Below are 243,793 nucleotides of genomic sequence, written 5' to 3'. Positions count from 1 at the left end.
GTATTTTCAGATGCACAATGTCCCAGTTTGTTTAGTATGGCGACCACTTGTCAAGTGTCTAATTGTCAATCCAAGGCAAAGGGATTTAGGTGACTGTTTTCAACACTTGGATTCAAGGTAAACAAAGTCTTGGCAAAGTAATATGAGTTTACGGTCCACATCATCTGGAAGATCAACATAGCCAGCCAGTGTTGGTGCCTCTGATGTGCCAATAATAAAGGGCATCAAATTGTAAAGTTCAACTGGCATGACAGATGTTGCAGATTCAACACTTAAATCGATTGTTGTTAGTGGCCAGAGACAACTCGTTCCAGGAGTGTCATCCAACGTTCTCTTGATGATCAGCGCACCACTGTGCAGAGTCCTAGCCGACTGCACATCAGGAGTTTGTGTATTTACTGTTGATGATCTTGAGAGGGTAGGTCAGCTTGTGGTTGAAAATGAATTTGTTCCTCTTCACTCACAGTTGTGGCTGTAGCTGTTTCTGCCTCTGATTGATAAGGAAGTCTATTAATAAATGTACTTTGTTGAACGTGTCTCAATTGTGACAGACCCAGACCAGTAGGGTACAGGAGTCTGGTAGAGGGCAAATATACTGGTCACTGGATGAGTAGTTTTCTGTTCCCTGAGTGACCAGAGCAGGGGCTGCACTAGAGTAATCAGGAACCTGCTAGAACCAGTTAAGGCAGGCAGGCTAATTAGGACACCTGGAGCCAATTAAGAAGCTGCTGCTAGAATCAATTAAGGCAGGCTAATCAGGGCACCTGGGTTTTAAAAAGGAGCTCACTTCAGTTTGTGATGGGAGTGTGAGGAGCTGGGAGCAAGAGGCGCAAGGAGCTGAGAGTGAGAGGGTGTGCTGCTGGAGGACTGAGGAGCACAAGCGTTATCAGACACCAGGAGGAACGTCCTGTGGTGAGAATAAGGAAGGTGTTTGGAGGAGGCCATGGGGAAGTAGCCCAAGGAGTTGTAGCTGTCATGCAGCTGTTACAGGAGGCACTATAGACAGCTGCAGTCCACAGGGCCCTGGGCTGGAACCTGGAGTAGAGGGCGAACCTCCCAATTGACCTGGACTGTGGGTTCTTCCAGAGGGGAAGGTCTCTGGGCTATTCCCCAACCCACATGGTAAATCACTGAGGCAAGAAAATCCGCCAATAAGCACAGGACCCATCAAGATATAGGAGGAACTTTGTCACACAATGTACACCATCTCACTGACATTCTTGTGTGGTATATGAAAGGTGAGCTGAGGGAAGTTGCATATCAGACAGTATTTCAGTTGGCCAACGCTGCAATACAAAACCATGCATGATTTCTAAAAACAGGGTTCTCTACGAGGACATTTATTGTAGTTGTAAATCATGATTCTGCTACTGTGCTTTAAATTTGTTTTGCTATAGTATTCAAGAATTACTACAAACTTAAACAACGAGGAGTACTTGTGGAACCTTAAAGACTAACAAATTTATTTGGGCATAAGCTTTCATGGGCTAAAACCCACTTCATCAGATGCACGGAGTGGAAAATACAGTAGGCAGACACACTCTCTCTCTCTCTCTCTCTCTCTATGAATTGCCTCCTATTGTTACTCACACCTTCTTGTCAACTGTTTGAAATGGGCCACCCTGATTACATTGGCCTCATTACCACCACAACAGTGATTTTCCTCCTGTTGATAATAGCCCACTTCCATGTTAATTGAATTGTCTCGTTAGCAGTGATCCACTACTTGGTAAGGCAACTCCCATCTTTTCATGTACTGTGTGTGTGTATAATCTGCCTACTGTATTTTCCACTCCATGCATCTGATGAAGAGGGTTTTAGCCCACAAAAGCTTATGCCCAAATAAATGTTAGTCTCTAAGGTGCACAAGTACACCTCTTTTTGTTTTTGCTGATACAGACTAACGTGGCTACCACTCTGAAACCTACCAACAAACTTAAAGGTTATAAAAATGCTGTGATGTTTAAATTTCCATTTGTCTCTGCCATGATTGTGTCTAAATGATTATGAAAATATTGGTCTATATAATGTATCACTTATCTGTAACTTGAATCATCAAGACCTTCTATGCTTTTTTTACAAGCTCGATGAAAATCTGGGTAAGAACATAAGAACAACCATACTGGGTCAGACTAAAGGTCCACCTAACCCAGTACCCTGCCTTCCTACAGTGGCCAATGCTAGGTCCCCCAGAGGGAATGAACAGAACAGGTAATCAAGTGATCCATCCCCTGTCACCCATTTCCAGCTTCTGGCAAACAGTCTTGGGTAAGGGTAAGTCTTGCCATCCGCAATACCTCCTGGTCTACAATGAGCCTCTGGTGGATGACGGCATATAAAATCTTGTAGGCTTTGCTGTACATCTGTTCAGCACAAGTAGGTTTATCCTTATCTACAAACTTTGTCAAAAATCTTGTGTAGTCTCTGTAACATGTTTTATGGTACCGGACTTCAACTGCCATTCTGTCCTGGTATGTGATGACAATATTCTGATCCTTCAGTGCTGCAGCTCTCTTGATTTTTACTGCATCTATCATTTCTGCCTGGTCTCGTTAATCTTGCATTTATGGGCCACAGTAATGTATCACTTCCTTTTTTTGGTATATGATGCAGATGGCAGGAAAGACTGGTCCAGACGCACAAACAGGGAAGGCAGATATTGACCAAAGTGTCTTTCTGGGGTTGGGCAAAGATGTGGAACTGGTGCTGGAAGAGGTACTGCCCATCAATCTGTTTCCCTGCAATATTAACTGCTGGACACAGCATTTTCTTGCATTCTCTGTGCTTTTTATCTATAGCAGGTGGGATGGAATCCTGTGTCACTGGGGATGTCATCAAATTCTTTTGACAACTGCTGTTGAAATGCTTCAGCAATGTATCAATTATCACCATGCAAGTCAAACCATGCTTGAGCACATTCATGGTATTTATCCTACCTGACACATTTAAATAGTTGAGTGGACTCCTTGATTTGAGGCTAGATGCATATAATGATACAAATACATTATTAAACTGGAGTTCTTGTGAATCTTAGATGACTGATAAGAGATTTCTTGGTCATCTTCACCATTCTTGAGCATGGGCACATTGGTTTTGCATGAATACACGTGTTAACTGGTCAAATCCAAAGCTTGCAAGTTTTATTACTGTCTTCTTTTGTGTGTGCACGTGCCAGGCTCAATACTGGGTTAACTTTTCAATAGTTGCATGCTGGATGCTGAAAAGTGGTGGAGGAGGGGAGCAAAAAAACCACAAAACTAGGTAGGAGACAATAATGCAGGGGTGGCCAACCTGTGGCTCCAGAGCCACATGCGGCTTTTCAGAAGTTAACATGTGGCTCCTTGTATAGGCACCGACGCCGGGGCTGGAGCTACAGGTGCCAACTTTCCAGTGTGCTGAGGGGTGCTTACTGCTCAACCCCTGGCTCTGCAACAGGTCCTGCCACCACTCCACCCCCTCCCCTAAGCTTGCTATGCCTTCACTCCTCCCCTGAGCCTCGGGCACACCATGAAAGAGCTGATTGGGAGGGATGGGGAGGTGCTGATCGGCAGGGTTGCCGGTGGGTGGGAGGCACTGGGAGTGGGGTGGGGGAGCTAATGCGGGGTGCTGACATATTACCGTGGCTCTTTGGCAACGTACATTGGTAAATTCTGGCTCCTTCTCAGGCTCAGGTTGGCCACCCCTGCAACAATGAAATAATTTCCTGGAAATCTACATGGATAACAATGTTCACTGCTGTGCTTGCAATATCCCATAATATTAACTGTTTTTGCTAGAAAAATGTGGCGACGCTAGGTACAAGCACTTTTCAGTGTGTTCCTACTCTGTCTATTTTGTTTAAAATTAAATGTATCATCATTTGGGATACCAAAACCTCCTTGTAATATGTAAAGCATTTATATGCTACTCTTCTGCAATGCTGCCACTAAGGAAACTATTATGATTCCAGGAAAACACATGACTATGAACATTTAGGAAGAAATTAATTTAAAATATCATACATTTATCATGCAGATACTTTGCCTGGAGTTAAAATGGAATACGTTAATAACTATTCTGAACCGTGGATATTGCTGCTAGATAAATTAGAGGTTGGGGTAAAGTTTTGCACCTGTAATTTTACCAAAATAGCATTGTGGCTGATTATTGCACACTATCTGTCTGCATGATCAATGAGGAAAATTTGGGGGTATAATATGCACTAGATGGACTAGACTTCTGTGCTTTATAAGCAATTTCATGCATAATTCAGAGATAAAAATATGAGGTTTTTGATCATTTTACATATGTTTTCATCTGGTTATCATGTATGAGCTGCATGATGCTTTCACTAATTATTTCAATACATTTTTGAACATATTTCAATCATTTTGTACTATCTTGGACCCAGATCAGGCAATTATTGTGATTCTGCTGATTAAGCATTCTTTAATCAGCATAGTGTCAAAATCGGTTGACCGCCAGCTAACTTTGGATGCATGACAGGGTTCTTGGCAGAGAACTTTTTACACAAGATCTCTCAGGTTATTGCCTACATAAAATTGCATAGAATATGTAGTACCCTTTTTCCTGGAACAGAACAACACAATAGTGGGCCTTAGCATATGGCCTGTGAGCCACTCTATGATTGGTTCTCAGTGAACTGTGGGAGAATGTCCTTTTAGACCCATGGAAGAGGGGAATTATGGGAAGGCATTGGAGGACTGTCAGTATGCAAGTGATTTAGTCTGTCCCTTCATTACAAAGTGGGTGGGTTACCAGCCTGAGTGACAATGGCACCCAAGCCCTAGCTAGCCAGAGTTCAAAGCACCACCAAACTCAGGTGAGAGAGTTGTGTGTGCACATGAGGGCAGTGGCAACACCAGAGTAAGAGCCCAAGTTAACTCTGCAGTGAAGACATACCCTAACCCTGAAGCAACAGCAGACAAGAGGTTGCACAAAAAGAGGAAGGGAACCAAGCATATTTGATGATGTTACTCCTGGGCCCAGTAAAAGAGAGAGACAGAAAAAACACAACCAATCAACCAAAAAACCCACCTTCAAACACTTAACAGGGGAGCAGAAAAACTTATATAATACTTTTTAAAAATATATTTTTACATCAGGATATAAGAAGTGCTGGATCAAAAACTGTCTTTTTAAATTAATCAATTTCTAAAAATGTAATTGGACAGTGGCTTTGTAAGGTTAAATGTTTACCCAAATATTTGAAAGCACTGGAAATTCAGTTAATGTAAGTAACCTGTTTTATAGAGATGCCTTGAGAAAATCGTGCGGTCTTCTGCATCCATAACAGTTTCATTTTATCAGTGACCACAGACAATGGAACACCTTAATTTTAATTGTATAGTGGTTGTGCCATTTTATGGTTTCCTTTATACTCCTTGCTAGTACATATAAAAAACTTTTTGCTCTTTCATGATTAAACAAATAGCATGGAGAAGAAGTCTTTCCGCACTTGCATTAAAAGACCCATGCTTATGAGATTCTGTGGGGACCTAGTTCAACCTTAACAACTTGAATATTTTCAAGGTTTTGGATATCTTGTAAGTTTTTAACCAAAAACTCTCTGAATTTCATGGGTTTTAATTATGTTTTTCAACTCACATTCTTGATAGGTATACTCAAACCACATCTGTGTGTCCACAATCTTAATTTCACCTTAACAAAAATGTGTGTGTGGCTTAGGTACTTAAGCATGATGATTCTTGCTCACATGCAGAGGTCTGAACTGGTTACCAGAGCTAGGGTTGGGAAGGGACTTATGGTTGCTCATTTTTCTTTGGAGTATTGAGCAGGGATCATCTGCTAGGATTGGCAAGGCATATTCCACACGACTGATCTTTCTGTAATTACAGTGAGTGGACGTTGCTGAACTGAGGCTCTCATGGTCTTTGGTTTCTGTGTTTCTAAAGGGTAACACATGCAGGAATCTAGAAACTAACGATTTTAGGCCTTGATCCAAAACTCACTGAAGTCATCAGCAGTATCTTTTGACTTCAATGGGCTTTAGATTTGTTTATTTAGATTTAAAATAATAATAAGATGTCCATCCCAGGCTCTTGGCACCCTAACACATAATACAACAAATGAGCCCAGTTAGTGCTTTTCCAGATATTTTTCCATGTTTGTCCTATTCTGCTATCAATCATTATTATTCCTTCCTTAAATATTTATTTATACATTGGCCTCTCCTTTTTGTTCTATGCCTGCATTAGAAGTTATTTCCAATTTTTAAAACTTAAACCCAAACCTTTACTATTATTTACCCCAGAATTACCAGAAACATTACTTAGGATGCTATCAAAATAACTATCAAAATTCTTAAAAAAAAAAAAAAAAAAAAAAAAATTCAAGGTGCAGCTATTGGGTTTTGTGCTGCCCCTATGGAAAAGTCCCCAAACCCTTGCTTACTTTCCACTCTTGCTTTTCTCTTTGTGAAGGCAAAAACGTGTCTTGGCTTCTCTGACTGTCTTGGGATTCCCAAACCGTAGGAACCCATATATTTTAAACCACTTAACTTTGCTTTGTTTCTGAAATTGACTTTTGCTAACAGTGTCTGGCTCCATCCTCACCACTTACCCATTTATGCTCCTATATGTTTACTGAAAGTCTTTATTACAATATAAAATAATAGGCAGATTCAATTAGGAAAGATGCACTGTATGTTTAGGGATAAATACTAAACTCTGGCCCAGGCACACTGGGTGCAACAGAGTATGTATGTGTGTGTGTGTAAAGGTGCTTCTACTTCTCTGCCAATCCTGAGGGCACTCTGCACTGGGCCAGTTCTGTGGTGCAAGTTAGAGCAACCTGAATGGGATGGTACAGCAGCCAGGGAGTCCTGGCCATACCTCATTTTCCTCAGTCACTGTGGTTGGCAGCTCTACATTACCTGAGGATCCCTGCATAGGGAAAAGTCCTCCAGAGGCTAGTTGTAAACTGGTTTCAAGGCAGCTCTGTACTAGCAGAGCAGCATGCTCCTGCTGTAAAGCAGGAGATGATCTTGACTATCTTTCCTTCTGCCACCACTCTAGGTGATCAAGAGTAAGCTATTAGACATAGTATAGTGTATTATTTTTTATGTAAACTAAAATCATGCTTTCAGCAGCTGAGTCATTCTGCAGGAAGTCTCACATGAATTCTCTTTTGTTTTGAAATGCATTATAGTGCTTGAATGATACTAGTGAGAACCCAGAGGAGAGCTACTTATGTCCTCTGAATTAATTTGTTAAAACTGTAAGTAGGCTTGTGAAATGCAAGATGGCTAAATCAGTTTTCTGTCATATGTAAAAGGAACAGATGCATGAGGACAAGAGCCATTCTAGCAAACTACCCACATCCTGTTTCTTGTCAGATGAATAACAGTCAGCATTTGTAGGGCCCACTCAGTGTGAGAATTGCCTAGGACAGGGGTGGGCAAACTTTGTGGCCCAAGGGCCACATCTGGGTATGGAAATAGTATGGCGGGCCATCAATGCTTGTGAAATTGGGGGTTGGGGTGCGGGAGGGGGTGAGGGCTCAGCTGGGGCTGCGGGGTTTGAGAGCAGGTTTTGAGAGAGATAAGGGGTTGGGGGTGCAGGAGAGTGCTCTGGGCTGGGACTGAGGGGTTTGAGAGCAGGAGGGGGATCAGGGCTGGGACAGGGGGTTAGGGTGTGGGAGGGGATCAGGGGTCCAGGCTCCAGGTGGCGCTTACTTCAAGCAGCTCCCGGAAGCAGCGGCATGTCCCCCATCTGGCTTCTACATGTAGGGGCAGCCAGGCAGCTCTGCACGCTGCCCCATCTGCAGGCGCTGCTCCTGCAGCTCCCATTGGCCGCGGTTCCCAATCAATGGGAGCTGCAGGGGCAGTGCTTGGGGCGGGGGTAGTGTGTGGAGCCCCCTGGCTGCCCCTACGCATAGAAGCCAGAGGGGGGACATACCGCTGCTTTCAGGAGCAGTGTGGAGTGGGGCAAGCCCCGACCCCGCTCCCTGGCTGGAGTGCCAGAGTGGGGCAAGCCCCGGACCCTGCTCCCTGGTGGGAGCTTGAGGGCTCAATGAAAATGCCAGGAGGGCCGGATTTGTATATATACACATGTATGATGTGTTGCACAACCTAGATTTTGCAAGGGATATATATTAAGAGAATATAGATGTTGACTTATAAAGTTTTACATGCTTTGGCTCCTACCTATATGAGATACCACCTCTCTGCCCATGCAGACTATGACAGCTGAGGCCAGATCAGGGCTGGCACAACCCATTAGGTGACTTTGGGGGGCGGCGACCGCGGCGGTATTTCGGCGGCGGGACCTTCCGCCGCCTAGGGTGGCAGAAAAGCTGGCAGCGCTCCTGGGTCAGATGCTGTGCTTGTCCTAACTTCCCTGTGTGAATGAGCTGGGTAGAGCATTCATATGGGTGGGTAATTATTATTGGTAGAGTGGGTGGAGGAAAAAAAATTGGCATTTCAGTACTGGGGAAGGGAAATGCTTTTTGATTACTTTGACAATTATGATTTGTATAATTATATTTGAAAAGGTGCATGTGCCTAGCAACTTTGTATAGTAAATGCCTTTTGATTAATGCAAGGATTTAAAAGACCCTAAATACAAGAAAATATCTAATTCTGCCTCCTCAGTGATGAAAAATCTGCTGCTTCTTTCCCGAACATCTCTAAAACAGGCCAACATCAGAGGAACAAATCTCTTGTTTAGAGGATTGAGCTAACCGTCACTCAGCCATTACTTAATTCCAGAGATTTTACTCAACCTTCTCTTACATATTTCGGGGGGAGGAGAAAACAGAACTGAAACTAAAATGAAGAACTGAAGATAAAGAAGAAAAAGAACTCTGAAGGAAAGGTTCAAGACTGATTACTCAGTTCATCTGTCCAATTCTGTGTCCAAGATTTCTGAACAGGTTAGATAAACACAGGTAAGGGATGGTCTAGGCATACAGGATGGGTGGGATAGACTAGATGACCTTTCCTTCCAGCCCTAGATTTCTATGATCATATATTCCAACAGACATCATTAAACTAGAAATCTTCCTCACAGTTGTCTTCATCTCCCATCCCTCAGGTAGTACAGTACAAAATTTGTGTGAGAGATAATAAATCTGAAGTTAGATAACACAGAGATGTTTATTCCCACCATAGAGACACAACTGGACAAATGGACTGTCTGAATAACCAGGCTTGAATCTGGAATACATGCAAAGAAAATGAATACTCACCATTGAGATCTATGCTGAAAGTATTGCACTAAATAGGTGCAATATCTAGGAACTGTCTGGCATTTTCTCCAGAAATAATAATTATTAAGACCACCATCAAGAATGTTTGTGATCTGAACTGAGCCCCAGAGCACAAGGAGAATCCTAGTTGGTTTTAGTGAGAGCTGGATCCCAAAATCACTGCAGATGAGCATAATGAGCCTGATCTTTAGAAGTGATGAGCACCTGCAATTCCAGTTAGTCAACAGAAGCTTCAATCGCTCATCGTCTAAGAAAATCAGGCCCCAGGCAAATGAGCTGGTTGACTCACTAATGAGAAAAATGCTGTTGGATTAAGATGAGAAACTGGCAGTGATATATATTTAAAAGCACAATGGGATATGCTAATGATGGATTGACACCTTTCATTTTGAAATTGGTAGTTTTGTTGATTAGCTGCAACCTAAATATGATTTAAATATAGATTGAATTACCTTCATTTTAAATTTCCTAAAGTAAGTTGGCTAGAAAGAAGTAAGAACATTTTATCTTCATTGCAAATTGTGCATCTAGTGTGACAGATACACAATATACTGGTTAAACCTTAGTGAATCCAGATGAATACCTGTAAGGTCTATTGTATTAAAAATGCAATTGTTCATTATGTGTTATTGTCAGATTGTATGTGTAACTTCTCTAGGAGGAGGTGTTATGCCTATGTAATTCCTCTGGTTACCAACCCCTTGAAGCTTTGCCATGGAGGGGGGACCCATTGTCTGGCTCATTATCTATTAATAATCTCTTCAAATGTTAAGACTGGATTCTCTAGAGACCAGCAGACAAAGAAAGGATGTTGGGATAAATAACATGGTGGTGAACTGATTCTAGGCTTTTGTTCTGATCCAGGGCCCCAATCCTTAGGGAAGGGTTAGAAGGACTTTGATGGGGTAAGGCCTGATAAGACTGGATGCTATATGAAATCATAGGCAAACTCCTGGGTGGAGTTTTGAAGGTCTGTTTGTGCTAGAACCCATGTTCAAGGGTGTGATCTGTGGTAAGCTTATTAGCATCTGTGTAGGTTTTTTTATGGTTCTTCATGTGCTTTCTCTGTCGTGCTTTTATCATAAGAATAACATAGGCTTGGTTAGGAAGAATTATATGGTAACTTCTAACTGTAGCTACTACAATGTGTATCATTTCTGTGGAGAGAAGCGACGCAGGTCTAGTTAAGCAGTCTGTCTTTTGCTGGGAATAACACAGTGAACTGGTGCATCCTGGAAATACCCTGTGCAGAGCGGGGAGAGACACACATGTCTCTACCCAAGAGAGGTGACAACTTGAGGTCCAGAAGCTCAAGAGTGGGTATCCTTGCTGCCCCAGAGAGGGGCAATATGGCTGCTGCCCTGAACTGTGACTTCTAATACACAATAGCACATATTTAAAATAAATTATTTATTTGAGATATGGAAGGGAACACTTGATGCTGTTGCTTTTCACTGAGCTAACAAGTGCCTATAAAAATGATACTTTTAACATGCACATTAATTGGTCTATAAAACAAAATGACTTGTATTATATATGTATATTGCTTAAACTTGTCATTAATATCCTTTCTAAAGTTACTGTGAATTAAACTTTTCTGCTTGGTAGCTGCTTTTTAAAGTTTTAATATTTCAATCCTTCTGATGTTGATTTCAGTATACAAACAATAACCAGCCCTGAGTGCTGACTGTGGCCCTAGTGCTGCAAAGACTTACAGTGCCTAAATAAAGCACATGTGTGACTAGCCACATTAAAGTCAGTAGGACTATGTACAGTGAGTAAAGTTTATGCATCTGCATAAATCCTTACAGGACAGTGGCCTCTTGGGACTCCATGGCCTGAGGGCACCTGCATCCTATATATAAATAAAACAAATAATTTAATCATATACCAAGAAAAATCACCCAGCAAAAGATCTCCAGCACCAAAACTCTCAACCCACCCTCCAGCCTGCACAGAAGAGGGATGGAAACAGGAGAAGTTAGGCATGAGCATGACTGAACTGACAAAGTTTTCTTTGTTTAGCAAATTTCATTCTTTAAATCGCATTTCCTTGCATTATAAAAGCACACAAATGCAGCCAAAATGCTATATTCTGTAGTTCAGCACCCCATTGGAAGGAATAATTTTGGTTTCTGGCTATTGGTCTTCAGAAAACGGTGTAAATGAAATCAGGTCACACACTGTCCAGACATTTTGAACAATGGGATCAGCATATTAAGTTATCTGATCACATTCTCAGGCACATCTAAATAAAATAGCTTCTGAACAAAAGGAAAAGCCTAAAATACGGGTATGTTCACTGGCAAGTCATTTTTAAATGTACTTATGGGGGTGGGTAATAATTTAGAAAATCTAAAATAAGTGCGCAAAAATACAAAAGCAACATGCCTAATATGTGACAACAGCTCAGCTCTTTTATGACTGTTTACTTGTAGTTGTATTATCAGAACTCTCCTTGCCTGTGAAGACAATTATAAACAAATTCTGTTATGTGTTCTTGCTATTTATCACAGTGTATGTTTGCATGATTTATATTTCGCATCATTCAAATTCTGCTTATAGGAGTAGCTGGAACAATATATAAATAGAACCAGAAGAAGAAGAAGATGTCATTAGATAAGAATTTAGTGCAGTGGTTCTCAAACTCTTTTACTGGTGATCGCTTTCACATAGCAAGCCTCTGAGTGCGACCTCCCCCCCCTTACAAATTAAAAACACTTTTTAATATATTTAACACCATTATAAATGCTGGTGGCAAAGCAGGGTTTGGGGTGGAAGTTGACAGCTTGCGACCCCCCCATGTAATAACCTTGTGACTCCCTGAGGGGTCCCAACCCCCAGTTTGAGAACCCCTGATTTATCCAAAGCCTACTGATGTCAATCGAAAGTCTCCCATTGATTTCAGTAGGATTAGGATCAGGCCCTTAAACATGTATTAAATAAATTTTCATCAAATAAACCAGAAATAGCAACACAAGCTCTTTTGTTATAATGAAAATAAGATGATACACCAATAACTGTCTTCTATTCTTTACAGCAAACTGGAAAGGTTCTCAAACTGTGGTACATGTTCAGGTGGTCCATGGATAGTTCCCTCTAAGATGTGCACCTGGGCAGCTGTGCACGAGAGCATGAAGGACCACCCACCTAATTAGTGGAGCTGTGCAGGCGCTGCTCCACTAATTAGGTACCTGGACCCTGGAGAAGACCCACATGTAAGGTGAGGTGGTGGCCTTGGGGGGGATAAGGGGTAGGTGGGAGAGGGCAGTGGGGTGAGAAGAGGGGTGGGGGGGATTTGGGATGTGCAGGGCTTCAACAGCCAGAGAAAGAGGCGACTTTCCCCAGCTCCAGGGCTGCGGCTGCCGGGGAGAGATGACCCTCCTTCCCAGCCTTGGCTCTGTGGCTGCTGTGGCGGGGGAGAGACCCCCCTCCTCCCAGCTCCAGCTCAGGGGCTGCCGCAGTGGGGGAGATTCCCCTGCTTCCCAGTCCAAGCTCGGGGGCTGCCACGGTGGGGGAGAGAGGGCACATCCATCACATTAGAAAGGCAAGACTACTGATATTAAAATATAAGTTGTGTGCTTTTATTTGTAGAACAAAGACATTTTAATTATTATTAAGGGTTTTTTATATAGCGCTTTTATTCAAAGTGCTTTACAATAGTTAGCGAATGGTACAACAACATTTGGAAAGATCGTTAAGTGGTCCGCCGAGACCCTCCGCAATTTTCAAGTCCGCGGGGGAAAAAAGTTTGAGAACCACTGCTTTACAGGCATTCTGTGACCAAACGGATACAATGATGTGTTTTTGTAGCATAATGGTGCTATTTAGTATTGTTGTAATGTTTCACTGTACGAGGGTGGATATACTCAAACTTTGTTTGTGAGGTAGATAAATGTGACAGCAATAAGAAAGAGAAAAGAATAGGAAGTAAACAGCAAAATCACTTCTGAAGTGTTCTTTTGCTGCAAAGGCAGAATCTGGAAAAATAGTTGCAGCTTCACTGCGCTGCTATTCAGTAGCACTTCCTGTCTCATATGAGGGAGCCATTTGTTCTTCTCTTATCAGCAATAAAACTGGTGTTTATAACAATGCTTCTCCTCATTAAAATAATTCAGTCTCACCATCGACTTTTTCTTGTATATAGTTCATAAACACCACATTTTGTTATTGGTTACAGTAGTGTAAGTCCAGTGTAATTCCACTGAAATCAATGGAGTTACTCTAGATTTACACTGTTGCCACTGACAGCGGAATTTGGCCCTGTTTGTTGTGACCTGTGTATCTCTCCACTATATCTTGCATTCATGTACGTTGTTAAACTGGTGACTCCAAGAAAAATAATTACTTTCTAAAGCCACTGCTATTTATTTGTTGATATTGATGAATTTAAATGATTTTAATTAAAAAAATAGAATATTCTGAAATAAAATTGTCATAGCCAGAGTGTAGGGATGTGTTAATCACTAACTGTATATTGTTTTCTCATACATACAATTAACTCGGGCTTATTCTGGAAATTTCAATCTGTATAACCAATCTTGAGTTATTTCTCAATAATAGTACAGTATGCAAATCCCTGTACACTAGTTGTGCAATTTTGTATATCTGTACAGTTATTTCTTAATACAGTGAATTGCAAATTTCTTTACTCTGGGTAATTAGCTGTGTTCTGAGATGATTCAATACTACACTGATACTATACTATGCTGATAAATACAGTACAAAAGCCTAGATAGATTGGTTATATTAAATAGATCATCTCTCTCTGCTTATATGGGCTCCTGAATTTAAATGTTCAAGCTGTTTGCCAGTATAAAGATGAATGCTTTTGGTTTTCTCTCACTTTAGCTGTAGCAAAAAACTTGTATTGAAAGAGAAGGGGGGAAAGTTACCAAAACCAAAGAAAATGGGACTGCTAAAGCACTGCAAATGTAATTGCCATTCAAAGAATTTATTTTGGTCTATAAAACCCTGCATCAGAGCTTGAAAAATTGACAAAACATCTACTAGCTAGAGGAATAAGCATATGACCTAGAGGTGATAAGAAAGATAATGGAGGGCCCCCTAAATGAACTCCTGTGCAGACCAAATCTAGCCTCACTGCCATTTCCTGCTGGTGATGAAGAGTGAGCTAGGATTTCTACTTGAGCTGCTGTTCAGTTTATGGCTCCATCTTTCATATCAGCCTCTGGCTATTAGATATCTGATATATTTGAACTCCTCACCCCCACCTATTGGGAAAAGCAGCTCTCTCTTTCTTTCTAAGTTGAGTGGTTGTCCCTTTTACTCTATCCTTTCTCCAGCCTCCTGGCTGCTTGGGGCGGGGGGCGGGGGGCGGAATGGAGGGTCCTCAGCTAATTTTGTCTCCTCATCCCCTGTGAGTAGTTCTGGTGTCTGTCAGGGCTGCTGCTCTCTGAAAAGCAGCCACGAAACTGACTAGAATCTTGCTAATTTCACTGTATGGGCCACAGCACAGGAATTGGAGCTGTCTGACTGCAAAATCTGAGACACACCACTATCATTAAATAATTGTCAGACCTCCCCCATTGTCTGAGCCCCCTCCAATAATTTTGCACACCTGTGAAAATTGAAATTGGTAAACATCAAAAAAGCTTTAAAATTGATATTCATTGAAATTATAAAAAAATGAAATCTCACAAGCCTAAATATGTGTACGAGCCTGTGCATCAAAGTTAGAATTGAGTTCTTAATTTTTGTTACTGTAGTGCTTATGAAAGGTGCCTGATTCATAGTTTATTAGATCACTGAACAGTTACAACAGGTGCAGCAGCAGAAAGTTTCCTATGGCCTTGATCTTGCAAACATGTGCATGCTTAACTTTAAGCAGGTGAGCACTCCCATTGCCTATAAGACTACTCACAGGTTTAAAGTTAAGTACACATGGAAGGGTATGTCTACACTGGCAGAGTTACAGCGCCGCTCAGAGATTGCTGAAGGGAAACCGCTGTTGTGTGTTCACCCTGTCGGCTGCCTGTGCAATAGCATGTTCACGCTTGCTACACTTGCAGTAGTATTCAGAGCGGTGCACTCTGGGCATCTATCCCACAGAGCATCTCTTCCTCTTCTGCCGCTAAGATCTGTGGGAAGGTGGAGGGGGATGTGGGGCATCCTGGGTCCTGTCCTAATGCACTGTGATGCATTGCTTTGCATCCCAGCAATCCCTGTGCTTCCATCTGCATTTGGCATCATCTTTCAATGGTTTATGTACTGCGTGCTCTGCCTCTTCGGTCTGCAGGAATAGATCCCGCGTTATTGACCAATATGCTGCTTGCTCTCACTAACATGTCACGAGTGGCAGTGGAGTTATTCCTTAAACTACAAAGGCAAGAGGAGCTTGACATTGATCTCACCACGTGTAGCAGCCATGACACGAGATTGCTTGTGGCATTCCTGGAGATGCTGACCACATTGGAATGCCACTTTTGGGCTCAGGAAACAAGCACCGAGTGGTGGGATCACATCATCATACATGTCTGGGATGAAAAGTACTGGCTGCAGAACTTTCAGATGAGGAAAGCCACGTTCATGGAACTGTGTGAGCTCACCCCAGCCCTGCAGCGCAAGGACACAAGAATGAGAGCTGCCCTGTCACTGGAGAAGCTTGTGGTGATTGCACTGTGGAAGCTGGCTACTCCAGACTGCTACCAATCAGTCATTAACCAGTTTGGAGTGGGAAAGTCGACCCTTGGACCAGGGCCGGCTTTAGCAAGAGCGGGGCCCGATTCCTGGGGGCGGGGCTTGCTGCAAGCCCCGTCCCCAGGACCCGAGCCCCGCCGCGGGGGGGGGGACCCGAGCCGCAGGGGGGGGACGGGACGGGGGGACCCGCGCTGCGGGGGGGGAGACGGGGGGAGACGGGCTGTGCCGCGGGGGGGACGGGAACGGGGGGACCCGCACTGCGGGGGAGACGGGGGGACCCGCGCTGTGCCGCGCCGCGGACGGGGGGACCCGCGCCGTGCCGTGCCGTGCCGTGCCGTGGGGCTGCGCCGGGGGGGATCCGAGCCGCGCCGCGGAAGCCACGCCGGGGGGGGGACCCGAGCCGCGGGGACTGGGCCGGGCCGCGGGGGGGACGGGATGGGGGGACCCGAGCCGCGCCGCGGGGGGGGGGACGGGACGGGATGGGGGGACCCGAGCCGCGCCGCGGGGGGGAGAGACGGGGGGACCCGAGCCGCGGGGGGGGACCCGCGCCCCGCCGCGGGGGGGACAGGGGACCCGCGCCGTGGGGGCTGCGCGGGGGGGATGACCCGAGCCGCGGAAGCCGCGCCGTGGGGCTGCGCCGGGGGGGATCCGCGCCGCGGAAGCCGCGCCGTGGGGGGGGGGGGGGACCCAAGCCGCGGGGACCGGGCCGGGCCGGGCTGGAGCCAAGCCGGGCCAGAGCCGCTGGGGCCTGCGGGAACGGGCCGCGGCTCCCCGGAGCCCTTCTCCCGCCCCCACCCCAGCTTACCTCGTGCTGCTGGCCTGCCCCTACTTCGTCTCAGACTTCCCGCGAATCTCTGATTCGCGGGAAGCAGGGGAGGGGGCGGAGCGTTCAGGGGAGGGGAGGAGGGGGAAGTGAGCTGGGGGCGGGGCGGACAGCTGCAGCGCGGGGCCCTCTTGGCGCGGGGCCCAATTCAGCCGAATCGGCTGAATCGGCCTAAAGCCGGCCCTGCGTTGGACTCATGTTGATGGAAGTGTTCAAGGCCATTAATCACATCCTGCTCCGAAAGACCGTGACTCTGGGCAACATGTGTGACATTGTGGATGGCTTTGCACAAATGGGCTTCTCTAACTGCGGAGGGGTGATAGATGGCGCAAACATTCCAATTCTGGCACCAGACCATCTAGCCACCGTGTACATTAATCAGAAGGGGTATTTCTCAATGGTTCTCCAGGCGCTTGTGGATCACCGTGGGCGTTTCATGGACATTAACGCAGGCTGGTCTGGAAAGGTGCATGATGCATGCATCTTTCGGAACACTGGCCTGTTCAGGAAGCTGCAAGGAAGGACTTTTTTTCCCGGACCAGAAGATCACCATAGGGGAAGTCAAAATGCCCATTGTGATCCTGGGAGACTCTGCCTACCCCTTAATGCTTTAATTCTTTGTGGCTGCTTTCTAATTCTGCGCAGCCATTCAGACAGAGATAACAAAGAGGGAGGCTGGGCTCCCAAGGTCATATCTGTGAAGCTAAAATGCAACATTTTACAGAAGCAGTATTGTTTGCAACACACAAACCCCTGATTCAGTGATTTAAAACACAGCCACTGTTCACATACCTGTCACTAACTGGCTAACTCCAGGCAAGTGCACAGGAGCCATAAGGCCCCCAAAGTGGTGAGTAACTGCAGGGGAAATCAGTGTTCCAGGACCATACTGTACACTGGGCACATGGCTCTTGGGGATAGCCAGCACTGTAGGGAGGGACCTTATAATCATTACTGTCCCCACATTTTCCACAGTCTGTGTTCATTATGGAAGATATCTCACTGCTGAGGGTGAGCAGGTATAGCGAGGTGGTCACCTGCTCCTGCCCTGAAGGGTAAAAGCAGCCCTGGACAGGGCTTCAGCTCTAAAAGCTGGGCTGATTGGGGAAGCAGCCGCAGCTGGGCCTCGCCCCAATCAGGCCTCAGCTGGCACTATATAAGAGGCTGGGAGCCAGGAGCTCAACAGTCTCTCTCTAGCTGTAGAGGAAGATGGGCCTGGTTGTAGGGAGCTAGAGACAGAGTACATGAGTGGAGCAGGGCTGGGGAAAGGCTGAGGAGCTCCAGCCTAGAAAGCCCCAGACTGTGGCCTAGCAGAAGGCCAAGGGGTACTGGGGGTTGCAGAGGGCAGCCCAGGGGTAGGCCAAGGCAGCAGGTCCAAACCCAACCTTGCCAGTGATGAGTAGGCTGATACTGCAGTCTGCCCCAGGGCGTGGGGCTAGATGATGACTGGCTGTAGCCATACACTGAGGCGAGGTGCGGATATTGGGTGGGGGTTCCCTGAGGAGGGGAGACCCTGAGACTGAGGGGTTACTGCTAGGGGGCAGCACCCCAGGTACAAGGGCACTGGGGTCCAGGGAGGGACACGGGCCAGAGGACAGGCGGATCACTGGCCTGCAGAGGGTGCTCCAGGATGCTGGAAGAGCAAATTCCCAGAAGAGACCAGCAGGAGGTGCCGCAGGGGTAAGTCTGCTCTTCTACAGCAAGGAATCGAGGGAGGGTCTTTGCCAAGTAGGCAGCTTCTGCCCTGGCCCTTATGTGGCTCATCTGGGTGCAGCAATGGTCTCCTCCCACCCAGTGATGGCAGAGTGGCACAGGAAAGTTACCCTTAATGGGGCAAGGAACAAAGCAGCTCTGCCAAAGAGCCTGTGGCAGCGGATTACCCATTATCTCCATGAGAGTTTTGTGGAGATCTCTGAGGCAGATTCCTGTGAAGTGAGGGAGTCAATACCCCATTCCACCATTCAGACTAGGCATGTGGTGGTACATGCATCATACAGACACAAGCCTGCTTTTTGTAATCCTCCTGCCCCCAACAACTCGCTTCAGCGATTCCCAAAATCAAAGCCACTTACCAGAGTCCTCCTCTCCTCTTTGCGCTTCGCCAAGCTCCGACAGCTGTGACTGGCTAGTCTCCTCTGGGGTAGAGAATTGCTCCTGCCTGCATGCATCTCTGACTTCAGAGTCCTCTGCCTTTGGGTCCCCCTCCAAGATTTCTTCCTCCTGGCTTGGTCCACTCTTGACTGGCCTTTGCAGTGGAGGTGAGGTCGCCACCGAGTATCGCATCCAGCTCTTTGTAGAACCGGCAGCTCATGGGTGCAGCACTGGAGCGGTGGTTTTCCTCCCGCACCTTGTGGTAGGTGTTCTGCAGCTCCTTCACTTTGATCCTGCACTGCAGGGTATCCCGGTCATGGCCCCTTTCTGTCATGCATTGTGAAATCTGTCTGTAAGTATCATAATTCCTACGGCTGTAGCGCAGCTGGGACTGGACAGCCTCCTCTCCCCAAATGCTGATCAGGTCCAATAGCTCAGCATTGTTCCAAGTGGGGGATTGCCTGGTGCACGGAGCAGGCATCATCACCTGGAAATCTGTGCTGAGACCACTGCACGCATCACCAAGCAAATAGGAAGGGGACTTTCAAAATTCCCAAGGAATTTAAGGGGTGGGGCTCACGGTTGGTCACCTGAGGGCAGGGTAGAAGAGTTGAAACAGATGACCAGAGAGGTAAGAACAGGCATTGTGGGACACCTCCCGGAGGCCAATTGCAGTGCTGTAATCGACCAAGGTGTCTACACGGCCCAGTGGCGCCGTAGCCCTAGCGCAGAAAGCTGTACACCTCTTCTCAGGGTGTTATTTTTACAGCGCTACAACTGCACAGTTTCTGCACACTAAGTGGCTTAGCACTGTGTACACCACAGGAGTTACAGCATAGAAACTTGTCAGTGTAGACAAGGCCAAAGTATTTTTCAGAATTGGAGCCTAGGGTGAAAGGAGCACCTTGGCGATTGAAAGGATAGGTTTCAGGATAGCAGCCGTGTTAGTCTGTATCCGCAAAAAGAACAGGAGTACTTGTGGCACCTTAGAGACTAACAAATTTATTAGAGCATAAGCTTTCGTGGACTACAGCCCACTTCTTCGGATGCATATAGCGTGAAACATATATACACACATACAGAGAGCATGAACATGAGTTGATTTCATTCTCCAGCCCATTCACACCTTAGCCTCTCTGGTAAGGAGGAAATCAAACGGTGCCAACTGTTTCAGAGTAGCAGCCGTGTTAGCAGCCTGGACGCCCCATCATCTCAGGCATTGGCACCCTAACATCAGGCTTGTCTGGTTATGTAGACTCTCTCCTCAGACCCTACGCTACCAGCACTCCCAGCTATCTTCGAGACACCACTGACTTCCTGAGGAAACTACAATCCATCGGTGATCTTCCAGAAAACACCATCCTGGCCACTATGGACGTAGAAGCCCTCTACACCAATATTCCACACAAAGATGGACTACAAGCTATCAGGAACAGTATCCCTGATAATATCACAGCTAACCTGGTGGCTGAACTTTGTGATTTTGTCCTCACCCACAACTATTTCACATTTGGGGACAATATATACCTTCAAGTCAGCGGCACTGCTATGGGTACCCGCATGGCCCCACAATATGCCAACATTTTTATGGCTGACTTAGAACAACGCTTCCTTAGCTCTCGTCCCCTAACGCCCCTACTCTACTTGCGCTACATTGATGACATCTTCATCATCTGGACCCATGGAAAAGAAGCCCTTGAGGAATTTCACCGTGATTTCAATAATTTCCATCCCACCATCAACCTCAGCCTAGATCAATCCACACAAGCGGTCCATTTCCTGGACACTACTGTGCTAATAAGCGATGGTCACATAAATACCACCCTATACCGGAAACCTACTGACCGCTACACTTACCTACATGCCTCCAGCTTCCATCCAGAACACACCACACGATCCATTGTCTACAGCCAAGCTCTAAGATATAACCGCATTTGCTCCAATCCCTCGGATAGAGACAAGCACCTACAAGATCTCTATCAAGCATTCTTAAAACTACAATACCCACCTGCTGAAGTGAAAAAACAGATTGACAGAGCCAGACGAGTACCCAGAAGTCACCTCCTACAAGACAGGCCCAACAAAGAAAATAACAGAACACCACTAGCTGTCACCTTCAGCCCCCAACTAAAACCTCTCCAGCGCATCATCAGAGATCTACAACCTATCCTGAAAGATGATCCTTTACTCTCACAGATCTTGGGAGACAGACCTGTCCTCGCTTACAGACAACCCCCCAACCTAAAGCAAATACTCACCAGCAACCACACATCACTGAACAAAACCACTAACCCAGGAACCTATCCTTGTAACAAACCCCGATGTCAACTCTGTCCACATATCTATTCCAGTGACATCATCATAGGACCTAATCACATCAGCCATACCATCAGGGGCTCGTTCACCTGCACATCTACCAATGTGATATATGCCATCATGTGCCAGCAATGCCCCTCTGCCATGTACATTGGCCAAACCGGACAGTCTCTACGCAAAAGAATTAATGGACACAAATCTGACATCAGGAATCAAAATACTCAAAAACCAGTGGGAGAACACTTTAACCTGTCTGGTCATTCAGTGACAGACCTGCGGGTGGCTATATTACAACAGAAAAACTTCAAAAACAGACTCCAACGAGAAACTGCTGAGCTAGAATTGATATGCAAACTAGACACAATCAACTCCGGTTTGAATAAGGACTGGGAATGGTTGGGCCATTACAAACATTGAAATCTATCTCCCCTTGTAAGTATTCTCACACTTGTTATCTAACTGTCTGTCTGTGCTGGGCTAGCTTGATTATCACTTCAAAAGTTTTTTTCTCTTAATTAATTGGCCTCTCAGAGGTGGTAAGACAACTCCCACCTGTTTATGCTCTCTGTATGTGTGTATATATATCTCCTCAATATATGTTCCATTCTATATGCATCCGAAGAAGTGGGCTATAGTCCACGAAAGCTTATGCTCTAATAAACTTGTTAGTCTCTAAGGTGCCACAAGTCCTCCTGTTCTTCTTGGTGCCAACTGTGGCAGTGATTTATGTCACGTGGATAGCTGCACTTGAGAAATGGAATGATAGCAGTAACTTTATTTCAGAGAACAATGCGGTACTTTTAAGGACTTACCTTATAATTAGAGATGGGCCCAAACCAACAAACTGGACCAAAGGGATTGCTAATGTTGGGACTAGAGCTGGTTAACATTTTTTGGTTGAAAATATTTTTTTAAACGGCCTTTTATTTAACATTTTTTCACAAAAATCTGTAATTTCCCCCCCCCCCCAAATTGTTCTGTGTGATACTACTTCTCATAACACTTTTAATCAATATTCATAGTGCTGCAACTGCTGTAGAAATTTTTTGTTTACCGAAAACCTGGCTGGGGGAAATCAAAAAGTTCTGATAACCATTTAGAACACATTTTCTTTTTTTATTTTAAAAAATATGAACAAAAATTTCGGCGGTGGGAGGGTTCAAAAATTGGTCTGTTTTGAGCCCTGCAAAATGAAAACGTCAAATTTTCAATATCCCCTTCCCCCCTGAAATTGTTTCCTCTTGTTTTCCCCCCCAGCTCTGCTTAAAGTGAATCCAGTGAATGAGCCTCTCCCCTGCTGGGCAACGCTGGGGCTGGTCACCCCTCAGGAGGGCTAGGCGCTGCCTAGGCAGCTCCGGCACAGAAGGTCCCTGGAGGAGAGGACGAGCTGGGGTTTCTGTCGCACACCCCGTCCCCCCAGCACAGACAACCAGGCCGGGAGCCAGGAAGCGGCTCGCACCCAGCAGATCTCCCTGCAGTGCAGCTGTTGCTCGCATGTGACCGGCAGCCCAGGGCTGTCCCTGCTGCACCAGGTTTGCACTTAGTCCCAGTGCCCCGAGGCGAGAGCGGGGGCGCCGGGGCGGGCTCCTGTTGCTTTCGGATCGTTCGGTACGTGACGGCTTCTCGGAGCGGCGCCTCCCAGGCCGGAGCGGGACTACCTCCCGCCCCCGGCACAGAGTCACACACGCGGGGGGGAAGAGGAGGCGCCCCCCGAGCGCCGGCCCCTCATGCACCGCGCCGACCTGCAGCTGCGCCCCGCAGGCAGGAGGGGGCCCCTCTCTCGGGCCCCAGGAGCAGCGCGTGTCGCAACTCCCCCTCCCCAGCCGGGGCAGCCTCCTCTGGGGAAGAGAGCAGCAGGCGGGCGGCCGCAGTGAGCAGCCACGGCGGGGCCCTCCGGCGCCCCCAGAGACCGGCACGGGGCTCAGGCACCAGCAGGTACATCCAGCGCGCTGCTTGCTGCGCCCGAGGCAACATACAGCAGCCGCCACCTCCTCCCCTACCCTGGGGCTGCATGGCCGCTGTCCCCAGCCCGCTCAGCTCTGGGTTCTGCCCTTCCGCGCCCTAAATACCGTGTGGGGTCGGACTCCTTCTCTAGCGCTCGCAGAGCGGCGCTTCCTTGCGCGCCAGCACATCCTGCTAACTTAGATAAGTCGTTTGAGCGTTTGCAACCCTTCCTGTGGATCGACTTGAGACGGGCCGAAATAGACCCCGAACTTCGGGGCAGTGCTACCGAGAGTGGGATGGGGTGGTTGGGTGGCAGGGTTTAATAGGGAGGTGTGGGTATAAATTGTTCAGTGCACTCTGTCCGTTGTAATACACCTGCCCTCTCCCCCAGCATGGTAAGTACGAAAGTTTTGAATATTTTAAAATCTGGGGCAATTTTATAGTTTGTGTGAAGTAAAATAATTGAAACGAGTTTATGGAAATGCCAAAATGAAATGATGTTTAGCCGTTCTGGTGACATCTGCCTGTTCCACTTCCCCCTTGTTTGGGCTGATGGTGGTGTGGATTAAGTCCTCAGATTAGATCCGTGTTCATTGAGGCTCAAAAGCTCTGCCAAAATGACTTTAGTGTCTGGTTTAAATTGAGGCAAGCAGGGAGATAGAGATGCCCTCTCTGCTCTGAATACCCTGAACCTCTATGTTGTTTATGTAAGAGCACCTTCTGTTTTGAGATCGTTTGATAGAGGATCATATTATTTACAGCACTGAAGCACAACAGAATGAGTTCAGAGTAATCTTACATACTGCCTTTGTTCTGGGGTTTTTACACACCAAACCGTTTAGTATCCATTTCCTAGACAGACTGAAACTGTACAAGAGCTAACAGTGTAAGCAGGCATTTGTACCAATTTGTGATTTTTCATTGCAGAGTGGTCAAAACACCTGAGCCCAATATACTGTCACTGGCAGGATAAAGCTGCACCAGTGCTGGAAAATGGATACTTCATTGCCTGCTGTGGATGCAACCAGAATATTCTGGGGTGGTTGTTAGTATAAACTAAACCAACCTTGCCATTTTTAAAAAGTTTGCTTAATTTTTGTGTAGAGTGTATGTTGTGGAGTCTGAGCACCTCAAGAGTCCACAATTTCCTTCTCTTTACTCTTTCCTAAAAGGGTCCATATCATTATCTCTACAATCCTTCCTTCAGCTCAGGAGCACAAGACTTAATTCCCTCCAGAACCTGTCAACATTGCTCCATATGTCAGAAAGAACAAGAGTGATCTTTTGAGAGCAACACAGTGCTCTTCTCATAAGGGTGAAGCCAGCCTCTGGTAGTCCAGGGATCTCAGAATGCAAATGTAGATCCCTTAAACACAGTTAATAGGATGACAATCCCTTTAATTTAACATTCATTTAAAAGAAGGGTGTGCAGGAGAGTTATGACGTATGTGTAACTATTTTTAGTGCAGTTCTAAAAGATTGAGACCTTGTGTCTTGCATTTTATTTAGAAAAGAAGCTAATATTGCAGCTCTACAGTAGAAAACCGCTGCAGTACAGATGGCGGGATTTGTGACCCCAGTTAAATCCAGAGATTGAGTGGAACATTACTGTACACAGTGAATAAAATGTACTCTTGCCATGTATTAAAGCACAAATGGCTCTGAGCTGTGGACAATGGTAATAAAGGTATAAGAATGCTCATGAGCTATTTTATAAGTAATGAAATATAAAATGGTCAAACTATGAAACTTTCTGTAAGCACTGTACAAAAATACTATTGGCTGAAGTACTATGAGAGGAGGAAAAATGACAAGTCAAAAGGGAAATGGATGCATTCCATGATGTGGCTTCTTCACATGAATTCATAGAATTTAGTCAAATGAAAAATTGGTGCCTCTAGGTGTACATTTTTGTGACATTCATATCTTTGAATAGATAAAGTGAAATGAAGTTGAGGGTATAACATGATTGGCAGCTGCATACTTTTTTCATGCTTCAACATTATAACTTGTCTAGCAAGCTGGCTTGTGTCTATATCCTTTGCAAACAGCAGGTTTTTTCTGACTTTTGGGTGCTGATTGTTAATGCATCTATTAATTTTTTTAGTTTAGATGATATTAAACTGTTTCAGAAGCTTCAATACCCAAAATGTCAGGCAGCAGAGTGTTAATTTCTATTGTCAGCAATAGCACATAGCAACAGATGTCAAGAGCAGGAACAGTAAACATTTTTCTTAATTTGCTGATGGTTTCCAGATTTGTTTGTTACACCATTCATTTTGTAATTCATAGCATAATCAAGAGTCTGTTGCCACTTTCCTGAAAATAAGCTTAATTTTTTCTTTACACTCTATTTAACTGTATTTAATTCATCTGAGGCCATAGAACAAAGTGCTAGTTAAAATAGCTCTGACAGTAATTATTTTAGATATGTTTATTATCAAGGCAAAGGACTTACCCAGGTTTGAAAACAGAGCGAAATGTGTGGCCTGGTCCAAAGTCCACTGAAGTCAATGGAAAGACTCCTTGAAGAGTCAGGATTTTATGAAAGTACATGGTAGCTGAGAAGTTACTTGGGAATTTTATGAGAAGCATTGATTTCTGGAATCGGCCGTGACATTATGCGTATATACTAATTAGGGTTGTAGCAGAAGTGAAGGAATAGATAATAAATTGCTGTGAGTCTGCAGAGTACTGGTTAGTGCAGAGGCAGGATATGTGTAAAAGCACCCTTAAGATGTCTGTTGTTGTAGTTTTTTTTTTTTTCCTTGTGTAGCTGATCAAATTAAAACTATTTGAAAATTAAAAACACGATATCATATGTCATAGGATGCGTTGTGGGACCGACACAGATACAATAGTAGTGCTTACGTGATATGACCTAAGCAGTTCTGTGTACTTATTTGAATTCTATAACAATAAAACGGATTAAAAACCTAAAATGAAGCTGAAAACAAAAGGATAGCAATTATCAATTTGTAACCACCTGCCCCAGAGAACAATCTATTAGTTTTTATGTGACGCAATAGAGGATAGGGGAGAATTGAGTATGTAATCTTTACCAAAAGGGTGAAAACTTTTACTTAATAAAGTGACACTTCCCGCCACCTGTCATTCACATATCTGAAGCATAGTCTTGTCGTTTATACTTATGTGTTTTAAATGACTCTATCAGGATGGGTGCAGACAACCTGTATCTCGGTGGTCAGATTGAGAGGCAAAGTGGTGCTACTTAACTGTTGTCCACATTCCAGAATTCTGCCCTAGGGTGACCAGATGTCCTGATTTTTATAGGGACAGTCCTGATTTTTGGGTCTTTTTCTCATATAGGCTCTTATTAGCCCCCCACCCCCTGTCCCGATTTTTCACACTTGCTGCCTAGTCACCCTAGTCTGCCCACAGGCAAAAACTCTACCTGGAATCCCAGAGTAGTTTGATGTTTCTGCTAAAATGATCAGCAGTGAAGTATTTTACAATGTTGATATTTGAATTGTCATTAGGCTTCACAGCCAACACTTTGTAGAGACAAATGGGGTAAATTTTTGCCTCTTAAGACCAACTGTGCCTCTCTCAGGGTAGCTAAGAGGATACAAGGTAAAAAGGAATCCTTTCTCCAACTCAGTAGTCTGGTGTGGAGTGGTTGCATAGTTGTTCTGCAACTAATCTCCATGGGCTGAGGTGACAGCTGGGGCCTTTGTTCATCCGCTATCTGGGGAGGTAGGCCTCTGGATTTATGTAGTGGTGGAGTCCTGACCACTTCCTTATACTGCCCCGCTACACTGCCAAGTCATGCTAATTCTTCTGTGAGGTCTGTCTTCCTCTGTAGCCGGGAGCTGTGGTGTGTTTGGCACTTAACTGAGCTATGATCAAGTGTAGTTTCTGTTCTTCTCAGTTTAATTACTTGTCTGCAGGTCCAGCCCTGCATATTCAGAATGTTATTTTTGCAGCCATAAGAGTCAAAGATTTTGGCCCCAATTCTGGGCTGAACTTGTTGTAGATGCAGCCCAGGAGAGGGAGTGGGGCACTGCTGTTGCCCCTCCTGGACTCTTGGGCTGCTAGGATCCCGTTTGACCCTGGGCATAAGCTAGTGTATTGACACTGGCTGCTCTGATTTACGCCTCTGCTGCTGTGATTTCCAAGGGACTGTCTGGCAGCCCAGAATGGCTGAAGCACAGAGATTTCCAGCTACATCTTTCGTCCCTTCACAGTTCCTTCTTTCCCCAGGATGTTCTCCTAGCATGGTCCTGCAGCAGAGACTGTGATGAAGTGTGACATAAGTCCATTATGCTGGCCATCCATTCTCAGGGACTCCCCTTACAATAAGGGTAATCTGTGGTGTGCAGATCCGTCTGGTTAATTGGAGAATGCCGCTACCAGGCTGGTAAGGTTTGCTCTTTCCAGATCTGAGTCTAGACTCAAAGGAGATATTAAAGCCTTAAATGTTGCTGGCCTAGGCAGGAATTGGAGTGAGGCTGAATGAGTTGCTGGGAGCTGCCCAAGGAGTGTGAGTGAGTGCTGACTGGGTGCAAGGAGATCCAGAAAGCATGTGACAGCAGAACAGTCTGCTTGTCTCAACCCAAAGATGGTGGTAACTTGAAGCCTGTAAGGAAAGATTAAGATTTAGGTAAGGGAAAACATGTGTATAGGCCTTTGTTTTATCCCTTTGCTCTGCATAGTGTGTACCTTTGGGTGAATCAATAAATAGTGCTTTATTTTGAAGTTGTTTTTGGGTCACTTTATTCAGCCACTGTCTCAGACTGCAGAGGAAAAGGGCATACAAATACCATTGGGTCTGTCGAGTTAACACAGTTGGTAAATAGGGGGCTGCAGCCTAAAGATCCAGTCTAGATTCCAAGGCTGGATGGGACTATTGTGATCATCTAGTCTGGTCTCCTGTATAACACACACAACTTCCCCAAATAATTCCTAGAGTAGATGTTTTAGAAAAATATTCAATCTTGATTTAAAAATTGTTAATGATGGAGCACTCACCACAACCGTTGGAAGAGGGGTAGATCTGTGTAGTTCCACCTTGAGGGGGTTGAAGAAAGCAAAACCTGTTCCCTGAGAGGGCACTCAAGAGGGACTATTGGGGGATGAAAGCATAGCTCACTTTGTAACTGAGACACATGTGCTTAACTTCATGCTTGTGACTAGTCCCATTCAAGTTAATAGGACTACCCATAGACATAAAGTTAAGCATGTACATACATGTTTGCAGGATCAGTTCCTAAAGCAGAATTTAGCCCTTAGTTTACATTAAATTGATGCCACTGAATTCAGTGGCATTTTAAACTGGTGTAATGTTGTATCCACCAAGCAAAGTATTAACAACTTCAACAGAACTTTATTTACAGTGGAAGTCTCTTTTCCAAGCTGTAGCTGCACACTCTGTAACTCTCCCAGCCTCCTCAACTCCTCCCCGCTCCTTCCTGTTTCCTGTCCTTTCAGACTCCCCACAGCCAGTGCTCCCAGTTCCAATAATCACATGCAGCATCTAAACACCACATGTAATTTAGGGTAGAATCTGTCCTTAAGTTAGGACAAGAACAACAGAAGGAAGTGACACAGAAAGAATTCATATGAGGAAGGGAAGAGAAGGTTGACTACAGGGAGATTCTGAGGCTAGTTAGATTAATGAGATGCATGTTTTAAGGATTGAAATTATGTTCCTTTACTACTTGGGCACTACTAAAATTGAACCCTGAGAATCCGATTTTTCTATTACTGTTCATAATTTTAGTTCCAAAAAGTTAGGTTTTGGTGTGGCTTTTTTGTTTTGTTTTTTAAAGAAGGTCCATTTGAAAATGGTATTGGTGTGGACATGGAAAGTGATTCAAGTATTTATTTTAAAAAAAAGCAAGTTGATGTCAAGAATCTCTGAGTTTATATTAAATACACTCCAGCGGTTCAGTACTTATTGAAGTATGACAAAACAGCTCACTGTTTAATATAGTTAAATTCTTAGACTTAGCATTGAAAATAACATGTTACTCTCTGCTGTAATGTTAGATATCTCTAGTTAGGGATGCAACATTTTCTAGTACTGAAATAAAAGAACTGGAGGTTGTGATTAGAGCGGGGCACAATTGTATGAATACAACTTTTTTTTTTTTTTTAAATCAAAAATGACCTTTTTTTAAATTGGAAAATTTTCATGAAAATGTTTGATTACAATTTTAAAAAATCCCTTTTTCAAGGAAACTGGGAAAAAGAAAACTGGGAAATGTGGTCTAGATGAACTTACTATAAGGTGGGTGCACAACTAATTGAAAGACTATATTCAGAAGAGTTATCAAGGGTTCATTGTCAACTGGGAGGGCATATCTAGTGAGGGCCTACCGGTGTCAGTTGTGGGTCTGGAGCTATTCAATGTTTTCATTAATGACTTGGATAATGGTGTGAAGAGTATGTTTATAAAATTTGCAGATGACACCAAGATGGGAGGGGTTTCAAGCACTTTGAAGGACAGGATTAGAATTCAAAACAACCTTGTCAAATTGGCCTGAATTCAACAAGATGAAATTCAATAAAGACAGATGCATAGTACTTAACATAGGAAGGAAAAATAAAATGCACAACTACAAAATGGTGGTCTAGCCCTGAGCCAGCGCCTTGGCTGGAGCGCTGGAGCAGGGCCGAGCTGCTGTGCAGCTCGCGGGCCGGATGCAGCCCGCGGTCTGTAGTTTGCCCACCCCTGAGCTAATGCCATAAATAAAGAAGGATAGTCCAGTTGTTAGGGTGCTAACCTGGGAGTGTGGAGACCTTGATTCAAGTTCCTGCTCTGCCACAGCTTTCTTATGACCTTGGCCAAGTCACTCTGGGCTTGTCTTCACTACCGCACTACATCAGTGCTGCTGCATCGATGCAATGGCACTGATATAGCACTTTCCCATCAACACATTTACACCCCCTCCCTCAATGAGGCGGAAGCTATGTTGGCGGGAGATTGACTCTAAGCTCTGCCTCCATGTAACTTGTTTACAGTAAGTTATCTCAACTTAAGCGGTAGCGTAGACAAGCCCTTAGTCTCTCTTTGCTGCAGTTTTCCATCAGTTAAATGGGATAACAATACTTCCCTCCCTCACGGGAGCGGTGTGAGGGGAAAAATACACTAAAGATGTGAGGTTCTTAGATACTGTGGCAGTGGGAGCTATACAAGTACCTCAGATAAAGAGATTAGCTGTTGTTTGATATTTGTGATTAGCAGTAGCAGTGCTATTCATTTATATGTGATTATTCTGTATTTTAGCCTCCGCACAGAGAAGGAGAATATGGATGGAGCGTGGTATCACATACAGAGCCCTGAGTTCATAGTTAGAGTCACAGATTAAATGAGTTTGCTGGTTTTAGTGCATGACACAAAGATAGTCCCCAGTTGGTCATAATTTGTGATCAGTTTGTGCTCATGAGACCCACATTTACAGTTGCAGGTCAGGGTAAAAGACTTTTTTGTAAAGATGTTTGCATAGCACCTGCCTATCACTGTGCCTGGTTCTAGGAAGTGGTGTTTGCCTCTCACTTTCCTGAGCAGAAAAGGATCACTACGTTTACCCGTGAAAATGGAAAGCAAAGTTTTGATTTACTGGTATGTGAAGATAATGGCTCAAATTCAGTCCTGCTGCACGTTAACCATATTGATTTCAACTGAGAACAGACTTTACTTAGCCTTGTTATGCTGAGACCATTATACTCGCCCTTAAGTAACAACAAAGTTATAATCAGTGAGCTCGATTTTCATGGTCTTTGCGCTGTGTGCCTGCTGAGCCCTGAACGAATCAAAACCTCCTGGAGAGTTGCTGAATTGTTTTCCATTTTCACTGTTAACAAAAAGTTTCACAATTGCGTCTCAAACAGGGAAGAGACAACTTCATTTCCCTATTGGGCGTTTGCATCCCTGACAGAAGCCTTTGCAAGAGCACAGCAGTAATAATGTTGCAGAGCATTTTGTTGGTTAGACAAATATAGAAGTGCTTTGTTAAACTGAGGTCAACTTCTGTGACAGTGTGTTTATAAATGAAGAGATTTCTGGACTGTTCCCCTTGCTTTCTGTATATGAAACAAGAGCTGTAAATGGAAGATGATTAATATAATTGAAATGAGGCCTACAAATATGTATTTCTTATAGTATTTACATCTGTTAGGGGCCTTCTTAAATGCTTCATGGATTTAGATTGTTAGCAGATTCAGAGTTCTGGCTCATGGACTGTCTTTGCAGGCCTACACTGTAGGATTCTCTTGCTAAGCTCGCCAGCCGTGGAATCATTAATAATAAAGCCAAAAAGGGCATTCATCCACAGTTGGATCCAAAAGTTCCAGAAGAGAAGGCTATGAAAAGGCCCAGCACCTGTATCTATCTTTAAATCTTGTGTTTTTTCTCCTTGCAAAGTAGTTACACAACCATGTTTTCCCTTTTGTTGTTTTTGGTAAAGTGGTCGTTTTTTCATTTTGAAAATGTTGTTTTACATACAATGTAATATTTCTAATAGTATTATATTCCTGCCCCACTCCCCCTAAATCCCTTGAAAAATTCATCTAATTTTTGCAACTACTCACACAGCTGAGAGAAACTTTTCAAATTTTTTGATGGGTAAAATGCAAAAAATTTCATGAAAAATTAGTCTAATTTCCACCCCCCCCCATTGTTTTTCCAACTCTATAAATGAAGAAAGACAAACAAATTTACCATAGCTTTAATAAAGAAAGTACGTGATTTAGTATAATAGATTTGCTAAAATAAACTTACAATAAACATGATTGTTTGCAGTGTTATAGCTGTCTCTTGAAAAAGAAAATTCATAATAAAGAGTTTTAAAAGAGCTGGTCAAGTTCCTATCTGGATCATTAACATTTCTTTTTAACAAGTTCTGGAACACTGGGGAAGATCCAGAAGACTGGAACTAAGCTAATGTTGTGTCAATATTTAAAAATGGGATAACCTGGGTAATTATAGGCCTGTCAGCCTGACATTAACCTTGGCGCAAAAAAAAAAAAAAAAAGTAAGAAATGACTCATACAGGTCTAGATAAGTCTTCACTGTAGAGGATGTGAAGGAGAGTCCCAAACCTGAGCCATTCTTTTTAGCTGACAAATTTGAGTAACTGTCCTAAACTGAGGAGTCATAGAGGAGGTTTTGGAACAAATTGCTAACTTAAATAGTAATAAGTCACCATTTATGGATGGTATTCATCTAACAGTTCTGAAGGAACTCAGATATGCAGAAATACTAATGGTAATCAATTTTAATCACGAATTACTGTGGTATGTAACCTATTGCAGAAATCAGCCTCTGTACCAGATGACTGGAAGATCACTAATGTAAGGCTGATTTAAAAAAAAAAAAAAAAAAAAAAAAAAAAGGATCCAGAGGCAATTCTGGCAATTACAGGCCAGTAAACTTAAGTTCAATACCAGGCAAACTGGTTGAAACTATAGCAAAGGACAGAATTATTAAACATGCAGATAAACACGATGTGTTGGAGAAGAGTCAATATGGCTTTTGTAAAGAGAAATCATGCCTCACCAACCTACTAGAATTATTTGAGGGTATCAACAAGCATGTAGACCAGGGTGATCCAGTCAATATAGTGTACATGGACTTTCAGAAAGCCTTTGACAAGGGCCCACACCAAAAGCTCTGAAGCAAAGTAAGCAGTCCTGGGATAAGAGAGAAGGTCCTTTCATAGATCAGTAACTGACAAAAAGATAGGAAACAAAGGGTAGGAATAAGTGGTCAGTATTCACAGTGGAGAGAGATAATTGGCAGCATCCGCTAAAGATCTGTGCTGGTACCGGTACTGTTCAACATGTTCATAAATGATCTGGAAAATGGGGTAAATAGTGAGGTAGCAAATTTTGCAAATGATACGAAATTACTCAAGATAGTTAAAGTCCAAAGCTGACACTGAAGAGTTACAAAGGGATTTCACAAAATTGAGTAACTGGGCAACAAAATGACAGATGAAATTCAGTGTTAATAAATGTAAAGTAATGCACATTGGAAAAACATAATCCCAACTATACATTCACAATGATGGGTCTAAATTTGCTGTTATCATTCAAGAAAGAGATCTTGGAGTCAGCATGGCTAGTTCTTTGAAAACATCTGTTCAATATGGCAGTCAAAAAAGCTAACAATGTCAGGAAAGATTAGGAAAGGGATAAATATCATAGAGCCACTATATATTCATGGTACACCCACACTTGCTATACTGTGTGCAGTTCTGGTCACCCCATCTCAAAAAAGTGATATTAGAATTGGAAAAGATACACAGAAGGGCTGCAGAATTGAATAGGGGTATGGAACAGCTTTCATATGAGGAGAGATTAAAAAGTCTGGGACTGTTTAGTTTAGAACATAGATGACTAGGGGTGATATGACAGAGGTCTATAAAATGAATGGTATGAAGAAAGTGAATAGGCAGGTGTTATTTACTGTATCACATAACACAAGAACCAGGGGTCACCAATGAAATTCATAGGCAGCAAGTTTAAAATAAACATAAAGTACTTCTTCACACAACCCAGTCCATTTGTGGAGCTTGTTGCTGGGGGACGTTGTGAAGGCCAAAAGTATAACTGTTCAAAAAAGAATTAGATAAGTTCATGGAGGATTGGTCCATCAATGGTTATTAGCCAGATAGTCAGGGACGCAACCTCATGCTCTGGGAGTTCCTAGCCTCTGACTGCCAGAAACTGGGAGTAGATGACAGAGGGTGGACCACTCAAAAATTGCCTCTTTCTGTTCATTCCCTTTAAAGTGTCTGGCACTGGCCCTTGTTAGAAGACAGGATACTGGGCTAGATGGACCATTGGTCTGACCCAGTATGGCTGTTCTTATGTTCTCTAGATTAAATAATAATTAGAGGAGGATTATATAAATAACATGGTTTTATCGAAAATGGATCTTGTCAAACTAACCTGATATAATTTTTTGATGAGGTTGTAAGTTTGATTGAAAAAGGTAATAGTGTTTTCTGTGAAGTATTTGAGTTGATATATAGCACTTGGATTTAGAAATTAGAAGGATACAAATTATCACAGCACGCATTAAATGGATTAAAAACTGGCTAGCCGATAAGTCTAAAAATCAGAGGGGTAGCCGTGTTAGTCTGGATCTGTAAAAAGCAACAGAGGGTCCTGTGGCACCTTTAAGACTAACAGATGTATTGGAGCATAAGCTTTCGTGGGTGAATGCCCACTTCGTCAGACGCATGTAATGGAAGTTTCCAGAGGCAGGAATAAATATGCAAGCAAGAATCAGTATGGAGATAACGAGGTTAGTTCAATCAGGGAGGGTGAGGTCCTCTGCTAGCAGTTGAGGTGTGAACACCAAGGGAGGAGAAACTGCTTCTGTAGTTGGCTAGCCATTCACAGTCTTTGTTTAATCCTGATCTGATGGTGTCAAATTTGCAAATGAACTGAAGCTCAGCAGTTTCTCTTTGGAGTCTGGTCCTGAAGTTTTTTTGCTGTAAGATGGCTACCTTTACATCTGCTATTGTGTGGCCAGGGAGGTTGAAGTCTTCCCCAACAGGTTTGTGTATATTGCCATTCCTGATATCTGACTTGTGTCCATTTATCCTCTTACGTAGTGACTGTCCAGTTTGGCCAATGTATATAGCAGAGGGGCATTGCTGGCACATGATGGCATATATAACATTGGGGAATGTGCAGGTGAATGAACCGGTGATGCTGTAGCTGATCTGGTTAGGTCCTGTGATGGTGTTGCTGGTGTAGATATGTGGGCAGAGTTGGCATTGAGGTTTGTTGCATGGATTGGTTCCTGAGTTAGAGTTGTTATGGTGTGGTGCATGGTTGCTGGTGAGAATATGCTTAAGGTTGGCGGGTTGTCTTTGGGTGAGGACTGGTCTGCCTCCCAAGATCTGTGAAAGCGAGGGATCATTGTCCAGGATGGGTTGTAGATCACTGATGATGCGTTGGAGAGGTTTAAACTGAGGACTGTAGGTGATGGCCAGTGGAGTTCTGTTGGTTTCTTTCTTGGGCTTGTCTTGTAACAGGAGGCTTCTGGGTACACGTCTGGCTCTGTTGATTTGTTTCCTTATTTCCTTGTGTGGGTATCGTAGTTTTGAGAATGCTTGGTGAAGATCTTGTAGGTGTTGGTCTCTGTCTGAGGGGTTGGAAATAAAGTGTAAAAATGTCATTTTAAAGGGGAATCATCACTGAGCTGTTGTTTTTCTTGTGAGGTCCTGCAGGGATTGGTTCTTGGCTCTATGCTATTTAGCATTTTTACCAATGATCTGGAAGAAAAAATAAAATCCTCATTGATAAAGTTTGCAAGTAAAACCAATATTGTGAGAGTGATAAATAATCAAGAGGGCAGGACACTGATAGAGTACTCTGGGTCACTTGGTAAGATGGGCACAAGCAAATAATATGCATTTCAATATAGACAAATGTAAGGTCATACATTTAGGAATAAAGAATGCACACCAGAATTACAGGATTGGAGACTCTATCCTGGGAAGCGATGACTGAAAAAGACTTTGGGATCATGCTGAATGTGAGCTCTCAGTGCAAAGCTGTGGCCAAAAGGGCTAATGCAATGCTTGGATGTATAAACATGGGAATCTTGAGGAAGTTTAGAGAGGGGTGATATTGCCTCTGTATTTGGCAATATCACTGGTGTGACTGCTGCTGGAACACTGGGTCCAGTTCTGGTGCCCACAATTCAAGAAGGATGTTGATAAATTCGAGAGGGCTCAAAGGAAAGTCACAAGAATGACTAAAGGATTGGAAAACATGCCTTATAGTGACAGATTCAAGGAACAATTTACCAGGATTGTGGTAGATTCTCCATCTATGGCAATTTAAAAATCAAGATTGGATGTTTTTCTAATATATATGGTCTAGTTCAACCAGAGCTATTGGATCTGAAGCAGGAATTAATTCAGCGAAGACCTATGGATATACAGAAGTTTAGACTAGATGATTATAAGGGGACTACATGGTCCCTTCTGGTCTTGAAATCTATGGGTATAGTTACACTGCAATGTAAGCCCAGGGTTAGTAGAACTTGAGTTAGCAGACTCTGGGTTTGTTAACACAGAGCTTGAGCATTTCTACCTATTTGTAACTCCAGATTTGGAATTGTTGAACCCTGAGTCCCAACCTGGCGCGCCGGCATCTAAACTGCATCATGCTGGCCTGAGTTGAACTATCTAGATCCCAGACTTCCTAGAGCCCTCCCCAAATGCACCACTTGTTCGTGGTGAAGTGTGGGAAAATTTGACTCTTCACCAAACTTGACTGTCAAGAGGACAAAGAAAGCCTGTGGAACTGTGGGATACTTTTGTCAGGCTCCCAGAGCATGATTCTAGTAGAGTTGTGCCCATACTGCAGAGCAGAAGGGCTTGAACACTGCGTCCCAGCTTGACTCAGGGTCAAATCCTCAAACCATGGGGTTGAAGCTCTGGGTTAGCGTGATTTGTATGTAGCTGGAAGGAGGATTAGGCTTGAGCCTGAGTTTGAACCCTGGGTTTACATTGCAGTGTAGAAATGCCCTATGAATATTTCCATTATTGGTGATTATTTTTAAATAGAAAATTCTAAATGACTGTTACTGTAACTGTATAAATATCTTTCCTTTCAGAATTCCACTACTGTGCAATGAAAGGAATCTTCATTCCTGGGAACTGAAACTGGTGGATTATTCCTGGCTTCCTTGATGATTATAAAATGGAGCCCCTATCATTCAAAGTTAAAAAACTTCAAGCACCCACTGATATCTCAGTGGATTTTAGTCTCCAGCTTGTTGGTTCTCTGCCAGTGCATTCTCTAATCACCATGCCAATGCTGCCTTGGATTGTGGCAGAGATTCGGCGGCTCAGTATGCAGTCTTCCATGGAAGAACCTAGCACCAGCCAAATCCGGCTTTATGTTTCACCAGTAAGCCTGCGATGTGAACCAGACACAGGAAAGAGCCAACAGTGGGATCCTTTGATTTGTTCCAGCCTGTTTGAGTATAAGCCACAGCATGTCCTCAAACTGATTCACAATAGCCACGATCCAAGTTACTTTGCTTGTCTGATAAAGGATGGAGCAGTAAATCAGCAAAGTATCTGTTATGTATTCAGAGCTGCTGATCCAACAAAAGTAAGTAAAAAAGCAATTCTCAGAGCTTGCTTCGCTCCATGAGATATTAGAAGCTGATTTATAGGGCATGATGTAAATGCACAAGAGAAGTTAATACTGTGTATTTCAAAATGAGGTAGCTTTTCTGATCTTTGGATCTTTTCATTACAGTCTGAGTTCTTGAAACTCTTTTTACAAAGTAAGACCTCAGTCTTGCAAAGACTTAACACATGGGCTGAACTTTACACACTCTCAGTTTTACTATGTGAAGTTAGGCCTGTGTCAATCTTTGCAGGATCGGGGCTTAGTTTACAATAAGCTAGTGATATGAGCTGAAATCCTGGCCCCGTTGAAGTCAGTGGGAGTTTTTCTATTGATGTCAGCGGGGCTAGGATTTCACCCATAAACTTCCCTGGACCTTCTCTAATCCTACATTATATGAGTAGCTTGTGTTCCCTCTGAGAAGGATGCTAAAAATAGGCATCCAATTCTGCTCTTCTGATCCAAGTGAGTAATCTGCTAAAGCCACATTCTCACATGAATAAGGTGAGTAAAACTGGGCATTAGGTTTCTGCAGCTGACCAGTAATGTTTAGTGGGCAAAGCAGCGGTGCCATTGAGGTATAAGTTGTAGTTATTAATATTGGAGGCAGAGCTCACATTGGTCCAAATTCTTTATGCCCTGCTCACGAGAGTAGCCCCACTGAAGCACCTCAGAGGGACTGTTTGCATGTGTACAGCTGATCGGATTGATTTATGTACTTACAGTTACCTGCTCTGGAGCAAGACAGGGTATAACACCAAACTCATGGTGCCTGGCTCAGAGCTGGATACCTGGTTATGGACACAGCTTTAATTAAATTCCCCCAAGATAAAAAGGCAGCTAAGTAAACTAACAGCCAAATAGGACTTAAATCACAAGCACTTAAGTGAGAAAATACTGTCAAATTAAAAATGGCCTACTCAATAAGATATAAGATTTATGCATTTAAGGGTGGGGAGTAGATGTTTTAGGACTTGGCACTGAGAAGAAAGAAGCTGTTAAATATGTACTTATGTACTTCATTGTGTGGGTTGTGGTTTTGTTAGGATCATGGTTAATAAACAACTTTGATCACCTCCAGTACAATTTCTTCTGTAACAACAGAGTGAAAAGCAAAGTACTATTTCCACTTGCTTGATCAGACTTCTGGAGCTGTTTGAAATAAGAGAGAGGGGGAAATATAAAGATTTGGGTTTACAGTTTCAACTGTATCCATAGATTTTGGATGTCAGTGTCTATGATCATTATTGTTTTAATTTGGAATTGCCTTATCTCTGTTTGTTCTCCTTTACAGCGTCCATTTATTCTGTCTCTGATGCATGTGTGTAACTCCCATTAACATTACTGAAAGTTGTGTATGCTTATCAAAGTGTGTGTGAGAGAGATATCTATGTATTGAGACAGCAGGGTACCCAGATTGGGAGCACAGCAGTGTCTAGGACGGGGTGAGCAAACTGTTGGGGCTGAGGGCCACATCTGGGTGGGGAAATTGTATGCAGGGCTGGGGCAGGGGGTTGGGGTGCAGGAGGGATGCGGAGTGCAGGAAGGGTGTGGGGTGCGGCAGGGGGCTCAGGGCAGGAGGTTGGGGTGCAGGAGGGGTGCGGGATGCGGCAGGGGGCTCAAGGCAGGGAGTTGGGGTGCGAGGCGCAGGCTTCAGGAAGCGCTGAGGCCCCTAGGGGAGGGGAGGGTGGAGGGCTCCGCATGTGCTGCCCTTGCCACGCCTCCAGGTACCTCCCCCGAAGCTCCCATTGGCCGGGGTACCCCATTTCCGGCCAATGGGAGATGCGGGGGCGGTGCCTGGAGGCAATGGCAATGCACAGAGCCCTCTGTCCCCCCGCCTGGGGGCCGCAGGGAAGTGGCGCCACAGGGGGCAATCCAAAGCCCTGAAGGGCCGGATCCGGCCCGCGGGCCATTGTCTTGGATCATTATTGTTTTAATTTGGAATTGCCTATCTCCATTTTGTTCTCCTATAGAAGAAACAAATATTAGAAGTCTAACTTCTGTGGACTGAGTGACTCAGCAGTCTCTTGCTCCAGTCCATTAGATCTCTTGTCCCAGAGGACTCCTTTTACTGCCTGAAACATTTGCTCTGAGGAATCAAACAGCAGTTTTCCATATTTAGATTGTGTTGGCATGGTCAGCTTCCTCTCTGTTGCTCCTAGGATGGACAAAAAATGTTCTGCATATTTTTTCTATTTGTGCTTGTTATTCAGAAAGAGACACAACAGTCCAAATTAGCTTGGTGACAGAGCTGAAATATTAAAACCTTGTTGTATATGAACCCCCCACAGAGCGGGTCTTGAACTTGCACTGGATTCACTATACTTATCACTTACACTTATACTTATACTTATATCAGTCCAGTCTTACTGAATAAAAGTTTAGAAGTTATGATCTCACCTTTGTGAAAAACTCAGGCATAATTTGGCTACGTTGGAGAAATTAAATCTCTTTATTGGGTCAAATATAACTTCTTAATATCGTGGTTGCAGCTATGGTAAACTTAATTACTTATTCTCAGTGTTACTTTTCATTACCCACCCCCCTCAGACTCTCTCCAAAATGTTGTAATAATTATATAGACATCTGATCTATTTTATAGGACAAGAGGTCTCCACGATTAAAATGTTATAAGATACAAGGTTCATAACCACTTGCATCTCTGTGGATGAATCTGGAAAAGGCTATGGCTGATGTAGATGGAATTCACATTAAGACAGGGCTCCTGTGCAAATTAGATTGAAAAACCAGTCTTGAATTACAACAAAAAATATATGGTTATGAGTTCACAAGTGGTATCAAATAGGGTTGCCACCCTTCTGGATTTTACCCAGATAGTCCAGTTTTTGGCTTCTGTGTCCAGGTGCTATTTAGGATTGCCAGGTGCCTGGTTTTTGACTGGAAAGTCCGGTTGAAAAGGGGACCTGGCAACCCTAAATGACACCTGAACCAAAAGTCTGGTTACTGCAGGGTGTGGGAGGCACTGGGTCATTGGAAAAAGGCAAATATAGGCCCATCTTTAAAAAAGGAAAGAAGGAGAGCCTGGGAACTACAGGGTGGTCAGCCTCACCTCAGTCCCTGGAAAAATCATGGAGTAGGTCCTCAAGGTTTTGAAGCATTTGGAGAAGAGGACGGTGATCAGGAGCAATCGACATGGATTCACCAAGGGCAAGTCATGCCTGACCAATCTGATTGCCTTCTATGATGAGATAACTGTGGATATGGGGAAAGCAGTGGGCGTGATATATCTTGACTTTAGCAAAGCTTTTGATACGGTCTCCCACAGTATTCTTGCCAGCCAGTTAAAAAAGTATGAATTGGATGAATGGACTATAAGGTGGATAGAAAGCTGGCTAGATTGTCAGGCTCAACGGGTAGTGATCAATGGCTCGATGTCCAGTTGGCAGCCGGTATCAAGCGGAGTGCCCAAGGGGTTGGTCCTGGGGCCAGTTTTGTTCAACATCTTTATTAATGATCTGGATGATGGGATAGATTACACCCTCAGCAAGTTTGTGGATGACACTAAACTGGGGGGAGAGGTAGATACACTGGAGGGGAGGGATGGGATCCAGAGTGACCTAGACAAATTGGAGGATTGGGCCAAAAGAAATCTGATGAGGTTCAACAAGGACAAGTGCAGAGACCTGCACTTAGGATGGAAGAATTCCATGCACTGCTACAGGCTGGGGACTGACTGGCTGGCTAAGCAGCAGTTCTACAGAAAAGGACCTGGGGATTACAGTGGACAAGAAGCTGGATATGAGTCAGCAGAGTGCCCTTGTTGCCAAGAAGACTAATGGCATATTGGGCTGCCTTAGTAGGAGCATTGCCAGCAAATTGAGGAAAGTGATTATTCCCCTCTATTCGGCACTGGTGAGGCCACATCTGGAGTATTACATCCGGTTTTGGGACCCCACTACAGAAAGGATGTGGACAAATTCGAGAGAGTCCAGTGTAGTGCAATGAAAATTATCAGGGGATGGGCCACATGACTTGTTTTAGGGTGACCAGACGTCCCGATTTTATCGGGACTATCCCGATATTTGCTTGTTTGTCCCGCGTCCCGACCAATGTTAGGTCGGGACACTGGACAAACAAGCAAGGGCTCCGGAGCCCAGAAGGGCTCGCACCCCCCCGCCCCGACTCCGCCGCCTCTTTCCCCCATTGGCTCCCTCCCCAAATCCCCACCTCTTCCCCAAGCACGCCATTCCTCCTCCCTCCACAAGTGCTGGAGGGAGGCCCTGGAGACGCAGGGGGAGCACGGGGCCGGGGTTAGTGAGTGTCCGGCCTGGCCCCAAGTGCAGGCAGGACTCAGTCTGCAAGACTCAGAGGGACAGTAGGGTGGCGGCCTGAGGGGCCAGGCGGCGGCTGTTCTCCCCACCTGGGCAATGGGACTCGGGAACAGCTGCTGCTCCAGCTCCTACTGCCGCGGCCGGAGGAAGCGGCCATGGCTCTCGGAAACCCCCCGAGCCCGGGCCTGCTGTGGGGTCCCAGCAGCATGCATGCTGCGCCCAGGCCCTGGCCAGTCGCGTCTGGGCTGGCTGCCCAGCTGGTGCAATACCGCGGCGGTCCCGGGGCGGAGGCATCAGCAGCCCAGCCCCGTTCATTCCCCGGAGGGACCCGAGCGGGACGGGGGGGCTGGGGCCTGCTGCCCCCACTCTGGGACCGCCCGCGGGATTGCACCAGCTGGGCAGCCAGCCCAGATGCGACTGGCCAGGGGCTGGGCGCAGCGTGGATGTTGCTGGGACCCCGCAGCAGGCCCGGGCTCTGGGAGTTCGGGCCCGGGCGCCAAAGCCGCAGACGCCGAGCGCCATGGCCGCTTCCTCCCGCCATGGCAGTAGGAGCTGCAGCAGTGGCTGCTCTCGAGTCCTGCTGCCCAGGTGGGGAGAACAGCCGCCTCCCTACTCTTCCTCCAGGTACCGCCCGACTGAGTCCTGCCTGCACTTGGGACCAGGCCGGACTCTCACTCACCCCGGCCCCGCACTCCCCCTGCGTCTCCGGGGCCTCCCTCCAGCGCTTGCGGAGGGAGGAGGAAGGGGGCGTTGTTTTTTTGCTCTGTTGCCGTTTTTTTTCCGCTCTGTCCCCAACCAACCCCCCCCCCCCCCCCCGTGTCCCGATATTTGACCTGGACGATCTGGTCACCCTACTTGTTTAGTCTGCAGTAGAGAAGTATGAGGCGGATTTGATAGCAGCCTTCAACTACCTGAAGGGGGGTTCCAAAGAGGATGGAGCTAGGCTGTTCTCAGTGGTGGCAGGTGACAGAACAAGGAGCAATGGTCTCAAGTTGCAGTTGGGGAGGTCTAGGTTGGATATTAGGAAACAATATTTCACTAGGATGGTGGTGAAGCACTGGAATGGATTACCTAGAGAGGTGGTGGAATCTCCATCCTTAGAGGTTTTTAAGGCCCGGCTTGACAAAGCCCTGGCTGGGATGATTTAGCTGGTGTTGGTCCTGCTTTGAGCAGGAACTTGAACTAGATGACCTCCTGAGGTCTTTTCCAGCCCTAATCTTCTATGATTCTATTAACTTGTGCCAGCCCCGGCTCAGCCAGGGCCACCTCCTACCTACAGGCAGGCTCCTTAAGATGATCGAGTGAGCGATGGGGGCAGGGCCTTGAGGGAAGGGATGGCGCTTTGGGTGAAGAGATGGGGTGGAGGGGTCTGGGAAAGAGGTGGAGTAGGGGCGGGGTTTTGGGGGTCCAGTTGCCAGCAATTAGAAGGGTGGCAATCCTACTACCAAACCATTCCTGAAACGACGTCACTCTTCTTTATATAGGATAATTTTAAACATTGAATGTAAGGCTGTTGCTGGGCAGTAAATTAAGTATTCTTTAAAAATTCACATAAATGAACAAATACATGTCGACTATATATACCTCACTACCTCTTGCCTTATCCATAATTAATTGGCCAATTGCTTGTGGGCATCAGGGAAGAAGCAAGTCCGAAGGTGGAATTTGAAGGAGGAGAGGGCAGTGGACAGAAGAAGGCAGGAAGATGGCTGTGGGAGAAGCAAATAAGAAAGACTAGTATAATTGACAGGGTGAGGAGGGGGCAATGCGGTAAGAGACAGGAGCAGAATTGTGAAGGTCCTTGAAAGTGGTGATAGAAAGCTTGAACTTAGTGCATGGAAGTGAGACAGCCAGTGGAGAATGTTGAAGGGAGAGGGTAGCATAGTCATAACAACAGAGAGTGAGAAAGTATCTCTGCAACAATGTTCTGAATAGACCAGATATCATTAGCAGAACACTTTTTTTATATGCATACTGAACCAGAATGTAGGCTTGTGAAAGAATATTGTTCCTATTCTGGGGTAAAATATTTTGGTAATGAGATACAGAGCCTTTTGCCTTTGGAGCATTGACTCAAATCCAGACCAGTGGGCATATCCTCCTGTGGGTAAGAAAGGGTGCCCTTGTATTTTGCCTGGATTTAAACCAGAGGTTTAGAGGGTAAAAGGTTCTGTATCCTACTATTCCAAGTAATGAACTCTACATAATTCCAAATAATGCCATGATTCTGTGTTAAGATTTTGTAGCCACACTTCCTTTCTTCTGAAATGCCCTGCCCAAGAAGGAAGCAATGACCCATTGTGGTATGGTTCCATCACTCCCTAGGAACTTATAGAATCCCTTCTGTTGCAGCACCATGAGGCTAGGGCTTAGCTGCTCTGGATGGAGTATGGGGTAAATGGAGGAGAGTATCAGGGAGCATACTATATGTGGCAAACTCCCTTGGGGACCTGGCTCAGAACCTTGCAAATGTCTGCACACGCAATCCTTCTGCCCCACGCAGTATTATGTTCTGTTCTACATTTGATCATGCCTTAAGAGGGTTTTTTTGCACAGGTGTCGGCAGAAGAGCCAAGAGCATCTTTACAGAGGGACAGGGTCAAAGGGCCTAAAACTCCCCATTTCATGCAAATCCCTGAACTCTGTAGGATTTGGAGGCTGAACCACATGATTCATCTATGGTCCCACTCTGAGGGGACCATTAGTTGAAAATTCTGCAAGGTGACACTATTGTAGTTTCCTAAACTCTTTGTCCTCAGACCACGAGTTAACCACAGGAGAGTACAATGTGACTCCCAAGCTGCTAGACTAAAAGTCACCGCCAGTTGATGACATATATAAAACAAACAAGCTGGTGATTTGAATCTGATTTCTAATGGACAGGATTCTACAACACACAATTCATCATCACATGTTGTAACCTTGTTGGCAGTCTCAGCAGAGTGATTGGGTATTGAGTGGGCTTTGTAATTCCTAGAGATATTCCCTCTAGGTCATAGTGTAGACTTGTATGTTGGTACGGTGCCCAGTGGCCCTCATTTTGATGGATCATTCATTTTGGTCCCAAGGTGGCTTATGTTCCACACAAATGTGATACTTCCTCAGCTTTATTGTTGAAAATTATTTACATCAGAAATGCAGAATTTCTATTTGCCTTTTTTTAAAATACGGTTCCCTCTCTCCCTCCCCCAGTTGGGATTTTATGGATGGAGAGGTATGGTGGACTGAAGTGAAGGTGGGGAAACCTGTACTGCTGTTCTCCAGGGGTAGACGGAGTACTTTAGTGGTTGCTCTTTCTAGTCTGTCACCTTTTTGAGCATTTAAATCCACTTTGGGGAGAACTGAATGAGAGACAGATAATTACAAGCCGATAGAGCATTGTTACAGGATATTGGTCTCCTACTGCTACATAACTGACAAGATTTTCATAGAAAATAAATGTAGTGGTAAAGCTCTATATTTATTTTCAGTTTAGGAGACATTGATTTTGTACCACATTACAATGATTTTTCTTTGGTATATCTAATCATTGGCTTCATGTAGATGTATTCATTTTACCTGATAGATGTTTTGTATAGCAAATGGAAATTTGATCACTTTACTGTAATTGATCTAATGATGTATTAGGGATGGCTTAGATATAGGATAAATTGGGCATAATTATACTTAAACAAGTTTTAGACTTCTGTAAAGCAATTAAGTTCTATGATGATATTCTTGATTTACGTAAGTGTGAGAGAAGCATCAGGCAAAATCTGTGATACAATACATCAAAGACCAATTTATCCAGAAATGTGTTCTTTAGAGCAGAGTTTTGTTTATTTTAAGTGATTAGTGAATCCAACAATCAGATTCAGCAATCTGATTGGCAGTCAGAAATTCCACTTGGCAATGCAGTGATGAAAAATCCTTCTCACCACTCTCTAGGGGTTAGTGAAGTAGCATGTTTGAAGGTTCATTTCTGATAAGATCTGAAGTTTGGCTGTTTATTCAAACCCTCCAAATTTTTTCAGTCTGCAAACCTAGGCTGGACATCTTATGGGAACAGGCATTTCTGTGAGATTTCCAATGTATCCTGGAGAACCAGGAAAAGCAGAAGCATGCATAAATGAAAGCCGCACAAAAGTTCAGCTTTGGGAAAAGGTTAGCTTCAGTTCTTTTATTAGGGGAAAAATGTTTGCCTTTCTTAGAAGGAGCACAAGTTAGGGAAACCCACAAACCACAACAAACTGTAATTCTAACTCCATAGGCAATAGAAAAGCATGCTTGTGTTTATTAGGCATGTTAATCCTTTAATGAAAAACAAGGGATAGAATCATTCACTTTTATTGTGGAGAGAAATGTTACAACTGATTCAAGCAGGATTCTGATGGGCATCTTTGAAGAAGGCAGATATGTGCACCCCCAAAGTCTTCATTCTGCAGAGAGTGAAAGTGTGCCTGCGAGGTGGTGTCTCAATTGTTCATCTGATGTATCTGTCTGGGATAATGTTAGTTTTCTAGCTACTCTACAGGAGCAGTTCTCAACTAGGGGTCTGAAGCCCCCTGGGGGGGCACAAGCAGGTTTCAGGGGATCTACCAAGCAGGGCTGGCATTAGACTCACTGGGGCCCAGGGTAGAAAGCCAGGGCTGAAACGGAAGCCTGAGCAATTTAGCTTTGCAGGGTTGCCCTGCTTGCTAGCCCCTGATGCCTGCCCTGGCTTTTATGTGCAGAAAAACAGTTGTTGTGGCACAGGTAGGCCATGGAGTTTTTATAGCATGTTGCGGGGTGGCTCAGAAAGAAAGGCTGAGAACCCCTGCTCTACTGCAAGAAGATTTGACTCATTATGGGTGCAGTTTACTCTTTGAGAGGACTCCCACACAATGCCTTCCACACAGCAGAATCCCTGCAGTACTTCTATGTGGAGAACCACGGTCAGAGCAACTGTACAGGCTGACCTTTGATTGCCTGAGGGTCTGGTAGGTATGCTCCATGTTGGCTGCAGATATGTTGGCGTGGAAGGGAGAACTGAAGGCGGGTCAGGGAAGAAAAATTATCTTGAATGCTTATGAATCAGTGTCCTAACAGACAAAGCATAAGATGGGGCATTAGTTGGTGTCTGCTACAGACCCACCAATCACATTAGGGAACAGGATGACCGCCTTCTTATGCACCTATCTATAATGCATAGGGAAGAAGCTTCATGATCATGGGTGTCTGCAATTGGAGTGACACAAGCTGGAGATCTCATGCTATGAGTCTTAAAACATTCTTGAAATTTCTAAATATTATAGATGACAATTTCCTAACTCCAAAAGTGTTGTAGCCCACAAGGGGGAATTCCATATTGGACCTTGTCTTGACATATGAAGAGGAACTGATCACAGAACTAAAAACTAATAGTAGCTTAGGTGCAAGTGATCATGACTTGATTACATTTATAATGTGCAAACAAAATAAAATCCAAACCAGTTTTTTACACACACACACACACACACACACACACACACACACACACACACACACACACACACACACACACACACACACACACATATATATAAAATGGCCAGTTTCACAAAGCTTAATACTATTATGAGCCAAATCAGCTGGAAGGAAGAATTTAATCAGAAAAAATGTGAATGATAATTGGGAATTGTTTAAGACACTTTACTAGGTGCCCAAAAATGTCAGAATTGAGGAAGAAGGCCATGTGAGTTAAAAAAACTGACTCTGTTTAGAGGGAAAGTGGAGGCAGCTATAAATTTTTTTTATATAAAAAGAAATGGAAAAAAGGGGAAGTTGATGGTAATGAATCAAAGAAGCTAGGAATTGTAGAAAATTGATAAGAGAAGCAAAGGGATACAAAAAGAAATCTATGCCCAACAGAGTTAAGGAAAATGATTTTTTAAAGTATATTAGGAACAAAAAGAATCCTAACAATGGTATTAATCCATTACTTGATGACCATGGTGTAATTATCAATAATAATGCAGAAAATTCAGAAGTGTTCAATAAATATCTGATCTATATTTGCGAAGAAAACAGGTGATGTAGTCATGTTGTATGATAACACACTTTCCATTGCATTAATATCTCAGGAGGATGTTAAATAGCAGCTTCTAAAGTTAATATATATAATATATAATATAAAATATTTTTAAATCAGTGGGTCCTGATAATTTGCATCCAACAGCATTAAAGGAGCTGACTGAGGATGTTGTCAGACCAAGAATGTTGATTTTCAATATGTCTCGGAACACTGGGGAAGTTCCAGAAGACTGGAAGAAAGCTAATGTGCAATATTTTAAAAGGGTAAATAGGATGACCCTGGTAATTATAGGCCTGTCAGTCTGACATTGATCCCAGGCAAGATAATGGAGCAGCAGATATGGGACTTGATTAATAAAGAATTAAGGGAGGGTAATATAATTAATGCCAATACCCATGGGTTTAATGGAAAATGGATCCTGTCAAACTAACTTGATTTTGTTTTTGATGCGATTACAAGTTTGGCTGATAATGGTAATAGTGTGGACGTAATAGATTTAGACTTCTGTAAGGCATTTGACTTGGTAACACAAGACATTTTGATTAAAAAACTGGAATGATATACAATAAACATGGCACTCATTAAATGCATTACAAATTGGTTAACTGGCAGGTCTCAAAATGTAATTGTAAAAAGACAATCCTCATTGAGTGGGTGTGTTTCTGGTAGGATCCTACAATGATCGATTTTTGGCCCTATGTGTTAGAAACTGAGACAAAGATAATCCGGCCTAGTGCCTGGAGCAGTGGTAGATGGGTCTAGTGGTTGGAGTGGTGACAGTTGGGTCGAGGACAGAGACAGGAGTCAGAGTTGGAATCAGCAGTCAAGAGCAGGGTTGAAACAAGGTAAGAGTAGGGCTGGGAGCGAGGCTGCAGCCAGAACAGGGCTGGAGCAGGTTAAAGGCCTGTGGAGTGTGTCACCACACTGCACTATCATGCAAAGGAGAATTCCAAGCCATGAAGCGCCATTGAGCAGACTGAGCTGCTGTTTCTCCTGTGAGGTTTATATATGTGCCCTGAGAGTCACCAGACAGCTCCTGGCTTGTGGATTGGATCCTAACACAGGAGTGACTCATCACTGCATGTGGCTTAATCAGGCTCTAGTTCAGGGCTGATCCATCACCTTATAGACCCCCCCCAATCTCCCTGGGATGCTTTCCAAGCGTCATTGGCTGGCTTGTCAGGGTGTGATCGATGGAATTCCTGAAGGAGGTCGGGTGCATGTACGTTACTGGCTGGTTCCCATGGTCAGCTGGGATACCCTTCCCAGTCAACGAGGTATATAAATCATCCTTGGAGGAACGTAGAATCCAGGATCTGTCTCACCACATATTCTTCCTGATCCTGAACCATGATGGGGGGATGGAGTTGGTTGTGTGCATCCAGGAAAGAAGTTGTCCACATATTTCTTTAACAAGAAAACAGGGAATACTGGATGTATCTTCATAATAAGGGGTAACCGGAGCTTGAAGGTCACTGGGTTAATCTGTTGTTTGGTCTAGAATGGGGTATGCTAATGGTGGTTTAGGTTCCTTGAAGGTTGGGGGGTATCCAAGAGTTGAGTCTGACTGCCATTGGAGGATGGTTCTGTCGGTGGAGGTCAGCATATCATTTGTATTACTTCTTGTCAGAGTTTCAGTGTGATTTTAATTTTTCTTGAATGTGGTGGAGTGTTGAACCAAATCAGAGGCTGCAGCAACATGGGCGGTTGGTGGTACAGATGGGTGGAATCGGGGGTGAAAGCCATAATTTGTATAGAAGGGACTTTGGTGGCTTGATCTGTGATTTAAGTTGTTGAAGGCAAATCCGGCAAAAGTCAGAACCAGTTGTCTTCATGATGGTTAATAAAACAGCGAAGCTATTGTTCTAGAATTTGCTTTACCCATTCCAACGGTCTGTCTGTCTCTGTCTGGGGTGGGAAGAGGATGAAATGCGAAGGGTGTCTTACAGGAGTTTGAACAGTTCTCTCCAAAAATCAGAGACAAATTATGGCCCATGATCGGATGTAATGTTGGTTGGTAATCCGTGGAGCTTGAAGATGTGGTCAAAAAATAAATGAACCGTCGTGTCTGCAGTGGAAATCTTCTGACAAGACATGAAATACGCCCCTTTTGGGGAGAAATGGATGATGGATGGTATAGCTGTGCAGACCTGAGAGTTAGGGAGATTAATGGTGAAGTCCATTGAGATAGATGCCTAGGGTTGGGGTGGGGTTGGAAGCAAGATCAGGGCATCTAGAAGTTGCATGGAGTTCTTTGCCTGGCCACATGCCTCACAGTAAGCAGGAGTGGTCCGTGAGGGACATAAATGTGATCCTTGAACCAGAGTACCTCATTTCTGACCGAGAAGTTTGGGTCAGAATTGGCTGACATTAATGTCACGGCAAGCAGTTCATTGGGCAGTGAAGACTTTGCAAGTGCCAAAAGATCGGTGTTGGCCAGCACATTTACAGAATGGCAGGACTTCAGTATACGACAGGTTCAGGAAGTTTATCCCCCTTATTTAGGTACCCCCCCCCCCTTGCGGGATAATGCTTCGGATTTGCCATTTTGGGTTCCAGACGGTAGGTCATGAAATCTAGAAAAGAAGAGGGACCAACGTATCTGACGTTGATTAAGAGCTGTGGCAGTTCGGAGATGTAACAATTTTTTATGATCTGTGAACACCTGGCCTGAAAGTATGCACCTTCTAATTGGTGGCACCACTGCTAACATGCAGCCTTGATGGCCAGTAACACTTTATCATAGATTTCATAATTTTGTTCCTTGGGTGTCAATTTCCAGGCATGGAAGGCACAGCAGTGGAGCTCATTCGAGGGCCCATGTTGCTGTGATAGCTCTGTCCCATAACGCTATTGGGTTTCAGTTCATAACATGCAGGGATATGGTTTATTATTAAACCTTTTCATCAACATTTTTACAGAAGGCAAAAAAACATGTAGAGTCTGATTCTCCACTCTGTTACACCAACTTTACACAAGTATAACTCTGGGACCTTCGCAGGGTCTCAGAGCTTGGGCTGCAGCCCAAATCTGAACATTTACACTGCAATTTTACAGCCCCACAGCTTGAGCCCTGCGAGCCTGAGTTAGCTGACACAGGCCAACTGCAGGTGTTTAATTACTGTGTAGACATACTCTAAGGGGCCCACTGAATCCATGCTTGTGCAGAACCAGTGGATAGTTACTCCAGAATAGGGCCTGATCCTACTCATGGCAAAATTCCTATTGGTTTACTGCTGCTGGATCTGCCCCCTGGTGGACACAGATGGGGGAGCATCTGCATTTATTGTGTGTATTTTAAAAATGGAACAATTATTTCTGAGAGACATGGTAGGTGAGGTAATATCTTTTATTGGACCAATTTCTCTTGGTGGAAGGGACAAGCTTTCGAGTAACACAAAGCTCTTCCTCAGGTGACCTGACCTCGAAAGCTTGTCCCTGACACAACAGAAGTTGATCCAATAGAAGATATTACCTCACCTACTTTGCCTGTCTAAGATCCTGGGGCCAACATGGCTACGACAACATTGCAAACATTTATTCCTGTTATTTTAGTCGTCTTTGGTGCACAGAAATTTGATCCTTTTTTGGCAGGTTTATTGATTTTTTTTTTTTTTTTTTTTTTTTTTTTTTTTTTTTTTAATCTCAGGTTGTCTACGTGGTTACTCTGGCAAATGGCTTTGTAGGAACCCTGTGTTCTAAATGTGCTATGGTATGTGACATTCATACTAACACACGTAATGTTGCATCACATTAAGTACAGCACACTGTGTTGTGAGTTGTAGGTGATCTGACTTGAGTGGGATTATAGGCTGACCTACACTGGTTTCAGGTAATCAACACTTAGCTCTCTGCCAGGCTGCACAGAGAGTCTGAGTGAGAGTTGGGCTACATTATTTAGCTATAAAAAGGACAGCAAAGACCCAATGAACTTCAAAATATTTGTTGTAGATTTAGCCTCGTGATTGAAGATTATTATGTAATTTATTTTTGATATTAGATGCCAAGATAGCAGTGTTCCTAAGCATCTCTTTGTTAGAAGAACTTAAGCAAGGTATTTGTTGGAATAATTTTTAAAGCAATTTGTTTTATATACTATTGTTTCTGATAACCCTATGGGGATTTAACCTGTGAGTCTGACTGCACTCTTGGTTACATCAGTGTAAAACCAGCAAAACTCTGTTGGCTTCAGTGGAGTTACTCCATATTCATTTCAGAGTAACCCGCAGCTGAATCTGGCCCTATTCTTTTTGTTCCTAAATCATCAGCACATACTGGTTTATTCTTGCAGGATTGCTCATAAATTGCAAGCTGCTGCTACTTATTTTTGGTAGCGGAGAGAGAGGGGGAACAAAATTCTGAGGCATTTGTTAAAAAAATGAAAACAAAGCAAAGAAAGAAAAACAAACTAAGAACAATGTGAACTTGTAGGTCAATTTTTTAGGCCTACAATTCTTAACATAGTGACCCTGGGTTTTAGAGTGTAGACTCCAAACATGGCACTATGTAATGTGACTCCCAGGGTTCAGTAACAAGTTGTCACAGAGTAAACAGGATCCACACTGGGCCAGCTTTTCCTGAGGCTACTCTGTGCTCGGGAGCTGTACAAAGGAAAGAGTAGGGGATACATGCATGAGTCCCCCCTTTTTCTCAGGGAACTTTCTGCAGCCCTTTCTCTGACCCTTTTTCTGACTCTCCTCAGCTTCCATCACCTTTGTAGGGCTCTTGCAGAAGGAAAAGAGACTAGAACAGGTTCTTGGAGTTCCTGGGTGAAATCCTGCCAAAGTCTGAAAGTATGCATGAGAGGTGGTGCGTTTCATTTGTTTCTCTAGTGCAGGGGTTCTCAGCTTCATTGCACCGCGATCCCCTTCGGACAACAAAAATGACTTCACGACCCCCGGAGTGGGGACCAAAGCCTGAGCCCGCCCGAGCCCCACTGTCCCGGATGGGGGGAGCGCCAAAGCCCGAGCTCAAGGGCTTCAGCCCCAGGGAGGGGGCCTGCAACCTGAGCCCCGCCACTCTGTGCTGAAGCCCTCAGGCTTTGGCTTCAGCCCTGGGCAGTGGGGCTCGCGGTTCAGCCTCGGCCCCCAGCAAATCTAATTCAGCCCTGGTGACCCCGTTCAAAGGGTTCAAACTGCTCTAGTGTATCTGACTGGGGTAATGTTCGTTTTCTAGCTATTCTAGGGCAAGGGGATTTGATGGTGCAGTTCACACATCGAGAGGACCCCTACACAGTGCCCTGCACATAGTAGTATACTTGCAGTACTTCTGTGTGAGGGGAGGTACAGGCAGAGAAGCTGTGCAGGTAGTCAGTGGAAGTTTTGCCATGGGCTTCAGAGGGGCAAGGATTTAATCTCCTATGATTTTTAGGGGGATGGGGGAAGGAGTTGTGTTGTGTAATCTTCCGTCAACAACCCCGGATTGCCACATGGAGGAAATCTTCAGCCCAATACCATCTTCGTTCCCTGGCTTAGGGCCAAGGAGAATGTTTTAAGCTTTGTGGCTCATTCAGCCTTCCTAGTTGTCAGCTGCAGAGAAACCTGCTCCCATTAGGACACTGGGGAAGCACTGCTCCTCCTGAAGTTTCCCTCCCCCCGCCCCCAGCTCTGTGGCAGGTATGTGGTATACGAGGAGGTCATTGTGTTAGGTGGCTATATAGGCGTTATGTGACTGAGGTAGAAGGGTCAACAACATTCAGAAGCAGTGGATGGCCTGGTGGTGACATGGAGAAGTTCTGGGCCTAAGATTTTGACCCTTAAAAATAAGTACTATCCAGATAGTTAGTATCTGTAATATCACAGTGTGTTTCCATATTGCTACAGTGACCCTCATCTCAGAGCCAAGTTGCCTACATTCATCATAAACTTGGTGTTCTCTCACTCTTATTGTGGAGAATTGAGAAATATATATGAGAAATGCAGAATAGTGGAACTGAGGTTACAAAAAGTGCTTACAAACTTGCTGCTGATTTAACCACTGGCATTTTCCATTGTCGAGTATCAGAGTTTTGGTGCTGCTGGCTTATCAGGACCAGTACATGTCCTGAGACAGGTTAAACAGGCCTATGATTAATATAGTATCTGAGCAACTCACAGTCTATAATGTAGCTATCCTAATAAATGCCCCTGTTTGATAGGGAAGAACTATTATTTCCATTTTACAGATGAAGAACTGAGGTACAGAGAAACTAAGGGCTTGTCTACACTTACATTTTATGGCGCTCTAACTTGCTGGCTCAGGGGTGTGAAAAATCACCCTCCTGAGAGCAGCAAGTCTGAGCACTTTAAAGCGCTAGTGTAGACAGGCTTCGAGCCGTGCTCCCAGCGCTAATCCTCTTGTGGAGGTGGATTACCAGGAGTGCTCTCTCCAAGTGCTTGCACGCGACCACACTCGCACTTCAAAGCGCTGCCGTGGGAGCGTTTCCACAACAGCGCTTTGAAGTTTCCAGTGTAGATATACCCTAAGTGATTTGCCTAAAGCCATTCAGGAAGCATCTATCGGAGTAGGGGATTGAACTTGGATCTTCCGGATCCAAGGGTAACGCCTTAACCACTTGACCATTATTCCTCTCTAGAAGGCAATATTTATCTACCACAATACCAGCCACATTCCCAACAGTCTGTATTTGGTTTCTTTCTCTCACAATATTAGAAGTTGTTTGAGGGCTCAAGAGCTCCTTCAGACAAATTTTTCCTCTCTTAGGTGTTGCAAATCTCTGTGCTTTGCTTCTTTCATTCCCCTTACCTCTGGGCATGGAAACCTTGGCATCTTGTGCCAAAAATTTCCCTGAGACTTCCCACGTACAGGTTGTAACAGGTTCAATATACTTGTGCAGTGGTGTTTAGAACCTACTGACTGTAAAATCACTGTTGGCTTGTGTGACAGGTTGGTTCACAGAAACCCCCCGGGAGCTGCCACCTGATGTGTCAAGACTACCTCTGTTCCTCCTTTCCCTGCCAGATCAGGATTGAGCCAGACACTCCCATCTGCTCCAACAAAGACCTAGGATCTGAATTACTTGCCCCAAAGCTGCAGGTTTACCTGAAAGCAGCTCACAGAAGTGTGCTTGTCTTTAACACTCAGATGCCCGACTCCCAATGGGGTCTAAACCCAAATAAATCCGTTTTACCCTGAATAAAGCTTATGCAGGGTAAACTCATAAATTGTTTGCCCTCTATAACACTGATAGATATGCACAGTTGTTTGCTCCCCCAGGTATTAATACATACTCTGAGTTAATTAATAAGGAAAAAGTGATTTTATTAAATCCAGAAAGTAGGTTTTAAGTGGTTCCAAGTAGTAACAGACAGAACAAAGTAAGTCACCAAGCAAAATAAAATAAAATGCGCAAATCTATGTCTAATCAAACCGAATACAGATAATCTCATCCTCAGAGATGCTTCAGTAAGTTTTTTTTTTTTTTTTTTTTTTTTTTTTTCTCTCAGACTGGACACCTTCCAGGCCTGGGCACAATTCTTTCCCCTGGTACAGCTCTTGTTCCAGCTCAGGTGGTAGCTAGGGGATTCTTCATGATGGCTCCTCTCTCCTCCTTTGTTCTGTTCCACTTCTTTATATATCTTTTGCATAAGGCGGGAACCCTTTGTCCCTCTGGGTTTCCACGCCCCACTCACTGGAAAAGCACCAGGTTAAAGATGGATTAAAGATGCACCAGGTTAAAGATGCAGTGACATGATCACATGTCACTGCAAGACTTCATTACCCACTTGCCAGCACACACACATACAGGAAGACTCAGAGGTAAAACACAGCCATCTGCAGACAATTGTTCTGGTTAATGGGAGTCATCAAGATTCCAAACCACCATTAATGGCCCACACTTTGCATAATTACAATAGGCCCTCAGAGTTATATTTCATATTTCTAGTTTCAGATACAAGAGTGGTACATTTATACAAATAGAATGATCACACTCAGTAGATTTAAGCTTTGTAATGATACCTTACAAGAGACCTTTTGCATGAAGCATATACCAGTTACATTGTATTCACTTATTATCATATTTTTATAAAACCATATAGACTGCATAACGTCACAGCTTGTTTCAGGAACTTTATTGCATAAGAAGTCATTTATATGTTTTTAATGCTGGAAATGATAATTGCGCCACTGTGCAATGAAATGCAGTTTCCCAATCATATATGGTACTGGGGCAGGGGAGGATGGGTGAAGGAAAAGTATGAGCACACATTACACAGCCTTTGTTACATAGCACTATTGTTCATGGCTGTGTTCTAAGATTCCATATGCTTGAAGTTCAATAAGCAACAGTATGTGATTACAAAAAAAGAAAAGAAGGGGTCTTGTGTTTCTCTGTTTCTATAAACAGGTGATTGGTAGGCATTTTATGCAAAAGAAGCTGTTGAGTTGATAACAGTCTGACCCAGTGTGGGGCAGTTCCCAAGTGGTGAATACCACATAACCAGCTCGGTGCCACCCACTCACTAGCTCCAGCATTGTGCGGTAGGGGACTGGATACAGAGTGTACGTCCATAGTGCCTCTGTGGGCCAATGATCCCCAGTTGGCAGAATGGCACCTGTGGACAGCTGGGCATAATTTAAAGCAGTTCTATGGTGTAAATCCACCTTTGCCTCTCCGGGCTCCTGTGCTGAGCTCAGCTTGACCAGGCCTGAGAATTGGAATATAGGTGTCTCCAAGACAGGCTTTCACGCTAAGGCAAACTTGAGGAGAAAAAAAGAGAGTATAGAGTAATTTAATTTGGGACACCTGTACATAGAGAGGAGATGAAAATGGGGGTGGAGGGAGAGAATGCTGTTCTAGGGATGCTCCAGTGGGGCTGGGCTCCACAGTTGGGAGCAATTCCTATCTCCCAAAGGGGTTTGATAAATAAATTAACAATGACAGGGACAGTATTAACTTGCACTGCGAAAAGTATCTTCAGATGGAAGAGCACAGGAGGCCCTGCAAAAGTAAATGGCACAGAACTGCATAAATAATGGGAGAGTCACAGGCTTTGTAGCCAGAACCTCCTGCTCTTTGTGTGGGAGGCAAATCTTGTAGACCTAGGCGAATAAATACCAAGGAACCCATGACGTCCAAGTAATGGAGTTTTCTTAACCCTGCCTGGGGAGAATCTGACCCCTAGTCATTTTTCACTCTTGTCCCTACTTCTTTTGGAGATTTGAGGATCTAAATAAATCTCTTACTTAAGTTTCATAATCTGTTTGTAAAAGATGACAATCAGTTTGTACTATGCCTTAGAGATGGTGGTGAACCCACATCTAGACAACTGAATATGTTGCAGTAGAATGGGGTGTGGCAATCTCTTCTTTGCTTTTGTGGTTTTAACCTTATTCCCAAACTTTTTGGTGCTTAATTAAATGCACTACCCTGTTTTTCCTTATTGCACTGTCTCACTGGCACTGGTGTCGGCCGTCTTCTTGCTTTACTGGTAATATTCTGACCAAAAGAAGCAACAGAGGGTCCTGTGGCACCTTTAAGACTAACAGAAGTATTGGAGCATAAGCTTTCGTGGGTGAATGCCCACTTCATCAACTTATGCTCCAATACTTCTGTTAGTCTTAAAGGTGCCACAGGACCCTCTGTTGCTTTTTACAGATTCAGACTAACACGGCTACCCCTCTGATACTTGACCAAAAGAAGTTATCCCTTTGCAACCTATTTTTAAAACTTTAGTCTTTTAGAAGAAAGTTTTGGTGGAGCTGTAGTTTAAGGATAACTTAATTTGGAAAATGAATTTGAACATGCACCTGATGATAATCAGTTTTAGAACTGTGAAATTTTGAGAGAAGAGACTAAACTGGCCTGATAAAGAGCAGGTTTCCATAAAAATATTCAGTCTTGACTCATACTGTTCAATGTCAGCTTTTATACATAACAAAACACTAATGAAAAATGTAATTTTAGCTAACAGAAAATAGTGTTTAAAAGCAGACATCATAATATTTTTAAAAATAGTTTAAAAGATCAATGTTGGCCAAACACAAATAACAAACTACGTGCCCTATCCCATGGGCAGATCTGCGTAGGCAATCCCTTGTGTCTACACGGACTCAAGGGTCTTCTGGCTTGGATCAGATTGCAGGAGTGGGGCCCGCCGGAACAATTATTTTTTCTAGTGTCTGATACGACCCAATAAAAATAAAATACTTTTCATTTTCTCTTTGATGCTTTACAAGCTTATCTGGAACTTTGTGATTTTAATTCTCTCTGAGACAATTTGATATATGGAGTTAATGTTCATAACTGTGGGATCACAAGGCAGTATGAAGCTATTACAGGTATTTTTATTTATTTTTCTGTTTCAAAAATGGATTAGTAGGAAAAGCTGTAAGCATGTATTTTTTTAAAAAATGAAAAAAAAAATCCTAATATCAAACGAAATGGACTACCTTCCTGAAACGGCTCCAAATCCTCTCTACAATCAGCCCCACTCAAACAAAAGCCTGAGTGAACAGCCAGACTTTAGCCTGTGCCCTCAAGGTCAGCAGATTTGGGCTCTGACTGACTAATGAGTTGAACACAAAAGCAAAGCTGAGGAGACATTTTATAAGTGCAGAAACTATTTATTATGAAAATACTTCAGCAGCATGACTTCACTTTGACGTAGAACAGGAGAAGAAGAGTAATAAACCACATAATAAGAATCAATACTTTCCTTTGCCTGGTGAAGGTATGAAAGTCCTATGCTGCTGCTGCTTTGCACTCCATTAATTTCACTCTGCAGATGGGACTTTGGGAAATATTTTCCAAGAGAATGACTTCTGTGGCTGGACAAATATAGGCCACAGGCCAGCAACTGGATCTGCACAGGTGGAGCTCCAGGGTCCAGTCACGTGGATCTGAGATTGGGACCATTAGGCCTATTTGGGCTTCATTATCCTAGAACTGGTCATGCCCCTTTGTCCCACCCATGACCTTCACACCCACTGGAGGACCCCCACCCCCTGCCATACAGTGGGTTAAGCTGAATTCCTATATGTAGCTGGTTCAATGGCTTTCAGTTTCCAGGGATGTTATGCCATCAGTTTTCAAGAGCACTAACGTCACACACAGATAATAAGCAAAACATTATTAAATATTGCAGTTCCTCTTAGTGATGATATCTTGTGTAATCTGTTGAGTTGTGCTGTAGAGCCTGTTATCCAGTACTGTGTACCATGTAATGAAAGACCTTCCTCTATTGTGCTTTCACAAGGAGGCAGAGTTAAAGGTAAAGTTCATAATTCAGTCAGTCCTGGATTTCTGTGTTGAATGTCCCACTCTTTGTGCAACATTGAGCACAAAAATAAGTGTTAAAGTTGGAGGTTAGTATTAGTGGGGCATTCAACACATGAATCTGGGATTAATTAAATTGTGGTGTTTCTTTGCAGTTTAGCTTTTAGGCTACTATGTAAATCTTAACCCTAAGATTTTACTGCTGCAAATACTTAACACACATACTTAATGTTATCTGTGTGAATAGTTCCATTAAAGTCAACAGGACTACTTGCATGTATGAATGTCTACAGGATGGAGGTCTCAAACCTCAAACTTAATATTGCAGTCACAGTTTTTGTCTTATAATTGGCTTTTTCCATTAACAGTTTAGATGTTTGAGATGCTTTCATATGGGTTGGATCAGAGAGAATTATCCTAATTTATGTAATTGATTTTTTTATGTATGTTTCATTACATAATAGGATTTTTTTAACCAAAGAGGCAAAATTTCTTTAAAGATGGAATGGAAAATTTAAAATAGAATGCAATAGAGTATTCAGTAGAGTTTTACTGATTAATTAACATAGTTGGTTTAGCTTTGCTGATAGAAAAAACAGTCCAGGTTTATGCCTTTAATTAAAAATGCAAATGTCAGTGTAGCATCTGACTCAGAAGTTATAAAACACTAGGGTCTAAAGAAGAGCTTAGCATCATTTGTCATTTTTATCTCTCTGCCGACTACTAAAAACTGCCATAGTATACCTCTGCCAGTACAAACATCAGCAGCCTTTACGGAGACCTCTAATTGAAATCTAACTCTGAGGCATTTATAAAAGTTGCGTCAAGAACTCAGAGCCTCTTAAATTTGCCCTTCACCAAAATAGCTTCAACCCAATTTCTTATGAGACTGTAGTTTGGTGTTCCCAGCTGAGATGGGGTGTATTTCAAAATGGCATGACTGTGGATGAAGATTTATTGAAATTAGGCCCTCTGATTTCCTCAGCAGAATTGGAATTTAGAAAAAAAAAAGTTTGTTTATTTCATGAGGCACAGCACAAAATCTTTCCCAGAAACATTTTGCCATGTAGTCAAGGCCTTAGAGAGTTCCTATAATAGCAGAATGTAAATTTCATTCTTCATATAAGTTTAGACATCCAGGGGATGGCTGATTATTTTTCCCACCTTCACCACAACAGTTTGTAACATCTTATGATGAAGTGTTCAAGTGCCACTTAGTGGCTATCCAAAGCAAATGAAAGATACTGTGATATTTGTAACACAACTTTCATGAAGGAGAGTTACTCAGGGTATGTCTACACTACAGGATTACTCTGAATTTACAGAATTCGATTTTTGGCAACCGATTGTATAAAGTGGATTGCCTGCGGCCACACTAACCACATTAATTCAGCGGTGTGCATCCATATATCGAGGCTAGTGTCGACTTCCGTAGCGTTGCACTGTGGGTAGCTATTCCATAGCTATCCCATAGTTCCCGCAGTCTCTCCCGCCCATGGGAATTCTGGGTTGAGATCCCAATGCCTGATGGGGCAAAAAACATTGTCGCTGGTGGTTCTGGGTACAGCCTCACCCCCTCCCTCCAAGAAAGCAACGGCAGACATCCGTTTCGCGCCTTTTTTCCTGGGTGAACACTGCAGACTCCATACCACGGCAAGCATGGAGCCCGCTCAGCTCAAGACAGCAGTCATGAACATTGTAAACATCTTGTGCATTATCGTGCAGTTTATGCTGAACCAGGACCTGAAAAACCAGGCAAGGAGGAGGCGGCGACAGCAGCGCGGCGACGAGAGTGATGAGGACATGGACACAGAATTCTCTCAAACCGCGGGCCCCGATGCTTTGGAGATCATGTTGTTAATGGGGCAGGTTATAGCCGTGGAACGCCGATTCTGGGCCTGGGAAACAAGCACAGACTGGTGGGACCGCATAGTGTTGCAGATCTGGGACAATTCCCAGTGGCTGCAAAACTTTCGCATGCGTAAGGGCACTTCCATGGAACTTTGTGATTTGCTTTCCCCTGCCCTGAAGCATCAGAATTCCAAGATGAGAGCAGCCCTCACAGTTGAGAAGTGCATGGCGATAGCCCTGTGGAAGCTTGCAATGCCAGACAGCTACCAGTCAGTTGGGAATCAATTTGGAGTGGGCAAATCTACTGTGGGGGCTGCTGTGATGCAAGTAGCCAAAGCAATCACTGAGCTGCTGCTACGAAAGGTAGTGACTCTGGGAAATGTGCAGGTCATAGTGGATGGCTTTGCTGCAATGGGATTCCCTAACTGTGGTGGGGCGATAGATGGAACCCATATTCCTATCTTGGCACCGGAGCACCAGGGCAGCCAGTACATAAACCGCAAGTGGTGTTGCGGTTTCAGTGGTGCTGCAAGCACTGGTGGATCACAAGGGACATTTCACCAACATCAATGTGGGATGGCTGGGAAGGGTTCATGACGCTCGCGTCTTCAGGAACACTAATCTGTTTAAATGGCTGCAGCAAGGGATTTACTTCCCAGACCAGAAAATAACCGTTGGGGATGTTGAAATGCCTATAGTTATCCTTGGGGACCCAGCCTACCCCTTAATGCCATGGCTCATGAAGCCATACACAGGCAGCCTGGGCAGTAGTCAGGAGCTGTTCAACTACAGGCTGAGCAAGTGCAGAATGGTGGTAGAATGTGCATTTGGATGTTTAAAGGGTTGCTGGTGCACGTTATTGACTTGCTCAGACCTCAGCGAAACCATTATTCCCATTGTTATTGCTGCTTGCTGTGTGCTGCACAATCTCTGTGAGAGTAAGGGGGGGACCTTTATGGCGGGGTGGGAGGCTGAGGCAAATTGCCTGGCCGCTGATTACGCGCAGCCAGACACCAAAGCGATTAGAAGAGCACACCAGGAAGCGCTGCGCATCAGAGAAGTTTTGAAAACCAGTTTCATGACTGGCCAGGCTACGGTGGGAAAGTTCTATTTGTTTCTTCTTGATGAAAATCCGCCCCCTTGATTGACTCATTCTCTGTAAGCAACCCACCTTCCCCCTTCGATCACAGCTTGCTTTCAAAGGAAATAAAGTCACTATCGTTTAAAAATCATGTGTTCTTTATTAATTGATTATAAAAAGAGGGAGAGAACTGACAAGGTAACCCGGGTGGGGTTTGGGAGGAGGATAGGAGGGAAGGAAAAGGCCACTAAAAAGTTCAAAATAATGACAGCCTTTTGCTTGGGCTGGGGTGGAGTGGGAGGGTGCACGGAGCCTCCCCCCCCCCCCGTGTTCTTACACGTTTGGGTGAGGTGGCTATGGAACATGGTGAGGGGGGAGGGCGGTTATACAGGGGCTGCAGCGGCACTCTGTGATCCTGCTGCCGTTCCTGAAACTCCATCAGATGCCGGAGCATGTCTGTTTACTCATGCAGCAGCCCCAGCGTTGCATCCTGCCTCCTCTGATCTTCCTGCCACCACCTCTCCTCTCGAGCGTCTCTCCTCTCCTCACTTTGGTCCCTCCTGTCCTCACGTTCACTGGCATCTTTCCTGTACTTTGATACCGTGTCCTTCCACTCATTCAGATGAGCTCTTTTATTGCGGGTCGATTCCATGATTTTAGAGAACATTTCGTCTCGCGTCCGTTTTTTTTGCTGCCTTATCTGAGATAGCCTTCGGGACGGAGGAGGAGAGAGGCTTGAAAAATTTGCAGCTGCGGGAGAGAGGGAAAAAAGGGAGAGAAGTATTTAAAAAGATACATTTTGCAGAACAATGCTTATACTCTTTCATGGTGAACAACACTATTCACATTACATAGCACAGGTGATTTCGGTACAAGGTCGCATTTTGCATCTTAATATTGAGTGCCTGCAGCTTTGGTGTTAGAGATCACAGACGATGGTCCGGGCAACAGAATTGGGCTTGCATGCGGCCATGGTAAGCCATTGTCTTTCAGCTTCTGCAGCCTTCATAAAAGCAGCGCCCTCCTTTCCCACATACCAAGCAAAGCCTGTTGAGTGCTGCGGCTTTCCTGTTAATGTGCAGCAGCAGAAACCAAACTAACGCCCACCCCCATCCAATTCTCTGGGATGATCGTTTTACCCCTCCCCCCACCGCGTGGCTGGTATCAGGGAAGATCCCTGCTAGCCAAATGCGAAAAGCTCAGCGCCAATGCCCCCCCGCTTGGCTAACTGCAGGGAAGGATTTCTTTTCAGCCACAGGCAAACAGCCCAGTAGGAACGGCCACCTCTGTCCTCTTAATTAAATTCCCGTATTTCAACCAGGTTACCATGAACGATATCACTCTCCTGAGGATAACGCAGTGAGATAAAGAATGGATGTTGCTTGAATGCCAGCAAACACCGGGACCATACGCTGCCAGTCATGCAATGATAACAGATTACTTGCTACTAGCATGGCATGGTCAAGTGTCCTACCATGGAGGATGGAATAAGGCTGTACTGCCCAGAAACCTTCTGCAAAGGCTTTTAGAGTACCTCTAGGAGAGCTTCATGGAGATGTCCCTGGAGGATTTCTGCTCTGTCCCCAGACACATTAACAGACTTTTCCAGTAACTGTACTGGCCGTGAATGCATTCCAAGTCCTCAGGGCAAATTAATCATTAAAAAACGCTTGCTTTTAAGCCATGTTTTATATTTACAAAGGTACACTCACCAGAGGTCCCTTCCATGGCTTCATGGTCTGGGATACTGCCTTGGGAGGGTACTTCATTCAGGCTGAGAAAAAGATTGTGGCTGTTGGGGAGAACAGAGTGCTGTGTGCTCTCCGCAAGCTCATCCTCCTCTTCCTCCTCCTCTTCCCCATCCGCAGAATCCTCAGGCATGGCTGAGATTACCGCCTCCTCCGAATCCACGGTCAGAGGTGTGGGGTAGGGCAGCACCCTAGAATTGCATGCAGCTCAGTGTAGAAGTGGCATGTCTGCGGCTCTGCCCTGGGCCTTCTGTTTGCTTCTTTGGTTTTCTGGTAGGCTTGTCTGAGCTCCTTAACTTTTACGTGGCACTGTAGTGAGTCCCTATTGTGGCCTCTCTCCATCATGCCCTTGGAGATTTTTTCATATGTTTTGGCATTTCGTCTTTTGGAACGTAGTTCTGCTAGCATGGACTCCTCTCCCCATATAGCGATCAGATCCAGTACCTCCCGTACGGTCCATGCTGGTGCTCTTTTTCGATTCTCAGACTGCATGGTTACCTGTGTTGATGAGCTCTGTGTGGTCACCTGTGCTCTCCACGCTGGGCAAACAGGAAATGAAATTCAAAAGTTCCCGGGGCTTTTCCTGTCTACCTGGCCAGTGCATCAGAGTTCAGATTGCTGTCCAGAGCGGTCACAATGGTGCACTGTGAGATAGCTCCCAGAGGCCAATACCGTCGAATTGCAGCCACACTAATCCTAGTTAGAAATGGCAATGTTGATTTCGGCACTACTCCCCTCATCGGGGAGGAGTACAGAAATTGATTTTAAGAGCCCTTTAGGTCGAAGTAAATGGCTTCGTTGTGTGGACGGGTGCAGGGTTAATTCGATTTAATTGCTGCTAAATTCGACCTAAACTCATAGTGTAGACCAGGCCTTTGTTCACTTTCTTACCACCAGAGGAATTTCTTGTCTTTAAGTTTAGAGCCTGATCCAAAACTCTTTGAAGTCAGTGGCAAAATGCAGAATTCAGGTAAAGTGATGCCTCTGGGTTTGAAATACTAGCTTTCTAAGGGACAGCATTTTTCTAGGAAAATTGAGTTTATTTTTATCTGTTAAATAGATAAAACAAGGCATATGCTCAACAGTGATTGGTATCTGGCATCAGTTAATGTTCTGGAATGTCTCTGTTAGTTCCTTCTCCAGGATATCTGGTAGGCGCGAAAACATGTTAACTGTCAGAAACGCTTTAGGCTTGACGTAATACGCCCATATCCAGATACTAGGCTGTGAGGGCCAATTTTTGTCTTCTGGTAATCTGCAGGAATAACTCAGATTTCAGCATGTAAAGGGGTTGATTCTCTCATTTTCAGAATAGAACAAAAGGAGAGAGACTGTCATAATTTGTTTCATCAGAAAGAAATAACTTTTGACTTGAATATATATTTTTAAATGTAAAAAGCTTTATACATGGAGCAGGCTGCCACATTATTAGGTGGTGATAATTAAGGAACTCCAAAATTTATTTAGATCGTGACTCATTTTATCTAATAATCTTATATTATTTTAATTATATGCCACCAATAATAATTAGCAATAACTATGAGGGTAAATTGATTGAGATCAATGCAATTTAAATCTGCAAATAGGAAAACTTGTTTAAATCATCAGTTTTAATTTTGTTTTGCATTTGTACATTTTAGTTATTTTTCTAAAGAAAGGTTGATTCTCACTAAGTGATGAACATTAAAACATGGTGTCATGGAGTGCACCTGTCACCGCTGGGCAGTTACCTCCTCCTAGTCACTTCGGGGATTTTCTTGAGGTCAATGCCCCCATTTGTGGTTTGCACACCTTTGCTCTCGCTCTCTGTCTGACCCGCAGCCCCTTTCTCAGCCTCAGGAACTGCCACGTCCTCTTCATGACTCAGCTCTCTCGCTGGGTTGCTCTGTGTTTCCCCCTTCTGGGGGATAGGGGAGGGGTATCACTGTGCAATAATCCAGACACTTCCTCAGTGGCGAGTGGGAGGGACCCGCGCCTGCCCACTACTCTGGGTCCCAACCCAGGGACCCTGTAAATTGCAACCTCTTTCTCTGCCTCTTTAACTTCCTTCAATTGTAGGACCCCAGGGCTTCCACTCCTGTGTAGGGTGGACACCCTATGACACATGGTATTTGGTAATGAAATATAACTTTTACTCTAAATGTGGTGCTGCTGCTGTTTGTTTTGTTTTGTTTTTGTTTGTTTCTGCTAACCAGGAGAATACACTATATCTATATACATTTATTTAAACAGTTATTTAGCTTAATTTACCTATATTCAGATTTTTAATTTTTATATTTTTATGTTAGAAAATGGTGAATGATGCATTTCTTATTTACTAGATGATGATTTTTTACCTGTGATTTGTGTCAAGTTGTATTTGAATGGAAATTCAAATTAAATTAAAATCAGCATTTACAATTTTTTTATTAAACAACGCTATCTTAAAAGTGCTAAATACGTAAGAAAAAATATTTATCGAAGTTCATCAAACCATGTTTTGCACTTAACACTAACTGATTTATTAAACAAAGGAAATATTATTTGCAGCTAATGAACTGAACTGATTATTCTGGTCACCATGTCCTTCAATATTTTAGAACTAGTAGATCTCTCCCTCTCACACCTAGTTTTTATTCAGATTGGAAGAAGAAAACAAGCTTTTCTGCTTTTGCAACTCCCAATTGGTTTCTAAGCTTTGAATGAATTCATCATTGAACTGAACTAAAGTAAAACTAAAATTAAGAAGATGCTTCTTCTGCAGGTGCAGAGAGACTTACTGCTGTCAAAAGCTTGTTTAGCACTTCAACAAACTGGGTCCAGGAGCTTAGCAATGCCTTTCACCGGCTTAGTGACTTTCTTTAAAACTTGGCAGCACATACACTGCTTCATATGTTTTTTGTTTGTGATTTGTGGTTTTTAATAGATTATAATAAATTTAGGCCTTGGCATAGGTTATCAATTTCATGTTTATTTCAAAATAGGTTTATTTAAATCAAAACAACACTTACATTTGTTAAAAAATGCTTTAAATTTAAAAAAAAAATACGTTATTTAAAAAAAATATTTTTATCCATCCTGATAACTGTTGCTTAAATATTGCTGCCAAAATTATCTTTGTTTCTTATTAACCTGAGTATGTCATTTCCCTCTTTTGATTCCTACACTGGGTCCTCCATAAATGCTATAAAAGACATTAAGAAAATACAAAAGAATGCCAGTTCATACTTTTAGAAATGATAAAGTATACAGAGATTAAGAAAATTTTTAGACATTAAATGGGTTTCTGTATTCAGTGGCCTCTGACACCATTTTAAATGGGAACTAAACCAATACTCCATCCTGGTGGTAAGTGACACCATGATACCAGACATGTATTTTTTGGGGTGAGACATAAAATCAAAGTATTGTCCATAATATGGGTAATTGTATTATGCTTGCAATTACAGTGGGATCTAGCATTTCTCTGTGTTCCAGCCTAAATTGCCATATAGTATTCTGCTTCAGAGGTGGCTGCATTTCCATGGTAGGTGGGCTGGTTTTTATTTTTAACGCACTTTAGGATTGTTTGAGATGAAAGGCACTGTAATCTCATCCCTGCATCTGTCTCTGCGCAGGTGACCCCTGCCCATGTCCTAAGCCCCGAGGAGTCACAGCACTCTGCTTGAACACAGGGGGCTACCCACACGAAGCAGTGGCAGGATCAGTGCCCAAATTATTATTGAGAAAAAGTATAACTATTTTATTTTATTTGTATTAAACAATCTGCCACATTTAAAATAATATTTTAGGTCTGATCCTGAAAACACTTACACATGGGCTTAACTGTGGTATCCACGCACATGCCACTTGCATGTATGAAGTCATACACATGCATCAGTGTTTGCAGAATTGGGGCATTAGTTATTAAGTGTAAGGGAGCACATGTGGCAGAAGTATGCAGTTGTGTCTTACATTAAAATATGCTAAGGCCTTTGACGTGTTTAAGCTTGATCAAAAACATGGAAGATCACTGGGGACAAATCTCATTGCAACATTTTAACAGTCAGTTTTGTTTTATATTTAATTATTTTGCAATGTACTTTTAGAAAATGTTTCTTCTAGAAAGAATTTGCTAAGAATGAGAAGGTAAAGCATAATTGATGAAATTTTGGAATGTGTACTTTTTAATTAATAACATGTATTAATTGGAATGAAGAAAGGGGATTTTGGGGCGTGATAGTCATTGCTTGAATCTCATTTCTGAGCTTATACCAAATGTTTGTTGCTCTTGCTCTTAGCTAAAGACAGCATGTTGTATACAGCATAAGAGTATAGAGTCCACACTGTTTGTCTAGGTACACTGCAGGGGTTAATAAACTGGAGGAGGAAAAATGAGAAACAGGAGATGAAACATACATACAAGCAAACATTGCTTATTTAATTTCCTATTCCCAGTGTTTTTGAAGTAGAATACAATAAGTAACACCACAGTGCAACATAAAAATCACGGATAATTCTATCAAAAGTCAAATACAATTATGTCTCATGCAAAATTATTGCACATATTGCAAGTTGACAGTAATGATTTGAATACAACATTACACAGGAAATGGCATCTCTGAGTATGCTGCAGCTTCTAATCAGATGAAGGCTGGCAGTGAAAAAGAATCACTAAGACTGAGGTTTGATTGGTCAGTATTGCTGAAGGTGCTTTTTAATTGGTTAAGATGCGGTAATTAGCCTATACAAGCCAGTCTGGAAAGAATTAGTTCTGTCCTGCTGAAGTTCTAGTGCTTGTTTTGTGAGAGGACTGGAGCAGTGAGGTCTGTGATATGAGGGCAACATTACAGAAATTAAGATTTCTACAGCTGGATTCTGGAAAAGAACAGGAAAACATGGTATTCATTTTTCCTTGCGTTACCTTTGCTTGCTTTGGTGAAGTTAGCATTCATAAAAGATTCAGTGGGAAATGAGCTATTGATTTCAGTGGGAGCAGGATGGAGCCCTTTCCGGTTAAAAAGAAGTTTTACATCCTGTGGGCCAGTTTCCCAGCAAATATAAGTTGCTTCATTGATTTTAGTGAATCCATGGTGATTTACACCCACTGAGCTCTAGCCCTGACTATGAGTTTTTACTGTTAGCTTCCTTTCCAGTGGAACTTCTATTTTAACTAAAAACAAAAAAAGTTAATAGCTATGTTTTTATTAGAAAATTAGTGTGTTTTGCTATGCTGTGGTTTGGTTTGTTCTGTTCAATAGTGTCATTTTCTTCAATTTATTAGTCAATGGCTGTTGTCTTAGAACACCCAAAATAAAGAGAAATTTCAATAGAACATATGGACTTCTTTTGAAGATTGTGACTCTTTACTCATCAGCATTATGAGCAAATTAAGGACCAATTCAAAATCAGGCATTTAAAAATATCTGCCGAGACATCATGTCTTGTAATTTATGATTATATGTTTCCGGTACCAAATTAGTTGATTTCAGTTTTATGTGTTTGCATGTGTTTAAAAGCAGTATCAATGATCTACTGGAAAACAAAGATTAAATTGATATTATTTCAAGCAATTAGTAAAACGTGTTTTTTAATGATAAAAAACTGTATGATTATGGCAAATATACCATGAATGCTGTCATAAGTAGATTTAAAAAGATGCCACATTGTGCAGTACTGGGAGCATAATCTACTTTTTATAGTCTTCTAGAGTATTAAAATCTATCGTCTTGGGCCCCTGTTTCTGCAATGACTTACTCATGTGCTTAAGTGAATGGGACTACTCCCATGCTTAAAATTAATCACACGCATGTCTTTACAAGATCAAAGCCTTAGGCTGTAAAAGTATATGTGCAGAATTATTTTATTATGTACCATCTATGATTTATCTAATGTGATGTGCCATTTAATGTAAGTAGCTAGTCGTGGTTATTGATTATATAGCACATTGGAAAGCTATCATTGTATAGCTAAGAGTTTTGATTTAATCAATCAAATGAGATCTCATGTCCACTCCCTGCGTCCTTTGCCTCAACATTACTGGAAAAAGTATTTTCTTATAGTTCTATGAATAAGCTGAAATCCTTATTTAGTATATATAATATATATAATATATATAATATATATAATAAAATAGTTTTCCAGTGTTCAGAAATGCCCCTCTATAAAGGAATGAGATGTCTTCCCAAATCAAGTAGTTTCCTTCTAGCTAAATAATTCCCTTTAACAACATATTTCAAAATGAAGGGAAATTTTATTTTAATCCTTAAGAACTGTGATTCAAATTGAAAGTTGCTCCAATCACGTGTCTGTTTATTCAGCGTTTCAGTGGTTTGCAGTCCTTCCTCTTAAGAATTTTTTTACTCCCTTCCTGAAATGTCCTAAAGCTTTTTTTGGCCAAACTGTTCTCTTTCTTGATGACTAACTGTAATCGCCAGGGAACAGTTGAAGACTCCAAGAGAAAGGAAATATAACACTTGGGGGGGGGGAGGGGGAGAGGAAAGGGAGAGAAAAGAGTAGGAACTCAGATGATGTGAATGAAACTCTTTCATTGTAACTTTAGTGTTAGACATGGTTAATCTGTATTTAATTGTCTTATTCCTAATATCCCATCATCAAAGGAATTCAACCACTAAACATCATTAAATCAATTATATTCCACTGCCACTGGTATGTCTATTTGATTATGCTCTGCTTGAATTAGATGCTGTGAGTGAACATGAACTACAAACATTGAAATTAGATCTTCAGCCTTATTGGAAGTTTCTAAGTTTAAATAATCGTGGGAATTCATTGCTCCGGGAGGCTTGGAGCTTCTGGGTTTTTTGCTTTTTCCAAACCTGAAAGGCTGGTTTACTGGTTTTGAATCCCTGTACTGTTGCCGGTCAGCACCCTCTACGGGCAGGCCTGCAGAATTGTATTGATGCTGCTCCCAAGGCTTCTTGCTTCTGTACTCAGAGGCAAAAGTTTCCTAAGCAGCTGAGACCTCCTTTCCTCAGGATTTTTTTGCTGCCTCCTTTTCCTTCCGGCTTGGACTACGGTAGATGTTTTAAGGAAGGCTGGAGATTGCCAGATGATAGCATGTTTCGCACTGCATGATACCAGCTTCCCCACCCAACCCCTCAGTTTCTACAGCTCTGTTTGGGGGCTTCTCCTTAGCTGTTTGCCAGTGTCCCTAAGACTCTTGACAGAAGGGCTATAAATCCACCCCTCAAAACCAGCAAAAAGACCTCTTATGCTGATTCCCTGGCACATAGTATTCACCCTAGTCCTTGGCTGATGAAGGAAGTTTTCCTCCCTCTCTGAGCATTCTGAATCAGATGATACTGTACCCCATGAGGAATTATTGGTTAAGCTGGAAAAGATGGGGATTGATATGAAAATCCAGAGGTGGATAAGGAATTGGTTAATGGGCAGAATGCAGCGGGTCATATTGAAGGGTGAACTGTCAGGTTGGAGGGAGGTTACCAGTGTAGTTCCTCAGGGTTCGGTTTTGGGACCCATTTTATTTAATCTATTTATAACTGACCTCGGAACCGATTGCAGGAGTGGACTGATAAAGTTTGCAGATGATACGAAGGTGGGAGGCGTTGCCAATTCGGAGGAGGATAGGGATATTCTGCAGGGAGACTTGAATGAGCTTGTGAATTGGAGTATCAGAAATAGGATGAAATTTAATAGTGAAAAGTGTAAGGTGATGCATTTAGGGGTGACTAACAACAATTTTAGTTACAAGCTGGGGACGCATTGGTTAGAAGTAACGGAAGAGGAGAAGGACCTAGGGGTTCTTGTAGACTGGAGGATGACTATGAGTCGACAATGTGACGTGGCGGTGAAAAAAGCCAATGCGGTCTTGGGATGCATTAGGCGAGGTATATCTAGTAGGGATAAGGAGGTGCTGCTTCCGTTGTATAAGGCGCTGGTGAGACCTCATTTGGAGTACTTTGTGCAGTTCTGGTCTCCCATGTTTAAAAAAGATGAACTCAAATTGGAACGGGTGCAGAGAAGGGCCACTAGGATGATCAGAGGAATGGAAAACCTGTCGTATAAAAGGAGACTAGAGGAGCTCGGGCTGTTTAGTCTGACAAAACGAAGGCTGAGGGGGGATATGATTGCTCTCTTTAAATATATCAGAGGGATAAATACCAGGGAGGGAGAGGAATTATTCCAGCTTAGTACTACTAATGTGGACACGAGAACGAATGGATATAAACTGGCAGTGGGGAAGTTTAGGCTTGAAATTAGACTAAGGTTTCTGACCGTCAGAGGGGTGAAATATTGGAACGGCCTTCCGAGGGAAACAGTGGGGGCGAGGGACCTGTCTGGTTTTAAGATTAAATTAGATAAGTTTATGGAGGGAATGGTTTAATGGTAAAACATATTAGCTGAGGAATACTGAGCAATAGCAGGTAAATAGTATAATGGCTAACAAGGGTCAGGCTGGAGACTCTTACCTACATGCTCGGGGTCTTACTGATCGCCATATTTGGGGTCGGGAAGGAATTTTCCTCTAGGGTAGATTGGCTGAGGCCCTGGAGGTTTTTCGCCTTCCTCCGCAGCATGGGGCAGGGATCGCTAGCAGGAGGGTTCTCTGCAAATTGAAGTCACCAAGACACAGGATTTGGGGACTTCATCAGCAGAGTCAAGGGAAGGGTAGGGTCGGTTTTGTGGCCTGCAGCATGCAGGGGGTCAGACCAGATGATCATAATGGTCCCTTCTGACCTTAAAGTCTATGAGTCTATGATTAGCGCTACCTTTTCCCTAGCAAAGAGGGAGAGGCTTTCGTTGAACTCATTCACTGTATTTGAACCTGCAACCCCACTTCCCCCTTCACCTAGAACACACTTAGAATGAGGCTGAGAAAAGGCAGATCTGCTTTCCCCTTACTAGTATATTGTTCAGTACTGTGTGGCCAACCCTGACAAAAAGAGGTCCATCTCAGGAAAATTCTTATGACCACCATAGCTAATCTTCCTTCTTACTGATTTTTAATTTTATAATTTGCTTTTTTTTTTTTCTTGACCCAACCAATGCTTTTCTAATGTCTACCGCTGCATTCAGTATTGTATGCTTATCAGCATTGTTCTACTATGCAGCAAATTCTGATAAGGGAAGCAGACTATTTGAATTCCCTCTTATAGAAATGTTACGTTTTGTGTAATTCATTTTAAGGTACAATAGTAGCCATCCCCCATCAGCACTTGACTAATGTATTTTCACTTAGACAAAGGGCTAACTGGATGACAGTATTTTTGGTCCCTCTCTCTAGTAGGTGGAGGCAGATCTTGTGTGGCTGGATCGTTTAGGTTAGGAAGCCATCTTTGTCTGTGTTAAGTCATTTTCTTTTTCTTGTTCTTGACAACAAATTAGCCCAAATTAAAAACAAAAGAACAAAAAATGGTCTTTTCTCATATTTTTTGAAGAGCTGGCCCGCAGTTCTAGTTTGACCCAGGTCCTTGGAGGCTGGGCTACACAGGAGAGGAAAGCCTGTCTCTTTCTCTGCCTGCAGTAGCTCCATGTGAATGGTTTTGCTAGTCCCGCTTGGCTTTCTCAAATCCATATACACACCTTTTACCTTCACAGAGGTGAAGTCTCAGATCTGCAGAAGACAAGTGGTGATAACAGATCCACTTAGAGCCCTCCCTTCCCTTGAGGAAGCAGTCACTTAGGTCTGTGTTGGAGCCAGCATGAGAGTTCTGTTAGCTGTGTGTATACAAGAGGGAAGAAGTGTCATGGTTGAAAAGAAGACATTCATATCAGCTCCATATGTGTGGAAGCTCTCTGCAAGACAGCATCACAAGTTCACTTTGGCTATCTGATGCAGTGTCTGAATGCTCCTCTACCAGTCAGCATTCCACAGAAGTAAAAGGGCCACTTGGGGGACCAGGGATGGAGATAACATTTATTTTTTTCCGTATTTCTGAGAAAATCCCAAACTAAGCCCGGTAAGCCAGCCAGTATTTTTTAAAATTAATTTTAATTGATTTTCTTTTTAAAGAAATGGACAATAACAAGTCCAAAATTGAAAATGACTTACAGCAGCTTGTGAATGTTCCCAAATACCTTCTTTTCATGAGATCGCCAATAGAATTATGCAATTTTGCAGCTTGTCAAAGCTGCACAAGTACAAGACAATACTATGCAGAACACATGAGTGTGGGGGTTACAGTAATAAAATGGGAGAAGAGAGATGAAGGGGGAGGGAAAAGGAGGGTGTAGGTAGGTGGAATGGAGGTCTGGCATTCTTCAAGCAGTCTCAACATTTTTTTATTCAAGCACGTCAAGAAATGGGGTGCAATTATCAATCAGTGAATTCATGTAAGAAATTTATTTCAGCCAGCCTTCTTAAGGGAGAGTGACCCCATAAGAACTTTTTTTCATTTCCTTTCCCTGTTGCTCTCTGCTGGGGGAAAAAAAGTTATACCTGCTTGGGCCAATGGAGGAGAACTTCAAGAAACATATTGAACCATAAAGGTGAAAGTGGGGGTGTTCATAAAAGGAGGGGTGAATAACTGAATGCACCACTAGGGGAAAAATTCCAAAAAGAAATGGATTGAACTAGGCCCTCCTGCTGTAAAGGCACCACTGAGCAAACATCTAGTCTTGGCACCATGACAGCAAAAATCAAATCTGTGGCAGAACTTGGACTTCAACGCCTAATTTTCTGAATCCAAATCCAAAGGATCCTCAGAGCCCTTTACAAAGCCATGTAAACATTACTATTACAATTCACAGATTTGGAAGCTGATGTAGAGAGTGACGTTAAGTGGCTGGCTCAGGATCACACATCGAGTCAGTTCCAGTCGGGTCTCCTGACCTACAACATCATCTAATGGAAACTGGAAGGATATGAGTATTGTTTGTTTAAAACTGTAACTGCAGCAGGAATCTAGCCAGGAAGGGACAGCTGGGAAAGCTTCTGTATAGATAGAAGATCTACCGTGAAGCAGGGAGAGAAAGAGTAGCTTCAGAGACATGTTTATGATCAGTGTTGGAAGAATATGACTTCAACGCTCTCACATAACTGATGGCCAGTCCTGCTATTATGAGCACTAAATAAGTGCTCCTTTCCTCATGCCTCCAATTGCTTTATTTAAAAAAAGCGGACTAAGCCCCAGATTTCTAAAGATATTTAGGTATTGCGGCACTCAGTAATTTTTGAAAATTTGAAATTTAGGCTCCTATATCAGTTAGGTCTTGCAACGCTGAGTGCCACAACATCAAAATACCTTTAGAAATCTGGGCCTAACTTACAAATACACTTAGATTTAAAAGTACATCTAGTGCTCATGAAAGGTGCCAGATTTGAAGCCCTGAAAAGAGATGCCTTTTATTCATCTACAGAACACCTGCATTATGATCAGCGGCAGTGAAAACTTCTCCCTGTTGCCTTGCCAAAATGCCTCTGGAGAGACCACCTTCAGAGAGTAAGCATAGTGCACACTGCATGCATAATTTTATTCTCAGGCTCTTTGCTATGAGAACCAATTAGTTCAAGTTGGGATAGTGGCATTGAATGTGGATGCCTGAAGAACAGACTGAGACCTTCAACCCATTCCATGTTATTACCAGAAGCTTAAAATTCCAAATTATTTTGAAAAACACACCCCTGTTTTCCATTCACCTTTATGAAACTTTGGAATAACTTGCATTTTTATTGTTGTAGGGCTCGAACCTGCAACCCAAACTTTGGACCTGATCCAAAGCCCATTGAAGCCAATAGAAAGATTCCTATTGATTTCAGTGGGCTTTGAATGAGGCCCTCTGTGAGCAAAGGTTGCATGATAGAGCCCTTCCTGCATTTTATGTGGGAGGTTCACTAAAATAAAACATATCTGAGATAAAGAATAATGTAAAAGTCCATTTCGCCTGACAATGAATCTCTCCTTATTGGCTGAAATTGGACAACTTTCTCTGGCTTCATGGACAAACACTGCAATCTAGTGTTTAGAGCAGTGGTTCTCAACCTATTTACCATTTTGAGCCGCCTATGCGCCCCACAATGTATTATGTGGGCCGCATCCAATACTACCTGTATGGCCCTGAGGATGTCATATAGGCTGCAGCTCTGTGCTGAGTGGGCCGCAAGCAGCCTATGGGCCGTAGGTTGAGAACCACTGGTTTAGAGCAAAGGACTTTGAATCAGGACTCCGCAGTTATTTATATGGTTCTTCCACTGACTAAATGTGTGACCTTGAGCAAGTCACTTAACCTTTCAGTAGCTTAATTTACCCATCTGTAAAATGAACATAATATTTGTGTCAACAGACTTTAAGATCCTCAGCTAAAAGGTGCAAAATGTTTAAATATATTGGTTAATAGGTTTTTTCCCTCCTTGATGAAGTTGATGACTGTCCATGAGAGTGAGAAATCTAATGGCCCTGTCTAGACTGAGGCATAGTCCAAGCAGTGCTTTGTAAGCTCCCTCCTGCAATATCACTAGCTACCATTCTGGGCGTTCAACATCCATGATTGTTATCTCAGTTATGAGCGGGTCACCAAAGGGTGAAAGGCTAGTGACCACTTCTTATTACAATAATCATAATTGCCTCACTGACTAACAGATGTATTGGCGCATAAGTTTTCGTGGGTGAATGCCCACTTCGTCGGATGCATCTGACGAAGTGGGCATTCACCCACGAAAGCTTATGCTCCAATACATCTGTTAGTCTTAAAGGTGCCACAGGACTCTCTGTTGCTTTTTACAGATACAGACTAACACAGGTACCCCTCTCATAATTGCATCACTGTAATTTTGAATTTCCCCTTGTCTGTCTGTTGTATCCTTCTGTTGTCTCTAATCATATACTTAGATTGTAAGTTCTTTGGTTCAGAGATTGTCTTTTCACTCAGTGTGAAGTGACCTGATCCCTGATTATGGCCTCTAGGTGCTGCAGCAATATAAATAAATAATAGTGCAGTAATGTACTGTGTTCCATAGCCCAGATTGGGACAGGTTTCTCACATGAGACATTTTCAAAGAATATCCTAGAAGAACTTAAAACTTAAGTCAGACTGTCTGCCAGTGTTGCTTGCCGTTTAGTGATGTGGAAATTGATTGAAATGTTGTAGCTACTGTACGAAACGGTGCAGGACCTATGTCTTGATTGCGGCCCTCTCATTCCATTGCTGCTTCACAGAATACTATGCTTTCTTTTACGAGCAAGGCTTGGATATACAGGATGGAGAGTTGTGACACACTGACACAGAGTAAACAAACACATGTATTTGCATGTTACAGATCTTTACACTTTGTTTCTAAGGTTGAGTGCAACCATTCTTTGATGAATTCAAATTCAGCATAGCCTTTTGATGTCAAATAAGAGACTTAATGCCATATTCTACTCCCAGCTGAGTAGTGACTTGAGAGGAGAACTTGCTTCTTAATGTCAGTTGATGTAAGTATGTGTGTATTGATGTAAACGTATATGATTACAGAGACAAGTGGGTGAGGTAATATCTTTTTCACTAACAGAAGTTGGTCCAATACAAGACAAGCATTCAAGCTTTACAGAGCTCTTCTTCAGGTATGTTTACAGACACTCCTAGCATTTTTAACAGAAGGAGCAGTGGTATGGTAGTTGAAGCACATCTGGTTTGGATGGCAAATAACATGTCTTGATCTGCCTGAAATTCACTTTACATTGATTCAAAGGTTATTTTTTGTTCTATTCTCTGTTAATGTCAGCTTGTTTTTTAAACTAGAGAGACTAGTATTTTGGGTTTAATGTCAATAGCTTAGTTAGAAATAACTAAGATTATTTAGGAAACTTGCATCTTTGCCGGTTTAAAAGAGAAGCTTGTTTTTGCTTTCAATTTGTATTTAAAACATTTCTTTGACATTGGCATTTTTCTAGAAAGCTACGTTAACTTTTTTTTTTTTTTTTAAACACCGGCTATGAATACTGTCTTTATGCTGAGCTACTTAAAGTTCAGCGCTGGTTGGCAGTATAGTTTGTATTTTTTTCCCTTTAAATCATTGATATGTTATTACAGTGCTGTTAAGCGCAAACTACCCCATTTCACAACTTCCTGAATAATCCACACAGCAGCACTCTGTTAGTACTTTTCTGTCTCTCCCTTTTCGTCCGAGTAGGTGGAGTCTCTTCTCAAAGCTGCCTGTGGCATATTCCCCTCCTCCCCTTACCCACCCAGCCCTTTCCTTTCTTTCACTGAATCTCTGAGATAGACTGTGTGGAATTGCGAAGTCTCAAAGACCAGTGACCTCATAGTTACTGTAGAGTCTGGGAAGTGAACATGCTTCTTTGCAGCATAAGACGGGCTGCCTAAAAAACTGTTTCTAAAGAAGGCTTTTTCTCCTTTTCACAGTAAATTAGGCTACTGCTTGATGCAAATGTAAGAGGGTTGTTTATCAGACAAAAGCAGGCAAGAAGTGGAAAAAAGAGGCAGTGAAAGTGGCTAAAGTTACAATAGCGTGTGGTGATCTGTGTCTGATCTTGTGAGATGTCACCATTGTTCAGCTGGGTGGCTAAGGTAGGAGGAGTTTTCACTCACTTTCTTATGTATTCTTTTTTTAAAAAGTGTAAGAACTACCAGATTTTTTTTTTTACACTGTTAAATCACAGAAATGAGGCATGGGGTGAAGAGCCACATTGCACTTTTTAACTGTGTCAAGTAAAATTAGAAAGACTTTTTGTAATATATAGGTATATAAAATTGTGTTGAGATAAACTGAAGTTATGGTTATTGTTGGATGTTGTATCTTACAGCTGATTTTGTGAAATCAGGAAAAGTATAATTAAAACTGTACTGTAAGTCTGGTCTTATAGCTTATTTGAGTGTAGTAGTTCTTGTTCGCTTTGGAAAAGATGTAAGTAATGGCACTCGCACTGTTCTTGTTCAGAATTTTAGCCAGAGGTTCACAGTGAATATGAAACCAATTTTGGATGTAGGCAAATAATGTGCAAGTCACCTAACTTCCCCATGCCTCGGTTTCCCCAAATGCAAAATTGATGCGACACCTTCCTCGTGGAAGTGTTATGAGGATACGTTCGTGAATGTCTGTGTAATACTTGACCACCTTTGTTAATTTTGTTGAGCTTTTCAGATAAAAGGTTTTGTTTTCTATTCCATCTTGCAAAATATCTTAAAGAGTCTCTTTAAATTTAAACTCCAGTTATTTTGCAGGGCAGTGTTCCCCTTTATTTGCCAGCCTGGCCTTTATTCTCTGTTTAAGTGGTTATTACACTAGTGGCATGTTGAAAATTACAGTCCCCTCTACTATCACTGGGTCTGGTCCTGTCTTGCTCTCACAGCAATATGTCCCCCTGCTTACATATTCTCTGTCTGTTGCATGAACACTCATTTGTTGTGGTTGCCCTGGAAATGATATTCTCTGACTTCCATGCGAGCTGTCACAAACATACCCAGTCTTATGGATGATTGTTGCAAAAAAAATGATGATTCTGTTGTGTAAATATTTAATCAATTATCAGACTGGACTAACTGGGATAACTTGTCAGCTGGACAAAGCAGTGGGTCAAAAAGAAGCTAAGGTTGGAATTTTACAAGGCAGTACTTGTAGTACATCGGCTTGGCTAGTTCTCAGTACTAAGTAGCACTGCTGACAACACTCCTAACTCTGTTTATAAGAATATCTCATGGCTTTAAAAAAATCTCTAATATTTTTAAGCTGTTTTGTGTTTAATTTTATTCTACTTTTTATGGAAGTTAATCAATATTACTAATTTGGATAGACAGTGAAACAAAACGGGTGTGTAGAAATTTCTAATTAGGCTGTTAACACAGAAGTGTTCTGGCTGCCAAAACCAGATCAGTAAAAGCCAATTAGGAGGAGTCTACCTACTGGTAAATACTTATTTACATTTTAAAAACAAACATAAGGTCCTGCCAATCTTTGTAAGCCATCCCAGCTATCTGCTCCTCACCACATCCTGGTCCATTCCAAAATAGGGAGTGGTACAAAGTGACAAAACTGTCCAGAAAACAGAGCCTTCTCTAATTCCACCTCTTAAAAACAAACAAAATGCCTCCCAATAGAGCAGGTGCTTAGTAGCATCTGTTAAGGCTTCAGTCCTGTAAACACCTATGCATGACAGTAACTTTATTCACAGGAACAATCCCTTTGAAGTAACATGTGTTCACAGAATTAGGCCCCTGATTGGGCACTGCCGCTGCCTCTGGGTACATCTTCCTTGCAGATTTAACCCAGGCTGTTATTTGGGTGTTGCCCATAACCTGGCTCCCATCCCTAGGCAGCGCATGACTCTTGCATTTGAGGAGGTTGTGCGCAAGTGCAGAAGCTCCCTAGAAGTGGGGGGGCCCACTGGCACCCAGACTGTGACACCCCCCCCCCCGCCTCCTCCCCCTGAGGCTCTGCCCACACTCCACCCTCTGCTCTGCCCCGAGGCCCCATTCTCGCTTGGCCTCTTCTCCTGATGCGCCCCCCCCCCCCCCCCCGCTGCTCGCTCCTCTCTGCCCCCTTTCCTGAGGCTCAACTCACCACTTGCACATTTCCCTCCCCTCCCCCGAACTCTATGCTGCTTGCTCCTTTCTACCCCCTCCTGTCTTAAGGGTGAGGGAAGAGGGTAGAGAGGGGCAAGTCACAGGTGGGAGGACGTAGGGGGAAGAGGTGGAGTTGAGGGCGGGTAGAGGTGGAGCGAGGGGCCTGGGGCGGGGGGAAAGAGGCGCAGCACGGGCAGGACCATGGGGGAAGAGACAGAGTGGGAGTGGGGCCTTGGGGTGGAGTGTGGGCAGGGCCATGGTCCGAATGCTGATGGCCACCCAATTTCTCAGGAGCTTTCGGAAGTGGCGCTCCAAAGGCAGCAGGCCAGCATACCGAGGTGCGCCACATCCAGCATTTCTTGCTCCGTTTGGAGAGGCTTAGCCTCTCCAAGCCTCTTATACTTGCCACTCACACTCCCATCAACACACAGTCCTCTTGCCCAAGTTTCGTGGTGCTTTGAACCTGAGCTAGCTGGCCTGCCCTGGGGTATAGGCTAAAGCCTGAGTTAGGCTTTCACATGGGCTGGTAACCCACCCACTTCATAATGAGTAGCAGGCTAAAGCACTTGATTGCTGATAGTCCTCCAGTGCCTTTCCACAATTCCATCTGTGTGCCCAGAACAACAGATGAGTTCTCCCACAATTCACTGGGAAAGAATCATAGATCAGCTTAGCTTACTGCAGCACAAAGAACCAGTAGCCCATGTGACACAGACGGGAGTGCAGCACCAGTTAGGACACAGTAACTTGGGTGTGGCTTTGCAGTGCTGGCACTGCTGCTCGCATCTGGGCTAGGCTAATCCAGGAGCTCAGACCTGGGTGCCAATCACCCAGGCTACCTGTGCAGTGAAGTCATATCCTTTGTGTGTGTGCTGTGCACCCTTAAACTTGCCAGTAGCCTTAGGTAACTAAATAAAATGATACCTAAAAATGCTGAATTTTTAAGAGTGATCTCTGTCTATGAAATGTTTCTTCGTATTCTGATACAATCTAGTGCTACCCATTAGAATTCCCCTTGCTAAAGTTCTGCCATGATTTCTATTATAAAACTATATTTGGATGTTTCTTATAATACGTGTCTCTGAGACAAGATATAGTGATCAAGTTCTTGGCCTAGGCATGAAACTACAAATTGATCTGGCTTAGAGGCAAAGGGTTTATGTTCAGGAAGTCCGGAGGGCAAAGCTGCTATTGTTGTTTGTTTTTAAATATGGGTTTTAAAATAATTTTTTCTTCCTTTTTATGATGTCTTTTTAAATACAAATCACTACAGTATCTATTACCCATTTTCTTAATGTTTTGTTAAACTAGCACTTAATTCCCTACAAACACACACTGCAGAGAACTATGCTTGGCTCTACCTCTCCTTTTCTTGACCCTCAATGAGTGACTTGCATTGCAAATATTTTTACTAGGGCTGTCGATTAACCACGGTTAACTCACACGATTAACTCAAAAAATCAATCGTGATTAATCGCACTGTTAAACAATAGAATACCAATTGAAATGTATTAAATATTTTGGGATGCTTTTCTACATTTTCAAATATATTGATTTCAATTACAACGCAGAATACGAAGTGTACAGTGCTCACTTTATATTATTTTTGATTACAAATATTTGAACTGTAAAATGATAAAAGAAATAGTATTTTTCAATTCACCTCATACAAGTATTATAGTGCAATCTCTTTATCATAAAAATAAATCAGAATTTACCAAGACATTTTTCAACTATTTATCTGAGAATCTAGTCTCATTTGTTTCTTTGGGCAAAAAAAAGTCGTCATCGTTTGCTTGCAGATATTTAAAATGGAAATGGTCAGTTTAATGGGGCTGTTCCCTGGGGTTCTTCAGGTCTGTATATTTCTTTCATGCTGTGACCATTGGGCCTGGTTCATGCCCTCTTTGCTTAGATGTGAATGAATATAGAACATGCACTGAAACCTTTTGGAGTGAAGTTCTTATAAGCATCTGCTTTCAGATCCCAGTCGACCTCCAAATCTAATAACGAACTGATCTCCAGCCAGACTGAATGACTAGCTGAGCTTGCTACTTTATAACTCTTACCAGGGTCTAGCCCAGAGGTGGGCAAACTACGGCCCACGGGACCATCCTGCCCGGCTGCTGAACTCCCGGCTGGGGAGGCTATCCCCGGCCCCTCCCCTACTGTCCCCCCTCCCCTGTAGCCATGCTGGAAGCACTTTGGCCTACCAATCCTGCCCGGCTGTGCGGCTTGTGCTCGCCCACCTCACAGGCTTTCCAATAAGCTTGTCCTGCTGCTCTGAATGGCATGGTAAGGGGGCGGGGAGTGGCGGGGTTGGATAAGGGGTTAGGGAGTTCCAGGGGGCAGTCAGGGGACAGGGAGCAGGGGGTGGTTGGATAGGGGATGGGGTCCCAGGGGGCGGTTAGTGGCTGGGAGTCCCGGGGGACGGTCAGAGGATAGGGAGCAGGGGGCGGTTCAATGGGGTGGAGGTTCTGGGGGGGGCGGTCAGCGGATGGGGGGAGTTGGATAGGTGTGGGAGTCCCCGGGGGGCCTGTCAGGGGGCGGGGGTGTGGATAGGGGTCGGGGCAGTCAGGAGACAGGGAGGGGTTGGATAGGGGGCAGTCCCGGGAGGGGGCGTTCAGGGGACAAGGAGCAGGGGGGGTTGGATGGGTTGGGGGCTCTGAGGGGGGCAGTCAGGGGGCGGGAAGTGCGAGGGAGCCGATAGGGAGTGGGGACCAGGCTGTTTGGGGAGGCACAGCCTTCCCTACCTGGCCCTCCATACCATTTCGCAACCCCAATCTGGCCCTCAGGCCAAAAAGTTTGCCCACCCCGGTCTAGCCTCTACAAATCTAAATACAACATTTAGATCCCAGCTCAGTCCTTCTTCCATTACTCACCCAAGTAGTCCTATTGAAGTCAGTAGTACTACCTGTAAGAACAAGGCAAGCACAGTTTTGGGGGCCAAATCAGTGGCAAAACAACCGTTAGGTTCAGTGGGAGCAGACTAGAGTTATTGGCCCCTTAGGTAATACAAGACAATACTACAGAGTGGTTTAAACTTTACATTTGACTATGCAGTTCATCTTTATTTAGTTCTCTTGCTATCAGCTTTATAGTCTGAAATATTAGTTATGTTTTAAGCCACCTTGCTAAGAGGTGCAGGCCTGGTCTATACCTAAAACCTAGGTTGACGTAGCAACATTGCTCAGGGCTGTGAAAAATTTCACGCCTTAAGTCAGTCTAACCCCACTGTAGACTCAGCTAGGTCAACAGAAGAATTCTTCCATTTAACTAGTAACCACCTTTTGAGGGGATGGATTTACTACAGCAACAGAAAAACCCCTTTGGTTGCTATAGTGCTGGTACTGTAGACATACCGCAAATGTGATGAAATGTCTATTTTAGGAATGCACATTAGAGATGAATGTGATCGAGAATACTCAGCCTGCAATTCAGCACTGAATTCCCCAGGCACCAGTGATTTTTGGGAAAACTCAGCCAATTCACATCCATTGGCTTGATAGTTGTGGCTTCAAAACTTGACAATGCTTACCATTATGACATCATTCTTTGGTGTGGGAGACATGTCCTCTCCTTCTGATCACTCTGGCTGACTGTAGACATTCAGGGAGTCTTTCCACTGGCTTGAATGGGCATTGGATCAGTCCATTGGTTCATTTTTTGGGGATTCTACTTTAGCATCAAAGGTCCTATACCACTTTATATCTGCCAGATGAGAGCTTTAATAGCCAGGTCATCACTTTCAAAAGTGATTTTTGGATGCCTTTCTTTTTTGGGTGCTCAACTTGAGGCACTTGGAACCTGATTTTCGAAGATGCTGAGCATTCAAAATTGCATTGAATTTAATGGGATATGCAGTTTTTAAGTACAGTAGTCTTAGGAAAAATCGGGAAGGTCGGAATTTAGGGTGGAATTTTCACGGCAGTCTAAGAGTGAGCTGCCCAACTCCTTCTGAATGTCAATGTGCTCTGGGTGCCTAACTCCCCTAGGTTCCTTTGAAAATTCCAGCCTTAATATTTTACAGAACAAGAAAAATAGCATAAAGGAAAACTTGTGATGTTTTAAGAGACTTGACATGTTCAAAAGGGGGATGTCTCTTAATATTAAAAAGGGAACAGAGATTGAGAATTTCTTTTGTGCATCAAAGGAGTTGGAGTATTATGTAGATCAAAGGAGGTATCTATTAAGCAAATAGAAACAAATTATGGGAGTTTCAGAGATTTTATAGTCAGAAGTGAAAATTTATTATTTGAAGTTTATGGACAAATGTGTTTCTTTTATTTATCAGTACTCAATAATGTATTCCTCTATCATTCAGTTTATTTGGAGACACACATTTGGAGGCCCCACTTTCCCCACCTATCCACCTATCCATCAGCTCACTGAACACACACTTAATAGCTCTTTCTATGCCAGTCAGCCCTTTATCCAATGTGGAGACACCTTTAACTCAAAATCCAGTCTCCCTACCAATTATTTTGGTACCAATCACACTTTCCTGGGTTTTGTTTTGTTTTGTTGTTTTTGTTTTTTTGGTGTGGTGGGGAGGGTTATTTTTGTTTTGAAGTTTCTTTTCTCTATGGATGTCTTGTGTGAAAGACTCACACAGAAGGAGAAACGGTTGCTGTCAAATACAAAAAGTTAAAAGAAAAAAAAATCTATGTTCTAATCTCTCAAGTAGTCCTAGGTGGTATTTGTCACAATAGAAAGTATTTTTTAAAAATGGGGACAATTGTAATATTTATGTTGATATTGTCCCTTTAAAACCCCAGCTGATGAGCTGGGTGCCTGTTTACATCTGCACCGCAAATAGGTGTGTGGTAGTGCTATATGCACACATCTTTCCACTCTCTTTTTGCTCTGCAGGATGTTTGCCAAATCATTCCTTTTGTTGATCTGTGGAAAAGAATAAAGCAAGCCAAATCCTTGATGTATGTTTAAGCTGATCACTCAGCTTGTCATATGGGATTTTTAAGACAATTGCACACCTCAATTGGAAGGAGGGGTGGTGTGGTTTTCTCTCCATCAACGATGTATGGGGGTGGTGGTGGGGGGATGGACTACCCTCTCAGTGAGTGATCTTCAGTAAGGTCCCTCTCCTGAGATAATTTGAGAACCCTGCTTGAGAAGTCTCATAATGTGGACTGGCCATGTCACTGTCATGTACCATCTCCTTGAGAACTACAGAAATAGCTTATGCTAAATGGAAAAACATCATTAGGGAAGTAATGTATTTTTAACTGTCTTTGCTAATGAAATTTAGTAGCTGACAACAAAGAGGGGAGCCGGGACTATGGCTAGCCTCCTCTTTGTGGCCATTGTGCTTAAGTTTTTCTCAGACAGTTGAATAGTTCTCATTCAGGTCACACAATGAAAGATTTAGGTTTAACGGCCCTGCTGAATCACAAGGAAGTCAGTAAGTTTTCTTGGACTCATTTCAAAATGCAAAATATCATTCTTTCTCTGTTGTGTTGGTTAAAATTTCCCTACAGATTCCTTGCATAACAAAACTTTTTGCTTGGAGAGAAGTACTTGTTTCACTAAATGCATTATTTTCTTTCTTCTTGCCTTAATGCATTGTGGATTAATACATTGTACACATCAATAATTTAAAACAGCCCGTCATAAATGCCTAGATATCATAAGTAATGAGCACTTCAGAAAGGCGCATGTAAGTGCATTGTGAAACTAAATTTGCAGACACTCCTGTTTGTTAGGTTATTTTCAGGTCAAAGTAACTTTCAAAAGTTTATAAGTTGGGTGATTATCCTGTAATATTTTAGAAATATTGAATCCTAGACAGCAATCTCTATGAAAAGCATGGATTACTTGTAAAAATAAATTTAAATGAGTGTTTTTAATATTAAAATGCTTGATTAAAGGTCAATAACTTGTTACATCATTCTTCTTCCCAAAGAAACATTCTTGTAAAATCTGATACATTTTTAACCCTTAAAAATATTTCATTTTATTTAACATCACTAAAAGGCTTACTAGTGCAGTACTATTTACAAAAAGGTGGCTGGTTCTCTTAAGTAAAACCGAAGGGATTTTTCAAGATGGTTTTGCCCTTGTGAAATAATCTGTTTCTCAGTCACTGTGTGATTATCCAGTCCTTTTGGGAGTCTTGTCCTTCTCTGCAGAGACCTGAGGAAGTTCAAATGTGCCACTTAAGTGACCAAGCAGTAAACACTTCCTCATCTGCAGGGGAATTTAAATATTGATAGACAAATAAGATTTGTCTCCTTCTTCTTAAAACTATCTAGCTGCTAGTTTTATTCCTCATTGTGTGGGGAAACTTCCTGTAATTATGTCCCCCTAAATTCTGACCTTCCCAATTTTTCCTAAGACCACTGTACTTAAAAACTGCATATCCCATTGAATTCAAATGCAGTTTTGAATGCTTAGCGTCTCTGAAAATCAGGTTCCAGGTGCTTCAAGTCAAGCACCCAAAAAAGAAAGGCATCCAAAAATCACTTTTGAAAGTGATGATCTAGCTATTAAAGCTCTTATTTGGCAGAGATAAAGTGGACCTTTGATGCTAAAGTAGAATCCCCCCAAAATGCACCAATGGACTGATCCAATGTCCATTCAAGCCAATGGAAAGACTCCCTGAATGTCTACAGTCAGCCAGAGTGATCAGAAGGAGAGGACATGTCTCCCACACCAAAGAATGTCATAATGGTAAACATTGTCAAGTTTTGAAGCCACAACTATCATGCCAATGGATGTGACTTTTTTTTAATTGCGCATGGGAGATAGTAACCCCACAATTAAAATACCAAACTTGTGACAGAGTTAAACATATTGCAATTCAGCCATTTTAGATAGAAACACAGAATAAAAAAAGTGTGAGAAATACCTGGGAAAATATTAAATGTTCGTATCTAACTAAGGTTTAAATTTTAATCTGTTACATGGGTTTAAATCTGGAGTTATGCCATTGGCGTTAGTGTACTAAATTTGGATTTACAGCAGTGTAACTGGGAATTGGACCGATGTTGCTGGGTGAGAGAAGAATGGTCTCTGGCTTCCCTACTCCTAGAAACCCGTTTGTATATTTCACTTTTTAAAAAGTCAATTCGTGTCCTTGGGGCCTTAATTCTATAATATTTGTTTATGATTTTTAGGGAGGTGATGTGACATAGGGTATGTCTTTACTGCGACGGTTCGCTTGAATTACTAGTTAGGTCTGGGCCATACTACAGACTTACATTGGTATAACTGCATCATTCAAATTTCACTTTTTGCTATTACTGTACATCAGACTCTGATTTGTTTCTGTCCTCATCCAGAATAAACACTAACAAACTGTTAGTGTGCATCATCAGGCCCACACAGAGTTATTGTGTGACAGGCTAGTGCGGGGTAGATTCACACCCCAGCTTGCCACAAACTGAATGTTCACCGGAGACGAACCTGTGGTGGGGTAAAAGGAGGAATGCAATTCTAGCTTTTAAGAAACAGGTTTCTGTAAGAAGTGTTACAGAAACATCACCTGGAGAGATAAAAATAGTTCAGCAATTAACACCTTGTTTAAGTTCCTACAAATGTGTTCAGGGATGTGTAGGACCAAATAAGGCATGGTCCCTGATCCAAGAAATGCATAGTATCCAAGTATGTGATCATGTAAGCCAGGGGTAGGCAACCTATGTGTGGCATGCGAGCTCATTTTCAGTGGCACTCACACTGCCCGGGTCTTAGCCACTGGTCTGGGGGGCTCTGCATTTTAATTTAATTTTAAGTGAAGCTTCTTAAACATTTTAAAAACCTTATTTACTTTATATACAACAATAGTTTAGTTATATATTATAGACTTATAGAAAGAGACCTTCTAAAATGTTAAAATGTATTACTGGCACGTGAAACCTTAAATTAGACTGAATAAATGAAGGCTCAGCACACCACTTCTGAAAGGTTGCCGACCCCTGATGTAAGCTCTCTGTATATGGTCTATTGGGATGTTTCACAAGAGGAGAGTTTGCAGGATGGTCCCCCAGAAAAGCAGATCAGATGCCCAAAGCACTTTGGACCTGATCCAAAACTCACTGAAGTCAAAGGGAATCTTTCCATTGACATCTATAGGTTTTGGATCAGGCTCTATGTGACTAGGAGATGGCCAGAAGCGTGCAGCAATTTTGGGCATGTGCATTATATTTATATTTAATATGTTTAGTAGAGTGGTGAGTCTGGTACTTCAGGCTTCATGGAAAAAGTGTATCTTGAGGGGAGCCTTAAAGGACGAAGGTGAAAGTTGGATCACATCAGTAGTGTTATCTATCAATCAAAAGCAACAAAAACTCCACCAGTCTTTCCTATTTTAGTATAACCCAGAGTACAGTTTTGTTCTATTTCTGGTCTTGTTTATAGTGATCAGTAAACACTTATTTAAGACATTGTTTTTTAGAAGGGAAAGGAAACCTTTTGAGTCAGTTTAAGTTTCATGGAGTACTCTCTGCTCACATGACCATGTAAAAAGGGTATTCTTTGGAATGTAGTTCTCATCAGTTACACGGAAAATTCTCAAGCTCAAGTCGCCAGTAGTATTAAAAGGATTGTGATCTGAGAAAGCATGTACTATATCGGTCTGGTTTATTTGGCAATTTTATTAAGCCGTCATTTATAACAGACTGAAAATTTACAGTTCCCATTATGACTTTATATGGTAACCATTAAAACAGGAGTATTTGTTGGGTACACAGTACTTATTGAATAGTGGAGTTTATGCTATTGCTGTCTTAGAGCTATTTACATCACTATTTGTGCTATGACAGGCTAAAGTATTCCTTGAATCTGTGATGATGTACTCTCTTTGGCCTTGTCCACAGAAAGCTTATTTTTCTAAAATTCTTATCTTCAGTTCCACCGCAGGCAGCAATGATGGGTGTCAAGAGCTGTTGTAAAGAGCTGCAGAGAGCCATTTGCAATGCACAACAAGAAGTTTTACAAAACTCAGGAACTATGCTACAAATTCTTGAGTGCTAACTAGGTGCTGGCACCTTCGCTAGTAAGTATTTACATAGATACAGATACAGAGCACTCTCGATACTATGGGAACTCTAGCATAGGCAATGCATCAGCAGCTGCTGGCATCTTAATCACATATACCAGTGTAATTAGTTAATCATAAACTTCCCTCCTTTGAAAAGTTCTGGCCACCCATTCCACTTCTCTCTTTCCATCTTGTGAAGCCAGTATTACTGATCTATATGTTGGCTCTGAGGCCAAGTCAGAATCTTGGAGGGAAGATCAAATTGTGTGAGTAGTTTCCTGAGAACTCATGACAACTACCATCCCTGGAAAACAAAGGATTTCTGCAACAGTAGAGCCCCATGGTAAAAGCCCCTATTTATTGGTCACTGATGGAAATTCAGTTTACATTATGCTTATCAAGGTAAATGAAAATATCTGAGTCCAGATCTTGCCCTTTCCAGCTGGAAGATTCTGGTGGGTGAGTCTCTGCTCTAGGCATTCTGCTGGCTAGGACAGGATTTGATCAGGCTAGCCTAGAGGATAAGCTGCTGTTTCAGAAAGCCAGACTTGAGCTGCTGGAGCCATCTACCCAGGGCCGTCCTTAGGCATACACAGCTGCGTAGGGCACCATGAAATTTGGGGCACCAAATTGCCCCAAATTTCATGGTGCCCATGGCAGCTGTGTGCTGCATAAGCAGCAGCACTAGCCCTGGCGACCAGCCCTATCCCTCAGCTGGCCCTCCCTCCAAGGGGCAGGGCCGTCCCTATGGGGGTGTGGGGCCCCGGACAATTCCTTCCGCCCTGCCTCTTACCCTTCCCCCCCTGGTCCGCACCCATTCCACTCCTTCCCCCAGCGACCCCGCACTCACCGGCAGCAGCGGGAAGTGGAGCAACCCGGCTCCAGCCCGCTCTACTCTGCCAGCTCCTTGGATCATTGAGCAGGGAGGGAGCAACCTATCATCTCTTGCCTACTCAGCTTTTTGTTAAGTGCCTTGAAAACCTCTAATAAAATGTTACTGTGGATTTGATTGCACTGTTCCAAGCACTTGTGTGTAGAAAAGTAGGACAAATTGGAGGGGGCTCATAAAAGAACAAATAAAAATCATTCAGGAGATGGACGGATTGATTTCTGAAGCAAGATTGAAAGTTGGCTCAAGGATGATTAACGCGGAGGGGACACGACTCAGCAATATAGAGGGAGGAGAATAATTCATGGTATTATAAGGGGGAATAATTAGGAGTCAAAGGATGAAATTGACAAAAAGAGATTTTCCGCTAAATGTCAGGGAGATCTTTTAGGCTGAGGAATAATCTTGAAAAAGAAGTATGTAGTAGAAAGGAAGGAGCCCTGTTGTTTAAGACACTCAAAATTAGGTTGGAATGTAAATAGTGTCCTGCATTGAAGTTGAAATGGGCTAGGTGACCTAGTTATTTTCTTCTACCTTGATTCTCTGCAAATATCAAATTGTAGGAATTTCTACTTTTTATATTTTTTTGGCATTGGTAGGAGACTAAAGTGTTGTAGTTTTGAGTAGAATGTTTGCATTTCATTCTCCAGTTAATCTTGTAGGCATGTGTACTGCTTATATCTGTGAAATAAATCTTCATTATCTTCATGCAGGGGTGAAAGTAAGTCCATTGATTTACCGGTATGCTGGGGCTAACTCTGGCCCCCGAAAGGGGCGCGACTGAGGGAGCCAGAGCCAGCCCCAGCCCACCCTGTAAAGTAAGTGTCCTCCCCACCGGGGTAGCAGCAGCAGCAGCCTGGGGCTCTGGGGCTATTTAAAGGGCCTGGGGCTCCCCTGCTTCTATCGCCCCGGCCCTGTAAATAGCCGCGGGAGCCCTGGGGAAGCTGCGGGGCTCCAGCAGCTATTTAAAGGACCGGGGCAGCAGAGGCAGCTGGAGCCCTGGCCCTTTAAATAGCCCCTGGAGCCCCTGCTACCCCGGGCTCTGGGGACTATTTAAAGGGCCTGCAGCTCCCCTGCTTCTACCACCCCAGCCCTTTAAATAGCTGCGGGAGCTCTGGGAAAGCAGCGGGGCTCCCGCGGCTATTTAAAGGACCGGGGCGGCAGAGACAGCTGGAGCCCTGGGCCCTTTAAATAGCCCCTGGAGCCCCGCGCTACCCCTGGGCTCCAGGGGCTATTTAAAGGGCCCAGGGCTCCCCTGCTTCTACAGCCCCGTCCCTGTAAAAGCTGCCGGAGCGGGACCGGGGAATCGGCAGGGCTCCCGCGGCTATTTAAAGAACCGGGGCAGCAGAGCCCCAGGACCTTTAAATTGCCCCCTGGGGAAGCCGGGCTGCCCCGGTACGGCAAACCGGCTCTCGCCGGTACGCCGTACCGGGGCGTACTGGCTTACTTTCACCTCTGTCTTCATGTTAGAATTTTACTTTTTCAAAAAGTATGTTTCCTATTGAGTAGGAAGGTAACAATGCAGAGATTTAAACCCAGTCTCCGGGTTTCACTTTCAGTTTAACTTTCTTTGGAGAAGTTAACAATAAAATATTATAAACCTGCGAATATCACAGGTTTAAATCAGGCAAGCAGAACAAGGCTGTTCAAAATACAGTTACTAATGAATGCTGATATTGTTCAAGAGAAGTGGGAAATACTGTTTGATTTTTCATGCTACATGGTTGTTTGGTATGATTGTATGCTGTGAGGGCTATTGTTTGCTTTGATGTGATTTATTGTGTTTTTCAATCATTGTCAGACTCAGAAAGTCTAAGATAAATGCCTCTTTGTCATTTCCCAAATTTAAATAAATAAAATACAGTACAATGTCTTCTAGCAATAAATTCCGTGTGTCTCATAAATGATCCCATGTCTTGGCAAAGATTTAATAGTTTGTAGGGAGGGCTCAGTGCTAAAATTCATTACTTTTGCAAAATATACTAAAGGATGCTTACTGTATTGGTAACTAAAATATTGCAATACTTGACTTAGGCCATGTCTACACTTACAAGCTTACAGCTGTGCTGCTGTAAGATCACTCATGTAGCTGTGTTATGCCGACGAGACAGTGCTCTCCCATCGACGACATAAAACCAGCTCAGTGAACAGCGATAGCTGTGTCAGTGGGAGAGCACACAAGTGCTTATGCCAGCAAAACATATGTCACTCAGGGGGGTGTTTTTTTCAGTCCCCTGAGTGACAAAAGTTTTGCCAACATAAGTGCTAGTGTAGACATGGCCTACATCAGAGTATAGCTTCTGTAGAGCTCCTAAACTGCAGGAGTGGAGTTCCTCTGCAGCTACACTCTTGTGGAGCTTATATTCAGCCCTATGGAGCTTTGCTGGGAGAAGGGAAAAAGAAGGCAGCTTGTAGCCAATTAGGTTTTCTGCTAAATATCAAATGACAAATCCCTTGTGTTTTATTTAGCGCTTTGTTAACTAACACCCTTTTAAAAGTAATTAAAATAATCTGTCATATATAATAGTCAGCTATTGACTAGTAAAACTGCAATTAATCAAAATGCTTTTTTGTCCAAAGGTCTAATCATGTTTCAGCTTCAGGTCTGGTCTACATTACAGAGATAGGTCGATGCAATGCAGCTTACGTCATCCTAACTATGGAAGTGTCTACACTTAAATTTTGCTCTTGCTGACATAACAACCCTGTTATGCCAACTTAATAACTCAGTGTCAGTGTAGATCTTATGATGTTTATGTTGACTGCTACTGGCTTTTGGGAGCTGGCCCAAAATGCCACACACTGACAGTACAACCGATACAAGTGCTCCTGGTGAGGACATGCACTGCCAACACCAGGAGTAAAGTGTAGACTCTCACAAGCCATGTAATTACTGCAGTGGCTCTATGCCAACGTAAATTAGGTCAACTTAATTTTGTAGCGTAGACTAGGGAAGTAAAAGATTAACCGGTTAACTGGTAAACATAGAGTGGGTCCTGCAGCGGCGCCCGTCCGGAGCGGATCCAGCAGCTGTGCCTGGCCGGCACGGTTCCATCAGCAGCCCCTGGCCAATGCGGCCGGAGCAGCAGCATGCAGCTGGAGCGGCCCCAGCCACGCCAGCCAGATGGACCCCAGATGTCTAAAAGGTTAACGGTTTAAATGACATTTTTTAATCATTTGAACAATTAACGTTTTAAACGGTATTTACATCCCTAATGTAGATATGGCCTTAGTCTCCAGGAATTTAGAAGTGCTGCATTACAAGATCTGCACCTTGAGACGCTTTATTATTCTAGGTGAGGTCTTATAGCCACGTAGGCCCTAATTCAGCAAAATAATTAAATCATCTGCTTCACTTTAATTACAAGTAGCTCCATGACTACACATGTTCATAAAACGAAGCACATGCTGAAGTGCATTTCTGAATTAGTGCCATAAGAAGGGACTGTTACCACTGTACTCAGGCTTGGTCTGCACTAGGAATTTATCTTGGTATAGCTACGTCACTTAGAGGTGCGTAAAATCCACATCCCTGAGTGACGTAATTATGCCGACTTAACCTCCGGTGTGAACAGCTATGTCGGTAGGAGGACTTCTCTTGTTGACATAGCTACTGCCTCTTGGGGAGGTGGAGTTACTACGTCAACACGAGAAGCTCTCCCATCAGTGTAGGTACCATCTTCACTGAGCGCTACAGTGGCGCTGTAAGAGTCGACAAGCCGTCAATGTTGTGATGCATGTGTCTGGCATCGAAAATCATATTGGCATTTTTGCAGTCTTGTGGCATTAAAGTGTTTATGTATTACACAGTTCATCTTCAGCGGAATACATTACCCTGCTACTTATGTCTTGTTAGATAAATAGTCTTTTTTTAGTCAGCATATATTTACCAAAAGGCAGCTGTTGCATTCAGCTGTTACGGATCATTCTTAATTAAAATAGTTTATCACTCTTTTTCTTGGACCTGCTGAAGACATGGGACTTTTTAATGTGTGTCTTTGAAGACCCCAGGGGATAACTTTTGGTGGGAAAAAAATGAAAGGGTTGATTTCTTGCCCCTCGAGGAGAAAGTCAGCTCTGGGAGGAGCAGCTTCTTGCTTTTCAAAATACCATAAATTATGGAATAAAACAAACTAACAGCCATAAAATGACTAATTTTTCTCATGATTCAGTTCAGGATGTAGAAGTGCTAGTTGTCTTAATCTAGTAAACTAATAAAAACAAATATTAAGAAGCTGTAGGTGCTGGTTTGTCTCTCACTAGATTAACCAACAATATAAAGACAAGGGGTTGCTTACAATTTCTTAATTTTATAGTTTGCATGTATATTTCACCTTTCTATATCTGCTTCCATTTGATGTCCATTTAATCATAACAGAAATAATCCAGGCAGCACACTTAAATAAATGTACAGTTTGTCTTGGACTGTTGCATTAGTGAATTCATGAATCCTTTAAGCATACAACATTTAGATACCACATTCACAGCATCTAAAATATAAACATTTGTTCTCCTGCTTTAGTTATATCTTCTGTTTCCCAAAACAGTCCTCATAGTGTGTGGGGGTGAGAGTGGGAGGAGAAGGAAGAAGCGGGGAGCTTGCTTGATAAAGCACTGCCCCATTTGGTGAAGTTACATCTTGATTTGCACTGTTGCGCAATACTTTATCTTGTGGCTTTGGGAACCAATTTTTTATCCTCAGTAGCTATTTATCTGATTTACAAAAAGAATCTGTATCCACTAATTATATATTTAAATAGAGAAAGTGAACCAGAGAAGACTTAAGAATACAAGTATTCCGGGAACCAAAAATTGTGCATGTGAAATTATATATGTATATAACAGGCTTCCCTTATTTGTGCCCACAAATTGTTGTGGGTTTCATTTTGTGGACACAGTGGTTATGTGCACAAATAAAGGGATGCTGGCATATAACTTTCTAATTATACCTGCAAATCAGGTAAGCCTCTGTCCTCATTTTCACCCACAGTTATTTGCAAGCAGCATATTGGGAATGCAAGAAGAGACAGAAGCTCTTTTTAACAATCAGGTCCTTTAAATGTGATTTGATTTAGATAAGATATTGATGAGAAGGGCTCTGGGACTCGAGAGAAACTTGTCACTCCATGGTGAATATTCTAATTTATACAGAACAATATGAGCATGGTATAACCCAGGCAATTAAAAGACATGGTCCAAAGTTATTTACGAACTAGATGACATACACCATGACATAGGTTGAAATGATGACAGGCAAGGCGGGAGGAACAGGGGAAATGTTGAGGGTGCAAAGTTCATGCAATTACTAGTTCCTGTACAGTATGTGTCATGGTAAACGTGACTGTAAAAACAGCACTTTCTTATTTAACATTTTATCTCATCATCATGATAGCTTGTTGCTCCAAAACTGCAGCCAAGTTTGTGGTGTCACTTATGTTGAATAGTTCCTCGCAGGTACAGGATTTTGACATAGGGCACTGCATCAGGCAGTGTTCAATTGTTTGTCTACTCTAAGCTGTCCACATTAACATTTGGAATCATTCCTCAGCTTACACTTGGTCATATTGTCACCAATTCCAGGTCATGCCTGATATTACTATTTCTGCTTAAGGTCAGCGCCTGGGAGAAGGAGTTCTGAAGGAGCCAGGTTTGCCAAAATCATTGGAATTTCCTGCCATTTCGTTACTCTGTAGACTTTCCCAGTGGTATTTGGGGGTAAGGGATTTTCACAGTCAAAGATGTCTTTAGGCTTAATCTCTTGGATGGTGGAATCCAAGAGTGGATGTCTTGAATCCTGCACTTGTTTTTGTGCCTTCTTTCTACTGAAGGCATCTCGCCTCACTGGTGGTGGTGCAATCCCTATGAGACAATACAGCGGCAGTGTGGGAATCTATTTCAAAGTCCCTGTGATGATCTTACAGGATTGTTTGAGATCAGTATCAATTTTGTATGCCTGCCTCAAGTGTGATCATACTGGGGGACAGTACTCTGCAACTGAGTAACAGAGAGACACTGGTTGCTCAGAGTGTTTTGCGGTCAGTTTGCCATTTTGTAATGGCCAATTTTTGGAGTTCACAGTTCCTGGAGTTCACTTGCTTTTTCAGCTTCTTGATGTGCTCTTTGAATGTCTGGATTCAGCCTAACATGACCCCAAGATACTCCAGATGTTCATATGCTCAAGGATTGTACCATCCCACAATATCTGGAGCTTTTCCTTGGCCTGAAAGTTTTTCAGGCGGAAGGTGCACACTTGTGTCTTGCTAGGGGTGGCAGTCAGAAACTGTGTGCAATAGTTTTCTCCAAGAATGCTCGGGGAGCCAGTTAGAATGTGCTCAGTGTCCTCAGATCTTTCCTGTTTGGTGGTAACATAATGATAATCTACATAAATGAATCTTTGCATGTTGGGGAATTCCAGCTGGTCATTTGTGTAGACGTTAAGTAATAAGGGTGCTAGCACTGAGTCTTGGGGAAAGCCATTCTGATGAGTTCGCTATCGACTTTTCTGACCATTCATCTCAACAAAGAAACATTGACTAGCAAGCAGGGAGGAGATGACTTGGACCATCTTCCTATTTCTCAAAATTCTTGCCAGTTACAGTAGAAGTGCATGATAGTTCATGGTGTCATAAGCAGCTGACAGATCAACAAATGCAATCCCTGTAATTTTGCAGGTTATGAAGCCATCTTTGATGTATTGAGTTAGGTTTGCAACTTGGCCACAGCATGAATGTCCTGGGTGGAAACCGGCTTGGTCATCAGTCGGCTGTCCTTCCATTATTAGCATTATTCCATCCACTATCATCTGCTCATATAGCTTGTAGGTTCAGCAGAGTAAGGATATTGGATTGTACCTCTTTGCAGAATTGGTGTCTTTATGGAGTTTGAGTAGTGGAGCCACTTGGGCCTGTCTTCGCAGCCTGGCTATCTGCATTGTCTCTAGGAGAGAGCTGAGGAAGTCAAGTAGCCACTTCTATGCTCTCATCCCAAAGTGTAGTAATAGTTCATTAGGTATACCATTAAGTCAAGCTGCCTTTCCACACTTCAGGGTTTCTGTAACTATTGTCAGCTTCTCAATATTGAGTTGCTGACTGGGGACTTTTGCTGTCTCTGAGCAGTGAGCAAAAACTTCTGCTTGATTTGTTTTGTTTTGTGCTTTGCTTTGTGGGCTGTTTACTATTTAAGATGAGTTGGTGTGTGACTTGATGGGAGAGATTGCAAGGATGTGCTTTGGTGGTTGTCCATCCGGGTTCAGATACTGAATAGTCATCCACTTCCCTTCCCTTCCCTTCCTTTTTTTTTTTTTTTTTTTGCTATTGTGGCTGAGGTTTATTGTTTTAAATTAGCTCCCTCCAGCGGTCACACTGCTCCTGTCGGATCTCTCTCATAAACGTTTTCCCAAGCTCAATGGTTTTTTCACCAAATGGATCTGAGTCAAACCATTTTGAATATTGTTGGCTTGTTTGTTCTGAAAGCCCAGGTACGGATAGTGTACATACGGGGTATGTCTACACAACAAAAAAACCCAATACAAAACCATCGCAGTATTTCAGAGTCCCGGGTCTATGGACTCAGATTTATGCTGTGGTGCTAAAAAAAAAACAACCTCCCCTCCGCCCCCGGGCTTCAGAGCCCAGGTGTGCTAGCCTGAACCCGAACGTCTACATATTTTTAGAACCGTAGCACAACGTCTGTGAGCCCAAGTCTGTAGACCCAGGCTCTGATACTCACTGTTGCAGGGGGGTTTTGTTTGTTTGTTTTTTTGCTATGTAGACATACCCATAGTGTTCATATATGCTATTTGTTCCCTTTATGTATGTTCAAGTCATCTGTTTATTTTACTAGCAAACAGCCTTAACAATTGTATTCCACTATCACAACTCCAAAAAGATTAAGGAAGGAAAATGTCAAAAGATGGAGTTATTATGTGAAGACCACTTGAAAAGTAACTCAAAAAGCACAGTATCATTTGAAAATGTCGTACCTATGTGGTGGTGGTTGTTTGTTTATTTTATTTATGATTACAACTACAGGGTTAGAGTGGAGGCCTCCAAAATGTAAAATCAATTTTGACCAGCACAGCTACTCTACATCCTTACTTGCCCCTTTGCTCATGGTGATCTGCATAACAGAGGTGACTGTCAAGGTTGGAAAAGCAACATGACCTGGCTGGCCCTGGTAACATTCAAAATCAGGTGTTTCATCAAGAATTAGATCATAGATGGCCAAAATGGTTATGGCTACTGATCTTGAATTAAGTAGCATGAACTGTAGAATAGAGTCCCTCCTCCTTGCTTTTAAGATAGAATACTACACAAGGCCAGTGGCTCTGATACTAAATGTCAAATGCCTAGTCTATATCTGGGAAATACTCTGCTCCGTAGTTTTCTCCATGCCCAGCTCTGCAGGGATTAAGGGACCAGATCCCCCAGTACCAGTGTTTTATCCTTAGTCTTCAGAGTCCTCTGCCTGTGGCAGTACCACACATCCCTCTTGTCCACCACATTGTGTCACTGGCATAGTTGCCAGAGCTGCATACTTGTCTAGCAGAGACTGTGAATCCGTCAGTAGAGACAATGAATTCAGATAAATAACGATGACAAAGTAGGATTAAAATAACCCTGAAATCCCTGACCCCAAAAATGGGCTCCCTTCCCATCTACAGCTGCAACCACAGCTAGAGTGGGGTGCTGCTTCACATCTCTAGTTGTGTATTGCGGAGAAGGGGGAGAGCGAGGCAATAATAAGCTCCCATATACATGTAGCTAAACCTCTTGTCTCTCACCACTGCAGAAGGGATGATGCACCAGACCCCCAAGAAGGGACACCAAGGAACAAGTCCCCAGGAGAATATCCAACCCCATGTGGAAACTCTTTCAGCAACAGATCATCCCACCAAACATTATTACTTGATTTTAAAATCTTGCCAGAACAATTAAACATCAGTTCAGTTATCAACACAGCTTCATCATTCCCACAGCTGCCACAATCATATAGCCCCTACTTAGTCTGTTTCTAAATCCCATAATTACACCAATTTAATTCAGTAGTAATCTCCATCTTGTAACTTGTCAAGCTAGAAGAGAGTTTTCATCACAGTGCTGAAGAAGCCAGGGAACTTGCCACAGAATTTAGGTCCACTTGGCTAGGCATTTACAGTGGCCGTGTTTACAATTAGCTTGATCATGCAGTTCTTGGACAAAATTCTCATTGTACTTGATGGTAACTTTTCCAGCAAAAGGACGGCATAAGAACAGCTATACTGGGTCAGACCAAAGGTCCATTGAGCCCAATATCCTGTCTACTCACAGTGGCCGATGCCAGGTGTCCCAGAGGGAGTGAACCTAACAGGTAATGATCAAGTGATCTCTCTCCTGCCATCCATCTCCACCCTCTGACAAACAGAGGCTAGGGACACCATTCCTTACCCATCCTGGCTGATAGCCATTAATGGACTTAACCTTCATGAATTTATCTAGTTCTCTTTTAAACCCTGTTATAGTCCTAGCCTTCACAACCTCCTCAGGCAAGGAGTTCCACAGGTTGACTGTGCGCTGTGTGAAGAAGAACTTTTTTGTTTGTTTTAAACCTCCTGCCCATTAATTTCATTTGGTGGCCTCTAGTTCTTATATTATGGGAACAAGTAAATAACTTTTCCTTATTCACTTTCTTCACACCACTCACGATTTTATATATCTCTATCATATCCTCCCTTAGTCTCCTCTTTTCCAAGCTGAAAAGTCCTAGTCTTTGTAATCTCTCCTCATATGGACCCATTCCAACCCCCTAATCATTTTAGTTGCCCTTTTCTGAATTTTTTCTAATGCCAGTGTATCTTTTTTGAGATGAGGAGACCACATCTGTACGCAGTATTCAAGATGTTGGCGTACCATGGATTTATATAAGGGCAATAAGCTATTCTCTGTCCCTTTTTTAATGATTCCTAACATCCTGTTTGTATGCCTGTCAGTCAGGCATGACTTACTTTAATAATTCTTAGCAATTATAACATTTCAACTTGAAAGTACTTCACAATTTTTAAACTAGTTAATCTTTACCGTACCTCAGTGAGGCAGCTAAGCATTATTCTCATTTTACAATTGGTGAAACTGAGACAGAGTGGTGTAATGATTTCTCCTTCCCAGGGAGCACAGAGGGAGTTGGGGCCAGAACAAACATTAAAATTTATGAATTACTGGTTCCTAGACCTCTATGTAAACCTGTACATGAAGGTCTGGTGTACTACTGAAGTCTAATAGTAAAAATATTTTTAAACAATTTCATCCAGCCCCAGAGGACCTTTGGGAAACAGTTGTGGGTTTTTCCCCCTCTCTCTTTCTCCCCTGTCTCATCCCCCTAACAAATTAAGGAAAATGTTTAAATGCACAGCCAAGTGCAGATTTATCACTTCTACTCAATGTCAGTATTAAATATTAGAACCATGCTGCGTCAGTTTGGCTGATCAGCCTGGTGGTGTGCACATGTATTAAAGAAATGGTTGCAATTATGTCACTGAAGTAATGTTCTAGGTTGACCATTAGAATCTAATGTAGGTTGCAAGTGGCAGTACTTCTCCCTTTTTTTGCTCTTTGGATGCCCTTTAGGTGTCGAGTTTAGGTACACATTTCATGTTCTTACACAACAAAGGAGGAAATACTCTTAAATAGACACAGCATTGAAGCCCAGCTGCTATTTATAAATGATGTAATACCAGGAAATTCAAGCCCAAGGCAAAATAAAAACTATCCCTCCCTTTTAAGGCCCATTGTGTATCTTTTTGAATGTGAAGTTTAACTGTTTTAAAGTAAACCTAGGATTTTAGGTTTGTCTTGTTTGTTTGTTAAATTATAGCTGCATAGAGGACCCGGTTTGCTATAGAACAGCAGTCTAATGAAGGTCCGAAGGGTATCTGAGGGATATAAACACTGAAGAAAACAAATTCAGTAACAGTGCATTAGCAGTTGGTCATAGGCCTATCTACACTCGGAATTTTCCCCTACTACACCTTTTGGAGTAGCTGTGCTGGTGCAAACTCCTAGCTTGGAGGGATAAAACTGCTGTATCGCTGATTTGGGGTAACCTCCATTTAGTGGCTATTTTTGCATTGCAGATGTTAGCATTTTCCAGGAAATCTCCCTCTATTGCATCACCACCACCACAGTCCTGGTAATGGTAGCAATGATGAGAATGGGAATGTAGCTCAGCTGTCAGTGTCTTTTGCCTATTGTGTCATCTAACTTGCTCAGAGCATGTCTGGATAACATGGTAATATGAATACTTGTAATTGGTCTACTCTGGCACTCCCACTGGTGGAGCTGTACTGGTGATGGAACAAGGGAAGATTTCCTGGAAAACACTCATGCAGACATAGCCTGAAATGTGGCTATGTATAACCAAATTATATGTGTAATTGACAAACTACATAAGTTATGTGGCTAGATGAAAGGTCTTTTTCCTTACAATTCACAAATCTGAATCGGAAGTTGCCAAACCTCATCTAATTCCCAGTTTCTCTTCAATTCCAGGAATATCACTTTGCACTTAAGTAGCAGCTTTCAGGAGAGTATCTCAAAGTACTTTACTTTACAAGCACTGAGTCATAAGGGTCTGGTGTATTGGCTCTGCAATGGGTAGAGAGGGTGTGAGAGGAAGCTATTGTGCTGGAGTAACAGTCCATAGATGGTCACCTAAAACTTGGCACACGCAACCTTATGTCTACTCTCAGTAGTGTCTCTGGACAGGGCCAGAATTATGGAGGGTGCAGAAATGGCTTAAAGTCCCCCACAGACGTTTTCTTCTTCCAATCTAGAAAGGGAAGAACACACGGTCTGGCCTATTAAATAATAAGCCTCACAACATCCTTGGAGGTAACAAGAACTATCATCTCCATTTTACATACGTTAAAACCCAGGCACAGAGCTGTCTAGGCCCAAGGCTGCTCAGCTAATTAGTGGTGTAGCTGGGAATAGAATTTTGAAGTCCTGACCCATTGTCTGTTTCCTCTATGTATGATTTAACTGATGATTCATGCATCATGCTCAGGGGTGAAGTAGTGTTTCCTGACTGATTGTTGTTATTTGTCATATTCATTGTTTTAATCCTCTGACTAATGCTTTTTGCCATACTTCCTTATCTATAAAAAAAAAAAGCAGTGCTGAGTTTCTGAACTCTTGAAGGTAAAACCTTTCAATTGTTTCTGCATAGTCCTGTTGTACTTCAACTGTTTTAAAAAAAAATGGATATGTTTATTAAAAGCAGAGGTGACCTCCAGAAGGGTTCTCTGGAGTTGAAGCATACCTCACCATCTCAGTACTTGTCTGGGGAGATGGTTCTCCTGGTTTGATGTTTTAGAATGCTATTCCAGACCTCCTGCTGCAGCATCAGCAATCAGATTTTCATGAACACAATCATTCTGAAAGTGGGTTTAATCCTAAATTTCTTCTTTCACTAGATGAGATCCATTTCTGTAGAAAATTATGCATTCATTGGTCTTTTGTCAAAATCATTCTGGATTGTTAAATATCTGGCAGTATTCTCCGCTGGATGAATACGCTATGGCACCAGGTTTGTGTTTGTTCTACAGCCTTTGTTGCTGATATAATATAATCCCTTACTCCAATCAAAGGCTGCGAAAGAACACAAAGTAGTGTGACATAACCAAGTATGGTACACACACTATAAATATGAGCCTAGCAGACCATTGGAAGAAGACTTGCATGTGCTATTCAGACAGCAGAAGCGATTTCCAACTATTATTGATTCAGTTCATGTTAATTAATTAAAATATTGGCCTCTGATAGTAGTTGGGCTTTTTTTTTATAATTTATAGTTTCTGTGGATCATAACTGAGTATTTCCTAACATGGATTCCCTGAAAATGGTGGAATGTTTAAATTAATTTAGATAGGACTCCCACCGTGTGGAATTATAGAAATATATGACAAAAGAAATTATTTTGTTTCTTTCAAACAAAATTACTTTCTGTCAAAAACATTTTGGTTTAATGGTAGAATGTGCTACTATGAAGGTACTATGAACAAGTGTGCAAGATATGCCATTAATCTACCAATAACATTAATGCTTGGCATTCCTGATTGTTTTGTGGCTACTGTTATATTCTAGAATGTTATTTGTCTTTCCTTTTTGAGTTTGAACTTGATACTAACACTGGGGTGTGAGTTGTAGAGGCCAGGGTGGATGAAAATTGAGGATTTTTAAAAATTAAATTATTAAATAGAGATTTTTTTTTTTTTTTTAATGGAGATATCCTATCTCCCAGAACTGGAAGGGACCTTGAACGGTCATCGAGTCCAGCCCCCTGCCTTCACTAGCAGGACCAAGTACTGATTTTGCCCCAGATCCCTAAGTGGCCCCTTCAAGGATTGAATTTACAACCCTGGATTTAGCAGGCCAATGCTCAAACCACTGAGCTATGCTTCCCCATTTTAAAATATAAACCTATTTAAAATTAAATTTGAAATTGGCAGCCTATGTCAAGACCCAAACTGATGATAATCTATTAAAATCATTTACATTAAATACAAAAAATAATAGTAAGCAGTACATATTTGCTGCTAAGTTTTAAAGAAAGTCAAACCACTGAACTGGTGGAAGTTGCTGGCTAAGCACCTGAAGTTTGTTGAAGGGTTAAACCAACTTTTGACAGCAGTAGTCTCTTTTGCAGGGGCAGAGAGAATATTTTCTTCATTTCATCTTATTCAAGTAGATCATAGAGTCTTAGAGTTTAAGGCTAGAAGGAACCACTAGATCATCTAGTCTGACTTCCTGTATACCACAGGTCACCCACACTCCCCAGCACCTGCACACTAAATCCAGCAACTGAAATGAAACCAAAGTATTATACAGTTATGTGCCACCGACAGAAAATAGGAAAGACTGAGGTACACCAGAGCTTGAGGTCCCCTTAATGACAGGGAAAGGATTACATGAGATATACCCAGATAATCCTGGCATGTGACCCACACCCACATGCTGCAGGGGAAGGCGAGAAATCCCCAAGGTCACTGTCAATCTGACCTGCAGATATAGTCCTTCCTGACCCCACATATGGCAGTCAGGTAAACCTTGAGCATGTGAGCAAGAACCAGCCAGCCAAGCACTTGAGCAAGAGAAACTCGGTGCCACCTCAGAGCTCTGGCCTTCTCCATCTACAATCATGTCCATCCCTGATGCTTCAAGGAAGGAATTATTTTTTTTAAAGAAAAACCCTCCCAGAATACATTGGGGCAGGCAGGTGGAGAGGGGCGGGGGCAATCCCTTCCTGACTCCTGCTGAAACACTGAAGCATGAGCTTTGGGTAACATATGAAAAACTAGAAGTGAGCCCCTTGAGCCCAGCCCCCTACCATCATAAGCAACACCATCATACAATTGCACTCATAAATTTCCCCTTCTCTCGTAAAACTAATTTAAAGTTGTTTGCCCCCATAATGTCTATTGGGAGGCTGTTTCCGAACCTCACCTTCTGATTGTTAGAAACTTTCTAATTTCCAGCCTGAATATGTTCATGGCCAGTTTATATCCATTTGTTCTTGTGCCAACACCATCCTTTAGTTTAAACTCTGTCTAGAATTACCCCATTAATATATTTATGGAGAGCAATCATATCCCCTCTCAACCTTCTTTTTGCTAGACTAAACATGACAAGCTCTTCCAGTATTCTCTCATAAGATAGGCCTTCCATTCCCCAATCATCCTGGTAGCTCTTCTCTGCATCTGTTCTAGTTTAAATTAATCTTTCTTGAATATGGGTGACCAGATTTGTACACAATATTCCAAATGAAGTCTTACCAGTGCCTTGAACAATGGCATTAATATTTCTATATCTCTACTAGAAATGCCTCGCCTAATACATTCTTGGATCACATTTGCCCTTTTCACAGCCCCAGCTCATTGGTGGCTCATAGTTATCCTGTAATTGACCCACACACTCAGGTCTCTGTTGCTTCCAACTAAGGAGCCCCAGGTTGCAGTAGAAATGTTTAGTGCATGATCTTGCACTTAGTACTGTTGAATTTCATCCCATTCCTGTCATTCCAGTCTTTAAGTTCATCCAGATCTTCCTGTATAATGTTCCGATCCTCCTCTGTATTGATCATGCCTCCAAACTTGGTATCCTCAGCAAATTTCATTTGCACGCTCCGACTTAGCACACTAGTTCACTTCAATGACTATTTCATTCAATGTTTAGAAACCAGTTGGGAGCTGAAAAAGCAGGAAAGTTTGTTTTTTCTCTTTCAATCTATGAATGAAAAATAGCTGTGGGAGGATGAGACCTACTAGTTCTACAATTTTCAATGACATGGTGAACAGAAACAGTCAATGCAATTCATTAACTATTGATGATATTTCCTTTTTTAATAAATCAGTTTTAAATGCAAAACATTTTAATAAACTTTTCTTCTTATGTATCCAGCACATTTAAAGTAGTTTTATTTAACTAATAAATAGATTTTAAATGCTGGTTTTGCACATTTTTTATTCATTCGATTTCCAGCCAAACGTAGCTTGACACAAATCAGAAGTATAAAATGAATCATCTAGTACAGTGGAATTCCTGGACTCTTGTGGGGTCCACCATAGGTTATTCAGTAGTCTGTCCCTTGAGCCAGGGCTAGAACAGACAAACGGTGTTCTGACACTTTTACTGCATAGAGGACATCATTTTATTCTCCGCACAGCATGGTGAATGATGCATTTCTTAACATAATAAAAATGTAAAAATTGAGGATCTGATAAACCTAAATTAAGCTATATAATTGCTTAAATAAATATATTTAAATATACTTTATTCACCTAGTTAGCAAAAAGAAGCACCAAATGTAGTCCAAAAGCTATAATTAGTTGCAAATCAACATGTTTTAATGGTTACCAACCAATGAGAATCAACCTTTCTTCAGGAAAATAACTAATTTATTACAAATTTACATACAAATGCAGACATAATTAAAATTGATTATTTAAATCAAGATTTTCTGCTTGCTGATTTAAATCATGATTAAAATTTGTGATTTAAATTGTTTTGATTTAAATCAGTCCAGAGGCTTTCTTGGAAATCCTCAGCACCTTGACAGATCAGGTCCACTGATTGTGTATTAATGATGATGATCTCTTGTTAGGCAAGCAAATGAAGGGAGGAGGGATAGCTCAGTGGTTTGAGCATTGGCCTTCTAAACCCAGGGTTGTGAGTTCAATCCTTGAGGGGGCCACTTAGGAATCGGGGGGCAAAATCAGTACTTGGTCCTGCTAGTGATGGTAGGGGGCTGGACTTGATGACCTTTCGGGGTCCCTTCCTGTTCTATGAGATAGGTATATCTCCATATATTAACCAGTTTTCGTCCTCCTCGCAAGGTTTTCTATCGAACAATATCTAACTGCTAATGCACATATTGTTTGAGATAAATTCACGATGTCTCCAGGTGGTCTCTCAGAAAAGGTGGCACCCAAAATTAGTGGCCACTTGGAAATTGGAAATGGAAATTTGACATAAGGAGTCTCCTTTTAGCATTCCAATGTCTTAGGCATAAAGAACCATTTGTTGATACTGTTTTTTTCTCTTTCTCGTAGGTGCCTGAGATTATTGGCTCCATTCGACAGGCTGGAAAAATCGCTCGCCAAGAAGAGTTCCAGAATAATCCATCTGAAGTTGAAGACCCTTTTTCCAAAAAGTTTGAGGTGTTGTTCTGTGGACGAGTGACAGTAGCACACAAAAATGCGCCCCCAGCATTAATAGATGAATGTATAGAAAAATTTAACCATGTTAGTTGTACCAAAAAATTGGAATTTAATTCATTGTCCCAACAACGTGAAACTGCCAGTAATTCTGGAGGATTATCATTCAGTGATAAATTGCGATCTGTTTTTCAACCCTTGGTCGGTGAAGAAGAAGAGAAAAGGCCAATTAGGAAATCTTATTCTCAGCCTGGGCTGCGTTCCTTTTCTTTTAAGAGGGACTTGCAAGATGGGAGTTGCAGGAGTAACAGTTTTGCCAGCTCTTTTGATGAAACTGAGACTTCGCTGAACCTAAAACGTCAACTTGGCTATGGACACAACGTTGTGCAGCCAACAGATATTGCAGGAAACCGGACTATGTTGTTCACGGTAAAACAAATTGCAACTTTGCAAGCATTTTATGTCTCTTAAACACTGGATAGGAAATGCAAAAGAAATGTCCTACAAAGATGAGAGTTCCTCCTTGAATAACTTCCTGCAGTTATTGGAGCTTGTTACACATAAAATTTTATATATTTCTTTGTAGAGTTTTATCATTCAGTGTAAAAATCTGTTTTACGTTGTCAAAGTATATTAAGTGAAACAGTTTAAAACAGCACCACGTAAAACATTGAGCTTCAAAAGGACAGTGTTGAGAAACTATTAGGAAATATTATTGATAATTATCTGATGTAAAGGCTGGAACTAACTTTTATTATTTCTGTGAGATAGAGATATATATCTCTATCTCTATCTCACAGAAATAATAAAAGTTAGTTATATATATTGTGTGTGTATTATGCTAAATAATTACAGCAGAAACAACTTTATAGGTGAGAGATGCTGCCTGTTTAGAGCACAGAATCTTTGGAACTTGGCTGCAGGCAAGCACTCACTTTGTGTCTCATAACAAGCAGTTTAGTTAAGGTGCTCTTGCAGTTTAACTGCACCTACTCCCAGTAGTAATCGGTGTGTATGTGTAACTGTGGGCTGCTATTGTGGGTAGTTCTGAGCATACTGACGTTGAGGTTGGCACCAGGTTGACCTCTCTGTATCCAAAATTCACCTAGCCAGCTACACCCCTACTATTGTTTGTCAGGATTTGAAGAGTGTATAGGTTAGTTTTGCTTCATTTTCCTGCTATATTGCAAATACATTCATGTTTACTATATTTTGTACAACACTGGTTAATTAGAGGTAGTATAGTAGACAATAGTTTGGCTGGTTATCTTGAGCTCATCTCTTGGGTACATTAAGTACTTGTGTGTGTTTCTTTTGGCTGGCTATTCCTGGAGATGGAGGTGGCGAGAGAAGGGATGGTGGTTCTGTGCTTTTTAGTACAAAGTTTTTTAAATACAGTGCAATACTTTTAAAATTTAGGCCTGGGCTACACTACAGAATTAGGTCGATTCCAGGCAGACCTAACTATGTAAGTATCTACACTAACATTTTGCTCTCGCCGATGTAACTGCCTCGCTACGCTGACTTAATAATGCCATGTTCACAAGAGGCATAAAGTCAGTATAGACACTGTGCTGCTTACATCAACTGTTACTGGCTGTCGGAAGCCACCCCACAATGCCCCATGCTGACAGTACAATCAGTATAAATGCTCTTGATGAGGACACATGCTGCTGACACAATGAATAAAGCGTAGACACACACAAGCAATGTAATTACTGCGGAGACTGTATGCCGATGTTTTACAGATGTGAAAACTGAAAATTTTGACTCGATCCTCTGTGTGCTTCAAACTTGAATGTATAGAGTTAGCCACCCAAAAAAGTGGCGTGACTTTCAGGTGTGGCTTCTTTCTGAGCTTTTAACTTTGGATACTTTTGACTGTGGCATCCTAGTCTCCTAATATTTCACAAAAGGTGCTTCTTTAATACACAAAGTTGGATTTCTTGTATGGCACATCTGGTTGGAACGCCTCTCAGGAGCAGGAAGTGAAATGACTTGGTCAGGGACTGCAGTATCCACCATCCCATAGCTGATCACAGTGCTGGAATTCATTGGTTAGCCAACTAATATTGATCAATCTTGAATTAACATTGTTCAGATGTTGAACTACCCTTTATTTGAGTGCAGTGGTTATTGTTGTGGTTTTCTATGAAATGTATAGTAGAGGCTGAGTATTTGGCACATTAGATGTTATGAAAAACATGTAGACTAGGATGCTTGCCAGTTCCCTTAATCTGGCTGGCACAGTCATTTGTTTTAATAAACCATCTTGGGAGATTGCTATCCTGGCCAGTCCCCTAGGTACAGTGACCCACTCCTCTGACAGTTGCAACTGCATGGGGTAGAAGTGGGAGCTAGCTGCCTGCCACAGGAATAGGCAGCCAGCAAAAAACAGAGGAGAGGTCTGCTGAGCGGCAAGGAGATGAATGGCCTCCCCGCAAGTAAAAGCTGAAAGGTCAGCCCTGGGGGACAGCAAAGGAAAACAAGCCATGGGGACAAGGAGATGGTGGGAAGTTTTATGGAGGGTCAAGAATGAATCCATGTGGAAATGCTTAGAACAAACAAAAGAAGGAGGCCCAACTCTCCTCCCCTACACTCTTGGATGAGTCTTTCCAATAAGCTAGGTGTCTGGGACACACTGGATGGTTTAATGTACATTCTGGGAATTGTAGGTGGCTGTAGTTTTTTGGGTTACTTTGGTTTTTTGTGTGCGTGTATGGAGATTCCACCTTTCTAAGAGGAAAACATCCTAAAATTCACCAGGCTGCAGATACAATCTTCTGACAATTAGGAAGAAGCCCGCAGAGACTTGGCAACAATTTTGCAATTTAAACATTATATATTGGCCCATGTCCAGTCTCATGAAAAATCCTGAACAGCTGTTTCACCTTAAAATTAGTGCCTGTCTGGGAAAAAGTTTCCTGTTCAAACCTGGCAGTGCTTCTCGGCAGCTACAGGGTTACTGCTACAAAACTGGTCTACAGCTAAATGTACATCAAAATGTACTCCAGTCACCTCATTTTTATATCTTGAGATACATTGCCTTTAAATTAAGTACTGTGTACATCTAACAACACTTTTAAAAAAATATAAGTGGGAGTTCAGTCAGCTTCCAGGCCTGCCTTTTGATTTCACTGCAGTTTCATCACATAACTTTGATTAAATTGACATGTGCTAAGGTTGTAGGAAAACTGATTTTTTGTAGAATCATAGAAGGGATCGCAAGTGTCATCTAGTCTAACCCCCTGCCAAGATACAGGATTTGCTGTAAGTATAGTTTTGCTATTGTCTGGTTAAATGCAGGTCCTTTAATTTTTCCTTTGCCTCGTAAACAGAACAAAATTCCAATTCAGTATTTTACAATGCTATAAATTTAATAGTAAGTGCAGGTCCAACCTTGCGTCATTTTTTTCTCTCTCATGCAAAATGTGGAGTGTGTTGTATTATTGTAATTTAAATCTACATTGAGTCAAAGTATGGAGTGGAATGCATTTTGAGATTTCTCATACACAAGGAACATTTCTTAGTTGGAACAAATTTGACATAGTGTTTCTTGAAGCTAAATGTAATCCTCTTTTTATTTAACTGTTTTTAGATTGGGCAGTCTGCAGTTTATCTCATCAGTCCTGACACGAAAAAAGTAGCACTTGAGAAAAGTTTCAAGGAAATATCCTTTTGCTCTCAGGTAAACTGATAGTGCATTAATTTTTGTGGTGGTTCTGCCATTCATGAATACTCATTGATTCTCCCCTCCCCATTCGTTCCAAGTGGATCCCCACATGTCATGGGTGAGTAGACCCCTTGGCAGTCTGTAATTTTGTAAGGCCTTCATTTCTTGTTTAATGTTTAGCCTTGTAATATCTGAGGTCAAGACTCTCTTCTCTGTGCAATAAAAAAATAAGTGGACCGAATATCCTGTCAAGTTCTGCTTTCAGATTCCAGAAGACATGGTTCACTGTTGTGCAAATTCAGGGTTCCCTCGGCTGTATGTGTGTTGTGCAGTGCGTTATCAGTCACTGAAATAGACTGTGTAAACAGTACTTCAGAGTTAATTGAACAGTCTTCATAAATAACAGTCAAACTCAGGTTACTTTTATTTTGTAGACCACACAGATATATACAGTTATTGCACTCAGCTCATAGTAAGGGGGTACAAAGATACACTACCCCAATAGGAGCTTGTGAAGGCAGATGCTATGCCTCCAGGGTTATAGAGAGAAGATGGAGGTTGTTTACTGTAGTGCAGTGATCCCCAAACTTTTGGGGGTCGCGCCACCCCTTACTCCAGTCCGTGCACCTCCGAGACTGGGAGTGGCTGCAGCTCCGGGGGCGGGGAGGTGTGCGGCCAGGAGAAGGGGGGTGAGGCTGGGGCCACAGCTGGGGGTGGGTCTGGGCCGAGGCTGGTGATGGAGGCCAGAGCAGAGCCACAGCCGGGCTGTAGTGGGGGCTGGCAGCTGGGCCCATGGCCAGGTGCTGCTCTGCTCCCAGCTCTGCCCCCAGCGTTGGCCCGGGGCCAGGAACAGAGCCAAGGCTGGGGACGGGGCCAGGCACGGGGCTGGGAGCTGGGGATGCAGCTGGAGGCAAGACCAAAGCACAGCTAGGGCGGGGAGGGGCTGGGTGGCGCTCCCTCCCCATCCCCTGTAGAGGCTGGCCTGAGCCCCGCCATGCCCCCTGGATGTTCCTCCATGCCCCCCTGGGGGGGCACGTCCCACAGTTTGGGGACCTCTGCTGTAGTGCAGCTGATTCCACCTCTGTATAGAATCAGCTTTACTGGCCATCGCAGAAGAGCACATTACTGTGGCCCTGCCTCTTTTGAAGAGACTAGTGTGAATTCAGAGAAGACTTTGCACTCAGGAGAGCATGTTTGATACTATATGTTTGTACTGTCTCAGAGTCTAGGAGCCCAGTCATGAAGCAGGACCCCATTGCACTAGGCGCTGTACATACACAGAACAAAAAGACGGTCTCTGCCCCAAATAGCTTACAATCTAAATATCAGACAAGAGAGGACCGATGGAATAAAAAACCAGACAGGTTCACAAAGAAATAATGAGATAACACTGGTCAGCATGATTGACAGTGCTATCAGCAGTGCTTAATTTGTGCCAGGGCCAAGCCACGGCACCTCTAGCTTGGCAGTTCATAGTCCCGGCACGTCGGGGCTTGCCGCAACAGTTATGAAAGTAAAAAAAATTGCTTGAGCCCCGGCATGTCTTTCATTACAAATTAAGCACTGAATATCAGCACAGCAGCTGCTCGACCGTTGTCAAAACTTTTTGCAGGCATCACAGCAAAGGGCGTTTTAAGGAGACACTTGAAGGAGGACTGTGAGGTAGTTTTGTGCACGTTTACAGGGAACTCCCATGTGTGAAGGGCAGCTGGGGAGGAGAAATCCAAAGGTGTTTGTTTTAAAATTTAACAAATGAGTGACACAGGCTGGCATCATTGACAGGGGAGAGGCAAGACCTCTCAACCGTGTATGAGAGATGGAGGGTGGAGTGGGGATAGGCCATAAAGGGCTTTGAAAGTGAAGACAAATAGTTAATTCATTATGATGGAGAAGGAGAGCTAGTGGAGAGAGGCAAAAAGAGGGTGAGATGGTTTAAAGTGACAAATGAGGAAAATGACTACCATTGTGCCTGGGCCAGTGTGGGCATGCAAAAGAGGGCTCCTTGCGCCCTCTCCTCTACTTTCCTTGCACACCTGTTATGTGCGCTAATTATAAAAATAACAGGGTTAATATAACTAATTGACACTGTGTTGATTAAAAAGCCATTAAAGAAAACTTCTCTGATCACAGGAGAACCTGAACCCTGACCTCCCCTCAGGCCACTTTTTTGGCCAGAATCCTGAGTCATTAGATAGACTTCAAGGTCATTAAACTCTGGCTCTCTCAAACCAGCAAAAGAAGTGAATTCCTGACTTAAGGGTCCCTTCAGGCCAGCATTACTGGCTAGGTGATTTGTCAGTTAGGGATACTGGACATATACAGCTTCTCTTCATCTCACTAGGAGAGGGGAGGGAGCAGATCACTCCACTCTCACATCCATGTGTGGCCAGCCACGGAGCAGTATCACAGTTTCCTTGGAGCCATAGGCGTAGTTTGACTTCTGTATTTGGGGGAGTACCTTCAGTCAGGCCAATGGGGCTGTGCATGGGGTGGAGGCGGCAAATTCCACACCTGCCCGAGGCTTGCAGTTTGGGAAGACAATGCCCGTCCTGCCTTCTCCCCAAACTATGCTAATGCTTGGAGCCTGTTGGCACCGACTTCTGACTCTGCTGTTAGTGCTGGGACATGGCTGCCACTATGATACAAGGCAGGAGGGTAAGGTTGCCTGTCTCAGTTGCTCTGTCTGCTGTGTTCTTGTTCTTAGAAGCAATTTGGGATAGTTAAACAAGCACATGCTCTCAAAGTGGAATCCTGATTACTTTAATGCTCTGCCTTGCTCGCAAGTATTATTAGTCTTGTGAGTGTGGCAGAGTTTTTAGTGATGCAAGACTCTTATTGATCCAGTCCTGATCCAGCCAAGCACGTAAGCCTGTGTTTAACCTTGAGGTCCCCTTGAATTCATGGGAATACATGGGTGCTTAACCTAAGCAGATGCTTTGTGCTTTGCTGATTAGGTGATGAGAGGCCTGGGAGGCCTTATGTTTCACTGCCCTTACCACTCAAAACCAAAGATATAGGGTGACTGCATTTGGGGTTATGAACAAGGTGAAAGTTGTGAATTTGTTAGTGGATTGCTCTGCAGAATATTTGGCATGTTAATAGTTTTACAGTCCATGTTAGTGGGTTGATGTATGTTTGGGGAGCTTTAAGAAAACAAGCTGGGGTACGTTCTAGCTCAGGGGCGGGCAAACTTTTTGGCCTGAGGGCCGCATCAGGTTTCGTAAATTGTATGGAGGGCTGGTTAGGGGAGGGGGTCGTGGCCCGGCCCCCACCTCCTATCTGGCTCCCTCCCCCCCCCCCCGCCGGGACTCCTGCCCCATCCCCCGCCCCCCTCCCCCCGTTCCCTGACTGCCCCTCTGGGACCCCTGCCCCATCCACACACACCCGCTCTCTCTCCCCGACTGCCCCCGGATCCCCGCCGCCCCATCCAGCCCCTCCTCTCATTCCTGACAGACCCCTGGGACCCCTGCCCCATCCAACCACCCCTTCTCCCTATCCCCTGTCCCCTGCCCCCCCCATCCCCCCTCCTTCCTAACTGCCCCCCAGGACCCCTGCCCCCATTCAACAACCCGTTCCCCCCCGACCACCACCCACATCCCCACCCCCTGACCACCACCCCAAACTCACCTGCTCTCTATCCAACCCCCCCTGCTCCGTGCCCCCTTACCGTGCTGCTTGGAGTACTAGTGGCTGGCGACACTACAGCCACGCTGCCCGGCTCGAGCCGGGCCACGCCGCCGCCACCACCACACAAGGGTCAGGCCGGGCTCTGCAGCTGCGCTGCCCCAGGAGCTCTCAGCCCTGCCACCCAGAGCATTGCGCCGCGGCGGAGTGAGCGAGCTGAAGCGGCGGGGGGGGGGGGAATAGCAGAGCTCGGGGGCCAGCCACGATGGTCTCACGGGCTGTAGTTTGCCCACCCCTGTTCTAGCTACTTGGTGAAGGGACATATGCTGTGCTTGTTGCATTAGTCAGCAATTCTTTTTGAAAAACTAGGGCATTTTTTAAAGTGTTTGTAATGAAGGGAAGGACACCACCTACTGAAGGAGGACTGCTGGTGCCACCTTAGCATGTTTCTGAAGTTTGTTTCTCTGTAAAGATGGAGATCAAATAGTGTTCCTTCTTTACACCAGAAAATTATTATATATTGAAAATGACTTGTGGTATTGTTCCATCTGAAGCGTGGTTAGGGATATGTCTGCTAAAATAATTCTGAGAATGTCAGGAGAGACCTGCTCCAACAGTCCATCAAGAAATGGAACTGATTCTCTTTTAAAATAAATAAACAAGATGTGTCCCATAACCATAAAATAGCTTTAAGGCCAATCTAGAAATTGAAGAGTACTGTGGCCTCTGAATCCAACAGTCTTCGCTATAAACTGTCTACCCAAATTTGTAGATAATAACATAGGAACATAGGAGTCCCTATATCACTGTTTTTTGTAACTCATCAAGTTCCGAAAACTGGTTCCAGGAGCAGAAAAATACTTGATTCTTCTGAGAGACTTGTCTGTGGAGGGGAGGAGAGGGTTATAAAGGATTCCTTCATGCCTGCTGTGGGTAATCTACTTATGCTTTAACATATTCCAAAGAATACAGACCAATTCCAAAGCAAATCCTATTTAGCAGATTATTCGGAATCAGTATAGAATTTCCATTTTCTCAGATCTAAGGACTCACTCAGACTCATGAAGAGATTTTACAAGAATAAAATTTCATGAAGTGTGCAACATTCTGAGTAACCAACAGAAAAATTTTATGAGTTTCATCTTGATCTTGCTAATGCTGGTATACAGTGGGAGTAAACCCTCTTGAAGTCAATGGAGTTGCAAATATATATAAGGGAGGTCAAAATCAAGCCGCCTTATATTTTCTGGAACTGACTTTCAGATATTATAACTGGATTCTGCAGTATACACCGTAAGAGAGCTAGCCTGGGCATTTACAGGAAATTAGAATTTAAGAACCTGAGGCCTCTAGATCATTTAATTATCTTTCTAATTAATATCTTCTGTTGAAATATTAATGCCAAATGTTTGCCTTTGTCATAATACTTTTTCCAAGTGGTATGATTATGCAACCATCATATTATGAGAAGTTGGATATCTACATGTATATTAAGTTATTTTCTTTATTCAGTTGGAGCTTGATGGAAGGTTATTAATATTTATAGCAAGGAGATTGTGCTGTTCACATTACTTTAGGATGACTGGCCTTGCTCTGCTACATATACCTGCTCTCGTTTTTGGTACTCCTGGCCAATATGTGTCCAAAAATATTAATGTTTTATGATTTTGGTATCCTCATAATACAGTGACAATCTTGAGTATTCAACATTGATAGGGAATACCAGAGAAATGTCTTGTTTGCTAATATCCAGATTAGTTATAACTGACTGAAACTCAGGTTTTTCTTGTGAATCTGCTCCTGGTTTTTGGTTTAATAAATTAAATGCCTCTTTTCTACTATCCTTAATGGAAGGTTGACTTTAATATGCAAAACCCACTTGTGGCATAACACTTACATGAAATTGACCAACTAATAACACTTAGGTAGAGATACAGATAAATTTGTATTTATGAAATAAAATAAATTGCACAAAATGTGATTATATTTCTCTCTTGCAGCCTTTGTACACTGCTTATCAGAAGCTCTGATTTTGAAAAGCCTTTTGTGCATGCTGAATTTTGTACACCGAAAGTAGCTGCACTGAATTCAGCTGAACTATTCAAATCGAGTAAAGTTAAGCACATAAATCCTTTCAGTATTGGGGCCATCACATTGTGGGTACTGCCAGAATAATGTAATATGAGTTTTGTTTCCGATTCTTGGGCCTGATTTTACAACCTTTCTTCTTTCTGAGATATATGTACTGACAATAGTAGTACAACTGAGTAGTAAGTACTATTGAATTTGAGGAAGAGTCACTGAATTAAGTCCCTAGAGTGGATGCAATGTCTTTGGAGAAGTTTTAACATTTACTGCTGTACATTGGAGATCAAACTTAATCTGGTCTGGTCATGTGGTCATGCACTTGTCTGTCCATGCAGGTTCTTCCCCAACAGATCCATTACAGTTTGTTACATTTGTAAATGAGTATTTATGATTTAAATATGTTTAAAAGATCCTTTAATGGGCTAGATGGCTTTTATATGGATGGAATGAGATATTTGGTTTACCATGATGCTGTAATGCTATTGGACATCTGTCTAATGTATTGGTGTGATAATTACATGTATGAAATCATCTTGTAAACATGACTGACTCTTTTGTTACTACTTCTTTTGTGCCAGGGTATTAGACATGTGGATCACTTTGGGTTCATCTGTAGAGAGTCTTCAGGAAACGGTGGCTGCTACTTTGTCTGCTATGTGTTTCAGTGCACAGATGAAGCCCTGGTAAGAGATGCTAATTAAAGGCCTGATATCATAAGGTGCTAAGTTTTTGTTGCTGTTTGCTCTCAACTTCCATTGCATTTATAAAAATTTAATTGTTCTTAAGATAGAAAACTGTTAAGAAACTGAATTTTTGTTGAAGGCAGAGGTTAAAATATGTATCCTATTCAAAATAAATATAACCTCTACACTGGCATATCTGGAGTGGTCAGAGGCCATGGAGCACTTCATACTTCACCAAGCATTAAGTCAAGTTGTATATCGTGGGGTGGTTTTTTTGTTTGTTTGTTTTTAAAAGTAGAACTCCCATTAAAATGAATGGAGAGATCTGATTACATTCAGTAGGTATATCAGTTTTGAAAGCCAAACCCACAATCAGAAGGTCAGTATCTCAGGGGATTCCCTGATCATTATCCTAACATAATCCCAAAACAATGAAGGTATCCTTTTTAAAGAGACTGACTTTGTTGGGTTGAAAACAACACCAACTTAGTGTAGCAGAAATCACTTTTAATTCATTAGCCTTGATTTCCTCTCTTGTTCTCGTTAGGTTGATGAAATCATGATGACTTTGAAACAGGCTTTCACTGTAGCTGCTGTGCAACAAACCTCCAAAGCTCAGCTCCAACTTTGCGAAGGATGCCCTATGCAATTCCTGCATAAACTCTGTGAAAAGATTGAAGGTAAGTATTAAGCAATGTTGACAATGAAACCTCTTGAAAATGTATTCTATCTAACTTACTTACCAGAGCAATATTTGTATGTGTGAACATTGATCTAAAGGAATACACAATTTTTAAACCGAGGACTGTATTCACTTTGGAAACTTGAAGCTTGGTCAGTTAATTAAGAAATAACTTCAATACAGTATAAGATCAGAGTACTAGTGTCAAGAATGATCAAATAAAAGCTAAATTGATTCATACTGTGTATTTACTTAATTTTTAAAAAGAAATAAAAGTTAAATATAATTGCATTGAAAATTACTTGGTTCTTGAATTTATAAACAATAAAAAAATTGGAAATAATTTTTAAATGAACTTTTAAGGAATATACTGCCCTAGCTGAGAACTGCATGTCCTGTTAATGTACTGAGTTAGATAGAAGGGGTGTTCTGCTCCAGACTTGATCTCAAACGGTGGATCCTTTTAATGTGTTTGACCTGTACTTCTGGTAGGAAACAAAGTAATTGCAGCTTACATTCATTGTACAGAAAGTGGCAAAGACATGAAGTCAGGAACATTTTGCATTTCAGCAAGTTTCACAGCTAAGAATTTAGCCATTTAGGGCAGGGCTGGTGTGAATGAGGGACAGCAGTAGCTGTCAGATCAATGAAAAGCCACAATATCTTGTTGGACCAAGACATATCTTGTATTAATCTGTAGGAACAGGAGAATTTACAGAACTACACTACCTGTACTTTTTCTTGGCCTTCAGCTAGCTATGATTCTGAGAGCACTAAAAGGATAATTGAGTCTGATTGAATATTATTGCCGACCTCCAGCTTGATGGGGAAGTATATACACCCCACAATCAGATGCTTAACAAGTACAGAAACCTGTTGGTGCTAAAAAAAATCTAGAAAAGGAATTTAATCAAGGATAAGAAAAAGAAGAACTAATGAGAGCCACAGGATTGTATGCTTTTAAATATCAGTAAACGAATTCAGCAAAAGAAAAAAGCTGGAGAATACAGTATTTCATGTATCTTGGCAAAACTCTTGAAGAGGCAAATTATAAACCAAGGCATATAAATGAGAAAATAGTTAATAGAAAATATATTTAAAAAAAAAAAAAAAACTCCCCGAAACCTATACTGCATAAAACCTCAATAAGGAGTCTGTTGATAAGCCACAGCAGAATCTAGGTTCATTCTGTGTTACATGATCATGCAATCTTCTAGGTCAGCTAAGAAGCCTAATCCTGCACTTTATTCCAGCAAAACTCCTTGTTGCAAAAGATTGCATTTCCTCATTTCATATGCATTATAAAGTTCATATTTACAGACTGATGTAAGTAATTATATAAAACAGGAGTAGGCAACCTATGGCACGTGTGCTTGAAGGCAGCACGCGAGCTGATTTTCAGTGGCACTCACACTGCCCAGGTCCTGGCCCACCAGTCTGGGAGGCTCTGCATTTTAATTTAATTTTAAATGAAGTTTCTTAAACATTTTAAAAACCTTATTTACATTACATACAGCAATAGTACAACAATAGTTTAGTTATATATTATAGACTTATAGAAAGAGACCTTCTAAAAACGTTAAAATGTATTACTGGCACGCGAAACTGTAAATTAGAGTGTATAAATGGAGACTCGGCACACCACTTCTGAAAGGTTGCCGACCCCGATATAAAACAAAGTACACTTTTTTAAAATTTGTGTACTACAGCGCCCATCTGCTAAAACTAATGCAGATAACTCATTTAAATAGCAATGCTTATACCTCTTATTTAAACTTCTGTGCATATCATATGATTAGTGTATTGTATCAGTTTAAAGCTTGCTTTTTACAATACTTGTCCATTTTATCTTGGTTCATCGCTTATTAGGACTACATCCTTCTAAAACTAAACTAGAACTCCAGAAGCATCTCACAACACTAAATAACCAGGAGCAGGCTGCTCTTTTTGAGCAGGTTCAGGTAATGTGTGGTTTTTGTTTGCGTGTTTTTGTTTTTAAATTAAAAGTTATATTGCTGTCGTCTTTATTTACAATCTGTGTCCAGCATGAAAGCTTTTATTTTCATGAGAATTGTTCTTCAGCTTCTTACGGTATTCAGTGACAATCTGGAAATCGCCATTTGTTTTAAATTCTGTGTCATTCACTATTGTTTCTAGGGCTGATCAGATCTTCAGACTAAACTGTTTTTCTGATGGAAAACTAGATTTTTGACTAATGAAATTTTTACAAAAAGTGTCTGTAGAGAATTTTACTTTTCATGAAAAAACCAAGTGCCAGAACGTTCAATTTGGAGATGTGAAACATTGTTTTGACACTTATGATCAAAACAAAACGTTTTGATGTTCCTGAATTGATACTTCATTTCAGCTTGGTTTGTTATTCAACCTGAATCTAAATTAGGACTGTCAAGCGATTAAAAAAATTAATTGTGACTAATAATGCAATTAATCACGTTGTTAAACAATAATAGAATATCATTTATTTAAATATTTTTGGATGTTTTCTACATTTTCAAATATATTGATTTCAATTACAACACAGAATACAAGTGCACAGTTTCAGAGTGGTAGCTGTTTTAGTCTGTATCAGCAAAAACAACGAGGAGTCCTTGTGGCACCTTAGAGACTAACAAATTTATTTGGGCATAAGCTTTCATGAGCTAGAGCCCACTTCGTCAGATGAATGAAGTGAAAAATGCAGGAGCAGGTAAAATACATGAAAGGATAGGGGTTGCTTTTCCAAGTGTGAGGTCAGTCTAGTGAGATAAATCAATTAACAGCAGGATACCAAGGGAGGAAAAATAACTTTTGAAGTGGTAAGAGAGTGGCCCGTTACAGACAGTTGACAAGAAGGTGTGAGTAACAGTAGGGAGAAATTAGTATTGGGGAAATCAAGTGTAGGTTTTGTAATGACCCAACCATTCCCAGTCTTTATTCAGGGCTAATCTGATGGTATCCAGTTTGCAAATTAATTCCAGTTCTGCAGCTTCACATTGGAGTCTGTTTTTGAAGTTTTTGTTGTTGAAGAATTGCCACTTTTAGGTCTGTTATTGAGTGACCAGAGAGATTGAAGTGTTCTCCTACTGGTTTTTGAATGTTATGATTCCTTATGTCAGATTTGTGTCCATTTATTCTTTTGCGTAGAGACTGTCCGGTTTGGCCAATGTACATGGCAGAGGGGCATTGCTGGCACATGATGGCATATATCACATTGGTAGATGTGCAGGTGAACAAGTTCTGGATGTAGATGTACATGATGTAGTTAGATCCTATGATGGTGTCCCTTGAATAGATATGTGGACAGAGTACAGTGCTCGCTTTATATTCATTTTTATTACAAATATTTGCACTATAAAAAACAAAAGAAATAGTATTTTCCAGTTCACCTAATACAAATACTGTAGTGCAATCTCTTTATCATGAAAGTTAAATTTACAAATGTAGAATTATGTAAAAAAATAAAATAATACTCCATTCAAAAATAAAACAATGTAAAACTTTAGAGCCTACAAGTCCACTCAGTCCTACTTGTTGTTCACCCAGTCACTCAAACAAGTTTGGTTACAGTTTGCAGGAGATAATGCTGCCCACTTCTTGTTTAGAATATCACCTGAAAGTGAGCACAGGCATTTGCATGACATTGTAGCCGGCGTTGCAAGATATTTACGTACCAGATGCACTAAAGATTCATATGTCCCTTCATGCTTCAGCCACCATTCCAGAGGACATGCATCCATGCTGATGACCGATTATGCTCGATAACAATCCAAAGCAGTGTGGACTGACACATGTTCATTTTCACCATCTGAGTCAGATACCACCAACAGAAGGTTGATTTTCTTTTTTGGTGGTTCTGGTTTTGTAGTTTCTGCATCAGAGTGTTTCTCTTTTAAGACTTTTGAAAGCATGCTCCACACCTCATCCTTCTCAGATTTTGGAAGGCACTTCACATTCTTAAACGTTGGGTCAAGTGCTGTAGCTATCTTTAGAAATCTGATATTGGAACCTTTTTTGCGTTTTGTGAAATCTGCAGAGAAAGTGTTCTTAAATCAAACAAGATGTGCTGGGTCATCATCCGAGACTACTATAACACAAAATATATGGTAGAATATATGGTGAAACTATGGCGCAGGAGACATACAATTCTCCTCCAAGGAGTTCAGTCACAAATTTAATTAACACTTTTTTTTTTTTTTTAACAAGCATCTGCAGCATGGAAGCATGTTCTCTGGAATGGTGTTTGAAGCATGAAGAGGCATATGAATGTTTAGCATATCTGGCACGTAAATACCTTGCTATTCCGGCTACAAAAGTGCCGTGTGAACGCCTGTTCTCACTTTCAGGTGATATTGTAAATAAGAAGCACACAGCATTATCTCCCATAAATGTAAACAAACTTGTTTCTCTTAGCGATTGGCTGAACAAGAAGTAGGACTGAGTGGACTTGGATGCTCTAAAGTTTTACATTGTTTTGTTATCGAGTGTAGTTATGTAACAAAACAAAAATCTACGTTTGTAAGTTGCACTTTCACGATAAAGAGATTGCACTACAGTACTAGTATGAGGTGAATTGAAAAATACTATTTCTTTTGTTTGTCATTTTTATGATGCAAATATTTTTAATCAAAAGTAATATTAAGTGAGCACCGTACACTTTGTATTCTGTGTTGTAATTGAAATCAATATATTTGAAAATGTAGAAAAACATCCAAAAATATTTAATAAATTTCAGTTGGTATTTATTGTTTAACACTATGATTAAAACTGCGATTAATTGTGATTAATTTTTTGAGTTGCGATTAATTTTTTAGAGTTAATCGCGTGAGTTAACTGTGATGAATTGACAGCCTTAATCTAAATATTTCAGTTTGTTGAACCAAATCAAACTGGTTTGGTTTTGGAGTAGTTTCACATTAATCTGTATCCTGCTGAGTTGTGGTGTCTCACGGAAGTAACAGTTTGGGACTGTGATGCATCATGGGACAAGTAGTTTTATTAGGACGAGAATGGGAACATAAGGCACATGGAAGCTCAGGCAGACTCACTTTAATGTGGAACTAATCCAAAACTAAACGTTTTGACAAACTGGAATATTTAGATTTGGGTCAGCCGAACCAAAAATGAAACATCTAGTTTAGTTGAGAAACATAGTAACTCCAGCGTATTTTGGGGTAAACTGGCACTAGTGCCTCAGCTGACTGGGCATTTCTGTAACCTAAGTGTGTCTTATTGCATTGAGGTCCCTAAAACATATCTGTTGAAGATGATTTTTATTTTATTGTAAGGCTGTAGAAATAAACCACTGGATAAAACATAACAAAAAAAATCTGTCATCTCTTTGCACTTTTTTAATACAAATTTTGGTGGTCTGGGATTTCAATACGTTTTCCTGATTTCCATTTTTGAGATAATTATCTTTCTAAAAATATTTGCCGTAACCAGAGTTGCTCCCAGTCACATATGATATTTGCTCATAATATATCACATACATTATATGCGTAATTGTGAGAATTACATGAATTTAAAAAGCTTCATCTTTGTGATACGTACTACAGTTGTTACCATTTTACAAATATTTTCTCTTCTAATAATCCTAAAGACTAGGTTGGAAATCTGAATAAGCAGAGATAAATATTTTAATCTGGTCTCCCCTCTGATGTTCCTTAATAATAGATTGTACCTGTTTTAGGACCAGTGCATTAATGCATTCTAAACTCTCTTGTGGTTATAACTGAGTATCTCTATAACCAAAACAAAATTTAGCTAAATTGGCAGGTATACTTGCAATTAATTAATGTAATTAACTGTAATGATTTTTTCTAAATGTTTTGAATATTTTTGTGCAAAATATAACAGTTGCATTGGGTATTTATTTCTAATTTAAACTACTTCAAAACTTTAGGATTAAAAGCTAATAGCAGGATTTAAAATATAAGTTTAATTTTTGAAGTACCTGCCATGTTCTGCTGAGATACTTGTTACAAATATGAAGTTTTATATAATGAAAATTGGATCCATAGTAAAACGGTCAGATAACTGAGAGAAATATTACATATGCACTACAGAGGTAAAACTATAATTTTATTTTGGAATCATATTGATAAATGATATTTATACTAAGAATTGTTCTAGCTATGACAATGTTATGCTTTCTAAAATATGCTTCAAGTGACTTTCAGCAGCTGATATCTACTGTTAGTCACAGCACTGTGTGGTATTTGTGAAATATCATTAAAATATTTATCTGGCTGTGTTGCTGCATTGCTTGAATCACTGGTGTCCTCTAGTGGAATTATACAGCAGCATCAACTAGATTAAACTATTCAGTGTGCATTAACTACACACTGGCAATCATAAAAGTTAAAATAGAGGGGAATAATTTTAAAGCTACTATATGAATGCAACTCTTATTTTTTCGTGTGTCTGCTTTTTTAAAAAGAAATTAAGACCAAGAAATGATCAGAAAGAGAATGAGTTGATTATCGCTATTCTAAGAAACATGTATGAAGAAAAACAGAAGGATCATGTTCACATTGGGGAAGCAAAGCAGGTACGTGAGCCTTCATTTAAAAAAGTCTTTTTCCTTTCCTACTAACTTCTCAATGGTGAATTTCCATCTTTGTATTTAATGTAAAATTAACACTGAACTGAAAGCCCACTTTGCTCTTTCCTGGTGGGATATTTATTATTTAACATGTTTATTATAGCAGGACCTAAGAACCAACCGAGAGTGGGGTCCCATTGGGCCAGGCACTGTGCAAACACAGTACAAAGACAGGCCTTGCCCCAAAGGGCTTACAATCTAAATAAACAAGACAGACACAGGGTTTGGGGAGAGGGGTAGAACACAGAAGCAGAGTGAACAATGGGTTGGCAGCAAATGTCATTTTAGTCCCATGATTTTTTGGGGGGTGAGTTTACTTAGGAGGGGATATTCTAAATGGAAAGAAAGTGAAGTGGAGGGGACAGGGCAGAGAAAGCCAGGGGAAGGAGGGGTAGGTGTGCAGTGAAGCTGAAGTGGAATCACTGAGGGAGGGAGAGCTGGAGGGTTGGAGCAACAGCCACTCAGCAGTGGGAAGAGAAAGTCCAGTCAGAATATACTTGTATCCCATGTGCTAATAGCAAGGGAGGAAAGGATATAAACCCTTATGCTTTGGGGCATAAGAAAACCACTAGTTGCACTTTCTGCTATGGAGTCTCTTGCACCTTCCTCTGAAGCATCTGGTACTGGCTGGTACCAGTCTATCTGGACCACTGGTCTTTGCAGTTAGTCTGTTCTGATCTTCTCAATACAGTGGATATAGAAAACATTCATATGAAAATACTACATTCTGTCACAGTTACTAATTACAGCTGAAGCATATATGTGTCATTTCAAAAAGACTCAGCTCTCATTTTCTGGCTCCCTGTCAGTCCCAGTCGAGTTCAATGGTGAATCAAGCCCACTGGAATTTATCCTGAGGAAGGACTGCTGGGGTTGCCCGGTAATATGGGGGATATTTCTTTGTGTGGAAATATCATTGAGGCTGATGCAAACAGAGGTTGTTGTTAAACATTGCTGCAGAACTGACAGATAAACATTGCTGCAGAACTGACAGAGGAGACAATGTTCTTCACTTGAGAAAGGAAGGACAAAACTACTGTTCAGTCTTTAAGGCTTTGTCTACACTAGCACTTTTGTCAATCGGGTGTGAAAACAACACCCCCCGACTGACAAAAGTTTCACTGACAAAAGCACTGGTGTGGACTGTGCTATGTCGGCGGGAGACGCTTTTCTCCTGACATAGCTACCGCCACTCATTAGGAGTGGTTTAATTATGCTGGCAGAAGACCTCTTTCCTGCCAGCATAGAGCGGCTACACAGGAGATCTTACAGCTGTACCGCTCTAAGGTCCATAGTGTAGACATAGCCAAAAAATTTGAAGGAGCTGGGAGGTAACCAACCTTACATGCAATATGGCTAGAAAAAAATGTGGGCAGATTGTCCTTCAAATGCAGGTATTGTGACCAGGTATCTCCCCCGTCTCGCCAGATTTAGCTCTTCCCCCTCTGGCAGTGGCAAGGCCTGGGGTAAATCAGCCCCGCTCTGGACAGTGTCTGTCTTCCCTCTGTGTTTACTTGTCAGTATTTTCAATGTAGGCCTCATGGCAGGCCCAAGGTGGGTCTCCTCCACCAAGCAAAAGGAAAAAAAATTACAAACACATTTCGCTACCCCCTCGCTGCTGCGGGGTGTGTGTTGTCATGTTGTTGGACCCGGGGTATCAGTCCTTCCCTTAAACAGACACTTAGGCTTCTCCAGGGTGAGAGGCTGCTTTCCTTTCCATAGGGGAAATAACTAAACCTATCTCCCTACTGCCACTAGCCTTGCAGCAGCTTGCCTCTCCTCCCTCTCTCTCACCAGAGGAGGGGTTTAAAAAGATCTCAGGCATGGATGAGATTTTAAAAAGAGACTAGTGATTTTGAATGTCTTGGTTTTGGGGTGCCCAACTTGAAATATCTTAAAGGCGCCTGATTTTATAGAAAAGGCTGAGCACCACCCCTCTGAAAACCAGTCCCCTTTAAGGTTACTCAATCTGGGCACCCCAAAACTGAGGCACCCAAAACCATAATCACTTTTGAAAATCTTGGTCAACATTTCTTTCAATATCTACCAATAGCAGGAAATGTACTGTAATGCCTGCTCCAGTCAGTCTCCTCCTGCTTGCTAGGTACACAGTGAACACACTGGAGGGTCAGATTAATTGAATCCTACGTGCTGCGGCCTCGAACTCTGCTCCCTCTAAGTATTCAGATTTAAAGCATGAAGTAATTGGAGAGGCATCACCCACTTTTTTGTGACTAGCTCTGTGTTTATTTTAATCTCTTATCCTTTTATTGCTTATTGGTTAATTATTAGCATTGCCGAGAAAACAGGAAGAAAGCTTCACATTCTTGTTTTCTGATTTACTGTTTTTGTCAACTCTCCAGTCATTTACGTGTCTGTCCAGATATGTGTGGACTTAGAAAGAGCAGTGTGGGCTGAGGTAGGACAGGAGGAAATAGTGTTTGGGGTTTTTTGTTAACAGATGTGAAATATTTTCATTTGAGATTAGTGCCAATTATTTTTATCAAACAGTTTCATGTTCAAAATAGTTGGAAAGTGGGTGTTTAAGGAAGAAGATGATATCTTAATATAAAAACTGTGTGTGATTTTAATGCTGCTGAGACATGCTGTAGTCTTTTTCAGCTCCTGAAGCCAAAAAATAATAATCTGACGCTTGTGAAGATGCCAAAGTTCTAGCAGCAAACTTGATTTGCCTCTCACCCAACCATTCTTCTTAGTAGAAAATGTCATATCTACTTTGATCTTTTATCTTCAAAGCTGTGGAACAGTAAATACCTTTGGACTTCATCTCTCAGAGATGAATAACCCAAACTCCCTGAATTTTTTTGCCTTCTCTCCTGCATTGCTACTCACACTCGCTTTCTGGGTGAGGAATCCTACTCAAGTTCTCTGTTAAATTGGAAGAATTTAAATTTAAACAGCTGCAAGAGATTTCATAGAACATTAATATTTTTGAACCAAAAAGTCTTTTCAAAATAAGTGTTTTTCACCAGAAAACTGCAAGGACTTACTATGTAGGGTTGAGGAGAGTTGAATTAGAGGGAAAAGATTGAATTCTTTGTTTGGAGGATTGGAAATAGGATGTAGTGTCATTTTGTTGGAACTGTCAACAGCCTGGATTGGTAATGACCAAAACTTACTGCTGTCTGCGAGCCGTTCACTTCTCCATGTGATATCAACTGGTCTAATGCATTCACATCTCTGATACTGTTACCACTGGGTATATCTGGCACTAATGTTAGGAGCCTCAAGAGAAAAGTTCAAGGTTTAATGGACACAGAGAATTACTCTTTGGTCCACATAGTTGATAAGACTAGGTTAGGTTTGAGGCACAACATTTATCCCTCATTTCCCACTTCTGCGGTCCCATTCTGTGTTCAGTTTCCAGAGCTGTCCGACTTTCACAAGCACTAAAATTGAGCTTAAACTTTTAACTAAAAAAAAAAAAAAATCAGCTATGAGTTGATTGTCATCCATAATGTGGAAGTGTTCCTAGTGGTGATTATATATATATATATATATATATATAACTCCATTCCTTCGTTTTATATATATATAGCGTTCGAAGGAATGGAGTTGGAGGAGTGGTATACGTTCTTGCAGCTAACTCACTCAAAGTCCTAGGAGACGATTGCCGTGAAAAATAAAATAAATTGGTCAAGTCTAATCTGAGGTGTTAAGATAAATAATTCCCCATGACCTCCTGAATCTATTCTTCTTGTACTTACAGATGATATAATTGTGCTCTGCCATTGTGGTAAACATGTGAAGAGACATATTTTTGTTATGAAAAACAATATTCCTGGTGCTCACTTACTTCACTTAACAAATAAATGTCATTTGGAAAAGAGATTCCTAGATCTAGTAGTAGGTTAATTCAATAAGCTTCAGTGCTGTTATGTCAGTAGAAACACAGTGCATGAGAGGATTCAGAGCTTAGTATAGCTTTGGTTTAGAAAAGCTTGGAAATGTGCTACTAAGATGTCAAAAATCTTTCAGTGAGTTTTTGTTCTGTACAACCCTGTATTTTACACCTGCTTTCTTAAATATTATAGGCTTCACAGCCTTGTGGAGAGACTACTGGAAATGAGATGCCAAGCAGTGCTTCCAGGTTCAGACTAGATATGTTGAAGAGCAAAGCTAAACGGTCACTAACAGAATCATTAGAAAGTATCTTGTCACGGGTAGGTATCGTCTTTGTATTGACTTTTTTTGAGTGATAGACGCACAGTCTACATCTACTTTTGTTTGCTTCCAGGAAAAATTGAACAATTATTAAAGAGAGTTCTAGAAATACTTAGGTGAACTTGGGCTTTGTAATGAAAATCATACCTTTCTAAGACTGAAGAAAAGAACAAATTAGTGTATAAAGAAGCAGTAAATATTTTTATGTGGACTTTTCAAAAACATCACAAGAGGCTATAAAGGAAGCTAAGCAGTTATGGCATTAGCAGTAAAATTCTCTCATGGATTTAGAAACTGGTTAAGAGAAGTAGAAAAATCTGTTCAATTTTTAACATAAGGAAATTAATAGTGGGCTGACCAAGGACCTTTAATAGGGCAGATTTTTAAAATAATATTTATTAATGACATAGGAGGAGGGGGGTGTACGATGTGGTGGCAAAAATCTGTAGATACCACAGAATTATTTCTAAGTCAGGCCTAGAGAAGATTAGTATGAACTTCAGAAGGAGCTTACAGAGATAGTTATTTGGGCAATATGATGGAGAATGAAATTCACTGTAAACAAGTGGCAGGTGATAAACGTTGGAAGGAACTCTTTGAACTTTTACTGATGGTCTCTCAATTACACCTCTACCTTGATAAATGCTGTCTTTGGGAGCCAAAAAAATCGTACTGCCTTATAAATGAAACCGCGTTATACTGAACTTGCTTTGATCCACCGGACTGCGCAGCCCCGCCCTCCCAGAGCACTGCTTTACTGCGTTGTATCCGAATTCGTGTTATATCGGGTCGCATTATATCGAGGTAGAGGTGTACCTGTAAACACACTGGACAAAGATTCACATATCATGGTCAGATGGTTGGCAATATTTGCTCAATACACCGCGGCAGTGAAAAAAACAAATAAGATATCAGGTTGTATTAGGATAAGAATAGAGAAAAATACTGAAAAGATTATAATGCCACCACTTAAACCTGTGGAATCCCTTTTGTCTGGATACTGTTATTTTGGTCTCTCAAAGGATATAATACAAAGTAGAAAATGTCCAGAAAATGGTCTGACAAGAATGATTAGGGTTGCAAAGATTTCTATATGAAGTGAGATTGAACATCCAGGGCCGTTTAGTTTGGAGAGGTGATGGATAAAAGTTGACAAGATACATTTTACAAAACAATGAATGGTAGAGAAGATTTATCATGGAGTGCCATTTATCCTTTCTCATAATACAAGGGCAAGAAGATATTCAGTTAAATTAAGGGCAGGTCTACTCTAGAAATGTTTTGCCAATTTAGCTATCCCTGTATACTGCACTGGCTAAGTACTCCTAGCATGGATGCAATTCATACTAGCAAAATTGCACTTTTACCAGTGTAGCTTATTACAGCTACCCACCCTGAAGCAAACTAAGGTCTCCCAGCAAAATCCCAGTATTGCTAGGATAACTATGTCTACACTGGAAATTTTTTGCTTACAAATCACACTTCATCACTTCCCCGACCAACATAGCTATCCCAGCAAAAGTTTATAATATAGACTGGCCTAGGATGATAAAAGAAATGTGCCCTTATATAACATATGATAACATCTGAAGAGCTCTGCCATAAAACCCTCTTGTGGACATTGCTATATCGGTGTAAAAGTGCCTGACTGGCATAAGCTATATTGGTGTAAGTACAAGTTGTGGACAGATATGTTGCACCAATATGATAATAGAGTGGAAAGTGCACTCATAAAATTTGCAGATGACCCCGAGCAGGGAGGGGTTGCAGGCACTTTGGAGGACAGGTTTAGAATTCAAAGTGACCTTGACAAATTGGTCTGAATTCAGCAAGATGAAATTCAGTAAAAGTGCGAACTACTACACTGGGGAATGAAAAATTAAATGCACAACTACAAAATGGGGAATAACTGGCTAAGTGATGGTACTGTTCAAAAGTATCTAGGTGTTATAGTGGATCACAAATGGAATGTGTGTCAACAATGTGATGCAGTTGCAAAATGGGGAAGTCATATGTAAGCCACAGGAGGCAATTGTCCCACTCTACTTGGCACTGGTGAGGCCTCAACTGGAGTACTGTGTCCAGTTCTGGGTGCTACATGTTAGGAAATGTGTGGACAAATTGGACAGAGTCCAGAGGAGAGCGACAAAAATGATAAAAGGTTTAGAAAACCTGACCTATGAGGAAAGGTTAAAAAGGTTAAAAAACTGGGCATGTTTAATCTTGAGAAAAGATGACTGAGGGGGGGACCTGATAACCATCTTCAAATATGTTAAGAGCCATTATAAAGAGGATGGTGATCAATTGTTCTCCATGTCCACAGAAGGTAGGACAAGAAATAATGGGCTTAATCTGCAGCAAGGGAGATTTAAGTTAGATAATAGGGAAAACTTTCAAATTGTCAGGGTAGTTAAGCTCTGAAATAGGCTTCCAAAGGAGATTGTGGAATCCCTTTTGTTGGAGGTTTTTAAGAACAGGTTGGACATACACCTGTCAGGGATGGTCTAGGTTTACTTGGTTCACAACCAACTCAGGTGTGCACTCCATATTAAAATGTATCTGAATCCCCTGAGCAATGGTATGATCATAAACCACATCCTTGGATATGAGACTACCACCCCACACTGGAAACCCTATGGGCTATCATTAAACCAGTGGTCGTCAACCTTTCAGAAGTAGTGTGCCGAGTCTTCATTTATTCACTCTAATTTAAGGTTTCGCGTGCCAGTAATACATTTTAACGTTTTTAGAAGGTCTCTTTCTATAAGTCTATAATATATAACTAAACCATTGTTGTATGTAAAGTAAATAAAGTTTTTAAAATGTTTAAGAAGCTTCATTTAAAATTAAATTAAAATGCAGAGCTCCCCGGACCTGTGGCCAAGACCTGGGCAGTGTGAGTGCCACTGAAAATCAGCTCGCGTGCCGCCTTTGACACGTGTGCCATAGGTTGCCTACCCCTGTATTAAACAATAACAACCCATACTCAATGGGTTCCACCAGGGCTGGCTCCAGCTTTTTTGCCACCCCAAGCGGCAAAGCAGGAGGGGGGAGGATAAATAAATAAATAAAATAAAGCCGATCGGCGGTACTTCGGCGGCAGCTCAATCGTACCACTCCATTCTTCGGCAGCAATTCAGTGGTGGGTCCTTCCCTACTGCGGAAGACCCGGACATGCCGCCCCAGGCACCTGCTTCCTTCGCTGGTGCCTGGAGCTGGCCCTGGGTTCCACATCCTGAAAGAAATCTTTTCCAAATTCTCTCTTCATGCCTTCAAACAACGCCCCCTCCAACCTTGTCAAACTTGGTCCTGCTTTAGTGCAGGGTACTGAACTTGATGGCTTCTTGAGGTCCCTTCCAGCCCCGAATTTCTATGATTCTATGAATATAACTGCATCTACATTAGGGCTGTTATTGGCATAGCTATGTCAGTAAAAAAATCACGCCCCTCATCAATATAACTATATTGATAAACCTTAAGCATAGACAGTCCTGAAGCAAAAAGTTTATTAAGATTCAGAAAAAGAATATGGTAATGATGATGTCAACAATTACTCTATTGCAGCTGGAATAAAATTTCATACAGGACTTTAACCTTTGTGCTTCAGAACATAAGCCAACTATTAGCTGCTTGTGGTCAAGAGCATGTTTGCTCCATAGAAATACAGCTGCATAGCTACCCATTATCCGGTTTCTATGCATTCCTCTGGGTAACCTAATGGGGCTGCAGTCCAAGAGATTGTACCAAACTCTAGATGTAGTCTTCAGTCCTCTGTACTAATCAGTTCCTATCTTTGCATTATGATGGAGATAGCCTAATGTGAAAATTCATTTTATGGTCTGAGGGAGGTGCTGTAATAATAGTTGTAATTCAGTCTCAAGCACATGATTATTCAAACCCTTTCCACATATATATTTTGTAGGATATGATGCTGCCAACAGCAATCCTGGCTGAAAAAAATAATAATTTGACCTGCATGAGTGTATTAATTGCTAGGGTCCTTAAAATATTTGTGGCCTTCCTGAAGGAAGCACCTGTTTCTTGTGAAGAGGCAGGTTATTCTTAGGCATTTCAGGAAATTGAATTTGATACTGGCAGAATCAGTGATTTAACAATTCCAGCAAGGATGTTCTGTTGGAATGCAATTTTTTGTGTTCTAATTCTGATTGCTTCATATACTTTATTTCTACAGGGTAGTAAAGCCAGAGGTTCACTAGAAAGTTCTGGAAGTGTGGATTTGGACAGCTCCTTATCCAGTACATTAAGCAGCACAAGTAAAGTAAGTAATCACCATAATGATTGAATAAATTGAGAATCTTCTGATAACTTTTTTTGTAAAATTATTTACAATCATGTGATGTGTAGGTGTAATCAGTCTATTTTAATGTCTTATATTTGTTATTTTTTCATGAATTCATGAATAAAAAATCCGATTGATTGTGTGGGAAGAAAAACAAAACACCAGACATGAAAAATGTAGCTATACGAGTAATATGATAGTTTGCTGCTAAGAATATGGGGTTTTTTTTCCTACCAAGGGGAGCTCTGTTCTTGCATGCTGGCCCAGAGGGCAGATCCTTAATCCCATGCAGAGCCACATAGAAGTCAACCGTGCTTTGCCCATGATATCAGCTTGCAACATCAGGGCCTAAATTCTGCCTTCTGCTCACCCCATTGCTGCAAGCAACTTAAGAAATGTGTGTAACCAACTCAGGTGTGCACTCCACATTAAAATGCATCTGAATCCCCTGAGCAATGTTATGATCATAAACCACATCCCTGGATATGAGACTACCACCCCACACTGGAACCCCTATGGGCTATCATTAAACAATAACAACCCATACTCAATGGATTCTACATCCTGAAAGAAATCTTTTCCAAACCCTCTCTTCATGCCTTCAAACAATGCCCCCTCCAACCTTGTCAAGATAATCGTCAGAAGCAAGTTCTCCACTGACCAGGATCCACCAACTCAAAGCAGCACCAGACCCTGCCGTAACAGCAGATGCAAAACCTGCGGACATGTTTCCACTGCTACAATGATCAATGCCCCTCACGACACACCTTTTAAGATCCATGAGTCCTACACATTGCTATCACAGTTTGTGGTGTACCTCATCCAGTGCATTAAATGCCCCGATAATCACTATATGGGTGAAACCAGATAATTACTAATGGCAAGTCTACAAGAGCAATGGCAAGTACTTTTCTACTGGCGTAGTTAATCCACCTCCCCGAGAGGCAGTAGCTATGTTAATGGGAGAAGCTTTCCCACCGACATAGTGCTGTCTACATTGGGAGGTTAGGTCGGCATAACTACATTGCTCATGGGGGGTATGAATTTTTCACACCCCCTGAGCAACATAGTGAAGACCAGACCTAAGCTCTTGAATGAACTCACACAGAAAAATCAGAAAAGACAAAAATACTGTATCACCCTTAGGCGAACACTTTTCACAAAACAAACACTCCACATCTGATCTTTCAGTCCTTTTCCTTAAAGGAAACCTGCACAACACCTTCAAAAAATGAGCCTGGGAGCTTAAATTCATAACTTTGCTAGACACTAAAAATCATTATTTAAATAAAGACAGTGGGTTTATGGTTTATTACAACAAACTGAAACCCTCTTTTTTTTGTCCTGTGACTGCAGGGGTGGTAAAGTGCCACTTCACATTGAATGGTCTCTCATAATGTGCTAATTACTTGTGCTAAACAATCAGCTCCACCTTGTTTAGAGGTGACACTCAAAGGCTATGTCTACACCACACTTTCATCAGTAAAACTTTTGTCGGTTGGTGATGTGAAAAAAACACCCCTCTGACTGACAGAAGTTTTACCAAAGTGCCGGAGTGGACAGTACTTTGCCCGCCAACAGAGCTACCACTCCTCTTTGGGGGGTGCTTTTATTTTATCAGCAGGAGAACTCTCTCCTGCTGACAAAGAGCAGCTACACCGCATATCTTACAGCGACACAGCCGTCTCTGTAAGATGTGCAGTGTAGACATAGCCTAAGTACCTTTCCCAGACCTGAAGAAGAGCTCTGTGTACCTCGAAATCTTCTCTCTTTCACCAGCTGAAATTTGTCCAGTGAAAGATATTATCTCTCACCTTGTCTCTCTAATAAAGAAACAGCAATTTTGAGTTAACATGTTGAGAGATCATAATGGAATTTCTTATCCTGGCAGCTTCTCCAAGAGATGGGAACTGATATCTCCATGTCACTTTCTCTTTTTCAGAAATTTTAGGCTGTCTTTAGGCATTTTGATTATAAATTATTTCTTTCCTGGTGCTAAGAAAAGATGGGGTTAGTGGGCCCAACTTGGGCAATTATTCATTCTCTGAGATTGCAACAATGAATGTAAATGATGCGTCAGCTTCAGGATTGTTGATTCCAATGTGGTGATTAGTTAACATCACTGAAAGTAAACGCAACTTTTTGGATTTCAGTGGGAGTTGTACATTCATAAGGACTATAGAATTAAACTTCGAAATGTAAAGAATTTATATATTGATGGTATGGTTTGAGATTCTAGTAAAATAATTTAATATGAAGCAGAGAGGAAGGATGGTCTTGTGGTATGGCCACTGACCAGTCAGGAGACTAAGGTCAGTTGTTGGTTCTGTCATAAGCTTCCTATGTGACCTTGAATAAGTCCTGACTTGAGTGGGCCACAGTTCCACTCCTAGTGTGCCTGTGCCTCAGTTCTCCATTACAGGTTTGTTGTGAAGATAAAGTCATTATTTGTGAGGCGCTAAGATACAATGGGCATAGGGTCAATATGAGTATCTAGATAGACTCATGCATCTGCATTTGTAATCATGAGTGATTTTTTTTTAAAAGAAAAAGATCCAATAAAAAGTGCAGTTTTATGTTAAATCATCAATGTAAATGGATTCTGTGTAGTCTGAAATGCTTCCTTTTACATTTCAGCTTTCATGACAATAACATACCATATATTCATTTGCCCCTTTCTTGTCTCAGGTTTTCCTCTTCAGAGTGTTGAGGATAACTACTATTCAGCCTTTTTTCCCTGTATAAAGCATAAATATAATAGCATGTATCTGCCTTGCTGATTAGAAATGAAACATTAAAGGTTAGGTCATTGTGTGAGATACCATGGCCTAAATGTTCAAACTATAGTGTCTAAAGTTAGGTATCTAAAGAAGAGTTGCCGGACTTGGAGAGTTGTTGAGCTTCCACCAGCATATTGGGAGATGCAGTTTCTCAACACTATTTGAAAATCTCAGCCACTTTTACTTGGGTGCCTGAGTTTAGGCAGGAAAGCTTGTAAGTGTTGGACTGTATTTATTTTCAGGAAATGTTCAGCTGGGACTAAAAGTTTAGAAATAAATGTCTTTGTAGGAGGAAGGAGATTTGTTTATTGTGTCAAAAAATAGGCCTGGGATAGAGAACCTCAAATTATTATTTATAAATCATATTTTACATGGGTAAATATTTTTATATTGCTAGGAACCATCTTTGTGTGAAAAAGAAGGCCCACTTCCAGAGACTCCTGCCAAGACCAATGGATCTGTGGGAGATGTCTCCAGTGACCCAGTTAGTCACCCCATCGAGCAGCCTGATAAATTACCTCAGCAAGGCTTTCGCCGGCGAGCAAACACATTGAGTCACTTGCCTATCGAATACCAGGAATCTTTGGAACCAGTTGAAACATCACCATCTGTTCCACAAAGGAAACTTATGAGGTATCATTCAGTGAGCACAGAGACTCCTCACAGGCGAAAGTAAGACTCATTTTAAAAGCAGGATATTGTTTGATAGATATTTGGGGCAAATTATGGGATGTTCATTGCATATCAGGTATGTTCATTTAGCAAAAGAGAAACGTAATGCTTAGTGTTAGAGCAGTGTGTCATCCGCGTAAAACACGTTATATTCTCTGCTCATTTGGTATTGTTCAAGGAGGGAGACGAAACCTGAAACTTGCAATTCCACAGTAAGTGTCAGAAAGCCATTTTACTACACAAGCATGATATAAGTGGATGATGAGAGATTAATTTGCCTGTGCAACTAATGTGAAATAGTTCTTGCTGGGTGTATCTGAAAGCAGTCTAAATAATAGCTGGTTCTTGTGGTGCCTCTCTATTTCATATTTATGAAGAGGAATCCTGTTTAAAAAATGAAAAAATTCTCTAATCGGTGTCAGAGGACAGACCCTTGTCCAGTTTTAACCAGCCAGTGCAATAAAAGCAATTCTTGATTAAGCTGCAAAGTTTCACTAACAAAAATAAATTTTTAATAGTCTTCTTGCTAATACTCTTCAGATGTCCTCCTTTAAGGGCTTGCTTATACATCCGTGAAATCTCACTAAGCTTTATGGGACTTCCCCTCCACCACCCCTCACCCTCCCTCTCTCTCTGGCTTTTTCCAGTTACTGTGGAAACATTCTTGTCTGTAGACTTCTGTTTCTCTGCCAAAACTGCTGGTTTACACAAGTTAGACAGTAGTAAATCTGTCTCTGTGCTGGCTCACTTTTCCTGCAGAAGGCAGAGTGGTAAAGGTAAATGCTTGAGATAGATGATGACAGTGAAAAAAGAGAATTTTGTTATTTAAAAGGAAACATAACCCGAGTTGCCTTTTTGTCTCTTCTTTGAACCTTTTTGTTCCTTAAATGCTAAATGGCTTTTGTGGTGCAATTTAGCACTTGTTGGTTTAACTTTACAAGTGCCTCCTTAAAACTTTCTACTTGCTTCTGCTTTCTCAGTTCATTCCTATTTTACTGTGGGACTATAGCTAAACGTTGAATATATGTTTAATTTCCTTTGCCATTCCTGTTTTGGTCCCATCCTAGGATGTCAGTGGGAGCAGCTGAGAGCACTTAATCCTCAAAGGATTGGGCCCTTAGTGGTATACTACGGCAAGCTAATAAAAGCAATAAGTACACGATGTTGGGAAAATGGAGCTCTCAGAAAAATTTGTAGGATAAAATTTTCAAAAGAGCCCAAGGGATTTAGGCCCAAATCCCAATAACTTTCAATGAGATTTAGATTAGTAAATTACTTAGATTCCTTTGAAAAATCTTACCCCTGGTTTAGAGGTAGTTTCCACAGTGCATGTAGACACCATCCTGCAAGATGCTGAGCATTTTGGCCCCAATCCAGCGAAGCACTTGAACATGTGTATAAATTTAGGCATGTGCTTAAGTACCCTGCTGAATCAGGGCCTGTAAGCAAACGCTTCTGTAGTTTGCTGGATTAGGTTACAGTGCTCAGTGCCTTACAGATAGAGCTGTAAATCAGAAATTTATGTAATTGTTATCTGGCAGTAGTAGGACATTTTAAAATGAGGCTAGATAAGCAATCTCATTTCATTTTTCTCTGTTTCTGAGATTTGTTCTCTCTCTCTCTTTCTTACCTCATCCCTCCCACATGGCTGGAATCCCACTGTTCAGTTTGAGCACATCTGTTGGCGAGTCTGAAAGCTGTTCTGGTCAATCTTCAGCTCCCTCTCCTCTAGCTCGTCTTAATCCCTCGGCCTCTTCACCCACTTTTTTAAAATATCTAAAGCATAATTCAAGCAGAGAACAATGTGGGCATGTTGCACAAAAGAGGTGAGGATAGCAGCTGTATATAGTTTTGGGAGTGTTTGTTTTATTGTACCATAAACACACACCACTGCATTATCCTCACTCACTATGTGCACAGTGACTGAATAATAATAATAATAATAATAATAAATAATTATTAATACAATCCTACCAGAGGGGATGTGTTTACATGAGGGGAAAATAAACTCCTCTCCTAACGTTTTGTAGTAGTGCATTTTATCATAGGGCACTTGATCTAATTTTTCATTTTGACTGAATGAAATTACTTCAGGTGCTCTCACACACAGATGATATGTTGTGGTCAGTTGCTCTTGTGATGAATCAGAAAGCAGTGCTGGTTAAACTGTGCCTGAGGCTTCGATGTCAAGGACTCTCTCACTCTCTCTGTTTCGCCAGAATTTTTCAGTTTCACTCTCTGCCTTGTTCAAAGTAACACTGATACTGGTCCCTGCTCCTTTGTGGTTGAAAAGGGGAGAGGGAGAAAGTGACTTGCTAAGAGTTGGAAATTTGACCAGGTGAAAAGGGTAATAAAAGTCTGACTTGTGGAGAGTTATTCAGTACCATACAATATCAGGGTTGGAAGGGACCTCAGGAGGTCATTTAGTCCAACCCCCTGCTCAAAGCAGAACCAATCCCCAAATGGCCCCTTCAAGGATTAAACTCACAACCCTGGGTTTAGCAGGCCAATGCTCAAACCACTGAGCTATCACTCCCCCAATATCAAGTGATAGTTTGATATTCTTGTCCTTATAGCCAAAGCATTTGTGGAGAGGAAAATTACAGACAGGGCTATTCACTCTGCCTTTTCACCTTATGGTGAGAAGACCCCTGCTCCCTAAAACTAGAGATGGGTGAAATTTTTTGGATGAATAATTTATTCACCAACAATGCAATTTTAATCAACCTGAAACTGTTTGTGACTTTGATGTGAATTCACTAAATAGTTTCAGTCAAAACATTTTTTCTTTTGGGACTAGGCACCAGTCACAAAACAGAAAGAGATGGGGAAGAGGTGTTGCCATGGCCTCCCTTTATAACTTTTATCACAGTGGCTAGGGCCCGCACTTGGAATATGGGAGACCAGGGTTCAATTCCCCCTTTTGCCTGTTGTGGAAAAGAGATTTGTTCTTGTGTCTCCAACATTGCAGAAGAGCATCCTAGCCATTGGGTTATGGGATATTCTGGTGTGGGGGATCTCAATCTCATGCTGAATCTGTCCCATTGTGTATAAATAATTCATCATTGGAGTAGGGTCATGAACTTGGGTCTCCTACCTTCCCAGCGAGCGTTCTAACCACCAGGCTATAGAATAATTCTTTCTAGCTCAATGACTATTCAAGTGTTTCATACAAAGTGGAACAGCTTCAACAAGAGAGACTTACAGAGGCCCATAAAGAATAACCCACCCCAAGTAGCGTATTTTGGTATGATATCTTAGTTCTTAGCAATGTTACCTTTTAGTTACCACACACCAGATGACTTTATCAGCTTCCATTCCAGTCAGAAATTGTCATTAACTCAGCTGCTTTTGTTAAACCACTACCCATTAATGTTCCTCTGAGTGCTGTAGGAGCTTCATGTAGGTAGTTTAGGAGACAAAGGTTGGGAACAAGAGTTATATTTGCTGAAATGCTTCTAGTGAGATTTGATTGGTGCTTCTACCTGTCACACAAGAGTAACAAACCCAAACAATCAGATGCTGAAAATTCTATTGTTGTGTGGAAGTTACTATGTTAGTAGGCACTTTTGCATAGTCAGCTTATTCAGTTGCTGCTCTCCCTCCCCATACCAGTTACAGAAGTGTCAACTTTTTTCTACCCCCACCCCTCCAAAAATGTAGGACACTGGAACATGTACCTACCAATTTTAGCAGTTGTTTGGCTATAGAATAGCCATGAATTCTTACAGGATTAAATAAATATAGTTGAAACATGGGTGATGAATCCTTGAGCATAGCAGATAATTAATTTGTTAAAGTATATGAATACTGGAGCAGTTAGGTGACCCAAATATGATTTCAGAGTAGAACTTGTCACACAATTTTAGTTTTTACTTTGTTTTCCTTGGTATTCATGCCTAAAAGTATTTTTGTTTTGAAGCTTGCACTGTGTATTTTTTTTTTTATTCTGCATATTTACACTTCCTCATTCTAAACTGCACTTTTCCCAACTGCACTCTCAGCATCTCCTACCGTATTGCCCTACGGAAAAAGCTTCATTCTTCCTCCTCTGTGCCAAATTTCTTAAAATTTCTGGCTCCCGTAGATGAAAATAACACCTCTGACTTTAGGAGCGCAAAAAGGTAGGGTTCTGTCTTTAAGCCTGGAGGTAAAACTGTATCATTCAAAGGATTCTTTGTTTTAATTTTGAGAGCACTTTATGCATTTGTAGAAATTAATAATTTATCATTCACTTGCATGTAATAGATGAAGTAAGCTAAATGAGGATCCCATCAAAGGTCGGGAGGTTACCATGGTTTCTGTTCTATAATGACTATGGATCTGCTGTCCATTTCTGAACCCAGATGTTGTGATAATACAACTTTAATTCCCACTATCTGACTACTCCTGTCCAAAGGGGCATATCCATATTACCAGTTCACCATTAAGAAAATACAGGATACATCCCACACTACATCAATGTTCTCAGGCTGGAATGAGCCTATTGAAATGGTTCCTGGCCTAGAAAATCAATTACTACCAGTGCTCTTTGAAGCTTATTTGTCCCCTTCAGCATTCAACACAAATTCCCACAACACTCTCAATCCATGGTAGCTAAAAAGAAAAATAAAGAATGATTTGAGTTCCTAGAAGAGGTAATAGTGGGATTTTTAAAGGGACAGATATAATTGTTGTTCATTATTTAATTCTGAATTTTAACAAAACGCTCTTTGTGAAGCCTATCAATTAGACCAAAGGAATAGAAGGCCGGTTTCTGGGGACTATTTTTAGCTCTGTGACTGATTTTTATAGTGTGACTTGGAGAAAGTCACTTAACCTCTATGTTACTTATTTTATGTATATGAAAAAGGAGTATGATATGCACCTAATTCACAGGGAGTTGAGAGTTTTAACTGATGTTAATAGAGCTCCTTGAGATTCACTAATTAAAGTCATTAGAGAAATGAAAAGTGCTGTTAACAAATAATGTAAAAGTTTGTTAGTGTGTATATGCACTGTTTTCACCGTTCTGTATGTACACCTGCTACACATTGTGTGTATTTAGGTATTATCACAAAATAAATTGTAAAATGTTGACAATAAGTTAATTAAATCTTGGAAAGCAAACTCTGCACAAAGCCATATGCCCAATCACTAACTTGAGTGATACGTATGACCTTGTGCAGACCTGCAGCAATGGGGTGAATTTCACCCATTTAACACATGGATGCTGACCCAGCATGTGTGGGGGACACAGCCTTCCTTCCTTGATAGCTTTGGTTTTTATGTCCCCTGAAACCTAACACTTCAATGTCATTAGACGACTCTTGTGTCTGTCATAACTTATTCATAAGCCTTTCTGTACTCTGTAATTTTAGTGACTATGAGTCTAAACAAAGCCAGCTGGATGTTGGCAATGACACCCCTGTAAGGACTCGCCGGCATTCATGGAGACAACAGATATTCCTTCGAGTGGCAACTCCACAGAAAGGATGTGATTCTCCCAGCCGACATGATGGTAAGAGCCATATCTGGCTGCACACAAGCAGCCCTAAATGACCGCTGAAGTACTAATCTCCTGTACCTATGTTTGCTAAGTAGGGTGGTGACAATTTAAATAGCTTGAGGAGAACTACCTGTATTAATTTTTGGTTGCTATTTAATCAGCTGCCAGGTGGCTCATTTCCATTGCCGTTTCCCACCCTCTTTTGTGTCATAGCATGGCGTACTCAGCTATGGAGCTTTTATTTTTCAACTCTAGGTTATATCTACAATAGTATCTGTGACTGCATTACACCAGCTAGCTAAAGAAAAGTGGGGGCAGAGGATGGGGCATACCTTGTTATACCTATTTCCTTTAATTAATTCTGTGAAAATAATTGTTTTCTCATTGATGCCTTTTAGTACAGAGTGAGGATCACTATGTATCATCAAAAGAAACTACAGTATCGCTATATATTGGCGTATTGGCCATAGAACTGAGCTCTCAAAGGCAAAATTCACATCTACCTGGTGTAAAGGGATTAGGGTGACCAGATGTCCCGATTTTATAGGGACAGTCCTGATTTTTGGAGCTTTTTCCTACATAGGCACCTATTACCCCCCCACCCCCTGTTCTGATTTTTCACACTTGCTGTCTGGTCACCCTAAAAGGGATGTAACATTTCTGATCACAGTGGAGTTGTATCTGCTTAAAACTGGTCTGAATTTAGTTCTAACTATGTACCCTCAGTCCATAACATTTGCCTTCTTTAAACCTTCATATTAAATAGTGATTTCTTATCTCCCGCCTCTTAATTTTTTCCTTTAATTCCTTTAAGGAATCTCAATCGATTGACTTTTTAAAAAAATAGAATATGGCTGTAGGAAGGGATGAAAATAAAAAACTTTCCCAGAGAGTAGCTAGTGAATTTTTGCCTACCTCTAATTAGGTGGTGTTCATTTCTGTGAATTTCTTAAACCATTTTTAGAAATCTTATAGGGAGTTTACATAAGGCACACCAAGAACAATGAAAAGGGAGTCTTGTCCCCCAAGGCTTTTATTATTTTGGACTAAAAGTTGAACAAGCAAAAATGAAACTGAAGACCATTGCCCATAGAGTCAGGATTTCTGACTTCCAAATGTTAATGCAACATGCAAGAGCAAGAGGAGCCCACAAATAGCATAAAAGGGTTTATATACCTCCTTTGTAATTTTACAGATTTGCTGTATGGTTTTTCTCTAAAGCATCACCCCAAAGCTCACTACTTTCAGTTCCAAGTGCAAAGCACAATTCTTCAACCTGGCCTTCTGTAATAAAAACCTAGTGCTTCATAACAAACAAAGACAAATCCTTACACCTTTTTCCCTGCTGGAAAGAGCAGAGGAATGGGAAAGTCACCGTACATGACAGATACCAGTCACACCACTTAATTCATCGCTCACAAGTGCTCATGGTGAGGGCACAGTATAAGAACTTGAATAGAATAGGGATATAGAGTGCTGCTTAACTTGAGCTATGCAGTGAATCTGCTAAGTTTTGCAAATTTGATGTCCTTGACAAAAATAGTCTTACACGTGATTTCAAAGTTTCTCTTTTTAAAAAAGAAATACCACCTAGATTGCATATTCTGGCTCTTCCTCTGGGGATTGGCTGTGCACTGCAGCTGCAAGATACTGTCTTAACAATCTACAGCTGGATAAACATTGTAGCTGCAGAAATAAGGGAAGCTAAGATGTGAGCAGTAAGTATTAATTAGGGGATCTATTTACATGATTTGGTCACTTTTCTCCCTTTTCTGTGTAAATATATGTGAATTTCTTTCTCTTCCCTCATGTATATATCTATTTATGAATAGAAACCAGAGTGTTAAACTCATTCACTATAGCTTACTATTCACTTTTTCTACTTTGAATTTCTTACTAATGTAAGATATTTACCTTTTGTGCATCTCTCTCTCCCAAGGGTTTATTATGATGGACAGTTAAGACTAGCTTAGTATATACACAACTGCTCTACTTTATCTTGGCTTCTTTTCAAAGAACTTGTTAACTTCAGCAGTAGACAAATTGGTTGAAATATAGTAAAGAACAGAATTATAAGATACAAAGATAAACATGATATGTTGGGAAAGAGTCAACATGGCTTTGGTAAAGGGAAGTCATGCCTCACCAGTCTGCTAGAATTCTTTGAGGATGTCAACAAGCATATGGACAAGAGTGATCCAATTGATAGAGTGTACTTGGATTTTCAGAAAGCCTTTGAAAAGTGCAAACACCAAAGGCTCTTACATAAAGTAAGCAGTACTCCTGGGGGAATTCTGCACCACTGTGCAATGCAGAATTTTGCAGAAATTAATGGTTTTTGCACAGAATTTCCTTTCCCCCACAGAAACAGACTGCAGTGCTGCTGTCACCACTAGGGGGCAGCTGGGTTCTGGGAGGGAGTGGGTTAATGTCTTTGCTGGGGGAGCCGCAGCTGCATTTGGGGAGGGAGGGGAGCTGGTGTCTGGGCTGCGGGGGGGCCCACGGCTAGGCTTGGGGGGAAGGAGGTTTGGGTGTATTGGCTGCGGGGGGCCCTGTGGGTGGACTCTGGGGGAGGGGTTGTTGGTGGCTGCGCTCCCCGCTGGGCTCTTGGATGGGGATGGGTGCAGAGAAACAGGAACTGGGTTGGTCATAGGTGTTTCTTTAACACTCTACTCCTGAGGGAATTCTTGTGTGTGTCTGTGTTGTTAGAGACATACTTGCTGACAGGTGTTTTGAAATAGGGTGACCAGACAGCAAATGTGTAAAATCAGGACGGGGTGGGGGGTAATAGGAGCCAATATAAGAAAAAGACCCAAAAATCGGGACTGTCCCTATAAAATTGGGACATCTGGTCACCCTAGTTTTGAAATAAACAAAATAATTGAAATTGGCTTGATTATGTAGTATTATTTTGACAAATAAAATTTGCAGAATTTTACAATATTGTATGCAAAACTTTTAATTTTTTGATGCAGAATTTTTAATTTTTGGCGAAGAATTCCCCAGGAGTAAAGCAGTCATTGGATAGGAAGGAAGGTCCCCTCATGAATCAGTAATTGAGTACAAGATAAGGAATAAAGATTAGGAGTAATGGACAGTTTTTACAGTGGAGAGAGGTAAATAGTGGTGTCCCCAAAGGATCTGTACTGGCTCCTATGCTGTTCAACATATTCATAAATCATCTGGAAAAAAGGGTAAACAGCCGGGTGGCAAAGTTTGCAGACAGTAACAAATTACTTAAGATAGTTAAGTCCAACACTGACTGCGAAGAGTTACAAAGGGATCTCACAAAACTGAGTTACTGGGCAACGAAATGACAGATGAAATTCAATGTTGATAAATGCAGAGTAATGCACAATGGAAAACATAATCCCAACTCTAAATACAAAACGAGGGGTATAAATTAGCTTTTACCACTCAAGAAAGAGATCTTGGAGTCCTTGTAGATAGTTCTCTGAAAACATCTGCTCAATGTGCAGCTGCAGTCAAAAAAGTTAACAGAGTGTTAGGAACCATTAGAAAAGGGATAGCTAATAAGACAGAAAATATCATAATGCCACTATATAAATGCATAGCACACCCCCATCTTGAATATTATGTGCAGTTCTGATCACCCCATCTCTAAAAAGGATATATTAGAATTGGAAAAAGTACAGGGAAGGGCAATAAAAATGATTAGGGGTATTAAACTGCTTCCAAATGAGGAGAGATTAAAAAAGCCTGGGACTCCTCAGTTTAGAAAAGAGACAAATGAGAAAGGGACCTGATAGAGGTCTATAAAATCATGAGTGATATGGAGAAAGTGAATAAGGAAGTGTTATTTATCACTTCACATAATACAAGAACCAGGGGTCACCCAATGAAATGAATAGGCAGCTGATTTAAAACAAAGAAAAGGAAGTATTTCTTCAAACAGCACACAACGCACTGTGGAACTTGTTGCCAGGGGATGTTGTGAAGGCCAAAAGTATAACTGGGTTTAAAAAAGAATTAGATAAGTTCATTTGAGGATAGGTCCATCAATGGCTATTAGCCAAGATGGTCAGGGATGCAACCCCATGCTCTGGGTGTCCCTAAACCTCTGATTGCCAGAAGCTAGGACTGGATGATGAGGTGGATCACTCGATAATTACCCTGTTCTGTTCATTCCCTCTGAAGCATCTGGCGCCAGCCACTTGTCGGAAGACAGGATACTGGGCTTGATGGACCATTGGTCCAACTCACTATGGCCATTCTTAACGTTCTTATAATATTTTGCACAATTCCTACCAGGATAGTTTTCATGCAATAATGGGGTAATAAACTTTCATGCTTCAGGCTGTAAATTGATTGCAGCTGTTCTGTGACAATGCATTTGATAGGATGCATTCATGGGATGTGGCCAACGGAAAGGTACAGTAGCTGGAATGCTTCTGCACTCTAGGAATAGCTAGTTGCCTTAACAGCCTCATAATCTGGTGTAGTGGAAAAGACAAGCTTGCCCAGACCTGAGAATCAGGTCAGTAGAATTTCAAAAGGATGAAACCAACCATCTTCTATAAAAATTACTCTTAAACATATAGTGTGTAAAAGGTCCTTCCTACAGAAGTTCTAAATCAGCCTGAAGAACTGAATAGAGCACTTTATACTTGCTTTTGTACCAGCTATATGTGGTTTTAAAAAATATTATGGAAAAGACTGAGTTCTCTATTAAACTTCATAGGATAAATTGGGTGTGGGTGTAAATGTCACAAACCATGGAACCTTTCAAGCTTTACATCTCTAGATCAAAAAATAAAAATAGGCAGATCTAGATTGGAGTGACACTTATTTGAGTAGTTTTGTACAAGCAAATGACCCAGTGAAAGACTTGTTAAAATGAATGTTCTGTTGGCTGCTGCTAGATATACTGCCTTGTTAAGTACCTAATAGAACTATAGTAAATAATAATTAACATAAAGTAAGAAGAGCTATTGTTCACAATCACAAGAACAGTCCTGGTGTGTTAGTCTTGTGAAAAATGTGTCCATGAAGCCCTCTTTAATATCCTTTCTTTTTTGGTCATCCAGTCTGAGCAGGAAGGAACATTGCCATGTGACTATTCCCTAGTCACACACCAAAAACAGTCTAAGACATAGTTTGTGGACACAGTCTTTGTAAAGTGTTACAACAGTTTCAAAAAACAAATTAATACAAAACCAAATGTTTTATTATATTATTATTATTATTATTATATTTTGTTTAATAAGAGAGCAAAATACAGTTGAATAAATTTACTGTGAATAGCTGTAATCGTATGAACAGTAGGTGGTGGTGTTTCTCATGCTAGAACTGTTGAGAATTCATATTAAATTTGTATGCTACTGTTTTGTTTTCTCTGTCTTTCTGGTGTTGTGTTCCCAGTGGAAAATGTAGCTTCTGATTTTAGTCCTTTTGTGCATTATGACTTGCTACAGTATTTCTTCTGAGAGCAGAATAATCTGGTTCTTCATTAAATTCTAATCTTTTGTCTGTTTCTAGGGAATGACTAAATCCTCAAAAGAAAAATCACAAACAATCCTTTGAAAATGTTCAAAAACTTTTAGAATTCCTGGATTTGTAAGCTATGCTTCTCTGAGCCCCAACTTGCAGTCAGATTCACACAGACTGTTCTTGCACCTGTATGGAGCCTCATTGATTGTGCTCAGAAACTGTAAATGCAAGGGTCTACTCCTCTGGATCTAATTGCAGGTGTGGGAGCATTAATTTGTTAGTTAGCCCTCTTTCTTAAATGGCTGAAAAGATTAAATCCTGGTGCTGCAGTATATTTTCATAGTTTTATTTCCGGTTTCAATTCTTAATTTAGTACATAATTTTTCAGAATTTATCATAATGGCTACATATTCAAACACTACATCAAAAATTCTTAGTAGAGATTAACATAAAAATAAAATATCAGGTTTAAATAGACGTGTATATAATCTCCTGGAATAAATGGTGGGGAAACAATCCATTTTTTGTACTGAAAGTATCATGCTGGCAGCTGTGAGTGATGTTTTAGTAATAGGAGGGTTAATAAGGTTTTTATGACAGCTCTGTCAGTTTCAGATTCGAGAATGAGTAATGATCTGTTTTGGGATGGGCATTATAGTGGGATATAATATAAGAATTGAACCATAATTTCGGAGAATGAGAAATTCAGTACTGCTTAGCAGTACTCAGAATTTCAGAGAAGGCTTTCAGATGAAACAAAGAGACTACTTTTCCAAAGTAATTATATCGCACTTGGATATCTGACTCCCTGCGTGTAAGAATTACTTCAGTTTTTTCAAAAAATACAAAAAAAAGAAGCATATTAGAAATAAAATCTTTTCATCCGGTTTCCACCTCTGGCAAACTGTAGTCATGCTTGAAATAGACTATATTATAGCATTAATATTACAGCATATTGGTGAACAGCAGGTCCTAAAAAATACTTCAGCTTTATAGTGCTAGAAAAGTCTTGGGGGAATCCTGTTCTCCAAGCTTGCCAGTTTATTTGGTAAGTGGATAAACAAAGACTATTTCAGTTTTATCATTTATGCAAAAAAACATAAAACATTAGCAACTATTTGTAAAAATACTCATAAATTCATTTAGCAACAGTGCATAATGGCAAATACTTTAAGGATTGTATTTTATTTCTCTATTTGATGCACATAACTCAGAAAATTTGAGTCAGTGAATTATTTACTTGAAACTTTCTTCCACCACTGTTTTAACAACCCTTGTTTTCCTGCAGAGAGAACTATTATAGTTTGTTTCTTGGGTTACAATATTTAGAAATCCTAGTTTAAATATGTAGAATGAGGTTTTACTATTACTTAACTATAAGAAGGCTTATCATCTTGTGTTTTGTAGCATTATTTACCACAAAACCTTCCTCAAAGAAAATTTCTTCTCTACCTTAGTCTTACTCAAAATCTGTTTTGGGATATATCTATGCTTAAAATACTACAGCAGCACATCTGCTCAACTGCAGCGCTTCAGTTTAGATGCTACCTACGCCGACAGGAGCGATTCTCCTATCAGCATAGGTAGTCCCCAAGAAGCGGTAGCTAGGTCAATGGAAGAATTCTTCCATCCACATAGCACTGTCTATGTGGGGACTTAGGTCGGCTTAACTAGGGTATGGATTTTTCACAACTCTGAGCAACATGGTTATGGTGACCTAATTTTCTAGTGTAGACCAGGTCTTAGAGTGCTACAGCTGGGCCCATGGGAAAGAAACTTCTAAGGCCCATTTCATTCTACGTTTCCTAATTATAATACTTTGTTTAGAGAACATGAAGTATATGTAACTGTTTTGTTCAGCTTTGAACTCGGTGGAAAATATTGCAACTCCGCAGAAGGCTAATCAGAGAGGTTTATTTTCTAGATCCCACTCTTATGATAATTAGTTGCTCCAGGCATGAGTCGGGGGTTAGCAGGCCTCCTGCAGACACACCCTCTGCCTGGTGCCTTAAATTTGATGGGTCCAATTCATTAACATACTTTGGAATGTACCTCCTCTTTTGGAGCCCATGTAGTGTATTGTCTTTTCAAAGGAGACAGATCTTTTTGAAATAGCTTTAGTCTCGAAACTCAGAATAGTTAAGCTGAGAGCTGACATTGGAACAAAAGAGTTTAGAGTTTGAAATATCTACTCTCACAAAAAGCTTGAGAGACAAGGTAGGCGAGGTAATATCTTTTATTGGACCAACTTCTGTTGCTGACACAGAGAAGCTTTTGAGCTTATAGACAGCTCTTCTTCGGTTTTCTTCCCTTCAGACACATACTTGTTGATAGCTTTCATGTGCCCACATTGACCTGCTGGGCAGGATTATGGGTGTAGACTTTGCCACTTGTAATCCACTGGGATCTGACAGCTGGTGTGCCCATTGAAATGCCTGGGTTTTAATTTGTGAAGTCTTAAATCACCTCATTTGCTTATGTTATTTGTAAGCAGAATATAGTATTGCTTTGGCAGAATATAGCAAGTTCTTGGCTAAAAAACAAACAAAAAAAAAACAAAACAATTTCCCAGTGCTGATATTTAAACAGCTATCTTAAAATATACAGTTTTTCAAAAGCTCCTAATTTAGCTATTCAGTTGTCTTCCTCCTCCGCCCTTAGAACAGTGTATGAGACTAAAGGAATTTGTTACTTAATGTGGTTCCAGTTTTTGACTCTACTGGAAGCAAAAGGACTCTGACTATTTTAGCTATATGTGCTTTATAGCATCCGTTGAAGACTTAAAAACTCCAGACATGTATGTAAAATAATGCAAAATGCTGTACTTGTACATCTACAATTATAGCAGTAGATGCAGTTTCTCTTTGATTTTGTATTACTAGCTGAATAGCATGCAGCATTGCCTCATGTTGTGATCATGTCTGAAATAAACTGTTGAAATACATGCATGCAAACATTCGGGAAGAGTTAAGGTTATTGTGAAATCCACTTCTTTGCGCAATTTAAAATGAGGGGTTGCAAAGAATTTCCTATTTTAAAAAAATTATTTTGAAGTGGGAGAAGTGCAGCAAGAGAAAGTATGAATATTCTAGTGCACAAAAGGGAAAACTCCTTGGAATTGTCCTCTCTGAGTTCAGACCAAGGCATATCTTGCTTAGCTTATAAACTCTGAAAAGGTCACATGTCCATGGGGATATGGCTGTAAGATAGCAATTCTTTTTTTCTGGTTTTGTTTTCATGGACACCCGAGAGGGCAAGTTTGATAGGAGCAGGAATCAAAACGTCAGATTATAGAGCCTTGTACCAATTCTGTAGTCTGTAACAGGCTTACCAATGTAACACTTAACATTCTAAGTTAAATTTCCTCCCCCTAATATTCTTTAAAACAAATAACAACAAAATCCTCTTTTCTACCTAAAATGTTGTGGTCTCTAACTGGATACACATCTTATTCTGGATATTTGAGGTTAATTGAACTATGTGGTTCTGAGATAATTTTTTAAAATAGGCTTTTTGGTAAAATCATATTTAAAAAATGAGATTGTGTGACCAAGAAACTACTGGCGAATACAACAAAACTGTTCTCATTGAAAACTAGTATAGGGAACTCATTTTATGTTTTGAAAAAAGGTTGAAGGCAAAATTTTAGTTACTTGTTATGAAAGTATGAATCTCTGTGAGGTCCCAGCGATGTTTTCTATTTGTCTCTTCTCTTGAAGCTTATAAAGTCCAGTAGCATAGGTTGCAAATTCTGTTACTCTAACAGATAAATATTGTTTGACTTCATTTGTATCACATTCAGTCACCAGTTTCCTTAAACTTTTCTCATGTGCTCTGTGATGATACCGTACTGTAGTGCCTTCTTTGTAATATTTTGTGGCCTATTGTATTGTGTGTCTCATCTTTGTGCATAAGTTTGTTTAGTCTTCTCAGGGCAGGAGCTTGTTAATGCATATAATGAATTAACTCCACCCACATCAAGCTCAAGGGATTGGTCTGGATATAGGAGGGTGGGGCTGCTGCACAGATTCCATTCCAGCCTATAGGCAGACAATTGTGCAGGGGGCGTAGTCTATTGGGTAAGAGTAAACACCGATATTTGGCCTGCTCCCAGCATGTCCTTTCACAGGCAGTAGGATATGTGACCAGCACAGAAATCCTTTCCATGACAAGTATGAAGTGCACCAGTACTTTTGCACTTCAGTGCTATCCCCAGCTCACACCTGTGCAGGGCAATTAGTAATGAAGAGGGCCTTCTGCCAGCCCACCGCACCACATGAATCTCTCCATGTATGCGTCATTGGCGATCACAGGCTAGTGATGTATATTCTGTAGAAGTATGATTATGAGAGCTAGTGGGGGGGGGGGGGCGGGATCAAAACTCTTTTCTTTTTAATGAAAAATAAATCGGTTTTGGGCAACTTAGAAATTCTCATGAAAATGTCCACCTTTGTTGAAAAACTGAAAATTGTCATGGAAATTTTCTATGGAACCCAGAACTGATTTCTGCAGGACCCCACTCGTTATGTCCTTCCAGCTTGACTGTGAACCACTGATAACTACTCTCTGAGAACCAGTTATGCACCCACCTTATAGTAGTTCCATCTAGATTGTACTTCTCTAGTTTGTTTATGAGAAGGTCATGCAAGACAGTATCAAAAGACTTACTAAAGTCAAGATAAGAAGAACAGGAGGACTTGTGGCACCTTAGAGACTAACAAATTTATTAGAGCATAAGCTTTAAAGTCAAGATATATCACATCTACCGCTTCCTCTCTATCCACAATGCTTGCTACTTGTCAAAGAAAGCTATTAGGTTGGTTTGACATGATTTGTTCTTGAGAAATCCATGCTGACTGTTACTTATCACCTTATTTTCTTCTAGGTGTTTGCAAATTGATTGCTTAATTATTTGCTCCATTATATTTCCGGGTACTGAAGATAAGCTGACTGCTCTGTAATTCCCTGGGTTGTCCTTATTTCCCTTTTTATAGGTGGGCACTATGTTTGCCCTTTTCAGGCCCTCTGGAATCTCTCCTGTCTTCCATGACTTTTTAGAGATAATCACTAATGGCTCAGATACCACCTCAGTCAACTCCTTGAGTATTCTAGGATGTCTTTCATCAGGCCCTGCTGACTTGAAGACATCTTACTTGCCTAAGTAATTTTTAACTTGTTCTTTCCCTATTTAGCCTCTGAGCCTACCTAATTTCCACTGGCATTCCCTATGTTAGCCATCCAATTGCTACTAACCTTTTTGGTGAAAACTGAAACAAAAAAGTAATTTAATACTTCTGCCATTTCCACATTTTCCGTTATTGTTTTTCCCCCTTCATTGAGTAAGGGCCCTTACCCTATCCTTGGTCTTCCTCTTGCTTCTACTGTATTTGTTGAATGTTTTCTTGTTACCCTTTATATTTCTAGCTAGTTTAATCTAGTTTTGTGACTTGGCCTTTCTAATTTTATCCCTACATACCTGTGTTGTTTGTTTATATTGATCCTTTGTAATTTGACTTATTTTCCACTTTTTGTAGGATTCTTTTTTGAGTTTCAGCTCACTGAAGACTTCCTGATTAAGCCAGAGTGGTCTCTTGCCATACTTGGTATCTTTCTTACACAGTGGGATAGTTTGCTTTTGTGCCCTTAAAAAAACTGCCAACTCTCTTGAACTGTTTTCCCCTTAGACTAGCTTCCCATGGGATCTTACCTACCAACTCCCTGAGTCTGCTCAAGTCTGTCTTCTTGAAATCCATTGTCTTTATTTTGCTGTTCTCCCTCCTACCGTTCCTTAGAATCATGAACTCTACCATTTCATGATCACTTTCACCCAAGCTGCCTTCCACTTTCAAATTCTCAGCCAGTTCCACCCTATTTGTCAAAATCAAATCTAGAACAGCCTCTCCCCAGTAGCTGTCTCCACCTTCTGAACTAAAAAATTGTGTCCAGCCAGGAAATATGAACCAGGAAAGCATTTTATGAATTTAAATTAGAGTTTTAGATCTAATTTTCCTAGGGAGGGCTATTTTTCATTCACAGTGCATTACAGTTATATGGATTAGATGCAAAGCAGGGTCAACAAAATCCTATAAGGTTGGCAAGTGAACAGGGAAGCTGATTCCTTCAGTTTCTACTAATAGTATGCTTAGATATTCAAGTTGTGCCGCAGTGCACTTGCTATCCTTTTATAGGTCTTGAAAGTTGCACATTGTTTAACCTTTTGCACATGACAGTTGGATTCACTGGAATGTGCACTTCTAATTACTTTCAAATGAATTATTCTCCCTTTTATCTCTCCTTTTTGTCTTCCTTCAAAACATTTGCAAGAAAGATTGAAATGTTCAAATTTTTTTTAAATAGTCCTTTGACTCCTGTTCTGATTCTGGAAGCCGTACTGCATGGCCATCATTGATACAGTTGTATGTTCATGAATACTGGTAAGGGCTGAATTGTCAAGTGTCTGTTTCCTTTTTGATACAGCTTCCCAAGGGAGAGAAGGTAAATTAGTGTATTAAACTCTGTCTGAGAAGACTAAGATGTCTGTTTAATGTCTGGTAACAATAAGAAGAAAAAAACACAAGAGGAGCCGACAATTGTAAGGGGAAAACTGAGCTAGGATACATTCTTGGTGGGATTAGAGGTAGGGTTGGTCACCATGATAATTTATTTTATAATTTCCATAATCTCCATTTTATGGATCTCTCTTTTATAGCCTTAAGTGACATGGTTTAAGTTTTCCTGTCTGAAGATAACCAGGATCAGTTTAGGCAAAAATGACACACAATTTTCTCCCTTCCTGCAGTTTAAAATTATTGGCTGAACTGGAAGCAAAAACTGTTATGTTGACTAGTTAATATCCCACACTGATGCATGTTGGTATGATGAAGTTTTTTATTGGAGAATTCACAAGAGCTAAAATTGTTTAAATAACACGTGCAGTGAACTAAAAGATGCTCCGTCATAGGTTTTCCCTAAAACTGAAGAAGATCAATATGCTCATATTTTCACTGAGAGGGGAGGATGTACAGATAAAAAATAGGAAGATTGGAATTCTGATCACATTCTCTGGGTGTATTTACTTCTAACGTTATGGAAGAGTTAGAAAGGCTGGTTTGCGTGTGTCCAATCAGTTTTGCCTTGTGTTTGACAACCTCTGTTCTGGAACCAGGCAACCTCAAACTGACTTGGCTCTTCCCTTGGGATAGGGTGTGCAGCCATTCTGTTTGGTTGAAAATATACATGTTGTGGTTGAAAATATACATGTCTTTATCCCAAGTTCCAACTATAAGGCCATGGGACTTCTCCCTTCAGCCATTCTGTTTGGCTGAAGGGAGAAGTCCCATGGCCTTATAGTTGGAACTTGGGATAAAGACATGTATATTTTCAACCACAACTATGCATGGGAGACATGACACATGGGTGGGGAAATGAGTTATTTTCCCTCTAGATACTGTATGCATCTAAGGCTAATGAGTCCATCAGTGTAGCGATATAAAATGGCTACACATCAGTGGATGGGTGAAATTAAATCTGTATATATAGAGTTAACAGACTAAATTAATTACTGATGTTGTCGCAGGAGTTACCAAAAAAAATAAAAAATAAAAAAAAGCTTAAGTACTTATTTTGGTAAGGAACAATATTGTTCAATGTTTCGGTAAAAATAAAGAATAATTCCTCTTATATTCTCATGAATTTTTTTTCTGTGACTAATTTAAGAGTTCTGCTGTAATTAATTTTTTAAGTGGGCTATCTGCATGCTTGACTTACTGCAAAAGGTACTTAAGTACACAATCATAAGTGAAAAATTTGGTGAAAGGTAAAGGTTATGACGTGACAGAAAAGCTAGAAGCTAGAACAAACACTTCTTGAATGTTGTTCAGTTTGCATTAGTTGTAGGGGTTCGTGACTACATTACTGAATATTTACATTGGGAACTGGTATTAATCCCACTGTATTATGAACTGTATTGGTGCTGTGTTTATACAGTTAAGGTTTGTGTGTTTTCTATGTCAAGCCTAGTTTAGCTATTTTTTTATATACTAATTTTGATTATTTTAAAATTTCTGAGACATACTAGCTTTCAGTTGCTAGCATATGCTTCTGTAATTAATTGAAGTGTCCTGTTTATAAAGCTTTAGTTAGCAGGCCATTGGATAAGTATGTGGTTTTAATGTCTTTATAGTTTTGAGAAATAATGGGCCAGTCTCTGGCCTCTCTTACAGATCCTATGAGTCACTCCAGTGGTGCAAAAGAGCTGAAAGCTGCCCTAAACTGGCAGCTGGTGAAATTTTGCCTGGCAAAGCCATTTCTCTGCCAACTCCACTCCCTCTGGGGTAGGGAGTGTGTTGGGTAGGGGAGGTGCTACAACACTCCTTTGCTGGCATAAGTGCTGCTGTAGGGCTGATACAAGCCAGTATAATTTAGAGAACAGCCCTGAGATATCCAGATAAAGGTGCTGTGAAAGTGGTATACCTTTGGGCTTCCCATTTCACCTCCAGGTAGTACTAACTTGAGCAGCATACAACTAGATTTGAGGATAAAGCTAATGATTATGCTCGAATCCGTCTCCTTGACCTGGTCTATGTCTTCACTCCACCAACAGGTCCCTCATGAAAACATAATTCTTCTATGAGGCCTATGTTATTGTCAGGTTTCTAAGGGAGAATTCTGCACATCACCAATTCTGCCTTAGTTCCCTTCTTGGAGGTCTCAGCCAAATGGTCAAGGACTGACTGCATGTGCCTGAACTATAGTTTCAACCCTATAAGTTAAATTCCTCTAGGTCAGAGTTGAGAGACACCGGCAGGGAGGTATTAGAGAATCTGGCCCATCACTGCTTGTACTATGTCTGTTCTTTGGTAAATTAATTTATTTCAGTCTGGAGTATTAGCTGGGAGGAAGAGAAGGAAAGATGAAAATGTACAATGTACAGTCACCCTGTGGAACTCCTTGCCAGAGGATGTTGTGAAGGTCAAGGCTAGAACAAGATTAAAAAAAGAACTAGATAAATTCATGGAGGATAGGTCCATCAATGGCTATTAGCCAGGATGGACAGGAATGGTGTCCCTAGCCTCTGTTTGCCAGAAGCGGGGAATGGGTGATAGGGGATGGATCACTTGATGATTACCTGTTTTGTTCATTCCCTCTGGGGCACCTGGCATTGGCCACTGTCGGAAGACAGGATACTGGGCTAGATGGACTTTTCGGTCTGATCCAGTAGGGCCATTCTTATGTTTTTATGTTGCCAAGCCTATTTTTAAAAGGGGAGGGAGGGAGAAGTGTGTTTTGTATCCGTGGTGTCTATGGAATTGATACTGGGCTGTTTATAATTTTGCCTGGATGGAGTCCCATATTTTATTTGCACAAATGTAAAATATGTCAAATAATAATAAACAAACAGCTAGCATCCTGAACTGTCTGGCCTATTAATTAGTGCATCTGATCTCATGAAAATTTGTGGTGTATCGATTAGAATTTCTAACGGATCAGAAAGATGAGCTGTGTGTAGCTAGAACCCTGCACCTACACAGTCACTGGGGCTGCCTGTGGTCTGCTCACATAGAGCTCACTGAAGAAACAGGATTGTATGGTATAAGTACAATATTCAGACTATGAGATAAAATAGTTCTTAACCACTGCAGAATGGTATTCAGCGCTATTTCCAACAGACAGGAAATACTGGGAACAGAAAGATATTGTCAGTAATAAAATGCTGGAATTGAAATTTCATAAGGTGGAAATCAGGCCCATATTTCTCCAGTTTTGCTTCCTCTGAAGTCAGTGTCTGAAAACTCCCATTGATACAAATGGCCAATATCAGCACCTGGATTAAACATGTTTAGAATGGATGGTGTTCAAACTGGATGAGAGAGAGACACCTGAAGAAAGAATAAAGATGGGTTAAGAGTGTGGAGACTTTAAATTCACATTTGATAACAACCTGGCCTAAAGACATGGATTTCTCACCCCTCTGCCTCTCCCCACCTTCCCCTGCAAGAGACAGTAACTTCAAGGAGTGGAAAGAAGCCAGAGCTTTAATGACAGATCTCAGTCAAACCTAAGACAGTAATTTTTGTCATGAAGAAAGTGAAAATGTACCTGCCAGGATTTCTTTTTAATTGATCTGATGTTAAGGAAAGAGAGCCTGAATAGATAGAAGGTATAGATATGGGCACAATGCAAGTGCATGTCCAATTAAGCATGAAATTTCCAGTTTTAGGTTTCCAATACAAATGCATTGTTTAAATAATGTAGCCCTATCCTGGTAACATAAGAGAGATTTACAAAAGGCATTCTCTTGACACGAGTGTCCAAAATTCTGTACATATGCGAGAGCAAATATAGCTCTGTGTGCACTTCAGAAATTCTAATATCTACACCAGTACTTCCAATAGTTAAGCACCTGCACACACAAATATTAACACTTGCATCTGCAAAATCCATTGGTTCCACTTGCACTTGGATAGGTGTTTAGACTATTGAGACTGCTTATGCATGGGTTAAAGTGCACACAAGTGTTTGCGCTTGCAAAGTTTAGATGCATACATAGTACATTTTTTACATGTGCACAAGTGGCAGCAGGCCTTTGAAAAAGTGCCCTTTTATTTGACTATGAAACCTAAATGGGTAATGCTCATTTCTGTCTCTTGAAGATTACTCTGAATTGGGAGATCTTCCACCCAGGTCCCCGTTAGAACCAGTTTGTGAAGATGGCCCCTTTGGGCCAGTGAAAGAAGACAGGAAACGGACAACTCGGGAGCTTCGAGAACTGTGGCAGAAAGCCATTCTTCAACAGATACTGCTCCTCAGAATGGAAAAAGAAAATCAAAAGTTGCAAGGTTAGTAAAAATTTTGATTAGATCCTATGGAGAACAAATTGTGTTCTTGGTTTGTATTGAAGCTTTCGCAGTGAATGGGATCAGGTCTTAACAAAATGTTTTAGAAGCAATATAGATAAGTCAATCTAGCACTGGCTCTCCCAATCCTCTTTATTTATGTATGGTGTTTCCTTCTTTCCTTCATTTACTCTTAATCTTTTACCTATGGCTTATTTACTTTATCTTAATTGCCACTTTATTGTTGGCATTTCATTGGATATTTTTAGACTGGTGCCTGGAAATGCTGATAAGAAGCTCAGTGCTGTCCTTCTGAACTGCCTCTTTAGTATATTCTGATGCACAGGTGATTGTTTAAATATTGGTCATTCACTAAATCCCATTAGCCCTTCAGGGAGTTAAACAGAGTCCTCAAGGAGTTGGCCTTGTACTTTAATCTATGGGTGAAATACTGATTAGCATGGTGCTGACAATTATGCGCACATTATGTAGACACTTAGTAACATAATAGGAACTGTGTAATATAATGTTAACTGTGCGTTTTGTGTAGGAAGATCAGAAAACAGTTATAAGGTATTAGAAATGAAGATAGGGTAGTAATACTTAAGTGCTTTTCATCCTAGTAGAGTTTCTCCCTTCTGCTTAATTGATTTTTAATCTTTTTATTTTGTCATTTTTAATGTACATGAAATTTCCATACAAATATTAACAAATCTTATGCATAACCTGGTTTTGTTACCTTTTTCATAGACCTATTTGTGTATAGTCAACCTCTTGTACAAATTCCAAAAGACTGCAACATCTACTTTATCCTGATGCAAAGGGGTCTGTCATTTTTCCATTAAAAGGGTTCCCTATACTTTTCTCCATGATGCTAATGTTGGGGGGGCCTGTCCTTTTCCAAAAGTGAGATATGTTATATCTGTCTGCTAGTAGTGTAATTGTGTTATCAGTGGGTCCTTCCCTGAGTCAGTAACCTCCTTTGGACTGTAACCTAAAAGAATCATTATGGGTTCTGTGGGTAACCTAACTTTAGTTATTTTGAAAATTTTATTTGTTGTTTATCCTCTAGAACACTGTTAACTTAGGGAATTCCCACCATATATGCAGAAAGGTCACTATTCCCTCACATCATCTCCAGCACTTATGACTCCCTTTTTAATGTATATTTTCTTTAATTTAAATAGACTGAGGTACCACTATTAAAGTATTTTGAAAATGTCTTTAATGGTTACTTAAATAGATGAGGTTTCTGGCCTTCCTATTCATTTCTTTCCCTATTCTCCATGTCCTCCATTTTACAGAAAGCCCAAGATTAAACTTTATTTGTTGGCTTGGCCATGCCTCTCTGATTTGAGGTGAGATGAGAGGGAGTCCAAAGACCATTTGGGATTTGGAGGAGGAGGACCTCTTAGCCCTGTCAAAGACACTAATAGTGAGAGTGGCCATGATAATCCTCTGAAGACTTCTGAGGGAGGGAGCACCTGGCACCAAGATTGTGTGTGAGGGTGGACACCCCTCCATCCCCCCACCCTCAGATAAATCTCTGAGTAAGATGTGTGGAGAGGAAGGGTTGTCTATCAAGGTGGACAAATGTATAGAAAGAGGCCTAGGGTTGTAGGAGCTGCAGTAGTCGTGAATGGAATCCTCTCTCAAAGCTGAGCTAAAGCTCTTGGGAGACAGTGAAACCTGGGTCCAGGTTTCTGTGGTACCTTGAAATCTGAATGGATGATTGAGCTATATGATGTGCACTGTGTTGTATTTCCTTAAGCATCTACTTGTGTTTCTGTACTTGCCTTACCTTTTTTAGAAAGAATCTACATTATTCCATTATTAGCCCTTCTTGTTTTAAGGATCAGGTTGTTGACATTAAAATCAGGTTGACTTAATTTGGTGTCTCACTACAAAGTCAAAATATTGAGACCTAGGGTAAAATTTTCAAAAGTGCCTAAGTCCCATTTTCAGTCTTGACTTGGGGGCAGATTTTTCAAAGGTATATTTAGCACCTAACCCCCATTGACTTTCAGTGGGAGTTAGGCACCTAAGTGCCATTTGTGCCCTTGAAAAATCAGCCCAAGTCACTTCTGAAAATGGGACTTACATACCTGAGTCACTTTTAACAATGTTATCCGTTGTCCTAGATAGCTGTGGTGGAGTGGTCATTGACTGAGTGATTGCTAATGGATTGGAGTTTAATGGGAGTGGGGTTAAGGAACTACAAAGCTTGTCCCAACTGTGAAAGTATCAAGTCTAGCCTGGGAGCTTGGCTTAGGCAAACTCCTGCTCCAATTTCTGAAGTCAGCCTGTAACTGAAGTTAGCTTGGAAGCCTGGCTCAGGCAAAGGCCTGCCCAACACAAAAGATTTGCACCAGTCTTGAAAGACCTAGCCTAGCCTGGGAGTCTAGTCTTGAAAGATTAGCCCAACCCAGGGAAGGTTGGTTTGGGCGGAGGTCCGTGCCAGTCCTGAAAGATTTTGTGTAATATGGAAGCTCAACTCAGGCAGAGATTTCTAAAACTTCCAGTTGGAACTATAGCTGGTAGCTGTATTATGCAGTTGCTGTGGGAATTTCTGAACATGTGGGAACCTAAGGTTTTTTCTGTTCTTAGGGGACTTAACATTAAAAAGTATATTTTTCCTCTTTTTTTTTAAATACTCTGATGATTTATTTCTTGCCTCTTCCACTTTCAAAGTGAAACCCACATGAAACCCACAGGTAACATGTTAAATCACTGTGTGACACTTATATCTATGAAAAGTACGAAAATAAGCTTAGTCAGATGTTGATCACCTCTCTGTCCAGAGAAAATAGACACTAATTACTAAACAACCACAAATACACTAAAAATAGGTATGTCTGAAACTTGTCAATAAATGAAAGAAACAAGTCTTGGGTGTGTTATGAATTTCAAAGAAACAGGAGCACATGCATCTTAGAATTGCTTTTTCTTCTTCCTTGCAGGCAGATACATTTCAAGAAGTGTTCTGAGTTGCTGTTATATAAAGGAACCAGCCCGTGACACATGTTTTGAAAAGCAGATGAGAACATGCTTTAGCAGGCTTGGCAGCCACATATTCTGGGGTTTTCATCTTTGGGAACTAACAGTAAATATTTTAATATGCAATAATGTTTCAATAAGCACAGAATACGTTTATTTTGACTACTATAAATTAAGCAGTAAAAGTGCTAACATTAAATGTTCAGTATAATATTCATTACTTACCATCTTTAGCTCCTGATACATTATTGCACATTTAAATATTTACTGTTGCTGTCCAGGTGTTCTCACTTACTAAGGGTATAATCCTACCCTCAGTCTTTGCATACCACTACCATTGACTTTCATGAGCATTCTGTATGTTGAACAACAAGGTAAAATGATGCTTCCAAATGTTCAAGTACCAGATAATACTGTTAATTGCAAAAGATAAACAAAAAGTGACTAACAGTGAGTTTGCCCATCAGCTCTAATGCAAGCTGCCACTGCGGTGCTTATTTTAAAATTATCTTCAGGTAGGAAAACCAGGGGCCTCCTGGTTGTTGTTTTTTTTTATATGATATTCTTTTTGACTTGAAAAAAATGTGAACAAGTTGGCTCCTCTGTTGAATGGAGTTGCATTTATTTAGAGATATAGAGTTTCTTTCTAAGCTGACACATAACTATAATGCCCATTGGTGCTGGAATTCTTTTAATTCAATGTTTAAGCATAGAGCAATTTGTAGTAAAAAAGATGTTGGAACATCAGGGTGTAACTTATGACATGTCCTAACAAGAACGTGTAGATAAATCACACTTCAATAGACGTGTAAGCACAATATGTCTGAATTCGTTTAGCCCGAGTGTGCCTAATTCTTGTCCTACAGAAAGATCAACATGTATAATATCCTATTCTAATTTTGCTATAGTAGTTTGGCTCACCTCTAATTACATATTGCATATTTGTTGACCATAACAGTACGGTGAGTCTAAACACTGATCTGAAAGGAGTAGTCCTGGCTAACATAGCAACAGACAATTTTTTTCCCTTCAGTCTGGAGCTCCCTCCCTTTGGTAGGTAGATGCGCAGACCTACGGGAGAATAAATCACATTATTTGTATGTTATTCTCTGCACAAACCTCCTGTGTCACTAGCACTGCTCACGTTCACTGCAAAAGTCTCATCATTTGAAGAAGGGACATCTCCAGACTGCAGAAATTGAAGAGTGAGGTCACAGGAGGTTAGATTCTTTGAAGCCTTGCTTTCAGCAGTACTGAAGGTAAACAGCCATGATGGCAGTGTGAAGAGGAGGAAAAAGAAGAAGAGAAGTTAAGGAGTTGGACTTTTTTTTTTAATTTGCAGCCAACCATTACAAAAACAAAGCTGCATTGCTTTCTTTTAATCTTTAGGGTTTCTTTTTGTATCCTAGTTTCACTAACTCCTCTCATGGCTTCTCACCAAAAGTCCCCATGTAGATGTGTCCTTTGTTTTGTGGTTGTAATTCCATTCCTGGGCCAACTTTATATGACCCTGGGCAGGCCCTCTCTGAGGTCCAGAGGGGCCCAGGCCACTTCCAGCTTTTGAGGACCCTAGCCATAGTTTAAAAAAAAAAAAAAAAAAAAAGACAACACACGAAAACAAAGTAAGGCATCAAAAAAAGAGTGAGACATAATTTTAATATTTTTTTATTTAACAAATGCTTTTCTGGTCTGATAGGGATGCACATAAAAACAAGTTGCAAAACTTATCAAATGCCAAAGAATTAACAAATGTCTAAATTTGAGGCCCCCTTTGAGCTTGAGACCCAGGCCAAATGGCCCTCCTACTCCCCCTCCCCGCACATTCCTTTCTTCGGAATCAAATCTCTGGTATATTAAAAGAAAATTCTGGATAAAATTTATGTTTGGGTTTTTTAACCATACCTTTGGCATAGCAGGATGGATATGTGGAACAGACATGCCAAACCCGCAAAAAAAAATAAAAAAATGCAGAAATCAGGCTTGTTTTTGGCTTACTTGACTTGTGAGTTGCTTGTTGGCTAGTTTTTGGCTTGTTGCTTGTTGCTTCTGTTTTTTTGATCGGCTCCCGGCAAGCAGGGACAAGGGGGGGAGAGAGAGTCAGGGGTGCACAGAGGGCCTACCACAGTCCCAGACTGCACGCTGGGGGGATCTAGTCACATAGAGTGTTGGGGTTCTTAGGGATTGGCTTGTTTTGGCCTTGTTTTGAAATGGGATTAGTTTGATTTTTGGCTTATTGTGAAAGACAGGGTGCTTATTTACCACGTGAAAGTTGGCAACTGTGATTTGGAAACAGACAAACACGAAAAAAGCGACCTCTTACAAGGATTGTAAATAATAATTTCTAGTTAGAATGCATCATTTCAAATCCTAAAACAAATCAATCTTAAGGACTTTTGAGTATGAAAACATAGAGGTTCTTTATCAGAAAATTTAGGGTAACAGACAGAGATTAGAAGCATATAGTAAACTATACCACTAATTCTCATGTTAGTTCTTCTCATAATTGCAGTCAGTTATCTTGAAGATTAATGTTAAGCAATTTCATATTTGACATCATCAAAGGTTTGGGCAGGTCACTTGGAGCTATCGCCCTAAAGACATGACTGCATCTTTAGTGGCTTAAATACACCTCTACCTCGATATAACGCTGTCCTTGGGAGCCAAAAAATCTTACCGTGTTATAGGTGAAACCACGTTATATTGAACTTGCTTTGATCCACCAGAGTGTGCAGCCCCGCCCCCCCGGAGCACTGCTTTACCGCTTTATATCCAAATTCGTGTTATATCAGGTCGCGTTATATTGAGGTAGAGGTGTATTTAAGCCCCTAAAGATGCAGTCAGGTACCCAGTGGGGTTTACAGATGTACATAAGCAGGTTAGGCACCTAACTCAATGGGAGTTAAGCGCCTAACCCGATTAGGTGTTTTTGTAAGGTGCCTGTCTGCATCTTTAGGCACATGCCTTTGTAAATCTAATCTGTGATGTCCCTGTGACTCAGTTTATCCAGCTAGAAAATGGTGGTCATTATAATGATATCCAGTAAGGGTGAAGCATTTTTGTTTTTAATTTTGTAAATTCCTACGTAGTTAACTTGGGAGGAGGAAAAACCACATAGTTGAAACAGAAGTGGGAATTCAGTCTTGTGCCATATGAGTGTAACTGTTTAGTTTGCGTAATCTTCCCTACACAGTCTGAATTCAGTATTCAGTGCTGCAATCTATGCTTCTAAGGCCAGATAGCATTCTAGAAGAGTATATCCTACTAGTGTGGGATGTGAAACAAAACAGCTGGATTCACTGGTTACTTTTGCTTGCCTGAGCCCCAGTAAACTAAGTTATAAAGATGGGCTCGCTTGCCCTGGAAAACACTGCTGTGATTAAAGTCTCTGCTAATGCCTTTAACTTACTTTCTAGGAAACCTGTTACCTCAAAATGGATTATAAACAAAACAAATTTTTAAATACATTTCAAGGATTTAGGTTATTCAGATTAATGAAATGTCATAAAAGGCCTACAAATTGATTCATTGGGAAACTAAACAGCCCTGATCCTGCAAAAACTCATAATTAACTCACTCAAGTAATTCCACTGAGTTGTTCACGTGCATAAAAGCTGGCAGGATCAGGGCCTGAATTGTTATATAATTTAAAGGTGAAAATTTTCTAACTATATCCAATTTACCATTCTTTTCTGACAAATTGAAAAATAGCCCTTGCTTCATATGACCCACAAAAATCAGTGCTTTAAAAACTTCAGCGGCAGTAGTTATATAACAAACTATACCCAGAGCTGTAATGACACAGTCAATAGTGCTGTTACACAAAGTATTTTGGCATAATCAGAGATTCTGTAAATTAATTTTTTTTTAAGTATTGTTCGCAATATACTGACTACAGCAAATGGGAGAGAGGAAAAACCAGCAAGAAAAACAAGACTTAAATTTGTATAAACATCTTTAACAATTGAGAGTTAAACTATTAAAAAATTACTTTGTCCTTTTAACTTAGATTGTCTCAACACAGTAATAAATAGGAGTGTTGTTTTGATGAAGTATTATGGTATTAAATCACCAAAGTGACAGTAGTCTTATGATGTATGGTAATATGTCCTCAGAATGTCGGTACACTGTAATGCATTACAGTAATGCATCGTCACAGCAACAAGGTATTATGCATATATCACACAAACATCATTAGAGAGATGGAAACTTTATGACACTACTTTTTAAACATGGTTTCAACACAGGAGAGCTGCTTGGGATTTAATATGAGTTAATTTTTTTAAAACTTTAAATCCTCATTCCTCTTTGGGAATGCCTGCACAGCAATCAAAAGTCTGCAGCTGGCCTGTGCCAGCTGACTCAGGCTAAGGGACTGTTTAATTGCAATGTAAACATTCAGGCTCGGGCTCCAGCCCAGGCACTAGGATCCTGCTGACACCACAGTTAGCCCGAGCCCCACAAGCCAGAGCGGGTGTCTACAGTGTAGACATACCCTTTATCTCCTCTTCTCTCTCTCTCATTTCTAGGGTCTCCCCAAGCCTCCACATGCTCAAAATAGTGCTTCTGCTCACTTTCCCACATGTGCAAAGACTCTGACCATATCACCACCATCCTCCAACAAAATCAACCGACTCCCTGATCCCTTCAAAATCCTGTTAAAAAATGCTATCCCTAAAATTCTCGGTAGACTTGCCACAGACTTTTATTATGGCATGTACTCTGTTGTAACTGTGTTGAACTCGTAATAAATAGCAGTACTCCTCGATAATTCTGAATCGAAAGGGAGAGTAGCTTACAAAGGGGCAGACTACATTACTTTTATATCTTATATTCAGTTTTGGTCTTGTTTACACTAAATCCTTTTTGTGAAGAGGAAAAAGTTAGACAATTTTGATATCTTGCCTATTTCATTAACCATCTTCAATGTCTCTTTCAGTTTTAAAGATTTTACTAGTTGTGAGGCTCTTCATCTGAGCTGCCATGCAGAATGTATCTTAACAGAATGGCTTCCAACAGAATGGCACAACTAGAACAGTTTAAAACAAAAAAGCATCCTGAAGTTCTTACTGTGCTTGTCAAAAGTTCTACATCTTCAGTTATGTAGACAGGCATCAGCGTGGATGTTTGCATGATAAGGCCCTGTGTAAGTGAATCTGTTTGATAGTATTGTACAGTCTTAACTGGTACACTGTTAATATCATTTCTTAGCTTCTGAAAACAATTTGCTGAACAGGCGTCTGAAACTTGATTATGAAGAAATCACTCTGTGCTTGAAAGATGTAACTTTGGTTTGGGAAAAAATGCTGAGTACACCAGGAAGGTCAAAGTCAAAAATTGACATGGAAACAATACATTCTGCTGTTGGGCGAGGTAAGCATAGCCTATATTTTTGAAATGGTGGAATTCATGTACAGCTTAATTTTAGAAGTCACTCTAATTGCTTTTCTCTACCAATATCAGTTCTCTCTTATCACCTTATTAAATGGGGGTGTTCACAGTGGTCTAAATAAACAATTGACACTGTCCACTACACATGTGCCGCCCCCATTGATTTTAAATCATGGTTGCAACCATGGAGGTGAGTATAAAGTATGTGACATTCACTTTTAATAAACTTCATCCTAAAGGGAAAAGAGATTTGGACAGCAAAATTGTTGAGCCTGTCTATCTATCCACTGTTAGATAGGCAAGTGACACCAGACCAGTTGATTTATAATTCCAAAATACCAGTGTGAGGCTTCAAGTTTCTAACTTAATTCCTGACCGTGAACAAAATGTCCTTTAAATTGATTTTAGAAAGAAACTCCACCAAAAAAGAAAAAAACGAGGAGGAAAACATGAGATGAATGGCCAAAAAAAAAAAAAAAAGGCAGAATTTAACAAACATATATTATACAACAAATCCTAATTCAAAATGAGTTTTTTCTAGTAACTTTTTACTGTTATACTAAATATATTTATCTGCTTGCTTCAACCAGTATCAGTCTCAGTCAATAATAGAATCTAAATACAAAATATCTTCAATTGTGGAAATGCTGGACTAAATACCTTGTTTATGTGGATGTTGCAGTGTGCACAGCTGTAATTGATATGGGAATAATTTATCAACTATTTGCCCTGAAGGGGATTTAATTGATCTATAATGGTGTATACAGTAGCAATAGATTTATACTGTTGGCCAAAGTCTACTGGCAATTACCTATTCACCCAATTGAAGCTAATGGAATTGCAGGAGCGTAACTGAGAACAGAATCTGGTTCCTTCAGTGACTCCAAAAGCCTGTTTACACCATTTGATGTGTTTTTATTCAGTAACCAAGTTAAAAACACTGAAAGTAGTTTGTGAAAATACTTCCTTTGTACATTGTGCTGTGGTTTTGCTTCAAATATCAGTTTTGCTCTTAACTTGTTCCTACTGAAGTTTCATTATAAAGTAATGATCTGGAGATAACGATGGTCTATTAAAAATACATATCAGAAAAATAATTATTCATTTTAGTTTTTATGTAAGGAAGTACTGTAAAATTGTTCTTGTATATATTTCTTCTAGAGCTAGGCCAATAACAGATTTTTTCAGTTCATGGGCAATTCTGAAAAGTTAAGGAAAATTTTGTTTTGTTTAACAAAACATCTTTGATTTCAACCTTTCAATGTTTTTTTTTTAAATTTAAAATAAAATTAAAAGAAATTTCAAAACACAAAGCTGTTTTGAATAAAAATAATTTTTCTCACAAATATCAAAAATGAAACATTTATGTTTTTCACCCAGTTGAAACAATTGAGTGAAATTGACAAAAGTTGTTTTAGTGTAGCAGAATCTGCATTCCTCTCCCCCCACCTCCCAAAAAAAAAGAAAAAAGTTTTGGTCTGACTTCACTCAGCCCGTATTTGATAATTGAGTTAATTTTGACCTCGTGTATTGACCTCTTCCTATGTTTTAAATATTTACCAAAAGAAACAATAAAAAACACAACTCATAGATTACTCTAAAACTGAACCCTTGATTCCAACACATTTAAGATTAGATTGGAATATCCTTATTTGCATTGAATAGAATCTTATGCTATGAGTAGTCCTATTGACTTCTTAGTGTAAAGTACAATTATGCATGTTGAATAGTAACAGAGCCTAACCCAGTATAATTAGGGCCCTACCAAATTCACAGCCATGAAAAACATGTCACAGACCATGAAATTTGGTCTTTTGCCCTATACTATACAGATTACACAGGGGGGGACCAGTTTTTCTCAAATTGGGGGTCCTGACCTAAAAAGGAGTTGCAGGGAGTTTGCAGGGTTATTTTAGGGGGGAATTGCGGTATTGCCACCCTTACTTCTGCACTGCCTTCAGAGCTGGGTAGAGCCAGAGAGCAGCGGCTGTTGGCCAGATGCCCAGCTCTGAAGGCAGTGCCCCACCAGCAGCAGCACAGAAGTAAGGGTGGTAATAGCATACCATGTCATCCTTAATTCTGCGCTGCTGCTGGCAGCAGCTCTGCCTTCAGAGCTGGGATCCCAGCCAGCAGCCACTGTTCTCTAGCTGCCCAGCTCTGAAAGCAACTCTTCGTGAGCTGAAAGCCAACAGCAGCACAGAAGTAAGTATAGCGGTTCCGCAACCCGCCCTACAATAACCGTGTGGCCCCCCCACAACTCTTTCTTGGGTCAGGACCCCTACAATTATAATACCATGAAATTTCAGATTTAAATAGCTGAAATCATGAAACTTATGATTTTTAAAATCCTACGACCATGAAATTGACCAAAATGGACCGTGAATTTGGTAGGGCCCTAGTTATGATAATACTTTGCACTTCTCTGTCTACAGATTTCAGTGCATTGCAAGTAATTATGAATTAAGCCTCCCATCACCTATGTGATTTGGGAAAGTAGCATTATCTCCTCTTCCAGATGGGGAAAGTGAGGCTTTAAAACATGGTGACACAGCAAGCCTGTAGCAGAAGTAGGAATAGGACACATGTCTCCTAACTGTCAGGCCTGTGTTTTAATCTCTAGATGATGTCTGAATTGCACATGCTGGGTGCTTATGGTGTGCATGAATCCTAATGCACTGTACCTTGTGCCAACCAGAAGGACAACAGTGCAGTTTGTGGTATTAGAAAGTAGTCTATATCAATTCCATCAAAAAGCTTTAAGTTGTGTACTTCAGCTTGGAAAGCTGTGGAGAAGACTAGTAACTTCACAGTTTGACAGTCTTAGGTTGCTTAGAGGCCTATGTGGCTGGTACTTGCGTAAGGAAGCTTGTACTGCAGCTGTTTGTTAATGGTGCTTTTTTCTCAAAATGGATGCATAATGCTAATTTCAGCTTTATGCAGCTGCCAGGCCAACCCCCTGACCAGTGTGCGCCTCCCCTGTTAGGATTTTTATGCTTTGGCAGGTGGGGGAAAGAGGGTACATTTTGCAAACCAGATCAACCTGAATTCCAACTAGGTAGGCGTGCTGCATAGCCAGCTTCTATAGTCTTTCGCAGGGTGTATAACTTGGAATGTTACAGATAATTTCTGTTAGATAGATCTCCCAAGCCTCACTCCTGCTAATACAGTAGAACCTCAGAGTTATGAACACCTCAGGAATGGAGGTTGTTCGTAACTCTGGGGTTCAGAACTCTCAGGTTCTACTGGACTGTTTACTTGAGACATATTTTAACTCGTGTGATTAGAAGAGTAATGTATTTCCCACTCACCCTTATTTTTTCCCCTTTCTTGCAAGGAGTACCACGTCATCACAGGGGTGAGATCTGGAAGTTTTTAGCAGAACAATACCATCTTAAACATCAGTTTCCAAGTAAGCAGCAGCCAAAGGACACTCCCTACAAAGAACTCTTAAAACAATTAACTTCCCAGCAACATGCAATACTTATCGACCTTGGTAAGTCTACAGCAGTATTGTGAAATGAGAACTAAAGTTTCACAACCTTTGGAACCGGAGAATTCTAACAAAGAAAATCACTAGTAAAAATGTTTCTTGGGTTAATAACAGATTATGGGTGAGAAGTGATTTTAATCTGATATAACTGACAATAATTACTTCACATTATTAGCAAATCATTAAATCCATATTTCAAATACAGAAATGTTCTACAATCTCCTCTCATTAGATAGGGCATTAATAAGCACTTTGGTATATGTGATTAATGCAGCTATACTTCAGATATTGACAGGGAGCTGCTAAAGTCAATGGGACAGAAACTGTCAGGGAATCAAATCTGTTTGTAAGAGTTGAGGCTTGTTTAAAAATAGGTGTTTTATTTTGGTAAAACAACTCTCTCTGACGGAAGTTCAAATATCTTGCAAGATATTTATTGAGTCTCACTCAGTTTCTCCTCTAAAATACTATGTATCATGCTGTCTGGAGTGGCTCACGACCAGAATGCCAACCTCCGGGCAGACTGTCAAAAAGCAAGGCAGACACCCCCCCCACCCGGGGTATGTTCTATCATTAGATTTCACCAACCCAGAACCAAATGTGAACTCCCAAAGTAATACAATAGTCTTATAGTGGAGTCACAGACAGCTTCCTTCAACACTCCAGGCTATCTTGCCACCCAGGCAAGCTGGACTATGTGATAAATGGTCACTTACACCAAAAATTACAAAATATTCAGTTTACACTGACTCCCAAGAGACCAGTCACTCACCCAGGTCAGTTTGCACATAGATCTCACACCAAAGACAACGCTATAGAAGTTACTTCCATAGTAAACTAACCAAAGATTTATTAGCTAAGAAAAAGGAATGAGAGTTATTGAGAGGTTAAAGCAGGTAAAAATATATGTACATGTGAGTCACGGTCTGTAATTTCAAAAACAGCAGAGATTGTTGTACTCTGACCGTTTCCTAACAGTCTTTAAGGGCTACCCAGAGTAACTCTGGAGATCTCAAACTTCTTGTTCAGTTATTCTGCTCTGTTAGAATCCAGACCAGTGGTTCTCAACTTATCTATCGTGGCTCACAATGTGTTACCTGGGCCGCAGGGACCGGGTGGCATGGCAGCGGCAGCCCTGCCCCTGACCCCCGCTGTGCAGGGCCAGCCAGCTGCCCACATGCCCAGCCCGCTGGGCACCAGACTCCTGTGGCATGCCTGCCCTGGAGCTTGCGGGGCCGGGCGGCTGCGCCTGACCCCATGGGACCGTCCGGAAGCCCCAGACACCCGCTGCGCAGCTGCCCCGGAGCTCACGGAGCCAGGATGCAGTACTGAACCCCACCATGCTGGGTAACCGGGAACCTGGACCCCACCCCTGGACCCGCAGCTGTGTGCTAATTGGGCCACTGGTTGAGAACCACTGATCCGGACACTCCAGATATGAAGGATTTTTCCTTGTGTCCGATTTATAGCTTATTCTCATAGAAACCAAACTGACAGTCCCCACACAGGTCCCTTCTTCATGTGGAGGGTGAATGCGCTTAAAGACTTTGATCTTTGATTCCATACAATGGCTCATTTGCATTTAATTAACAGAATTTAACATTTTCTTGTCAGACCACCATCATTTTCATTACACAATGTTTTTTTCCTGTTTGATGAGTTACATAGTTACAGAGAAAAGAACAGGAGTACTTGTGGCACCTTAGAGACTAACAAATTTATAACATAACTTATGCATCCGAAGAAGTGGGCTGTAGTCCACGAAAGCTTATGCTCTAATAAATTTGTTAGTCTCTAAGGTGCCACTAGTACTCCTGTTCTTTTTGTGGATACAGACTAACACGGCTGCTACTCTGAAAATAGTTACAGAGGTTTACAATGCAAATGATTGCTTTCGCTTTGCAACATGGGATATTCCATAGCTCAGTGGTCACAGTATCCAGCTAAGAAGTAGGCGACCCCAGTTCAAATCCCTTTTAACCAGGGGAGGGAAAAGCTCAGTGGTTTGAGCACTGACCTGCTAAACCCAGGGTTGTGAGTTCAATCCTCGAGGGGGCCACTTAGGGCTCTGCGGCAAAAATCAGTACTTGGTCCTGCTAGTGAAGGCAGGGGGCTGGACTCGATGACCTTTTGAGGTCCCTTACAGTTCTATGAGATAGGTATATCTCCATATAGCTGAGTGAGAACAATACTTTGCAGCATCCTACAAGCATTTCAGAAAACACTAAACACATTCTTATCAACATAACATCTAACATTTATTTTGATAATGCTAACACACAGGTAAGGAAGACTGGTTTCCAGCTATGAATTTTTAAGTGTTCAGTGAGGCCTGAGGCCTTGGCATGAGCTGGCATCTGGTCTGCCAGCGTCACACTATGGTCAAGGTTTTTAAAAAGAGGAGCCTGGATTAGGTTCTTAAATTCATATCTAGGCACCTGAACAAGCAGCCTGACTTTCAAAGGTGGTGAGCACTCAGCAGTTGCCCTTGGGCTTCATAGGGAGCTATTGAATGTTCAGCACCCTTGTTAGTCAAGCCAGTTACTATGGATTTAGGAGTCTTAACCTTAGGCAAACATTTTAGAAAATCTTTGTCTGTACCCACCTTCCATTTCATTCTTGTATCTCATTTAAAGCTCGTCAGGGTGTTCATAATATCAGGATGAAATACAAGATACTAAGACTAAATTGTGTGAAACTGTTGTTTTAGGGTGGGGTTAAGGAGGAATGATTTGAGCTTATTTTATTAAGAGTGAGAGGGAGTTAAAGGTGACAGTCTTTGGCCACCCAAAAGACATTATTTCATACATATCAGTTCATTTTCCTTTTCCTTTTCTCGGTCCTTGTCAGCATTACTTCTCTCTCTCAAATTGCCAAAATATAACAGTTCCGCCCCAAAACACAAAAGAGGACTAAGCTCAAAAGACTTTGAATCCTAAAAGCATGTGTTCTTTAAGATGTGGATCCCTATTGAACACTATTATGTCGGCGCATTGCCAAGACTGACCTCTTAAGAGCTGTGACCAGCAGCGATGCTCTTCTCCAACCAGCATACCAGCCATGTTCACTCATGAGTCGGCCATTTTGTTTCACAAACTTTGTTAGGCTGCTTTCTTGTCCTCTCCTGGTATTTTCTATTGCAGTCTTTCTCCTCTTTCAACGGTAGTTCCCTACCAACTCCAGCCTCTCCTCCCCACTGGCACTATATACCTTCCACCCAAAAGAGATTTGTTTTTTCTGTTCCGAGATATGTTTCCCTTGACTGTCCCTATCTTCCATGATCCCAGCCACAGGCTTATCCTTACCGTTAGCTGTCTTTCCTCATTGGAACCCAGATATCTTGGGGCATCTACTACTCTTGGAGGAATTCTGTGCCACTTTGCATGCACAGAATTCATGTCCCCTACAGACTACTCTCCCCTCCCACCGCAGAAAATATGTTCTGCCAGGAAGGTGCTGCAATTACACCTTTCGCCCTTCAGGGGCTGCTGTGGCACCAGAAGAGAGGGCAGCCAGCTAAGCCAACTGTGGAGAGGAAGGGGGAGAGGCTGCCTTACTCACAGCTCCTTGCCCCGGGGCCAAGTAAAGATGTACGGGATATAAGGGGGATGGATAGAGCAGGGCATGAGGAGCTGCTGGGGGGGCGGGGGGAGGTCACCTAGACTAGTGGAGGGGCTAGTGGTGGGAACAGATGGGGTGGGATCACAGGAGCTAGTGGGGTGACAGCATTGAGCTAGGGGCTAAATGGGAGTGGGGGTGCAGGGCCACATGGGGCTGCAGGGACCAGGGGGTGCAGGGACATATGGGGACAGGAGAGGATGGTGGGCTGAGTGGGGGTGCAGGATACATAGGGATGGGGGAGCACAGGTAGCTGAGTGGGGGTACAGGGACAATTGGGGCTGGAGGGAGACGGGTTGGCTATGTGGGGATGCAGGGACACGTGAGGATGGGGGGAGGAGCGGTGGCTGAGTGGGGATGCAGGGACATACAAGGACAGATGTGCTTGACTAAGTGGGAGAGGCTAGGGGTCAGCCAGGGTCTGCACGGGGGAGGCTCCCCAACTCCCTAACAGTCCCTCCCCCACAAAAAACCCTCTGTTGCATACTTTTCCCACGCGCACCCAACAACTTTCCAAGATCACACCCAGGCTCCTTCTCAGCAATTACGTCCCTCAGCTCCTCTGTTACCCCCCACCCCCTTCTTCCCCCAGCCTTTGCACTGCTTTTGAGGGGTGCAGGAAATACGTTTCTGTATTGTAGTTTAAATTAATTTGCATTCAGAGTTCAGTATTACTATGCCTAGTAAGGAATCTGTTTGTCAAAAAACATTTCCTGAATCTTTTTTGTTGTCTGTATTGTTACAGGAATACTTGCTGATAGATATTCGAAAATAAATTACAATATAATCAGGCCAGTTTCAATTATTTTGGTATTATTTTAACAAATAAAATATGCAGAATTTTGAAATATTGTGCACAGAATTTTTTGGCATGGAATTCCCCCGGGAGTAATCTGCTAGGGGCTGAAGGGCAATTAAAATTTTGCCTACATAGCCATAATTACTTGGTGTGTTGTGGCTTGTAGCCCTGTTGAAAACATATTAGAATTCAAATAAATATTCTCCTTTTTCCTCCTAGATATTGTTTTAATGCAGTGTACAGTCTCAAACACAAACATTTAATCTATTTTTCTAAGAAGAGTCCCAACTATTCCTTGGTTGTAATCCCTGATTAACTCTAAGACTAAAGAACATGCATTGAATTCTACAATAATAAATGAATAAACTGGTCCTGTATTTCAGAGTACTATGGAAGGAGAATGTGGTTTATGGTTTGGTTTTTTTCACGTGTCCATGAAAGAATAATCTTTAGGATCGATTACTAAAAATTGTAATGAAACTGTTGTCATTTATGGAAGGCATGAATTGTAAATAGCTAACCAACTGTCATTTGGTTAATTGGTTAAAACTTGAGGGAAAATAGGTACAACTTTTTGCTTTAATCTAAATGACTAATACACGTTGTGCATTTTAGATGATGTTTGGTAATCCTAAAGAGGTAGCACATAGCTAACCTAGTGGACCTCATATTTATTATTATTATTATTAGTCCAATAAAGATTTTTTGTAGAATAGTAATTTAGCTGAGAGCAATAGGGGCTAAACTGCTGCATTAAACCTCAGCTCCATGTTAGGGAGATGCACTCACCACTCCAGCAAGAGCACCTGCGAGGCACTGTGCCTCATACAAGGTCGATGCTTTCAGGAGTGGCAAGAAAGCATGGCTGCTGAAGAGGGTGTAACATTTTCTCCGTCTGCCCCTATCTAATATCACTGGCTTGTGTGGAATAGGTTGGCCATGGCCTGATTCTTCATATAGAAGTTGTCATCGATACAGTATACAGTCTTTGCCCTCTCTGAGAGGTTGGGCACAACTGAGCCTTCAGATTCTGACCCTGCAATTGGATCTTTTTATTTTTATTTTTTTGCATCAGCACAGAGCCGTATTCAACCCCTTGTGGGATTGGGGCCCTAGGTTGGTTTCCCCAGTAACCAAGTATTATGGTAAAATTGTGTTTGAGACTAATAAAATCAGTAAACTTTGGCAATAATATGCATGTGGGAAGACAAACTACAATTCTTTGTATAGAGAGTATAACTGAATGAACTATACTTTAAACCTAGAATCAGGCCATTTTAAATGTACTACAGACTTTCACCAGAAGTAGTTGGGTATGAGGAGGTTTTACATCCTTTCCTGAAATACAGTAGAACCTCAGAGTTATGAACACTTCGGGAATGGAGGTTATTTGTAACTCTGAAAAAAACATCATGGTTCTTCCAAACGTTTGCAACCGAACGTTGACTTAATACAGCTTTGAACTTTACTAGGTAGAAGAAAAATGCTGCTTTCCCTTTATTTTTTAGTAGTTTAGGTTTAACACAGCACTGTACTGTATTTTTTGGGGGGGGGGGGGGGGGGATGGGGGTCTTTGCTGCTGCCTGATTGCATATTTCTGGTTCCAAATGAAGTGTTTGGTTGACTGATCAGTTTGTAACTCTGGTGTTCATAACTCTGAGGTTCTACTGTAAGAGATTATCTTAGTGGTTAGGGTTGTACCTGAACAACTCCATGTGTAGACAAGCTCTTACTTGTGAGGAACAGAGGTAAATTCCTTCAGCAGAGGCAGGTGAGCTTACACAGGTACCAAGCTGTGAGGGAATTAGCTAGGATTAGTTAAAGTGACACACATGTTGTATGGTAGAGAAGAATGTTTCCTCTCCCCTCTAGTTGGTGGATGGCCACACTTGCATCTACTACAAAGAGCTTAGCGTTCTTCGGAAAAGTGGAGAGAGATGGTTAATTACTAATAAAGGAGAGAGAATCTGACTAAATATTTTTTGTTATATTACAAAGCTGTTTGGTTTATGGCTGATAGTAAAAAGCCAAAAGCCCATTAAAATGAGGACATTTTTGTGCAGGGTTTTTGGCTGACGTAGATTTGATCATGATATTACTTCTACGGCTGCCAACTGACTGCTTGCAATTCACATTATGAGTATTTAAATATTTGTGTTACCCAGTGCCACTGCTCTGTCACAGCCAGTGCTGAGGATTATTAGCCTATCGCATTCCTACATTTAGCAGCACAAAAAATAAGAAAAAAGAAAAAGAATATAGAGCACTTCCGGTTGTACAGTTTGTTGGCTGAGCAGTGGCCATTGATCTGCCTTTAATAACTTTTAAGAATGGTCCCAATGTGACACTTCCCAGCGGTACCTAGTGTTGTGAGGCACCACCTGTCCTTAGCATCAGGAAGCCTTGGCTGTGCCTGCCCTGGTCAGCTCCCCATCTTCACCGGCCACAGGCAACACACAAGCACTCTACTCTATACCTCGCAGGACCCACTGTCCCTCTGCACATAGGCGGCAAGTTATATGGGCACGTGGTGCCCGTGCTCCACCAATATTCAGGAACGTGGGCCCGGCTCCACCAATGTTTGGGCTGTCCATAGGATAGACTGGGGCAACTGCCCGGGGCCCTGTGTGTTGGGGAACCCCGTGCTTCAGGGGGATTTGGGGTCCAGGGCAGCCTGAGAGATAGCGGGGGGCTTGGCACCGGCAGCAGGGAGCGGCCTGGCCCCAGCCTGCTCTGCCTCTTCCCCGCCTCTTCCTGCCCCTGCTTCGCCCCCTCATGCCCCCATTCCATCCCTTCCCCCACAAGTCCCCACCCCCGCCACACCTCTTTCCAGCTTCCGCCCTCTCCTAACACATGTTCTAGACTGAGCCTAGAGTTAATTAACAAGATACTCTCATGTCTAACCAAGTATTGCTGATCCAAAATCCTTGCAGTGCTTTATAGCAGGTAGGCTATGACCCTTCTTCCATGAGGCAGGCATGCTGTCAGTTGCCTTCTAGGTGAAGGTGTTTCTTTGAACTCCAAGATGTACCACACCAATCCTTTGTCTGGATTCATTAACAGGGCAGCTCCCTACTGTTTGTTTGGTCCTGTAGATCAGTGGTTCTCAACCAGGGGTACACAGAGGTCTTCCAGGGGATACATCATCTTATCTAGATATTTGCCTAATTCTATAAGTTACATAAAAAGCACTATTGAAGTCAGTACAAACTCAAATTTCATACAATGACTTGTTTATACAGCTTTATATATTATACACTGACATGTACGTACAATATTTATATTCCAATTTTATTTTATAATTATATGGTAAAAATGAGAAAGTAAGCAATTTTTCAGTAATAGTGTGCTGTGACACTAGTATTTTTCTGTCTGATTTTGTAAGCAAGTACACCTCTACCCCGATATAACACGACCTATATATCACACGAATTCGGACATACCGCGGTAAAGCAGAGCGCCGGAGGGGCGGGGCTGCGCACTCCGGCGGATCAAAGCAAGTTCGCTAGAACACTATAAGATTTTTTTGGCTCCCGAGGACAGCGTTATATCGGGGTAGAGGTGTAGTTTTTCAGTGAGGTGAAACTTGGGGTATGCAAAACAAATCAGACTCCTGAAAGAGGTACAATAGCCTGGAAAGGTTGAGACCCTCTGCTGTAGATTTCCTCTCCTGTAAATTTTGCAATCTCTCAATTTGCACCTGGATCAGTTTGCAAAATAGCATACACTGAGAGACATACAATACACAAATGGCCAGAAAGGGAGATAGGTGTATGCAGTGTTGTAGCCACGTCAGCACCAGGATATTAGAGAAACAAAGTGGTTGTGGTAATATTGGACCAACTATATGTGTCAGTTACGTCCTGCCTGACAGGAACATTTCCAAGGTATGTCACCTCTCGGTGACCTGACTTAACTCTAAGATCTTAAGAGCATAATTTTCAGTATAGATACCCAACTCTTTAAGGATTATCTATATGTACATCTCACAATGATTGTGTCGACCAGTGAGCAACTGACTCTTGGTAGAGACCTCACATGCCACCTTTGGTGAACTATTATGCAGATATCCAACCCAGGGGATCCCTCTAAAACCCTGTACAATCCCTGTTTCCTCTGCCAGTTGGCACCAAGGGGTACCTGGGTCATGCCCCAGTGTGACACAGATAGGCTAAGAATAGAGAAGGGAATATAGGCTTCAGTGATCTTATTTGAAATCAACTCTAGCTAGTCAGTTCCACAGTATGAAGGTGGGTTTTTTTGGGAGGGGGGTTGGCTAGCCTTTCCTGTAGTTAGTCAATAGTGCATAGGATGTCTCACCAGCGGACTTTTGGGGCTTGATGGTTCAGTAGTCTACAGGTCTTTTGCCCCATGCTAATAAAAGTGTGTGCGCACACACTGTCTCTTCATGGTCTCAGTTATATGCTCAGATATATAAAACAAATGCATGTCCTGGCAAAAGTAGTAATTGTGCGCTTTTGCATAAATTCAGTCGTTAACGTTTTCAAGCTGTATGAGAAAGCTGTATCTGAAAGATGGACCAAGCCCTAAAACTTTAGTAAGATGAACCAAGAAAACTAAATACTCCTAAGGAGAGAGGTAAAAAAAATGTTGTGAACAGGCAAGCAGCAACAGCTGGACAGGTAGTTACAGAGAATTTGCATGTTTCAACTAGCATTTCTCTAGGCTATCAGATATGTTTATCTGAAATAGATCTTCAAGAATTCTTGTGTAAGAATGCATAGCTGTGTGGTGGAACCTGTGTGTTCTGAGGACAAGAGCGATTTTCTCAACATGTAGCTTAAAATTTTTATTAAAGCTAATGTTTAAAAAATTATATAATACATAGGTTGAGAAAAGAGTGTCTGTACATCTGGGTATAGTGCTTAGATTATCCACAAATACAGAGTTTGTTTTTCAAGGCATATGATACATAAAGTACATAATCAGCAATAACCCAAATTTAGGTGAATAGATTTAATGATACAGTTTAGATACACCTCTACGCCGATATAACATGATCCGATATAACATGAATTTGGATATAACGCGGTAAAGCAGTGCTCTGGGAGGGTGGGGCTGCGCACTCCGGCGGATCAAAGCAAGTTCGATATAACGTGGTTTCACCTATAACGTAGTAAGATTTTTTGGCTCCCGAGGACAGCGTTATATCGGGGTAGAGGTATATTAGAATCTGAATACTCGGGTACATCACTCATGAAAAGTTGTACAGAGAATTGGTTGTGGAAAGCAAAATATATCAATAAGTGGAGATTGTCCCTCAGTAATTGAGAATTAGGTTGGTTGTCCCTGAGGAAAGTATTTGTTACTTTCCTGACTCTGCTTCTCATCAGCACTCCAGCTCATCCCTCCTGGTATTGCTGGGCCATGGCTCTTGCCATTCTCTGCCCACATGCAGTAGCAGCCCACTGGAAGATGCCGGCCTTTTCTCCCTCCCTGTGTTGCAGCTGGCAATGTGAGTAGTTCATGCCCCCACTCCTGAGCAGGTGCACAGTCAGGCTCATAGTTAAGACTAATGAGCAGCACAAGAAGTGCCAATGAATTCACGGAATTGAAAAGTAAAGCTAACTATGAGTAAGGGTGTCGGAATCTGACCTTGTCAGAGCTGGAATAGTGAAGAAAGACAAATCCTTGTTGATGTTAACCTTGCCTAAGAAAACAAGGTTCAAAAGGACGTGAATTGTATTAAACAATGCCCAGTGTGCAGCTAGACACTGAAGACTCTGCATTGACAGCACAGCTGCCATGAATCAATATAATACAGTTCAGCTGGAGCATCCTGTTAAAATAAATAAAATAAAAATAAATTAATGGAGATATCCTATCTCCTAGATCTGGAGGGGACCTTGAAAGGTCATCGAGTCCAGCCCCCTGCCTTCATTAGCAAGTACTGATTTTGCCCCAGATCCCTAGGTGGCCCCCTCAAGGATTGAACTCACAACCCTGGGTTTAGCAGGCTAAATATGGTGAAACACTGGAATGCGTTACCTAGGGAGGTGGTGGAGTCTCCTTCCTTGGAGGTTTTTAAGGCCCGGCTTGACAAAGCCCTGGCTGGGATGATTTAGCTGGGAATTGGTCCTGCTTTGAGCAGGGGGTTGGACTAGATGACCTCTTGAGGTCCCTTCCAACTCTGATATTCTATGATTCTATGATTCTAATGCTCAAACCACTGAGCTATTTCCCCCCCGTTGTGATTATGGATTAGTAGAAATATTTAAATATTTGTCTCTCATTCTGAGGTCACACTGAATTGTACAGTGGTACAGCCATTGTTATCAGAACCATCAGATGATCACTGTCTACTTGAAATGTATTTGTATTGGTATTGCGGTAATGATTAGGACCCCATTGTGCTAGGCACTGTATAAATATGGAACAAAAAATCAGTCCCTGCCCCAAGGAGCTTAGACTCTGCTCAATTAAAAAAATGTAGAATCATGTACTGCACCTGCCTCAGTTTCTCTGCCATTTTTTTAAATTGTTTTTTTAATCACATTTTCCTGTTTTGGGTTTTTAAAAAACATCTTTTCCCTCTTGTTCTGTGAAGAATCTATACAAACTGAGGGGCCAATCCTGCAAAGACTTACACATAAGCATCTCTGCTCACCCTAGAGCCACGAGGTTCATTTGATGTAGGTCCTGATCCTCCAAAGTCTTAACTGGCTAGTCAAGGGGGATAATCTGAGATTGTCTCGCTTGTGGATTTGACAGCACTTTGTGTATGAACAAAATAAACTAAAAATTAGAGGATTTTTTTGGTCTCATCTTTCAGTTACAGAACTCTTAGGAGTTTGTTGTAGCTTCAGTACATTTTTAAAAAAAAATCAGTCTACTTAACTTTAAGATTACTTATATTTTGCCTTTCATGGGACTTGATTCAAAGCCTATTGAAGTCAATGGGAGACTTCTGACCCAAAATGCACGAGTGAATGTGGAACAAATAACTGGATTTACATTCACTTTTTTCTCCTGCTGAGCTTGTTGGCTTGTGGCTTTTTGGTGCTACAGTGTAGGGATGTGCCATGTTCAGAGGTAAATGCCTGCAGTATTCTTGCTGCTCCCAAACTTACCAACTTCAAGCATTCAAAAATCACAAGATTAGTTTAAAAATCAGTATTTTTCAAAAATAAATGTAGGGTTTTTTATTATTTACCTTTTAGTATCTGAGCCTTTAAGGGTGCATTTAGATCACATTTTAAAGCTTTTTCTCTACAGTTATGAGGGCCACAAACTTTTTTGTTTTAAGGAAAAGCTGATTTTCATCTAATTACAGGACTCCAGCAGCAGCTAGAGCTTTAAAAAATACACCAAATAGTGAGATTAGCAACATTGCTTCCAGCCCACCCACTCCTTTTTCAGGACCCCTTTGTACTGGATTTTTTCCAGACCCCAATTTATACCTTCTCCCTGAATGACTTATGCCAGAGGGGCCTTGCTGCTGACAGAGAGAGGCTACACGGGTCTCTCGTCAGAATGTATTAGAATAACTTCTAGCTTAGGCAAAGAAGTCCCTGCAGAAAAATGCAAGCTGCTCTTTCGCTTGGGAAGCTAATCACACTGCCTCTGCAGCGCTCAATTCCTTAACAGCCTTGGCAGCCATGAGACCAGACTCAGAAATAATCAAATGCAGGTTTTTCACTTGGTAGCTCAGAGCACTAACCAGAATGCAGGAAGAACCAGCCCCAGGCTTTGTCTTTTTGAAAAAAGAGCCCTGATGCTATCTGCCAGCACACCTCCAGCAGGAGCAATACAGCAACATTCCAGAAGCTGAAGGGTGGGGTGATATTTAACAAGCGGGCAACTACAAAAGACACTTCACTTGCCCTGGAACAAAAGAAGTATTAAAACTTCCTCTGAATTCAGATAACTTGTTGGGGGGAAATCTCATGGTTGTTTTTTATTCTTCCAAAAAGGTAAATGTTCTGTTTCTGAAACACCTGTTAATATTCTGTGAACATTAGACCTTCAATGTGATCATTTACATACTGATAGGAATCTGTAGGGAAAGTTCAATAAAATGGCTCTGTTTGCTAAAAAAACTGATTTTAATTGATAATTGAGTAGAGGGGGGAAGTGGTGGTCCTGTTTGCTTTAGGTTTAGAGGATCAGATTCTTATCATTGCATCACTGTAAATATGAAGTTTACACCACTGACTTCAATTTATGATTGAGAAACTGAGATCAGAATCTGGCCCAGATAGCTGAGCATTGGTCTAAGACTTCTTTATTTGGACCCCAGCAGTTGTCCATAAGCCATGTCTTTTTTTAAATTACAAAAATATATATTTCTAAGGTACAAAAGCTCTCCTTGCCTTATATAATAAATTCAACAATGTCAGCATTGAAAGTTGACTTTAAAAGATTGTTTGTTTAACTTGGTAACCTAGCAAGCTTGTTTTGTTTTGTTTAAAGTTCGAATTGCTAACCTCAGTTGTTTTCACAGGACGCACCTTTCCAACACATCCTTATTTCTCAGCACAACTGGGAGCTGGGCAGCTGTCACTCTACAATATTTTGAAGGCCTATTCTCTTCTGGACCCGGAAGTAGGGTATTGCCAGGGCCTTAGTTTTGTAGCAGGAGTTCTGCTGCTTCATATGACTGAAGAAGATGCTTTTAAGATGTTGAAGTTTCTTATGTTTGACATGGGCCTAAGGAAACAGTATCGTCCCGACATGACTATTTTACAGGTATTTGTATTTATGCCTCTGTAAAAAGGATGCTGCTAATAATAGCAATATAATTTGTTAGTGATGTGATTGTCAGATTCTGCTTTTTGACTCCACTCCAGAATCACTAAAGAGGAGAAGGGGCGCTATAAAGAGGATTAGATCTTAAAGAGATTTATGTTTCAGTTTGAGAGAGGCCATTGGGAAATTATGAAAAACACACACAACTCTGTTGCTTATGACTAATTTACATTCAAGTAGCCCTTGTATGAAAGTGTCTTCAGGTAGCCCTGCATAGTTTGCTATTGTAGGGAGAAAATACAGGGAACCCTGAAACAGGGAGCATTACCTCTGCCAGCTTAGGGGTGAGAGGGATGGTTAATGTGGGCAATCATGAAGTGCTACCCACTGAGTCACTGAAAAGGCTCCAGGTTACTTTAGTTTCTTATAAGTGTGTTTGAACATTAATTGGTAGATATTTTTCACTCCTTCTTTCTCATGAGAAAGTGTAGCATGAGCTTTGTTCTTATAACTTCCAGCTAGTCTGTTATTCTTAGTCAGTTCTTCATTTCTCTTTCTCTTCTTTGCAGATCCAGATGTATCAACTTTCCAGACTTCTTCACGATTACCATAGAGATCTCTACAATCACTTGGAGGAGCATGAGATTGGCCCTAGTCTCTATGCTGCTCCCTGGTTTCTGACCATGTTTGCCTCTCAGTTTCCCCTGGGATTTGTTGCCAGAGTGTTCGGTAACTCTTCATAAAAATACCTTTCTGGTCTTCTTGAAACTGTGTTTGCATTGCTACAGGTTCCAGCCTGTTTCATACACCTAAGACAATATTTATCCTATTTTTGATTAATAGTCCCTTCCACTGATGTATTGTGTAGTGACAAAAGTCAACTTATAGGCAGTGAAGTGTGGAGTTTATAGCAAAATGCTGTTCAGAGACAGTAGAAGGTTGGAACTGGCTGTCTTGTCTCTTCACCTCTATTGTTAATTTTTTTCTCTTTGGATTTCCTCATTCTTCTCATTTCAGCTGAGTGCTATAATACTTCCCAATTACTGAGCCTTCCTGCGTTCATTAAGTTGGAAATCCCACTTCAGCAATGTCCCAGGCTTTCCCTTCACAAAGGAATGCTGGCATTGCTGCAGTGAGGCTATACCAACATTGTTCTGTGCTGTATAATCATGCTAACTTTAGCCTGCTTTGCTCCTGAAGTATTCAGTGTGGATCTAATCTTTTCATTTAACATCTGGTCGGACACTTTCTGAGATTTTACACTGTTCTGCTTGCCTGACTCCAGACCCATCATTGCCCATTCTCTTGCAGGCATTACATCTGTTGTTGATGTAACTATTCCTTATATATTTTCAAGGTTCACCAGTATTCCATATGCACTAATCCTCTCATATCTTATTTCTGGTGTCCCTTTGTTATAATAGTAACTGTTAGATTTTTGTCCGTCCCTTCAATTTAGCTTGCATAAATGAACTCATAGAGCCTGTTCCCTCTCATCCCCTTTTACTGACATCACAGAGTTCTGCGTACAAGTGGTGAGTAGGTCTCTCTGTCTTTCTCTTTACACCTTCGGGCAAGACTACACTACCGTGTTACATCGGTGCTGCAGCACATCTGGTGAAGATGCACTATGCCGATGGGCGAGCGCTTTCCCATCGGCATAATTACTCCACCTCCGCAAGGGGTGGAAGCTATGTCAACGGGAGAGAGTCTCCCAACAACGTAGTGTAGTATGGACACTGTTTTAAGTCGATGTAACTTACACCGCTCAGGGGGGTGTTGTTTTCACACCCCTGAATGAGGTAAGTTATATCGACTTAAGTGGTAGTGTAGATCTGTTGACTTTCTGTACGTTGCTTCCACCCTGACTTCAACATTCTGAATCCTGGATCAATCTCTTCGATCCTTTGTATTAGAACTTGTGGTCCATCTCTTTCATCAGCATTTTCTCTTTCCAATATCTCCCAATGAATATGGGGCTAGATATTCTAGGAGCTATTTGCCTAACATTTTATTATTAGGTGAACAAGACCAGTATTGTCACACAGTGGTCTAGGAATACAATACAATACATACTCAAGAGGGGCACGAAACCAGGCAATTGGTGTCCCATGACTAAATCAGTATACCCATAAATGGGTGGCTCAACTAACTATACATACATATTGAAATAAAAAGTGTGTTTTTGCCTGGATCACTGTAGTGGAGCCATGCTTAGATGAATGACTTGCCTCACTAAGAATAAATACAGTGGCCAAAAGTTAATAAGACACAACACTTATTTCAACCAAATTGGTTGCTTGCTTAGGGCAGTGGTTCTCACCAAGGGTACGTGTACCCCTGGGGTACATCAACTCATCTAGATATTTGCCTAGTTTTACAACAGGCTACATAAAAATCACTAGTGAAGTCAGTGCAAACTAAAATTTCATACAGACAATGGCTTGTTTATACTGCTATATATACTGTACACTGATATGGAAATACAATATTTATATTCCAGTTGATTTATTTAGTAATTATATGGTAAAAATGAGAAAATAAGCAATTTTTCAGTAAGAGTGTGCTATGACACTTGTATTTTTATGTCTGATTTTGTAAGCTAGTAGTTTTTAAGTGAGGTAAAACTTGGGGGTATGCAAGACAGATCAGACTCCTGAAAGGGGTACAGTAGTCTGGAGAGCGACTGGCTTAGGCAGTAGGCAGGAGCTGATGCATGTAAGATTCAAGGAGACAGTATAGCACAGAGGTGCTATATATCCTAGAAATACATTAGCTTCACGGCACAAAGAAACACATCGAGAGAAACATACAATCAAGCATTGTTTTCAGAGCATAGGAATTGTTGTAAAATCAGTGGTCCACATACTCCAGTATGCTTGCGTCCAAAATTGTCTGGGCCAGCTGCTTCTGAAAGTGGTGCAAAAAACCTTTCAGTCACAGTTATGGAACAACTTCTCCACAGGGAAAGTTTCTTCCTAAATAACATTTAGTTAGTTAGAGATTGGGTGATGCCCTGAAGAATAACCCTGGCTATTTTAATAATGGCTATTAAGTAAAATTTTCAAAAGCACCTAAGTCCCAACATGGTTTAGGCTGCTGTATCACTTTTTTGAAAATTGTTACCCATTGTCTGCATCCATGTAAATGTCCAGTTCTTAAAAAAAAAAAAAAAAAAATCCTATTAAGAACTTGGCCTCAATAATATCATGTGGCAATGAGTTCCGTATACTAACTTCATGTTACGTGAAAAGGTATTTATGTCCTTTTATCAGTTTTAAATGTTCTGCTTTTCTATTTCATTGAATGTTCCCATGATCTTATTCTTATGAGAATGAGCACTTCTATTTACCAGTCTACCTTCTCTATGCCCTTCATCATTCATATATCTTTAGCATGTCCTCTCATTTGTCTCCTCTCTTCCCAATCTTTTAAAGCTTTCTTTATATGGAAGTTGTTTCTGTGTCTCTAATCATTCTCATTTCCTATCTTGGTAAATAGATTTGAGGGATCAAGCATACACGGTGCAATGATTTACTCATGCATTAAAATGACCACTTTCCTAACCTTTTTAATCAGTCTCTTTTTCAATACAAAAGCAAATAATAAATATATGTTTAAAGGAGAATAGTCCTGTTCCTATTTAAGTCAATGCAAAATATGGAATTGGAAGATACCATGGTGATAAGGATGGAATAGATTATATAGATAAAATCTATATTTGCTGCATTTTTGATACACAGCTAGTTATGGTGAGCACAGCACCTAATCAAGGAACAAGGTTATGTTCTAAACAGGTTAGCCTCACAATAATCAATGTCTAACTGACAATAATTCTGTTCAGGAATGGAATGAAAATGAAAGTGTCATGCACTGAGTTTATAATCAGCATTCCTCTTTTCAATCATCCATGATTAACCGTATTATCAATTATCATGTTTCAGTATGCTCCTGTGTGAACTGCTTGACTGCAGATATACAAAAGACACATGCTTTTAGTTTATACCCAACCTAATACATTTGTGACTCCTCAATATATAGATTTGCATATCATGTATTTTGCTTTTAATTTGCCACTGGAAGATTATAGAGCTTTAAAAAGCAAAGAATTTACAGTGGAATAAAAGGTTGAGATAAGTAAATGATGTATGTGGAACTAGGGTCTTGTCACAGCAGAAGAGAATGTGAGACTAAAACCACCTCCTAAAAATCATTGTTGTTTCCCAGAAGCACAAGTCCAGCGTTGAAAGTCTCACAATATTTGGTGGCTTTCTTTAAACAGCAACTCCTGGAAGCATATGATTAGGTGAGAATCTTGAACTGAAACCTTTATAAAATGAAAGTTTCTCACCCTCAGCCATGCCAAAGGCTCAGAAACCTGAAGAAAGATAGAAACCTCAAACTTCTTTTTTAATTGTCACGATTTTAAGCCAATCTTATGATTTTTGAATGGTTGGAGTTGGCAATACTGCGCATAGTGCTGGGAACCAGGTAATTCCTACACAACTGGTCACTCAGTTTTGCACAACCTGACAGGTTTTGGTTTTATCTCTCATTTATTAGATTCCTAGGGAGGAAGAAAAAAAAGTTGAATTCTAGTGTCTCAAATGCAGACTAACCAGACAAACTGATTTACCTGCCAACTTTTGACTGTGCAGCCCATTCAATGGAAAGCTACTTACCCTACAGGAACTGAAGTTCTTTGAGAGGTGTTGTCCATATGCACTTTCCATTATAGGTGCATGGGCACCTCATTCCCTTGAGTCTGGAATCTTTGGCCAGCAGTATCCAGACAGTGTGCGTGCACCCTGAGTTCTCATGCTCTGCATCGAGGGCATATAAGAACAGAGTGCACCAGTGCTCCTCAGTTTCCTCTCAACTGCAGCATCTCAAGGATAAGGACCCTAAAGGTGAGGGGTGGTGGGTAAGTTGTGGAATGTGCATGTAGACAACACATCTCGAAGAACTCCTGTTACTGTACAGGTAAATAACTTCCCATTCTCCTTCGCATGGTTGTCCATATGCACATTCCAGTATTGCTTACTCCCAGGCAGTAACCTCAGAGTCTCCGCTTTGACCACTTCATACTGAAAGCTATTAAAAATATCAAAACTATTAACTACTCAGTAGAAATTAGCTGGCAGTCGCACAGACTGCAAGCTCCCTCTCAAAGCCAGAAGCACTGAGGAGCACTGATGCACTCTGCCCTTACATGCCCTTGATGCAGAGCATGAGGATTCTCAGGGCGCATGCACACTGCCTGGTCCTACTGGGTAAAGACTAGGGTGCATGCCAGGATACTGCTGGCTAAAGACTCTGGACTGAAGTGCATGAGGCACATGTGCACCAATAGTGGACAGGCCACTGACTCCTGCAACCCAATTGCTATGTAATAATGTAGTAGTTAAAGGTGCAATGCGTTTAGACTACCTTAGAGCCCACTGTCTTCCGAAGGCTATACTCCAGTGTATTAAAGCCATAGGTTATAAAGAAGTTCTGGCGTTACAAAGCTGTGTTATGCTAGAAAGTAGCAAAATTGCCTTTTTCCTTTTTTCTCCATCTGTCCAAACTTTCAACACTTCAGAATAGAAGGTCATGTGAGGGTACTGCAAAACAAAGGTTCTCTAAAACCTCCTATTTACTTAGTGGTGGAGGAGACTTGGAAGAACAACATTTATTCTGTTCCAAGATTGTAGATAACTTGATTTTAAATCCTGATGTCTGCCAGTCACGCTGACGTTAATTTGGATGCCTACATTGCATTGTCGCTGGCTTGCAGCCCACTTACAGCAAGCCTTAGGGATGGATAAGCTCCTAAAACAAATGGGCCTTTGTTCACTGCTCACTATTTTATATACGAGTGAGGGATTTCAGAAGTATATAATCAATCCAGCTCATACCTTAATACTGAATAGGTCACTTTGAGTTAATCTGCATCTTTTCTAGGGGCAGGTGTTGGGTCATGTAGATGTATTATTCTCTGCTTAATTAGGTTCTGCTTTGTACTTCATCTTTCTTGATTCTTGCTTAGTGTTCGCTATATTAATATTAAATACTGTAGATTTCCTTAAAGAGCAATGTCCTGTATTTTTGAAGTTTATCTCGGTGGTTTGAGCATTGGCCTGCTAAACCCAGGGTTGTGAGCTCAATCCTTGAGTGGGCCATTTAGGGAACTGGGGGGGGGGGGGGAACTGTCTGGGGATTTGTCCTGCTTTGAGCAGGGGGTTGGACTAGATGATCTCCTGAGGTCCCTTCCCACCCTGATATTCTATGATTTCTATAGACATATGAAGACAGATGCTCACTTTCCATTACATCTTTCAGAGCAGCCCTGCCTCTTATAGAATGTACTGAATTGGAACTGGAGCTGTTTGCACTGTTTTTAGGATGACGGGGGCAGAAATATAAGATTTATTATCAGTTATTGCATCTGCTTTATGCTCTTTCTGTCCCTCTGTGAGAGCGAGATGAATACAGGAAAGGAGTGAAATGAGTTATGACTTCAGGGTAAAGTCAAGGAACTGTAGGGGGAAACTTTCATTCTGATCCAAGCTTCTAAGGGGAGAATATTTGTACAGAGAAATGTAGTCAGCAAGTGTTTTCTTATGTTCTTTGCTGCACTGGAGAGACTTGTGGTTTTGACATCAGCATTTTCCCTCATTGCTCAGTTTCTTCTTCTATTTGATCATGAAGTCCTAATGTGTTTGGCATCAGCCTATTACCATATAAGTTATTGTGATGCTACCAGTTCAGCAGCATGACTTCATTTGCAGGTTCAAGTAGAAGGAAGAGAGATAGAAAGCCTTTGTATAAACACAGATATATTTGGTAATTAGCAAACCTGAACTGAAAACAAAAATCCACTTACCCTCCATATGGTTTCCTTCTCCCCTTAATAACTTTTTGTAATATACTGAATACTTCCTCCTGTATGAAAGTCGCTCTTTAAAACCCAGAGCAGATTTTGAGGTCTAGTAGCAAGAGAGTCTATGGAGGAAAAGAGCTTTTTGTATCTCCCCTGGCCAGATGGATTGTGAGTGGTATCGTTGGCTGCTGCAGGGTTGCGCTCATGTATTTCCTGTCTCTGTAAAGACCTGTGCTAGATTGTAGGCTGTTTGTAAAGGAAAAAGGAAGAGATGGAAAGGAAGTTAATGCTGAAAGGTAGCTAGATACTGTGGCTGCACTGTGCTGAATGTGTACCAGGATGCTGTCTTTATGGGGCCACCTGCAGCATTAATACACAGCCTACAGTAGTGAGCTATCAAGATACACTACAAATGTGATTACTAGTGTGGCTTGTTAGGATATTAATATGTTTATCAGATACTTATATTAAAAAGCAAATAAACCAGATGCTGTTAGAAAACTGATTTCTTTAACTCAAGTCCCATATGCAGTGTGGTATGTTTTTCCTAACGCAGTTTTCCACTTCCCTCCAGTAGGTAAGAAATAGGGCTGAAGAAAGATTACACTCAGTCCTTATAATTAAAGTGTAGGTACCTACTGATTTATTAAAGTTCTTTAATTTATAATCCCATTCAATCTCAGAACTGACAGCTGAACAAAAAATTCTGCTGCTTCCATTTACTTCCTCATAGAGTTCTCATGACCCCCTTCAGAAAACATAACACATACAAGAAGAAGTAACACTGTCCAATTTCACTGCATTGCCTAGCTTATACATAGCTTAAATATGTACTGGATGTCTCGGGTGATAACTCACCAACCAGTAGGGTGACCAGATGTCCCGATTTTATAGGGACAGTTCCGATTTTTGGGTCTTTTTCTTATATAGGCTCCTATTACTCCCCACCCCCGTCCTCATTTTTCACATTTGCTGTCTGGTCACCCTACCAACCAGGGCAATTGATCTAGCTAGTGAAACACACTATTGTCACTTAAATAATTGAATAATAATGGTCCTTATGTATTGTGATGGGTTCCCCCTGGGGTGCCACCTGGAACTGGGGGTACCACTGAGCCCACCTGACCCACCAGCCTGGGCTCCCTTTACACTATATTGCTGTGACAGGCTCTCAATCTCCCTCCAGCACACGTACAGGTAGGGACACACCCAGCTGCAGTTACACAGAGATGCTGAGATCAGCTCTTCAAGGGAAGGCTCAGCTAAGGCACCTCCCAGTTCCTAAGGCACGCACTCACCTCTGGAGTGTAAACCCAAAATTGTACCGTCTTGTGTTGCACAGGGAACTGTACAGTATAAGCTCATGAAATTAGCCCCCTCCCTCAATGTGGAAAGGAATATACACAGCTTTCTGCCCCAACTAATAACTCCTGCACTGGTTTTAGACAAAACAAAAACAAGTTTATTAACTACAAAAGATAGATTCTAAGTTATTATAAGGATAGCAAACAGATCAAAGCAGATTACCTAGCAAATAAAACAAAAACATAATCTAAGCTTAATATACTAAAGAAATTGGATATGAGTAGCAAATTCTCATCCTAAATGATGATTTAAGCTGGCTGGGGGCTCTTAAGGGCATGCTTCACTTGCTTGCAGCTTAAAACCCCAGGTATTCCTTTCACAGGCTAGAAATCCCTCTAGCCTGGGTTCAGCCCTTCTCCCCCAGTTCAGTCCTTTTTTCTCAGGTGTTTCTAAGCATCTGCTTTGGGTGGGGAGTCAGTGAAGAGCCACGTGATGTCACTCCCCTTAAATAGCTTTTGCATATGGCAGGAACTCTTTGTCTCCAACTTTAGTTCCCATGCCTTTCAGTGGAAACACACTGGTATTCCAAGATGGAGTCCAGTACCAGGTGACTTGGTCACATGTCCCTGTAGGGTCATAACAGCCATGAGTCAGAGGCTGTTTATAGCGTTCTCAGGAAAGCTCCCTGGTGGGAGATTAGCATCTTCTAAGACCTAATGGCCCTTCCCAGCCAGCCATCTAGACTGATTGCCTTCTGCCTACTGGGCATTCCCGAGGTGTAAACACATTTGTAATAGGTGCATAGGCAATATTCCTAACTTCAGATACCAAAATGATACACGCATACAAATAGGATAATCATATTCAGTGAATCATAACCTTTTCAATGATATCTTAGATGACCCCTCTTGCATAAAATACATCATAGTTATGCCATAATCATATCATAATAATATTGCTATGAAGAATATGGGGCATAATGCCACATGTATATTAATGCTTTAGAAAAAATCACAGCCCACTACACAACGCATGCATGTGTGGACACACGCACATTCACTCTCTCTTACATGTGGCTATTTGTACACTATTTCGACAGAACAGGAGAAGGAACTCCTTTACATAGCATTGCTCAGTTCATGCCCTTGAAGCATATGACTTAGCTAGCATAGCTGAAAATACAGTTCCTACATAAAATATATGTATATATGATCCTTTCAAAAATCCCACACACTGTGTGTCTTATTGACTTCCTGTGATGCAGATTCCATGGATTAAAGAAATGTTTCTTTTTCAGTGTAAAACTTTTACAAAAGTTCCGTTTCCCCTCTCAGTGTAAGGTACTATTAAAAAAAAATGTTTAACTAGAAAACACAATTACAAAAATGCCTGATTGGTGAATATTTCTAGTCTCTTGATCTCTATAGTATATAAAGGTGTTATACTTTGGAAATGTTACTGTTGTATTATTCTTATCAAAAGATGTGCTTGTTTTATATACTAATGGTTTTTCTTTGTTTTCACAGATATGCTCTTTCTTCAGGGATCAGAGGTTATATTTAAAGTGGCTTTAAGCCTGTTGGGAAGTCACAAACCCTTGATTCTGCAACATGAGAACTTAGAAACCATAGTGGATTTTATTAAAAACACTCTCCCAAACCTGGGCTTGGTACAGATGGAAAAGACCATTAATCAAGTATGAGACAATCTGAACATTTACCTATTATCAAGAGAAATGATGTTCTTATTAGCAGAAGTTAGGAGCAGTAGTATTCTTTTGTAAAATCACAGTGGAGAAAAGTGCTTGTGGTATTCCTAGTTGAGAATAGGTTACTAATTGTAGTTTGGAATATGTTAAAGAAGCTTTCGAACCATATTACTTATACAGTACCTGGGCATCCTTACATATTAGTTAGTCATCATTAATTACATTAATTACATTTACAGTTCTGATTTTTACTAAGTGTATTTAATTGATTTTCATTTTGTTGGCAATAATACTGTATCCTAGATACAGTGCATTCTACAGGTTAGGCAATAAGGTGGGTTGAATGACTACTATGCTTATCCATTTCCAGAGTCTGATTCTCTACATCTAATTTCAGAAGAAAAAAATAGTTTTACAAGAGCCTCGTGCACGTTAACTTTTCTTACCCACGCCATAGACTTCTCTTTGTTGATGATGTCTGCTCTGCCAAGTTGTATGATGCAAGTTTGTTAATACGTAGCAAAATGCTGTGGAACATCAAACTTATCTTCCAGGCAGAGGAGATGGGATGGTGCACTCTCCTGCATTCAGTCATAGTACTGGGAAACATTGAGTCATCCCTCAAGATGGCAGTTATTCCATTGGGGAGAGAAATGATGAAACACTACTGTGATTAAAACGTGGTTCTAACGGATGCACAGTGTAATCTCATTTATCCAAATCTCTTCCTTGTCCCTCAGTGTGAGGTACATGCTACAGAGGGCATCTATCTCATGCTGGGACAAGGAAGGGATTGGGATAATGCGGAGGTCTGGATAACAGAGAAAAGACCCACAGTCAGCATTGCGAAGAGGAGGACGAGACCCCAGGTGCAGAGGAGGCCACCCTGCTGCTGAATGGCTCCTGTGGCAGCCAGGGAGACCTCTGCAGCCTCGCTGTCACAGGAGTGAGGGAGCAGGGTCATGACAGCAGAGCTGCAGAGTTCTCCCTGCACTGCTGCAGGACCAGTGACACCTGATCCCAGAAGATTCCGGGGGATGGTAGGGTGGCTGTGGTTCTGGCAGGATAGAGCAGAGACCACTCCCCCTAGCCTGGACTGCAAGGAGGAGTACCTGGTGGCCACCCCACTGCTGAACGGCTCCTGCCCTGTCAATTATCCGAAATCCCGATTATATGTCGCCCAGGATGTTTGAATAATCGGGAGTATACTGTATTTGTGGGTCTGTAAAGAACATGGATAACCCGTGTTTGCAGTGGTCTGCATACAGACCCTATTACCCTGAAAATGACCTGCCCATGACAACTGATTCACAGTGAGGGGAAATACAGACAGCAAGTATTGCTATTTTATTATCTGCATTGCTGTAGTGCCTAAATGCCCTAATCATGGACCAGGATCTCCTTGTGCCAGATGCTGTACAAACACAGAACAGAAATGTGGTGACTTTTTCCCCTTTCCTTTCCCCAAAGCATGGTGAGGTTCACTCTGCAGTTGGAGCTGCATTTGCCTGTCCACAGATAGCCGTGGGGGTGAGAAGTGAGAGTGGGCTTCAAACCAGAAGGATCCATGGTGAAAGCACTACAACCCTGCAGAATGGCCTTGGGGGAATGGCTTTCCATTTGCTTGCAGCAATGCTCCTCTAAAACAAACAGGCTCATTAAACTAGCTAAGGATTTTTCCCAACAGTTAATATCAGAGGAAGGTGGGCAAAATTAGAGGGGATTGGTGTCTAAGGGGGAAGGACATTAACAGTGTTGGTACTCTCCAGAGGGGTAGATTATGTACAGTGCACAAAAGCCAGAGTGCAGGGTTGTACAGAGAGACCTATGCCTAGGTGAGCTGAGGGAAACTGCTAGGTCTGAGCAGAAGCGACGGGGTATTTTGCCCCGCGTTCAAACTGCTCTAGTTTCAGAGCAGGCAGGTAAAATGACCTGAGGACTGAATAGCTGCTTTCCTTTGATAAGGACTGCTGCTAGAGAGAGCAGCTGATTGATCGCAGATTCTACAAGGCTACAAGGCAACTCCGTATCCTCCCACCTCCCCCAACTGGAGCCTGTGGCTTCTATGCCATAACTTGCCCTAAGTTTGTTAGCTTTTTAGGTGAAATTTTTGATTTGCCTAATGTTCTGTCCTTTTGGAGTTGATGCTTTGGTTATGACAGCAGGGACTTCCCTCCCCCCTCTGAGTGCAAAGGAGTTTGGAAGACAGCGGTCATGACAAAACTAATAGTTTGCTTTGCTGAATTGCATAGGTTGATTCTGAAAGTCACAACTGTGTATTTTCTACTGAATCTTTCATTTTCATAGAAAATGGAAATCCCATACATGCAAATGAAAAATAGGAAGAATAGTAAGCGGCCAATGAGGCTCCCTCAGGAGCTCTTTAATGACCTGAAAATCAAAAAGAAATCTTACAAAAAGTGGAAATGTGGACAAATTGCTACAGATGAGTACAAAAGATAGCAAAAGCATATAAGGACAAAATCAGAAAGGCTAAGGCACAACATGAGTTATACCTTGCAAGGGACATAAAAAGCAATAAGAAGAGGTTCCATAAATACATTGGGAGCAAGGAAAAGCTGAAGGAAAGTGTAGGTCCTCTACTTAGTGGGGAAGGAGAGCTAATGGATGCCATCAAGAAAGCTGAGGTGTTCAATTCCTATTTTTCTTCAGTCTTTACTAAAAAGGTAAATTGTGACCAGATTCTTAACAAAGGGGAAGGAACACAAGCCAAAATAGGGAAAGAAAAAGTTAAAGAATATTTAGATAAGTTAGATGTATACATCTAACAGCAGAGGCTTATGAAATTCACCCTAGAGTACTTAACAAACTAGCCAATTCAATCTCAGAACCTTTAGCGATTATCTTCAAGATCTCATGGGTGATGGGTGAGGTCCCAGAGGACTGAAGAAGGGCAAACATAGTAACTTCCCTTTTTTAAAGGGAACAAAGAAGTTCCAGGGAATTCTAGACCAGTCAACCAAACATAGATACATGGAAAGATACTGGAACAAGTTATTAAACAACCAATTTGTAAACATCTAGAGGATAATAGGATAATAAGTAATAGCCAACATGTATTTGTCAAGAACAATTCATGCCAAACCAACCTCACATCCTTCTTTGACAGGGTTACTAGTCTAGTGGATCAGGGGAAACTGTAGATGTGATATATCTTGATTTTAGTAAGGTTTTTACAGACCCACATGACATTCTCATAAGCAAACTAGGAGAAGTTGTCTAGATGAAATTACTGTAAGATGGGTTGAAAGACCATATTCAAATAGTAGTTATCAATGGTTCACTGTCAAACTGGGAGGCTATATCTAGTGGGTCCAGCATAGATCTGGCCTTGGCCCGATACTATTCAATATTTTCATTAATGACTTGGATAATGGAGTGGAGAGTACACTTATAAAATTTGCAGATAACACCAAGCTGGGAGGGGTTGCAAGCACCAGGGAGGATAGGATTAGAATTCAAAATGACCTTGATAAATTGTAGAATTGGTCTGAAATCAACAAGATGAGATTCAATAAAGTATTACATTTAGGGAGGAAAAATCAAATGCACAACTATAAAATGGGGAATAACTGCCTGGGCAGCAGTACTGATCAAAAGGATCTGGGGGTTATAGTGGGTCACAAATTGAATATGAGTCAACAGTGTGATGCACCTTCTAAAAAGGTTAAGATAATTCTGAGGTATGTTAACAGAAGTGTCATATGTAAGTCATGGGAGGTACTTGTCCTGCTCCACTCAGCACTGGTGAGGCCTCAGTTGGAGTACTGTGTCCAGTTCTGGGTGCCACGCTTTAGGAAAGATGTGGACAAATTGGAGAGAGTCCAGAGGAGAGCAGCAAAAATGTTAAAAGTTTTAAAACCTGACCTGTACATTTAAAAAAAACCTGGTTTGTTTAGTCTTGGGAAAAGAAGAGGGGGGGGGGGGAAGACCTATAACAATCTTCAAATATGTTAAGGGCTGCTATTAAGAAGATGGTGTCAGGGATAATCTATGTATTCTCGGTCCTGTTTCTTGAGGTCCCCTCTAATCTTATGTTTCTGTGATTTACTTGTACCTAAACTATGTTTGAGATCCAGTCTTTAATGTTCAGAAGCCCAAACATTTACACTCATGCTGCAGTAAAACTATTAGGGATCATTTTTATGGTGTGATTAATAAACAGGTAATATGAATTTTAAGATTGTTACAGTCATTTTATTATATAGCTGATATCTTCTTAAATTATATCCCTCCTGTAGCAATGAAAACTTTACCCCTTGAGTCCCAAAGCAAAGGAGGGAAACGGGCAATATTTCTCATTACTTCAATGAGTATCTCAGATGGGAATTGACTTTTGACTCCTTTCCAAGAGAAATATGATACAAGAAGTTAAAATAAGGAACAATGATTAACTTCCGTACTTGGGGTATTTTCCTATTGTATCTTTATTGAGTGACTCAAGTTTAGTTTTCCATTCGTTTCTGTGATTTGACATTTGTGTCATTCTCATTTCATCTTTTCATTGCATTCTGTGAGGTACTTCAGGGGCCTTAGAGTAATACGGTCTACCACTTAGCTTTCCTGGAAAATTGGAAAGCAGATATACTAAGACCACAAGCAGGGGGGAGAACATTACAGTATTTCTTTCCTCTGGCTCTCTCTCGATGTACTTTGCTTTATTTGTCTGCCTTTAAAGTATAAGGTCTCTTGAGCAGGGTGTGGCTCAATATTTGTCTTGATACAGTCTGAGGGTACTGTCAATGATTAACAGCTAGTGATTAAAAATAGAATTCTGCTCCAACATGGTTTAATGTTTCCTCTATTAAATTTTTTGAAGTAATGATAGAATTTTAATATTTTTTCAGACACTAAAAATGTTATTATATAACAAGATCAGAAATAGGTGAAGTAGTTTGCACGCAGTACTTTTCATGTGAAGCTTTTACAGTGCTATATGAAGGTAGACAGGTATTATCCACATTTTACATGTGTGGTGGCTGAGGCACAAAGGGGTTTGAGCTACAGTTTTCAAAAGTGACACCTAAATTTGGGTACCTCCATTTTTGGATGCCCAACTTGACTTAAGTTTGGTACCTAAAAATGGAAACACCTAAAACGGTGGCCACTTTTTGGAAACTTTGGTGTAAGTGACCTCTCAAAGTCATACAACAAGTTAATGTCAGAATTTGAAATGAACTCATGTCTGACTCCCGTGCGTGTCCTCTACCCATTGGACATCACTGCCTCAAGACTATGGGACATAAGCTAGAAAAGTACTCTACACCCTAAAAATAAACCAACAGAATTTTTATGCATTTGATTCTCTTGATCTTCATAACATCTAATACCGATATGTATATAACAGGTGTTTGAAATGGATATCGCCAAGCAGTTGCAAGCTTACGAAGTTGAATATCACGTGCTTCAGGATGAGTTGATAGATTCGTCTCTCAATGACAATCAGAGAATGGATAAGTTGGAAAAGGCAAACACTAGTTTGAGAAAACAGAACTTTGATCTACTGGAGGAGTTGCAGGTACTGTTTATATTTCCAGCTAACGAGCCATTGAACCATTGTTTGTACATATTTTCAGAAGAGACCATTGTATAGAGGAGACGTGGGCCAGATTTGATCCAGGTTAAGGCATAACTGAAATTACTGACTTCAGTATTTCCTATTTACAGTTGGTACCAGGTGGACTTACCAGTATTTAAAACCTTTTAAGTTTGTCTTGAGCAGAGGTTCCTGAATGTAGGGCTTACTGGTGGCCTGTGGAAAGCTGGCTGGGGTCACATGATGCTGGCTCACTTCAGTTAATGTAATTTAGCAGCTGGAGAAGACAGCTGAAGATACATTAATGCAGTCTTAACATCATTTTCGCATTTAAGCAATTGCTGTAGTCAGGCAGTCACAAATGGGAGAGATGTCTATGAGACGCATTCTCTATTAAGGGGCGATCCTTGTTATGAGAAAATTTGAGAACCCATGATCCAGGATGATGAGAAAGACATGAAATAGTACATCTTGGATGTCCAGAATCTGCCCTCAGTCCATTCAGTCTGCAGTTGTGTCAGTGGCTGCTTCAAAACTTGCCCTCTGAGGGATGAGAGACACAAGGCAGGTCTTCAGAGATGGTACAGTTGGTCTCTGAAGGAGCTGATCCACTCTGAACTCCTCAGGGCTCCTTCTTTCTGTCTGATTTGCAAAGAAACATGTTAATACAACTTCTGAGTACATGGGTAGTTTAAAGGGAATATGGGGGTAAGAGATGGGCTCTATATTTAGATTTTCAAGCTTCTTGGATCAAAAACAAAAACTTGGAAGCTAGATGACAGAGTAGGTAAGATGGAATACAGGCCTTTGGATGCTTATTCAAATCCTACTCAGCTTGGTTTGTTCCCTCAATCGTTGGCAGACACATTTTTTCCTTCTGAGTCATGAACGTTTCTGCACCTTGATACCTATGGAGTGTAGTTTTGTAGTGAGTAGAGCCCTGGATTAATAGTGATGCTATCTTTAATTAAAAGGTGGCAGCTAATAAATATAAAGATCTATTAGCTAATTATTTGTAGATTTAACTTTTAATCTGCTCTGTGGTATATTCTAGGTTTAATCATACTAGAGCCTAAACAATAAAGATTAGAGAGAGAAAGAGAAAAAAAATGGATTGTTGTCTGTAGACAATGCTATTTATAAGTAATACTAGGTTTGTGGAAGTAGCGGTACTTACGCTTTAATTCAGTGTGTGTTTTCTACATAATTAGAAGATCTGTTGCAAACATGACATATCTCAGTAGGACTTTTTAAAAGTCTGAAGGACTGAGGAGAACTCTGTCTGTAAGGTACACTGGTTTCACAGTTTTTTAGGAAATTCTTGTTTTCTTTTTCCCCTTAAGGTGGCAAATGGAAAGATCCAAAACCTAGAAGCTACAGTAGAATTTTTACTGAACAACGAGAGCAAATTGAAGCAATCCATTCTCACTTTAGAGCTGGAGAGGAAAGCTTTGCTGCAGACAGTGGAAGATCTACGTACGCAGACAGGCAGCCCAGGTGGAAAACATCTACTTACCAGGCAAGAGTGCATGGATGCCAACTGACAGCTGCAATTGTAATGGAGCAGACAAGTTCCACAAAGAGAAAGGGAAGAACTGTTTTTTACTGTCATCATTGGGATTTGACACTGTCTTCTTAGCATTGTCCATGCCTTACTGTAGCCGAGTGAGGGAATGGGAGTGTCTGCAAAAATATGAGAAGCACGTTTCTCAGGGAGGAGAGACTCTTGCTTGTTAACTTATAGAATTCTTGTAAACTATAAAATATGCAATATAATGATGGGCAGGAATAAATAACTAAATAACATATGTACACTCCAGATACAATGTACTGTAAATATCTGCGGTCATGGACTCTTCCATAAGTGCTTCTAAACCTAAGTGCTTCATATTGGTTACGTGTGTTCCTTTTTCTATTAGAAAACTCCACGTTTAATAGGTGTCCTGTAAAAGGCTGGAGAATTACATCAGTGAAGAGCTTTTGAACTGACTCTGTCTTTTTGGGACTACAAAGTATTAGCATTCACGGATAGGTTTGCGATCATACTCGATAGATTCTGAGGGTGTAATTCTCCTGTGGCTTGGCTGGGTTCCACTAATCATGTTATTAAGGCCCCTGATAACTGCTTTGTGTGCTTAAAGGTGTTAACTTAGTGGACCCTGGAGAGCTGGACTTGGTTGTACGTAACTATAATTGTGAAGCATTTTGCCATCAGTCTTTATAAAACATACTGTTTTAATACGTTTTGTTTTGACATCCATTGTTTTAGTACTGTTGATGGACATGATCTGATAAATGTATCATTGAAGGTAACTGCATTTTACTTTTTCAACAGAATACACTGACATTGTCATGGCGGAGTCTGTCACTCTCACAGCATTGTAGTGGATTTATCATCATGCCTAAAGGCGTCATTTTATTTATTTCTGATCTGCTGTGTGATGTCAGCCTCTTTCGGGGAACTGAATGCCTGCTGATTTTTAGTTTAGTTTGGTACTCGGTGCCCATCCACCCTTTGGAGAAGAACAATATTTAAGACTCTTTCTCTGAAATGGTGGAGGCACTTCAAAGCTTGATTTTGTGCCAGACATACTTACACTGCTTTATAAAGGATATTGGGCTAAAGTATGAATTAGGACCACGGCCTATTTACAATGCCTCTTTTGAGGAAGATTACACATTTTAAAAAGCTCACTTTTCTGGAAAAGACAATGAAAGTAGTTTTCCGGCCAGTTAAAGCACCACTGTTTCAACTACAGGTGCAATAATATCCAAGGAGATCCAGTTAACTTGGTGTTTAATTAGACCAAATAGTATCACAAATTTGTTCTTCCCCAAACTCAGTGTTACAGGTATCAACTTGTTGCTATAGTGGAGATTAGTATTTCAGATGTGAGTTTCCTAAATTGTCAATTTCTTATTCTTAAAATTTTAGGGCACATTTATTTCTCTAATCCACAATGTGGTGGAAGATCTTTTACTTCATGCATGTTTCTCTATGGTACATTCTGCTTACAGCTGTAATGTGCATTCTGGTGCGAATCCAATACTAGCATGTGGATTAAAGTGGAGAATTTGCTCTTTAATTTCCAAATTACAGATTGATTCTTGTAATTTCTTAGATGTGGCTGGTTCTCCAAATCCACATTGTTTGCTTAGAGTCTAAATTCCATACAAGCCAGACATTACAAATCTGTTTACCTCTTGTGTTGTTGTTTTTTTGAATTGAGAAACCATACAGAAGCTCACACTTCACATTTTAAAATCTCTTTACATCGTACCCTTTTACAGTTTGAGGGCTAAGTTATGTTGCATTTGGACATCTAGGGGCCATTACTCATACACTGGCTTTTTACATTAAACAAAAGAGCAACAGAGAAAAGTTAGTGATCCATGCCAAAATTTGTTTGCACGTTTTGTTGCATCTAAGAACAAAAACAAAATTTTCTGTGTGATAGTTCAGAAGCTAATATGTTAAGAGTTTCCCTGAGATCACAGTATCATTTTTAAATAGTTATTAATGAAAACTGATGGACATCAAACTTTTTTAGACACACTAAGAACCCCAGTTGTGAACTTGGACCTGCGTCTGTATCTCTTGGCTCAGGATGTATATTTTTGGTATGACTCAAATTGTGCAGTAATTTGGCTCATGTTCTGCTTCTCTCCCAGTGTAAGTGGAGGAAAGCCTCTGGCCCAACGACTTTTTCAAGAATTTATTTTCCTTCAGACAATATGATGCTGAGTTGAAAGGGGTCTAGAACAACTGTTCCCAGAGGAGAGTGTGGTTAGTAGGTAGGCATCCATTTTCAGTCTCAAGTGTCCACATGTTTGTGACAGTTTGATTTTGCCAAGAAGCAGAGCTTTCCAGGGTGAAACCTGTCCATGTACAAATGCACCAGATTTTGCTAAAGTGGCAAATAGCATACCTGACTGACACACTGAGGCCCAGGCCATCCCCAGCACAGGATCTGAGCATTAATGGGACAACTGCATTAGGATCTCCCTTGCTTACATGGAATCAGATGAGCGTGCTGTTTCTGTGGGATCATTTTCCTGCCTCTTCTGCCCTGTGCCACTAGATCTCAAGGGGGGGCAGGAAGGAAGAACATGGAGTAAAGGAGGTGCCCTGCTCCAAGTCACCAACCCTTGCAAAGCCCAGGCGTTTCCATGCAGAAATGAGAGAGAAGTAATACAGCTTGGTGCTGTATGACACCCCTGACACACACCTTCAGGTCCCCTCTGCTTCTGGGGACTCTACCAATAGCAGTATAGTTCTGTGTTGCCAGGTGAAGAGGATCCTGAACTATCCCCACAGGCCGGTTGCTGTATCAGAACAGAAGGCATCTCCCTTACCTGTAGTTAAGAGATACTAGCGAGTTGGAAACCCATAAATCCATGTCCTAGCCTCCAAAAGGGAAAACTCCTCCCTCCCGAGGGAACAGTCTGAGGAAAGCTGCAAGTTGAAGCTCACAGAATTTTCTCCCCCTTGCCTCTCCCACAGGTGATTAGTCTCTTCCCTCCCCCCCCCCCCACCCCGATGGTGCACAGAAAAGGGGGAGAAAAAAGAAAGGGGGAAAAAGAGAACGACTTCCGAGGATTCCCCAGGAGATGGTCCCAAGAGTTCATTTTCATGCACAACTTGCGCCTTACGGGATGCTCTGCTGTGCTCGTTCTGTGACTAATATAAGGGTGCTGATGACGCACACTAGCGTACCAGCTCAGAGATGCACTGTGAACAGGAGAGGGTGTCAGCTAGTGCAGAAGAGAGACTTGGCCTGTAATGTGGCTAATCATGCCGTCTGTGACAAGAAAGAATCTGCTCCACTAGTGCTTTGCAGTCAACAGTGCCCCGTGGACTGCGGAGCTGGTCTGGCAGGTGGAATGCCACCCTGCAATAGCAGGCTTTCTTTTCCTTGTCCAGCATCTGAGAACATGCCGCTGCCCTCATTGCTGGCTCGTTGGCATGTCAATACCTTGGCCCATTTATTTTTAAGAGATGATTATATAGAACCTGAGAATAATGACACAGCGCCCATCATCTGAGGAGGTCGATGCACTTTACAAAGGTGGGTAAGCATTATGATTCCCCTTTAATACAGAGTGAGGAAGTGAGTCAAAAAGGAGTTGAGAGACTTGTCACAGGTTGCACAATGTGTTAGTGGTAGCTGGCACTAAAATCCAGGTCTTCTGAGTCCCAGACCTGCGCTCTCAAACACTAAATAATTCTGCCCCTCGTTGGTTACTGCAAAATCTCTGGCTTTCTCTGATGTTACTGTATCAGAGGGGTAGCTGTGTTAGTCTGGATCTGTAAAAAGCAACAGAGGGTCCTGTGGCACCTTTAAGACTAACAGATGTATTGGAGCATAAGCTTTCATGGGTGAATGCCCACTTCGTCGGATGCATGTAATGGAAATTTCCAGAGGCAGGTATAAATATGCTGGCAAGAATCATTCTGGAGATAACGAGGTTAGTTCAATCAGGGAGGGTGGGGTCCTCTGCTAGTAGTTGAAGTGTGATGTTAGTATGGTCTTCAGAGCCATGACGTTTTCTTTTCACTTTCAATTCCCCTTTTTCCTCCCCCTCCCCCCTCCAAAATGAGAGTGCTTCCTCACGCTTTCAAAGGAGGTGGATAAACCTTAGGCCAGATTCTGTACTGCAACTCTCAGGAGAGACAACACGGGAAGGCAGAGGGGATCGATGGTGGCTTCAGCCTAACTTTGTGGCTCTCAGATTCTAGCACTAATTAGAGCAGTGTCCTGGGGCTGGTCTGACTACTAACAGCTTCCTCAGACTTTCTAATCCGCTATTCTGCAGCCCAGAATGTCCAGAGGACACAGAGCTGCAGCAGTGTAAAAAGCAGAGCATGGGCAGAGCACGAACTGGCTTGATCCAATGACTGTAATTACACTCTTCTCCCATTGATCTCACACCCACACACCTCAGAGCCTGATGGGCAGGTGTAGTTCAGCTGGGAAGCTTGGCTCATGGAAAAGAATGGGAGCCTGAGGCACCATGAATGTATTTTCATATTGGAGGTTTTGGGTCTTTGGTTTTTCAACACAAATTGAAATTTTCCATGGAAACCTAACACTTCACATTAAGCATTTCATTTAGTCAAAACCCAATTTTCTGTCCAAAACCAGGTTTGATGGAAAATTTCTGACCCACCCTACTTAATATGCTACATTAATGTATGTGTCCCCATCTCTGAGACGCATGTAGATATTACGGAATTGCTGGAGCAATTTTTTAAAAAAATTCTGCCCTCTTACAATTGCAGAATTTGAATATTGAACTAAAGTGTTATTTGTTTACTGTAGTGAAAATTAAGCTCTGTTTGTTTCAACAGTGCTTGCTGTATGGGGGCATCTTGTGTTGGGCTGTGGGACTCATTTGAAAATGGGTATATTGACAAAAAGAGTATACCTTTATTTGGGTGGTTTGGCCACTTTCCCTTTCTTGGAGCAGATTAATATTTGTTAAATTGGTTCCTTTTCCCAAGCTATTGAGAGGTGAAGTAAAGAAGCCTTTGGAAATGCACAGCAACAAGAGTTTTGGACCTAAAAGACCTGGGAAGTGTGCTGTGTATTCCTGAGTGCTATCTACTGGTATTTTATCAACTAACTCTTAACAGATGTACAGACATCTCTTTTATAGAGCACTCCTATAACACAGACAAGGTGGTCTGGTGTCAGGGGGCAGAGATGCGATGGCCAGCAAATCCTTTTGGCCTGAGGGTGAGAGATTCTGTCAGTTTTTGCTAGTCATTCGGAATCAATTGTTAGGTCTGGGCTAGAGAGCAGGGATGAGAGCAAGTTCCACAAAAGGACATAGAATTTCGTAGAATCCTATTTCTCTCATTGGTCAGAGGAAAGAATGGGGTAGAAGTGTGAGTTCCTTTGGGCAGGGGAGAGCATCTGGGGAGGTTGGGGCCCTACAATGATTTGCGTATTGTATTTGAATATTAATGAGAACCCAGCATGGGCATTCTTTTATGTTGCGTTCAAATAAACATCCATTAATTAATAGAAATTCTGTAGCTGGCTCGCGGGAGAAGAATAAGCCACGTTTTGACTTTATATGCATACACCTTTCCCATTCTTTTCAGTGCACGTATCATGTCTATTTGAAGACAATTTCACCCTTATTATGGAATAAGAACAACAAATCTGTCAAGTTTTAAGGCTACCCAGTAATGGTCTCCACATTCAACCTTAACAATTACACATTTCTCCCCCTGAATTTAAGAAACTTAAGACCATTCCTGCGAGCCTTACATATGTGAGCAGTCTCTGGGCAGTACAGGTCTGTCGCATCTTACGCACATTTAACATGCGCGATTTCAACTTTACGCGGTCGGCAAAAACAAAAAAAGAAAAAAACAACAATTTTAATACTATATCTGTAGTGCGGGCGATTTCGCCCACCATTGAACTCAATGGGGTTTTGGCTATACGCGGTTTTCGCTTTACGCGTTAACCGCGGAACGGAACCCCCGCGTAAGATGAGACAGACCTGTATCATTGCGAGTGACAGGAGTGAAGCTTTGCATGATCATATCCTGAACTTTATTCCTGGTTTCTAGCTGTGTAAATGATTTCCATATATATTTTGTGTGTATACAACATATAAATGATTTGTATTTTTATATCAGTGAACTTAAGTTTGCACATTGCAGTTTTTACCCAGTAAATTTAATTTTTGAATGTTAACCTCTTCTGGTCTTGTTTTATCAAATTACTGTAGTGATAGTGTGTGTGAATATCGATGTTTCCATTACACTCATTTCCACCTGTATATTTTTTGCTATAGTAAGCACATTCTGCATGTATCAGAGGGGTAGCCGTGTTAGTCTGAATCTGTAAAAAGCAACAGAGGGTCCTGTGGCACCTTTGAGACTAACAGAAGTACTGGGAGCATAAGCTTTCGTGGGTAAGAACCTCACTTCTTCAGATGCATCTGAAGAAGTGAGGTTCTTACCCACGAGAGCTTATGCTCCCAGTACTTCTGTTAGTCTCAAAGGTGCCACAGGACCCTCTGTTGCTTTTTACACATTCTGCATGGAGGTTAGTGTGCTATAACTGAATATACAGCTGATTAACAAAATGAAAATAAAGCACTGGAATATTTATATAACTTAAAATTGAAATCTATTTGATGGGCTTCTATTGCATAGGGCAAAACCAATTGCTAAGGTTTGAAAGACTCAAGCGCCATCCAAGTCAATGACGTATGGAACTGTCTTCCACAATGATCAGTCTCATGCATTCACACCCAGATTGGATACGTGTATTACTAACTTTTTACACTCCTCTTCTGTCAGTACAGACGAGCATGTATTACACGATAATGTGACCATTAAACTGCATGCTTTAATTTTAAAAGAACAAAATGCTCAGTGGCTGAAATCCTGGCCTCATTGCAGTCAGTGGGAATTTTGCCACTGACTGCAGCGGGACCAGGATTTCACTCAGTCTGTATATGAAAACATAAGATCTTTATATCCCACTTCTCCTCTGCACTCCCCTTACTGAATACAGAAGGCATGGAAGACCAGAGCAGAGAAAAATATTTTCCTAAATCTAATGGATTTAACATTTTAAATCACGTCATTACCAGCCGAAGGAATTCCTGTTTTTTCTAGACACATCTGATCTTTGTTGCTGATTCCTTCCAGCTGCTGTTTCTCTCCATCCTGTACAGAAGCCCATCCCATGTCGCTCCCAGATCCCATTTCCTTTCCCTCCAAAACTCAAACTTCCCTGCCAATATGTCTGGAGTTGAAACATTTTACAATTAGGTTGCATCTGTACTAAAAGGGTGAGGGTATGACGGAATGGATCATACCAGCATCATAGCTTCCATTTTTCCATCGAATGTTTCCAAGTTGCCAGCTAATTGGAGTGTTGATGGGGTGAATGGGGATTCTGATGGCTGAGCATCTGGGTGAATGTTTCTCCTTTGCCAATATGGTTCCATGGGTTTTGGTTATGTAGTTGGAAGGTACTTGCAGGAATCTGAAGGCAACTGTAATATTCTACATTTTCATTTAAGACTTATAATGGAACAAATGTGGGGAACTGGTGAATAGACTGATCGCTATAAGACACTTAAAAAGGAATTTAGAAAATCTAACACATATATGAGCCAGGCTTTAATGATATCAATAGTATTTTCTGTTCCCTGTTTAGCAACCAAAAAAAACCCCAAAACAATACCCCACAGTTCTTTTAGCAGGACAGTTCCCTGCCCCCTATGGATAGACTTGAGCTGCATTATATACTATTATGCTGTGTGCTAGAAGTATGGGAGGGGAGCAAGGAACCATATGCTAAATATTATGCTTGCTCAGTCTTTCAGCCTGAGTATAGGCAGATGGTGCCTTCCTTTTCATGGAAATGGTTTTGACAATTTTCTCTCTCAAATCCAAAAATCTTTTCCTGTACATGATCTGATTACTATAATTAATCTTGATATTTTACTAGGTTTTTTCCCCCTCTTGCAAGTCACCTATTTTTAGAAGAGTGTTTTTACTTGTGTGCACATAACTTTCATTTAAAGCATAATGCAACTGAGGGAGACACTAGAGTGACTTCTAACAGCTGAGCAGTTTTTTATGGGTATTTCCCATATACACAAAGACTGCAATGGAGGTATCTCAGATACCATTGTGTGGCACCTGTACCTAAACGGTGACTTCCTAATGGTGACCAGAGCTGATTGAATACTATTTGTTCCATGATATTTGGCTAATATCCCTATTTCTTAATTGAAAAATCATTGTACCCTGTTTGATAAGTTCTAATAGTGACTGCTGCAGTGTCATTTTTTCCCCTCCCCCCAAAATACTCTGAGTGTCTAGCACCTTGTAGCATTAGGGATGTAGTTAGTCAGTGCGAGAGTGTTGCCAAAAACCATCTAGCAATTACACAGTACAGCACTGCCGGCGAACCTCTGTCCTAAGATTTTTTTTTTTCCAAATGTAAACATAGTAACACCAAAAGAATGGCCCAGTGGTTAGTGTGCTGACTTGGAACTCAGGTGGTAGAGGTTCAATTCCCTGCTCCCCCACATAGTTTCTGTGACTTTGGGCATGTCACTTAATTCCAGATCCTCAGAAGTATTTAAGCACCTAACTCCATGGGTGTTAGGTGCCTAAAAACTTTCAGGTATGTCTACATGGCAAAGAAAAACCTGCAGCTGGCCCATGCCAGCCAGCTTGGGCTGCAGGGCTGTTTCATTGCTGTGTGGACTTCTGGGTTTGGGCTAAAGCCTGCGGCCTCCCACCTCACAGGGTGCTCCAGCCCGAGCCCAGAAGTGCACACAGCAATGAAACAGCCCCACAGCCTGAGCCTGAGCCTGAGTCAGCTGGCACGGGCCAGCCACGGGTGTCTAGTTGCTGTGTACACATACCCTTTGGAGGGCTTTAGTCTCTCTCTGCCTTCATCCTCCATCTGTTTAGAGATATTGGGATTTACATCCTTCCCTTACCAGGAGTGTCGCAAGAATAAATATGTTAAAGACTGTGAAATGATATAATGCCATGGCGATGTGGCCACGTAAGTACCTAGATAGAATTAATTACCCAGTAAATATGATGACCACATGCTTTGAATACAGGAGGCCAAACCTTCCTTAGGTCGATCTACTGGGTGTAGAGTTTCACTTATGAGCACAGACACCCTGTGATGTGGAATAGTCTTTCTTTAATAGAGCTTCACTAAAATGAATGTGGGAGGACAAAGAATGGGCAATAAAACTAACTGATTCGGGTAGAACCCGGACACCTCCTTTGAAAGGCGAATGTGATGGTTACCCCTCCTTAGTTTTATATAACCTAACACAGGGTGGATCGTTTGCTGATGAATGATGTTGCCAGAAAATATTCCTTTCACCTGAATAGTCTGAGGCTGCAAGGTCCAGTCCCTCAAAACAGGCCTTTTCAGGTTAACCAAAAGCAAGTCAACAAATATTTCATAACCAGGGAGACTCTTCTGGCCTCTTTATATAAATGGCTTAAAGGGGATTACTCTTTTAACAAACTGGACACCACTGAAGTTGTCACGATTGTAGTTTATATATGAAAAGCAAGACAGAATGGGCTATTCTTATAGAGAATAGATGGAGACAATAAAATTATGATTATAAGGAAGGCATAGAGATGTTCTGGGTGTTTGAGGGACGTCCCCCTTCCCCCAATCAGTAATGTAAAACTATATGCATTGTTTGGAAACCACAAAGAGGTTTTGGGAAACTTTTATCTGATATTTCTAAAAGGGAATGTTTCTCTAGCAGGAGGTGGTGAGAGAGAGTGAGAGGTGGAATCCTAAATCTGCTCTGGAATTGGATCCAGGTCCCAGGAAGGAAAACTCTCTGATATTACATGATCATATCAGCCCCCAGGTATCATTTTGATAAGACAACTATTTCCCTCAGAAGTGACTATGACAATTCTTTAATCTCTCTCCTTGCTTTAACATGATGTGCTAGAATAACTGATTTAAAATGTGACTGATTAAGTTGCTTTTCTTCTGACTAAAAGTGGAATGTGGCCATTACCCAACTGTGGCTTTCTCTTCTTCCAAGATGGCAAGTTTCCAATTAAAAGATTATTTGTAAGTAAATTTACTCAGGGTGACCCTTGGGAGGAGAGAGCCTGCTCGCTACTCCTTGATACATCTTGTTCCTCAGAAAGTGCTTGTTCCTGACTAGTTAACTAGGAATTAGGAAGTTGTCCTCTGTTTCCAGAAACAGCATGGTTTGTCCTGTTTTCGCAGATTTATTTGCAAAATCTATTGTAGAATGTATAGGCGTATTACTACTCCCGCCTGGAGTCTGTTTCTTGTACATTTACAGCACTGGATTTCCTCTGCTTCAGGATGTTTTCCCTGTCAATACTGGCTTCTGCAGTATGAAAGGTTTTGGAATGGAAGTGTAGCCTTGGTCCCTTCACAGCTGCATTTCTTGCCAGTGTTAGTTGGAAAGAGCAGAGGAGCCTGGAAAGTTGAATAGTTGAGTTCTGTGTTCTCAGTCAAGCCAGAGATTCTTGAAATGACTACTGCTAGGTGTCGTGGCTTTCAACTGAGGAAAATAGTTTGTTTCTGTAGGGCACCTCATCCCAAGCCAAACCATCAGAGAGGCCAGTCCCACTGAGTGTGATCCATATCTGCTGACTAATCTTTGACCTGCTACACACCTTACGCTAAGTATTTTTGGTGAGGAATCCAGAATAGTGATTTCAGTGTTTGGAGTTGAAGCAATATACAGATAAAAAAGAATATGGGATCCTACAAATGGCTACAGTGCAATGAAATTAGAAATATTAAAGTGAGCAATAATAATAATGCATTTTGAGTGGACTCCATACAGGAAAAATGAGCCATCAGAGAGGTAATAAGTATTATGCTACTTTTTTCAGAAGGTGTAAATATTTGGGTACTTTTTAGACGTTGGGAGAAGTGGACTGAGCTTGACGGAAAAGGAGCATAAGCAATGTACCTTCAGGCCCATCGTCTCAGAGACACGATTTTGTGCTTAGTTAGGTACATCCAAGGCCTACAAAATTGACTGTGCCAGCTCAACAAAATGTGCAACTTTATTTGCAGCCAGGGGAATGCATGCGGGACGGCCTAAGTGTGTTCATGGCTTCTCAAGCCAGTGAGTAAGTGCACTGTCCAATTCTAAGCAGTGAAGAAGCCCTACCAAGAACCAATTACAGTAACTGAGCCTTGGTGTCGTGAAGGTTTGTGACTGTTGCAAGAGAGAGAGGGAAAAGTGGTCTGCATAATAGGAAAACCTCTTCAAACTACATCTGAGATATCAGTGGGGGCGCAATACTTCAGACAACCAGGCCATTCATTATTTAATTTTGGTTTCTAAATAGTAACAAGCAGCAGTTCAGTGCCGTGGGACAGACAGAAATAAATATAGTTAGTCCATTGCACTGCCCTACAACTCGAAGGTCCTCACCAGAATCGTATCACTAAGCTATCCGCAGTTAACATCAAACCTTGCCACAGTCTCCTCTTTAAATGCCTGAAAAAAGATGAAGGTACTTAAATATGGATTTAATTTTTAGGCACCTGAGTTCAACAGTGTGGCCATAAAATCTTTGTAATCATTAGGTTGCTAAACTAGATCAATAGGGTCAGATCACTGCTTTAATTCACTGACTTTGTTGGGGGGGCTGGGAAAAGGAAGGTGGGGTATTGAAGTGGGAGCCCCAGCGGAAACTGCAGCTGACTCACTCAGGGTTCCTATTGGAGCTTAAGGGGAGCCCATGGTGGTGCCACATATCCCCTCTCCTTTGTAAAGCTGAACCATGCATATCTCACGTCAGTTCTGTTGGCAAGTGTAGAAGGTAGGATGGTAAGGCATACTTGCATCTGCATTCCAATTGTGGTAGACATTGCATGGGGGAAGGAGGAAGTTCCATAAAACTTCTTTCTCACAGAATCTGTCCCATGGTGAACAAAACTGTTGGCGTGTCTTATCCTCAGAACATCTTTAGGTAGCTTATTTAATTACTGTTCATTATTTCTATTCTACCAATGCAACATTGTAGATCCTCTCCTTTAGAAGGTGCATTGTGAAATGGATGCCTCTTTCAAACCATGTACATTAGTTTCAGAAAGAAGAGAATGTCTATTTTCCTTCCACCAGATGTTTACAAGACATTATTAAACTGCCTCAGAATGGGGCAGCCCTGACTGCAGATTCTGGGCTAACGAAGAGCTTAGTGTTAATGGGTTCATATAAATTATTAATCACCAGGCATTTGTTTATGCCTTGAAAGGCAGTAAATCTTGTTTCCCCTTTTTTATGGCTTCATGCCTCACCCAAAGGGGAAAAAAAATTCCTTTGTCAGCCTTTACTTAAAAAAGAAGTAGGAAGTTCAATGGTTATAGGACATTTTAGAATAAAAGCATGCGTGAAAGAAGGAGGAAATGAGAGTTTAAGAAGTAAAGAGCTGACAACAGGGATTTATCCAAAACCTCTGGGTGACTTGTAGGTTTTAGTAAACCCATCCAGAGCCCAGCAAGTGCCATGAAATGTCTCTGCACTGTGGACTATATGGGTGACTTTGGGAAAAAAAGATGAAGCCATAGTGTTTTGATTCCATAAGGAAGGTTGTTGTAGACTTTCCATTAAAAGCCCATTCTCAATTCCCCTCCCATCATCCATCATATCTCATAAACCAAAGATGGGACACAAAGACCCAAGATGAGTCTTCTGTGAGCTGTGTTGCCTACCACTTAGCCTAATGGCATTAAGATGTAACAGCCATAGTAGTTGAATACTGAGGTACTTGCTGGAGTATCCATAGAGTTTAAGGCTAGAAGGGACCATTAGATCATCTAGTTTAGCCTTGTGTGTATTGCAGGATATTAAATTTCACACAGTTTCCCCTGCATGGTGCCCAGTAGCTTGTGATTGGCTAGCGCATATCATCCAGAACAGCACAGAGTCTTGACTGGAAGACATGAAGAGATGGAGAACCCACCAGTTCCCTTGGGAATCACCCTCACTGTTTAAAATTATGCCTTGTTTGTAATTTGAGTTTGTCTGGCTTCAGCTTCCAGCCACTGGTTCTTGTTATGCCATTCTCCAGTAGATTAAAGCGCCCTTCAGTGCCAAGTATTTTCTCCCCAGTGAAGGTACTTATTCATCCTAATCAAGGCACCGCTGAGTCTTCTTTTTGATACACTAGATAGATTGAGCTCTGTAAGTCTCACTGTAAGGCATTTTCTCCAGCTATCAAGTAATTTGTGACTTTTCTGCACTTATATTTTTTAGAATTATTTTATGTTTATCAGGAAGGGAAGGAAGTAGCTTTTAAAAAAAAGACCCCTTTTGGCAGAGCCCCCTCTTCTTGTTTCATTTTACCTCCTCTTTATTGCTTAATATTAGGGACCCAGACTTGTTTCCAGAGAGAAACAAGCCTCTAGCTATTATCTTTGGAAAATCATGGGAGATGGGAGAGATTCCAGAAGACTGGAAAAGGGCAAATATAGTGCCCATCTATAAAAAGGGAAATAAAAACAACCCAGGAAACTACAGACCAGTTAGTTTAACTTCTGTGCCAGGGAAGATAATGGAGCAAGTAATTAAGGAAATCATCTGCAAACACTTGGAAGGTGGTAAGGTGATAGGGAACAGCCAGCATGGATTTGTGAAGAACAAATCATGTCAAACCAATTTGATAGCTTTCTTTGATAGGATAACGAGCCTTGTGGATAAGGGTGAAGCTGTGGATGTGGTATACCTAGACGTTAGTAAGGCATTTGATACAGTCTCGCATAATATTCTTATCGATAAACTAGGCAAATAAAATTTAGATGGGGCTACTATAAGGTGGGTGCATAACTGGCTGGATAACCGTACTCAGAGAGTTGTTATTAATGGTTCCCAATCCTGCTGGAAAGGCATAACGAGTGGGGTACCGCAGGGGGTCTGTTTTGGGACTGGCACTGTTCAATATCTTCATCAACGACTTAGATATTGGCATAGAAAGTACGCTTATTAAGTTTGCGGATGATACCAAACTGGGAGGGATAGCAACTGCTTTGGAGGACAGGGTCATAATTCAAAATGATCTGGACAAATTGGAGAAATGGGCTGAGGTAAACAGGATGAAGTTTAACAAAGACAAATGCAAAGTGCTCCACTTAGGAAGGAAAAATCAGTTTCACACATACAGAATGGGAAGAGACTGTCTAGGAAGGAGTACGGCAGAAAGGGATCTAGGGGTTATAGTGGACCACAAGCTAAATATGAGTCAACAGTGTGATGCTGTTGCAAAAAAAGCAAACATGATTCTGGGATGTATTAACAGATGTGTTGTGAGCAAGACACAAGAAGTCATTCTTCCGCTCTACTCTGCTCTGGTTAGGCTGGAGTATTGTGTCCAGTTCTGGGCACCGCATTTTAAAAAAGATGTGGAGAAATTGGAAAGGGTCCAGAGAAGAGCAACAAGAATGATTAAAGATCTAGAGAACATGACCTATGCAGGAAGGCTGAAAGAATTGGGTTTGTTTAGTTTGGAAAAGAGAAGACTGAGAGGGGACATGATAGCAGTTTTCAGGTATTTAAAAGGGTGTCATAAGGAGGAGGGAGAAAACTTGTTCACCTTAGCCTCTAAGGATAGAACCAGAAGCAATGGGCTTAAACTGCAGCAAGGGAGGTCTAGGTTGGACATTAGGAAAAAGTTCCTAACTGTCAGGGTGGTTAAACACTGGAATAAATTGCCTAGGGAGGTTGTGGAATCTCCATCTCTGGAGATATTTAAGAGTAGGTTAGATAAATGTCTATCAGGGATGGTCTAGACGGTATTTGGTCCTGCCATGCGGGCAGGGGACTGGACTCGATGACCTCTCGAGGTCCTTCCAGTCCTAGAATCTATGAGAGTTTTATAATTAATTTCAACAGGGGCATGATCTGGCCCTTACTTTTTTCCATATTAGATGGGCAGTCTGCCGGGGGGGAAGGGGGGAGGGAGAGAGCAGCTTTTTTTTCCCCTCGTGCATTTATTCCCCCTAAAGTTTAGACCTAGGCCTATGATTCTCCAAAGCAGATAAGCAGTTTTTCTCTGACCGAAGTAGGTATGAGAGGCACTTAGTTCTACTCAGTGTGGTGCAGGTTAAATGTAATTTACACTTTGTATCACTCGGGCACAGCAGAGACACGAATGGCCAGCAGAGACTCCCCCTCTGAGATGAGAGCTCCCTACTGGTGTAACTGTGCCACTACTCGGTCCTGTGCTATCACCCTGCTCCCACTCTGCACCCTCCCAGCATAGAGCTGCATTGGTGGAAGAAAAGAGTGGAGAGAAGAGATGTATCAGCCCAGAGCTCTTCTATGCCTAACCTCTACTGGCATAGGAAGTACACCTTTAATGGAACCTACCCCTGTGGCTTAACTTAGAGCAGTTGCGGGGCTGCTCTGTTGATGGAGCTAATGCACACTGGCCCTGAGAATCAGGGAGCCATAACTACCTGACATGCCCTTCCACCATCCACACTCTCTCTTGCACCAAGTACCAAATCTGTCACTGACATCTGAATGCCTCACAAAATGGTAAATTGTTCACAGAGAGGGGTATTTTTCTCTGTTTAATACTGTTTTCTTGCTAAATTCATAGGTTTTAAGGCCATAAGGAACCATTATGACATAGTCTGACTTCCTGCATAACACAGGCCATAAAACCCCAGCCAGTAATTCTTTCATCAAGTCCATAATTTCTGGTTGAACTAGAGCAAATCTATCCAATCTATAGGGATGGATTCTGACCCCATACACTGCTCCAAAGAGCTTACAATCTCATTTGAGAAAAGATGCAACAAGAGTATGACGGACAAAAGGAGGGATGGGAGGACATGGGTAACAAAAATAAGATCACTGTTAAATAGGTAACTTTTGCGCAATTTGAAGGTTCCTGATTGTTCTGAATTTCCCAACTGACCCCAAACAAACCATAGCTTCCTATGCCAGTACCAAGAAATCAACTGGCCCTGAAAAAATGTTTTATAGAGAACTGGTAAACAAGGCATATGTTAATGAGGAAAATGTAGATAGGGCAGGGTGAAGGAGAAGGAACTGAAACTCCTGTAGCTAGCACTACTTTGTTAATAGACCAATCAACTGTAACAGATGTTACATCAGTTGAAACCACTACAGTCTTCATCCTCACTGGTACCAACCTTCCTATAAATGGAAAAATAATTTTTAAAGGACAACAAGGGGGTTGGTCATGCCCAATTATTGAGGCATCAGGAGCAACTCCCTAGTTAAGGCTGTGTTCTGATTTCCACTTAAAGCATTGCTAAAAAAAAAAAATCCTTTACTGATTGACTTAGTCTCCAAATTTGATATGTATTTAGAAGTCAGCTGAATTGTCTTTTTTTTTTTTCTTTCAGAAAAAGAAAATGTGGTGGAGTAAACATCTAAATGCTTTCCTTTTGAAAAGGTTATAAATATGGAGTTACAAATGATATTTATAGGCTCTTATTCACTGTTAAAGAGTTTTCTATAAAGACCTGAACTACAGGACAAATCAAAGACCCTTATGTTCTTAAAGTGGTGAATAGGCCTTGAGTTTCAAAATGGGTATCTAAAGATAGGCTCTTAAGGCCACATATAGGCAGCTAAACGTTTTCAAAAGTGCTGAGCTCCCAGCAGCTTCTACTAACCCCTTTAAGTAGTTAAATGTGGCATTAGGAGCGTAACATCATGCATGCATTTCTGAAAATCTTGGCACTTGGATTCATATTTTGGATTGGAATATCTTTGTGACTTTGGGCAAGTCACTTAACTTTTCTGTGCTTTAGTTTTCCCATTGCAAACTAGGGATATACTCACTGTTTGTACATCTTTGAGAGATTTGGATGGAGGAACGTCTTAGATGGGGACAGTATCTCGTTGTTTATTTAAGGAATACTCTTTAACAGTGAATCGAGTTCTCCACTAGATGGCGATGTTGTTTCAGACAACTTGTGTTTAAAGATAAAAAGAAGAACAGGAGGACTTGTGGCACCTTAGAGACTAACAAATTTATTAGAGCATAAGCTTTCGTGGACTACAGCCCACTTCTTCGGATGCATATAGAATGGAACATATATTGAGGAGATATATATACACACATACAGAGAGCATAAACAGGTGGGAGTTGTCTTACCACCTCTGAGAGGCCAATTAATTAAGAGAAAAAAAAAAAAAAAAAAAAAAAAAAAAAACTTTTGAAGTGATAATCAAGCTAGCCGAGTACAGACAGACAGTTAGATAACAAGTGTGAGAATACTTACAAGGGGAGATAGATTTAATGTTTGTAATGGCTCAACCATTCCCAGTCCTTATTTAAACCGGAGTTGATTGTGTCTAGTTTGCATATCAATTCTAGCTCAGCAGTTTCTCGTTGGAGTCTGTTTTTGAAGTTTTTCTGTTGTAATATAGCCACCCGCAGGTCTGTCACTGAATGACCAGACAGGTTAAAGTGTTCTCCCACTGGTTTTTGAGTATTTTGATTCCTGATGTCAGATTTGTGTCCATTAATTCTTTTGCGTAGAGACTGTCCGGTTTGGCCAATGTACATGGCAGAGGGGCATTGCTGGCACATGATGGCATATATCACATTGGTAGATGTGCAGGTGAACGAGCCCCTGATGGTATGGCTGATGTGATTAGGTCCTATGATGATGTCACTGGAATAGATATGTGGACAGAGTTGACATCGGGGTTTGTTACAAGGATAGGTTCCTGGGTTAGTGGTTTTGTTCAGTGATGTGTGGTTGCTGGTGAGTATTTGCTTTAGGTTGGGGGGTTGTCTGTAAGCGAGGACAGGTCTGTCTCCCAAGATCTGTGAGAGTAAAGGATCATCTTTCAGGATAGGTTGTAGATCTCTGATGATGCGCTGGAGAGGTTTTAGTTGGGGGCTGAAGGTGACAGCTAGTGGTGTTCTGTTATTTTCTTTGTTGGGCCTGTCTTGTAGGAGGTGACTTCTGGGTACTCGTCTGGCTCTGTCAATCTGTTTTTTCACTTCAGCAGGTGGGTATTGTAGTTTTAAGAATGCTTGATAGAGATCTTGTAGGTGCTTGTCTCTATCCGAGGGATTGGAGCAAATGCGGTTATATCTTAGAGCTTGGCTGTAGACAATGGATCGTGTGGTGTGTCCTGGATGGAAGCTGGAGGCATGTAGGTAAGTGTAGCGGTCAGTAGGTTTCCGGTATAGGGTGGTATTTATGTGACCATCGCTTATTAGCACAGTAGTGTCCAGGAAATGGACCGCTTGTGTGGATTGATCTAGGCTGAGGTTGATGGTGGGATGGAAATTATTGAAATCATGGTGAAATTCCTCAAGGGCTTCTTTTCCATGGGTCCAGATGATGAAGATGTCATCAATGTAGCGCAAGTAGAGTAGGGGCGTTAGGGGACGAGAGCTAAGGAAGCGTTGTTCTAAGTCAGCCATAAAAATGTTGGCATATTGTGGGGCCATGCGGGTACCCATAGCAGTGCCGCTGACTTGAAGGTATATATTGTCCCCAAATGTGAAATAGTTGTGGGTGAGGACAAAATCACAAAGTTCAGCCACCAGGTTAGCTGTGACATTATCAGGGATACTGTTCCTGATAGCTTGTAGTCCATCTTTGTGTGGAATATTGGTGTAGAGGGCTTCTACGTCCATAGTGGCCAGGATGGTGTTTTCTGGAAGATCACCGATGGATTGTAGTTTCCTCAGGAATTCAGTGGGTGTCTCGAAGATAGCTGGGAGTGCTGGTAGCGTAGGGTCTGAGGAGAGAGTCTACATAACCAGACAAACCTGATGTTAGGGTGCCAATGCCTGAGATGATGGGGCGTCCAGGATATCCAGGTTTATGGATCTTGGGTAGCAAATAGAATACCCCTGGTCGGGGTTCTAGGCATGTGTCTGTACAGATTTGTTCCTGTGCTTTGTCAGGGAGTTTTTTTAGCAGATGGTGTAGTTTCTTTAGGTAATCCTCAGTGGGATCAGAGGATAATGGCCTGTAGAATGTGGTGTTAGAGAGCTGTCTAGCAGCCTCCTGGTCATATTCCAATTTATTCATGATGACGACAGCACCTCCTTTGTCAGCCTTTTTGATTATGATGTCAGGGTTGTTTCTGAGGCTGTAGATGGCGTTGTGTTCTGCATGGCTGAGGTTATGTGGCAAGTGATGTTGCTTTTCCACAATTTCAGCCTTTGCACGTCGACGGAAGCACTCTATGTAGAAATCCAGTCTGTTGTTTCGACCGTCCGGAGGAGTCCACGCAGAATCCTTTTTTTTGTAGTGCTGGTAGGGAGGATTCTGTGGGTTAGTATGTTGTTCAGAGGTATGTTGGAAATATTCTTTGAGTCGGAGACGTCGAAAGTAGGATTCTAGGTCACCGCAGAACTGTATCATATTCATGGGTCTGGAGGGACAAAAGGAGAGGCCCCGAGATAGGACAGACTCTTCTGCTGGGCTAAGAGTATAGCTGGAAAGATTAACAATATTGCTGGGTGGGTTAAGGGAACTACTGTTGTGGCTGCTTGTGGCATGTAGCAGTTTAGATAGTTTAGTGTCCTTTTTCCTTTGTAGAGAGGCAAAGTTTGTCTTGTAAATGGCTTGTCTAGTTTTTGTAAAGTCTATCCATGAGGAAGTTTGTGTGGAAGGTTGGTTTCTTATGAGAGTATCCAGTTCTGAGAGCTCATTCTTAATCTTTCCCTGTTTGCTGTATAGGATGCTGATCAGGTGATTTCGCAGTTTCTTTGAGAGTGTGTGACACAGTCTCTCAGCATAGTCTGTGTGATATGTAGATTGTAATGGATTTTTTACCTTTAGTCCTTTTGGTATGATGTCCATCTGCCCACCTGCTGAAGTGAAAAAACAGATTGACAGAGCCAGACGAGTACCCAGAAGTCACCTCCTACAAGACAGGCCCAACAAAGAAAATAACAGAACACCACTAGCTGTCACCTTCAGCCCCCAACTAAAACCTCTCCAGCGCATCATCAGAGATCTACAACCTATCCTGAAAGATGATCCTTTACTCTCACAGATCTTGGGAGACAGACCTGTCCTCGCTTACAGACAACCCCCCAACCTAAAGCAAATACTCACCAGCAACCACACATCACTGAACAAAACCACTAACCCAGGAACCTATCCTTGTAACAAACCCCGATGTCAACTCTGTCCACATATCTATTCCAGTGACATCATCATAGGACCTAATCACATCAGCCATACCATCAGGGGCTCGTTCACCCTGCACATCTACCAATGTGATATATGCCATCATGTGCCAGCAATGCCCCTCTGCCATGTACATTGGCCAAACCGGACAGTCTCTACGCAAAAGAATTAATGGACACAAATCTGACATCAGGAATCAAAATACTCAAAAAACCAGTGGGGAGAACACTTTAACCTGTCTGGTCATTCAGTGACAGACCTGCGGGTGGCTATATTACAACAGAAAAACTTCAAAAACAGACTCCAACGAGAAACTGCTGAGCTAGAATTGATATGCAAACTAGACACAATCAACTCCGGTTTAAATAAGGACTGGGAATGGTTGAGCCATTACAAACATTAAATCTATCTCCCCTTGTAAGTATTCTCACACTTGTTATCTAACTGTCTGTCTGTACTCGGCTAGCTTGATTATCACTTCAAAAGTTTTTTTTTTTTTTTTTTTTTTTTTTTTTTCTCTTAATTAATTGGCCTCTCAGAGGTGGTAAGACAACTCCCACCTGTTTATGCTCTCTGTATGTGTGTATATATATCTCCTCAATATATGTTCCATTCTATATGCATCCGAAGAAGTGGGCTGTAGTCCACGAAAGCTTATGCTCTAATAAATTTGTTAGTCTCTAAGGTGCCACAAGTCCTCCTGTTCTTCTTTTTGCGGATACAGACTAACACGGCTGCTACTCTGAAACCTGTGTTTAAAGATGTTATCCCTGGCCAAGAAACAAACTCCTAAAGTGGTGGTAGTTATGAGAAGAGCTGGACAGGAAGTCATTTTTTCCCCATTACAGTCTCTCTCTCTCTCTCTCTCTCTCTCTCTCTCTCTCTCTCTCTCTCTCTCTCTCTCTCACACACACACACACACACACACACACACACACACACACACACACACACACACAATCTATTTTTTGTGACAATTTCCATTTAATAAACATTTTTTGTTGAAAAGATTTTTTTATAGAAAATTTGACCAGCGCTGATAAGTTTCAAGAGAATCCTAACACATGAGCAACTACTGGGGTGGGGAGAACCTTTGGGAAAGACTAGTATAATACCTTATACAATTATACTACTTATCTCAGGTATTACTATAGTATCTGAGAACCTCAAAATCTTTGGTGCCTTGATCCCTACTTCACAGGGATGTTGTAAGAAGGTACTATTATCCCCATTTTACAGAGGAGGAAATGAAGTACAGAAAGACTAAATCACTTACTGATGGTCAGACAGGTAGTTCAAGACAGAACTAGGACTTGAACTCAGGTCTCCTGCATCCCATGCTAGCATCCTAACCACTGACTTCACTTCATATTCTGTGTTTGGAATGCTTCAATATAGATACACCTCTACCCCGATATAACGCCACCTGATATAACACGAATTCAGATATAATGCGGTAAAGCTGCGCTCCGGGGGGGGCGGGGCTGCGCACTCCGGTGGATCAAAGCAAGTTCAATATAACGCGGTTTCACCTATAACACGGTAAGATTTTTTGGCTCCCGAGGACGGCGTTATATCGAGGTAGAGGTGTATATAGTAGGAAAGGTCAAAACTAAATACCTTGGCATTTCTACCTGTACTAGCTCCATACAGATATACTCTTAATATTTACGTTACCTGTGTGCCAGGAACAAAAGAGGGAATAGACTGATTGTAGCAGGGCCGGATTAACTCTCCTGTGAGCCCTGGGCTATTAAATTTTGTGGGGCCCTTTATCCTAATTTAAAACAAAATGATCACAATTGTGGCATCGAGGCTACTAATGCTATACTAAACTTGCCTTTTAATTAACGTAAAGCCATTCTGTGATTACATTTTAGTCTTAAAACATGTAGAATATAGTTAAGTTAATTCACAATAGCCTACTTCTTACCTTAGAACAGCTGTTATATTAGTTTCTTTCTGGGAGGGAGATTGGGTGCAGGAGGGGGCTCCAGGCTGGGGCAAAGTGTTGGGGTGCAGGAGAGGGTGAGGGGTGTGGGCTCTGGGAAGGAGTTTGGGTGCAGAAGGGGATTCTGACCTGGGGCAGGTGGTTGGGGTGCGAGGTGCACGCTCCAGTCGGGAGGCGCTTACCACAGGCAGCTGGGCTCAGGCAGGCTGCCTGCCTACCATGGCCCCATTCTGTTCCAAGAAGCAGTCATCTCTGTGCGCCTCTGGAGGGAGGGGGACAGTGTGTCTCCGTGTGCTGCCCGCACCCGGTGCCCCTACAGCTCCCATTGGCCAGTTCTCGACCAATGGGAGCTGCGGGGACGGTGCTGGGGGGGTGTGTTTGTGTGCTATGCGAGCTTTGATATGCAGTTTGATCATGGCATGGATAACAAAGCCAACCCTTTCTTTAAATCAAAGTGATGAGTGATTTTCTCACAGTAGAAGGTGCTGCATTAACCACTGGCCACCACTAGTCTATCATCAGAGTAGTGACACAATGGGGTGCTGTCAGCCCCGCCCACAGTCCACCCCCGCTCCTCCCAGGCTCCGAACCCACTCTGCCCCAGGTCCTGCCCTCTCCCCGCTCAGCCCCCACCGCACCCTTCCTCATCCTCCAGCCCCCTGCTGGCTTGCTGCATCCCTCCTCAGTCCCCCACCCACCGCTCACCTCCTCACCTCGCCCGCTCGCTTCTTCACCCTCCCTGCCCGCCACTCGCCTCTTCACCCCCCTGCCCGCCTACCACTCACCCCTATGGCACCGACTTTCCCTCTGCTGGGTGGGTGTTCGTCCACCCCCGCCCTCTTCCCGCCCAAGCATCCGCCTTCGCTCCGCCCCCATTCCACCCCTTTCCCCAAGTCCCCGCCCCTGCCTTGCCTCCTCTCCACCTCCTCCCCTGAGCGCGCTGCATCCCTGCTCTTCCCCCCTCACTCCTGGAAAGCACTAAGTGCTGCCAAACAGGTGTTAGGCAGCAGGAAGCACTGGAGGAGAGGAGAAGGAGGCGAGGAGGGGGTAGCTTGGCTGAAATTTTTCCCTCCCGCTCGCCTCCTTACCTGAATATCGGGACAAATGGCGTCCTGATCATACATTGACACGGGATAAAGGGTTAAATATCGGGACATCTGGTCACCCCAAGAAAGGCTGAGTGGTACTTGTGACATCCCAGAATGAGACACGATGCAGTGAGGTAACAAATGCCTATTGATGGGAAACCTGGACTTTTTGGTAAAGATAATAAATATCTAATTATAAACTAAGATATTTATTGGTGCCTTGACAGTTTTGAAGCCTTCATCGCATTCATAACCCTGCTGTTAGTTCATACTTTCTGAAATCTTTGCAGGTCCCCTGTAAGTACCATGTACCATAAACACATCTGTATTGTGCAACTGTGGCGCTATCTTTAGTTATCTAGTACAGAACAGTCCTGAATCCTCTCTTACTCACTGTTCTACAGTGTCATAGTTACATACATCTATTTCAGGTCTTTATATCTCAAACAAGACATGCAATTATAATGTGTAAGCATGCTTTAAGTTATAATCATGCTAAACCCTGCAGTCTTTGCACAAGCAAACCCACCACTACAGGGGTATTGCTTAAGTAAGGAAGGAACAAATTCAAATAGTAGAACTGGGGTGCCTGAAGATTAAAGAACAAGTTAATCTCAGGAGAAGCTTGTGTTCAGAGTGATGTTGGTCTTATTTTAAAAGAGTAGAGTTACATGATCCTTGGAGACCTTGGCTCATAGTCTGATCTCAATCTCACTGGTGTAACTGAGATCAGAATCTAGCCCTCTGTCAAACAGCAGTTTTAATATGAGCAATTAAAAAATAACCTTTTCATTATCATCAGTAATAAGTCCATCACTAGCCTCCATTGGTGTAAGAATTCATCTCTTCATATTGTGGTTTATCTGCACCCAGACTGCGACTAGCTCTTGTGAACAAGGTGTTCTTGTTCAGGGAAAACACTGAGCAGCCAACCTCTAAAAACAAAAACAAGGCAGGTGTGTCACCCACACCCAGAGCCTCTCCCTTGGCTTTATTAAACCACATGAAATTGAAAGCATGCTGAATGATGTGTCATATGTGGGTGTTACAGTCACTTCTTTCTCTAGCATGCTTGACTGCAGAGCCAGTACAGTCAATTTGGTGGATTTCATATACAAAGCATGGGAAGTGTGGGAAACCACCACCTTTATCTCAGTTTGCGTCTATTTCCATGTACCAGCTCTATCAGTATAGATTCAAAAATCAGAGGAATTATTCTGGATTTACATTGACATATGTGCGAGTAGAATTTGACCCCAACAATTTCACTTGTTCTGCTGTTTATGGGGGAAAGAGGGACAATAGATGGCCTGCCTTATGTCACTTTTGCCTTGCACATGACTATTTTGGACACAAATGGGCTCACTGGTAGCATACCAGTGCATATGATTCATGTCACGTTGATTTTATCCCCTAGATTTGTATTTTAGAAAAAAGTTAGCTCTAGCTAGCCAGAAGATTCTTGATGGAACACTTTTCTGTCAGAAAGTCCAGTTTTGTCTAAGATTAACTTTTTGTGTGCATATGTCTATTTGAGACATTTTCAAAAGGAAAGTCAATGTTATCATTTCATTTTGACTGTTATATTGTATTCTAATGTTAATATATAATATCCATTAATAATATGTTTTGACATTACAAAAATGTAATGTTTTACTGTTTCTGAATCAAGATGTTTTGGAATTTCCTGCCTGTAAGGAATTTTGAAATTTCAGCTTTTTGTTCTAGTTCAGAACAAAAACAAATTTTGAGTAGTGGGCATTTTGTGTAAAATTCCATTTTACAACCAGCTCTACTTAGCTCTTACATAGCACTTTTTCTCTGTAAATCTCAAAGTACTTTACAAAGATGGTAGATATTTTTATCCCCACTTCACAGGCAGAGAAATGGAAGCATAGCAAGATGAATTGATTTGCTCAGGGGCACCCTGGAGGCTAGAGACAAAGCTAGGAATGGTAGCTGGGTGTCCTCGGTCCTGATCCAATGACCTAGCCACTGGGCCACACTGCCTTTCATAAAAATAAATACAGAATATTAGCTAACATGCAGAACACTACTAATCAGTCGCATGGCACAAAGGAACAGGAGTATTACCATGTGTGAAAGAGACATTTTCAGCAACAGGCAATGAATGTAATTAAATATTAGGGTTCTCCCACAACATCCCCCCCTCCCCCGCAAGAAAATGTACACTGGATTTATGCATGCATGCAACATAGATCCTTATATACTCTCATACAAGCCTTTTACAATTAAATACTGGAATTCCATATTAGTCTCACTCAAGTGATGAATAGCAAATGCCAGATAGCATCCTTTGTTCTCAGAAAAACTGAGCTGAAACTAAATTATTGCCTAGTCCAAACCACTGACAGCATTTCAGCCATGTCACATATACATTTTGAACAGAGAACTGTAACAATCTACTGCCTAAATAAATACAGAATTTAGTTGTGTGTGTGATGGATAGTACAAGAAGGGGCAATGTAATGAAACAGGAGGGTAAATGAAAAAGTGCATAATGCAAGAGCATGGTTAATCATTTACTTGAAATCTTAACCCTTAAATAGCAGAAATATTTACATGTTCTTCAGACAGAGTGCCATAAAAATAAAATGACCCAGGTTCATATTATTGACAGCTTTGAATGGGAGTAAAGTACAGTGGGTGGTTTACTTTAGCAAAAGGCTACTAACTTCCATTGCTCCGAATGAATGTGTTTCGATAGACAGAGACCCTGAAATGGGCATTTTCACAAAACACACAAAAGTGAAAAACACACAGTAAGTGCCAACTATTTGTAACACAAATATAAAAGTAAAATAACTTCTGCAAGATGCTACAGGCAACATTATGGAAACTAGAGATCACACTGCCTAAATCTGAACATTCAGAGTCCAAATTAGCAAGCTGATCCTCTGTCTGAAAAACCTGATTGGCTGAAGATTTCTAAAAGATAAGATTTCCCTGTGAAGTAATTCACACCCAACTGCATGTCTACTGACAAACACTGGAGCAACCATATTTTCTTCAGTCCTTAGAGTGTTTCAGGATTAAGAACTGCAAACAAAAAAAATGTTGTGGCCATCCCAACAACTCCTCCTCCCACCTCACACCTTTTTATTGTAGCTAACCGACTATTTTGGGAGCATAACAATCTAACAAACACAGAGAGAACTTCAGCATTTAAGGAATCAAGTGATAAGACAGCAAAAGTCTATGCAAAGTTGCCTTAACAGGGGCCTTGTCTAACCCTGCTCTGAATACAAGGGCACTAGTGATTAGTTATGATCCCATACAGGCCAGCGTAGATGCAGCCTGGGGGATTCCAATGCAGGGCTGAATATTGTAATAGTTTCTGTTCTGGCTGGGTCTGTATGTGGTATATCCACACCCAACCCTAAGGGTGTGACTTCTCTCAGTGAGAAAGGACCCCGTCTCAGTAAGTAACTCTGAGAGGAAGTTGAAGGGGGTGTGCACTTCCTGCCCTGGGAAGGAAGGGAAGCTGTTTTTACCAGCAGCACGAGGAACGCTGCCCTTGTACCCTCACCCAGTAACAAATACATGTTGTTCTGTGAAACTGAATTCACACCGGCAGCATTATTGCAGGGATTTGGCCGGGCTGTGCTAATCCAACAATAAGGAGACTTGCAAGGTCACACAGCAGTATTGTGCTGAGTTACTCAGCAAAAGGGAGTGTTGCCGCCCCAAAGTGGCAGACTTTTGTAAGACTAGACATGTTGATAGCAAGAGGCTGATAAGGATTTGATTAGATGATGTGGTTGCCTGAGATAGCAGGGGTCTGGACTCGATGACCCAGGAGCTCTCTTCAGTCCTTTGTACTTATGGGAAGTCATAAAGGTACATATTGTCCATCTCTGCCACAGAGTGAGGAGGGAAGCCGAGCCAATGGGACACCTGCCTAGAAGGAAATGGTATCTATGTAGAAGTATCCCCCTCCGAGCATAGCTGCTGCTAGCCCCACAGAAGCTGTGCAATGCTGAGGAGAAGGGTGAAAGGGACATGGTAAAGGAAGAGAGAGTAGTGTGTGGAGAATATCCTGACTGTGCAGCATGTTCCCTTTTCAGGAACAAGTACGTTAAAAATGCAAAATGCACTGCTGCATGAGCAACAATGCCTCGCCTTCTGCAGCTTTACCCAGATGTGGATGGGAGGTATCATGGAGGAGGGGCTGGCTTGGTGGTGCCAGACAGATAAGAGTTGTGGTGTGAGCACTTGGGAGTGTAAGGAAAAGGGGGAGATCTGCTATGAATGGTTGGATTCCAGCAGATCTTTGCCTTCCACTGGAATAGCCAGTTCTCCCTCTCTGCCACCAACCACACCTTCCTCAGGACACAACACAGTGGAGTGACCGCACAGAACTCACAGCCTAGGGAGAGGGTGAGGCTATCTTTTTACATACACACACACACACACACACACACCCCTCCCCCCCCCCCCATCCTGGGCTGCTCCTGGTGTATCTGAGACAGACCCTACCATTCTAGCACTCTTTTTCATGGCCAGAAGTAGTGTTGCAGCAGCTCCACTCCAGTTTCCCCAGTGTCTTCTCTAGCCAGGCAACTTTATAGAGTCCAGCTCCTTCCAGGGCCTTTGCTTAGAGGCCAACAGAAAATAATAAAACAGCCAAATCTTCAGCCCACATAGTGTCAGTGATTAGCCCTGTTCTTTGCAGGAAAGCACCAGCTACATAAACTGTGCCAATGCCAACCTCCCCCCCCTCCCCCATTCCTGAGCTTCAAGCTCACCACCTAGAGACTAGCACAGCCTCCCCCTACCCAGAGCCTTCTGATATAAGCCAGACACCACAATGCAGCCTGTCTGCTCTGCTGGGCTTCCCCCTTTTAAATTCCCTTCTCAAGCTTAACAAGATGCAGCAGAGTGAGACTCCTTAAGCCTCAGGCTGCTGATTAACCCTTTCCAGACAGGGACCTGGCCTATCTAGGGATATGGCTGCACTTCAGAGTGGGGGTGTAATTCCCAGCTTGAGAAGACATACTCCCGCTAGCTCTGAGCGAGCTACTGTGCTAAAAGTAGAGTGTCTTGGATGGGTATGTATTCGGGACAGTTAGCCCAATAGCCACAGCAGTGAAACCCTATTTTTAGAGTGCTAGTGTTGGTGTGTCTCCTCGAGCTTGTGTTTACACCTTGTAGCACTGGTGTTAGAGGTACCCTAAGTTACAACAGCCTCCAAGGGCTGCCACATGGACTGTAGTGCTGCACAGAATCTCCATAGCACTGCATGCTGCTGTCCTGCCCCTGGCAAAGCCTCTGCCTCTGGCAAAGCCCAGAAGGAAGCCTTAAGTCTTGTCTCCCTCTGTTTCTGCACCAAGGAACTCCTCCCCACAAGTTTGTGTGCCACTCTGGCACCTTTACCTGGACACAGTATTCTAGCAGTGGTCACCCCAGTGCCAAAAACAGAGGTAAAATAACCTCTCTGCTCCTATTCGGGATTCCCCTGCCAGTCTGCCACATCAGTCAGTTTACTGCTATTGTCCCATAGATACCTGTAATGTAAAGACTACCTTTCCTGAGCCAGGAAGAGTCATGAGAGAACTCCATGACAGCTAGGGATGAGTGACGCTCAGAAGATTCAGTAGCTGTGTTTGGATAAGTCATAAACAAGTTTGTGCTCTTATCCAAAGCAGTTGAGGATGTTAGCTCAATTTTTTGATGCACAGTTTGGGCTGGAAACATTAGAACAGCTGCCTTTTTTGTGGTATGTTGGTACTTCCAGTCTCAGCCAAACCCAGGAAGTGCAGGCTTTGTAGAAGTGTTTTCTTTTTTAAATTTAACTTATTTTGATGTCCACACTTTGGTTTGACTTTAGTGTAATATGGGCCTGGCTCTTACTTTGATCCAAATCAGTTTACAAATCCTTAATTACTACATGGTAAAAGTTTTGGTTATGGCACCAGCAGTCAAGACTTGCATTATTCATTTTGTACATTATGTCAGTACATTTGGACATGGATATCATATGTTCAATACATCTTGGTAGTGATTCCTGACTCTGGAAGTCAGAATTTCATTAATGGCCAGAAGAAAGTTCCCAACCTGTCCAGTGCCAGTGAATTGTGTGACAATACTTGTGTATGTATTTGATGAATAATTAGTTCTGCAAAGAGCCTCTGGCCTGCATTCTAATCCACATGCCTAATAGGGATCTCTTAAAGAGATCTAGAGAGAAGGAGGGGAGAGGAATGAGTTGTCTACTCTAGATCACTATTGCTAGGCTGATGCACAATTAGCATTCCATGCCCAGAAGTTTCTGGCATTGGGTGTGGTGATTTAGGCATCCTCAATAGATTTCCTGTAGCTGGATTAATAGATTCCATTGAAAGCAAGTAGTCAGGGCAGCTGCTTTGCAATAAGATATGTGACCTGCATGGGTAGGGAGAAGCTCAACCATAGCATCAGAAAGCAGGCTCATTTCCCCTAACTCTGAAGCATTTTGCATCATGGTTTTTCATTTATATAGGTAATACTGATTGGCTGGTTAATTAGTTAGCTGATTAGCTAATTGAGTAATGCCACAATCCACCAGAGAAGGAGAAAGAATCTCGATTCCAACTGAAGATTTTTATACGCAAGAAGAGGGAAGATATTATTGCGCTGTTTTTGACTCAGCAGACTGTATAGAGTTGATGAACAAAGACTGACACAGATGAACTCAATTTCAACTTTTGAAACTGAACTACTTCTTGCAGTGTTTCTGTGGGTACTGATTGGTTTAGATTTAATTTTTCTTTTGTTTATATTTATGTATCTCTGAAGATTATGTGGATTATGATGTAGCCTTGTTAGTAGAAATTATGATTTTTTTTTAGCATTATAAGATTATATAAAGTTGGTACTTAAGAATGAAGTTAATTCCTTTTGTTCTTTTTGGACTTGATTGCGAGGAGATTGACTCTATGCAATCCTTGCTGAAAATCCTAAATGACTGAATTTTGTGCTTTACTATATGAGTTGTGTTGGAGCATTAGGAGTGGAGAGGTGAAGTAAATGCTAGCCAAAGGTTACACAATTACTTCAGGAGCTCCTCCACACAAAGCGCAAGTGTGGACTCTGCATTATGCCTTTGGATGGTGCAGACTGCTCATCCTGCCATGTCTAGCCAGCTCTGTGAGCTGGTGTGGAAGGTGGGAGAACTGGTATTGCTCAGTCTCCTTGTTTGTACCGTGAGGTGCTAGGAAGGAACCAGGGGCAGCTCTATGTGTTTTGCTGCCCCAATTACGGCAGGCAGGCGGCTTTCAGCGGTGTGCTTGCGGGTCATGCGGATTCGGTGGCATGCCTGCGGGAGATCCACCGGTGCCGCGCCATCGGTGTCCCCGCCGCCAAATTGCCACCGAAGCCATGGGACCGGTGGACTTCCCCCCAGCATGCTGCCGAAAGCCGCCTGCCTGCTGCCCTCACAGCGACCGGCACGCCGTCCCCCGCGGCTTGCCGCCCCAGACTCGCTCTTGCTGCGCTTGTGCCTGGAGCCGCCCCTGGAAGGAACAGTCCTGATACTCCAATAAGCACAGAGTGTTCTATTTGCTGTATCCCATTCATAGCAAGTGCAAAGAGTGGGGTAAGGCTCCTTGTACCATCCCCCACAGGCAGCATCTGTACTATGGAGAGGAAGAATATAGCCCATAATTTAAAATCAGTCTTGCTGTTATCACTTCTTCTGTCCCACCAAAGTTGTGTAAGGAAAGGAAGGACCAGGTGGCTTCTTGGGGCATGTCTCTGGGGCAGATTCAGATGAAGAGGGAAGGAAGGGGTGGCTGAGCTGGGCACCTGGTCCTGGGTAGGGTGTGGGAGAAGTAGAAGGTTCAGCAGTAAAAGAGTGAGAGAAAAAGGTAGCAGAGACGGGCTCTGTACAGAGGGAAGAGAGCTTTGTTCTGGGGGCAGCATAAGAAACATCTGCATTGTCTTTGCACAACCAATAACATTGGGCATCAGCAGCCCCTGATAGTTTCTTCGGTGAAGAGAGAATGCTTGTGTTTATTATATTTGTGCTAGCATTGCTGTCCTCTCTAAACTGCTGGCTCCTGGTCACTTAGCTAATAGTTTACACTAAAAGAGAATGCATACAAGGCTTGTTTAGCTGAAGTACACTGCAGTATGTTTACAAATCCCAAATTAGTGGAGACACATTTGTGCTTGGATTAGGATGACCAGATAGCAAGTTTGAAAAATCAGGACAAAGGGTGATGAGTAATAGGTACCTATATAAGAAAAAGCCCCAAATATCAGGACTGTCCCTATACAATTGGCACATCTGGTCACCCTAGCTTGGATACACAAAGTGATCTAGGTGTTGCTGCACTCAGTGTCACAATGCCTAGAAAATCACAGGAACCACACTGCAATCCACAAAGCCAGAGTTAAGCACCATGGCTCCCTATACAATGAATAGGGAGAGACAGGGGCCTTCGACTGTGATCCACAAATGCCAGCATGCTAGGCAGGGGGTTCCACAGTGGAGGAGCTTCAACAGGAGAAAGTGAGGGAGCCTCACATCAGAATATCCCCATAGCTTGGTGGACACAGTACATGCCTGAGGCCTGGTCTACACTACGACTTTAATTCGGATTTATCAGCTTTAATTCGAATTAACCCTGCAACCGTCCACACAACGACGCTATTTATTTCAATGTAAAGGGCCCTTTAAATCGATTTCTGTACTCCACCCCGACGAGCGGAGTAGCGCCAAAATCGATTTTAACATTTCGAATTAGGGATAGTGTGGCCGCAATTCGATGGTATTGGCCTCCGGGAGCTATCCCACAGTGCATCATTGTGACCGCTCTGGACAGCAATCTAAACTCGGATGCACTGGCCAGGTAGACAGGAAAAGCCCCGCTAACATTTGAATTTCATTTCCTGTTTGCCCAGCGTGGAGAGCACAGGTGACCACAGATAGCTCATCAGCACAGGTAACCATGCAGGCTGATAATCGAAAAAGAGCACCAGCATGGACCGTGAGGGAGGTACTGGATCTGATCGCTGTATGGGGAGAGGATTCAGTGCTTGCAGAACTTCGTTCTAAAAGACGAAATGCAAAAACTTTTGAAAAAATCTCCAAGGGCATGATGGAGAGAGGCCACAATAGGGACTCTGAGCAGTGCCGCGTGAAAGTCAAGGAGCTCAGACAAGCCTATCAAAAAACAAAGGAGGCAAACGGTCGCTCCGAGTCAGAGCCGCGGACATGCCGCTTCTATGCCGAGCTGCATGCAATTCTAGGGGGGCTGCCACCACTACCCCACCTGTGATCGTTGATTCTGGGTCGAGGATAGTCTCATCAGCGACGCCTGAGGATTCTGCCGATGGGGGAGAGGAGGAGGAGGAGGATGAGGATGAGCTTGCAGAGAGCACACAGCACTCCGTTCTCCCCAACAGCCAGGATCTTTTTCTCATCCTGACTGAAGTACCCTCCCAAGCCTCCCAAGCCAGTACCCAAGACTCTGACCCCATGGAAGGGACCTCAGGTGAGTTTACCTTTTAAAATATAAAACTTGTTTTAAAAGCAAACGGTTTTTAATGATTACTTTGCCTGACTTTGCATTCGCGGTCAGTTCAGCTACTGGAAAAGTCTGTTAACGTGTCTGGGGATGGAGCGGAAATCCTCCAGGGACATCTCCATGAAGGTCTCCTGGAGGTACTCCGAAAGCCTTGCCAGAAGGTTTCTTGGCAGTGCATCCTTATTCCCTCCTCCATGGTAGGACACTTGACCACGCCATGCTTGCAGCAAGTAATCTGGTATCATTGCCTGACAAAGCCTGGCAGCGTATGGTCCCGGTGTTTGCTGGCATTCAAGCAACATCTGTTCTTTATCTTGTTGTGTAATCCTCAGGAGAGTGATATCACTCCTGGTAACCTGGTTGAAATACGGGAACTTAATTAAGGGGACAGAGGTGGCCGTTCCTACTGGGCTGTTTGCCTGTGGCAGAAAATAAATCCTTCCCTGCAGTTAGCCAAGCGCAGATGGGAAATTGGGCCTGAATTTTTCGCGTTTGGCTAGCAGGGATCTTCCCTGTTACCAGCCACGCGGTGGGGGGAGGGGTACCGTGATCATCCCAGAGAATTCATGGCGGGAGGGGTGGTTAGTTTGGTGCCTGCAGGGATCTTCCCTGATACCAGCCACGCGGTGGGGGGGAGGGGTACAGCGATCATCCCAGAGAATTCATGGCGAGGGGGGGGGTTAGTTTGTTTTCTGGTGCTGCTGAATGTTAACAGAAAAACCGCAGCACTCTACAGGCTATGCTTGGTATGTGGGAAAGGAGGGCGCGGAAGCTGTAAGACAATGGCTTACCATGGCCGCATGCAAGCCGAATTCTGTTGCCCAGACCTGTGATCTCTAGCAGCAAAGCCACAGGCACTCAGCATTAAGAGGCAAAATGCGACCTTGCACAGAAATCACATGTGCTATGTAATGTGAATAGTGTTGGTCACCATGAAAGAGTATAAGCATTGTTCTGCAAAATGTAGCTTTTTAAACAATTCTCTCTTTTTTCCCCTCCCTACAGCAGCTGCAAATTCCTCAAGCCTCCCTCCTCCATCCCGAAGGTTATCACAGATAAGGCGTCGTAAGAAGAGAACGCGAGACGAGATGTTTTCTGAAATTATGGAATCCAGCCGCAGTGACAGAGCTCATCTGAATGAGTGGAAGGAAACAGTTTCAAAGTATAGGAAAGAAGCCAGTGAACGTGAGGACAGGAGGGACCAACGTGAGGACATGAGGGACCAACGTGAGGAGAGGAGGGACCAACGTGAGGAGAGGAGAGACGCTCGAGATGAGAGGTGGCGGCAGGAAGACCAGAGGAGGCAGGATGCAACGCTGGGGCTGCTGCGTGAGCAAACAGACATGCTCCGGCGTCTGGTGGAGCTTCAGGAACGGCTGCTGGAAAACAGACTGCCGCTTCAGCCCCTGTTCCACCCTCCCCCCTCCCCATGTTCCGTATCCTCCTCACCCAGATGTGTAAGAACGCGGGGGTGGGGGAGGCTCCGTACACCTTCCCATTCCACCCCAGTAGACAGCCCAAGCAAAAGGCTGTCATTTTTTTAACCTTTTCTTTGTGGCTTTTTCCTTCCCAGCAATCCTCCTCCCAAATACCACCCGGGTTCCCTCCCTCTTTTTCTAATCTATTAATAAAGAATAAATGATTTTTAAATGATAGTGACTTTATTTGGTTTGAAAGAAAGCTGGGGGAAGGGGGAGGGTGGGTTCCTTACAGAAAATCAGTCAATAAAGGGGGCGGGTTTTCATGAAGGAGAAACAAACAGATATTTCACACTGTAGCCTGGCCAGTCATGAAACTGTTTTTTAAAGCTTCTCTGATGCACAGCGCTTCCTGGTGTGCTCTTCTAATCGCCCTGGTGTCTGGCTGCGCGTAATCAGCAGCCAGGTGATTTGCCTCAGCCTCCCACCCCGCCATAAAGGTCTCCCCCTTACTTTCACAGAGATTGTGGAGCACACAGCAAGCAGAAATAACAATGGGGAGATTTATTTGGCTGAGGTCAGAGCGAGTCAATAATGATCGCCAGCGACCTTTTAAACGGCCAAATGCACATTCTACCACCATTCTGCACTTGCTTAGCCTATAGTTAAACAGCTCCTGACTCCTGTCCAGGCTGCCTGTGTACGGCTTCATAAGCCATGGCATTAAGGGATAGGCTGGGTCCCCAAGAATAACTATTGGCATTTCAACATCCCCAACGGTTATTTTCTGGTCCGGAAAGTAAGTCCCTTGCTGCAGCCCTTTAAACAGAGTAGTGTTCCTGAAGACGCGAGCGTCATGAACCCTTCCCGCCCAGCCCGCGTTGATGTTGGTGAAACGTCCCTTGTGATCCACAAGTGCTTGCAGCACCATTGAAAAGTACCCCTTGCGGTTTATGTACTCGGTGGCTTGGTGCTCTGATGCCAAGATAGGGATATGGGTTCCGTCTATCGCCCCACCACAGTTAGGGAATCCCATTGCAGCAAAACCATCCACTATAGCCTGCACATTTCCCAGAGTCACTAACTTTCGTAGCAGCACCTGAGTGATTGCTTTGGCTACTTGCATCACAGCAGCCCCCACAGTAGATTTGCCCACTCCAAATTGATTCCCGACTGACCGGTAGCTGTCTGGCGTTGCAAGCTTCCACAGGGCTATCGCCACGCGCTTCTCAACTGTGAGGGCTGCTCTCATCTTGGTATTCTGGCGTTTCAGGGCAGGGGACAGCAAGTCACAAAGTTCCATGAAAGTGCCCTTACGCATGCGAAAGTTCTGCAGCCACTGGGAATCGTCCCAGACCTGCAACACTATGCGGTCCCACCAGTCTGTGCTTGTTTCCCTTGCCCAGAATCGGCGTTCCATGGATAGAATCTGCCCCATTAACAACATGATCTCCAAAGCACCGGGGCCCGTGGTTTCACAGAATTCTGTATCCGTGTCCGTGTCCATGTCCATGTCAATGTCCTCATCATGCTTGTCGCTGCGCTGCCGCCGCCGCTGCCTCCTCGCCTCGTTTTTCTCGTCCTGGCTGAGCATAAACTCCACGAGAACGCGCGAGGTGTTTACAATGTTCATGACTGCTGTCTTGAGCTCAGCGGGCTCCATGCTTGCCGTGGTATGGAGTCTGCAGTGTGTTCACCCACCCAGGAAAAAAGGCGCGAAAATGGTTGTCTGCCGTCCGTTGCTTTCATGCAGGGAGGGAGGGAGGGAGGGAGGGAGGAGGTGAGGCTGTACCCAGAACCACCTGCGACGATGTTTTTTGTCCCATCAGGCACTGGGATCTTAACCCACAATCCCAATGGGCGCGGGAGACTGCGGGAACTATGGGATAGCTATGGGATAGCTACCCACAGTGCAACGGTGCGGAAATCAACGCTAGCCCCGGTACTTGGACGCACACCACCGAATTAATGTGCTTAGTGTGGCCGCATTCATTTCGACTTTATACAACCTGTTTTTCAAATCCGAATTATATAAATTCGGATTAATCCCGTAGTGTAGACATACCCTGAGATGTGGGAGTCCTGTGTTCAAATCCTTTCTCTCCTCTTCCTGAGTGGAGAGTTGAAGCTGGGTCTCCCATATCCCAGGTGACTGCTCTAACCATTGGGATAAAAACTATACTGTGGGTGGCAACAGCACCACCATCTCTTCCTTTTCCTGTGATGGCCAGATTCTGAATGGAACCTGCTCTGGTAGGCAGTCTTTCAGCATGCCTACCAGCTCAAAACCCGCACGCAAATGCCTTTCTTACCCTAGTTTGTGGGTCACTATGGGGCTTAGGCAGGAGATAGGCATCTGGATGTACAGCAGTGCATGTGCACCTAGGTAACTTTTATCCTGGAAACGTAGGCGCTGAGTGAGTTTAGGTGCCTGCAGGGTTCAGTCAGAGTCTTGTGGATTGCAGGGGAGCCTAAACGTGGGACTTCAGTGTCTTAACCCAAGAAATTAGCATATTATTACATAGCACCGCTGAGTTTTCACTATTTATTTCATGATCCAAAAAGAACATTTTGGCATTATTGAGGGACCCAATCCTACCAGGTGTTCATTGGCCTGCTGCCAAATAGGGGATGACCATCCTCCTCACCAGCTGGAGATAATAAAAGTTGAGGATGCTTGCTTGATAGGAAAACTACTTCAATGAATACCATACATACCTACTTGCCAGACAGCCAATACAGGCACTGAGAGATAATGATAGTTCCCTGGCTGTCACTGGCTGAGGTGCCTCACACATGTCTTTGTGGAAGTTCCTCTGTGACATGGTAGACAGGATGTCTTCTCATATTCTGGCTTCATACAGTATTGCTCACTTGTTTAGACTCCAGTCTCCACCCATATGCCAGGATGTCTTTCTAAAATGGTGGATGCAATATATATTGTGACTCTTTAATATTGAGACAACCTAACCAATAAACCTACAAAATTACTGCCAGATAGTTTATATTAACAAACTGAAACTATAATAGTTTCTAGGGGCAGCCACTGTTTAGCAGCTAGTTGAGCTAAGCCCCATCAATACTTTGTACAAAGATTCAAAGAGGTTTGTTTATATTTTTTCTATTGTCTGCTCATCTTAATTCCTTTGGAGAGACACCAATTTGGCGAGGGTTGATACTGCACTAACCCTCCACCAATTTGGCGAGGGTTGATACTGCACTAACCCTCCAAAGTCCTTTCTCAGCAAGTACAACAGCAGCCAGTCACCCGCCAGGACAAGCACACATGTAACACACCCACTTCTCCCATTTCACTATGACTGTGTAAGGGAAGGAAGGTACAGCTGGTTAGGGGGTTTGTGTTGTGGAGCAGAGTCAAGTGCAGAGGGACAAAATGGGTGGCTGAGATGGACACCTGGATTCAGGTCAGTTATGGGAGTGAAGGAGGCAGTGGAAGTATGTTCTGCAGGGCATGACAAAGGAGAGGGAAGGCGGTAGCAGGAAATGCCTTTCTGCACTGGGAAAAGGGTAGGGAAGAGCCAGAGTATGTCTTTTCTCCACAGATTATTTCAGTTATGAGAAGTCACTGATCGTTTCTTTAGTGAAGAGAAAACAGTTGTTTATATTTCTGCTTAAGCTCCAAATTATTTGCTCCTGGTCATCTAATTGCTAGTGTATAGTTCAGCTAGCTTTTGGGGGCAAATGTAGCAGAATGTTGTGTGGAGATTTATCTATAGAAAAAATGCCCTCCAGCACGTTTACACCCCTCTAATTAAGGACTTGGTGCAAATAGATTAGAATCTTAATGTGGTAGCATAGTTGAGTTTTCAGTATTCATTTTATTTTTTTAAACAATCAGGGCCAGAAGCTCAGGGACTGAGGATTTTGAGGGAAGTAGGGCCTTTAGCCTTTCCTCTCTAGCTACCACATGGACAGGAGATGCCCCCTCCCAGGGTGAAAGGCCCCTTCTTCCCCAGGCGGAAGAGTAGGAGCACTAGGAGAGACCCCTTCACTAGTCCTGGAGCTCAGAGTCCCCCAGGCGTGATTAGTAACAGACTCCAGGTGTGATTGTGTCTGCAGCAAAGGACTGTTTATTGTCCTGAGGGAAGTGAGGGGAAGAGATTTGTAGTATGGAGGGACTGGAAGGGGAAATCAAGGGGGCTGTTGGAAGAGGGTTTAACTGAGCAGGGGTAAAAGAAAACACTACAAACAGTGGAACAGCCAGGTTATGCGCATGCCATAACTGTGTGACTACATCATTGTGTCATTAACACTTGTTCTCACAGGTGCCGACTTTTCAAAGTGCCGGGGGGTGTTCAACCCTGGCTCCACCCCAGGTCCTGTCCCCACTCCACCTCTTCCCCCAAGGCCCCACTTCTTCCTGCCCCCACTCCACCCCCACCTCCTTTCTTCCTGCCCTGTTCCACCCCCTCCTCCCAAGTGCTCCACGTCCTCGCTCCTCCGCCCTGCCCCCCTCCCCCCAGCCTCTTGCATGCTGCGAAACAGCTGTTTGTGACAGGCGGGAAGCGCTGATCTGCGGGGGTGGGTGGGGAAGCTGATGCAGGTGCTCAGCACCCACCATTTCCCCCAGTGGGTGCAGGGGCCGCTCTATGTTTTTTGCTGCCCCAAGCACGGCAGTCAGGCAGCCTTTGGTGGCATGCCTGCAGGTGGTCCGCTGCTTAAGCAGATTCGGCGGCGTTTCTGCGGGTGATCTGCCAGTCTCGCGCCTTCGCTGTACCCGCTGCCGAATTGCCGCCAAAGCCGTGGGACCGGTGGAGCTCCCGCAGGCATGCCACCGAAGGCTGCCTCACTGCCGCCCTCACGATGACCGGCAGGCCGCCCCACGCAGCTTGCCGCCCCACGCACACGCTGTGCTGGTGCCTGGAGCCGCCCCTGAGTGAGTGCTCCAGCCCCGGAGCACCCCCCAGAGTTGGCGCTTATGTTTGTCCTGCCTCAGCCCTTCCCCTTTCTGTTTTATTATTCTTGTGTTTCATTCAAAAACTTGACTGTAAACTCTTCAGGAAGAGACTCTGGCCCAGAGCCTCAAAGGCATCCACTGTGCGAGTTAGGCACCTAAAAAACTTTGAGGATCTGGGTCTCTGGCTTTTTCTTTGTACTCTGAAGCATCAAGCACAGTTCTAGGTGCTGTAAAAATAAATGAATCCAACTGGAAGAGCGGATTCGCTGGTTAAATTACTGGATGGATGAGTGAATGGGATTTTCAGAAGCACTCATGACTGACCTAACTCTGCTCTCATTGAAGCGAATGGGAGTTTTACTATCGACTTCAAAGGAACGAGAGTTAGAAAAGTGTGTTTGAAAACCTGAGAAGGTTTAACAGGAATGAAGAGGTTTCTGTGTTTTGTTTTGGCCCCTCACACTAGATTCTCAGTTCAGCACATACTTTTCGAAAGGTGGATCATTGTACTGTACATTTGTAATAGTCTTGCCAGTTTAGATTGAGAGAAAATAGTGAGTGAGGTAATATCTTTTATTGGACCAGCTTCTGTTGGTGAAAGAGACAAGCTTTTGAGCTTACACAGAGCTCTTCTTGACATTATTCTGCAGTCACTACCAATTTAAAAGTGTACTGCATGCTTAGTCTTTAGGGGGAAGTTGGGTGGGGTTGGAACTGGAAGCAAAGACTATTTTGACCTGATGAACCAGATCAGCTGGATACGTTTGAGTAGGGAGGGTGTATCCATGCAGGTTGCTATACAATCCTAAAGTAAATGCCTGAAGTCATACACTTTGTCAGTTCCTGACCTGAGGCCAGATGCCTTCCAGTGAACTAATGCATTTCAAACACACCATTTATGATTTGTTTGAACATCAGACTGGCAAAGGAAACTGGATAATTGTATTACCGGGTCATGCCATTCTGATCAATTTTGTCCATTTTGCTTTAACGTTATTGGCCAAATTCGGCTCTCAGTTCCCCTTATGTGAATTAAGATGTCCCTTAGGGTCATTGCAGTTATTCTCTTGTTTTGTATCTCTTTCAATATAAGAATACATTTGTCCAGAAAATGACTGGGCTTGATTCTTTTGAGGGGTAAATGAACTCAATGGTGTTATACTGGTGTAAAATGAGTGTAAGTGAGAAAAGAATCAGGCCCAATGTTTCCATTCTAAATGTTAAAAAGGCTAAATCCTGTTTCAGCTGAAGTCCATGGCTAAGCTTCCATGGACTTGAAAAGGACCAAGATTTAAACCAAAGTGCGTCTGTATGGATAAATTTAAATATATGCAATTTGACATTAAAACATCTTAACAGTCTGGATGATTCATCTGGTGAAGTTTCTCCAGGGGTTTGAAAGAGTCTCCATTCAGTCTATCTGTTTCAACTTCTGGTTAGCCAAGAGTTCAAGGCATCAGTAACATCCATTTCTACTCTCATCTGAGCAGTATTCCTATGGAGCAGGGGCTGGATGCTTGAAAGGATTTAGGTGTTGTGACACTGAGCGTCATACTGCCTGTTAGGCTGCTAAAAATATCACAGGAACAGCATGGAGCTGCTCAAAGCCTGAGTTAGCCTCTTAGGCTCCCATGGTATGAATGGGGAGAGAGAGACGCTTTACCAAACGGTGCTCGGAAGAAAACCAAGTGAGGTTCCATTGGCCAGATGGTCAATGGTATGTAGGTGACTAACTGCCATTGATGTCAATGGAAGTCAGAAGTAAATATCTGTGAGGATGTGTTCACTCCAGCCCGGAGACTTGGCAAGGCCCACACACGGCAGCCTTGACTGACATGCACATGACAGCCTCTCCACCTCTGAATGTCAAGGAGAGCAATAGACCCACTGCAAGTCAGCTCTAATGTAATCAGACGGACACGTACAGAACCCCCTAAAAACTGCTATCTTAAAACATGAAATCGCAAGGACACCAACTAAGCAGACACCCGCTTCTCTCAAAAAACACCATTTCACTTGACTGTCAAGCAGCTCCGCTGCTCCAGTACTCTAGATACACAGACAACTGACTGTACATGTGGTGAGTTTAAAAATCCTTCCAAATCACTGGAGAAACATGTAGCCTCAGACACAAGGAGGAAGGCAAAGTAACCAAGGTGTGAACAAGGGAAACTCCATACACACATACCTACTGCCTTATCCCTTTTCCACAGGCTCAGCAACCTGGCAGATCCAGCCAAGGCACATTCTAGCAGAAGTCACACTCAGTCACATTCCAGGGAACATCAGAAAAGCCCTGCACCTTCTGGCAGCAGAGGACCTATGCATTAGAGCAGTTTAAGATAATGGTCTTCCCTGATCTGGTCTTCATAGGGAGGGGTGCTGTCTCCTATCATGGCAGCTGTAATAAGGCTGTTCGCCCTCTATGACTAGTCACTGCCCTAGAGGACCTGGTGATCCAAATGTCTGTCACAGTGCCAGCTGGCCACTGCAAAAATCCACCATCAACTCATTTCTATGCTGAAACACACACTCTGGGACCACATGGCAGCCTCAGGCTGGCAGGGAAGACAGCACAGATGGCCCCTGCCCACTCTCCAAAACAACACCCCCACCAGACACCCCTGCCACCCTGGCCCGTGCACCCCAAACACTGCCCCTCCCACAATACATAGCTCCCACAGAACAACACAATAGGACGCCCAGCACCATAATACTCACCAGTGCTGTGGACAGAATGAGCAGGGGAAGAACAGGAGTCATACACCTGGACACAGCATCAAACAGGCACAGCCCACCCCCTTCCACGGGACCCAGCTGGGGAACCCCACCACTCCATCAGGGCCATACACAGCCATAGGAAAAGATAAGTATGAATGTGGGGAGACACAAATCTGTGTCAGGGAAAGGGGTCCCCTGACATCCTGACCCTCAACAAAGAGCAATCCTTTGCTTCAAAACTCCCAGGCCTGGGTAGTCCTCCCTCTTCCCTTCCGCCTGCTGCCAGAATGTCTTGCATTACTCTACAACTGGGCTCAGTGCCAGCTGTTGGTTGCTGTGCAACCCAGCGCCCAGCTCCCGGTCAGGCTGGCGTGCTGCCAGTCTGTAGAGAGAGAGATGCAGCCAAACAAGGTAGGAGTTCAGCAACTACTTAACTGCCTATGGCAGAGAGAGATGCTTAGTAGCACACAAGCGGCTGGACCTGGGCATTACACAGTTGCTCTGTGCTGAGAAAGGATCAGGTTTCAGCAGCACACACAAGCATGGGCTCAGGAAGTCACTGTACAGTACCACTTTTGACCACTCAATAAAGCTGAAGCCTGGGTCCTAACTGGTCTGTACCCCAGCACCAGCATGAAAAGTCCCAGGTCCCAGAGCAAGGGAGCAGCCACTGGGCACAAGGGTGGAGGTGGTGGCATGCTGAGTGTAGGCCTAATTTCACTGAGCCTGAAACTGAAACCATTAACAACTTTATGGCAGCCCATGCTGAGGAACTCACCCATGCCTGGCCTCAGGAATGGAGCTCCGCTGATAGTGACAGGCATTGGAGGCAGCTCCTGGGTCAATGCCCTGGGAGGTCACAGGGACTGGAGGACATTAAGAAGAAGGGGAGGCTTAGAATCATAGAATCATAGAATCATAGAATATCAGAGTTGGAAGGGACCTCAAGAGGTCATCTAGTCCAACCCCCTGCTCAAAGCAGAACCAATTCCCAGCTAAATCATCCCAGCCAGGGCTTTGTCAAGCCGGGCCTTAAAAACCTCCAAGGAAGGAGACTCCACCACCTCCCTAGGTAACGCATTCCAGTGTTTCACCACCCTCCTAGTGAAATAGTTTTTCCTGATATCCAACCTGGACTTCCCCCACCGCAACTTGAGACCATTGCTCCTTGTTCTGTCATCTGCCACCACTGAGAACAGCCGAGCTCCATCCTCTTTGGAACCCCCCTTCAGGTAGTTGAAGGCTGCTATCAAATCCCCCCTCATTCTTCTCTTCTGGAGACTAAACAATCCCAGTTCTCTCAGCCTCTCCTCATAAGTCACATGCTCCAGACCCCTAATCATTTTTGTTGCCCTCCGCTGGACTCTTTCCAATTTTTCCACATCCTTCTTGTAGTGTGGGGCCCAAAACTGGACACAGTATTCCAGATGAGGCCTCACCAATGTCGAATAAAGGGGAACGATCACGTTCCTCGATCTGCTGGCAATGCCCCTACTTATACAGCCCAAAATGCCGTTAGCCTTCTTGGCAACAAGAGCACACTGTTGACTCATATCCAGCTTCTCGTCCACTGTGACCCCTAGGTCCTTTTCAGCCGAACTGCTACCTAGCCATTCGGTCCCTAGTCTGTAGCAGTGCATGGGATTCTTCCGTCCTAAGTGCAGGACTCTGCACTTGTCCTTGTTGAACCTCATCAGGTTTTTTTCTGCCCAATCCTCTAATTTGTCTAGGTCCCTCTGTATCCGATCCCTACCCTCTAGTGTATCTACCACGCCTCCTAGTTTAGTGTCATCTGCAAACTTGCTGAGAGTGCAGTCCACACCATCCTCCAGATCATTAATAAAGATATTAAACAAAACCGGCCCCAGGACCGACCCTTGGGGCACTCCACTTGAAACCGGCTGCCAACTAGACATGGAGCCATTGATCACTACCCGTTGAGCCCGACGATCTAGCCAGCTTTCTATCCACCTTACAGTCCATTCATCCAGCCCATACTTCTTTAACTTGGTGGCAAGAATACTGTGGGAGACAGTATCAAAAGCTTTGCTAAAGTCAAGAAATAACACATCCACTGCTTTCCCCTCATCCACAGAGCCAGTTATCTCCTCATAGAAGGCAATTAGGTTAGTCAGGCACGACTTCCCCTTCGTGAATCCATGCTGACTGTTCCTGATCACTTTCCTTTCCTCTAAATGTTTCATAATTGATTCCTTGAGGACCTGCTCCATAATTTTTCCAGGGACTGAGGTGAGGCTGACTGGCCTGTAGTTCCCCGGATCCTCCTTCTTCCCTTTTTTAAAGATGGGCACTACATTAGCCTTTTTCCAGTCATCTGGGACCTCCCCCGATCGCCATGAGTTTTCAAAAATAATGGCTAATGGCTCTGCAATCTCACCCGCCAACTCCTTTAGCACCCTCGGATGCAGCGCATCCGGCCCCATGGACTTGTGCACGTCCAGTTTTTCTAAATAGTCCCGAACCACTTCTTTCTCCACAGAGGGCTGGTCACCTTCTCCCCATGCTGTACTGCCCAGT

The 243,793-nt window shown here is 42.1% G+C and overlaps 1 protein-coding gene across 28 annotated transcripts; it reads left to right on the top strand.

Annotated features, from left to right (window-relative positions):
- Positions 1–22,515: 22,515 nt before the first annotated feature.
- On the top strand, positions 22,516–200,178 carry TBC1D1 (TBC1 domain family member 1). Of its 28 annotated transcripts, none has more exons than XR_010601514.1 (23): positions 22,711–23,056; positions 36,675–37,177; positions 106,332–106,865; positions 110,035–110,124; positions 116,400–116,504; positions 117,052–117,184; positions 119,056–119,147; positions 123,626–123,736; positions 127,846–127,974; positions 132,168–132,254; positions 135,453–135,688; positions 137,395–137,553; positions 139,732–139,851; positions 141,088–141,227; positions 157,319–157,504; positions 165,707–165,868; positions 169,221–169,379; positions 182,258–182,502; positions 183,072–183,231; positions 192,199–192,368; positions 196,643–196,809; positions 197,749–197,919; positions 199,281–200,178. XR_010601514.1 is itself a non-coding variant. In XM_008169957.4 (22 exons), exons 2-22 carry the CDS (start codon positions 36,761–36,763, stop codon positions 199,479–199,481), a joined length of 3,846 nt encoding a protein of 1,281 aa, XP_008168179.2. In that variant the 5' UTR covers positions 22,516–22,653; positions 36,675–36,760; the 3' UTR covers positions 199,482–200,178. The 28 variants fall into 28 exon arrangements, 23 of the variants coding, with proteins under 23 accessions (XP_008168179.2, XP_042699373.2, XP_065453056.1 ...); XR_006172851.2 differs by having other exon boundaries at positions 135,453–135,727; XM_008169957.4 differs by lacking the exons at positions 22,711–23,056; positions 196,643–196,809 and adding an exon at positions 22,516–22,653 and having other exon boundaries at positions 135,453–135,727.
- Positions 200,179–243,793: the final 43,615 nt, after the last annotated feature.

This window comes from Chrysemys picta, chromosome 5 (genome assembly GCF_011386835.1).
Source record: "Chrysemys picta bellii isolate R12L10 chromosome 5, ASM1138683v2, whole genome shotgun sequence".
Taxonomy (NCBI): Eukaryota; Metazoa; Chordata; order Testudines; family Emydidae; genus Chrysemys; species Chrysemys picta.
Note: the sequence above shows the minus strand (reverse complement) of the source record. Positions and strands in the feature narration are given on the sequence as shown.

Coding starts and splice junctions, on each gene's coding strand:
- TBC1D1 (XM_008169957.4), top strand. CDS start 36,761: ATGGAGCCCCTATCATTCAAAGTTAAAAAACTTCAAGCACCCACTGAT. Junction 183,232..192,198: donor ATTTGTTGCCAGAGTGTTCG/GTAACTCTTCAT, acceptor TTGTTTTCACAG/ATATGCTCTTTCTTCAGGGA. Junction 192,369..197,748: donor TGGAAAAGACCATTAATCAA/GTATGAGACAAT, acceptor TGTATATAACAG/GTGTTTGAAATGGATATCGC.